We start from the raw sequence: 288,358 nt of genomic DNA, 5'->3' as shown, positions 1-288,358 counted from the left end.
ACACGCATCAGTATAATCGTCGGATCCGAAAGGCAGGCTTCTGATAAGAAAGCTGGTGGCTTAACCTGCAAGTGTAGATTGGTGGTTAAACGAAGCTTATTGTGGGGTTCTCCATCACTTTTTCCAAACGACTTGTGATTCCCAGCACATTTATGGTTGAGAACCACCGCGTTAGACAATGTTGACCTTGCCCCTATGGTCAGTAATTCCGGAAGGTCTTACTTTTTCATACTTTGTGTTCACATTGTTGTTTTGGTTTAGCAGGGAAGTTTTTTAAAAAAAAACGGGGGCTAAAAACGGCTATAAAGAGAAGACCAGACGCCAGAACATCCATACCGGATGTTTGACGAGAGAAAATTGACACAAAAAACATTTTAAGGTCTCCCAGCACGTGCATCGCGTATAAAACGTAACACCAATGTACCTTGAAATGAACGGACTTTTCCTTCCCAATGATCTAAATTGAGAGCAGGCAAAAAAAGACACCGTTCCCCCGTCCCCTCTTTTCTTTCATTTCTAGACCCGGAGAACCAAGACGCGGGGAGCTTTCCCTGAGAGCGGCAGTCCAAGGAGCCGTGTTATCGGAACAAGGGGAAGGAGATCGATACCAACATCGGTGCTCGTGCAAAACATCGGCCCATACCACGATAAAAGAAAAATACAGACACCACAAATAAGATAGAAAAGAAAGAGGATGGGTCAAAAAGGTAGTGACATCCTCCGAGATCATGTCGTCGACGGTGCGGCGTATGTCCCCGCCAGAGTCGGGACTCACGTACCAGCGTTCTCCCACAATGATGTGCCGACGATGTTTTGAGCGAGAAGTCCTCTCGGTGTTCCCCGAGGAAAGCGATGCCTCCCCTTCACGCACTGGAGTGGGCTTCGGCGTCTGCGTTTTCGCATCACGCCCCAAGAGCTCCGAGTACGAAAGCGATGCGAAGGAGCCGCTCTCCGGCGATCCCTCGTACGTGATGCATAAGTAAACTGCGCACGGATGGGAAGGAAGATGCTGCGTGCGTGTTGTTCCGGCGAAGAACAGAGAGACGCGATAGGAGGAGGAGAGCCGAAACTGGGTGGTAAAAAAATAAACAGGAAAGTTGCCTCGACTGAGGGGTCGTTCTCTTTTCACCCAGACGGCGTCTCATCCCCCTTGGCCCTTTTTGTTTTTCTAAGAAACTGGCTCTAGTATACGGGAGATAAGGGCAGGAAAGGTTCTGTGTTGGTCGCTCCGAAAGTGAACCTTAGAAGCAAAGTACCACTGGCACCGTTATGTTGAACTCTCAGACTCTGTGTGCAATAGATGGGTGCAAAGCGGTTTGTTTAAAGAGCTCGTCACATCTCAGCGCTTTAACCAACAGGCAATTTTGCGCGGTTGAGCTTTAGAAGTAATCCTTTTTCCCTTCGACGAGGGCTCTGGGTCTCTGCTCTGTGTTAGATACGCCGTAGGAGACGAGCACTCCCCAAAAAAGGACGGAGAGCAACAAAAAAGCAAAGACAAGGAAGGACAAATGGCCCCCTGCGTCGAACAGAGAAAATTTTCGGTGGACTCGTAGAACTTTCTGAGGTTGCGAAGGCGGGAGCCTTGTTGGACCTTCCGGTGATGCGCTTGTGCCTTTTCTGATGAAACCAAAGCGTTGGACTGCACGGGCTAGTTAGTACATGTTTGAATGGATGAAAAACCAGCGGTAAACACAACACACAGCTAGAAGAAAACTACGGGTCAATCTGGCACTAACAACTGAATGAAGAAGGCACTTGAACGCCTAAAAATACCTTCCGCCTACAGCAAATGCGCATGCGTAAATAGTCATGCATCGCATGAAGGATATCTTAACAAGCAACCACAGAGTTTAGAAAGCTAATCTCTTTGCCAGAAAGGAGAAATGACGTGTCACTGACGCAATTCTTTTCTTCTTTCATTATATAGAAAGCTTCCCTAAGTTTCCTTTGGGTTTTTGTACTTCTTCGGCCTAATATGCTAGTGTTGTCAAGATGCCAAAGGCAGGAGCGCAGTACCTGCTTCTGCCCTGCTTGACTTTTTTTGCTCTTTCAGCAACGTCTCGGCTACCCCTCCCGTCACGTGGTCTGGAAACACTGGCGATTTCAGTCTACTTGCTTTTTGCTGTACACTCGCCTGAATCATGTGAAAGTAACTCTTTTGCAACGCGAACTTTCTTGAAACAAATTAACCAGCACTACAAAATCATCCACATATCTAAATACCTTGAATACATGGTCATCGCCTGAACATGTGTAGATGTGTGGATGATTTCTTAGTTGTGAGTAATATGTCATCTCACACATGTCTAGAGTCTCTGTTCCAAGATATCCTTAAGTGTTTTAGTGCTTGCTCTGTGTCCATTAATTTCACCTATGAATTACCACAGACGGGCACAACTATGTTTTTAGATTTGGAATCGTCGTTCCGTGCCGGCATGAATGTGTACTGGACTTACGAACCGTTCTCTAAGAAGGAAGTCCTTCCGTGCAGCTCATTCCACTCGAAGTTAACAAAAAGGGGCATAGCAATGGTTTGTTTCAAGAACACTTTGCGAAAGAGCTGCTTTAGCCCGATTCAGGCGAGTGTAGAGCAACAAGAAAGTACACTGAAACCGCCAGGGTTTCCAACCACGTGACACGAGCGTAGTCGAGACGGTGCTCAAAGAGCAAGAAACGTTGCGCAGGGCAGAAGCAGCTACTGCTTTTCCCTCGTCGAACGACATGGCTAGCGTTGTTGTCACGTCTTATGTGCATAAACTTTCGCACAATGTCAAGGGGAAGGGGGGGGGGGGCAAATAAACACGGCATACGTGTGGTGTTCTCGGCGCCGCGACATTTGGGAGTTGTGTGCAGTCGCATCAGCCAGCATACGCGAAAAAGTGGTACGTGTGGTACTAATCATGTTTCGAAATTTGTGCCCTGCGCTACACGTCTCATTCATCACATTCCCTTATCCCCGTGTGGCAAAGCTTACATCGGTCAAACAGGCATTGATGATCGCCTCAGAAAGCACAAGGCTTACCTTTCCATGAGTGACGGTGCTCATCCGCCGCGGTGGTGTAATCAGTGCGGGTGAACACCTGCCTTTAGCAACGCTTGCATATTAGGCCGGGGAAGTACCAAAACCCAAAGGAAACTTTTGGAGGCTTTCTGTATTATAAAAGGGGGAAACGATTGCGTCAGTGAGGCGCCATTACTCCTGTCTGGCAAAGGTACGAGCTTTCTAAACACTGTGGTTGCTTGTTAAGATTTCGTTCGCAAGACGCATGATTATTCCGGCATGCGCAATGCTGTTGCCCCAAAGTATTTCAAGGCATTCAAGTGGCTTGTCCGTTCAGTTGTTAGTGCTAGCTTGTCCCGTCGTTTTTTTCTAACTGTGTCCTGTGTTTACCACTGGCTTTTTTATCCATTTTTTTTTGTTGAACATTGAGGCCTGGGCCGTCATCGCTTGACCAGCCCCCCTGGACAGCAACCTCCGAAGGTCGCGCCGCTTCCTGCCATCACCATTTCTCGAGACCTCCTACGGCTATCCTCCCGCACTGCTATTTCCCTTTACTGGTAGAAGATACCGGGCTCTTGCACCCTGGCTCACACCCTTGCCTGGCGCCCGGTTCCGGCCTCGTGCTTCCCGGCTCACGCAACTTCAACTTTTTTTGTATCAACTATTTGCTTAACCTCAAAACCCGTGTGTATTAAACAGTGATTTGAGGCTCTTTCCCTGATGTCAAGCAACACCAGCACCCATTCGTGTTCATTAACCATTTCCCTCTTCCCTATTGCAGGTACATGGTGCTATTTTTGTATGTCACATTTTCATACGGCTTACAGTGTGAAAATATTATTCACGCTACAGACACGGGCTCATTCCTGTTCCCCTTCTAGTAGTGCTTGCATTCTGAATCTATTGGTGGATTCTTTTATAGCTTCGCGCGTGCTCCATCCCTGTACCTATAACAATGCCTGCTGAAGCAGGTTATTAGAGTTACCGTAATTACCCGATTCTAACGCGCCCCCGATTCTAACGCGCACCCTATTTTCTTGGAAGAAAAACCGAAAACAAACTTGCACTTCCCATTGTAACGCGCACGGAACTTTGTGAGCAAGAAAAACGAATGCGAGATAAACGGGCGATTTATTTCTCGAAGTAATCTCACCCATCTCCCTCCTCGTCGCTCTCCGCTGACCACGACATCTCGTCCTTGGTGCCGTCAAGCGCGTTCGTGATGCCACACTTCATAACGAACGTTCAACCATGATCGATGGGATCGTGGCCCACGCCTCGCACGCCCATACTGCGAACTTGGCGCACGCTTCAGCCGACCACTCGTTTTGAACACGTGAGAGCCGCTGCTGCCATTGCTGTTATCAAGTGCGCAAGTGGAACGATTTGACGATTTGTGTGAACGCCGATAGAAAAGCCTGGGCGCTATGCTTCCTGCGTCCGAAAAAATGTTGCTAAAAGCTTTGGCGCCATCTTGAGATGGCGATGAACGAGACGAAATTTCCGTTGTTTCGGCAGTTTCGGTTTCGTATCCGATTCTAACGCGCATGCGATTTATCGACCTATTTTTCTGGAAAAAAGGTGCGCGTTAGAATCGGATAATTACGGTATTATTATTATCGTTATTATTATTAGCGTTATTATTATCGTTAGAGAAAGCCAACTTTCTCTAACGATGATGACACTACTGGATCAAGGGGAGAAAAAAAAACGCTTCTCGTGCTCGGTATAGAACCTGGGTCCGTCGCGTCATGAAGCCGACGTCTATGCGATTGCTCCAATTGACACGGTTGAAGTAGTTTAGATTTCGCGAGGGGTGTATGAGCGTGTGAAATTGGAAAGAAATCATGCACCCCTCCGTCTAACGGCGACGCTGGTTGACGCGAAGCTTTCTTCGTGCGAAATCAACAGCCAAGGGTAAAATTCAAAGTCACTGCAATCAAAAGTCCCGGCTGCGTGCGAGTCAAAGTCAAAGCTCAACTAGTCCAAGGAATCGCTCACGAGAAAACTTCGTGTTCAACCACGGTTACCGTTAGACGGAAGGGGGGTGCATAAATTTATTCCAAGTTATAGAGCACTTCGCACTGCACCACCGCTAGTATGTGCTAGTATGGGGGTATGCATCACATCGCAAGAAAATTCAGCGTCATTGCACTTTGAAAATTTTGGTGACCAGCGGAGGTGTGGTTGGCTCAGTTGACCGGGGTGTAGTATGAACGAAACAAAACACGTTTGTTTGTTATTTATGGAGATAAGGACAAAAACTTGAGCATAAGTGGTGCCAGTGTTTCGCGGAAAAAGAAAAGTATAGTGTGAGCCGTTTTTCTAGCCTCGAATTCAACATATTCTAAACTGTGTTGTTTAAAGCTACGGGAGCTAAAGCTACGGGAGCAACTCAAGAAGCCGGCTAGTACTAGTTTTGAGTTGGTTATCGTTATCAAGCAATGTTTACAGCATCAAAGTGGCGCTCTGGAAAGTATGTTTGCAGCCCTTTTAAATTCTTCAACGCTGGCCGAAGTTTTTGTGCATTTGACCTCTACGGTATAGTTTACACACAACTTTGTAATCTTGGTAATGCGCCATTTTCGTTTTGGAAGTTTAACGAGTTTGCCCATGTATGCAACTAAGGGCGATCATTTCTCTGGCTCATGAAATATATCACAGAGAAGATAATGAATACCTTTCCAAGCTTATTTAGTAAGAAAAGTCACTTTAATCGCAGTAATCGTTACATGATCAGATATGCAATGCTTGCATCTCGTTTATTCCTGGTCAACGGCTTCCTATAAAATTTTCTATTGCTCGACATAGGGCCAAGTCTATGAGGAGACAAATTATGGCAGTCATTTTCTGTTTTGTTTTGATTTGTAGTTATTCAAGTTGCATGTAGTCAGCATTGAGAAAACAGTTGTGTAACTCAATTGACCAAGGTTCTTGTGTTAAGAGTCTTGAACACCGATTTTGCGAACGGCTTACACTCTGCGAGAAAGAAACCATTTACATATATTGGAAACTTTTGAGGAAGGCAACCTGCTCCAAGATATTAGGTGGCGTTTGAAGAGCACGCATCCCACATAGAAAATGACAAGTTTCAGGAGCTTCAGAAGCTGCCAATTGTTGGTGATCAAACTATTTCATGAGCGTAGAGTGCCATCATTTCCGGAAGTTACGGCAAAATTTGTCATATGGCTAATTACTACTTCTTGTTACTGTGAAACTAAAGTGAACCGCCACACCCCTAGTTTTACAAGCCTCTCTTCAAAAGGGGTTTACAGAAAACTGAAGCCGTTCCGCTCAATGTGAAAGCGGTCGGAAGTGCAGCGCAGTAATTCGTCATAAGGGGCTGTAGCGCCGTTATCCTCTCACTGCTACCACCCAATGCAATTCAACTTTCTTGCCTTCGCAGTGCTCACGTGCCCCCCCGCCTAAAACTGCCACAGCGGGAGTTTTGTTCTCTTTGCGCTTGCTTTACCTGCCGCACGTCCCGGCGTTGCACTGGCACTTTTTTTCGCTTACTATCGTAAAAACCAACCGAACGAGCATTCCTACCTAAGTGAACGCGGGCGCTGCTGGTTAATTACGTATATTTTGTCTCAAATGTACCTACAGTTTTTGTTTTTTGCGCTAAATAACGGGGCGATGTAGGACAAGCGCCAGCGGTTCACGAGTTTCGAACGATTATGACCACATCAACCGACTGGCTTTCGAAGCCTCTGGGTATACGCCGCGACGACAGCCGCTACGACGGAACGCCGGGTGGCTCTACTTGGGTCCAGCGAGCGAACTACGACGACAAGGCGAGCCCCCCTAAAGTGCTCTGCACTTAAAAATTTCGCGGATGGCAAAACTGAGCAACAACTTACCTAAAATTTTGGACCATTCCACTCTAATGGTGAACAAACACCACAGCTTCCGCAGCTTTTAAGCACACGACGGAGAGGTGACACCAGATTTTGGGTGAATATGATATCAAAAAAATTTATTTCCCTGACCACGAAAGATGGATACGTACACGGGCACCTATTTTAACTTTACAATTCTTGAAAATGGTGCCTGATGATAACTGATGTACTCAAAACTTAAACCCAAGTGATGAGACGTGGAAGCTTGAGGTATAAGACACGGTTAGCCTTCCAAATTGTTCTGGTTATTAACTGATGAAAACGCATATCCAGGATCTGAGAGGTATAAGCTTGAGGTCGACAATAGGCTTTAAATGCGAGCGACTTTCGTGGTAACCGCGAGCGCATGCCACATACACCCAGACCATTCAACCTTCAACGCCTCGCGCTTCGAAGGCACGTAGAGCCTCGGTAGTTTTTGTTTGAAGATACAAAAAATACATAAATGCCTAGCCCCATTAGCTTCGTTTAATAACATTATTCCCAATGCTCACCCAACTAAAATTACCGGAAGTGCTTCTTGAAGCACTGGTAAATAATTAAGTTCCGCACAGCAGCGCCAGTAACGGCTCGGGGATTACCGAGACATTTCCACAAGCAGTAATTGGGGCAACGCAGAGCTAATAATAAACTAGGAGGGCACCTAGAACGAGCCAGTCTGGGTAATTAAAAGAAGATTGGATGGTATTTCCTGCCGTGTAACGACCGCCATCCAATTAACATGCCGTAGGAAAATCGTAATTACTTTCTTGCTTTCGAATCAAGGCTTGCATCTTCACAGATCATCCGAGCTTCCGGTTCTCCTCTCAAGTACTTCTCCTCTTTTCAGTAGTTACAAGAAGTAGTTCCGAGAGAATCCTCCACTACGTTTATTTCCTTGCGCAGATAGCGATGTCATTTGCTGACAGCAAATAAGTTTTTTCCGGAGGCATCTTGCGTTTCCCTATCCGCACGTAAATTATACTGAACAGGAACAAACACTCCAGTGTGCTTTCACAGGTAAACTGCTATCCAGCGAAGCATTAGCGAACCTTCGGTAAGATATTTTGTCTGCGAATGAGAAATGAAGCACTCATAGTAGGACTGCGCCAAGTTGCGCGGCATTTGTGTAACAAACTTTTGTGTCACTCTGTTCGTCCCACGAAGGCAACCTCTGTTTCTTCTATCAGCTACAGACCCAGCAGGCCCACAGACCCTGCAGATGTTCTTGTCCCAATCCTGATTATTTCCTTGTTCTTCTTTCAACATACTTGGTCGCCGTAAATGTTATTCGTCGCAAGAACACCTAACGTCTTGAGAAATTCTTGCATAGGTTTATAACTCAGTTCATGTAGCTATACGCCGGTGTACTTTGTTGTAGGTAGGTGTACCTTAAGTAGGAAATATTCTCGGCACTTGTCTCCATTACTGCCAAAAGCTAGTGCCGCGGTAGAGCCGGGAGAGGAGTTGTGGCAATTCAAACAGAAAGGAAGAAACGATGTGTTTGATATTATACTACAGAGCAAATGTGGGCCGTCAGGCATGTCCTAACCGTAATTCTATTATCTGTCCGAAATTCGAGCACCGAAACATGTTAACCACACACTTTTGGTGCTGCCACCGCCACAGCCTTATTTAAAGGTTCGGTAATCGGAAAAAAGTGGCGGTGGTCAATCCCAAGACGTGTACATGTGTCAGGTGAAAACGAAGATGTGGCGCGAGTCACGGGAAAGGTTAGAACATAGAAGACAGTGCGGGACTAGGTATGCGCCGAGAGAAAGACCTGTTGGAGATCGAACCTTGGGAAATGGCAATTCCAGTAAAAGTGTGGCTTTCCGGGGACTCATTGTCTTCCTTGGGAACTGCGGCTGGGTGCGAGGATTCTGTTATCACAAGTTACGGCAGCTCCTGGGATGATGTATACGACAGGACTTTCCAAGACCTGAATAACCGCGTGCACATGATACCTAAAGGTTAATTCTAGCGTTTTGGGCGATCTTTCGTTGAGCACAAAAGTGCTGATACTTCGTTTAATTCATCAATTGGCGTACAAAGGCATTTATGTGTTTTTCACGTAAGATAAGCGAAAGCATTCTTGTGAGTGCTTGTACAACAAATTAAGAAGTAGCAGCCTCATCCATACCACAAGTGCCTAATACACTCTTGCGATATTCGGCTTCTGTAACCCTTTAACTCCATGGCTTTCAGTCGAATCAACGAAAAATACATCTTAACCCGCCCATCGACAATGTATACTCTCTCCTCCTTGCGGAATTTCATCCTTCTCATGTCCTTTCGTGTGTTTCTTTTCTAGCGTCTCTAAAGGTACGAGTGTATCATATACAGATCAAAGAACACCATTTATGAGTCACCAGCATAGAATATGCATGTTTTTCCCGGTTACTACGAACGTACCTGGCATTCGATGTCACCGCAATCGATCTTTGTGTACGTGACTGTCGTTCCGGTCGTCCGTTTTGTCAAAGTGCCGTAAAAAGGAAATGCATGTTACTAGTTGGAAAGAGTGATTATTAAAAAAAAAATGTAAACAGAAGGAGGTAAGAGACGAAAAGAGGCAATAAATTAAAAAAAAGGCGTCGTGCCGAGCGGGGGTACGATGGTGGAGAGAGGGAATAAGACAGGAAATTTTACCGATAGAAGAGGGACAGAAAAACAGGGAAAAATGAAACAGGGCATATCGAGCGGGGAGGTGCCGCGAAGATCTCCGCGCCCATTGGGAAATCAACGGGAGTTACAGCAGGCGGCGCAAAGCGAGCAATCTCTGCCTCCCCGCCTGCTTTCCGATGCCGATGTCCCTTCGCTTCCGTTCCGCTTGTCTCGAGCCGATATCGTTCCCAGAAAACAAAGCTCAGGCAGCGTGCCTGGCGCCGGAGGCACAGCATACTATAACAAATGCGATGTTTGTTGCGCTGCGGAGAAGCGAATAACAACAAGAATGGACGTGCACAAGCCCGTTCTTGCGCTGAAAGCGGTTACATGCCGGAAGGGGGCCGCTTACGAACATAAAGGGGCCGCTTACAGCAGTAATATACGACGGGCTGGGTCGGCCGAGTCACAGTTATGAGGCTCTGGAGGTCACGTGATAGGACAGGGGGCCGGCTCGAACGAAGCGAAGGTACAGGGTGCAGAGGAAACGGCGACATCGCTCGCCGTTTTATCGCATCACCGGGTTTTTTCATCGTTGGTCGTTTCTCACAAGTTTTGGGGAGGACTCGGAGTCAAGAAATTTAAGAATAAACTGCACCTTATAAACATATAAACAGCACATAAAACATATAAACACATATAAACATTTATAAAAAGTATAAACAGCGCATTGCTGTATACAAGCAAACACCCAGGACGCCACTGCCAATTTAAGCAAGCGAAGAATCAACCCTCTGATGACATAAATGCACGCAAAGTACGAATAGCGCTTCAAAAACAACAACAATTTGGGATGTGGGGGGACGGGGCGGGGGGGGCGGAGAGACGCTGCGACGTTGGGCCCTCGCCACGAGCAACCTTTGGCTCCCTTCAACTTCCGGTGACATTTCTCTTCTGGCGAGATGCCCCAATACGACTATTGGCTTAACGGCTTGGAAACGGCCCGCTACAACACTGATTCTTATCGGCCGGGATCGAACCCCGCTCATGGCGCCGGCGACTGATTGGCGTGCTTGGGATTCTTACTCTTTCCCTGGAGACGGTAGCAGACATCGAGCGGCGCTGTTGGAGCGGGGTGTGAGAGCATGGGAGAAACGGGGGTGGTGTTTGGCGTCGATGTGTCAGCGGAAGCGAGGGCGACGATGGGCCCGCTAAGCGCCCGTTCCGCTCCGCTTCCCGTTCACTCCCGCACCCACCTCCCTTGAGTGGTGGGGCTGCGCGAGTAAGATGCCTGCAGGCTGCCGGGGAAAAAAGACGATAACGCGAAAGGAGCGCAGATCCGGTTGGCGTCACCTTTGTTTCCCGCGGGAAGTTCTACTGGCAAAAGCACGTGAGATGGTATGGTGCGAATGGCATGCGGCCGGCGTCGAATAATCTTGAGTTGTGTTCCTACATGCCAGCGGCAATTAGTTTGGGTGCTGGCGGACGGAAAGTGATGCCAGTTAAAAATTAGGGCGCTGCCTCAGTAATGTTTGATGTTCGACGGATTGAGAGAGGTTTTTCGTTGTAGGCGCTGTATCCTGAGAAATGGACGTGTAGCGCTGTTGATGGCTATTTCATTAGCAAGCCGCACACACGAAGTTGCACAACTCACTCACTCACTCACTCACTCACTCACTCACTCACTCACTCACTCACTCACTCACTCACTCACTCACTCACTCACTCACTCACTCACTCACTCACTCACTCACTCACTCACTCACTCAATCAATCAATCAATCAATCAATCAATCAATCAATCAATCAATCAATCAATCAACAAATCAATCAATCAATCTTTGCAGGGGGTATGCTGCGACAGCTGTCCGCGTTCATCTCCGCAAGCGGCGCGGTATTCACTGGTGAGCAAAGCCAAGTCTCACATGGTTAGCACTGCGCAGTTGGAGTACTTGGCACAATTACTCCTGTCTTCTAAACTCAAGAGCCGCATCATGCCCAACCGTATTCGCTTGTGGATGCTGGGTCTGCTCTGGTTCTTACTCAACGCCAGGGAATCTGCAAGCAGAGGTGGAACCCGTAGTCACATCCCGCTCACCATTGTAATCACTACGGTCAGTGCTGTTAACCTAATCAGCCTTATCATTCCGAGTACCACCACCACCATCATTAAGCCATCCTCACTCTCTTACTTACCTAAAAAAACTGCGCGCGAATTAACGGGGCCAAGAACACACGAAGAGAGCACAAGCGCCCAACTCGCCAACTTTCAACCCTTTTCCTCTTACTCACCACTGTGTTTCCCTCACTCACTTTGCTTGAAATAAACCCCCTTACTTTACGTTTAACCAATCAGCATCGTCATAATCAGCGCCATGTTCCTAATCACTTAATGGCCACCAGCGACAGGAGTGAGTAAGTGAAAGACGGTACTCTTTCTTGAGCTACTAAAAAGCGAGAACTTCAGTCGGTCTGTCTGTTTGTCTATCTTTTTAAAAGGTTTGTTTGGCAATGCACAAAAAAATTACACCACAAACACAGGACACACAACATTCAGGTAGATTGCCTATAGGTATATAAAGACACGGACAACGGTCCGCACAATCACGTTAACTTTGTGCGGTAGGGGGAACGCTATTGTATAATTCTACAACCACACTGGTAATTTTATAGCTATGTACGAAAAGAATTGGAAAATATCTTAGAACAGAAAATGAGCTGTGCAACATTATTTGAAAGCTCGGGCTATTCGCCCTTCCTGTACGTAAACAAAACCACATCACCACTGTCTGCAGAACTCCTCGCCAAAAAAAAAAATGCTCCAGCGCCAGGCAGGAGAGAACTTCAGTGCATGCACTTTAAAATAGGCCACACAGCCCTGCGACGGATGCCACTGACGAACGCTTCACAGCGTTTTCGCCAAAGCGCAGAAGCACCCGCCAATATGAACAGGCACGAAAAGCGGCCTCTAAGACAGTGCGTTCCGTTTATATATCGCCTGACTCTTAGACCTCGAAATCGGCCGTGCAAAACACACCAGAATATCCTTGCCACGTGGCATTACTGGACCACATGTTGGTTATTTTGTAGGAATGGCCAGTTGAGGCGCACTGAGTCGTTCGTACTCTTCTTGTTTTTGTTTGCTGACCATCACAAGCATTTAATAACTCGCACAATTTGCTAACTTATTACAACTTTGCTTTAGACCCCAGCTCTGGAGTCTGTCACGTGTTGGGTGAACACACCATCCCAGGCGCCGAGGGAAATCTAGCAACTGACCAGGTAAGAAGGAAGAGGTCATTATGCCCTAACTTGCCTCACTCATTCTGTTGTTACGGAAAGGGGGAATTAGTGGTAGTAAAAGAACGGCCATGATGTCAAGAACGTTTTCTTCCAGAATATTTGCTGTGGGCATACTGGTGACAAGTCCCTAAAAAAGGCAACAGATACCGCATAGAACGCCGGCAGCCATTCAGCCGGTGTCCTGCAGTTCAGAGCTACCCCAGGCATGAATGCAAGCAGCTTTGCCCAAACACGTGCGGGGCAAGCCTCTCCTTGAAGTGTGCTCACCATAAACCGTACCAAAAGCGCAGGGCAGAAGATAGATATTGAGGGAAGTGCGAACCCCCCGCAACTCCGCGCTAGCCCGGGGGCTGATCCACAGAGCAGCGCTGTGTAACCTACCACTAAAATAAAACACACGAAAGATTGAATGCTAACTGACACTTTAAATGGTGGTAGGGCGACCTGGAATGCACACTATAACTTCCCGGAAAATACCAACTGTACTAGATAACGTCTCTCCAATACTGGCAAATGAAAACCCTGCGCATACTGGACATTCCGACAAATACCTCGTAGAATTTCTGACCATATGTCATTTGTACCAAAGAGTTGTATTCTATTCAAAGACTAATTATTGTAGAGCGAAGCTATATGGTGAAAGAAGCAGCCATGTGATACGCTGCGGAGAGACACCGCAGGGAGCCCCGCCCCTGCGGTACCACGTGACTGGGCGAGGATTTAGCGGCTGCTTCGGCGGCGCTTCGTCGCTCAGTCTTCCCGTTATTGGAGGGTCGGCTGAGACATCTGCGCGTCCGATTCAGGTTTCGAGCGTGATAACTAACTTTAGAAGTGCTTTTATTGACCAACGTTTGTTCTGCTATGATATCGCCTAATTTCGGCGCACTAAATTCCAGGGTTTTCCTAGTTGTTTCGGTATAAACCAATTCAAGGAAAAAATTTAGTTCAAAGAACCCTCTGACGTGAGGTGATGTAGTTGTGCACTTCTCAGCTATGCAAAGATTTGACTTGCGTAAATGTTATTCACATGTTCAGGTCATGCCCCGAGTGCTATAGTTTGCGAAAGGCCTTCCAAACTGGATTTGTTTTCCAGCTTTTTGTTATTTCGTAACTGGTTTTGCAAGTACCCTTGAAAACAGCTTTAATGAAAACGGGCGCCGCCAGGAACTTGAACAAGAAAAGCTGCCCGATATTCGCCAATATATGCTTTTTAAACTATAGAGTGTGTTGCGTCAAGCTACATTAGATTGATGTTTCTGCCAGGAAACAAGTATGCACCACGCATGCGACAGCGTCAACGCACGCTCTTATTGATCTCGCTATGTATGAGTTGATATTCTTGGTCTGCGAACACCGTTAATATTCGGCCTGATGGCGAGTTTTTTTTTTGTCATCTTCTGGTTGTCGACCTATTTGTCAAGGCTGTAGGGCATTTTTTCTCGCCCCGACGGGCGACGTTGATGCCTCGCAACAAATACGACAGAGGCGGTGCGTAAAAAAATTCACGGGCAAATGTGGTGGAGAGAAATAAACCACAGCACAGTAAGCTGCGAGGGTTCGTAATGAGAAACAAGTCCAGTCCGGACACTGACGGTTTATCGGCGTGGACCACTCGTGAAATGTACCATGCTCGCGTTGCGAGTGTCCAAAGCAGCCTCTTCCAAGATATCTTGCCCCGGGTCGAGATTAATGAGCGAAGCTCCTCTTCCAGCTCATGGCGTTCATTAGGCAGCCGCTTTGACTGTTGTTCTTTTCTTTTGAGGAGGCGGAGCAACCAGAAGATCGCCCCCAGCTTGCGTGAGGGAAGATGTCTCCCTACAATGAAGGAGGATCGAAAGGCGGAGTTCCGTGCTCAATCTATAGGGTACGCTACGTTAGTCAATTTTCCTTCAGAATTTACATTAACGAGTAGCGGCAATTTCCAGCCTCTCCCGAAAAAGAAGTAGCTTTCAAGAAACAGGAAATGTTGTGGCTGTGTAAGGGAGGCCAGATGTCGCATCTGTCTTCGACGCTGTTGCTCTCGCAAGCGGAGAATTTTCAAACTGTAAAAAGTGAGTGGCACTTTGAAGGATCACGGCGGCTGCACCGAAAAACCTTCACCCTGTTTACTTTTCCTACAATCGGTGGAGCATGGGTAGGTTCCCACTCATTTCGTTTAGTGTGATATCGCCTACATTTCTAGTTCTATCTTAATTCAAAGGCTGCTGAATTGAGGAATTGTGATCAGAGAAAGGCCAGAAATTTCCTAATGGATACAAACTAATTTGCCTCCATAGAGATTATGGTTATAAATTGCCACTGCGCCCCTGACGCAAATAGTATACGCAGCTGAGACTAAAGCTTCACCGTGTACTCCCCAAATCGCTCATTGAGTGGAGCCGTTCGTTTGAATGAAAGTAGCTCGGACTTTCGCCAATACAGAAGGCAAATACTTTCGCCACTGATTAGCAAGTGAATGTTCACTCAGTATAACAAAGATATATATAAAAATTCGCGCACTTTCCGAGTGGTCATTGATATAGATTTGTAAAGACCACTGCGTAGAAAATTATTTTCATTGCTGGATACGGAGCCGCAGGATCGCCAAGCTTTGCCAGTGCCGGTGACTTGCACAATCTGTCATTCCAGTTTCTAAACACGGCACTGCTTCTATGGCTACTTAAACGAGAAAATTTTGGTCTGTCTGTATGTCTGTTTGTCTGCCTGACCCTACATACAGTCGCCCGACCAGAAGTTACAAGAACACTTGGAAAAAAGTATACAGGGTGATCAAAGTTAAGTCGACAGGTTTTTTTTTAAATTAGGCGCCTAATTGTACGGGAAGAGGACCTCTAAAGTGCGGTTATGCGCCCAGGGGGACACATAAATAGGAGGTAATTATTGATTCCGAAGGCTTAATTAACGAAAATTGATTAAATAACTTCTTAGTGGCTGCAGCAATCAGGCATGCTTGTATTGGAAAGTTAGACGCAATCCTGTTTCTACGCAATTTCAATTGGCAGAATTCTTCTAGCGCATCCGTACTCCGAGATATCAAACGGCGAAGTTTAACTGCCGTCCGCATGACTACGCGTGCAAGATAGTCTGCACCAACGCAAAGCTCCTCCGTTTTGTGACGTGCCTGCTGAGCATGGTGTTTAGTTCGACAAAGGGGTGGAGGCACAGAAAAAAGTGATAACTTGCACCCATTCATTCTTGGCTGACGTTATCGCAATCTGCAGTACTCGGAGCCGCTATCGAAACACCGAACAAAAGGGAGGAGTTATGCGCCGGTCTTGACTTCTAGCATGCGTAATCATGCGAACGGCCATTAAACTTCGCCGTTTGATATCTGACTACGGATGCGCTGGAAAAATTGTGCCAATTGAAACTGCGTAGAAGCACGATTGCGTCTAACTTTCCAATACAAACAAGCCTGGTTACTGCCGCCACTAAAAAGATAATTATTCAATTTTAATTAATTAGGCCACCTACATAAATATTTACCTGCTAACTATGTGTCCCCCTGGACGCGTAACCTCACTGTAGAGGTGGTGTTCGCGTAAATCTAACCGCCTATTTTTCAAAAGACCTGTCGACTTAACTTTGATCACCCTGTATATAGGCAGAACTTTCCCAAACTACTAAATTGGTGGCAATGCTCATACTTGAAAGCATTGTAGAGCAAAAAAAAGTAGTAGGCATAATTTAGGGAAGACACCAATACAAAGCGAAATTTGCGTTTTTATTTAATGAAAATACATGATTGCTTGATTTCTGCAGTAGCAAATAAAAATAAACTATGACAAAAAATGTTACACCTCGAAATACAAAAAGCGTTCGAGGCGCACCCTTGTGGCAGTGTTCCAAGTTCAGCAGTAACTAAATCTTCCAGTAAATGACTCCCGCAGTGGAACGCGGCAAATTGAATTGACTCGAGCAAGCATCCACTGTTTCTATCGCGGGAGGAGCGAAACGGGAGGGCAAGAGCGGGACAGGTGGACGGAAAAGAGAAGAGTGGCATTTGCGTGGCATTGGTGGCAGACGCCTATCATCTCTCCGCGATATTTGCAGCGAATTACGGAGATACGCGGCCAGTTTTTTTTATCACCCCAATGCAATTGATAACTCCTATAAAACTTTAGTAAGAGCCACGTCCACGATAATGGGGTTGCTTCACTGGTGCCGAGTAGTATCACTAGATAAGATATAGAGTACCGTCACTGAAGTATGCAAGTGAGCAACGGCGGCCATTTTGTAGTTTATCAGCGTTGCCAGATTGCTGCATCTGTGGCCTCACTGCCAAGTGGGTCGAGGTCATTTGTAAACAACACTGCCGAATACGCAGTAAGGCGGCATCTTCAGACACACTTGAGCATCGGAAATGCCGCGAAGCGCGTTATCCTTGATTCGCATTCGGAACGACGCCAGTCGCGCGCAGCCGCATAGCGGGGAGGAAAAGCTGACACTACCGCAGTTGACCGACAGGAAACGCATAAACCACAAAATGGAGGCGCTTATGAATCGTCGAAGTGTAAACAAATCTCACGTGATGCGAACTGACCAATGATCACTGCGGTAGCACGGAACAATAACAGAAAGACCAATTTTTAAGTTGTACTCACTCATCATGCATTGCGACATGACTAATGACCAACATGAGTAAGCAATTTATTTGTATTTGTTGATAAATATTCCACCGCAGCTTACGCTTGCCTCATATTTCCTACGACTAGGTGAGGGCGTCTTCCCTGCTATCATTAAGCGCCAGCCACATCTCCATGCATTGGAGGGACAGGAAACCGAATTTTTTTGGAGTACATTCTTTCTATCCCAAAGGAAAGGGTATCATTTAGAACATCTTGTACCAAAAAGGCTTCGCTGATAGAGCCCTTGAAAGTTTGAAAGGAAAATTGTTAGCTCTATTAGCGTTAAGAATATTGGCAGCCAGAACAGTCAGCAGCGCAACAACATGCTTTTCAGGCTGCTTCAAATGGAAAGAGGTGTTTAAAAACTTGTCCCCAGATACAAAATAATCAAACCTAATCTTTCCTACTTCATTATGCGGTTTTTGAATCACGCATTGAAACCGACGGAGCTCTTTGCGTGCGTACGGTAGTGTCAAGTTAAGACACTACATATGGCGCCCGCTTCCACACTTTAAAAGTGTATTGTCGATTTTTAATTATTTGCTGCAATTTCTTTGGAAATGTATCGTGGTTTACTCACTACTCCATATAAAACCCTGGCTTTCATATGAGCTAGAAGAGATGCAGTGAACAAAAATTGGCCGTCTATCCATTTAAGCATGCGGCGAGCAGCGCCTACTCTATTTCACTGGGGGTCGTCTTCATTTACCCTGCGTCGGCCTGGCGTCTTCTTTCTAAGCCTACACGTAGCCCTTTCTGGCGATGCCTAATGTGCAAAAAAGTCGAGTCGCCTTTGCCCGCGGTCACTGACCTCGCTTCACCACTGCGCTTGATTACACCGGAAGTTCCGGAGGAAGAGAGGGGATTTTTCGTAATGAAGAAGCGGGGCGTCTGGTAGACACTTCTTTGCCAACTAAGGGAGGACGGAGGCGGGATCTATTCACAACGCCGCTCGAAAATGTGTTCCTGTACCATGTCGCCAGCTTATAAAAATCCAAGCCCCTTTCTTAAGAGAATGATGGTTAAAACATGAAGCTTTCTCCCGCGCAACCTCAGTCAAGGTCAAAGTCCAAAACCTAAATGACTTCGAACGGGCCAGTTGACGGAATCGGATAGAGGTCGGCTGCTTAACGCGATGGACCCAGGTTCGATTACGACAACAGGAAGCGTGGCTTTCTTGAGATGCTTGATGTGCTTTTGTGCAAACCCGTTGTGCAAGTTGGCTTTACTGCCATGCGTTTTGGACGTAGCGATTTGAATTTTTGACTGTGACTTTGGAGTTTGAAGGCATTGGTTCCGACCAGGGAACGTTCGCGTTTCAACCACTTTTCACTTCACCAACAATCACCACCTTTGTCAGGCAATGTTGGATTTCCGGTTGCGCGTTTTCGGGCAACGTCGCCATAACAGAGGCGTAAAAAGATTCGCTTTAAAACTTATCCGTATGCGTTTTTGTTTTATTTTGCGTAGGGAGCATTTAGGTTGCTATATTTGAATTAAATACTCAAAAGAGGGTTAAATAGCAGCAGCGAAGTTTCATTGCACTAATGGATGCTTAGCTGGTGATCTCAAAAAAGGTTGCGCTTGCGTCACTTTTACCTCTTTCGGTATGTGCGACATCCTTCTCACAAACAACTTCGGAACTTTGGGTTCATTTTACTGCTTCCTTTTTTGGCGACAGGTTTCGCAATTGCCTTGATATGCTGTTTGAAGTATACGTCAGCATGTTGTATTCAGCAACGGCTATTTTACAGTGCACGCTATGTGGCAGTCGACGTTCTCATGCATAGAAGCAGCATGGCCGCATTAAGGACAATATCTTGGCAAAAATTTCCCAAAGCGGCAAGCGCGCATTGCGAAGTGGCAAGGTAAAGTTTTTTTTTTACCGTGGCTTGCGTAATGTTAATTATCTTTCTTCGTCTTCGTCCTCTAATTTTTCTCGTTCTTACTCTAGTTCCTCTTCACGTTCTCATCCTCCCTCGGGTAACTTCTACCAGACTTTGGACAGGCGTGATCATTTTTTTTTTTCAGTTTGTGCCTTCATTTTTTAACAGCAGAGCTATTCTGCTGTTGACCTTGACGACAGTATATGCTTATACTGTGTCAGACTATCTCTGAACTTGGTTTCTCCGCGCAGCAAAGCTCAATATCGACAAACAATTATATAAAAATTTAAAAAGTTCATAAGGCATTCATATTTTCGCATAGAATGTGTATATAGGCTCTCGGAAAATATCTCATCAGCAATTAGTTTGCGCTTAGAGGTGAAACCGACTTTAAGGAGTCCTGTGTAAGTTTGGTCTTTGTACTGGCTTTCTCGCAATGTGTGTTGTGCAGTGAAGCATGACCATCAGCGCAGGAAGTATAAAACAGTAAACACCTCTAACTCTTGTGTTATCAAAAGTATCCCACAACAAATTATACGGCAATTAGCCGGTAGGCCGACTCTACCTATATGACGAGGTTCATTTACTTGTTGTCCGTAGTGAAGTTGTAAACGTTACAGTATTACTGTTTGCTTCCCATATATGTCCGTTTGCGGAGCGAGTATGGTTACAGAAAACGGCTGCAAGTGTAGTTTTACCGGAACTATCCAAAAAAAATATGAACATTAGCCCCTAAGACGATTCAAACATTACGCACAACAAAGAAGTCATAGGTAAACAGAATCTTGTTAAAGACAACCCACCGATCTGCTGTTTCAGCAAATTTCGCACTCTGAATTCTACTTTCCAACTTTCGTGACGTAGAAGGAGCTACAGTCCAATTCCTCTTTCGGGGCACTGCAGAGGGAATGTGATGCAAGGGCGACTTCACTTTCAATGAGGGAGTTGGTATCGCTCTCTATGGGGCCATTGGTGTCGCGCGCGTTTTCATTGGTGAGTGTGGCTATCTGTTTATGTATTTCAGCTGCCTTGGCGCTAATCTTTTCGGTTTCTTCCGGGGTGTTCAATAGGAGTTGTTTGAGTACAGATACCTCGCTATGTGATGATAGTGGTGATGTTTAGGGAGCTACCATCTCATCTTTGTGGATGGTGGGTTGCTGCTCTTCTGGGTGAGATGCTTGAATCCGTACGCAGGGCCCTGTGCACAGGTAGCGCCAGGTTGCTCCCCATTGCTAGCAGGTCGATAAGCAGCGGCCCTCTGCTTGCGGAAGCCAGGCGGTGTTGTCTTCCCACAGGGCGCTGATGAATGCTGGGCACCGTCTTGCCTTGGTGTCTGGCTGTCGGATGGGTTGCTTGGAAAAGACGGTTGCTTGAAGTGTCACCTCCAGCTTTTGTCTCCAAAAAGGTGGTCTCCCTTCCAGAGCGGGCATTTAGGCGTGCATGGTTGTGGGCTGTCTTCCGAGGTGTGCTGCATACATCCCTGGCAGCGGCTGGGTGTCGGATTCCGACGAAATCAGCCCTATTCCCCACTACACCGCAGGCCAGGCATGCTTCCTATTTTTGCTTGTTTATGTATCAGCGAAATTTCGCGCTTCCGTTGTATATAAGGAGGGGGATTTTGGGCTCGTCAAATGCGATAAGAGCCCTGTTTGTTGTCCCCATAGGCCTGGCGTGTATTTCCACGGGGTTAGCTGAGTTCACGATGTTTTCAATTATGTCTTGCGCTGTACGCTCGGACGGAAACCCGTGCACCAGTCATTTGCAGGTGTTTTCAACACTGCACATCTCGTGCCCGTCATATATCCTGGCGAATATAATGCCGCTTCCCCTTCTGCTCTGTGGAACAATCATCACTTCGCCCCACCATTTGGTCATGTCCAGAAATACCCTCACCACGTAGAAGAAATCATCCCATCCTTTATAACATATAATTCTTACCAGAGTGAGAGGCTTTCATCTCTAGCCGAGCTCCCCTCGTGCAAGAAGCCCTCGTCCAGTTGACTGAAGACACCGAGCTCCCAAAATAACGGGAGCCCCGCTGCCTAGATGACTGACTGAACAACTCGTGGTGCAATCCCCACAACTTTTGGAATAAATAAAGTAACTACTACTGGTACTACTACTTCACGCTGTGTGAAACTGGGTGCAATCTTGTTATTTTTACAGTTTCCTCTGTGCCGTCACACTATCCTTCAATTCTTAACCGCCTGCCGTTTAACTACGCACGACATCCGCGACACGCCCGCAAAGATATTTGACACCTTCTCGAATACGAAATCGCCCGTGTTTCCCCACAACGCCAACAAGAGCAGAGTACCCGGTGAGAGCACGCAAAAATCGTTAGATTGTCACCGGTCGTAACAGGGCCGCACGCAACACTGAAGCCTGGGTAAGCATTGCTGCTTTCTACATGACGTCCCGGGGCCGTCCGGCGTTTGATTGATCGGCGCATGAGCTCTTTTCGGTTCTGTGACGTTCCTGTAGCTGTCGCGTTGCGAACCACTCTAAAAAGCCATGAACCGAGAGGCTCTTCCTGCTTTGACTGCCTCTCGAGAACGCCATTTAGGCTAGCCCCACGGGACACTTTTGTTCGCTGGGAAATAGCTACATCGCGACAGACTAGGTTTTATACGGCGCTGTAAATGTAGCGGACGGAGTAGCAGCCCTGAAAGGGTTTTTGTGAATCATCGGGTAGTTGTGTAATATACCTAAACTTCGTGCTATACCCTGAATGTATTCTTTCACTGCTTGCATCAAAAAGAAAATCCAATTTTTTTCATTAATAAAATTGAGTTTCAGTGACGTACGCAGAATTGAATTCCCTGTACGTCACTGAAGACAGCTAATTTCGAATTTGTCTACCTTAAGACTCAACCTCGCCTTCTGGCTCACTCGGTTGCTCTTGCCATAAATTTATACGTACTGTCTGGGACGAAACATTTCAAGAATCGATGGAGACTATTAAAGTGAACTTGTCAGCTCTTTGATGGCTCAGGACCTAATTGGTATTCGTAAGCCAAGCGTTCCGCTTTGGAAAGCCATCACCATAAGCTTAGCAGGAGCTTAGCCACCAGGCATATGGGAGGGATCTTTCATATTTAATGAAGCTTGTTTCCTTGAGCAGAAATCGGTCGTGTTCACGCTTTACCTCGCATCTGCAGCGTTGTCACCTTAATTATTATTCAATACCCTCAGCAACCGTTAAGTCCCACTAATAACTAAATATACCCTGACTCATTCACCATTAAGATAAACTCAAGTTTCAATTAAAAGCCATTGATTGCCTTTATTCAGGAAAAGCATGTCCGTCAGCCCTCCTTCATTTGTAGCTTGTGAAGGCTATCTTAAAAACACTCAACTTGGTTCGCCGAAATCATATTTGTGGCTGAAATATGCAGTTTAAGCCATCATCGTTATCAGGCTATTCATCTTCATTGAACGACAAGGGGCTCTGCCTAATTGGGAGAATTTTGCCGAACACTACATGAGAGCGGACAATTCTGTTCAAGTGAGGGAATGTTTTTTTGTCTGTGTTCAATAAAACGTTCTCAGTATAGCCTCACCTATGCTGTGATGTTATAAGTTACGGAAGTGCAGCTTTCTCTCATGTGACCTGAGTCAAAGTCTAAGTCCAAGTACAAACTGCTTCGACCTAGTCGGAATGGCACAATGATAGACATCGACTTCATAACGAAAGAGACCCAGGTTCGATTCCAACCACGGCAAGCGTTTTTTAAGCGCTTCGCGTTTCCTTATCATCTTGATCTTCTTCTTCACCATGTGCCCTGTCTTTGTGTAAAGATTGCTTTCCTGCAGTGCGTTTTGGTGTTACGATCAACGGTGAAAGTGGAGCATAGAAAGCTTCTCTTTAGAAATTTAGTAGAGAAGATGCTTAAGAGTGATTATGTGTAACTACGTGTATTAATGGGACGGCCGAGACGTGTATTTACGTGTATTAACGAGCCAGCAGGTCATTGGAAGCGGAGCACCAATGTGCTCCTCCAATTCGCAGTAAACACTACGGCGCCCGCGCTGTGCTATCACTGAAAAACACCCGAACGCCGAGCACCAATGAGCATATGTAATGGCTGAGCAACGGCGTCTATGCCCCTCTGCACACCTCCCGCTGAAAAGGGTGACGTAACTTTTTGTACCATTCATGTGGCCGCCCAAGATGATGATGGCCACTTTTCGTGTTTGATAAGACATATAGGGCTTACGCCTTAATAGAGGACACGTGTACTAGTTCTGCTGTTATTTAGGGACAGAATGAATGTTACCGTTCATCAATGCGTGAAGTATAACAACTGGGTAGCATGCAAGCGGAGGACTGACCTGCTGAACGGAGAACTTTCTCCAATGGTACCTGAGCGGAACTTCTCACGTTTGGGTGCGTAACACCGATGACCATTATGGGAGAACTTTGGTTTTAGAGCGAAATCATTACTACCCTACATCTTTTAAAGACATTCATTGCGTCGCAATGACCTTCAGCCGCCAGCGCACAAGCTGCGCGTGTTTAGGTCCTTCCCTTGAGCTACCCCTCTGCGGTACCTCGTGACTACGTGAGAGTGAAACGGCTGCTTTACCGCAGCCTTATCACCCGTCGGCTGCTGCGTTGTCTGTGCGGGTGGTTCAGTGGAAGGGAACTATGTTACTTGGCAAAGTACGACCGATATAAAAACACTGAGCTGACCATGTTACTGGGACTAAGACTACAGAAACTTGCGTTGCACGCACCCGAAATAGGCTGGGTTACCGGCTGCTTCCCGAGCGCTTGGCCCATCAGTCTCGCCATCGACTGCATGCTGGTTCGCTGCTTGTGTGTGCATCATTTAGTGCAACAGGAAGAATAAATCTGATTATCCGATATATATGGCTCGAGAAATAAGGGAAGCAAAATCAAACTTTGCGAAAACACTGGGGGCATAGTCGTTTTGCTGGTGGTAAATAGGTGTAGAAGTGTTAAACCTGAGCAATGTTTTTTAAAGGCTCGCACTACTCAATTTTGAGCCATCTAGTCTATACTATAACTGTTAAATATAAGTTACAGGATTAGTTTATTTGTTTTCGACGGCAGGTGGTGGCGGCGGTGGTGGTGGTTGTTGTGTGGGATCAGGCGGGGTTAGCCTGGCTGGATATGCCGTCAGTTCCTCCGCCGAATCTCCTCCTAATTAGCCAATGCTAGTGTCCTTTCACCACGAGTTTTCCAGTTCCGTCTCCTGAAGGAAGCTTAGGAAAAAGCGCGACACGTCTCTGCGCAGCATTCAATGTCCCCATGGAAAGACGATGTGGTCCAGAGTTCTGTGTGGAGCAGCCAGCTTTCGAATCGCGAGAGCATTGCAGTCCGGTCGGCATCATGCTCTGGGCAACACATTACGTAGTGCTGTACATCCCATATGACTGCACATGACGAACACAGAGGCCATAGCATGAGGCCCACCTTGAATAGCCATGCTGTGGTCTTCGCTGAGCCCGTTCGGATGCGGTAAAGCATTGTTGCCTCCAATCTTGTTAGTCCCTTTGTGACGCAAGGCTGGTGACAGGGATTTCCCAAGGACTTGAAATGTCCACCCACTGTTCGCCTGGAGTCGTTCCAGTGATTGGGGGAAACTTTAACCATCGGTGAAAATTGCAGCGCACTCCGTGCCATCTGATCAGCGGTCTAATTGTCCTTGAAGCCAACATGGGATGAAATCCATTCAAACCGCACAAGAAAACCCTTGCTGCTTAGTTCTTGCACAAGACGTAAAGAACGCTGACAGTCGAATAAACGCATGATCTGTGTCTTCACACTGGCTTGCACTGCACTTTTATTTATGCATAATTAAACATTAAAACTTTTTATTCTCAACAGTTTTGTTGTAATATGATGTTACTGTTGGTTCGCGCACAGGTTTTGTAGGTTGAGGATGGTAGCAAGCAGTGATATTCGGCTCTTTGTTCTGCTCAGTGCGTGCTCGTAATATACGCCTGCAAATAGAGGAGCAGGATACAGCGAGAGATTCGGCAATTTTTAACACATCATTTGTTTAACAATGCACGTAATGAGGTCGTAGAAGAAAACAGGGAGTTAAGCATTCGTCTAATGTTTGCTCAACACTTTACTTGTTTTAAGGACGGAAGTTGAGAAATTGACTGCACTATGCCCGTTGACTGCACTGTGCCCGTATTTTATCGAACTCGCAAAAGAGCGTACGATTTAACGATACTTTTTTCTAGCGGTGATACAGTAGTGACGAGCTTCGAAGCGGAGGCATGGCAGCCGCAGGCAAGCGGCGTTGAAGAACAATCGACGAGTGACCCCTCCTATTGATGCGACTGGACCAGCGATAACGGTTCGATGCCGGTAGAGCTATAAAATTTTATAGAGGAACTTATTTCTCTTCACTTATCCTTTTCTCGAACCAACCCTTCACTTCTTTCCCCTTCCCCGCTACTACGTTCTCAACGCTTCAAACCTCTTACAACAACATCGACGCCGGGTACATGCAAAATGACACAACCTGTGCTGACGCAGTAAAATGTGTAATGAAGCCATGCACCGACGCGTGTTCGCGGTGCCATGAAATCATTAAGCAAGTTTACCGCTGATTAAAACTTCCGGCGAATGACGGCCAATTAACCGGGACGCGCTCCATTCACAACTTCCAGGTTCCGCCAGCATGCTTGCACCACCATCAATTTTCGCGGTGTCGAAAAGAGGGACGAAGCTACCACGTGTTATGACACAATGATGACGTCAATGACGACGACGAAGAAGAAGTAAACGTGGCGCCTGCGCCGAAGTTTACGCTGAGTGATGACTTTATCGAAAGCCGGCCTAATGGGGCCAGGCGTTTCCTCGCGACGCGGCCGACAACGGCGTACCCCAGGGTTCTAACGCTGTCCCCGTTGTTTTTGGAAACGGGCCAAAAATCCAGAGGAAAAGTTTGCGCCTGGATACTGCCTATGTTAACCAGGGTGCCTGCTATTTAGTGTCATGCTCGGCATGTTCTACGATGCTAACACGCCTAGACATTTATTTTTACTTTATTTCGAGGTGCTTTTTCTCAACGTGATCGCGTCGGCTCGTGTCGGGCAGCCGGCTCAAAAACGCGGAACGCTGTCAAATCGAGCGTGAAGGGTACAACGACGGAAAATACGTCGCAGAGCGGCATCTCTTTGTTGTCGCGAAGTTCGTAGCGCTACATCGCCCGGATATGGTGCATCGCGAGGGTCAAACTTTGCCGGCAAACTTTCTCGTCTGATCTTTGATTCTTTTGTGTGTGAACCGTTGTCGTGCTTTCTTTGGTTGACTATTTTTTCGCGTTCTTAGTGGCGCGAGCTGTCAATGGAGAAAGCGTGAGTTGAAAAACTCTTTGATCTCCCCACTTGGCTGAGCGGAGTTAACCCCGTGGGGCTGTGAATATGCGGCTAGAGATTCGCAGAACGCTTGTTGCGTTCAACATAAACGCGATGTGCGGGTTTTCAGCTACATATCTGCAACAAAAAATGGGAAACGAAGAGCTTGCAAAATGGGCGACAGTAAGGGCGTTTTATTCTCTGTTATCATGTACAACACTTCTAATCACCAAATATAGAGCTAACCATGAATACGTACCGTAAGCAACACAAGCAACAGCGCATTTCGTTGTCCTGTTTACTGTGCGTGTTAAAGTATAGCGCTGTATTTTGTGAGCAACCGCGCACCAACTTGTTTGTACATTAACTGTGAAAAAACTGTGCACATGTTACTAAAAACGTTCCGAGAGAGAAACACAAAGGTCCAGATTTCCATTCCACATTAGGCACTGTTATTAAAACAAACGAATCGCTACAATAGACGGGACGTGACGAGTCTATAGCTAGTTGTATTAATATCACCATTGGTCGTTTTGTTCTACTCATATTCTGTAGGTTGGCACCGGTTAAAGTTTGAAGATTACTTCAGCATGCTTACTGAATCTCAGTAGCTCACACGCAATCTTTTTCTACCGTAGTACATGTAAAACCCAATACAAAAATAAAGGAAGCTCACACTAACCCGTAAACGTAAAAAGTAGTGAAGCTCTCCGCAACCTTCACGACCATCACGAAGGTTTAAGTGCACTATTGCAGCCGATTTGCATCTTCTTTGCTGCCGGAACAACCTTTCCTCCATCATTGTTGCTATAAGTGTGAGCTTCTTTCATTCTTTTGGAAGTGATAATACTTAGACAGCACCATAGAGGGACGTACGCTCTGAATGTCTTCCTCGTTCCGACCAAGTGTTGCCACAATTACGGCGAACGCTGGAGTATTTTTCTGGCAATAGTGGCCAATGTTCCTAAGGGGCTATGCTTGTCTTGACGAACGTGCGCAGGGGACGCTGGGGGGTCACCGCGAGGCACGCACACATGAGCGCTCGGCATTTTCTTGGTTTTGTAACTGCTGGACTGTCGCCGCAAGGCCCACGCTTACTTGCGTGCACTCGGCAATTTCTTTGTATTTTTTTATTTGCGGACATAAAAAATTACACTATGTATGCCTCGGTGACGGCGTCGATCGTCGTGCAAAACGCACTACATGAAAACCAACTTTACATTTCCCTTTAAAAGGCCCATCAAGCGACCCAAGAAAACAAAGTTTCGAGTGATCGGAATCAAGCTTGGGTCCCACGCGTTATGAAGCCGACGTCTGTCTGATTGCGGTATTATGATACAAGCGAAGCAGTTTGAATTTTGGACTTTTACCTGGGTTTAGGTTTCACTGGAGAAAGCTCACTGTATAACCTATTTTTCTCTTAAGAAAGGGGCTTTGGTAGTTTTATGCCAGAATGACGTAAATACTGGGAGGTGGATGTTCTACACTGATGATAGGTCAACATTTGCTTCACGGCACACATTCATGCAAAGCCGATGCTACAGTGACGTATCTGACGAAAATGTTCAAGGTCGAAACAACAAACGTAACCTTGTTTTTATTTACCTTGGGTGTTACACCATCAGGAATAACCTTCAGAGTATTACTGGTGCTAGTGTCACTGGACCGGTGGACAATGCACCATGGGGACATAGCCCACCATCGAAGACAACGAGAAAAAGGCGGGCGAGCAGACTGATAAAAGTCTGCCATGGCCGCTTGTAAATAATGTAAATATATCGCTTCTCCCCATCGCATCGTTTGCCTCACATCTGCCAAGCCACCCCGTAATATTTTGGTGGAGGGTGCGGGGTCAAGTCCCTACAGCACTAAATATATCCACTTCACCAACAAAAGCAGTAAAACGTAGCCATAGAACTTTCTTCTTTAGACGGTTTTTCTTAACTTCGCGGTACACAACTTTCCGGGGAAGAATATCAAGGAATGTTGCCCGACATCAACCGTGTGCTAGAATATACAATAGTTGAAATATAAACGTAGTTTTCAGTATTTCGAGACAGGCAGTAGTACAATGTGATACGTGAACAGGTATGAACCTACCCACCTCAAGCTGCGCGCGCAAGAGCACCCACAGTGCGGACACAACCTACCGTGTGTGAGTGATTTTGTTTCCGCTTGCCTTCAATCGACCTCTTGATAACTCCTCCACTTGCTATAGTACGTAAGACTTTGTCAGCAAATATCCACGCTCATGTGTGGTCACTTTAAAGAATACACCGGACTTTGTACATTCGCGCCTCCACAACTAGGACCTTCTATTCCGGTGCCATCTTCCGTTTGGGCTGTCTGTTTGGGTTGTATATTGGTGTCTTCATCTCCTCTCCCTCCTCTTCCCCATGCGGCCTTAAACCATCCCTTTCAATAAATGTTCGTTTGTTGTTGTCTCAAATTTAATCACAGTCTACCTTCCTTTGTAGACTATGGTCGGGAGCGGCTTTCTCGAAATCCTACGCCTTGCTCATCGCGATGGCTGCAGTAGCGCCCGCTGCGACGCCTGGGGCTTGAAGAGACAGTTGGGCATGTGCTTTGTTGTTGCCTCCCCTACTCATCGGTAAGACGCGTGTTGGCCGCCTTAATTATCCGATTGGACAATCAACCGTTCACAACTGAAACCATCTTAGGACATCGATTCCTACCATCGACTTCGCAGAGGTTGAAAAAGGCCTTCTACGTTTCCTGAAGGACACAAGCCTAGATGAAAGGCTGTAGTGCTCACAAAGAGCCTACAGTGTGTCCGACCGAGTCCCCGCTCCCCTCCCCTCCTTTTCGCCTGCCCTCTCTGTCTTCCCCTGGACCCCCCCTCCTCGCCACCCTGTGACTAGCAGCAAACCGGGTCCTACACCGGGATAACTAGTCGCCCTTTCAAGTAGTTTTTCTCCTCCGTCTCCTCCTCCTCTCTCCTTCAGCGAATTTTTAAGGGCAAGGATCAAGAAATTTCTGGCGCCCGCGAGCGCCAGAAACTGCAATGCTGAAACGCTAGCTTACAAATAAAACGCTTATCGTCGAAGCAAAGACATATTGCAGATCGCGTCAGAGTGGAAATTCTGTCTTAAAAGTGCGGATGAAAGAGCCAAGCGAGAGTGAAAGAGCCAAGAACGAAAGCTAACGAATACATACTAAGTAACACATAACGCCGCTCACGTCGCAGCTATGTATCTTTTTATACTATGATGTAGGGCGTAGCGCAGTGTGCGCCTGATAAGGTGTCCAAGTCTTAGGTGTTGGAAAACAAACATGCGGGTCCGTCTGCTGTTAGAACGGGGTCACCGCCAAATTCTCCGCTCCTCAGAACATGGTTTGGACCTCAACCTTAAACGTATCCTTACTTTGATAGGCATTTATACTGGATTAGTGACTATTAATGGGCGCGATGCTCAAGATAAGTGGATTCAAAATAAAAGCGTCTGCGCGTACAACCGCCCTTAACGCTCCCCAGGAACAAGAGTCGCCGCACCTCTCACGTGAATTCAACGTCACCTCTATGTCGTGTTGTAAAATGTTTCTCTGGTTATCCACATTCGCAAGGCCCAAATGGCGTGATAGTTTCTCGGTTTCTTCTTTCTGCTTTCCTCTGCGTCATGCGTTTCCGTCACTCCCCTCGCGTCCCGATACGCAAGAGGAACTTTCGCTTTAGTTCTACTCGACCTAATTGGCTTTCTTGTAGCATGTTTCCACTTATTTTACTCAGGCAACACGTTGTCATTTCTAAGCTCAAAGCTTCGAATAGAGTAGGAAAAGGCCGTTTTGAAGTCAAAGCATTGTCTTATCACTCTATTAGTATACAGGTTTCTGGCTAGCTTTCGCTTCCAGTTTGTGAAGCGCCCCTTCACGACAACAATACTGATGGTTACAAGTAGGGGGCCTGTATTAATGTCCTTGTTGCTCATTTTGCGCCATTGTTTCTGAGGACACGAGCGCAAATTTATGGTGTGGGGCATAACGCTTTGTAAGCACATTTCTTTTACATATGTTGTGTCAGAACTAACAAGCAGTTGATGTTGCTTTCCCATTGGTAACCAAACATTTTCCAGAATAATACTGCGCCAAATAAAAGAGTAACCGATAAGTGTAGTTTGTGCGATGGCCCCCAGGGGCGCCAAATGTCTTTGTTATCTTCGCAGCTTTGCAAATAATTAAGCGAACGTACATTTCAAAAAAGAAAATGAAAATATTTTTTTCGTTGAACGGCACAGAGAAAAGTAACGTAATATTTCGAGAGCTACAATGCGGTATATCGTTAAGGCCCTTTTTAAATGCGAATGCATTTATTAGCCGGGGGTTGTCTTGCTCCGTTGGCCGGCGTGCGCCTGCATTCCTCCAGCGCGAGCGCACGTGAGCGCGCGCCTCGTAGTTCTGCCTTCGTCGTCGTCGTCGTTGTAAATGCGAATGCATTTCTTAGTCGGGGGCTCGAGACGCCGTTGCCGCGCAGCTGGACGCGGCTATGGAAAGTGTGCGCGTGCGCTCCAAACCCTCTGACCCCATAGTCTTGGTTGGCGACTTCAACGTTGACGTGCGCAAGAAGAGTGGCGAGTGGCTGGTAGAGTACATGCAGACCAGGCACTTCGACACGTGCCCCACTACAATACACGGGAGTTGCATTGATCTGGTCTTTACGCGAAACTGTGACGCGCGTATGCTTCTCAAAGACCCTTTGACCGTGCACTTTAGCGATCACAAGGCAGTGATTGTGGCCGTCAGGTACAACGATAACAGAAACAGGTGCTGATGAATAAATGATTACGTTCACACTCTCGTCATTATTTACGCCATTACTCGCAACACACTCATCGGTGCACCCAATGCATTCGCATTTCTGCACGATTCCCTTCGGGGAGGTGCGGGGGAATTTTTTTTCTGCCATCAGGTCACGCAAGAATGCCGTAGCCTCAGTCAGACAAGATAACAGGACAGAAAACCGTGACAATGTACTTTAAAATTCATTTCATGTCCGTAAACAATGCATTTAAGAACGAATTTAAGCTCCCGCCAGCGTAAGAAAGATGAAAAATAAACACTATTTTTTTTTAATATACATCCTTGTTCTCATCAGCATTCGTAGCATGGTTTCGGGAAAGAAAACGGACAGGAGTCACATTACTGAGACCGTCCTTCGCTAACGTGATTATTTTCCACACTACTCCTCTTTCGTGGAGAAAAAAACAGAATGAAAACAGAAATGATGCTAAAATTTACTTCGGCCAACTTGAGATAGGCTGGAATCGATCCTGGAGTTGCATTATGCTCTCGACGACCATATTCACCCGCGTTATCCTTTATTTTACATCCGGGTCTCTACTTTTGCGCCGATGCACTTTCCGGTGTACATGTACTCTAAGATGCTTCCTCGCTTTCAAGCCGGGATTCTACCAAAACAGCGTTCTTGACTCCACCACGAGTATGAAAAAAGGCGCCGTGTCCGAGGAAAGCCGTCGCTTTAGGAGACGAAGGAAGCGAGCGGAGCCAACACGGCTCAGAGAAGTAAGGCGACAGACCCCTGGTGCCACCTTTTGGGACTTCTTTCGCTGACGTCATTGCTACCTCTACCTTCCACAAATACTTACTCCGGCTATTCTGATTCGGCACTTGACGAATCCACAAGGCCTTTCCTACATCCCAGTTGTTAAAGCGCGGGATCTGGGCTTTTAGCCAGAGGAGCGAAAAACCGAAAGAGGGGTGAGGGGGACCATTAGGCGTGAGAAGGCGTGGGCTTTCGAGAAGTCGCCGAAGCGTGTCAGGGGGAGATGTCGAGCCTTTCATACGCGCGCTAACGCTGGCCGAGATCTTTTTCCGCTGTATAGGATGAGTTTCGGGCCAACGCGGAAAGCGAGATGCAACGGCACGCTTTCTCCGTGGTTTCGTTTTCACGCTGCCTGATTTTTCTTTTTTCAGGTTTTCTCGTAATAATTTTTTTTTTGTCGAATTTGCGAAAGCTTGGTTCAAGGACTTTAAGTCTAGATGTTGCCTGCGCTCTTGCTATGAATGGAAGTGAACGGTGAAAACATGATGCTTTCGAAAAGCCTCCCGCGAAATCTGCTTTTCCGCGCGTTAAACACAGTTTTTCTGGCATGTGGCTGGTAATTGGATGAACGACCTTGAATCAAGCAAGGCGGAACACTTTTTTGTGCTGTCAAGCGGTTCAGCAGAGAAACCTACAAGTGTTTACTGCAGCAAGAGAAGGGAGAGAAAACTATACGAAATGTGAGTTTTAGCATGATTCCTCAACATTCATGAATGCTTTTCGATTGGCGCTGCTACATGGTGACGTAGGATGCAGCGAGCAGTATAAAATAACCCGGGAAAAATTACGAGATGCGTCTGGCTGAATAGGGACGTACGGAGCTACGAATGCAAAGTTTTTTTTATTTATTTGCTGCGGCGGCCAGTTTTAGGGGCGAAGTCTCTTAGGGGCTGGGAAGGTTGGCGTGTCTTGTCCTCGTCCTAAACGTCGTCTCATGTAGTCACGGCAGAAAAATAGAGGGAAAGTCCTTTACGCTTTGCACTGGAGCGCTTGGTAACACGTACTAAAAAAACACCGGGACACTCGTTTGCGCCCTGCGCTAGCGAGCTTCGCGCTTCAAAGACCAGAGACTTTTACAGCAACGTTGTATACCTCTACCACCCCACTGGTTTCATCTCCTTTGGCAAAAACGTCAAGGCGCCAAGAATAAACTTATACACTGCATGCTCCACCCTTGAAAGTTGGGCGAGTTTCTGATACGTTCTGGGAATAAGCGCGAAAAACGATTACGCGTAGAAAAAAACGCGGGACGGAGCACTACTAGCAAGTAGATTTGATTTGTAAAGAACACACATTTGTAGTGTGAAAAAACGCCTACGTGTCGTCATTGTTCCCGCTTGTTCCCAAAATGCTTCGCAACTCCGCAGGTTTCACGCTAGTAGAGATGGGCCGGATTTTTTTTCGTCCTGCCCAACAGCAACAACTACAGCTGCAGGTAAAGCGATGGTTTTCGCCCAATGGGGCACTTGATGTTTGCGCCTTAAAAATCTAGCGAGCGCTTTCTGTGGAGGGTGCCACACGTCAGAAAGACGAACCACCTGCAGTGAAGCAAGGTTTAGCGCGACAGTTCACCGTGGCGTAGCAGTCGGTTAAATACAGCGTCGTGTAAAATTAAAACCTCACGTGACATTTTGGCGTCCTCACAACTGCCCAGGCAACCTGCGCTGCAACGTAGGTGTTACGTCCTGATAACAACAGGTCCTTTACTAAATCTACTGTCTCCCGTCATCGTGGATTTCAGTTTCACAGTGTCTCGGAACATGTAAGAAGCTTCCTTTAAAACAAATGCTTTCATGTTTACAGCTCTAAGATTACTTAAACGGTATGAAGGCTAGACTTGGTTAATGAAGTCTAGCCTGGAAAGTGAATGAACGTATTGTCACGGGAAGAAAACGAGAGCTCGGTGTCCAACCGCCGTTGAAAAAGCAGCTCTGTGCGGCACTCGCAACTTGCGGGGTCTTTCGAGATTTAAATAATGTAAATACACCAATGAACGCCCTTACCTATGGTCGCGTTCCATCTTACTTGCCGCCACACAATATGGTTTTGTGGAGGTTGCGGCGTTCATCTCCATGCTGTCGCCGGCTTCGTCCCACACCTCCTGGCTCCTGTGCGTCGCTCCAAGGCTCCTGGATCGCGTCGGCCCTCCCCAGCCCTGGAGAGACATAAACGTAACAATAACACAGCCACGTATCCTATGCGCATGACCCACCGAAACCACACGACGTGACCAGCCGGGACCTGACCGAAAGCCGACGATGTTCCCTTGCTCCTATCTCCGACGCGTCTCCGAAGGCTTTGGACGTTGCTTCGTGGCGTCGGCGGGCATTGCTGTTTCGGGGCCGGCATCTTCCTCATCCGGGGCGGCAAGGGATTCTCCGCTTTTCCTCTCGTCTAGCATCTTCATCGTACGTGTGTATTTACGACGTCCTCGACCGGGACGGTCCCTTCCGACCACGAGGTTGTGTCACGGGAACTTGAAGGCAGGGTGTCGAACCGGAATTTTTTCGGGTTCGGTTCGGGTTCGGGTTCAAGCCTTTCGGGTTCGGTTCGGGTTCAGTTCCGGCGCACCATTCCGTTCCGGTTCGAACCGGTTCGAACCGGTTCAAACGGGTTCGAACGGGTTCGGAGAAAAAAAAAAGCAGGTGGGTTTTTTTCTGTAAATTTTTTTTTGTGTTCGGTTTTCGTTTCCTTGTCAGATTTTCAAAAACGAAGCCATAATGTAGGTTTTTTTGTGCAAATGTTTTGTTTTGGCCAAAAATAAGCAATCCTGCAACACTTTTTTCAACTTTGTTCGAAATCTTGAATGATGCAAAAAGTAGTCAACGAACACATCCAGTACTTAGATCAGGGAGTCGGAAAGTCCCTCAGACAAAAAGTACTGCTCGGTCCCCATCAGATAACTTACAAACTTGCTTGAAATATTTTTCTCTCTTCCCCAGTCTTGGCGTTCTTCTACCGCTGGAATGACGTCATTACAGCGATGTAGCGGCTATTTGCCGGCTTTCCTTAAGTTGCGACATTAAAATGAAACCACAAAACTGAAGCAGAAACGGAAGGCGTATCTGTTGGGACGAGCAAATCCCGCACTGCTCCTCTGTGCTGGCAATAGCTATAACTTTTGCAGTGCTTCCAGAAGCGAAGATAAGAGTGAGAGCGTTGATCTAAAGTGTTGGAGTTCCTTTAACTGTAAAATGTACTGCAAAGTGTTTTCTATAGTAGTTACACGATTACAACATTAACTGAAGCGAAATGAAAAATTCGCTCGGACACATAAGACTGCGTATTTGTATGAATTTGAAAGCCCTGCTTTTTATGGCCGCAAGTTTGTTTTTTATTGGTTTAGTTTCTTTCATTTTTATAATTTAAATTAATTTATTCTTGGATCATAACCCCGCAGTTGTTTTCTTGAGGAAGAAAATGACGTACGATTACGACACTCGCTAATGCGAAATTTGAGTGCAGCGCGAACTGTAGTCTTCTCGGCGACGGCACATAGATTATGTGCCTCAGGAAGTGATCGCGTAATCAGCTAATGCACGACGGCGCGCGGCATACTCTGTCGTTATCTCGTAAGGGGTCGCCACTGTGAAGCACGTCTCGCATGGTCACGGAATTACGCCCTCCCCCTTACACTTTCGTCATACTTGCAACCTCAGTTTTCCTGCTAGCTCTATCTTCGGTGGTGTCTTCGTTCTCTCGGTTACAACGAGTCCAACGCTGAGGGACTACGCGAAACCACAGGAGCGGGTGCTTAAGGGCTGCGTTCTAACGCATGGCTCTACGTAGCCGCTGTGCAGTCATGCGATCCACTCCCTTCGCCGACAAGTGACGGGCCGCACATCGTCTCCAAATAATGCATCCGCGCCACAGTCTTCTGGAAGGGAAACAGGTAGCATCCTGACCAGTGGGTAGCACACGGGTGCCTCCGACGCCTCCGCCTCGGTGCATCTTCACCAGAATCTTCTGGTAATGGGCAGCCTCCATGCAGACTGCCTATTGCCCCGTCCTACTAAGCAGACGACCCGTTCGTACACAATCGTTTTAATGCGTACCATTCTTTGCCCACAGCAAGGACCGTGTAACCCCCTTCATTTCCACAAAAATACCGATTTCGTGGGAGTTCCACCTGTAATCGCTATAATATAGCGTAAATGGAGATAACTGGTCGCACAAAATTTCTGAAAAACTAAAAAATAAAGAAAAGTAATCACCGAAACTGGCAAACCGCGTGACACCCTGCATTTCCACAATAATGAGGATTTCGGGAAATTTTTAACTGTAATCGTTATATAGGCTAAATGGAGATAATTATTCGAACAAAATTTATAGATGTAAAGAATAAAAAAATGTAAAATAATTGCGGAAACTGGCGAACCGTGTGCACCCTGCATTTCCACAATAAGGCAGATTTCGCGAGTTACAAATGTGATCGTTATAATAGCGCAAATGGAAATAATTGGTCGAACGAAATTTTGAAAAACCATAAAATAAGAAATATATTAAGCAATTAAGGAAAATGGGAAACCGTATAACTGCCTGCATTTCCACAATAATGGAGATTTCGCGAATATTCCATTTGTAATTATAGCAGCGTCAATTGAGATAATTGGTCGGACAGGTTTTATAAACCAAAAAATTGGCTGTAAAAACTCACACTGAGGACAAGCGGCATAGCACTGCTACGCATTAGTAGATAATTGTTTGAATTTCTGCAGAAATTTTTTAGTACCCTGGAGTGTCGCCATGGTACAGTATTTTGCGTCTCCACCGCCTCCCCCCTCCGCCCGGGCGTCTCGTGGCGGGCCGCCCCTCGTCCCGAAATCACGCATCCTCGCAGGAATCGCCTGCCAGGCAGGCAGGCAGGCAGGCAGGTAGTTTACTGGCGAGCGGGAAGTCTTTTGCGCGCAGGAGAGCCTGAGCGCCCAACATCTTTTTTGGTTCCACCAAATGTCTAGGCACGCGCGCGCGCATGCACCCATGTTTTCGCACAATGAGGCAAATAATTTTGCATTTAAATAAATTGATTGGTCTGCTACGCTTTTCATGTACCCTTTTTTCAACGGCGCTTTAGCTTTAACACAAAGCCATTAGCACTGCTAGAAGTCGAAAACAGTCCCGCGTCGGCGTCAACCTCCGACTGTCAAGCGTGGCTGGTGGCGTTTAAAGCGATTTCCTTCTCCTTATCTTTCATATGCTAACGTACCAGTTAGAAAGAAAGAACGGCTTTAATGACTCATTTGACGTCGTGTACAGGACGGCATTGGATAGGGAACCACCGGAGATAGGAACTTGCTAAATGGCACTTCAGCGACAGGTGAGAGCGGTTGGGCTCTACGAAAGATAATAGCTGAGTGAAGTCACAAGCGGCAGTAATTATCCCTCGTAGAGAGAGGGAAAATAAACTTTAAATAAATCGAGGAAAAGTTTCAGAGAGGCGTCCTCATTCAAGGGGTAGAGTCGACAGTCGTTTCCATCAAGAGAAACTGATCTTCCACGCCGGAGCTGGCCAAGGCTTTCTCCCAAATCTCTATGAAAACGTGCAGGTTGGGTGGATCAGCCGCCTACTGTGTGTATGAGGTTCCCAAGCTCCCCACAGAAGCGACGAAATGGAGATAATTGTGTCCCGTCAAAGAGGTGAAGACTGGTGATGTGTGGGAAGGTGTTAATCCGCAGTGCACGGAATAATCTTTCCTGGTTGTTCGCTAGCGATTTGTGCGGGAAGGAATACGTTCTACGGGAGAGCCTATAGGGCTAATTAATTTCCTGGTATGTATACAGGATGCATGCGCTCGGGCTCGGCTTCATCAGCGCTCGCTAAGCGGGTCAAATGTCCAACCACGAGGTTGGTGGTCTTGTCTGCCGGCGATGCCAGTATCAGCTGGTGCCCATACAACCCTGGCTGGTCTCGTTGGTGGTCTCTGCTTGTTCATTCGAAGTGTTGTAACATGCAATAGACTGTTGGCAAAGTTGCGCCACGCCTGATAAGAGTCTGTTATTAGACTTTTGGCGGCCCTTTGGCTAAGCGCACGTGCTATCGCCTTTTCCTCAGCTTGGAAGGGGCTGTGTTCGGGGGTTGAGATGCTACACCTGTGGAAGGCTGCAGAACGGTAGCACGAAGAAAGAGAAGGTATCGGAGAATGCTATCGGGTGTCTTTCACATCAAACCAGTTGATCGTTCCTTTTTTTTTCTTTCAGTTTAGTTGCTTCCTAGTCTTACCTCATATATAAACACATTTTGAGAACCTTTTGGTGAATATAAGACATGCATTAGGCAATTAGTTTTTAACTTAATTGCGAGATGTAAATCTTACGCGAGAAATAACGTAAGAGCGTAATACAAAAAAGGCCTTTTATAGCATTCAGGTGGTCGACGCATAACTTTCCGGCTATTTTGTGCGTAACTAAGTTTCCTGATTGGTCGAGAACGAGAACGCTGCAAAATTTACAAATGCCAAGGACCCCAAATCTATCATGTTTGGTCCAACCCTCTAATCCGCCTTAACTGACCCGCGAATTCCTCTAATCCATATTAATCAACACCGCAGTCCCACTAATTCACATTAGTTCATTCACTCATCTCACTAAACCACCCTAGTCTACCCGCTAATCCACGTTAATCGACTTAAATCCAGGCATCGAAATGCTATCGCATTTACTTTAAAAGTGAGAATGAGAAGACCCCAATTTTTTTTTCGATTCTCATGTTCTCCTATGGCAGTAACCAGAGGACACAATGGCACTGTACAAGAAAAAGTGATGGTGACGTAGAGAACTGTGAGTGTTTGTGTCTCAGTGCTGTTTTTATATAAGTGCCCACTCAAACTAAAATAAGTGGAAGATACGGATTTATTGTTGATGGTGTCCCTGAAGGCCTTCGCAAGCGGACACGGATGCATTCGAATTAACAACATGAAAACTTCACACGATTTTAAACACACTGCAGATAGAAACCATAAAGAATACCCCATGATATGTTGCCACGGTATATGCGTTCTAACTTAAGTTATTGTAAATGCAAAAAGATAATTTGGGGAGTAGGGCTATACCTAAAGCAAACTAATAGTGTATAAGGACTTTACATTAAATTTAGGGTAATAATAAGATGAGAACTTTTTGGGCCTTGGGAACTGCAGAATATGCAAAATATTGCGTGTGCCGTCTGGCGAATGGTAAAAATATTTTCGGATGCAAGGTAGGGTACCGGGATGGAAAACTAGAAATCACAGTTTTGAGGCCCCGGAACCGGTTCGGAACGGTTCCTTCAATTCGTTCCGGTTCGGGTTCAGTTCCAAAATGGCGGAAAAAATACGGTTCCGGTTCAGTTTCGGTTCCGGCCAAAAATTCGGGTTCGGTTCCGGTTTTCGGTTCGGTTCCGGCTCCGGTTCGACACCCTGCTTGAAGGGAGCTGAGGGTGCAACCGCCTTTGAAGAAGCAGCTCTGCGCGACGCGCGCAGCCTGCTCGGGCTCTCTGATGGCTGACATGTAAATGTGTAGGCACACTTCTCACCATCCTTAACCAAGGTCTGTCGCATCCGATCTGCCGCCATGTAACAATATGTACCGTCGACGAGATCCTGGTCTTGAAAACCGGGGGAAAGTAGCATATGTGCACAGGGGTTATTAGTAAAAGCGTCCGTGTCAAAATATAAACCGAGCCAAGGCGAGCCATTTTACCGACGTCTTTCGAGGTCGTACTTACCACCGGCTTTTGTTTCCTAAAGTGGAGGTTGACGGTGCATTCCACGGAATACCTTCAGCTGTTATTGCAACGTGTGTATCTGCAGGTACCCGCCGCGGTGGCTCAGTGGCTAAGGCGTTGCGCTGCTGAGCACGAGGTCGCGGGTTCGATTCCCGGCCGCGGCGGTCGCTTTTCTGATGGAGGCGAAAAGCAAAAACGCCCGTGTGTACGAGATTTCGGCGCACGATAAAGATCCCCAGGTGGTCAAAATTAATCCGGAGCCCTCCACTACGGCGCGCCTCATCGCCTGCGTTGCGTCGGCGCGTTAAACCCTACAATCAATCAATCAAATCAATGTATCTGCAGGTTCGGTTTTCCACAGGGTAGTCTTAGAATGGTCGCTTTTTTTCTACGAATATCGAAGAGGCAATACTTCAAAACTCTCAAATGTTCTTCGTCTTGTATTTTTCCGTATGCGTAGCACGGATCAGGCTTCTTTTTTTTGCTCACTCAGAGAAAAAAGGCTCCGCTGGGTGGAACCCAGCTGACGACGTGAGTGCAGCAGCTTATAAACCACGGGATAACTGTTTGTCATCTTTGATTATTGCATTACATGTGTGCAAGGTGTACCAATATAAGGCTTAAAGCGTTAAAACACTTATGATTTAGTACTGCGCTGTTTATTACCATATTCATATTTTTGTGTGCTTTGTTTTTCTTCACTTCTTATGTGCCGTAAGTACTTGCGCTCTCTGCACAAGTTTTAGAAACTTTTCTTTGTGAAATCTTTTCTTCAAGGTTCTCATCGTTAGCGGCACTACAAATCGCGTCATCGTTTTACCTGAAATTTTGCGATACTTCAATCTATGTCCTGTGTTCCCTTTGCTGTATACTGTACTTCGTAGTGTTGGATATTTTCTCACCGGTGGCTTTCGTTTACGCCAGCAATGACTCATCGAACGGACCTGCTGAACAGTGCACGCCATTCGGGTCTTAAACCGAGGTCTCAACGCAACGAGTCTGCGCATTCAGCACCCAATGTTTGCAGTAATAGCTTTCGCAACAACCGCCACCTAGAAGAGATAATTTCAATGATGTCGTAATATCGAGGGGATGGGCAAAGAACAAGCTGTCAAGAAAGTTTTCTTAGATATTTAGGTTGAGATAATAAATAAATGTACCACTTGTCGATACCAGCCGGCTACACTGCCTTCTTTGAAGCATGAGATACAAAAAATGGTACATAGTTTCTGTACGCAGGTACGCACAGTGAAATGACGGAGACACACACAAGGAAGAGGACGTCAGGTAAATTTGTAATGTCTTAATACGGCTACTTTTCTGCTAAAAATCATTACCACCAATTTTGCTCTGAGCTTCTCTGTGCAGCAACATGCCCATGGGCAATGAAGTTCCCAAACGTGAGTTGCAAAGTGCGAACGTACGCTGGCTGTTCCTGCTTTGTAACTTGCAGAGATGCCATTGGATTAAAATATACCAAGTGGTGCATTGAGAAATGCCGGGCGCTTAAAAAGTTCAATGCATTAAAAGCATATAAATGCTTTGCTGTGAAAAAATTAGTGGGATTTATTTTTGTGCGTGGGAATGATCACCGACAGTCTGACTATCTTTTCATCGTGAAACAGTAGGATGCTGCTGAGATAGTTTATTGTAGGGTTGGTTCTATCCTTTTGAAAATGCCTTCATGTACCACCAACCTCAAATCTTTTCTTTATAAAGCGGGATATAGAGTTCGTGCAGTATCAGGTAGAGTCGCAGATTGTTCGCGTAGATTCTTCTGGCCTTCAACTGACGCTGGTTTCGTCGGAAAGGCAGACCCTCAGTTAAGCCTGTTATATGTATGAATGGGTTTTCTCATTTTGTATGAAAGAAGATGGGTGTCATGATTGAAAAATATTTCCATCCTTTAGCTTCTTCTTTCACCTGTAAAGTTTCAATCTCTTGACAGTTTTGAACCATACCTTAAGCCTGCGGAAGCTGTTTCACAACGTTCACTACAGTCCTAGCCGGGCAATGCCATGTATTTCACAAAATACGACCGCGCTTCCAAAAAAGAGAAACAAGAAAACAGGACAACGGAAAAAGGGGAAACTCAGGTCAATGTAGAAAAAAGCAAATAAGGGGGAAAAACAAATTTTTGGGCCCTTCCACATGTGTGTTGTCGTTAGGCAGGCACGCGTTTTATTTCTGTGTGTGTCGTGCTGTCAGTTATTTCTTTCTTTGAAAATTTCGCCAATTTAAAAAAAAAAAGGGAAACGAACAAATGAATTATGCAGAAGCTTAAGTGAAAGCTGACAGAACTCCATGTAGCGGTCCTCAGCTGTTTCCTCATCTTTCAAAAGAATAATGAACTGGAAAGAAAGCATGCAGCAGGATGTTCAACAAAAATAGATGGGGAGGGGCTGAGTGCCTGGCAAAAAAGTGGGCGGACTAATGAAAAACCCACCGACCTGAAGTGCCATAACAACGCAGACAAAATGAATGATTTCAAAAAATGCAAATGTTCATGCGCAAAGTCGAAAACAGGCATCCTTGTCTTTCCTTTGCCGTCTCAAATTCCTTTCATTTTTTCCTGCCCGTTTCGTCTTCTCACAAAAAGCGACCTGCAACATCCCCACCGAGACGCAAGGCCGGGTGACACCACATCAATTTTTTTACCGTTCGTTTACTCCTCTGAGTAGCGTTATACATTTCTTACTGAGCTAAATAACCTGATTTTCAGAACTCATAATGCTTCAATGTTATGATTTGCGTTTTTTCGTTGATATGGCATTTGTGTATTCAGGGTGTTGTAATAAAAGGAGAGCATCCCCGTCGCCGAGTCGTGCTCACAACAAACTGCATGGCGTGCCTCTAAAAATCTTATGCAAGAAAAACGGAATAGTAGAGTTCCTCGCCTTCCCTTTTTATGAAACAAGTTCAAGAGATCGAGACAAAAACAGCGCAAAATAAATTAAAGAACGCTTTCTTTACATCTATATATGATGCTTTCTAGGTTTCTGAAGAATTTTTTTTCCTCGGAATCCTTGTTGCCCTGTCGTGTCAGGCGTTCCACGTGTCCTTTTAGTTTCGCAATCGTGCGGAGTAGGTGCAAATGTTATGTTCGCCTGCAGATTTTCTAGGGCAGAAAAAGGGGTCCAACGAAATGAGCGTGTGGATGCTGAGGTGCTAAAAAAGGGAGGCGTGGTGTACATTGCACGGGGCTTTGAATTTGACACCGTGGTCTTCGCTGAAAAAGAGGGATCTGATAACCGAAATCAAGCTGCTTGGGGCGCCACGAAAAAAAAAAAAACACACGCTCTATTTTGTAGTGCATACGGTCCGATCCGCTCTAAACACTAAAGATGACGACAGCGCGAAGTGGAAACACACGGGATGAGTACGTCTACGTCGGGTGTCCGGTCTACGCCCTATTCCGAAGCATTTGTTGCATAGCCGGGCGCGGGGTCGGTGTGGTCTGAATCTTTACATAGCAACGTTGAAGCCATCATTTATGAAAAACAGTTCTCGCAGAACTTGATGGTGGCAATATAGGTTGAATTCATCATTTTCGAGGCATTTTTGTGTGCCCAGGTGCTTCTTCAAAAATTAAAAAAATAGAAATCGGCATTGGGCTGCACGTACGAATAATTTCCAACGCCTGTCGTGGTCCGAGGCATTATGAAGACTTTTTTATATGGAATTCAAGAAAGTGTCATTGAGAAGCATGTTTGAGGTAGAGTATTGATGTCGGTTTGCGACTTTTATCAAGGCAGCACTCTTCGTAGGGTTGCGAAGAAACTTTTGACGTCCACCTTAGTGCAGCCAACCGCCACCTCAATACACCTGCTCTTCACTTCGAGTTGTCGATCAGTTCACTCTCCCGCTACAAACGACTAGCCTCCTGGTTTCTTCAGTTATGAGAGCGACTGCTCCGGTTAAGTGGTGGTCCGGGGCTTGAATCCTGGACCAGGACGAATTTTTCTTAGATGACTGTATAGCTTACCTTTGTAGCCATATGGCTGCACTGAGGTCGTTGTCAAATTTTCCTTCTTAGAAACTTACTCCGCCTTGGGAAGTTCCCCTAAATCTGGTCGATTAACTTTCGTAGGGTTTCCATAGGGTAGGGTAAATAGAACGTTAGCGACTTTTTTTTTTGGCGGAAGTTAAGCACAGATGTGTAGGTAGCTCTTTGTCAGGGCTCGTGGGGTAAATGTATGAACGTTTTGGTCCTACGTACGGAGCAGACTTTCGGACCATTACAGAATCAAGCCCCTTTTGTTATAGTCGAGTGCTTCCCACATTTCCTGCCGGTGGCATAACGAAGACACTTTTGATATGTGGGCAGCCAGTGCCTATGGTGTGGTGACCTTAGTTGCTGGATGCGTACTAGACCAAACAGGCGTGGCCGTGGTCTCACACGTGCAAGCTGCGAAAGCTGCGAATTGTGGTCGGAACTCCCTGTGCGGAGACCGCCGGGCCCCAGCTTTGCTGGGTAGGTTCAGATGATTTTCCGTCGCTGTAGGAAATCACTATTCTAAAATCCGCTAGTGCCTTTTCATAAAGTAAAGCCCCTATTCATATTTTCTTTATTCGAAAGTTCTAGGCCCAGAACAAACAAATGTAGGGGTGTTAGGGCAAAGATCAACAGCGAGATAGAAGGTTTACGGTAGGATCTCTCATTTTAGAGATCTTGAGTTTTTTATGCTCGAGTGGGAGGCGTATTGTACAGAAAAACTCAATTCCTGTTTAGACAAAATGGCTATTTAATCAAAAAAGCACTGTCAGACAACAAGGTACGACTCAAGAACCTTGTGAATTTATTATGGGATGCTTCCCGTAAGCTCTCCCAGCTGTGTACGTAGCGTCATGACTCCAGCCGCCTGTCTACGAGGTCCCGCTTTCTCCATTTTATCTGAATCGAAACAATGCCAAAGCGGCACATTTCGTCGACCCGAGCGGGTGTCTCTCTCCCCCTCACTATTTTCTCTGAACGACCAAGTTCAAAATTACTTCCGCTTCCTCAACCCCCCGATGGAAAGAGCATCGCGTCGTCTGCCATCCGATGGCTTCACACGCTATACTGCCGGTGCAAGTACTAAGCGCTTTACCTACGCCCGTTTCCGTTCATCTTCCTCTTGCTGTTCGTTTTTGTTAATCTTCCTCGAATCATCTCCGTCCAATGCGTTGCCAATTTCGTCCGTTTTTTTTTTTGTTTTGTTTTTTCTTGCCGCGCTTCTCTAAACCTGCTGAAGGGAAGAGGGATGCATGGGATGAAATATGACGAGGTCTTTAAGGGAGGAGCGGGCGCCGCACCAGGATTAGTTGCTGGACGAAAGCTAACACCCTTTCGAGATTGAAGACGACTAAAAGAGAGGATAAACGGAGCTGGGGGCAGCGGGTTCCTAATACGTCGAAACTGGTATTACTCCGCAGAGATCCCTTACGTGGTGGGGAGGAGATATCAGATATCTGCCATCATTACTTTCTCTCTTTTTCTCATGCCACACCCGCTTGATATGAGGACAGGATAAAAGCTTAGTTGCCTTTTTTTTCTTAACTCTCGCGTTTTTTTCTACATAAAAGGAAAATGAAAATCAGGGACTGCGCGGTACGAAGTTACGCAACGCGGAAATTGGTCCAGGGATTACACAAGCCTCTCCCTCCCCTTTTCTTCATCATCTCTTGTGCAGCGTTCTCTTATTTCCATGTTACTTTAGTAAGAAAATATCTAAAGCTATTTCCCTTCTTTCGTGGTTGCGTCACTGTGTGAAAAATAACGACACAAAATGTATTCTGAACATAAGGTGGGCCATTATTTCACGTCACTTGTGGTTTCTCTTGTAATTTTTTTTGTGGCGGAGAGATCGTGTTTCGTAGGGCATTACACCACAAAAATATATTTAGGAAAAATCTCTGGATATGTTGCTTTTTAAATAGAAGAAACCTCAGCGTTCCTAGGACGTTTAGCATAAGCACTTCTGGCGGCGACCTCTGCTCCCGTGTCTTGCACGTTTATGAGTGGACACAACGAAAGGTGGTAGCGTCTTGCGGTAGCAACATCGGGATGAAAAATGGTAAACTCCGATGCCACCCTACTCCTCGCATATAAACAATACCCTGTTATCAATTCAGCCCTACTTCCAACGCGAGACCGTTAAAAATCTTGTGTCGCAGAAAGCCGCTGTAGGTGGAGGGCCGGGAATATTCTGACTGGTCGGCCGGTGCAAGTTTCCGTTCATCGCGAAGTTCGCCTGCTGGTGCTTAGGTCCAATGTTATCGCCGACCTTCTAGGTCACTACGAAAGAAATCTAAACAAATCTAAACGTCTAGTGATGCTGCGAATGAAACAAGGAGTCGTCAACTGTGTTTTTCTGGGTTTTTGTTTATTTTTTTCACACCGCCCCCTCAGGTTAGAAAAACTGCCGAAACTTGTAAGATACGCCTTTGAGATACTTCATTTCTGAGTGGATAGAATCAAACTACACCAAACACAAGGCTAATTTTGACACATGATTGTTAATTATGAGTCCTAATCTTAGCAACTATTGCGACGTAACAACCTAAATTACTTTCTAGACGTCATATTTTGCACTCATTCACGGGTATGGGCACCCTTATCAACTCAATAGATGCGGACACTGCTGGATGTACATGAATAAGTAGACAAATAACTGAAAAAATAACCAAATACTTTTTGACCATCTAATCTCAGGAACCACTCGACAAATAACTGATTAAGTCAATTGAGCCTTACTGGGTGCATATTGCCATTGAGCAGAACTTGTTATGGTTAACACTGCTCTTTTCAATGTGATAAGCAGGTGCAGTGCTTGCGCATTTTCCTCTGTCCTGTTTTTATTTTGTGCACCTCGTGTTTATGAACACGAATACTTCTCTGAAACACGCCAACGGGGACAAAAAACACCTGTGCTCGTGGCAGCTTCGCGTTTCACTCTTTTCTAATTCTTGTCCAGGATAAGATCGGGAAGCAAAGGCACGTAAAAAATTCTCTCAAACTTTATTCGTTGAACATCCTTTCGTACACTTTTCTCTGCCTGTCAAAACAACGTTTTCTTCAAATTTTCTTTCTGTTAGACCGACTGTTTTCTGTTAGACCGACGTTGACTTCCCCTTCGGTATTTTGCTTACTGGTCTTGTCTCGTTATAGAAATCTGCGCGGTGGAGGATTTCAGGTTTTGCAAATTGCGACGCATAAATTAGAAGATATTGCGTAACATTTAGGGGTAAGAAATTACTGTGGCATTTGGTTTTCCTACTTTTTATTTCTTCTATCTTTTTTTATGCAAAAACCCGACAGCAGAAGTTTTACATTTAAATGTAAAAATAGGCCCTCAAAAAGGCCACCACTCTTTCGTTTTCCGTTTCATCTTTCGCTTGTTATATCGGAAGCATAGTTTCCTCAAGCGCAGAAGGAATTTTCAGTTGAATCACCACCTCTGATGATTAAAACACAGTTTACCTTATCTTCTGCATTTTGTTCATTCTGTTTTTGTTATTCGTCCCGCAATGTACACTCGAACGAAGGCGTGAGGAAGATTGGATTGGATTACGCCTCCGGATTCGTCGAATTGGGCGGTAGCTTGGGAGGGGCGAAGCATGAGGAGGTCGAAGCAATCATCTCTGGAGTTTAAACCTATTCATTCCCGTATTGCGCTCTTCTGGTTGGCTTTGTTGTATTCCTTTCTGTTTTACACTTTCCAACTCTTCTTCCGGTTGGCGCTTCACGAGTGGATTGGCACTGCCGCAGCTGCCTCGCCTATTGCAAGCCGCCAATTGCTTTGGTAACACGTCCTCGAGCGGTTCATTTTGTGGGAAACGTTTTTAACGGCCCAAAATTGGACTTTATCTTTTTGTAACGTCGGGTGTGATTATTGCGCCCTATTTCACCTTTGCGGGAAAGGCACATATACATAGCATTCTAGTGGTTGTACAATAAATAAATAAATAAATAAATAAATAAATAAATAAATAAATAAATAAATAAATAAATAAATAAATAAATAAATAAATAAGTAAATAAATTAATTAATTAATTAATTAATACTTTAAATAAATAATTATTTATTTAATAAAAATAAATAAATAAATAAATAAATAATTCGATCCATCAATCAATCAATAAATAAATAAATCGATTAGTCAATCAACCAATCGATCAATCAATCAGAAGTCCATGTTATTTCTGAAAAATTCTCAAATGAAACAATCAGATGGCAATTAGTATTGCTTAGTAAACACAGAATAATTATTGATTCATTTGTTTATTTGTTTATGTGCTTTTTTCAACGGCTGATCAATCTCAATAACTTTAACTGCAGCTCAGCTCCTAACACCGCGGTGTGGTCATCACTAAACTGATTGCTCCCATCAGTAATGGGTCTCCTTCGTCATACCATATAAACCTGGTGAGAACAGATTATTTAGCATTATGCCTGGCTTGAAGTAGGCGCTATTGCGTCCAGAGCGCCCTCACAGCTGCCACCACAAGAAGCCGGAAGAGTAGGAGAAAAATCGCTTTATTACTCATAGTCACCATTACATAGCTGGCTCGCGCAATTTTCTGGCTGGGCTTTGCTGCAACAGGTAAACGAGTTTTTTTGTTCAGCGTGTGGGTGATTCGCAGGTAGAGGAAGTTATTTTAGAGTGACCACCTGTTCACACTGATGCGTTTTACGATCTCACATTCTATAGACCTTTTAACGTAGCGGGGGGGTCGGCTGATCGAAACTTCGGCCGGGCAGCCATTACCATAATTTCTTACCATCTATAAAAACTGAAACCATATTTGTTGCCGTCGGGAGCTCCAAGAGAGCCCCAATTTAAAAGCAAAAGAATGCAGGAGAGCTAGGGAAGACCCGGAACCGGTTATAGAATAGGGTATTCTTGAATTTTTCGCTGGCATGCTGTGTACAGCAGCGCCTTTACGAAAAAGGGCAGCAACTCACCGTGCACGCTGCAACTTCCACTTCCACTGCCCTGAAGTATTCACAACCCTTGACCCTACAACCCACATTCCCCTCATCATTCTATCGCCGTATGCCATGGTTGTAACCTTTAGGTTAAAGAAAAAGGCGTTCGTGGGCATGCAGGTGGTGAAGCCAAGGAGTTCAAGTCGTAAAATAAAAATTACCGACAACATTGCGACAGCTACATAGTTGAAGAAACTGGTTATCGCGGACCAAAGGTGTAGTTAAAGAAAGCTAAAAATACGTTTCGGCTACCATACGGAATCCTTGTTCACTGCAGTGAACAAGGCTTCCGTATGGAAGCCGAAACGTATTTTTAGCCTTTGTTAACTACACCTTTGGTTGGCGATAACCAGTTTCTTCAACTATGAATCTTTCACCCGAAAAGGCGAAATTTCGTCAAACCTTATATTTCCTTGCGACAGCTAATATTTTTGTTGTTGCAGCCATATCCCCCGTTAAAATCCCCGCGTTCCAACCAAAAGCACACGAGAATCAGCGGAAAGAAAAAGAAAAGGACGGGTTTATATCACGTGCTCTGATACCATCTAGTAAAACCAGCCGATGTAGTAATGAAGCGAGATTTAGATAGGCGTCTCTTACGGGTGATGTTGCCGTTTATTGCTTTTGGACACAAAGTGAGTACGGCCAATTGCTAGGGTTCTGTACACTACAGTAGTTTTTACTCAAAACGGCTATTCCATAATTCCGCGGTAGTACAAAAAATTACCTTCAGTGTTAAGAAAAGTGCTCAAAACACATTATCCGCAAAGGTTTGTGGTGTTTGCTCGTAGTTCTTGGTTTTTGGGAGCGCTTTCTGTGTTTCACACCCTTCCGAAATAATGAAAAGAAAGCTACCTCTGTCACTCAAGAGAAAAAATGAAGCAAGCTCACACTAACGCGTAAGACTTGAAGGTAACAAAGGCGTGCGCAACTTTCACGGCGATCACGAAAGTTCAAGGAACCGATTTCAGCCTATTCGCGTCTACTTCACGGCCGCAACGACCTTTACTCCATCACTGTTGCCATAAGTGTGACTTTCTTTTATGTCTTGGAAGAGGTAATCAATGGACATCACATTGCAGGGGCGTACACTATGACGTGTTTTTATCTTTCTCAGCAACAAGTGTTGCCACGATTACGGCGAACACCGGAGTTTTTTTTTTTTTTTTCGCCAACTTGGCCAACCTCCCTAAGTAGGTATGCCTGGCTTGACAAAAGGGCAACGCGAACGCTGTGCGGTCCCCCCCGAGGCACGCATGCACGGGCGTTGGGCCTTTTCTTGTTTTTTTTTTTAACTGCCACCCGGTCTCCGCAACGTCTGCCAATCTCCCTAAGTAGGTATGCTTGGCTCTACAAACGTGCGCAGGGGACGCTAGGTGGTCGTCACGAGGCACGCACACACCAGCGCTAGACTCTTTCTTCATTTTGTTTACTTCAGGGTGGCGAGGCCAGGGCTCACGTTCACGCACTGGGCAATTTCTTGGTATTTTTAACTGCGAACATAAAAAAAAATTGGTATTTTCTAAACAGGTTCACTGTTAGAAATATACAGCCAGTTCATACTGTCAGTGATGACATAAGGAGCTGAAACTTGGCGCCTTACTAAACAACTGAAAAGCAAACTTGCATCGACATACCACCAGTTCATACGGCCAGTGATGACATATGGAGCTCAAACGTGGCGCCTTACTAAACAACTGAAAAGCAAACTTGCATCGACTCAACGGGTCATGGAACAAATAATAATTGGTGTAACACTTATGGACAGGAAACGACCTTCCTGGATCGGGGAACAAGCTCAACTAGATGATATATTCATTCGAATAAGCACAAAGAAGTCAGCATAGGCTGGGCATGTTGTGAGACGAAATGACAACCGATGGACAGTTTAGGGTAACAGAGTGGGTATGAAGAAATGGGTCTAGAAGAAGGGGAAGGCCGTTGCATCATGAAGGAATGAAATAGGAGAATTTGGTGGCGAACCGTGTACTCGAGCAGCGCAGAAAAGAAGCTATTGGAGGTCAATGAGAGAGGCCTAGCTTCGCCCTGTAGCGCGCCTGATTGGGCTGTTTATAATTATGATAATGATGATTTTGTGTTTGCCCATTTTCGGTTTTGGGCCGTGCCACTGATGGAAATTGTACTTGATAGCGGAATTGTCAAAGTTTCGTCCAGCAGGTCTATGGTGCTGTTGGATGTAGCCACACTGCGTGGCGGCGGGGAAAAAAAGTGACGTTAATTAGGCGAAAACCTGAAGTGCATCATTTTGGGGGAAACCGACGTTGTTCTTGTGGTTATATTTTTTGTTCGGTAGAGAATGTGGCTGCCGTTGTAAAGAGAAAATAAAAAAATGAAAGCCCCTTTCTTAAAATACAATGATTAAAACGCGAAAAAATATTCGTGCAAACTGAGTCAAAATGAAGCCCCCAATCTACGCTCCCAATGTCCCAAATCTAAATTGCCAAAGTTCAAAGCCGAAACCCACGTTAACTCAACGAAACCACACACGAAATGCCCGCGCAACGAACCCAAAGGAAATGCGTAACGATCCGAGCGCGCCGATGGCGTATGATCTCGTCATGTGGTTGGGCATGCGTAGTATTTGGCGGTCACGCATGGCCTGGCTTAATTGTGATGTAGACGCACGGCCGATGCGATGGTGTTTCCGCGAAAGTGTCTCCCAGTTTGTTGAAGCACAGATCGCAAAGTCTTCTGCGCTTGAGTTGCGGGCAAGCGCAGAACTCCTCGCCAAGATTAGGAAATTTTAAAGGACAACGACAGCCCACGATGGCGTGCCGGCCTTGTTGATTGTTTGTTTTGCTCGGTAAGTTTGGGTTGTGTCGTACTGTCGAAGTTCCGGAATAAAGAAAAAAAAGCGATGCTGGCGAAATCGGGCAGATGTCGGCTTCATAGCGCGAGGGATCCTGGCTTGATGCCGATCACTGGTAACGTTTTATTGTTTGTGGTTTCCTGGTGTGCCGTCTGTGTAAAGTTGGCTTTCCGGCAGCGCAAATGTATGGGAGAAAGCTTCACGTTTTATTCTCATGTGCCCTTTGGAGATACGCATTGGCTAGCGTGTAGTGCGTTTTGGCTTAACTACATCGCCAGCAGTGAAGCGTAAAAAAGCTTCGCTTTAAAAACTTCAATTCAGGTGGGATTTGGACCCGCGTTTGCAAGGTAGGAGCCGAGTGCGCTGCCGCTCCGCTACCGTCGCACGTTAGCAGCGGCGTAACGAAAGTTTACATAGTGCGTTTAATGTACCACCTGAAGGTGATCGCACGGGAGTAGACCATGGGCACCCAAGGCGTGAACGACTGTAAGCTGTGTGTGGAAGCTGTGGCCTGTGTTGTCAAACTGCTTGTGCAATTATTTCGCGCCAGATGACGAGGAATTGAAAGTGACAAAACGCAAATGCGATGTAGGGGTAAAGGAGCCTGCCGATGTGAGTCTCTCAAAAAAAATAAGAAACGAAAGCGAAGAAACAGACGCAAAAAGAGTGTAGCAACAAAATTTTCTTGAAAGTATTGTCGTGTTTTATTTAGCCTTGTAAGCCTGTAATACAATTAGGTACATGCGGCAATTTTTCTCTTGGTTCAGTTGCCAGCTGGCACTGTCAATTTTTCTACACCCCGAGAGGCTGGAACACTACGGGCGTGACGGCTCTCAGCAAAAAAAAAGAAGTCTTGTTTTCTAATGTAATTAGTCCCTATGTGCGACCAACGGTTCGTTGCCAAAGTTCAAATACCGGGAATATGATTTCAAGCTAGCTTTAGCATGTGTGCAATGATTGCCCACCCTCATTTTCCCGTTGAGCAAAGGGCACTTGGCAATAAAAATTGCCTCTCCTCAAACATCTAATTTTTCTGCTTTATTGAAAATAGGAGTATGTGTCATTTCCTAACCTTAAGCACTTTTTTTCGCAAAAAAATGTCGCATTCCTTCAGGGCACTGCGAGTAAGCAGGAAAAGAGACGCTGCCTTCTGCTGTTTGAACAAACCGGCGTTTACAGTAAGAAGACCGTCCTATCTGCACACGGGCAGCTGGCGTTGTGAACTCACGAGCACTTTATGTGAAAGTGCGATTATAAAAAAAAGAGGGAGGGGGCATGGTGTTGGGAAGGAGGGCTTATACCGTCAGTTTTTTAATCTCCTTTCGAGAAACACACTCAGGTCCATGACAAGGGTGCAAAAGACGAGCGGAAGTTGGTACGGTTGCCTGAGGCAACACTTCCTTCGAGAGGAAAAGCCGGAAGTAGAAAGGAAAGTGCGGAAGTAATAAAGCAAAGGAACCGGAAAAAAAAGAGAGAGAGATAGACAGAGACGTGCCATCAGAGTTCATGGAGCGGAAGTAAGAGGTTGACGTGTCAGAGTAGCATCAAAAGTGAGAATACCCAAGAGTATACGTAATAGAAACACACACAAACATTTCAACGCTGACGAACCAGCGTCAGGCCGAAATTGTTGGCCAGGTAATCCCGCCATGGCTTTCGCTAAATCGAGCCCGATGAACGAATACAATTTCAGGCTGAGCGAAGCCACAGACACACACACGAAACAAAACACCTAACGCTGGAAAAGCCAAAAAGAAGGTTCCGGATGAAGAAAGAACTACAAAGAAAAAATCACGCACCCAAAGAGACTGAAATGATGGTGCACGAAGCTGGAGAGCTATTGTATATTGTAGGACGTGCCGCTTTCAGCAAAAAGAAGCTGACCACCATCTGGGCTTGCTGTTAAATTGGGAAAGCAGCGAGAGCGGACCAAAGAATAATCTCGGGCGCTCGCCCGTCTGGTTCCATCTACACTTCGGACCCCTCTGTGCTCTCTTCGTGGGGCCGTTCAAAATTGCTGTTCCCAAAAGAGAGGAAAATGGTCCCGAAGCCTACTACACATTTTATTATTTTTTTCTTCCCAAGCTCAAGCACCCACACTGCTCTCACAAGGAAAGATGACCACTGTGCATTTTTTCGCCACATCCACAATCTGTTCTTACCTCCGAAGCCAGAAGTACACCCTTATGTAATAGATGTATTATGTGGTGATTTCTATACGAGTGAATTGAATTCATCACGAGGGTATTCTAGCTGCCTTATAATCTATGATATTTTGCGTTCTTTTGTGTTTTTAATGCTCTGCGTTGTGGCAGCACACCTCCCTAAGTTCTGTTGGCCTTATGATGAAAAATAAGTTATTGCTGATTGTCACTGGTTGCAAACGCCCTCAATGCGTTTGAATATCATGTCAACCTGAATTCAGATGGTGTTTTCCCCAAATCGCATTCATTGCTGGGAATTATATCTGCCAACCACGATACAACGGGAGACAGCACCTACCTCACCCGAACTGCTCGAAACGTATTTCGTTGGCTGCAATGAGTCAGTAATGACTGTCTTTAGGCCTAGGTATCGGGGATGAGTTTGTCGCCAAATAACGATGTTTAGGATCCTTCGCTGGTGTGGTTGAACCCCATAAAAAGGAAGGAATAAAAAAATTACTCGTGCCCACATTGGCGTAGTAAGCTTACGACAGGTGAGGTATCGCTGTTATCCTTCCACTTCGCTTTTATCCTTCGCTGTTATCCACTTGTCTCGCTGTTATCCGCATCATCGTTTGTGTGCAGGGCGAGGTGGCGCGTTTCATATTGATTATTTCTTTTCAGAGTTTCAAGGGTGAGATGTGACTAGGTCAACTGATGCTGGTATTGCGCTTTAATTCGTAGGATTGCCGTTGCCGCGTGGCTATCGGCCTAGCAAACAGATACTTGGAATTTATAACACAAAAGTCAATACCCAAGACGAAAATCATATATATGCAGGTACCATTCCTGGCAATCGTAAGTCGATTGTTGATTGCCAGATTAGGCTTAAGACTTGCAATTGCCAACTGGCCTGACTAAACGGCGCTTGCCTATTGAGAAAATTGTAAGTGTAGCGCGAGTGAACGCCCGACTTGCTTGCCCGACTTGCCCGATAGGCAAACATGCGGCCGTATTGTGGTACGTGTATACTGCGTAAAAGCCGACCAATTCATGAGTCACCCGCACTGCCGCACTTAACCTGGAATGGGCCGGTCACGGCCGAGCTTCATGTGGAAACGAACCGATCAATGTCTTCCCTTTAGTTTTTTAGTGTTTACTCGGTGATCCCCGAGGAGGAACTCGTGTTTTTACATGACGCAAACATAGGTAAAAAGAATATTTTCATTTCTTGTTCCCCTTCTTGTGGGAAACTTTGCGGATTTATTTCTGAATTATGGGGTAAAGCTGTTCTGCGTATAGGGGACCAAATGTAAAATTCTGCCCACGCAGAAACGTAGTTGTCCACAATAGCCGTTCTGCAAAAACCTACACGAGACGACAGCTTGCGAAACTTTCAGGCACACCTTTCTTTATGCGTGATTGCCAAAGACGGCTCACTACCACAGCTCTTGCACAGATTTTTGCATGCTTTAAGACTCCACATGTTGACACGTAGGCGTCATTTCCCATGGTAGCCCAATCTAATTTTCATGTGGATTAAAGGACGAATTCATGGCGATCAAACAACGCGCAAAATCGCATAGGCTTATCCGTTAACCGCACTCTGTGGGTACTCCCACGTCCCACCTAATAGAGGTATATGGGCTCTCAAGTGGTCTGATACAAGCTGTTTAAAGTAATGGGTCCGCCCTCCTCCCCCCCCCCCCCCCCCCGAACGCGACTGCCCCATAACTCTTCCTTCTCCCAAAAGACCAACAACAAGACCCTTTTAACCCTTACTTCACCTTAGTCTCCCCCATGAGACGTCCTTTAGCCCACTTCCCCCAGATATCCTAGATACCGCCGTTCCCCCAAAAAAGAGTTCTCTTTCAGTTCTCTCTCTCTCTCTCTCTCTCTGTTTTCCACTGAACTGATATAGATCAATCGCGTGTTGGGAATTTTATATACTAAAGCATCTCCGAGGGAGTGCTTTGAAAAACCCACATTTGGGACATGTGGTTGGTCAATAAATGTAGCTGGTATTCTGCATTTTGTCAATCTTTTACGTCCACTTCTGCCACTTTTTTACTACGTTAAAACATTAGCTTCAGCCACGGAGCTAGAATAAAATAGGAGGGGAGACTGAGCTTCCTGGGGCAGCCTGATAACGTCACAAGCACTTGGCGAACGTCAAGTTTCCGGCATCTGGCGGCAAGAGAAGTAAGTGCGCGGCCATCACCCCGGCCGGCGCGCGTTCTGTTCGCGCTCGCCCAGTCCAACCCGGCCGCGGCGGCACGTCGGTATTTCGCCGGGCCGCCGAAACACTCCGTGGCCAAAGCAAGAGTGTGTGCGCTCTTCTGTGCTTCCCTTGGCTGAAGAGCCCGCCTTCGCGATTAATTTTCTGTCACATTTAAACCGGCCGGTACGAGCGAATAAAAGGGGCATTTTCTTTTAATGCGGCAAGCCCAAAATACAAACCTGAAACGCAAAAAAAATGTAAAACCTGTAAACGCACGGCCTTATCTCGCATGCGATGCGCTCGAAGCGAGTTGAGTGCACCGGCCAATTTAATGGTTATGCGACAGTGCACTGAAAAGTGCTAGCGTCACCGACGTTGCGGGACGATGACGCGCGCACGCTACTTCCGAGATAAACGCACGTCCCGTGCCCGCGTCGCGCAGCAGCTCGAGCGCATAGTGATTCACGCCTTGTGGCGAATGCTGCAAACAACAGTATTGCTTTTAATAAATTCAACAAGGTGCCGCTCTCAAATTGTTCACCGCAGGAGCTGCGGAGCTCCGTAGGTCGCCGTAGTCATCATTGTGACATTATCTGGTCGCTCGATTACGCCGGTCGCAATGGGCGTTTCCTCTCCTATATATTCTTGCTCCGTGGCTTCAGCCCACAAGCCAAGCCTACTTTTTAGTTGCACCGCTGTTATCGACCTTGGCTTACTCTAAATGGCCTCCATACTTGCCTTTCTTTTTCATTTCTAGGTCGAAAGTGGTTTTGTAATCGCCGAGTACGTCTTAAATCCTCTTGGACACCAGAGTAACACGCGATTTCACCTAGAAGCTTTCAGCCGAAAATCCACTCCTAAGACACCTGTAGTGGTGAAGCGTCTCCGCAAACTGGGACGGAGTAGAATAGAATAGAATAGATTTTATTTCATGTTATTTCATGTTCATGTTCATAAAGGGCATGTCACCAGAATGCCGAGTTTCCCAACTCTTTAGCTTTCGACCTCGACGCTCAGGCTACTAAAAGGAATTGAAACTTTATTCAATACAGCAAGCGCATTGTTTGGGCACCCGCCCGCCCGGTCAGAGGCGTCCTCAGTCCCGGATGCCTTCTTCAAGATGACCCGCTGGCGCTGCCCTCTCTACTAACACGTGCTAGGTAGAGGGTTCGACGCTCTCCAGCAACGATCCAGGACGGCGCATCAGAACATCGCGGGCTTCTTAACGGTTAATTTATTCTGCGGTTTAACACGCCGACGCTACTCTAGTTATAACGCGCGCCGTATATCTTGGATGCTCCGGATTAATTTTGACCACCTGGGGATCTTAAACGTTGCTAAATCTCGAACACACGGTCGTTTTTGCGTTTCGCCTCCATCAGAAAAGCTGCCGCCGCCGGCGGGAATCGAACCCGATTTCTTGTGCTCAGCAGCACAACGCCACAGCCACTGATCCACCGCCGCGGGTAGGCTTCTTAACGGTATACCGTAAAGTTCCCAGATAACGCTTCCTGCCCCCTTTAGGAGGCAAATATTGAGTTTTCTTAAAGACCCAAAAGATCGGCCTCCCCCTAAAATCGGTGCCTTTAGCGCCGATAAGTGAAAAAAAAAAACAAATAAACGGGAATCATCTATTCATGTATCGATGTCGCCACTAATTCCTCCTTTCCGCACTTCAACCGAGAGTTCGCCCACCCCGCATTTTTTGCTTGATAACTCTGCAGTTTCTTGCTGGTGTCGCCACCTTTTAATTAGTTTTTCGCACCTTACCCAAAAGATCGCTTGCCCCGTACTTTTCGTTTGATATCTCTGAAATTTGGGTAGCCGTTCTTTCGGAACTTTACGGTAGTCATGTGAATACATTGAGCCCAGCCTACAAATATTCCCTGAATACAAGACCGAAGACAACACGCCGCTCGGAGTTGATGCACCGCACATCAGTCACGATTACAACCAGAAACTCATTTCGCTGCCAGTTGAATGACCAGCCAGCCAGCCAATAAGTCAAAGAATTCTTCAGGCATGTCCGATGAATGAACGTAATGCTACCCCGACCGGCGCCCACGTTCTTCCCCGTGGCTAGCCGGGAAAATGACCTGAAAGCCTTGGAGGGAACATCGAGGTGGAATGATGATTAATACGGCATCGCAGAGCCTGCGGTTCACTTCAGTGAAGCTTACACTGCCACACATAGCCGGAGTGGTGGGCCATTTGGCAAATTGCTCTCGCCGACCGGCCGAGAAACAAGAACCCGACGCATCAGCGGCGGGGGGAGTGCTATGGAGCGCAGTGAAGATCGGGGCCGCCAAATAAACGCGAAGGGCCGGCCGACCCTGCGAATGGAATGATTCGGCGCCGTCGAAGAAAGCGAGGAAGGAGCCGGCCACCGGAAAAGAACCCGCAGCGCACAAAAAATTTGCCCGAGTAGGCTGATGAGAGCGTCTCTCTCTCCCCAAGTATGGGGACCATTTGCGGTGGCTGCACTTCTGCCGGGTCATTGTACTTCGGAGCGCTGGGTTCCCTTTCGTCGTTGCACTGCGTGCTTGCACAGCGTTAGTACGGGAAAAAAGCCGAGACGTTTTGCAGTTGAAGCGGTTATCCTTCAGGAATGCTGTGGATTGCGTTGTTTTTGTATGTATGTATGTATGTATGTATGTATGTATGCATGTATATATGCATGCATGCATGCATGCATGTATGTATGTATGTATGCATGTATGCACGTATGTATGTATGTATGTATGTATGTATGTATGCATGTATGTATGTATGTATGTATGTATGTATGTATGTATGTATGTATGTATGTATGTATGTATGTATGTGTGTATGTATGTATGAATGTATGTATGTATGTATGTATGTATGTATGTGTGTATGTATGTATACAAACAGAAAAGGTTTGATGAGAGATTTGGACACACGGCGCGTGCGTAATACCGAGCTTCCAATTTGTCAAAACGGGTGCTTGAAAATCGCAAAAAAGGGCGGTTCTAGATACGACAAACACGCATTGATCATGAAAAAACAGTACAATAATACGTCTTAATTTTGTAAACAAGCTATCGGTATACATTTGGATCGTTCCTAGATGCGTTTACTTAGTGCGCAAAAAATCGTCGCATAAGTTCGTTCCTCGTTTGCGGTAGTGGTCTGTGAAGGCTTCACGACCGATTGGACGTACTACTTCCAGCGAGTGATTAACAAACTTTAACCTTTCGCGCTTCTTATAAATTCTTCAGGAAGAGATAGTACATTTTTCTTGTGTTCCCCACCATCTTCTAGTTTCATTGCTCTCAGTATTCTTGTATGTATGTATCCATGCATAGACACACAAGAACACACATTTTGTTTATTTTTATTTATTTATTTATTTATTTATTTATTTATTTATTTATTTATTTATTTATTTACTAAACACGGCCTCTCCTCGTGAAGGCCAAAGAGAGAAAGTGGGATTCATTCACCAGTTTTTTTTTTTTAAATAGCGTGTTTATTTATTGAAATGAATGAAGAAAATGGGGTAAAACATCCTTCCCGGTGTGGACCCATACCCACTACTTTCGGAATGTCGGTCCGATGCCATACCGACTAGGCTGCCAGAGTGGCTATGCTCGGGTACACTTTCTTGGGTATTTCTGTGAACGTGTTTTCTACGCCTGGGGGTGAAACCAGCGCCGCTCTGACAACTCGGGGGAAAGGGAACCTTTATTTAATATCTTGGCTGTAATTGAAGTGCCTTCGATGGGCCGCCAGCCGTTCAGCCTTACTTCAGGCTGCGCGTTTCACAGCAGCGCCACAGATAGGGCCAAAGCGCGGCACCTGTCTCACCTACCCTCAGTGAATGCTCCCCGTCTGCTCTCGCCTTCACCCTTTCACCATCACCTTCTCCGCCGCTTTCGTTTTTCACACTATTCCGTACTCTCACCTGCCTGTTTTCCCGTTGCTCTCCGTTCGATATCGCAATGCTCTCATGGGCCGCAGCGGTATTCGTTCCTTCCGGCCCGTGGGAAGTATTATAGATTGACACGACAAAATTACCCAGCCCCACATCCAAAACTTTCCAACGAAGACGAAACAATGCTCCGCCTGCTTCACAACAGTACTTTACCTCATCCAACCCGGCTTTATTCTATGTACCGTGACCGATACCCGGTAGTATAGCAATATACCAATCAACCAGGGACCCTTACTCGCAACGTCACAGCCTGTGCACACAACCCGTGTTTTTCTATTTCCTCTTTCTCCTCCCCCTCTCTGAGTGTGGGAGAACCTGATGCCCAGTGTTGAACTGGAGGTCCAGCTTCTTTTTGGCGTCCAGAGCGAAGACTGCCCAAACGGCCGATGGGTCCCTGTACTAAGCTACCACCCTCCCAAAACAGTTCGGCAAACGTTATTTCCCCACCACCTGTCCAATACATAGTGGAAGCCATAAAAACATCTGAGCGCCGATCTAATACTACATTATTTTATATATTAGCTTTGGTTTACGTGCTCAACAATAACATTTCTTAGAATGTTACTTATCAGAGTTTTTGTTTGTCTACCCTGTTTCTAAAAATCCCGAAACGACTATAATTAGGATGTCTAGACTTTTCAGGTATTAATTTTAGTGTTCCTACTCCTTGAGGACGAATCGAAAACTGAAGCACAACGTTCCCCATGGAACCTTAACCACCCTCGTTAAGAACCGACTCACAATCGTTAACCGCGCTTTTTTCTCTTCTGAGCAAATTTACCGCAATTCGCTATCGCAAACAGGCTGCAGTCACCGTCCTGATATACATACAGTAAAAAAAGACAGTGAAATTAAAAGTAAAAATGCAGTCACCTTACCCTTGTACGTGCTCGCCTACTTCCCAGGAGAGGGCTCAAGCTGGAGAGATGAGCGAAGAGCAGCAGACCAGCCAATCACTAAGTGCTCCCAACAGAAGCTCACATTTCTGCCTGGCCCGCTTCGGCTTTCTTGAATGGCCACCTTCTGCAGTAGTGCACAAACAAGAGCTCGAATACTCGCTTTTCCGAACTCTCCCTTTATTTTTCTTGCCCTACACGGCCACAGTCATTATTCCCGAGGCGCGGTTACGCCATGAGAAAAGTGTAGGAACCGCAACCGACTCAGAAAATGCTTTTACCCGGTCGGCCCTCTCAGCCGGCATCAATCTTTCACGGTTGTCTCGCATGCCATTGAAATACTCGGTTTGGCTAAGTTTGAAGGCACTAGATTCACAGCCACCATGGGGATTCATTACCTGCCGAAATGTTTGCGATAAAAACTAATCTTTCAGCCTTGCTCAAGTGACTGAGCCACGATGGGGATTCCTCGGCGCCCGTAACGTTTGCTGTTCAATCTAACGTACACATTTCAGCAAGCGACTTCGATAGGTTTCGGTGTGGTGCATTCTGTTTCGTTCCCTTTGTGTAAAGCAAGTAGAGGTTACCCATACGCAGGGGAAAAAAGTTCAGAACGTCTCATCGAGCAACACGTCCATGCCAGCTGAGCTTAAAAAAATCGAATTCGTCACTGTATTGAAGAAGAGAGATTTTATATGTGTTGCTTCTTGACATCGCACAAAACATTTCATTAACTCTAGCTAACTCAGCAATATATGGGAAGTATTCCCAACCCCCTTCCAATAAAAACAGCCGAGCGGAGACACGTACAGCCTTTGTTAAAATTTTGTAGGCCCCAGCAATCGTGGCCGGAGCGGGCGTGTGAAGCCCGTTCTACATGGTGCGACTTTCCCTGCGTATTCGCAGATGCGGCGCCGCTCGTGTGGCAAAACGACCATTTTTCTTTGCTGCGGCAAAGTGCCAAATTTCTGGAACGGTCGAGCGACCCCCGCGAACGCCGCTTCGTAGAGGGGCCGGACCTGCGCCAGTAGGAACACAGCTAGGTATACGTCACGGCATCACCATCCGCACGCTTAACAACCACATGACGCTGCTTGTATACGCGCAAAGTAGCGTAGGTGCATCGAAACAGACGCACGCGCGCTCACAACAAGATGTCGCGCGCAGTTTTCATCGAATACTTAATTGGTATTTGCGCAAGTTGCGGTCATCACAGCAGGGAATAAGTACAGGAAGAAGAACCCAAGAAGAACGGCCCGAGATAAACCGAGATGTGCTAGGCGCGCACAACCAGCGAACCCAGGGCTGCTTGCTGTGTTTGTCTTCTATGCTATGTGTGCGTATATTGATAAATAATTAGCAATTCTTGTATGAAACCACAGATAAACTCATATTTATTGGAAAACAGTCTGAAACAACTTGCCCAGAAAGTAAAATAAACCTATTTTTTTCAAAATCGCAACAAGCTTTGCTCGCGGCAGGCTTAGTTCGGTCTGCAATCAATATGCCTCTGAAATGCAAATATCGTGATGTTCGAAGGCCATGTAGACGACATTTCCACGCATTGCGACAATCGTACGTGTGAATGTCCGTTCCACCGAATTCGTAGACGACAAACGCCCCCATGTAGAACAAGCTTGAGCCAGGAGGGGCGCTGCGGTTGCCGCTGTCGGCTGGTTGCGCGGTGAAAGAGCGCGAGGGCAACGTTCGCTCTTTCTTTCGTTGTGTGGCTGGCGTCAAAAGGGTAGCGCATGGCCCAGTTCTCAGATGAGGCCTTTCGCTTAATGGCAGTCACATCGCGCCGCACCTTTCTCGCGAGCCACACTACGAAAGCAAGAGCGAACGGCCCTTGCTCTTTTTAGCCGCTGTTGCGTACGGGAAGGCGTACACGAGCCGAGCTCCGTCGCCTCCGACATGCGAGTGGTAGCGTGCTGAAGTGAGCGGCAAGGCAATGTTGCTACCTTGAAGACCAGAAGCAGAAGGAAAACTTAGTTATTCACTGCTCAAACAGGAACGAACTACAACTCTTGGGGATGGAGTTTTTTATTTATACACAAAGCACCAAAGGTCAAACAAGCGTTCCCTCTAGATTGTGCACACGACACGAACGGCACAGACACACACAACACCCTTTCCAGAGTTGGTGAGCGGCCGGTAGTAGCGGCGCACGCTGAGCTCGAGAGAAGAGAGAGAGGAGGTCTCCGCAACGGAAACGTCGAAGCATGCCTCGTCTGCCACCGCCGAAGTTTGAATCACGCAGAGAAAGGGGTCACTGCTATCCGGACGTTCCCAGACATATAGCGGCATGTTCGGATCTGTCGTCGGCTTTCTTACGAGACGTGTCTCGAGAGCGCGCAGAAAACTGCTATAATTTCCACCGCTCGAGCAAGGCGTGCGCTTTCGTTCTCGACCGCCCCGAGGTCCGCTGAGACCCGGCGCAAAGACAGCGTGCGGCGCTGCCACTCGGCAGGCGCGCATGGGAGCTCTTGCCACCCTTTTTTGCGACACTATCGGTAAGGGAACACCAAAGGGTGTTTTCTTTCTCGTTTCTGGCTGTCAAGGGTAATCTAGGTACGGGTGGCCCGGTCTCAGTAGACGGCTTACCCCAGGCGACACGGGAATCGCTACTAGCTCGGCTGGCCGTTGCTCGACATCGAGTATCTGAGTTGGACGTGGAACGCTCACGGTTCGCTCAGTTGTGGCGCCGTCGCTACGCTTAGCTGCACCGTGAAAACCGTTCAGTGTGTCGACTGCCGACTCTGCCACAGATTTCCTCGATTCTGAACTTGCATCCGGAGAAACACCATTCGTTTCAACGGACTCGTGTTGCCTCCTTTCGCTAACACCAGGGTTGAAGCTTTCCCGCGGAACGTCGTTAGCTTACGAACTACGCGCGTTCGTGTCGGCAGCCGTTTTCAAGTCCTCCCGTGAACCTGAGCACTCCGAACACGACGTTGACACATCTCCGCTCACAGTAGGGACCTTAGACACAGTGGACGTACGCTGCCATCTGTCGTGAGCCTCCGGAAATGCACTATCTTCCCTATCTTTCTGAGTCTCGACATTCCTCTAGGAGGTGGCGACACTATCCTTACTTGAGCCCTTCGCAACGAGCTCAGCTGATTCTTTCCTCGGGAGTTTCTCGAAATTATACCCCATGTCGCATAACAGCTGATCCGACCAGTTCGAGAATAGGTACTTGTATTCCGGAAGAACTTGTGGGGATACTGCCACCTGCGTGACAAGTTCAGCAAAGGGACCTTCGATGCTGACCTTAGCAATCGGCAGGCGGACGTGTCGTGCTGCTACGGCCTGCTTCACCCAAGCACTCTTTACCGTCAGCTGATCCGGTTCAACGTACGAAGGGTGGATCGTGTCCACGGTCACCGCGGAGTCGCGAAGAACTCGGCATGGTTTACCTTTTAGAACGAGTTCACGTATGTCCGGCTCCACAAACTGCCTGCTGTCCTCACTTCATCTATCACGTGAAAGACGAGTTTGCCCTTATTGCCACTAGCAGCGAAATGTGCCGTCTCGCCGCAGTGGTAACACGCAGCCTGTTTGCGCGATTCAAAAGCTTTTTTTTCGGCGCTGCTTTTCGGTGTATGCGCTCTTTTCGTTTTCCTGGTCGGTTTCACTACCCGAGAATACTACTTTGCTAGCTCCACCGTCTTCCTGGGGAGCTCTGCCTTTCGGCCCTGAATTATCAGGCCTTGGCCTGAAGGCTTTTTGGCCGTCTTTCGGCCCCTGCGCACCTCGACGTGCTACAAACTCGTCGGCTAGCTAAGCTCCATGATGAACAGTATTTACCCCTGGCCTGTCTTGCACCCAAAGTCTGAGGTTTTCTGGTAGATGGCGTTAAAATTGTTCGAGACCGAAGCACTCAAACTACCTTGTCGTTCTCTCCGAAAGCCTTTGCCTCTTTGAGCCACTCTTCCATGTTAGCCCTTTGCTTATAGGCGAACTCCGAGTACGACTCACCCTAAGCGTTCTCGGCTTCACGGAATTTCTGGCAAAATGCCTCCGCCGACAGCCTATACTTACACAGGAGGCTCGACTTGACTTTCTCGTAGTCCTCAGCCTCCTTCTTTGGCAAGCGAGCCATCCCATCGGATGCCTCACCTGGCAAAAGCGTCAGCAGCTTTTGCGGCCATGAGTCTCGGCTAAACTGTGTCCTGTCGCACGTACGCTCGAAATTGACCATAAAAAGACCAATGGTTTCTCCTACCTTGTAGGGTCGAATTCGGTCACTCAATCACAACGTAGGTCGCTAGTAGTCACCGAAGACTGCGCGCTGCTATCACTCTCACGCCTAGATCGAGATGCCTCGATCTCTAGACGCTTCATTCCCAGCTCATGCTGTCACTTGAGTTGACGTTCCTGTTTCTGCCTCTCGAGCTCCTGCTGTTCTCGCTTTGTTTTCTCGAGCTCACGTTCCCTCTCTTGCCTTTTCTTCTCGCGTTCCTAACACGGGCGCTCAGTCTCTGCCTCAGCAGCCTGACGTTTAGCGGTCTCCCTGCCATTGATCAGCTCAATGCATTCCGACAGCTCATCATCGTCAGCCCCAACAGTGAGTATAGCCGTTATGTTTTGTTTTAGGGTTGGTTTTATTCTCACGTCGCTGACACACCATCTTTAGCGCATTGGTTTTTTGTTTATGTGTGATCACAAAAGGCAATACGTCATGTATATTCTTAAAATAACGCTGTTACTCTAGGTTATGTACTTATATTAAGCTTCAAATTTGCCTCAGTTTTTCTTTTGCTGAATAAGGTGGACATGTATTTGCCATGTCTCGAGTTTTAGAATTTTATAACTGTCCTGCCTATGTGCGCTTCCAGATGAAGCATGTTTCACTTGGAACGAGCGGCTGAATCTACAGACAGACAGACAGACAGACAGACAGACAGACAGACAGACAGACAGACAGACAGACAGACAGACAGACAGACAGACAGACAGACAGACAGACAGACAGACAGACAGACTGACAGGCAGACAGACAGACAGACAGACTGACAGACAGACAGACAGAGGATCCTCGCGTTTAGATACCTCAGGAATTACTATCGTCTAAAAAATTGACACCTCAACGAGTATTTTTCTATTCTCGTACTACACCCGCAGTGCCGCAATTTCTTACCCAGGGAACCTCCCTAAATTGTGCCAAAAATCGTGCGCCTTCCCTCACAATAAAGCCCAGCCAGGCGTAAATCGGCACCAGGTCATGCTACAAGACGCTCATCAAATATACTATGGTCATACTCATTACCTAACTAATGTTCACGTCGTCAGACGTACACACTGTACTGCGTGTGGGCGATTCGATTTCAGAGCCTGTACGCGTCAGCTTATCATTGAAAGCATGTGCACGGGGGACTTGTAAGATGGCGCTCAACCCGTTACCAGTGGCACTTCATTAAGGAAAATATCTTACGAGGTAAACATCAATCATTCAATTGGCATGAAGCCAGTTTCACAATGATACTAAGCTATTAAAATAGGCGCCTTTTTCTTTTAGTTAAGCAACTTGTAAAACAGGCGGTCGAAATGTCACTAGCCAGTTGCTTTCATTCGTCGGAAAACTTCCGCTTTTTCCTCGCCTCGCGTCTGGGAGATGCAGCTGGCGCTCATTCGAGACACGCGTACGGCTTTTTTCTTTCCCTAAGTTCAAACTATCCGGGGCTTTAATTAAGCAAGCCGCCGCATCCGAACTTCCTTTCGCAATTCCATTCAATGCGGACGAAGATGCGGCAGATGCAGAGCACGGTCACTCACCCTTTAGAAATATTTCTTCCGGAGACTACTCCGGGCGCCTTCGGAACTAAATTTAATCTAAACATGGCTGCTTTACTTAAGTGTTAAAGTTGCCCTACTCTTTTATTTTGGTCCCCATGTAGTTTTGCTTTTAGTCGGTTTTGTTAGCGTAGATACATGCTTTTTAAGCATTAGCGTAATTATCAAAGTGCCTTTGTCCTGCCAAGCTGTTGACACGGTATCTCGTTTCTTTTTCTTTGTTTCTGGATTACCTTTTTACTTTTCATTTCGTGTTTTGTTATTTCTAAACTATTCCCCCGTGCTTTTAACTCACGGGAACGTGGTGGCACAGCCGTACGCTCCATACAAGGCGTACGTTTGTGAACTTTGAAGCTTACTCTGGGCCCGTTCGTCGTCATACGAGTGTCGACTGGTTGGCTGAGTTACGAGACCGACCAATGCCCATAAAGAATAAAGTTGCCCATAGGAATTTGCTTTGACCCACCACGGTGGCTCAGTGGGTGAGGCGTTGTGCTGCTGAGCACCAGGACGCGGGTTCGTTTGCCGGCAGTGAGGGCCGCTTTTCTGATGGAGGCGGATAGCGAAAACGCCCGTGCGTTCGAGATTTCGGCCCACGTCAAAGATCCCGAAGAGGTCAAAATTATTCCGGAGCCCTCTACTACGGCGCGCCTCATTGCCAGGGTAACGTCGGCACGTTAAACCCCGCAATCAATCAATCAATCAATCAATCAATCAATCAATCAATCAATCAATCAATCAATCAATCAATCAATCAATCAATCAATCAATCAATCAATCAATCAATAAAAATAAATAAATAAATAAATAAATAAATAAATAAATAAATAAATAAATAAATAAAATTTGCTTTGAAGGTCTTGTGGGTGGCATACTCGTGCAACTGCCATAAATACGTGCAGCGATTCCGCGCGTATTGACCATTACTAGAAGCGAAAGAGAACCTTAATTTTTTTATTACAACGTTGTTGATTGCTGACGCATTGCAGCACGCATGAAAGCCTATATTTCTAACTTAGTGGGTTTTACTTGTCAAAAACATAAAAATCATTTATCATTTATAAATACAAGGGTCCTAGGCAACATCATCATCTATCGGTGCGCTATTCGATCGGCGATTGAATGAATAAATAAGTAAATAACTGCACAAATAAATGACATCCAGCGGCCGAAAAGATTGACCCTTTGATTGTACACTATGCGATTTTATGATCTAAACTCTTGTATCGTTCATACAATTCTTTTTAAATCATCAGGGATCAGTTAACAAGAATGGCCTCTGTACTAGACGGTGGTGGTCTGGATTTATTGAGGTTGTAAACCTCAAATGTCTCATCAAACGTGAAAGCTTAGCATCGTCGTCGTCCGTCAGCAGGAATGGTAGCAAAAAGGCCGCCCATGCAACAAGCAATTAATTAACAAAGCCGGACCATGCCCTCTAACGTGGAGCCCAGGGAGGGGCGAAGCATGCAGTGTATAAGTGTATTCAAAGAATGTAAGCGTCTCTCTTGCCACATTGCGCGTGCTGATATACGCGACATGCCAATTACGAAGACGGAGGAGAAGTGAAATTCGAAACGGTCAACTCCAAATTTTAAAGTTAAAGTGTGTACGGACCGAAATAGAAGCAAGAAAGCCAGCGCAAATTGAAAACGAGTGTTCCGGTGTGTTTGTTTAGTACGCGTTACGTTCTAGAGCGAGGCGTTGGAAAACGAGTGTCCCGGTATTTCCAAGGTGTTTGTTTAGTACGCGTTACGTTCTAACGCGAGGCGTTGGAAAACGAGTGTCCCGGTATTTCCAAGGTGTTTGTTTAGTACGCGTTACGTTCTAACGCGAGGCGTTGGAAAACGAGTGTCCCGGTGTTTCCGCTGTGTTTGTTTAGTACGCGTTACGTTTTAACGCGAGGCGTTGGAAAACGAGTGTCCTTTGCTTCCGGTGTGTTTGTTTAGTACGCGTTACGTTCTAGCGCGAGGCGTTGGGAACCGAGTGTCCCGGTGTTTCAGTACTATGACCACATGAGAATACGACGACGAACGACGACGACGACATGATGCGCCGACAGCCCGATCCCCTGAGGCGCTTCGCCCCTACTTTTGCGTTCGTGTGGTGTTTGAACCAGGTTGGCAGCAGCTAGAACCGACAACCTTACCATTGCGCCAACTTTGCACACTTTGGGATGGGACGACAATTAGCCTAACCTGGGCCCCGTTACAAGTTAACGTGAGAACACGTGGATACAACGGGTGCGCTTGGAGGGCAGCTGTTTGCGCAGGAAAAGGGTGGCGTGAATGGCGGGAACTCTGCCTGACGGAGTAATTCGCGTGAAAAAACGGCAAAACTGGAGCGAAGAGAGAGACTAAAACACGGAGTGGCAGTATAGAAGTGTTTAATAATCGCTATGGTTCTTCCCTTCAAAACATGTAAGCAGACTTGAATTCCCGAGATTTTTTTTTTATGTGGAGGAAGCCCCTGAGTAATAGGCAGCGGCGGGAACAGCATGTGCCGGGTCTCGAGGTTATGTTCTGGTGCGCATCGGTAGGCTTGCTTATACCAGGCCTTTGTGCGGCGCACGAGGCTAAAGGCAGCGCACAGCTCATGATGATAGTGTGCACTGTTGCCGATGGCGAGAAATCAATCAATCAATCAATCAATCAATCAATCAATCAATCAATCAATCAATCAATCAATCAATCAATCAATCAATAAGTCGATAAATCAATCAGTGAGTCAATCAATCAATCAAAATAATGGATAATTAGTTGGTTGGGAAAGCCCCACACGACGCCAGACTGACATGTCATATCTAACTTTCAAATAGTACCTGGTAAACCTTTCCAAACCTTTAACCAGTAAAAGATTTTATGAATAAGAATTTGAGATTCACGGGTATAAAATACTCGAAAGCAGTGTTTCTAAATATAGTAAAATCAGCAAGCAAGAAACTGTACTAAGCCTTTCCGCCTAGGGAGATGGCAGCTTTGGTTCGGTCAGCCATACTGCACACAATTTGGAAGATCGCGAACGTGCCTTCAGAACATCATCGTCGAGCTCTCGCTGTTTGCGTTCGAAACCGCCTTCCCCGTTCCCCTCCGTCAGTTCCCTCTCCAACATTTCTTTATTGTGTCTTAAGGGCTTACTCGTTCGTCTCGGTTCAGCCTTGGGAAATCGAGGCCGCAGCTGCGCTGGCAGCAGGGTAATCGATAACCGCCTGTTCATAAATGGGGCACCCGACAGGACTTGCGTCGCTTTCAAAGCACGAAGAAATCTCCCCCAGCGAAAGGGAAGACGCCGCGCGTCCTTGAGACAATTAATTGTGCTGCAACTGAAGGACGATGCTTCAAGTGTTTCGGTCGCCACGAAGCTCTTCTGTTAACTTTGTTCCTTCCGGACCCCCAGAACCAGAAGATGATCAGTCTCCGGAAAAAGCTGAGCCCTGAGATGCGGAGAGGATTATTACTATCGACGCACATGGCCAAGGATTATTAATAACACAGCGTTGTACCACCCTAGAACACAAGATTAGGCATTATTGATAGCACAGATAAGTACCACTCCCGAAACACAAGTTGATTATTCTGTTTTAGTGGCACCAGCAAAATATACTGGCGCAGTTGTTCACTTCCCACCATGTCATCTGTGAAGCCTTGCCTATAACGGTGACTAGTGGCACCCATATTCAAAATACTAAGAAGCCTTGCCAAGACGAAATTGCTTTGTTCAAATTATTGCTTTGTTCGCAGTTCTTCTCAGAGCCATCTGCAGTGTAGTAGGACAAATCATCACCGCTATCAACAAAGCACCTCTTATGACTACGTTAGCCTCCCGTTCAGAGAGCTTTGTTATAATGAGGGCTTGTTTTGTGATAGGCTGTGGCTCTGAAACTCAGAGCAGATTTTTATGGGACAGGAAAATAAAAGATTCGCAAGACACCACGTTTTAACAAATGGGTTCTTCTCTTTTGATATTGCGTTATCTTGCTGCATACGGCTTTCTACTGCAAACCCAATACTCGTGACCATTTCCATCGCTCGGGCTTCGCCCAGTTCACTGAGCTTGCCTTCCTTTGCATTTGCGGCGGTTTCTCACCGACTGGGAAAGTATTTTCGGATAAAGCAGCTTCCCTGTCTCCGCTACTCGCAGGTGAGGAATTGTTTCTCGAGTTCATCTGGTCCGGAACAGCAAGGTTTAGGTATGCACACACGTTCTGGGATTGTTTCATCAAAACGGTTACAAAATTCGACAGGGGCAGGGTGGTAAAGGAAGGAACACCAAAAAAATTAGCAGTGGCGTAGCTTGCCTAAGCCAGGATATTCATAGCGTCAGCTGAGGTTCAGCTGGTTATTCTTAGGTTTCCTCGTTGTCTAGGATTAGCTGATTACCATGCTTACTGCTGCTAAAACGAGTTCCAATCCAGTCCAGTCCAATTCAATCCATTCAAATCCGATCCACTCACGGCGGCGGCGGCTCTGGCGCACCAGCTGGGCGCCATGCATAAAGTTTTATACTAATATATGAGACAAATCTGGTGACACTGTCTAGGGGAGCCGTGCTTCAACGAGCTTTCCGTCATGTACCGGGCAGGCTCGTTCTACTTATCCTTGGAATGGCTCACGAACAGGCTGAAAAATTGCCTCTGGCTGCGGAAAAGCAGAAATATTATTGCCGAAGATTAATCGAATTCGTTTTGCTAATATAAAATTAAAGATCCAGAAAGATTTATTTCTCAGGGACAATGTAGAAGCTTCATTCAAGATGAACAAGAAAACAATGTTACCCGTTTTTGCTGATTTTGGCTTCGAGAGAAAAAAGAAACCATGCAGCTAACCCAGCGAAGTAGGCGAGGAAAGTCGCTAGCTGCAATGGCGCCGCCCGCGGCAGCCCGCTATTGCAGCCCCAGATTTCCCTCTACTGTATATTAGTATGAAGCTCTATGGTGCGGTAAGACGGCACTGTTCCTCGCGCATGCGCAGCACGGCTATCCAGGAGCCACGCAAAGCTCCTCAACCTGTGCCAGTGTAGCTCACGCTACAAAAAGACAGAAGGCAAGACAAGGGCTCGTCTGGTGTTTCCTTTCCCACTACCTGCCTAATATAAAAAAAACGAAGACAAAACAAACGTTTGGTTTAATAACAAGACTGCGTTGTCCCAATTACAACGACATCAAATCGTCCTCAACAACCAAACTCACCGTCCACAACTTTATCTAACGTGCAATTGATTAAGGGGTCAAACTTTCACACCCCGAATCATCGACGGGTGCAGAGCGTTATGCTATAAAGGGTGATCAAAATTAACTCGACAGGTTTTTTGTTTTTTTTTTAATTAGGCGCTTAGCTTTACCTGAAGAACACCTCTGCAGTGATATTATGCGCCCAGAGGGACACATACGTATGTGGCAATTATTGATGTCGGCGGCTTAACTAACTAAAATTGAATAATTATCTTTTTAGTGGCTGCAGTAAGCAGGCACGTTTGTATAGAAAAGTTGAACGCAATCGGGCTTCCACGCAGTTTTATTTGTCAGAATTGTTCCGCTGCATTCGTACTCCGAGATGTCGAACTGCGCAGTTTATTTGCCGTTCGCTTGATTATGCATGCTAAAGCGTCAATATTGGCGCAAAGGTAATCCCTTTTGTTCGGTGTTTCTATAGCGGATTCGCCTATTAGAGATCGCGATAACGCCAGCCACGACTGAAGGGATGCGAGTTATCACTTTTGCCTATGCCTCCAGCCCGTTGTCAAACTTAACCGTGCGCAGCAGGCACGTCACAAAAGGGAGGAGCTTTGCGCCGGTCTGCGCTGTCTAGCATGCATAATAATTCCAACGGCAATTAAACTTTGCAGTTCGATATCTCGGACTAGGGATGCGCTAAAAAAATTCTGCCAAATGAAACTGTTTAGAAACAAGGTTATGTCTAACTCTTCAATACAAACATGCCTGCTCACTGCAGCTGCTAAAAAGTTAATTTTACAATTTTAGCTAATTAATCCAGCGACAGTAATAGTTACCACCTCATTGTGTGTCTCCCTCGGCCCACAACTTCACTGTAGCGGTAGTTTTCCCGTTCATCTAAGCGCTTAATTTGTAAAAAAAAAATTCAATTTCGGCATACGCTCATAACAATCTTTTAGTAAGGAGCACGTATGACGTGATGGTGACTGAAATAAGGGCAACTATGAGAATGAAATTTCAGTGGATCCCCGGGCACATTTTGATACGCGGCAAGTCCCTATCCCACCAACTTTCGGCAGCAGCTCCCTCACATTCCAGGTGTAGTATCGTTCTTTTTACTAAAGGGGATGCGAAGCATTATCTCAGGATACTGAGGACACAAATCACTGGTAAAACGCGGCTAACATAACGATACGGCCGATGTCTATTGTACCAAGTGCATCCGTTCCTTGCATATCGCTGTACGCCTAACCTTGGTCATTTCGTCGACACACCATTACATCGCTTCCTTCTTTACATCGCCTACACCGAGAAGTTGCTTTACCGTATTCATTTCGCTAAATACACCTGTTGCACTTGCGGACATCCGTCTGAAGAGGTGCGTCCTGTAATATTCGAATGTTCTATTTATGCCACAAAGCGAAAAAAAAGAGTGATAGGCTGACCCGTTTTGTGAGACACCCCGATATTTGCGGAGGCTATTTGGGCTGTGGGAGGATCCACGATGTCAGAATAAAGCATTCCCTTGCATAAGATGTTTCTTCAAGCAACGTGTACATGCAAAAATGACTAAATGCCCGTTGGTTCTCCAGGACTAGTGCAACAACAAACATGAGAGTTACGCGCTGTACTATGTATAGATGACTATTTGTGGATACATTTAATTGCGGTAATCTTGTGTGTTTTGTATATATTGATTGTAAGGTTTAACGCGCCGACGCAACGCAGGCGATGAGGCGCGCCGTAGTGGAGGGCTGCGGATTAATTTTGATCACCTGGGGATCTTTAACTTTACATGCGCCGAAATCTCGTACACACGGGCGTTTTTGCTTTTCGCTTCCATCAGAAAAGCGGCCGCCGCGGGTGTTTTGTATACAGATGTATATACGGTTACTGGATGTCGTTCCCGTGCTTATACGTGCATACATACTGTGGACCCATTCTTCTATGTGGGTGTATATGTATCGTACAAAGCATGGTTTTCACTCAGCGCACGTGACACCTTTCGATGGTTGCCAGTTATAATGTTGTTTGTGTTACCTTGCGGTGTATTAAGGCAGTCACTACGCCTTCTTATAACTCCAATGTTTGGAGTAGCCAGCTTTAGTTTTGGTTTGAGCTAACCTCTCCAATAAACCAATATTTTTCTCTCTCATTCTTTATTAAAAACTTAAAGCAATTTTTAGGGCATTAAGAAGAAACAGATGAAACAGTCGCTATTCTCGATCCACTTTCTGGCGAAGTCTCTATGACGTCGCAGAATCTTGTTTGTGTGATTGCTGGCCGCCGACCAAACCAACCGCAAATAAACAAGACTCTGACGTGTGTAGGGGGCGCTTTCATTCAGTTTAAGGTTTAAGACCTGAACGCCAGTGTGCACTTAACACACTCACAACTATGTCTTTAGGGCTGGTCCATATACGTCACTGCACACTGCAGCGCATAACTTGAGAAAGTTTTCACTGAAGCTGGGCGTTTTCCTGTGTTTCGAAAACGTCCTTCATGGCTGGAATGAAGCTGTGTGGGTTACAAAAGGATCATTTTTTTTTAATTACCAAAGTTCTATTTTTTCTTCGTGGCCCCTTTAACGCACTGCCTGTAGGTCTTGGAGAAGACAACAGCCAATTAGCCCTTCAAAGCGCCTAAGCATAAAAGCGTTGAATGCAAACTATACACGGTATCCTGCCGGTCAGTTTGTTCTTGTTCGATCATGAATCACTCATGGGCACCGACACGCAGCATCGTGCATACAAAAACAAATTCTGATAGTGATGAGGATTTGCGAACGCAAAGAGCGCCCAATCAGAGATCGCAACAAGCAAAATGACGTTTCGTAGATTCCAATACCGGTGCGTTCCCAGCAAGTTTTGGGGGTCTGGTCGCGCATTTGCTTTCTGGAAGTGAAGCATCTGACGAGTTGACTTCCGGGAAAACTTATTTTTCAATATGTGCGTGGCGGTTTATGTTTATGCTCTCCTAATACAGTCGCTCACTATTGAGCAGCCGTTACGGCACAGTGAATCCTTTAAGAACGCCATATAAGTTAGCGGTGGTTTCGGCTTTCCTGCTTGCGATGTCGCTGTGCAATACTCAGGACTGTTAATCGCGAAGGAAACGGTGGGTAAATATTGTCACCGATGCGACGATGATTCGTGTTGGTTGCGGGGTGATAGTATAGGCTTTATGACCATCAACAGGTGCCGTTAGAAGCTACATCCGGGCGCTTGCCGAGTCCGCACGATCTCGTCTTTATCCGGGCATCAGTCGATGATTATTTCCGATGGAGTACTGATGATGATGAAGAGAGCTGAGCTCAGTTGATAGCAGAGGTTGACCGTTCGCTGTGTCAATGAATTGTAGTATTGGCGGCACTATGTCTTCACTGTCGCTGAGTCTGAAAAAACGCATTATTGATGTAAGTTATTAGCGGATGCTGGTGCCTGCCTCATCCCTGTTAGCCCTTCTACGGTGATGAATTGCGTCGTAGTTGGCACCCATGGGATTTTACTCTAACCTGACTGTATGATTACAAAAATGATTCAGTATTGACTGCAGCTTCTCAAAACTAGCGTGCTTGAAAGAAACAACGTAGGCCTAAGGCCGTGACTTTGGTTTACGGTCACGCGGCTGCGCAAGCTGATTCGTTCGACTACTTTTACGACGTTGGTAATCTTCGTACTTAACAATGCGCCAAAGTTCTGACAGATAAACAGGATTCAGTGTATAGGCTTTCTCGTCTTTTTAGAGCAAAATTTCTGCTGCGCCATGTCTTGAAAGGTTATTCATCGCGTCGCAATGACCTTGAGCCGCCGGAAGGCAAGTGGGACGGGTGTGACGTCATGCCACAAGAGGCACTCAGGAGAGGCGTCGCGCCTGCGCTGTCTTGGAGGCTCGCTCAGGTGGGAGAGCGTGACTAGGCGAGGGTTGAATGGCCGCTTCGCCTGCGCTTCGTCGCTCATTCTTTCCCTGAACGTCGCTCCGCTAAAGTTTGTAAAACGCTGAGTCCATTGTACTTATAAACCAAGCAAAACCGTCTTTTACGTAGTAGTATCTGTGTTGACAAATATTACAGATACATAGGTTAGGATAGATACAAAAACAATAGCTGTATTTTTTGTTTGTATGTATTGTCATTGTTTTTTTTTCTCGTTTTTCAAATTTCAAACTATTGATTTGTGCACCCGGGGAATTTTGCGGGTCGAGTTACTTTCTGTTTCTCTTCTACATCTTGTTCCTTTTTATGTAATTGAAATGTGTTATATGTATTGCTATATGTACTGCTGTATTCGACCTGCGTGGTCCTTCGTCACAGCAGTATGCTGTAAGTATATCAATAAAATAAAATACCTGACCAGTATATCGTCTGGATAATTGTGCTTCATGACGAGTCTTACAGCTGCATGGGGTGGTGCTTTCTTGCGCGGAAATCTGAGCTAACATTGAAATTTCGGGAAGGGGTAAACGAGTTTATGGTTAACGCAGCCGAATATTTTCGGGTCAGAGAGCTGGGAAAAAGAAAACGGGTGTTGGAAATGAACATCAAGTTAGGGCAAACATTATATTCTCAATACATAACAACATTTATCTTATTAGAGAAGGAAAATATTATAGGTAGAAAGAGAAAAAGATGGTTGAACTGCGATGAAAAATACAGATGCTGACGCCATAAAGTTATTACTAGAAACTCGGGTAACGAAACTGCGAAAATCGCAAGACAAGTTGGAACAAGTAAAAAAAATTTGTAACCGCAGGGCACGTGAACGTAGGCGTACGGAAGATTCACTAATTTCCTGCCGTTTTCTCGTTCAATTCAAAGTTCAGCTTACAAGCAGTGTTTTCTCTTATTGTTCCTTGGATATTTTTCTACTTTCTCGTAATTCTTCTTTTTGACCGTGTGCACGATTATAAAACACACCTTCAGCCATGCCATCCACGTTTTATCCCCACCGAGATGTGCAGCCTCGTCTTGTCTCTTCGATTCAAACCGCATCACAATTTCGCTGAATTTTTGTTTCGCCCCGGGCTCAACCGCCGTTCGAAAGCGTAATTGCGACGTCTCCCTCGAAAGCAGTGACGACTTCCTTCTTCTCGTCTGGTTTTTTTTCTCCCGCCCCGTGTTTTGCGAGTAGACTAATTTTTGGCCGTGCGAATTCAAAAAAGAGAGCAGTCGGAGTTCGGTTTCTGTGAAGTTGTCCTTCAGTTTTGGGAATCTTGATTGCTGAGGTTCTCTGATTTTGCACGGCACAAAGATAGCTGTTCCTTTCAAAATATACAGTCACTAACGCTTACTTCGTCGTTATTTTTAGCCGCTATCCTTGAACCCTCGGCTCATAACTACGACTTTGATATTGACAGCTGAGTAAAGAACAATTGCCGGAACGCGCGTCTGTTCGTATCGCACCGCTTGTAACTGTCTCATGGGAGAATCTGAGATTCTCACCTACAAACTAACCCAAGTCCTTAATCAGACAATCGTTCCAAAATATTCCACATTCCATGATTTTCACCCGCCCAGAAGGCAGTGATGAAAACAATTTTTGCAGGGAGTGTTACACACTCAATGTACAAGACTCCAGTATTCCTGAAGGATGTACAGCGAATACACGGCGGTTGGCCTTTAGGTCGGTGGTGGCGAAAGAGCTGGCTGACTCGGTTGGGCGACCGCGAATCTCATTTGCGCTGGCGGTTTCTTCCTCCTTCTCGCTTTGTGTCACCCGTGCAAAGCAGAGTGGCCGTGTCGCATTGAGCTGCACGGCTATGCAGCAGCAGTCGCCGTATCGCGCATCGTCATATCGGAGCCCACGTGGTCACCGTCGATGCATTGGCATGCACGTTGTCGACGTTCGAAAGCTAATACGCGCCATCGCCGCCGGGTATATTTGTATGCTTGGTTTATATATATATATATATATATATATATATATATATATATATATATATATATATATATATATATATATATATATATATATATATATATATATATATATATATATATATATATATATAAGGTTAGTAGAGACAGAGACAAACGAGAAAGACGTAGAAAATAAAAATAAGTTTACTGACGTTTCAGGGAGAGGACTCCCTTTCTTCAGAGTTCCCTTTTGTCAGAGTACGTTTCAGGGAGTCCTCTCCCTGAAACGTCAGTAAACATTTTTTTCGCGCTCTGTGTGAGTTTTTATCTTTTCAGACTATATATATATATATATAAATATATATTATATCAAAGTTAGACTACAGGATATTTTCAGTGCGCGTGTCGACCTATACAGAGACAGCTCTCCCTACCGTCGGCAAAGATTTGCATAGACCGCGAACGCTTTCGTGTCTATGCGACGCGATGGACCTCGGGGCAATATGCGCATTTCGGCAGATTTGAATGTTACCCTATTACGTGGATTTTGCTGCCGATTACTTTTATTTGCCAGTGTCGGCGGAAGTGGTAACGCCGTTGGGCCTGAAGTTCGAGAAATTTGGATGACACGTGTATGGCACTCTTTCATCTCGCTTTGGGTAGAAAAGACTCCGAAGCAGCAGGTTTAGAACGAAGCGGGTTTCTCGTTCGAATTTGAATAATTGAGCGTTAATGTTCTAATCGGCTTCAGAACGAGCTGGTAAAACATCGCGATCAGACTTGAAGATTGGGCTTAGAGTCGCCTCTGGAGGGTATTTAAAATGTGAAAACTTCAAATCAGAGAAAATGTGCGAACTAAAGAAGTGGGGATGTTTCCAAATTACCTAGGCTGACTCCGAGAGAGTAAAAAAAACTGACGATGCAGAAAAGAAAAAAAGAGCGTTAGCCCACACAACCAAAAAGCGAATGAATAGCATTCAACCTGAACGTTTACACATTTAGTGCCTTTTGGTATTACTTTTGGCGTTTAAAATTGCAAATTTTTATTTCATAGTCTGGTATTCATAACCGTAGAACAGAGCTGTGGTAATATCGTACGCCTGTGACGGTATTTACCTCAGCAGCCCTACGGCCAATTGCATTCTTCTCTTCGTGTACAGAACTCTCGTACCTGTACTCGTGTACAGTGCTGTCGTCCTTGAAAATACGCTTCAGTACATACAGTGTTCAAGGAAATTTAACTGCGCGTTTAGAAAAAAAAATTGAAGTTGCCTAATTGTTGATTGTTCTAGTACGACAAGGACCCCTACATTTTTTGCTCCGCATATTTTTTTCGTATAAATGCATTTTGTAGCGTAAGCTACACTGGCTGAGGTTGAGCAGTTTCGGGTGGCTCCAGGAGAGCCGTGCTGCGCATGCGCGAGGAGCAGTGACGTCTCACGGCGCACAGCTGGTGCGCAGAAGTCGCCGCCGCCGCTGCGACTGGACTAAACTGGACTGCACTGGATTGGATTCGATTAAATTGGATTCGATTGCATTGGAAATCGTTTTAGCAGAAGTAGGCAGATAATCAGCTAATCGTAGAAACGAGGAAACCTAAGAATAACCGGCTGAACCTTAGTTCACAGTACGTATCCTGGCATAGCCGAGCTTAGCCAGTGCGAATTTTTTTTGAGAGTTGACACTGAAGTGAGAACAATTACTTCATTTTCTCTTCATGTATACCTTCTGTTAAGCATTCGTTTACCGTGGCGTGTTGACCGCCAATGGCGAACTTTGGGCTACCCTCCCGCGTTGTTTATTCGGGGCTGCAACTGTTGGAACTGATTTTTAAAGGACCGGTACTCCTGCCAAGCATGCAAAAGTTGCGGTATTCTGTCCATCCTGCCCTCAGATTTTTTTTTTGCTCCACGGAGAGAAAAAGTAGCTCCAATTTTAAATGGATTTGCGTTCAACGGAGCTGAGTTGCTTTATTGAGCTCAATCTCTTTTTGAACACTGTAAAAAACTGCTTCGGATTTGTTCCACGCCCCCTCTCTTCCTCCCTCTCTCTCTTTTTCGCTCTGTTTCTTTCTATCTCCTTCTCTCACCAATTTTACCTAACGGGTCAACGGGAAGGCCCACGCTAGCCCTACACTTCCTTTTGCACGACGTTCGCTGAAAACAGCCCACGTAGTGTAGTATTGGAGCCTTTAATTCCGCATTCACAATTTGCAAGTACAATGGCCGCGCTCTTTTCTTGTTGCTGTAGCTGCAACAAGAGAAGTGCTGCCGGGAGCAACACCATACCTGCCCTCAATGCTGTAACAACAGAAGCGAGGTGTTTTTCTATCCTTCGTTTATTTTTCTTTAAAAGCAGGGGAGCGCGTGCGTGTGCGGGTGGAGATCAAGTTATTCATAATAACCGTAGCACCCTTCGTGACTACGCCCGAAACGTCTCGTAGGTAGAAGGAAAGCCGTACATTTGAGTTCTTTCCCCGATGCCTACTTCGCAGATTCGGCTGGCTATGTATAAAAATGTTAGGAAATACAGCGCGTGGTGACACAAATGAAACGTGCCTAGACATTTTCTTGTATATGACAGAATTATTGCTGGGGATTCTCAGGCTTTTTTAGGATGCTGATGTGGCTGGCAATCTAAGTGCTCTCTTCCACTCAATCTTCCGGCTGCAACAACGACAAAAAAAGGACTGCTTGCTACCTTTCGAGTTAGGTGGAGAGAATGATAGAAAATATACTAAAGCCTGTATTATCGAACACACATTCTGCTTCCTTGCTTCTTTTCTTTCTGTTTAGTGGTTTATCGTCGTTGTGTCGTAGAGTTCTTGTTATTCACTGGACGCTCTAGTCCGGCCGAAAATGCGCCCCCCGTGTCTCGTGCTATGGAAATTAAAAATGCGGAAGGACATCCCGCTTTTGGCGCGTACGCTCTCAGTGAAGCTGTACGCTGTGTATTAAGGGAAAGACTAAAAAACACTTTTAATCATCGAGACTGAAGTAAGAATAATATTGACAGTTCCCTAATAATATTAGGGAGGAAAGCTCGCACGCACTAGGGTGAGAAAACACGCCGAAGTATTTATTTGTATTGCGAAGACATAGACGATATTTTCGCAGACTGGTCGGTGTTCACGTTACTGTTTAGTTTTGTAGCCGGATCTTGAACATTGAGTCAACGAGCGGTGAATCTAGTTTTTGGGAAACATTAGAAACAGCTACAAAGATCCCCTTACCGGAGTTAGGCCAGAATTTAAACAAAATTGAATGGCGTTCAGGAGAGCAGCAAGCACTACTTCGTTGCTTTACGCGTCAGGTGGAAGGGAAGCGAGGGGAATACGTGTTTCAGGCTGTCACGAGCAATTTGTACGAATTTTTCAGAGACCATAGTCCATCCTGGGCTACCTTTACCCGATACGTTTGGTCTGACTTACTGACTGACTGACTAACTGACTGACTCACTCACTCACTGACACACTGACTGACTCACTGACTGACAGACTGACTGACACACTGATTGACACTGTCGGTGTGCCTATGTCGTCTGTTTTTCTCTCATTTTTGGGGTCTGTCTTCTTGTTTGTTTCTTTCTTTCTTTCTTTCTTTCTTTTTTTCTTTCTTTCTTTCTTTCTTTCTTTCTTACTTTCTTTCTTTCTTTCTTTCTGTCACCCTATTGAGCTGTCAGGCCAAACAGAATGAATTATAGACCCTTTTACCCTAGAGTATACATAAGCAGGTCCGTTCGGATCGACTATAACTGCTGGTTTCATGTACTTCGCGTCATTAATTCCTGCAAGAAAAACCTTTGGCACATTTCAGGTGAAATTCGAGCACATACACTGCCGTTCCCGGGTTCCTTTCATGAGCAATACAAGATTGGTAGGTTTTTAAGGGAGCAAATCTGAAAATAACGGGCTTATCATGGGTCAGCGAAGCGAGATAAAAGCAAACACAAAAATTTCCCCGCACTTCCCCGAGGGGAAGAATGTGAAAGTGCGAATGCAGGAGTTGAATTTGCCCGGTTCGGTAATGTTCACGAAAGAGAGATCACACACACACACACACACACAACTACAAAGAAAGAAAGATGCATTTATTCACAGACACCTATTTGTGTTGTCGTTGTACGTGATTGCTAGAGCGGATCTCAGCTTTGAAATTTCGTGTCAGTACTCCTTTAGGCGGGTGCATTAGCCCTTCTCACGCCCGATTCTTGGCCAATCGCCCTAAGTGGGTATGTGCTAAAGAAATTCGGAACTCTTCTTGGCCAATCGCCCTAAGTGGGTATGTGGTGCGGACGGACGGACGGCTGTGGACGCGTGATTCAGATTACTTGGCCAATCGCCCTAAGTGGGTATGTGCTAAAGAAATTAGGAACTCTTCTTGGCCAATCGCCCTAAGGGGGTATGTGGTGCGGACGGACGGACGGCGGTGGACGCGTGATTCAGGGTCGCTTAAGAAGTGCATTCGCACTTAAAAAGAACAGAACTTGAGCTCGAGCTTCACCATGCAGAACAAGAGAAATATATAAAGAAAAAATGTCTGACGACTTCTATACTCTCAAATAGATTATTTGTGCGCAGCCCGAATTGCAGTGATCTCGCTGACGGCGCATATCTGCTGCGTCTCAGAAAGTGATCGCGTGATGAACGAACGCACGGCAGCCGGCGCTACTCTGCCATTATTTTGCGGCGCGTCGCACCCGCCCAGCATGCTGTTGGAAATCGTGTTTGAAGCTCCGCGCAGCGATGGTAAGCCTCTGCCACGGTGGCGGGAACTGCGTCTCAGCAAGCCAGTACAATTTGAATCTCGGGAAGGGACCGCGAACTGCGTCTCGCGAAGTGAACACGTCATCGTCGTAGGCACGGCGATGACGATGACGTAGCAGCACGCGCTGCTACGGCGTCAGCTCGCAGGGCATCGCTGCCGCCCAGCAAGTCTCACTGCCTTCCCCCCACATTTTAGATGTAGAGCATCTCATTCACTCGCCTTGTCCCTCCGGCGTCGTCGTCGGCGTTGTCCGCCCCTCCCCCATTCTCCTCTCCGCGCCAGCTGCGCTCTCCGCCGCTCACCCCCTCTTCTCTCCGATAGCGAACACTCTCTCGCGAGGGGCATTGGATTGGATTGGATTGGCTTGGCTTGGCTTGGCTTGGCTTGGCTTGGCTTGGCTTGGCGTGGCTTGGATTGGATTGGATTTGGATTGGATTGGATTAAAGTGGATTGTGTTGGATCGTGTTGCGTCATAGCCGCGGCACGTTGCGTCATAGCCGTTGCAGACGCGCTGGGGCCGGCGCATGTGCAGTACTCTCTCTTCCGCGGTTTCCTCTCCTTCAGGCGCGCTGCGCATATAACCGGTGTGCCGTTCTCCGGCGAAGCAACATCCACGCTTGGCTCAAACAGCCAGACTCCACGCCGCTTTACAAGTACGCCAACGTCGTCATCGACTGGGACCGGCTTACGCAGTCCCCTCAACGTTATGCGCGCTATAAAACGCGGTCCCTTCGCCGCTCCGCCTATGCGTCGCATCTACACAGGGGTTCCCGCGAGGGGAGGTGGGAGTTTTTTATTTTAATACTGCCTTTACCGCTTTTGAGAACTGAAAACTAATATTTCAGCACAGGAAACGCCACAGACTCACGAAGAATTGCCAAACGACGTACACCCCAAGTCGCTCCCAGTCGCGGTAGCATGCCCGGTAGTTACGGTCTGCTATAACTCTTAAAACGAGCCTTCCCGGTACGGTCCGGTAACGGGTATAGCGTACCGTACCGGAACCGTTTTTCCGATCAGCTATAACTCTCTACTGACACCATTATTAACGTAAACTTCACTCAAATAAGCTATATAATCAGGAAAAAACGGGAATACCCATGCGACCCACTAGGTCATTTCCCGCAACAGAACCTATGATGCCATACACACCAGCTCTGCGATTGGCAGAGGCCGGCAAAAGCAAACGCAAATTAGGCAGAACTTACAAGCTTGCCGAACGAGATATTCGTCATGTGCCGCCGCCGGGAAGTGTCTCGCTCCGCTTCGGCATACCGCCCTCCCCCTCACACTTTCAACGCACTCCTCCTCTGCTTTCTTTCACTCTTCAGTTCTCCCTCCATTCGCTCGGTAACGACAACAGCACTGTCGTCGTCAAACTACACTCACGGGCGCCCAAGTGCTGCTTACTAAAAAAATCCGCGCTGTAGCTACAGATGTCGTGCACGCAGTGCGAAGGCGCGAAAATGTAATTCCATTGAACCGCACTCTATTCCGTTGGCCATAAGAGGAGCAAAATTGGAAGAAAGAGCATAAATAGTGGAATTAAAGAGCTGAGATGGAGTTACATTACAGTGGCGGCAGAAGGCTATGGACTTTTGACGATATATACTGTGAAGCAAGGAGGTAAGTGGGAATTTTTTTTGTTGTCGAAAAGGGACTCCAAATTGCCATTTATGCGCTTTACTGCCTTTACAAGATTCGGTTTCCTCCGCTGTTATAAGACTCGGGCAAGTCATCTTGTATACGACGTCATAATTTACCTCTTCGGGTTTAGGAGACTCGGAGTAAGCCAGTTGAAGAGAAGTGCAGCATACGCCTCGTCCTGTTTTCTCCCTCTCTGTTTGCTAAAATAAGGTGAATTTATTCGGAGGTGCTAACAAACAGCTAACCCGTGTTGCTGCTGTCGTACTGAAGCCTGCGAACCCACATATTCATGTGAATTGGCTCTGAACAAGAAAAATAGAAAAAGAATTGCAAATTCACGGTGAGTGCATCACTTCAATCCGCAATTACACGTTAAAAATCCCCAGGTGGTCTAAATCAGGGGGCCTTCATTACGGCGCGGCTCTCCGCCTGTGCGGCGTCGGTGCTTTCAATTCACAGTTTCGTGAAATACTTGAAGCGGGCGCATTCCCCACTAGAAACTCCCGATTTTCTGCCAATACCCCAAGTTGGCATATACCGCCACATTTGTGCTACGCTGGCAAGGTGGGTAGGTGGCACAGTTTTTAGACAAATGAGCTGCTACCGTGCTCACGCTGGTCCAATTTATATCAGATAATGCACAAGTTTTTTTTATTTACTGCTTAATGCGGTGGTCATTTTCTTGGCCAGACAAGAACAAAAATGGCGCTTCTTCGCAGAAGAAGGCATTTGGGGGTTCCCCATAATATCTCACAATAGAATAGTTTTAACCCACCATGTTACCATCTCACCGTACTTTTCGTTGTGCTAGGACTCGACTGCGCGTGCACGCGCGGGCACAGCGAGGTGGGTTAACTGTCAGCAGAGCAGATGCGCGGGTACGGCAATGCGGGCTTCTCGTCACTGTAACAAAGCCACCCTGCCGGAACGAAAGCGCACATGCCTACTCAAGTCCCGCTTCCAAGGAAACGGTACGGTAAAATGCTAAGCATAAACTATTTTGTGGGTGCGCGGAAGCGGCCCTTTTTGGAGTCTTCTGGCAGTCAAACTGCTCCTTGTAATGGCAGACTGGGGTGCAGACGCGTCCTTTGTGGCTTGTGTGTTTCGCCCTTGAAGGCCCCAAGAACACAAACGAATACTCGATGTAGATATAACTTCTCAACATGTACATGGAAACCACTGATAAAAGGTAACACCTAATGGACGGTATAAAAGACAAAGCAGCGATAACACTAAGCAGCAATCTGCTATAAAAAAATAAAAATAAAAATTGTTTCAATTTTTAAACTCCGACCTCCAAGATAGCAGACTTGAGCAACAGACAGGAAGGATACATAAAAACCAAAACACCTTCATTGTTGGATGTATGAACATTGACTCCAGGTATAGAGAGGCAGTAAATTTTCAACAACAAAGACAGTCCACAAGCCACTGTCTTCGATAAAAGCAATATTTGCTAAAGTATATCCTCCACAGTGAGACCTTGGGCTAAGCTTTCTGTATGCAATGTTTATGCCACGAATAAAAGATCTTGAGGCGAGGACCGTTGTGATGCAACTGCTTGTAAAGGATGAAGATAATTGAAGTGCCCTGGCGAGTGGCCCAGTCTTAGCAGTCATTGCGCAAGCGTAATCTCAGGGATTTCAGGATCTCTAAAAAGCTGTGTCATGTTAAGGCAACGCAATCAAGCTAATGGAACGAAATGTTCCGTAGTGAAATGTAAACTATCTAGGCGTTTACTTAAAATACGTTTTTTTTTTTTTCGGATTCCCATATTATGTTTAGGGCTTAGATCTCGACTACTACACTGTGTTGGGAGCCGACGGTAGTTTTACCACCGCATCTGGCATTCGCCTGCATGGACGCTCTGTATGTCTTAAGCTTAGAGATACGCTGATTAGTCTGTGTAGTGTGCGACCAATGGGTATGCAGGGGCTTTCTTAGTAAAAGACGAAGCATTTTAGGAATTAGCACAACGTGCTGGTAAAAAAGAGTATAACTCTCTTTCCCTGTCTTCCCTCTTTTACCCCCTTCCTCCATCTGCCTCTCTCTCTCTCTCTCTCTCTCTCTCTCTCTCTCTCTCTCTCTCTCTCTCTCTCTCTCTCTCTCTCTCTCTCTCTCTCTCTCTCTCTCTGTGTGTGTGTGTGTGTGTGTGTCTGCTTTTCCGCTCAGAGCATCCCAACTCAATTTGTATTCCAGGGAGAAAAAGCGGGCGGAAACGAATCCCATCGGGAACCGCTATTCCTAAGCTCCATGCAAAACAGCTTATGAAAACAGGGCCGAATGCTTTCTCGGGGGTTCGGGTCGGGGTTATTTCTTGACCTTGGTGCCGCTCTCGCTTGCTTTGGCTTCGTTTTAACAGCGGGGTGGTAGTTATTGGCCGTGTGTTCGCCGTTGCAATAAAAATACCAAGAAAATGTCCTGTGCTCGTGAGCGCGTGCGTTGCGGCGACCGCCTGGTGTCCTCGGCACGCGCAGGGACATGATAAAAAAAACACGTGAAAACCCTGAGGAGTGAGGAAATGGTGTGCGCTAGTGAGCGCGTCCCTCGTGGCGACCGCCAACTGTCCCTTGCTCGCGCAGTGGCTTTATAAAAAAAAAAAGAATTCTCCAGCGCTATCGTCAAATTCTACCCCGCATTAAAAATATTTGTAGCGCTAATGCCAAAAATGAAACAACACTCTGCATGGGAGAGGTCACCGCGGCAGCCACAATCTCTAGCACTACCACTTGACCTCCAACCATCTTCTATTTCGTCTTTTATGAGTGACATTACCATCACACCGGAAGAAATTGAATGTGCCATTTATCGACTTTCGAATAACTCCGCCCCCTGTACCCGACGGCATTTGTCCAAAAGTGTTCAAAATGACTAAACCGATTATATCTTGTACTTTAGCCGCCATTTTTTAACAATCACTCGACACCGGTATCATACCAGATAACTGAAAAATAGTACGCGACATTCCCGTATTTAAATCCAGCAACCGATCAGAACTTTCTCATTATAGACCGATTTCCTTAACAAGCGTACAATGTAAATTGTAGAGCACATCGTTTTATCAGCCGTTATGACATTTCTTACAAAGCACATTTTTTTTCATATTAATCAGCATGGATTTCTTCAAGGGCGTTCATGTCAAACCAAATTATTTGTGGTTGTAACTTACCTACATCAGTCCATTCATGGCTCATCCAAAATTTATGCCATATTCATCGACTTTTACAAAAGCATTTGATAAGGTACCTCATAAACGCCTAATGATGAAACTTGCCCGGCCAAAAATAAACAGCAGCGTCATCAATTGGATTGCAACATTTTTAACCAAGCGCTATCAATAGGTTCCAGTAAATGCAACAATTCCCGCTTAACCGAAGTTAAATGAGGAGTGCCTCAGGGCTCTGTACTGAGACCAATTTTATTTCTGGTTTACATTAATGACGTATGCAATAACTCAATATCTAACGTTCGGTTAATCGCCGATGATCGCGTTATTTACAGAAACATTAACAGCTACGAAGACTCTAAGGCTTTACAGACAGGCATGGACAATATTTTTATTTGGTGTGAACACTGGAAAATGCAAATACATGCTTCCAAAACGAAAGCTATGATATTTACCAAGTCTACTAACATGCACCTTAATTCGTTGCGCTGCTGAGCACGAGGTCGCGGGTTCAATTCCCGGCCGCGGCGGCCGCTTTTTTGATGGAGGCGAAAAGCAAAAACGCCCGTGTGTACGAGATTTCGGCGCACGATAAAGATTCCCAGGTGGTCAAAATAAATCCGGAGCCCTCCACTACGGCGCGCCTCATCGCCTGCGTTGCGTCGGCGCGTTAAACCCCACAACCGACCAACCAAACCTTAATTCGTATTCTATTATTAACGCAGTGATCGAAAACGTTTCTACGCTGAAATATCTAGGTGTTTTTCGTCGTCCAACCCTAAGTAGAATGAACATATTGGTGGTGTAATTTTCAAGGGGAGAAAAACACTCGGTTTCATCAAACGAACATTGTATTTAGAAAGTCAGACAACAAAAATTTTAGCTTATACGACATTAGTTAGACACAACTTGAGTGCGTGTGGATTATTTGAAACCAAAACCAGACATACCTAAAAAACAAATTGGAGGCCTTCCAAAATGAAGCGGCACGTTTCATTACTAATAAGAAGTATTCCCACACATTTAGCATCACTGCCATTAAAGATTATCTACAGCTGCCTTCCCTTGAAAAATGAAGAATAATAGCATTACTATCCCAGTGCCACCGGCTCTATCATAGTCCGTCGTCATGTTCCTGCGCTGTTTGTAGCTCAGCCGTCATTTCCGGCGTCGCATATCAAACCTGCCCATCGTATTTTTCCACGTCTAGATAACAAGTCCTCCCCTTGTTTGCCCGTACTATCCTTCTTCGTCAATCTCCGCTGTTTTTGGCCATCTTTTATTGGAATCGATTACCCGAAGACACTGCCACGATTCATACTCACGATTTGTTCGTAAGCCATTTGAAGCACTTTTTTGTATAGATAGCTGAAACTATCAGAACCATGAACCACATACTGTCAAGCTTGATTTATATTTCTTTTTCCATTTACTTTTTTTCGTTCTTCTGCCTTTTCCTGTGACATGCCCGCTCTTGACTGTGTTTACTCTTTAATTGAAATGTATCCAACACTTTGTTACCCCCCTCCTCCTATGTAATGCCTTACGGGGCCTTTAAGGTATCTAAATAAAAAAAAACATTATTGATAATTGGTGACATGTCTTTAAGTGTGCCAATCCTTCCCCGAGACGACTTGCAGATTCCGCCACTGCTTCCTCGAGCCGATGATAAAAAGCTGGTGAAAGTCTACAATGCTGGGGAATATTTGGCATCCACCACTCACCGCGAAGACGACTACGTCCTCTTTAATGCATATCACGACGAGTCTTAGCATCACAACTATGGAAACAAACCATGATACTGGACTTTACTATGCATCCGGCAATTTTTACCGACAACAGCTTCGCCATTGAAGCCTTGCGCGTGAGGGCATGCTCCCTGAATTTTTTCAAAGCCCGTCTTTCTTGAAAAAAATCGAAGGTGGTGTTTCTTGAAAAACGTAAAAATCCAGGTCTGTCTGTCTGTCTGTCTGTCTGTCCGTCCGTCCGTCCGTCCGTCCGTCCGTTCATTTGTTCGTTCGTTCGTTCGTTCGTCTGTCTGTCTGTCTGTCTGTCTGTCTGTCTGTCTGTCTGTCTGTCTGTCTGTCTGTCTGTCAGTGTCTGTCTGTCTGTCAGTGTCTGTCTGTCTGTCTGTCGGTCGGCACAACCGCGCGGCCAATGTAAAATAACGCTTGAACACGACGGATGTTTATGCAGGACCGTTGGAAACCACCATAATTGCCGCCGCGGCTCGTACACATCCACATTATTCAGCGGAAATGAAACCTCCCGCATATTTAGTCCGAAGCAGACGTACATGAGAGTATTCACGTTCTTTAACTGAAGAATGCACGTTAGACTGATTCCGTAAATAGCGAAATAAAAAGGGAATGTAAAGAAACTCTGTGGTAGAGATCGTGCAAAACCAAACACACAAAAGAATTTTAGCCCGTGCTCTTTTAAGCAGAACAAAAATTAAAGCTAAAGAAATAAATGCGGAGTGTCCCAGGCGATGGCGCTCGAGCAGTGTGAACTCTGAAAAATTTGATTGAATTCGACAAACCTTCGCTGTATTCATCGGAGGAATTAGAGGGGCGGGGAAGAGCTGGCGGGGTTTGAAGCGGTGAAATAAAAAGCAGTTGGGTTCCAATGGTGGCAGTAATAACATAACTGGACGACATCTGCAGCAACGCCACCAGATAAGAAGCATTTTTTCCTTAGACACGTCGTATCTAAGACAGAATGTTCCCTTCTTGAGCTGGTTCGACCACACTGACGGAAGATAACACCACTACGGTTCAAATTTCCCCTGTAGGCCTTCCTCTGTATCGTACTGGTTGTTGATAATGCTCACAGTTCTAGTTGAGATTAGGCTCGAGTTTCTTTGCAAGTAATTTTAACGTTGATAGTCTGTCTTTTACTATAACTAGAGACGAACATTTTGTGTCTGTCCCTCGATTCCACTGCTCTGCGAAAGTTACAGAACTCCTTGAAAGATATGTTAATATAGGCAACGCCTTCCTAAACTACCAAATCTGGTGGCACTGTTCATGTTTATAAACATTGTTGAGCTATAAAAAAACCGTAAGTCATATTTCAGGCAAGACAGCAATGCAGAAGGAATATTTGTATTCGTCTTTTAATAAAAGATGCATGGCTACGTGTATTTTGCTACAGCAAATATAAAATAAGCCTTCAAGAAATGCTTTGACGTGAAATTCCAAAAAACGCTTGCGGCGCCTCCTTGTGTCAGAGTTCTAAGTTCAACAGTATAAAAGTTTTCAGTAGACGGCGGGAGCGGTGAAACGCGGCGAGACTGAGTTCACTTGAGCAAACCTCTGTTGTATATATCGTGAGAAGAGCAAAGCGGGAGAGGTAGAAAGTAAGATGTAGGCGTGAAAGAGAGGAGAGGATTTTAGGTCAGGTGCGTCAGAAGACTATCGCATTTTGATATTGGCAGCGCAGTGAGCAGATACAGCACCATTCTTTTTTTGCGCTGGCTTTCAACCAAGATAGCTAAAAACTCTAAAATAGCGTGCATTAGCAATTAAACACGATATCTAAGTCTGCATTTTCCTGGTCGTGCACAAATTTTGAGAATTTTCAGCTAATATGCAAGCATTTTTGGACCACTTGTCTTCCATTTATACAGTGCCAATGCACACTACTACTTTTTAGAGGTTTTCGTCAGTGTTTTCTTGGGTTTTTACTGCAAAATGAAACCCCTTGCCGGTAAAAAAAAATAACCCACATTTCTTCTTGGGATGTACGCCAGCTTTCTTTCGTGGTTTGTAGCGGTTTTTTAACTCTAAACTTCTACTCTCCTGTTACTTTAGATGTTGTTCTTTAATTTTTTGAAGGCGATAATAAATTAACTGCAAATTTTTTATTCAGTATTCTTTACTCTTAGACTGAACACTTGGGTCCTCTCACTCGAATATGAAGTTTTCACGCGCGAAAGCTCGCCTTTTATAAAGGCCTGTAATTATTTTACGCCTCGATAGGCCGCAGAAACCGTGCCTTGGGTAGTGCCTCAAGCATTTAGGGAAGTTTCCCTTGACACCAGCAAGTGCTGAGAGACAATGTGCGGGTAGCGGTAAAGCTGGGCTGAATGCCTGAGAAACCGGAAGAAGTGAAAGCACCTATTTAATTTCTTCTTTACTAGAATAAAATGTGTCTAAATATTGCTATACGAACACGCGCGCTCACTTCCTCAGCTTCATTCTTGTAACGGTCACTGCTGGGTAAGTGCTGCCAATGCTGTCTTCAATGTGTGCAATATTTTCAGACTCATATACTCTGGAAACACTGTCCTTACGCTGAGTAAACTTTGGCAGTACAGACTCCGGACACAAAAGCCACCCAACCGGAAAATACTACGCCGCACATAGCTACAACCTGGTGTCAGCCGCTTGTCAAGATACGGGCCCGCGAGCTCCAACGATCAAAGCAGCGCAGAGTGAAATCAGCCGTGATTGAACAAAAGAGACACTAGGCTTGTACGGGAAGAATCAAGGCGGGGAAGACGGTCGGGTTCTGCGGGTATCAGGGATGACAAGACAGTTATGATCGCTGCTCTCTCCCTTGATTTCCTCCCTGCGCTGTTCCAGAGACCCATCCCAAACGCTGGCACCGTCCTCGACGAAAACGGCGATCGACAGCAGTAGAGGGAAAGTAACAAAAGAGTCAATGGAAGCCGCTGAGTAAAGCAGTTGATCCGAGACACCCGCACAGTGCTGTGCTTTACCGGTCAGGGCGCTGTCTGGAGACAACGCAAGCCTATGATGAAACAGCTTGACCGTGAAATTGGCGGCTCGTCAAAAAGGATCTGTCCTACTAGGCGTCTGTCCGGCAGCCTAGATGCTCTCCACCTCCTCTATTGGGCCGAGTTGTCGCTTAGCCATTTTGCTGCGATTTTGGCTGGACTGTTTGCCTTCAGTGTATGTAGCCCTATAGGCGCTGGGATGTAATCCCTGATTCTGTCTTTATCCCTTGACAGTGCTTGCATCACCTCTCCCTCGCCCCCAAAGGATCCAACTTTTCGCCTTTGTTGTTCGTTATTGGACTGATGAGTTCTGTTGTCTTCTTCAGAGAAGAGTGGAATCGAGCGAATCTTGCTTTTTTGTTGCGGCCGTCTGCCCTGGTTCGACTGTGCGTTCGACTGTGACTAATTGGAGGATCGCAATTAAGCGTGCAGCTTTGTTCCCCTCGAGCACTTCCTATTATTGTTTTTTGGATTTCCCGTGTATGATAGCGTGGCTAGGGACTTAACGAGGAGAACGTCCTATCGCTAAGTGAAAGCTCGGGACGAATGTCCCGGGTTGGTGCTAATTTGTATTTGAATTCCAAGTAGCATGAAAAACGTATTACCATCAAAACAATTAGGTTTACGGTGGTTTCTGCTGTTAATGCTGAAGTCCCACGCAAACAAAACAGAAAGGACAGAAGCATTAGAAACATCGCAGCTAGAAACCAAGCTGCGCTAGATTTCTAGCTGCAGGGCATAAAAATGGGAACAATAAAAATGTTTAGTGAGTTCTCTTCAGCATTACGCTAGTAAGCATGCTAGAACAACTTGTTATATGCCTTACCCAACGTAGTAAACACATTCTATAAGGAAAAGGATTTGTTCGAAGTTTTTTATTGTCCCAGTCCCTAAAATAAATATACCTTCCGATTTTCTTAAGTTATCGCTTGTAATGAAGTCGGCTTTCTGTTTTGAGGAATGCGTTATAACAAGCGTTTACAGTTGGGTGGCAGTTGGGCGTAGAGGTTCACAGCTAAGGCTGGGAGGTGCGCAAACTCCTGCGGACGCGTCACTGAACAGAGATAAAGCGTAAGGGACGTCGAAGAGCGACAGACAAGATGGTCGCCGTCTTTAACGAAAAAATATTGCAAACACAACTCAGTAAATGAAAATTTGGGCGGTTAGAGGGGGGCGCGATTTTTGGGAAATGAAAAGGAATAAATCCCTTTCATAATCCCTCCTAATTTTTCCAGAACGCTCCGCAAGCATGTCGGAGAACGGGCCACAGCAGAACATCACATGGGAACCTGCGAATTTGCCCCTTTCCCTCTCATGACCACCCTCGACCAGTGGGAAGCGGCGTTGGGCTGCTCCTGGATCTCGAGAAGGAGCTCGCAAATCGGGCAGCCATAGCCGCCGAAACACTACGGTCTTCGTTCGACCACAAAGCTGCTCCAATCCTTTGTTATATAACGGTCTGTCTGTCTGTCTGTCTGTCTGTCTGTCTGTCTGTCTGTCTGTCTGTCTGTCTGTCTGTCTGTCTGTCTGTCTGTCTGTCTGTCTGTCTGTCCCTTAATTCAGCTTTGTGGCCAACAGGTAAACGAATACTTGAAGGAGAGGTTTATGCAAGCAGATCCGCACGAAATTTCTAAAACCACTCGCAATTGTCATACATGCGTCATTATTTAGCTCAAAAATATTCGAGGCACATTTGAGTCAAAACATATATACTGAACTGGCAGTTTCTGCGTTGTGTTAGCTAGGAATACAGTAGGAATACACGCTTGGTTGTTTTTATCATCGTAAGCGAAAAAACGTTCCCGCGGAACAAAAAAAAATGATGAGGCAACATTGGCCCAGAAAGGCTGCAGCACTTGGGAGAGGAGACGAAGCACAAAAAGAACAAAACTCCCTCTCTAGCTGTTCCTGGCGCAACAGGAAATAAAAGATAAAAAATAGGATTCACGCTGTCCCAGGAGGAGGCGCGCAGGTTGCGCAAAGGCGGGCAATTTGAATTGCATTGAAGAAATATCAGTTCAATTAGTCACGGGAGGAGAGAAACAGGAAGGGTAAGAGTGTTAAATGGGTAACCGAAAGCGAAGAACGGGTAAGGCGGAAGAGACGGGAGGCGACTATCGTCTTTCGGCGACATTTGCCATGAAGCGACCAAATACGCTGCCACATTTCTATTTCTGCTTGGCAGGGTTTCGGGGACATCTTTTGTCAACCGCTGTTGATGTCTGTAAGGCATTCCCGTTTTACGAAAGTAAGGCACACGCCCACTAGCATTGCGCTGCACTGCCACGAGCAAACTACAAGAGCCGTCGACCGAACGCAGGGGCTGTTTTAGTCGGAGGGTCAGGCGGCTGCTGGTGTTGCTAGCATAAAGGCTGTTCGAGAAGGCGGCTCTGAGTCAGTGGCACTCTCGCATACAGGGTGGTGATACGATAGCTGGAACACTTTAAAAATATTTTCCTGAGCGAACCACCGCTCTGTTCGCGCTCAAACTTCAAACGAAGGTCGCAGTTTGTGGTCTCTTTTGTTTCACAACGGGTACAACGACAGTACATACCTGTTTATTCCGAAAATAAATAAAAAACGATGGTCACCTATGAGAAAATGATGGCTGATTTGGACGTTCGAGCCAGCGCAAGTTGATCTTGAAACGAAGGCGCCACCTGGGGTATACAGAGTGAAACGCACGTTTGGGATTCATGGTAGGAAAGAGCCAAATGGTACAGCAGACGATCAGAAAATGCACCTAGGAAGGAGCCAAATCAGCTAGCAGACAATCACAAAACCCGCTTTCACATTTTCTGATCGTCTTATACACCATTTGGCGCCTTCCTACCATGAATTCCAAACGTGCGTTTCACTCTGCATACCCCATGTATCGCGGTCGTTCCAAGATCAACTTGAACTGGCTCTCATGTCCAAATCAGCCGCCATTTTCGCTTAGGCGAAAATCGTTTTTATTTATTTTCAGAATAACCAAGCAAGTACGGTCGTTGTTCCCAGGGTGAAACAAAATAGACCACAAAATGCGACCTTCGTGTGAAGTATGAGTGTGAGCAGAGCGGCGGGTTGTTCAGGAAAATGTTTTAAAGTGTTCCAATTATCGTCGCACCACCCTGCATGTCGATCGACCTTCCACGCTGCAACAACGCTGTCCGCAATACCAGCACCGTTCCTACAAGTCTCCAGCAGAAGGCCTTGCCGTATAACTAGGAAGAAGGAAGTTGAGAAGAAGCGTCGAAACAAGCGAAGAACTTCCTTGCCGGTTAGCTCATGTCACTGCCGGTCAACAGCACCAACTTCTTCCTCCTCCGACCTCACACTGTCAGGGAGCAATTAGCGCAAGGTAGGGCCCGCGAGCCCAGGGCAAGTATTGGGTACCCTTCTTGTTGCTGAGATAATTTTTTGTTGTTGCTATTTGTTCTTGTTCACTGCTGTTAGTTTGGCCCGGGAAAGAAGAGAGCGTAGGTAGAAACTAGATGGTTGCAGGCTTCAGCAGTTGCGGGTGCGGTCAACTAACTGCTCATAAACTAAGTTGAGCTTGCCTAAATGAGCTTCGGCCAAATATTTTTTGAAATATCTTGTAGATCTTATAGGGGTGGGATATGTGGGCCGGATCATTTTCCGCGTCCCTCGTAAACAAAAGCACGGTTTTCGACCAAGGTGATTGCTTCGATGCACTTTTATATAAGTCCACTTCCATCGCCAGCAACACTTTCAACTTGACATTTATTAATTCATCCGGTAGGCGCGATGCACGCCTTGCTAAGTCATGTGCGATAAACGCGGCTACAGTCGAACCTCGTTATAACGAAGTAGTATCAGGACAGAACATTAGTTCGTTATAAGCGATATCTCTTGTAACAGTACAGGTAAAAATCATGTATAACAAATCGACCATCTGGCTTGTGCAAAAATACTCAATACAAACGTGCATTTTTAAAGGCTTCGAAAGCTGTATAAATAAGGTAATCCTTACCTTTCCCGTTCTTGCATTATAAGTTCATTGAACCGGAACACGAGTACGTGAAATTGCAACAAAACAAAGATCATTTGACAAAACTGGCCTGCATCCTAATTTATTTGATGAAGTACGTGATCCTTGTTTGGTGGCTACTCACAGCACCGAGCAGAATGTAGTTTTACGAAGTGTAAACGAACAAAAGGGCTTTTATGCTTTTGCAGTTTCGGACGTCGAAGGGTTTTTCCACGTAACGTCTCAGCCTGCGGGTCAAATATTTCTTCGTTATTTCTGATATCGCGCGCTGTTCTCACGGTTCTATTTTCGTTGTAAAAAAATAAATTTCATTGAAATGAGTCATGATTAACCAAAGTTTGCATTTTGTTCGCTACGGGCGATAATTCGCTATATCAGTGTTCGTTATAACAAGGTTCAACTGTATGTTTTCTGCTCGAACAACGTGAGTCTTGGGAATTATCTGGGGTCGCCTTACAATAAAATTGGTTATTTTAAATATAGCATTATAACTGAAGCCCTCACTTTAGATTGAATTTACTAGGTATAAAAATGCAAATGTTTTGATTTCAGCTATCGTGTAGATAGTGCTGCGTAAATCTAGTGGCTGTGGCTAGTCGCCAACTTATTACATGTGGTATACTTTTGTATAACAACGACGAGCACGTTCAAGGGCGTAACAAAAAAAATTAAACCTGGTAATAGTTTATCACTGTTTCGAAAAAGATAGACAAAAAAAAAAAAAACAGCGCGAAAAAGTGGCTGCAACGCGTCTGCTTCAGGAACAGCGCCCGTGAGATGCCTGAAAACCTCATTAGACCGTTAACAAGTACGTTCGACAATTTAGCCCGCAAGATTCGTTGTAATCCGCCCGGTTGACCGCTAGAGGTGCGAAAAAAAATGGTTATCACGTGCCGCACGCTCAGTTGTGAAGTTGATGCCCCTGAAAAATGTGCCACGTACAGCTACTGCTAATTACGGGGCAGATCTCGGTGTTTTCAATCCCCTAGCTCCGTTGGAAGGATCCCCATTAGCCATTGGCTACTGGCCATCGCGTCCTAATTATCTTCGTTCAAAAATAGCTCGACACAACATGAGTATCATGGGCGTAAGCTGGTCTTAGCCTGCATTATACAGGCTTTTTGATCAAACGATTCAACCGATCACTTACCGCGTGGTGATTTTCGATACATCAGCGCATACTATCAGTAACTTAAGGAAAATGTTTCGTTCATCGTCCTTTTAACTTGTTGGTAAATTGCACTACCTTTCTTCAGAGATATTACAGTCCAAAAATGTATCCTACAGTTTTTTAAGTTGCTTGGTTGCTAGCCTTTGTTATTTCCTTTCATGACATGAGCCTCCCTTCACAGTGGCCACCAGCGAAAATTGCGTGCATTAGCCAAGCGCGTTTCTTAATTTCTGTTAGAAGGGAGGTGCGCTAACTTTATTACCAAAACTGATCAGTGATCAATCTTTCGCTGTCACCTGTTCACTGAATATGCATGTGAAAAACTGCTGGTACGGACGAGCGATGAGCGACTTCTAGGCGAACTGCGGTTTTGCATTACATTAGCTATTACTTTTCCTGCCAGGTTATTTTCCGGTGTATATCTCTAGAAACACTGCAGTTTGCTTGCCTTAAGCAGAAGGTATATTTTGTCTAATAATGAAACGCCGAAAAACTGTTCTCTTTTTTTTTTTGGCTGCCATTCCTGCTAAACTGTTTGGGACAGAGGTTGTTTTGCTTTTGTTAAGTGTAACGTAAAGACTCTGCTTTTAGAAAACAAACTAGTTGTTTAATTTATCCTAAAAAAAACAATAATTTGTCAAGTGAGTGTTCTGTTTGTCTTTTTGGCCAGCTGAGCGTTGTTTTTGGCAATCAGACATAGTAAAACCCCTTCAAAAAAATTTGCAGCAAATATAACAATCACATGCGAGCGGAAAAATTGCAATAAACAGAACAAGGGAGTAAATACGGCACCTCCAAAACAGATCCGTTCTAGCCGGTGCCCCTTGGCACTTGTGAGTTACAACCCCTGCCGCATAAAACAAAAGGCGGCCCATTCACTCCGTTCAGATGACTAACCATCGGTTCTATGACGTGTAGAAGTTATTTCCCCGTGCCTTATTCCTTGTGCTTCAATGAAGTCTTTGCGATTATACTTTGTGTGTTTGCGATACTTTTTTCCTTCCTGTTTCTGCCAGGAGGGTAGCTGATAGTACGCTGCCAGCTCATCTGAACTGCGTATGACACCTGGCTGACCCATTTCCGAGCAATATGCGATCATTGTTTGCAATGCTTGTCATTGGAAAGTTCAAGCATTCCGTCTGTTCCGAAGTACGTTTAAGATGTACCGTGAGTACCAGGAACCGAATGCGCTGAAACGCGCGGCCACCAAAAGGAGGGATGCACCTCACCGGAACAAATGTGTTCGCATGACGGGGGACGTTGAACAAACGGAACACAAGGTGCTAAAGCTCACTTTTGGTACTTTCACACTGTTCCGCCTGCACCGCCCACCACCCCTGCCCGCCGTCCTCGCTTGATGTGGGTTTCACGCAGTAGCTGTATGCACGCGCAGTATGCAGCAAAAGAGGTAAACCGCCGCTGGGTGACGTCCAGGTTTCGCAGCATTTGGTACGTCATCCCGTCGATGCCGGGGGCGCTCCGGGGATTGGGGCAACGGTGCAGGCCGGCCTGGAGTTCCTGTGCCGTGATGTCCGCTGTACAAACGGCCACGACCCGTTCGTCATGTGGGGGAGCCGGCATTCCGTCGGGGAGGGTTTTAGCGGCTACTGCAGGTGGGCCCCGGGCAAATTGATCGGCAAGCTGCTCCGCCAAGGCTGCCTCAGAGATGCCCATGGATACGGCGGCCGTTAGTAGTGGTCTTCCATTTCTGGTGGCAGGTAGAAGAAGGGCCCGGAAGGCTCGCCAGGCCCTGGCTGGGCCTCGGCTAGAGTCCAATGAGGCACAGAGGGACTCCCAGCTTTCCCTAAGACGGTGCCTGGCCCTCCTTCTGCACATTGCGTCCGCCCGCCGGTATGCCGTCCAGTCCTTCGGACGCCAGATTCTGATAGCTCGCCACGGTAGTTGGTTCCGCCTGGCCCGCAGTTGCACCAGCTCTAGGTGTCCAGGGAGGGCGTCCTTCCGACATCATGGCTGGTGGGGCTGGTATCATCCATTCTGAAGGTGGGCAAGCCACCCATGGAACCAGCATCCTACCGGCAAGTGTCTCTCACGTCGGCGGCCGGCAAGCTCATTAAAAGCACCGTCCTGGTCCGCCTGCAGTGGAAAGCTGACCAGCGTGGTGTCTTCCCCGAGCAACAGAGTGGCTTCAGGTGACACCGCTGCACTGCTGACGCGCTCTCCATGCTGGAGCAGGTGTGCCACGACAAGGAGGTGGCCGACCTCGTCTTCCTTGACATCAGCTCGGCGTTCGACCCTGTCCCCCAAACCACAATACTTGAATCTTAGTATAGTTGGGTGTCTTGGGGCACCTCAGAAGCTATGTACAGGCGTTTTTGGCCGGCCGGGCGACCAGTTGCCCACGAGATGTCCGCTCCGGGTTGCCCCAGGGGAGCGTGCTGAGCCCGTTCCTGTTCAACTTGGGGCTGGGTCCGCTGCCAGACTACTATCCCGCTTGGCTACGATATTCAGTGGGAGTTGCAGTTTACGTAGACGACGTCGCCATCTGGATGCATGAGCCAAGAAGACAGCCATCCAAAGTGAAGGCGTGCCTCCAGGAGGTCGCAGGCTTCCTGAGACTTCTCAGGAAGTCTTATTACGACTTATAAGGAAGTTACGACCGCAGACGTCTCAGGTGGTCACAGACTTACGGCGAAGCCGTGACCTGCAGCTGGCCGAGGCCAAGACAAAGGCCATGATGTACCAACCACGTGGCTACCAGGCACGCAGGAAAAACAGCCCCCTCACCCTGAACGGCCAGGAGCTCCCGTGGTGCCTCAGGGTCAAATGCCTGGGGCTCCTCATTGACTGTCGGCTGACGTTGATACCACCGGTGACGGCACTGTAGCAGCGCACGATGGGAGTCTAGGGGGGCGTGCGGAGACTGCTGGCACGAGGCCAGGGCTTCTCGCACTCCGTGGCCCTCCGATTATTTCGTGGTATGGCGTCCTCGGCCGTCCTGTATGCCCTGCCACTGGTACACCTGACGCCACCGCTGTGAAAGGAGCTGGAGCTGGACCAGCATCGGGCCATATGCCCCTGCCTAGGCTTTCCCAGCCCGTCCCCGATTGCGGCTACCTACACAGAGGTCGACACCTGGACCATCAAAATGTGGGCCCTGTAGACGGGACTGCGCCACATCCACCGGTTCCACAGCACACCAGACGGGGCAGCCATTATGCTGCGCTACCGCAGCCGCTCCTACTCGCAGATGAGCATGCTGGCGTCCATCCGCGAGGGTCATATTGAGATGCCACAGTGTCCCCCTCCCCTCGAGACACCACCACCTGGCACTGGGCGAGCTCTTCGCATAAGGACCAAGCTCTCGGGGAATCGCAGCAAGCGGTTAACACCAACCCAGGCTATCCATAGAGAAGGTGCTGCACTGCTGCACTGTTCCAACATCTCTACACATACGGCTAAGTTGAACCGCCCAAGGGCAGAGCTCGAGCCGCCTGCACGGCAATGGAGATTGGCACCAGTCGTGTGTGCTGCCCTTGCTTCCCCGCCTCCTAAACCCGTGCAGAGCTGGCTGGGATGCATCTTGCCGCAGACCTGCCCCTAGAGAAGGCTAACCCGATTCCGGGGGCCGTCACCTTCACCGACTTCCGGCCCACGCTCTTGTGACTGCGAGCGACAGACTAGCCATCCAGCTCCAGCGGCTACGTGGAGCGGTCGCTGGCGGCAAAACTTCACCTGGTAGAGTCCCGCGGTTGTGACCTGCGGCTGCAAAGGTTGCCATCTCATGTCGGAATTACCGGCAATACGTTGGCTGACGCCCTGGCCAGAGGTGCTTCTCGCCAGGATGGGGTCCCTGCCTCCAGCAACCTGAGGCCCTTCGACGCCGCACGACCCATCCTGGCGCGGGAGGTGGAGACGATGCACCCGGACCCCAGAGTCATCAGCGGCCAAGCTCCACGGGTCATGCCTGGCCGCATCAGCAGGGAAGCCCTCTCCATATTCCTCGGCATGCGGCTCGACTGCTGCAACGTGTCTGCCCGCGTGCACCGACAAGGCCGCCGGTCGTCGCCCACGTGGGCTGACTGCCCAGAACCCGAGACCCAGGAGCACCTGGCCTGCTCCTGCCAGGTGCAGAGCATCGGTCCGCACTCCACCGTCCCGTGCTGCCTAGCGACACCCTGATGGACTGAAATTTTCCGGCGGGCCCAAACACCCTCCGGCGGGAAGCATTCCGACTTCTCCTGGCCCTCCTCGATGAGACGAACCTCATACAACGGCTGTAGCCGAATGCGTGCCGGCCAGCCTTACGCACTTCTTGTCTCTTTCTTTCTCTCTCTCCCCTTCCTCTATCCCCATTTTGTGACCTATCCCTATTCATTATCCTTCTCCCCTTCCGCCGGACTGGGTTGTATGCTGGTGAACTCCAAATGAGTTCAAAATATCCCCCGTCCACTTCTTTTACACTTTCTGTATCAATAGATCCCTGACTCACTCATGAGGGCAACCCAGCCACAATCTCCCCTTCAAGCTTTTTCCAACGAGCTTTTTTTTTACACATCGCTATCGGGTTTGTCTGGAGGAGATTCTTTGGGTGCCCAGAACTCCGGACTTCCCATTCTTCCAGCGACATAACGGGTCGCTTTAAGCAAGATCTACGTTATGAAGAATATTTTCTAAAAGTACAACCTAGCAGTATTAACGCGATTACGGTGCTTTGAGTATTACGATAACGAACCTCAGGTCACGCTACCGGCAGTTTTGCCGGCGCCACGCCACAGCAATCTGTGTGGAGATATAAAGTCCACCTCAACGGGGCAGAACGCACACGCGACGAGTAGTTTAGCACGGAAGGCCAGTAAAAACGACGCCTTCTAGGTAAGATAGAAGCGTATCGCTGTCATCGCGCCTGCATCTAAATATAACTAGGAATTTATTCTTCATATGTTGAGATATAGAAATCCCATTGAAACCAACAAGGCCCCTATCGTGTCACCTCGCAAGTTATAACGACGCCGAACAGAAGCCTGTATTAATAGCTAGGAGGCGTTTCGGGCACTCTTCCTCGATTTTTTCTTTAGCGGGCGGTGGAAGTTTTCTTTCTTTTCGGTTACCTGGTGGGCGGAATGCCCTCAGGGCCCCCTCGCGAAATATAATTGATGCGACACGCTGCAACAAGTAGCGAGAATCAGGCACGTCTGTGTGAGTTTTCCAGCGCCCGTGATAGTGAGTACGCCATCCGGCCAAAATAAGCATAGGGGACCGAGCAACCCGTTGCGGTTGTGTTGTGTTACTGTTTGGTTTAGGTTTTCATCGCTGCTTGTTCATTTCTGACAGTATTTTTATTGTTGTTTCGGAAAGACCTCGGAATAATTAAGGAGGGGTAATATATCCTTCGAATGCCCCAAGAGAAACATAAAATCGCATCGAAAAGATGACTAAGATCTGGAATAGGTACCTTTGAACCGAAAAACACGCTGAATTGATAATACGAAGCAAGTCTTAGATAGCAGAGTAGGAAAGCAAAGCTTGGGGGACTAGGAAATCGGCACCTTCAGCAGTAAAAGTAAAAATATTTTACCCGGGGCCCTATTCGTAGTCTTGTATGCGCCTCAAATACCCGATGCGTTTGCTTTTTCGTTACTGTACTGTTTAGGATATTGATTGCGGTCAAATACGCTCTGTGATTATTTCCTTTTTCTTCGACAAAGAGATAAGGCTGCCCTTGGTGGTAACGAAGCGATGCTCTTATTATATTAACATAACCGGCCGCCTAAGGTTTTAGCGCTAATAAGGATGATGATGGCTGCAGAAAAAAATGTAGCCAATTATTAGGGAAATTGGTCGAAAACGTCACAAGTTAATTGTTTCATGTGCTTAGAACAGGTAAGACATCTGCCAACAAGGACACAGCTGCCTTTGTGATCCTCAGCGCCAATTTTTAACAGTAGTCTAACAAGGCATAGAATTATTCGCACAGAATATTATTTAGAATTTTATTTTCACGTAGACTGCAGCAGCCCGCTCAATCCATGTAAAAGCTATTATCAGAGCTACTCTTCCGCTCTTCTTTCATAGAGAGTGTATTTGGCGGCAGTACAGGCGAGAACTGTACTGCCGCCATCGCTTGGTGGCCCAGGAGTTGTTTTGCTGAGCCCAAGCAGGCTGCATCGATTCGAGGCCGCGGCGGCCGTTTTTGTCGTGGAAGCGAAAAGCGAAAACGCACGTGTGTTCGAGATTTCGGGACCCTTCAGAGATCCTCAGGAGGTCAAAATTATGCCGGAGCCCTCCACTACGGCGTGCCCCATCACCTGAGTAGCGTCGGCGCGTTAAACCTCACAGTCAATCAATCAATCAATCAATCAATCAATCAATCAGTCAATCAATCAATCAATCAATCAATCAATCAATCAATCAATCAATCAATCAATCAATCAATCAATCAATGAAGCGAACATTTAGGCTTTGCTTGTAGTGTACTCTCTATTTGTGCTGCTTGAACACTTACAAAGGGGTGGAGAAGGGCGAAATACAAACGTACGTGACAATCCTCGAATTATAGAAAAAAACTTCGGAGACGACCAAAATTTGGCGGCGATGTTTCAAGAATTCATATTTTCAAAAGGTTAGAAAAATGGTAACAGTTGCAACGTGTAATTGTGCAAGGCGCGCATCATTAGCGTACCAGAATTGGCAGCTTGAGACAAAGAGTTGCACGTCGCGTAGCATTTGGATTACAGGTTTTGAACGGTGAAAGGTCACGCTAGCCGAGTTAGGTTGCCGTCAACGCCAACGACAACACATGGCGATGCTTTTGTCAACGTCTGGAAGGTGAATCAATGGAGCTATTTATTGCAGCGCCACATAGTCGCTGTAGCGTGCCAAAATTCAGTTCACTTACTTAAGAAAGGAAAATTTCTACGATAACTCTCAGGGCAGTGATTTGGTTTTTGAGGCTAGAGCAGGTTGCTTGCGAACTAAGAGCTTTGTGGGGAAGTATCCACAAAATGATGAGGCATGCGTGGCCTGCGGCAAAGAAATAGAAACTATGCGACACATAGTGTTACAATGCGAGGGTATCCATCCAAATCTACAAAGGGAAATATTCGGCTTCCAGAAGCCCTAGGATTTAAGGGTAGCAAAGCGGAAGTTAACTTCAATGCGGTCGAGGTGACGAACAGAACATTAGATTGCTGTTGGACGAAACAAAAAGGGGAATATTGCCTAGGAGAGTTACCACCTGTAACAGGAAAAAAAAATTACACCATCTTCCCGAGGGGAACCATGGGGTGATGTGGAGCGAGTACTGCTGCTCGCTCAGGTACTGCTGCTCGACGTTGTCGCTTCGAAGCGCCTTCTCGTTGTCGTAATTCAGGTTCCGCTGCTCGACGTTCATGAACCGCCGCTGCTTCACGTTGTCGTTGTTCAGCATCCGGCGCTCGACATTCATGAACCAACGCTGCTTCACGTGCTCAAGTTCAGGTACTGCTGCTCGACGTTGTCGTTTCGAAGCGGCTTCTCGTTGACGTAGTTCATGGTCTGGCGCTCGCTTCAAACGTTTACGTTCAGCGTCGCGTGCCCATCGCTTCGCAGCTTTGTCTTGATTGGAAGTAACATTGCTGACACTGCATCTGAAGTCAACGGAGTCAAGCGGAGTCACTGACGTACACCGAAGCAAGCGCTGCACTGACGCGCGCAGCGCGCTACCGATGCTTATATTCACAATTGAAGGAGAGGAGACTAGACGAGAGATGCGCAAGCGCCGAGCATGCGCGGTGTGAGTAGAAGCGAACGCACGCGAAGCGCACTTAGCTGGTAGAGAGAGAGAGAGGGAGAGAGAGAGCGGAGAGAGTAACGCGCAGCTGTTGGAGAGAGGAAAGGAGGAGAGTTGCGTATGCTCAGTGTGAGTGCGGACACCGACGACGCCGACGCCGACGCGGGACAGGCCACCGCTATAAGATGCTCCGCTTCTAAAAAAGTATGTTGGGCCTAGTAAGTTTTTTGTGCCTGCCCTAAGCAGCGCTAGCATTAAACCAAGAGCTTAAACCATAGGTATATTAGTCTGTTTTGGCAAAATGACACGTCGTCACCCCACTACAAAGCGGAAACCAATAGCAATCATTATCGTTATCATCAACTACCGAAAATGGTCGAAGGCAATAACCACGATATTGGTTCAATAAAATACGAAGCGCGTTCCCAGTCACCTACAACATTCATTTCAAGTGCGTTCCTAGTCACCTCCAACAACAGCACTTTCAAGCTCTCAAAGCGGTTGCTTAACACAAAAGAGATGTAATAATAGCGATAAATTGTTAAATTTCCCTAGCTCAGTCGTACGCGATTGAGTGCAGGCGTTCAGCAAAGAATGTAGCGCTGGGGGACAGTTTGCACCAACAAAAGCATGGAAAGGTGACGTACAGCGCCAACAATGTATAGGCAAATAGTAAAGCGTAGGAGTAAACACACGGCGGAGTTAGTAAAAGGGAAGTGACGGGGGGACAAATGATGGTTAACAAACTGTCACGTATTACACTTCTGTTATTAGCATTTCAATCACGCAGAATTCCCGTCGTACGCAATTTTCTCGGCAACCTGTACACGCATGCGTTGCCATGTGAGACCATGCACATATTTACGTATTACTTTCTCGCCTTTTTTGCGTCTGAGCTCTAGTTGAAAGTGCGACACGGCGTCGAAAAACGTCACTGTCGTTCGGTCGACTGATCTCTTTCGGGAGAACTTTCGACAGGAGCGAGACTACGGCATATTAATTGCCTCATTAGCGAGGTTCGCTCATAGATGAAGTCCGCGTGCCCAATTTCAAGTTGCGCTCACACATCAAGACCCGTTCGCGAATGTTTTATCGAACTGTTAGCTTTGTTTCTACGCTTTTTTTTCTGTCTTCAGATTGTCCTAATTCCGCTTTCGAGCAGAACTGTCTGAACTGGTTAATGACGAACGCGCTCGCCGGCGACAAGTCAGAGGACAGCATGGTCATCTCTAAATTATTCCGACGTTCCGAGATTACGAACTCCGGGGCTAGCGGAGCGTTCACGCGGTTAGAGCTCCGGAGAGTTCGCGCCGTCGCTTTCGGCGACTGAAAGGACGCGTCGGCGACGAGTTCTTGGAATGTCCCATATTGACTTGATCATTACAAGAATGGCTGTGCGAGCCTGAGGTCCAAACGATGAGGTCTTCGAAGGAACCGAGGTCCTAAACACTAAAGTATTTAAATTTCGCTCCAGGAGTCTTGAACAAACATGGCTATTAGGTCGGCATACAATCGTGTTTGCGCCTCCTCTCCGGCTCCTGCAAGTAGCGCGCTGCGATGGTATCCCTGCATGCCTCATTCTTGTGGGTCTGTGTGCGTGTTGGGTGTGTAAATGGTCGTTTACTTGAGAAAGTTGGTACGTTATGAATTCAGTACAGTAATACAAAAAGTGGTATTCGGCTGCAAAATAAATCTTATACCAAGAATAATATACAGCTTGAGAGTAATTTAAGATATCAGCTGATGATATCAAGTATAAATGCTATAATTATATGAATGGTGCTTGCATGGTTACACAGAACCCGTACACATAGTGATAATCCGGCGAAAACCATCCTACATTCTGAGAATTGTAATGTAATGCGAAAGAGATCTTGAAGCTCTTCTTCGTTTACCAAAGCTTACACCTCCCTGGTTGCAATTAAGGAACATGTCATCCGCGCCGGAGTCCTGTCCTTTGTTTTTTGCTTGACTTGTTTGAGCACCAAAGATCACTCGATTCGATAGACCTTTGGGATTTTGTGAGGTAATCTCGTTTTTTTTTTTTTGTCACATTTTTATTTTGAATTGTCTGCGCGGGGAATCTCTTTGAGGTCCCCCTTTGTAAATTCGTGAGTTAATTTTGTACTCTCCTTTTTGTTAATTTTTTTTTCTCAGTTATTCTAGTGAGAGCGCTGGGTTGTTCGTTGCACTTCGGCAAGGATGACATGTGTCAACTTCGTCACTTGCGCAATTTTGCGAGTTCATACAAGACAGTATAATAAGGTACGTTGTTGGGCTAGTTGGTCGATCATACTTAAGTATACATCCCCTATATAAATCCCTTATATCCCTTCCTATACATCCCTTAAACAAGAGAGTACACCGTTCCGGTTCACTACTCAGGAAAAGAGGCTGACGAAGTAAACCTGGAACTCAGATTCGTTCCTAGTTACAACTGGAATGTCAGTCGTCCGGCCAAACCTACAGTCAAATGTGCACACCTGGCACGTTTCCAAGTTGTTGGTTTACTAGGAATGAATAAAACCAGTGTGCCCCGTATTATGAATACCGGAAGTGCTGCATAGTGGTTCCGGAGTTTCTAAGCTTCGGTTTTGCCTTTTGTACATAAATGAATATTGTCACCGATAAGACGATGGATATCGGTGGTTTAAGGTTGATGGAACTAATTTCATTGCGGCGAACTCGATGGGTCTTAAAAACAGTGTGCGCGCCCTTGCCGAGAGCGAACGACGTCATCTTCCTCTGGCCCTCGCTCGATGATGATTACGATGGTGGAATGATGATGATGACGAGGCTGAGCTCAAAAACAGATGACAGTGGGGGTTGACCGTTCACCGTGTCAATGAATACTAATGGCTACGGCACTATATAAACATTCGGCGTTCACTCTTATGGAATGTGGATAACAAAAAAATAAGAATATGCTCTTGATGTGGTGCTATATGCGAACAAAAAACATACGTCCCCCACAAAATTAACGCAATGTTCGGTAACAATGTCAAACTCCAACCGAGCGCATCCACAGGTTGTGGTTATCGTTCTCGAAATACCTTGTCGACAATAAATTGTTACGGTATGAAAATACGCTTCGATAAAAAAGAAACGGGTTTCGACATGACGGCAACGTCTTAATTTACATTAATACCATTTTTAAACATCAAATGATGCAACTCACCAGTCAACAGCTCCTTGTGTTGCAGCGATGCCAGAATTGCCAGAAGGCCAATCGTGGTGAAGGGAGCTGAAGAATCACACACATTAAAAACGAAGGCAATGGAATTGAAATTTCCCCATCCCGACAGTAAATTATACGCATGCTCATGCAGGAACCCGCCAGGGTTTTTCGGTCATCACCTTATTTCTCCTTTCATGCGCTGGCGAAGTGGGATTACCACTTCGCGTGAAAAATATGCCATATGCAAAGGAAATTATACAGAAACAAGGTATTTTATTTTCATTCAGGGTATCAATGTGCTTATTAAAGTGCCGAAACGTAGGCCGCGGGAGCACCACGTGCAAATCTATCCTTAAAAAAAAGAATTCAGAGCTATGTGCCGCTGATAAATGCGTTTGGGAAGACTAAATACGAGAAAAACAAGCCATTTTGTATTCGCGCCCTTGGCTAGTTCTGGCCCTTTCAAACTTCGAAGTATTCGCGCCATTAGACTAGTTTCTGCTCTTTTGAAACCTGGAAGTTCATCGAAATGACCGCCTATGAACAGATGGTACTTCCGCTTGTTCCATTCATTTTTATCGCATATTTACGAACTCAACATTTTGAAGCATTAGCGATGAAAAAAGAAGTCGAAGCAAATCTCTTTGGTAGGTGTTTTCGATTCTTGAAGGAGTTTTTGCTCACTAAAAAAGAAGACTCTGGGCATCTGTGCCGAAAGCGCTCAATCACTATAGCAGGCGGCCGACGTAGGCCATTAGTCTTAATTTCGCAAACGGTGCTCCTGACTGTTTTCTTTTCTCTGTCTAAGACATACTCTGTAGTTTTTTGGAAGTCCTCCGGTGATTCGTTAGGATCTGGCAAAACTGCGTTCTAGTTTTGTTGAACATTGCAACCAAATTAAGTTTAAGGGCTAGTAGCAGACGAGGTTTTTTTTTCTGTTTTCGTCTGCTGTGACTCGCGAATCGCGTCTCATTCTATTCTCTATCTGCTTTTTAGAGCAAACGCCGCAAGCGAACACAGACGACATTGGCAAAGCCTACCGGAAGAGGCGGAAAAAGGAGGACGATGAACCAATGGGCGTCGCTTTTTTAAACCGGAAGTAGTCGCTGCATGAAAAACACTGCAATGAATGCTGAAACACGCCGGGTATATTCCTACTCTGCTTTCTGGAGTCTGTTTTGTAATTGGGGGGAAGCATCAGGAAGGGTTGCTGGAAATGAGAGAAAAACTGTAAGCTTCATCTAGACGTCATACCGAAAACTTCGATTAAATACGAACCGTTTCGGTGTCTTCGCATTAGGGAGATGCACGCTGCAGACAGTAGGAGTGAGAGGTAGCAGGTTGAAAGAAAAATGTTGCCTGCGAAGTCCGAATGTTTAATATGTTTTTTTTAGTAGCGAGGCTGTTCAGCAAATCGTAGTTTTTCGTGTCCGCTGTTACCAATACCAAAAACGTTCCCAGCGCTCGCACGTGAGCGCGAGCCTATAGCGGTGCTCGCTCTTCAGTTAACAACAAAACCAAGGAAATGCCGAACGCTTTTGTTGTTGTTGTTGTTGTTGTTGTTCCTCTTCTAGTGGCACAATGTGTGCGTGCCTCGCGACGACCGACCAGCGTACCCAGCGCATGTTTGGCATGGCATACCCAGTTAGGGAGGTTGGCCAAGAATAACGTCACTAAATAACCTACGCTTAAGAGTACCGCCACTTCGTGCACCCGGAAGCGCCTGGCGGCCATTTTGTTTCTGGCTTGCAGTGTTGCCCTCTCGCTCAACGAAACCGCCGCCGGTTGTGACGGGCAGAGTGCGACCGGCCGCTCTAGCGTCCGCGCGGCAGAGAAAGAGAGAGACGCCAGAAACAAAATGGCTGCGCCCATATGTAAACAAATATTACGTGGTGCCGACCGACCAATGAAAATCCTGGCGGCACCTAACAATGAGAGAAAAGAGTGCCGATACTCTAAAAGCCTTTATTTAGTGACGCATGCCAAGATTAACCCCCCCCCCCCCCCCAAAAAAAAAAAAAAAAAAAAACTCGAGCGTTCTCAGTAATCGTGGCAACACTTGCTCGGAATGAGACCAAGGTAATATCCAGTTGTTATAACTTCCAAAAAATGAAGGAACCTCCCACTTATGGCAAGAATGATAGAATAAAGGTCGTTGCGGCAGCGAAGAAGAAGGAAATATGCTGCAATCGTGGAACTAAACCTTCGTGATAATCTTGAAGGCTGCGAACAGCTTCGCTACCTTGAAGTCTTACGCATTAGTGTGAGCTTTCTCCATTTTTTCTTCTACACAAATTGGCTCAATGATATATCTATACTCTCAATAATCCATGATTTTTCCGTTAGTTTCAATCATTCATAGCCTTTACTCGGATCTGCTCTTTTTGTCGCTTCTAGAAATATGAGTGTAACACTGTGTAAGATAGCGAGTAATTTAATGAGTGAGAAAAAACACAGACAGGTCGTCCTGATCGTAGAAAACCAGACATGTTACCCTGAAGGAAGGGCGGGGAAAAAGAGCGCAGATCGAGTGTGACAGGTATGATGAGTACGGGATAGAGGTGAGGACATAACTATATGCAAAAAAAGAATGCCTATACAGTGTGCAGTTCATGTTCAATAGTTCACCATGACGAGGCCTGAGCTCCAATCGAGCTGTTCAACTGCGGCTTTGCACAAATGCCAGCCCTGATTTGAACGCCCTTGAGCAGCTCAGAAGAAACATCTTGCCAGAATAGCTATCAAATTTGTATCGCCTTAATTAAAAGAAACAAACGCACTTAAAATCAACTATTTTTGTGTACTATTCTGATAGCCCATTATTAACCCAACTTCAACTTTCAGGACTACTTCAGTTAGCATATCCTCCTACAAACCAGCTTATTTAGTCTTAAACTGTTTTATTAACGTTAAACTCAATTTTCTTGAAGTAAGAATTCTGCGTTTTCCGTTGTTACGGCTCGTTCAGCAATCTGATGAAGTCCTAGAAAGGTAATTTTGGGAAACGTAGTCAAGAGTATCGAAGGGTAGAATTGAATATCGAACAATATAATCAAGATTAGGCTATATCGAAGAGTATTAAACAACTGAAGTATAAAATAATAAAAAAGGACCGATCGCTTACAATAGAACGTAGCCCCGTGGATCAGCTTCCCCTCAGTGCGCTCAACCTTCGTGCTTTTCGAGAACGTGAAAAAATTACGTCATTTTCGGCACCTTTATTGCACGTCAAAACTGATATATGCCAAGTCTAGGCCATTATAAACGCAATAATCCGAGTCCTAATTATTAGGGCTCTGTGTCTTCTCCATCTTTGTATCGCTATTTTTCTAAAATTCCTTTTCTCCGACCGCATCCTTTGTAATTGCGGATGATCGCCGTCGTGACTCCGCCTCAGTTTTCGAAGAACCTCTCCTGCAGTGCCTATGGTGCTGCTCATAAACACTGATCATCATCATGATAATCATCAGCATCATCATCATCGGCGGCGGCGGCGGCGGTGTCGTCATCATTATTCTATCCACTGCAACCCGACGGCCCCTCCCCCAAATATTACCAGGCAATTCTATCGTGCGTATTACGTGTCTATTCTCCGCACCCCCCCCCCCCCACAGAAAAAAAAAATTCGCATATAATTTCTCCATTGTCAGGTTCCGGGAAAAATAATAACTAGAAGAATAAATGAACGCATGAATGAATTTATTGTTAAAAAGGAAAGTAAGGCCACCAGCAGGCGTTGTTCGTCTCTCCTAAGGGTGGACACCGGAACGCTTGCTGGTGGGGGGAACGGGGAACACAGTTGTACAGGTAAGGGAGGATAGAGCTGAGAGGATACATATAAACATACATACAGGTCTAACAGGACATATATATGCAATATATACAAGCTAAAAGCTAAAACACGAAGGCAAAAAAAAAAACAAAGCACACACACACAAAAAAACGGCCACCGTTTAGTTTAGCTGGGGAGAAAGCGGAGAGCCGGGAGGAGTCCTGAAGCGTCCAGGTAGGACCCCAGGGCCTCATGGACCTCGTCCCGCTCTTAGCAACTGCCTGGCAGCCACAGAAATTCCTCCAGGGGCCGAGCCCCTCCCCCGAAGGCGGCCAACAATTCGGTCCTCCTTGCCACAAACTGGGTGCACTCGAGGACCAGATGCGGCAGGGTCTGGATAGTCGCCCGGCAGGACTTGCACGACGGGTCATCGACGAGCTCTAGGCGGCGTTTTCGCTCGGTAGTCCACGCCCACCCCACGCGGAGGAGCAGGACAGCCGAGCGTTGCTGCCTGGACATCCGTGTGGCCCGCACGGGTGGTGGGGCCTCTCCAGCGCCCAGCCACGGGTCAGGGTGCTGGGCCCGTACATGCCGCTGAATCAGCAGGCGGGCGTCATTCGCAGCTGCCTGGGCTGCCGTGGGCAAAGGGAGCAGCTCGTGGGCGTCCAGTGTGAGCCCCAGCTAGCGCACACTGGTCTTCCAGCTGGGCTCCTCGCCATCGATGTGCAGGCACCTGGCCCTGCGACGGGACTGGGCATTCGGGTGGACCAGCATCGCTTTTGTCTTGCTCGCTGACAGCTGTAGGCCAACATTGACCAGCTTGGCCCTCACCGCATCCAGAGCCACCTGCTGCTGCAGCAGGACGCTTCGGCAGGTCCCCTTGGGGCCCAGCGCCCACAGGGCCACGTCGTCGGCGTACACAGACATGTACACCCTGCGTGCCCCTCCTCTCGGCAGGCAGTCTGGTAGTGCCGCCATGACCAGGTTGAAGAGGAAGGGGCTGACGACTGAGCGCTGTGGGGTGCCCACGTCCGCTGGCCGGGGAGCCGACAGGGCGCTGCCCACCTGCACCTGCGCCGTGCGGCCCGTCAAGGACGCCTCGACGAAACCCCGACGCTTGCCCGCGATGCCTGCCTCCTCCATGACGAGGGAGATGGGAGGGCGCTGCAGGTTGTCGAAGGTGCCCTTGACAAAGTCTTTCTCTCTCTCTCTCTCTCTAGAGCTGCTACCGGCCTGGTGGCCCGGGCATGCTGCAGTGCTTCCACCACGTCGGCAATGAGTCCGTCGCAGCCCTACGCCTCCGGAAGGCTGTGAGCTGCTCCGGGATGAACTCCTCCTCCTACGTGATGGCCTCCATCCTGCGTAGGGCCACCCGCTCCAGCAGCTTGCAGCCACAGGAGGTGAGGGCAACAGGGTGGTATGCCGTAACTGCCCCAAAACCACGGCCTGGCTTGGGGAGGGGCCGCAGGATGGCCAGCAGCCAATCGGGAGGTAGCGCTTGTCGCCCATATGCGGTTGTAGGCTGCCAGAAGTATCGCGAACCCTACCTCGTCCAGGTTGCGCAGCATTTGGTAGGTGAGGCCGTCGGCCCCTGGTACTTACTTCCGCTTGCAGCAGCGCAGCGCCCCGCGGAGTTCGGCCTCTGTGATGGGGGCGTCATTGAGGGGATGTCGTCCCTATGACTCCTCCGGCGCTGCAACCACCTGCCCAGCCGCTGCCTGGTGTGGCGGCAGGAAGTGCTCCGGGAAGAGCTCGGCCAGCTCCTTGTAGCTGGCGTTCCTTCTGATGGTCAGGGCGGCCAGGGAGTTGCTGTTACCACGGGGCTTGAGGACCGACTGAAAAATACCCCAGGCACGGCGGCAGCGTGGGTCGGCCTCCGAGCTAACGCACAGCTTGGCCCAAGGCTGCGTGCTGAGGTGTTTGGCGTCCCGTCGACAGGCCGCGTCCACGCGGCGGTACGCCGTCCAGTCAGTCCTGGCTCCGGTGCGCTGCGCCTTCCTCTCAGCCCGGTTTCCCTCCGCTCGCAGCTGCAGCCGCTTTAGGTCCGGCGTGGTGGCGTCCTTGGCAATGGAGCAGCTCCGCGTGGCTCGCTTGGCACAGCGACCCAGGCCCGAGCACAGCTCTTCTCTCTCCCCTGGGTCCTCCTCAGCAAGGCAGTGCCGGACGGGGTCCCAGCGGGTGACGTGGTGCAGTGTGGGTCGCCTGTCCTGCTTGCCGGTTGGTGCGATATGCAGCGGCTAGTGGTCCGAGCCCCAGGTGCTCGGCTTCCACCTCCAGGAGGTCTCGACCGCGGCTGACACCAGGCTGAGGGCAATGACCGTGGCAGTGGTATTGTCTCGCCTAAATGTGCACTCACCGGTGTTCAGCTCAGTCAGGGTGAGGCGCAGCATGGTGTCCCACAGGTTTTCTCCGCGTGTGTCAGTACGGCCATCTTCCCACATAGTGTGATATGCGTTGAAGTCACCAAGAATACACTTTGGAAACGAGACTGTATAATACTCGAAACCACAACACAATACACACAAAGAACAGAGACAAACTAAAGAACAGTAGGGAACAATAGTCAGCTGGAGAACAATAAAAAACTATCGCAAGAGCGGTATAGGAAACCAGAACGGGTTCAAACAAACAAAAAGTCACAGTCTGGGAATTGAGGTAAGTGACGCAGTACGTAGTTATTGCCGGCACAGGCCCGTGGCAGCGTTGAAATGTGCACGTAGTGTGTCGATGCTGTGGCAGTGCAGCGCGCTCAGAGCTCCCGTCACCGTCGTGGCGAACGCAGTTCTCTGGAAGCGCCGCTGTCTTTCAACGATGCCCGCAGAGATGAATCGCTTGTGGAGAAGATGTCTTGGAGGTTCCAGTCGTGGAGGACCTCTTGGGGCACGGCACGGGTACGGTCGGCCGACCACCGCGCATCCAGGTCACGCTCCACAATTCTGACTCCGCTGTCTCGGTGTTCTCTTTCGAGCTCGCTTCTCTGCCGCCGGCCGCTGTCTCTGGAAGCTTCTCATTGGCCGGTGGCTGGCGCGAGCTCGTGCCGTGGTCGCGAGCACTCGGCGCCGTAGTAGGTATGAATGAACTTGGCGGAGCATCTCGTGCGGGTCGTCTCCTTCGCAGTTTATTTTCTTCGTTTTCTTTTAACTGCGCTTCGTTTATGTCATTGCGATTTCTTCGCCTGACACCATCACATCCCAGGTATTCCTCTGCTCCGTTTACCATTCTGCGGTAGGGATTCCGTTCAACAGATGGTCCGCCTGTTGTTCGATAGTTGTTGTAAACACTACTGTTCCGGCCTAGACGCGACAGGGCTACCAGCAACACCTGGATCTTTGTTGTGAAGCGGAAAAGATGGAGCAGGCTGGAGATGGGATAAGCTGCTTCCTCTACTCTCCTGATTTCACTATTACAGTCAGCTGACGAGGAATAGTGCTTTTCGAGCACCTTCAAGACATGGATGAACGCGAACGCTACCAGCAAGGAAAACTTAATGACGGCCTTTTTTTATCTGACCACCAAGGTAACGAAAACTTGTCTGCAGTACAGGAGAGCCAGCCAGATAGCCTGCTCCGGAAATAGATGAAAGCGAGTCACGATTAGGCCTTTTGTTATCTCAAAGGTGTCTCTCTTGGCGCGCCTGGAAACCATAATCTTCCCGAATCGCCCACACGGCTAAGGGGAAGCAGAAAGACGAAGCAAAACTGGGAACGAAGAGAAGCTGATTGGTATAGAAGGGCCATAAAATGTCGCCACTGAGCAAACATCCCGCCGGTTGGGCGACCACGTCGGGTCAATACGGCGGCGTTTGTGGTGTGCGAAAGAACGCCGGCGTCGGTCGTTAAACGCTTACCTTCTATGGCGGCCCAGCGAGAATTTCGGCTTTCGCGGTGCGTTCACTTTTACGTTGTGTAATGCCTGTAACTGGCAGTTATTTAGCACTGCTAACGCGCACGTCTTCGCTTTCATGGTAGCCTTGTCGACGCCTGCTATAAGGATCCGATCCTATCTTGGCCACTCAATTAATGTTTCATATCTCTCTTTCACCTCACGAAAGAAGACACGCACAAACTTTGTTGTTACATGGTTGCAAAAATGGCCATAAAGATGCATTACTGCCACGATCAACCTACAAGCTTCGTCGCATAGTGGTAGAGCCCGTCAAAATTTTCTGGGCCATGCGAAAGGTTTCAGGGCCAAAAAGAATTAAAAGAGAAAGCTTAGCGCTTAACTTTGACCACAATATTTGATGACAGTAACAAAGAGGGAGCTGTTTTTTCAAGCCTTTGGTCATAAAACGTCCAGCCTCTCTCCGGTCTCTCTTGCGTCGAGCCTCTCTCCAGTAGGGAGCGTGCACTTTGAGTGTTTTCTGGCCTACGCACTTGGCATGATCAAGAAAATTGTAATGAAGGCTGAACATGCCCAAGCTTACGGATAGTGTGTTTTAGTTGGCTTAAGTAGCATTAAGCATCTCGATGCCACAATGTTTACCCACAACGGATGGAATTCTACCCCTTGAAAGTGTCAAAGCTGGGGATCATTAAAGGTATTTTGACATATGTCCCGTATAAGTGCACCCCGAAAACATAGGTGCCGCTAATATACTAAACTCTACTCGTCTTGCAACTCGATCAGTGTTTGCCGAAGGGAAAGCGCTATAAAAAAAGCGAGAAAACTCTTACATTAGCTCCCTCTGCAGCTACAGTAACGCTTTTGCATCTTCAAGTAATTAATGTTGCAAACAAAGTAAACAGAACAAAATAGTGCGGTTCATTTATCACAAGAGCTGCGCTTGTTTGCCTAAGACTTTGAGTTCCGGCAGTCGCTCTTCCCGTTCACGTCGAAAGTTTCAGACGCGCCGCCCTCCACCAACGCGCTCGGAATGCCACCGTATGGAACTCGATGCATCTCCGTCTAGGACAGCTTCAGCATCCAATTTATCCCTGCCGATGGTGAGTGCTGTCTCGAGATTTCAGCGCTGTCTAATTTCGTCCGACCCGGCAGCTACTTTGCGCGCCTTGTCACTGCTTTATTTATTTTTTTTTGTTTTCACCTAAACTTGGAGTTTTGTTGGAAACAAGGCATGTGGTGGCGGGAGATCGGAAAGGGCGGCGACTTTAGTACGAGGCGTCAAGCTGTCTCGGTTGTTGGCGCTTGGTGTGTGTTTAGGAAGTACGCCGTGATTGATGCGCTTTAGAGTGCTGGCGACTGGTGGCCCGGATGCGCCCGTAATTTCTCCCCTCGCGATCGTCTTATTATGAGCTCTTGGACTTTTTTAGTACGCGTACAGTGAACTCCCTGTGTTGGGGAAACGATTTCAACACCATGAAAAGTAATGCGTATCTTATGTTAGACTGAATTCGAATGTAATGAAAGTGCACGGCGTTCATGATTCTCTTCCCCTTTCTTTTGCGCCTGTCGCCCCACGCCTGCCTCATGATACGTTGCCTTCATCGTCTCGGTTATTTTGCTATGTCCGACAGAATAAAATACAGCACCCGGTTTTAGAGACGATAATCTTTCTTGAAAACCCTGAACGCAAAATATTACGTGTCTGTCCATCTGTCTGTCTGTCTGTCTGTCTGTTTGTCTGTCTGTCTGTCTGTCTGTCTGTCTGTCTGTCTGTCTGTCTGTCTGTCTGTCAGGCTGCGCCAATTTTTTTTGTGTTTATGTAGCCCAAGAAAGACTTACATTTCAAATTGTATAGCAAGGAAGGAAGCGTAAGACAGTACATGAAAGGCAGAGAGGTTAACCCGGAAACGTTCCGGGTGGCTATTATACACTTGGGAAGTGGGAAAGGAGAGATTAAAGAGAAAGAAAATGGTATATAAAACAGGGGGAGTGGAGCTTGAGAAGTGTTACGAATCAGCGCACCGCTGTGCTTCAAGCTCCATGTAGCGCTCTGCTGCATCGTGGTGGAGCCTCCCCTACATGCGCCTTTCGAGTGGGCTCCTCTGTGTCGCGAACTCAGGCTTTCCGCGAGAGCCGACGGATCCCAACATGCCGCAGCGCGCCTGGGAAAAGCCTGATCGCTGGCGCCTCGCCGTCTGCGTGATTCAAACTTCAGCGGCGGCAACGCGGCGCTTACAAACACGACCGAAGATCGCAGACACCATTGCGGAGACCTCTTCTCTCCCCTCTCTCGTAGGCGGCGTGCACCACGACTACCCACCCCTGAAGAACTCTGGAAAGAGGGTTGTGTCTGTCTGTACCATGTCATGCCGTGTGCAAAAACAAGAGGGAAGGCTTGTTTCAGCGTTAGCGCTTTGGGTATAAATAAGAGTCCCCCAAAGCGCAGATGTTCATCTCGGTTGGAGCAGTGAATCAGTGCTGTCACTCTGCTCGAGTCGTGTAGTGTAACCTCGCCCGTCAGGGCATTGTTCTTGTCTTGCTTCGGCTCATCTCTCGTCATGCAGTAAACAAGTTAAGTTTGTCTCGGGCTTCTCGTCGTCATCTTCAAAGCAGCAACATTTGCTGGCCGCCCTATTCACCACGCTACCACACGCATGACGGTGACGACGGACCTCGGCTCGGGTACGCCTGCTCGAATGCAGAGGAGCAAGGAAAGAAAAATCGAAGGTAACTACAAAAATTACTCCCACCTCCCCTCGCGGGAACCCCTGTGTAGATGCGACGCATAGGGGGTTCCGTTGTTGTTTCCGTTAGGTTGGTTCTCCCACCGCGTGAAACGTGACGTGAACCCCCTGCCGCGGTTATGACACAACGTGGCGCGGCTATGACGCAACACAATCCAACACAATCCACTTTAATCCAATCCAATCCTAATCTAATCCAAGCCAAGCCAAGCCAAGCCAAGCCAATCCAATCGAATTCATTCCAATGCCCCTTGCGAGAGAGTGTTCGCTATCGGAGAAAAGAGGGGGTAAGCGGCGGAGAGCGCAGCTCGCGCGGCGAGGAGAATGGGGGAGGGGTGTGGACGGACAAGAATGCCGTATGGAGGGACAAGGCGAATGAATGAGATGCCGTCGCATCTAAAACAAGCCACAGGTGCTGACAAAGACCAAACCAGAAAAGGCAAACTAACCAAATGATTAATCAAGAAATGGTACCATGTTTCCCTACAATTGTTCAGACAAGCCTGTGGCCTTTAAAAACGAAGTAATGCCTTTGTGGCCCCTTGGGACTGTGATGGGCAATGGCTGCTACATAAAACGGCCTGCGTAATTATTGTATGCTTTTCCAGCTTCCGTAGTGCAGTTTACAGGTGCAGTCTCTGAGTTGTGAACCTGGTACAGTGATACAAGAGGTGTTCTATCATTTCGTCCGTGGCACAATCGTCACAAGCAGGACTGTCAGCCATGCCGTTAGTGTCTTGAGGGAAGGCTGTCGCAGTGAGCGGTGACCACTTTAGAAAAGAATGCCTGTGGTCGCGTTGACGATAGGGATGCAAGGCGGTGATGAGGCAGCCGAGTGAGAGGTCTAATTTGAGCCCGGAGTACATCCACTACCGCGTAGGGTTGTTATTGGATGATCTCTTGCGGTGCGTATGGTTGCCATTGTTGAGGCGAAACGCGGTAGACGAAGACACGTCCGGAGGGGTGCGCATAGGAATATGCTCCTTCTTCTCACACTCGAGCAGACGCGAAAGCCTTCTTCACTGTAATAATACACTATCTGCAACCTTTATCCATGGAGAACGGCAGGCTGTAAATGGTGGTGCACCCTTTACAGGCGGCGCAGTTTTTTTCTTGCTATATTTTTCTAATGCCACCGGACCAAGCTCAAGTTTTAACAGCTCCGTTGTTGAGATACAGAACCCTTCTCATGTCTTTTGAATGGAAGGGCTTTAACTGTCCAATCGAAAGCTGGTCAGTGCTTCTTCAGGATTGTGCGGCAGGTAGTTGTGGCTGCTGCGCCGTTGGGTGAGGTCAGCAAATTTTGGGCTCGGTCGCGGGCCGCCGAACATCACGCTCACAGTCACAGCTGCTGCTCTCTGCCTTTTACACAATTCTGTGCAGTCCGAGGCATGGCTTAGCAACGTTGTCCTGTACTTATGTTCGTATATTTGCAAAGCTCGGGTTATAAAACGCTTAAATGTCACGTGGGAGCCATTTTCTTTTGTAAGCGACGCCGATGCCAACGCCAACGACCGCCTTTAGATTTATTTGGCCATTTAATGCTTTCGCATTAAAATCGCGTTTGCAAGCCTGTTAAGGTAGAGTGGTTCACGCATTTGCTTATGGCGCTGCTGCAGAAGTATATAAAAAACGATATCGTTCTGAGAATGGTCGTGGGACGCAAGCATACGAGATGGCAATTTTCTTGCCGAAGAGTATCACGAGTACAACGAGTCGCAGAGAGAGAGATCGAAGACAAAAACCGCTCTAATTCTCCCTGGAGGCACCCGTCAAGGTAATTAGCCCGAAACAGTTTGCCCTTCTAAATACAACTTCATGATTCGGAGGAGCGAAGTGCGGGTAGCGATTGGAAAATTCGTTTTGCAGCGCGTTCCTGAGTGTTCGTGAACGGAGAGTGCCCCCTAATTTACTTGGGCAGCGCTAATGACGCGCCCCACTCTGCGTCGACCGAGATGAGATTCTCGCTCTTTGCAACGTCAGCTCCGTTATCAGCACATTCACTCGGAGGGGCTAACGACGGGTCGTCGAAATTATCACCCGTTGGCAACCCCGCAATAAAAAAGTAAACGCGCCGAGATGGAAAGATATAATCGCGTCGACATGTTCCCGCACTTGCAAAAGTGCTAGTGTCGTTTTCTAAATGTGGCGGACGTGCCTACGGTATACGCACAGGAAGCTATTCAGAAATACTGGGATGGTTTTATAACACGTCAACACCCACGAAAAGTTACGGGCGATGTTTAGAACTTTTTCATGGTGTGAGGGCGGAACACTAGTTGCACGTTCTGTTGATCTGCTTTTAAGCGTTGCCCACAACTTTGTAGATGAGCACGTCACCACTTCGCTAGCCTCATGTACAGCATTTTCCGAAGCTCGTACCGCTGCGACAAAGACAGCAGCTGGCTTGCGGGAATGCGCTGCAGCGTCAACGTTCTCGGTGAGAGCCTATGTGGTAGACGTTTTGTCGGAGGGCGCGGCCAGGCCAAGCCGTCTTTGTGGAAGACATGCTGCAAGCTTACTTTTATACACCAGGAGAGCAGAGCCGAAAATCTTGGGCTGTCTCTTCCCAAATCTTATAAGTAGGCGCATGACCCGGTTTCTACTTACTCAGAACAATTTATGCTCGTGTGAGTCCACAACCCTATTCTATAAGGCATAGAAGCTGAGCCGTATAGTTCAAACCTACCGTCTGTCCTGAACCAAGATAAATCGACGTATTCTAGTTGAGCTGCTCACCCATAACATCGTTACCACCGTTATCGGAGAAGGTTTTATATAGAAAGCCGAGCCTCTTTACCAAGACGGCAGCCGAATCCAAGCGGGTTTGGTCAAAAAGGCTAAAATACCTGATTAGAATCCCGGATTATAGCTTGATTAGAGGGTTGCACATTGTGGAGGGGCAAGTAACGATCATTACACAGAGATTTGAATATCTGTTTTCTTTTTGTTAGTTTCGAAAAAAATTAAAGAAATTACTGGCCGTTCTACTGCGACTGAAAAAACAGGCTGTCACTGGCAAAAGTGCTAGTTGCCTTTTGATTGTAGGGTTTAACACGCCGACGCAGCGCAGGTGATCAGGCACGCCGTAGTGGGGGGCTCCGGATTAATTTCGACCACCTGGGGATCTTTAACCTGCGCCGAAATCTCGTACACAGTGGCCGTTTTTGCTTTTCGCCTCCATTAGAAAGCGCTGCCGCGGCCGGGACTCGAACCCGCGACCTCGTGCTCAACAACGCCAATACGCTCTAGTTTCCCCTAGCTTAAGCTAGGGGAAACTAGAGCGTATTGGCGTAAAATTATAACAATTGTTATAATTTTCTGCGACAAATTCCTAGTGTTATCTCTTGTAATCTGTGCGGAACCGAGAAGCCAACGCATAAATCTGGTTTTTGTGGCGTTTAATACACGCATAATTTTGTGGTGCCGAAGCTTGCCTTCTTAGCGTCATAGAATGGCTGAGCGCTGATGTTTTCCGCTGATAGAATCTACGAAGGTGAACCGTCAGAGGCAAAAAAGTCGCGCGCAGTACTAAACCAAAAGAATCAAGAGCAAACCAAGAACAAAAAGAAAAGTTACAGTGAGAGTCCGAAGAGCGCACCCAAAAAAAAGAACAAGCACCATTCGAGGAAAGTGCGACACAAACGCGGGAGCGCAGGGACAAAGGAAGATGAATCGGCAGGCATCAAAAATGGCGGCCAACTCCCGGCTTCTCAGGCGACGTCTTCTCGCGTCCCAAGCACACAGCGACTGCGCTTTTCTTCTCTAGAACCCCCTGGAGGAATCGGGCATCCTTTCATTGATGCGAAGTCGTTTTCAGGGCATCTTCCCTGCTCGGATCGCTTTTGTGCCATAATGTTTGCAGCAGTGTCTTTCCAGCTTTCGCTTTCGCTTGTAGCCCTAAAGGTCTCGTACTTTCTCCTCCGCTTTTCATTTCTTGTTTCGACAGTGATAGTTCGGAGGCCGCGTCCGCCAACGCTGCGCTGTGGATTTCGGTGGCGCAAACTTTGTTTACGCCACCGCCCCCGCCGCTTCTCTCGCTGCGCTCTCCGGGCGTTGATGAAGCGTTTCAGTGGCAGCCCCGGCCTGGTTCTGCGCCCCGTCTGCTTGCTTTAACTCTCTTCACCCTCGTATCGCTCGCGTCGCACCCACTTCCGGTTCATGGCGGAAAAACAAGCGGATCTTACTTCCGAGCTCTCGGTCACAGAAAACGCCTGCGCTTGTGGTGGTGCTGCAAGTTTGCTCCGGCGTCCTTTCAAGGCCTCCCCATAGTGGCTGCAGAACCCTTTGAAGCTAGCGTGATCCGTTATCGGTAGAATTATCCTATTGTTTACCGTATCGCGTATCGTCTTTTGAAGATGCCTGGCAAACGATGGTGTGTACGGAATCTTCTGGCTCGTTTATGCTTCTGTGGCTTGTTTGCTCTTCTCTCTCGCTGACGAAGACTTTGGTCGGCTTTCGGCTTTAGTGGTTTCGGTTGACCTTAATGAGCCCCTGCATGAATATGCAAGGTACACTTTACTGAACGGTTTTATTTTGCCCATTAGTGTCGGGCCGATGGGAGGACATTATCCTTCTCATTTCGAGCTTCCCACGGCGCGTGTAAGCTTCTTTTGACTAAGGAATTCATCGTAGTAGCTACCATTAGGACAAGGACAAAGCTAAGGAGGATACTAAACACACGCTAGAACTTCGACTCAGTTTATGCCACACAAACAGGGGAAACACCAAGAAGTACATGATATTTGAAGGTTGTTGCCCATGGTCGATGGATGAAGGCTGTTCGCACGATTGGGTCTAATTTATGCCTTGTGATATCGGCGGTGCTCTAATGTGGCCTGTTATATGAGCGATAGTGTGTGTTTTTTGTTTGTTTTCGCTGCATTTTCATGATTGCAGAAGAACGTCAAGGGGGCAAGGGAGGAGTCCGTCGTCCAGGAAATGCAGATATATTCACAATACTGTACAGGGAAACATTCAATGCACAACTGTCTTGTCGCCTCGCATAGTCATCTTTGTTTTCTTCGTATGCGTCGGTTGAGCTAGGTGCCTGCATCATCTTCGTCGCCATCGAAAGTTCCAATATCCTCCCGCCCGACAACAGTTCGTGTGAGAGAGATAACGAAATCGGTGCAGGTACTATCAACAAACGCTAAAGATGCGTAGCCGAATCCTGGGCGAAGATATAGGTCAGTCTGTCATTCGTATCCAGCCGGTGTCTGCAATATTTTTTTTTCTGATCTTCGGCCTTCCTTTTCTTCCAGATTTTGCTTTTCTTCGGACTTTCCACCTGTTTTTCTGCACCACAACTATGTTAGGTAATAAGTCACAGGCATGTCTTCCCGCATAGCTTTGTGTGCAAACCGATTTCGGGGATAGTTGCTTCATCGAGGTTCTGTGTTTGCGCTTGACATCTCGGTTTGAATCTTGACGATTCACGTTCTGCGCTCGGTGACATTCGGTGGCTACACTTACTCCTCACACCTTGTTTAATTTCCGTACACCGTTGTAGTCTTGGTTGATGCTCGATGTTCTTATGGTGGCGCGGGTACCCCTGGTTACTCTCTTGCAGCTTTTGTCAGTTGTCACCAGCTTGACTTGACGCTGCCGTGTCGCGGTTTTATGGTCCGTTGTTTTCTTGGCAGTGAATTTAAGCACTCTGCTTCGTCTGGCCCTGTCCTCGTGGTGATGTAGCGGCTTTTCTTTCGTTGTCCCTCTCATAGCTGACAGCACATCTTGGGGCGTTAGAACAGCTTCCTTCAATCTCGGACGAGTTGTTGCTTGCGTCGGTGAGTATTTTTGGTTGACTTGACATGTCGTGCGCAGTCTCGTCACGGTCACACATGTAGGAAACACAGTCAGACTTGTCTTTTAGGTACGGATCTGTATTGCCTGGCTCAGTTGTTTTTACTTTGTGTTGTTTTCACCGTCGTCAAGACTTGTATTTCCGCTTTTTTATTAGTCGTTTGCATACCGTCATCTGTACATGTCACGACTGTATGAGCAGAGGAGGGTTCAAGCATGTCAATCGTATATACTTTGATGGTTTCATCTTCTGAAGCTATCCCCTCTTGCAGGGTGTGTTCTTCTGTTGCTGATGGAGCTGGCATATATTGCGGTGATTCTTGCTGGGTTACTTCTCGCTGCTGGTGTGGAGTTCCCAGTGTAACGGCGTCTTCAGGTCTGATCAAGGAATGCAAGGTTGTCTGTCGTATTTCGAACGCCGTTTCAGCCAACTGTTCATTCACAGAGGCGCATGTCGTCGTTGGTGCTGGGGATGTAGCCAAGCTTGACGATTCTTGGGTTCGATTACCTATTACTGGAATACCCATCGGTGTCGTTGAAGTCGTTGGCTTCATGTAAGCTCCGGTCACCTCTTCAGGTTCGTTACTCTCGATTGTAAGACTGAATTCATGTTTTGGTATTTGTTGCCTTCTGTCTTGTCTTGCGAGGGGTTTTTTTCGTCTTGCGAGTGCTTTTCGCCCGTCAAGTCTTCGTCGAAGTAAGCCAACAATTCGGTGGGCTTCTTTGACCGACTCTAGAGCATCGTCGAGTTGGCCGTCGAAACTGGTTCTGCATGCAAGGGCATCCAGTTTCTCGCTAATTGCAGCAAGTCAGTCGGCACTGTGCTGGATCCTCTACGCCTTTTGCTTCTTCAAGAGTGGGCGTCAATTCAGCAATAAGCTTGCGAATTAAATCAAGAAAGCTCCTCTGAGCAATCTGCAGCCTGTTCATCTGCCTCGACACCTCCTCCTCACTAGGGGGTGAGCAATGTGGTCGAAGAGTAGATTTCTGCTCCATGGCTGACCTCGTCGTGTCGCTTGACGTCCCGGGTTTCGGCACCATGTGGAAGAACGTCCAGGGAAGCAAGGCAGGAGGCCATCGTCTGGAAAATGCAGATATATTCATAATATTGGACAGGGAACCGTTCAATGCACAGTCATCTTGTCGCCTCACCTAGTCGTCTTCCTCTTCTTACTACGCGTCGGTTGAGCTAGGTTCCTGCATCGTCTCCGTCGCCATCGAAAGTTCAACAATGCTGAACCCTTCAAATATCATGTAATTCTTGGAATTCCGTTTTATATCAAAGCTTTTTACCTCTACCCCCCAAGGGTTCTTTTGCGACCGTTGGTGTCACCAGACAACTCCCGGAAAGAATAAAAGAATTTACTGCACCGCCAGGAATCGAACCCGGAACTGACAGAGTAACAAACCAAAGCCCAAGCGGAGACGGGGAAGACAAGTGGTGTACTGACCAAGCACATCTACGGCTTTAACCCCTGCATTCTTGCTAAATGCTACGTGATAGCGATTAAACGAAGTTCACACTAACCCATGGCATCTCACTTCCAGTACGCCAATGGGCCTGTGGCTTCAAGTGTTCGCGTAAAAAAATATCAGTTCCTTGTCGTGTGCCCTCACGCCAGCCGATACCTCAAGAAACACATTCAAATACTCCTTGATGGCCAGGCCATCACTCCAAGCCTCAGCATCAAAATCCTGGGCCTACATCTTACAGTACATAACAGTAACATAACCTTGCAGTGCCTCAAACACAACATCAATAAATCATCATGATCCGGCGAGTTGCCACCAAGAAGCGAGGCCTCAAGGAATCCGACAACTTTCGATTAGCTTTCGTCCTCTCCAGAATCACTTAGGTCAACCCCCTGTCTACTTCTCGGCAAGGAGGACATAGAGATGCTTTATATAATGATTAGAAAGGCGGTTGAGCAAGCCACTTGTCTTCCCATGAGTGCGCCCAGAGGCGCTGCTTAGCACGGGGCTCTAAAACGCTGAGAGAGGGCCATCTTTCTATCCAGAAGCTCCGAAAGAGCAGAACTGCGGCGGGTTGCCGAATCTTTCACCAGATTGGCTGGGCAGCACAGAATATCCCTCCGCTTGATGTACTCCAGAGCTTTTGGCGAAAAGAAATAAATACGCTCCCTTTGCTTAGAAATATGAGTCCCTCAGACGACGAGGGTCGCCGACAAGCACGGGCTCGAGCGCTCAACACCACCCTCGGTGGGGATCATGCAGTTATCTACACAGACGCCTCCAAACATAGAGTGCAGCAGTACGCCATCATCGTGGCTACCTCCAGAACCAACCTCCTTGCTGTGCCTCACTCAAGACCGAAGACATGATGGCAGCAGAAGAGGCAGCCATCGCCTTGGCTCTAAACCTGGGGTTTGTAAAGTAGTCACCAATTCCCAACAAGCCTACCGGAACTACCTGTCGGGTTTGGTGTCACGACCTTCACTGCGTGTGCTAAAAAACCACTCCCCAAATGGTTGCATTCAGCTCATCTGGACACCTGCTCACGCTTCCATGGAGGGCAACGAATACGCCCAGCAAGCCTGCACTTTCACCCCCGTTGCTATGGAGCTGCACGAGGACAGTCACACCCCAGGCGGCACAGAAAGTGTGCCCCAAGACCGGCCCGTCTATGGCCGCTTTCTGGCATGTCCGGCCAGCATCCAGGTTCTGGCAGCCACTGATCATGCATTGAACGGCCAACATTCGGGAACCAGCGCTTCGGCATTTTTCCGTCCGCCCGTGTCCGGACGCACAACGGCAGCTAACCGGCTGCCAGATATTCAGTTCTCTTACGGCTGCCGATGTTGAGAAAGAGAACGGCCGAAGTACGGCCTTAGGGCATCCGTTTTTTCTTCGGGAAGCGGTAATCGGCCGAAGCACGGCAGGCGACCGGCCACAGAATATGCGTATTCTTGCGGCCGTTGGTGTTCGAAAGGAGACCGGCCGGAGCGCGGCTGCCGTGCATTCGTTGTTTCAACGGTGAACCGCGCGTCCGGCGGACGTACGGCCCCAGAATATACGTTTTGCATTCGGTTAGCTGTCCTCGGCCGAATTACGGCAAGCGAATGGCAACAGAATATTTGGCAACAGGTGTTCAAGAGGAGACCGGCCTACGTAAGGTATCTGGTTATACGTCCTTTTTTCGGCAAACGGCATACAGCCGAACAACGGCTCGCGCCTGGGCGCCGAGAATTCATGCACAGACGTGTTTGGAAGGAGAACGACCGGTTTTTTCCTGGGGGGACAAAAAGCCGTTAGGGAGCCGAACGACGGGGACGCGTTTTTCATCCGCTCCGTGTTTCTACGTTTTAAATGAACGAACATCGTTTGTCAAACAGTAATGAGTGTTCTCGGTGAACGGGCAAGGTGCATGGACTCACTGGACATTAGCAGGGAACCTTTTAGGCCATCGAAACGTCATTTATTGCCACAAGAAGACTGTGCCACACCAACGGGTGAGCTAAGCCTCGCCAGTCATCGCCGCTACCACGCTTCTGCCGCCGGCTTCGTCGACGCATCATCTCGAGGCTATTCGCCCGCTCAAGAAATGGAGAGCATTGGAGACATCGATCCGCCAGAGATGTCCGATCCGAGATGGAGATGGTTCACCAAAATAACTGGCCTTCAAGGGCGTCGAGCAAGCGGCAACCACGCAGGAGCTAAACCGCCACCATGTCAAGGACTCCCCACCAAAGAAAGGCAAGTGGGAGCAAAAGCGCAAGTTATTCTGCTTACAATTAAACTGCGACAAGCAATGTTGCACTATGTTGTTGGTGATAAACGTAGAAGAGACTCGCTCGTGCATTGGTAGGATCAACTTCATGCCCTGCACTATGTTACTTCAGGGGATTTTATGACTGCCTATTTAGAAAAAAAATGATTTTAAATTTGCGATAACAACAGAGCGTTGTCACTGACGAAGCCTAGCTGTTAATTTAGTTCCGATGTTTGAAGGTGAGCTTAGCTACTCTTGGGATATGACTCATTTGGGTAAACATAATCGCCAGCATCCTAGCAAACACGGAATATTTCAGGATTTTCTTGCTCAACGCAGATTGTTGAGTTCACGCACGATTTGGCTCGTGAAATAGATGAGCTTAAAGTGGTTGACTGTATATTCTTGGACTGCAGAAAAGCAAATGATGGTGTTGCATATCACCCTCTGCGTAGTGCATTTCATCCTATGAACTGAATGAATCGATTTTTGCATTGTTATTACTATTGGTCCTATAGCTTTGTTCAAAAGTACTGTGTAGTTAACCGGGCTATAGCGAATGAACGTGATTCCGTATACCTGCAGCTTTATTCGCATTTAATAACATCCTGGTGTGCTGATTCAGAAAAGTTTTTGGATGTTAAACAGTCTGTTAACGGCAGCTTTACAAGAAAACCTTCATTCCAATTGGATACGTATATCGTAAATTATGCTGCTGTGACAACGGCCGAGGAATATAAATACCTAGGAGTTTATTTAGGGAGTGGTTAGAGGTTAAATAGGCAGGTGCACACCGTAAAAGGTACAGCTGCATATGTTTTCGGCTTTCTGAGACGAAATTTCAGTGAACCTCCATCTAACGGAAAAGAACAACCGTATTTAACTCATGTGCGCTCAATCTTGGAGTACGCATGTATTTTCGTGGATCCCTACACCAAAGAGCTGGTTGATACGCTCGAAAACATACAGAATATGTCAGTGCGATTCGTATTAGGTAATTGGAACGCTCAACTTAGCATGAGAGAAAGTAAAAATAAACTGAAATGGCAGGACGTGAAAGATCACAGACGAAACCACAGGTTTAACTTTTTTCGTAATATCTATCATTCGAAAACTGTAGTAGAAGGGGAGAAGTATGTCCAAGCGCCATTCTACATATCGCAAAGTGGGACCGCTAGCTTAAAGCAAATTATTAACTTTCCTTTAAAGGTGACGCCTTGCGCGATTCATTTTATTTTACATCAATACTGCAGTGTAATTATCTTCGACGTATGATTGTATTAACTGTTTATATTGACGATTTTCAGCGCGCTTTGTAGAATTATTTTGTTATTTTGTCTCATATTTAATGCTTAGTGTTATGTATCTCCCTTCTGTAATGCATGCAAAGGCAAGCAGGCATCAAATAAATAAATAAATAAATAAATAAAACAATGAATAAATAAATGAATAAAAATAAATAAATAAATAAATAAATAAATAAATAAAACAATCAATAAATAAATCAATAAAAATAAATAAATAAATAAATAAAAAATACATACATAAATAAATAAATAAATAAAATTCCAGAGGGGCAAGTTTGCCTCCGACGGGTTGAGAACCCTACGCATTCAACCTTGACCAATAAAATATTTATTGCCCTATTCGTTGCAGTATGCAAGGTTTCCTGTATACATGCTACCATTGCTATGTTATTGGTTTGAAACAAATTATGTAACTCTTAATTTTACGCCTTTCCTTGCGTGAACACAAAGGGATACAACTGCAGCCACCTGAAGCAGGGCGTCATTCGCGACGCGTCTAGAATTTTTTTAACGTAGTATGACATTAGAAGAAAATTAAGCTCTTTTGGACTATTAAGTGGTGTGGACGTATACTCATGAAAACAACATTAAAATAGATTGAAAATGAAAGTACCTGTTCGCTCCTTCTTAGGATCAGCCCTGCGCAAGATCATCAGAAAAGTTGATCGGGTAGAAAATGTCTTTGCAAGAAAAATGGGCAAAAACTGGACATACTTTTTGTGAAGGAGTTATATTAAATGCTCCTGAGTGTTTTGTTGAGAACCAAAACGCTTCGTAAAGGCATTCACGCCGGTTTTGTATACATCAAAATTGGTCAAGCAACTGTTATAAAAATAGTTTATGTAGTCATAGCATGAAAGTGTTCCGGAATATTGCTCTAAAAGAAATTGGCTAAAAGCGGCGCAATTTATCTCTATGAAATTCAACCCACTAAAGTATGCGCCTTCCGCCTCCCCCCCCTCCTCTTTCCCCGTTTATAACAGGTAAGCCGCCCCACAGAGGATATCAGGACCTGGACAATACATCTATTCAAGCTCTACAAAGAACTGAATATTTTCTGTGTTCGGCAGTAAATGAGGCACAGCAATTAAAGGAACGACAATTTGTGAGCACTGTTTAATAAACGAATTTTGCTGTCTACTGAGGCTGGTAATTAAGCAAGGCTGCGCTGAAAGCTTGACGGCTGGTGGTTGCGCGCGAGCTCACTTTGATGTGGCTGCATTGGACCCAAAATGCTGGGTTTGTGCTGCTTCTGCACTGCGCGAATAAGTCATCTGCTTGCGCGACATGCAGTGACCGGCCTCAGTACAGCTAACGTACTGTGGCTGAACTCCAATGCCCGTAGCACGGCCGTATTTCTGGTAGCTGTAGTCCGGCTGGAGTCCGACGACCGCATCTCGGCTGTCCTCCGGCGGACGTACTTCGGCCGTACACGGGTGGCTTTGGAATGGCCGGAGCCCTACGGCTGGAATCTGGCCGTATGACCGTAAGCCGGTCGACTGGCCGACGGACACTGGCCGTTGGACAGCCATGGGAGTACGGCCGTATACGGCCAAAAGGCCCACATTTGGACATGGGCCGAACATGGCTGCCGGAAAACGGCCGGACAGAAAATCACCGGCCAAAGTACACCGGCCTGTTTTAGGCCGAACAGTCCTGTGCTGCCCGGGACGCTTGTCTCCTTCAAGGAAATGACCCGGCATTTTCGCCTTCAGAGACAAACCTTACCTTCAGCTTACCCTGAACTTTACATAGAACAACAAACTACCCTACTGGTCATAAAATCCGGCTCCTTCCCACACCGGACGCGTGTTCACTTAATGCACCCGAATCGCTACGACGTTGCATGCAAATTTTGCTCATACGTAGGAACACTCTGCCACATAATCGGGGTATGCAACTTTAGCCCTGAGCACCCTCCTCTCCTTCTGCCAACTACCTAAGAAGAGCAATAGGAGCTGCTGCTATCCAGCTCCTCTATACCTACCCAGCTTCAGCTGGTGGACAGGGCACAGGTGGGGCGGACTGAATATGGGCTACAGTGAATAAGGAACCACTCCCCTGGGCCGCACTCTGGGCTGTTCAGAAATATTAATGCAAGTGTTTCCTCCTTCTGCTCCTCCTCCTCCACCTACTCTGCCACCGATCTCATCGCCTCCATCCGCGACGGCAGAGACGGAGAAGTGAGATCGTCTGACACCGGGTTTGAGTTTTTATTTTATAAGAAAAGTTTCCACTCATGGGCTACACCAATACAACTCAACCGACCACCGTTCATGCCTCATGGAATAATTTAACCTCAGGAAGAATATCTCTTTGAAGTAATACAGGGTGTGGTTAAGTTCATTTCACTTCTCTCTGGTTTCACAATTTGTAGAGCGACGTGAGTGAATTTATGTGATGTCGGACGGGTATTCATTGAGGGTGCCGTTTACAGCTTTGCTTTCCAACCACATTCACCTAGTAGATTGGCGCCATTTTTTTCTTTAGCATAAACCCAGTTGAAGTTCTAGCGTGTGTTTCGTCTCCTCTTTAGCGTTGTCTCTGTCTTAATGTTCGCTAGAGCGATGAATTCCCTAGTCAGTAACCAACTTATTCGTCTTAGCGCTTTAGCTTCTTTGGCTTTGATGGATGTGCCAATGCCGGGCTTCTTCTAACAGGGAAAACACCCGGTGTACTACGTACTACAAAGCTCTGACCCACCGACTTGATGCAGGTATATCGTTCGCTAAATAAAATTTCCATGTGTGTTCGACAGTCTCTTGTACGAATTGTTAAAGATATGTATTCTTTTGTTTGTTTTTTCTGATTTTCCTTTCACGTACGATTCTGGCTTAGATGTTGTAAAGCCATTTGCTCCATGGCTGATGAAACATTGCGTTAAGGTAAGTGATGAGCTTGGACACATACACCCAAGACTACGTGAGCGAACAGAACGTACCATCATCTACGAACTCTGGCTCATCAATACTCTTACTCATTTACGCCGTGCTGTGAGCCCTGGCACCTTTCACGTCTCATGTGACCCGTGCTATTCTTGCTTAACTTGACGCCATAACGCCCCTCCTTCGAAAATGGCTGTAACTTCTACTGGGAGTGCTCTGACGGCGCCGATCCAAGCTCCTCGGAATCAGGCAACAGTGTTCCAGTGAAATGCCTGCTTACTATAATTCCGGTTGTCTAACTTTGAGCAACTCATCTGTAAGCACAGGTTCCCAGCCATCGCCATTTCATAATCCAGACTGCGTCGGGATGTCCCTCCTTCGGGATATTTTCTGCATAGGTCTTCACCGAACTAAGAAAACAGCGGAGTGGTCCTTGCAATTCGTTTTTACTTAACTTTTTTAGTGCACCATGTGGTTCCAGATGGCTCTAATGAGTATGCCGCTGTAACAGTGAAGCACAATCAGGTGACTTTCACTATAATCACCAGATACGTTGCACCTAAGGCGATGTTCAAAGTTAAGAGCCTGAAAGCCTTCTTGGACGTTACACCACCGCCGCACTTGCTTGCAGGGAACTTCAACGCACACCATCCCAATTGGTGCAGTGCGAAGACGGCACCAAGAGGAAGCCGTCTGCTCAATGTGGCCAGTCAAGCAGGACATTGTTGAACAGTGAGTGATTGCCCGTGGTCGTTTGGGCAGGGCTTCTAGCCTATTGGATGTCGCTATGCTGTCCACTTCTCTGCTACCGGTCACATCGTGACATCCAGACATTGAAAGCTTCGGCAGCGACCACATCCCGACCCACACCATGATTGATGGAGTCTGCGGCAGTACCACCACGCGGCCACTTCGACTATAAACGGGACGAGGTTCGGAGACAAGCTGTAGAATAATGCCGATGCATTGTCTACGAAGGAAGAGCTGGCGGAAGCTATTGCCAGGGCCTAGTCACAGGCAACACGCCGGAGCTTGGTGCCAGACCAGTGGCCATCAGTGGACGGAGACTATGCACGCCTTCGCGCGATATGAACGCCTTTGCACAGAAGAGCAGAGCACCTTGCGAGAAAACCGCTATCAACAAATTATATTCGAGTTTCAAGGCATGTCCGGAAGAGAATTCAGAAGTACATGAATAAGCACGCATTACAGCGTTGGAGAGAATTATGTTCTAAGCTCGACTGCCGCAAACCGCTGACTCGCATTGGCAAGTTTTCCGAAGTGTGAGAGCAACACCGAGTCAACCTTATTCTTTTTTATAAATACCTCTCCAGCGTGGCGTCAGTGAATTGGACAGAGCTGTCGAATTTCGCGCCAAGATTACAGCCTCCCTGAGCTCAGCAGTGATTTCAGAAGTCCTGACTGATTGGCTCTCCAATGCGAATGCTATACTCATGGATGAAGTATTCACTGTGCACGAGCTAATCACAGCGTTAGCGTCCGTTAACCTGCCTTCTTCGCCAGGCGCCGATGGAGTTAGATACTCAGTTTTGCGGCAGTTCGGCAGTAACGCCCTCCGGCAACTGCTTACCTTCTTCAACAAGTCGTGGCACACAGGCCGCGTGGAAGCAGGCAGGAAAGCTGCTCGCATAGTAGCGGTCCTCAAGTCTGGATAACCAGCGACTGATATCAATTCTCGCCGCCCTATTGCTCTACTAAGTTGCATAGAGAAGGTAATAGAGAAAATGGTGCTGCAGCGACTCGACTGGGACCTTGAGGACCGAGAAGTGTATATACCCCAGAGATGTAAGGGTTCAGAGATGACACAAGTAGCATAAACAACGTCACTGCTTTGGTGAGGGACATTCATCGGCAAAAGGCTGCAAAAAGTATCACAATAGCTGTCTTCCGTGACATCAAGGCGCCTTTTGACAGCGTCGCTTATGAAGCTATTCTCAAGACAATGACGTTTGTAAGAGAGCGTGGATTTGCATTTGCAGTAGCGGAGGGAGGATGACAATTTGCAGAATCGGCAGGTCTATATGACCATAAATGAAGGTGACACAAAGGGGCATGAGATCACATAGGCCATCCCTCAAGGCGACGTTTTAAGTCTGGTCCTTTTTAGCATTGGCCTTATCCTCATCACAAAAGTCCTACCACGGGGTGTCAATATATCTCTCTATGATACATTTGGTCTGGGCTTCTGGCAAAAACTGATCAAGTATACGATACAAACTACAGAAAGCTCTTCCTGCAATTCCAAAGTTCCCCATTACCTGCCGGCTGTTAATTTTACCCGAAAAGAGTGCCGCAGTTGCTTTTGCGCAGAGTGATGTATCCCGCTATCTCTGCTCATAAATGACGCAGTATTACTGTACGGTCGCACTTATAAATTTTTGAAAAAATATTAACATCGATCACTATCTTGGGACCCCCGTATCCATAACCCCCGAGAACGACTTACGCCGATTTTCCAGATGTTGACCCGAAAAACATGGAGCTGCTCAGTGCTTTCGATATTGCAACTTTATCTGGCATTTTCTCTTTGCCTTCTGCGGCAAAGCCTACCAGTGTTGATTAGTTTGTCTAAGACGAAGTTCAGAGTGCTAGAGAGTGCATAGGCCCAAGTTCTACGCATCTGCTGGGCCTTCAAAGGTGCCCATCTACGAATGGAACTGTCTGCGAAGCAAGATGCATGTCAGCCCGGACACTCCAAGCTCAAGAGTTTCTTCGCAACAGCCTCCGCCACGTACTCCGTGTGCTGACGATCCTCTGGCACAGGTGTCTTCCTCTCATGTGCGGAGACTCCTAACGGCAAACTATTAATGCCTAAGCAATCCTGAATATCCGCCGTGGAAGTTTCACGGTGGGATATATGCGTCACCGTACAAGGATCAGGCACAAAAATTCTCTCTGCCTGAGCTAGCCTTGCGGTACTTCACGCTGGAGCACATCGGCTCACGTTTTATGGACCACATTCAGGTATATACACACGGGTCCGCGACGTCTGACTCGGCAGCTATTAGAATGTGGATTCCTTCGGTGGGACTAAGTGTAAACGACAAAGTCAGCCGCAAGACGACATTCACCTTCACTGACTCAACTCCTATAAGTGCGGCCCTCCTTTACATCACCAATATTCCCGCTCGGCAATGAAGGATTTTCGTCGACTAAGGGCCTGCCTTAAAAGCACTGATCAAGTCATTCCACCACCGCAGCCAACTGGTGCGCGAGTTAAACTTATTCTACACAGTTGAACTGCGAGGCGGCAGCCGAATCTCGCCTCAGTAGCTCCCACGTCATTCCGGCATCCAGGGAAACGGCGTCTCTCACGCAGCAGCGAAAAGGCGCAAAATGAGCTTGTGTCTGTTCTAATCCCGTATACCAGACAAGACGGAAGTACGGCCGTCTGTGCACTGGGAGGAAAACTGCCGCTGCCAGCTTGGCAGGACCCTCTTAGGATACCCTTGCCTCTGAATGCGATTGGCCTTCAGTGCAACTTCCGTTTGCCGCGAGGCCTACCAAAACAAACGGCGGGTGTCCTTCACCGACTACGCTTGCACGTTGACTTCACTGGTAGTTTTTTTGTTTAAAATAGGCTGGGTAGACTCGCCATAGTGCTCTCTGTGCTCTGTGAAAGAAGGCTTACCACTTATCTTGTGCTCCCAAAGCGAAACATCGAAAAGAACCCTAGCGCGACGGCTACGCGGCAACTTTTCCGCACTGCACCACTTTCTTAGTCTGTGGCAAAATCACGACGACGCGGAGCAAGGGACATAGGATGTTTCAACTTTGTTGTCTGGCTCGGGATTACCCGAAGTTCTTTAACTTTGAGATCCTCAGGTTTTCTTTCTCCTCATGCTGTGAACTTTTTTGACATTCCGAACTAACTTCCATCTCCCTCTTATACGTTGTTACTACGTGCTTCTTCCCCCTTTCTTTTCTTTTTTCGCCTCCCCATGTTCATTGCATCTGAAGTAGCAAGCACTGCAGTTTGCGGGGCGAAACTTTTCAGTGTTCCTTGAAGCTCTCTCTTTCTCTTTCTCTCTCTCTTTCTCTCTCTCTTTCTCTTTCTTTCTCTCTCTCTCTTTCCCTCTCTCGCTCTGTTAGTCTGCAACAGATTATGGTCTCCTTTCTCCCTCTCCTACGCCTCAGGCTTTCCTCGTTCACTCTCGCTGCTGCTATAATTAAGGCATTGCCGATTTTATCAACTCCATTTTCTGCGCTCACGCTCGTGCGCCAGCTGGTGGAACAGCGCGCAACTTGCCTTTTCTAAAAAGGCATTGCACAAAATGCTGTCCTACGGTGCTATCAGCACTCCACTAAACAGACGTCCATCGGAGTTTCGCAAAAAATATGCCGCAACTGGCACTGTTCTGCTTTCCATGACGTAACGTACCTTAAGGTAACATTACAAAACGAACAGACACTGCGTTAATTTGGGGAGCGCGTTTGTTTTTTTTAACTTTCGTTAGAACCTATGGGTTACGTTTTTCTTGTTCAAATACATTTGCTTCCGTCGGTTAACTACGGTCATCTTGCCGCAAACTCGTCTGATACGTTTTTTTTTTCATTTTGCGTTTCATAAAGTGTATATTCAATGATCTATGACAGTAGGTATGGTAGTTTCAAACGATCTTGCCAAAATATAGTTTTTGAAGAATTGGCTCAAATTTTTGTCGGGTTGTTGAATCGAGTAACAAAGAAACAGGGCAATGACTACTCGGTCAAAAATTAGCCTTGAGAATGTGTATGGTAGTGCTCGAGCGGAAGGAACACCACTTGGTTATCCGTCTTCGAGCGTATAATTAACTGCAATGTCGCGGTTACTAGCTGTGTTTCAGCCTCAGCGGCTCGCGATAGGGACAGATGCTGCTAAAACTCACCTGCTTTCCTCGAAGGACAACCCGAGCTGATGAAGCGGTTTGCAACTCGTCATGAATACCTTATACAAGTTTTCTTCAATGAAAAGACTGTTTTGTCGAAATAACGATAGTACCGACTTCAAACAAAATTTAATGTGTCTTTCTAAAGAAATTGGAGAAAACTGCGAAAGCTTTGTAACATCGGAACTGCGTGAGAAGTGCTTAAAAGAAACATCGTTATAAAGGCTCTCTGTATTCGCCGAAGGGGCATCCAATCGATTACCAAACTTTCAAAGATCTGAATCGCAAAAGGAGAACGCAAAAGGAGAACGCCAGGAAAATGAATCGCAAAAGGAGAAGGAGGAGAATTTTTCGCGCACGAAATAAACTCCTCAACTAGCGTTCTAAATGCATACCGTTACGTGGTTTATGAGGTAAAGAGATACTTCTGTTCTGCTTTTTCATGATGGATGCGCGTACTGTCTTATCTGGAACCGCTACTTTATCGCGATTTTCAAGTAACCGTCTCGACACAATACAGTCAAACCCGTTTATAGCGAACTGCAATATGCACCGCGATTAGTTCGATATATCCAATAGTTCGATATAGCCGAACCCGCTTATAACGAGCTTATTGTTACGAGTTCGCAATCCGCGAGAGCCCCCCGCCCCCTCCCCAACTCTGCCATCCGCGTATGCAGAAACGAACACACTACAGTAACCATTTCCAGACCAAAATAATCAATTTATTGCAAGTATCAAAGCTACTTTCCGCCTTAACTGCCCTCGTTGCAAAAAAAAAAAAAAGGGGGGGGGGTATTTTTGTTTCCACTTTCGTTTTGGCGGCTTCAACTAGCATAGCATTCTTTACACGAAACATTGTTTGCACCAGTTCCGAGTCCGTGTCCTGAAAAATCTAAGAAGCATTGGCGGAGCACATCGACGGCCGAAAGCGCTTCATTATAAGCGTCGGACGGATTTCACTGGCGACATCATCTCGAACGTTGGCGAGCTCTTCCCACAGTTCACCGATGCTGCATGCTGTCTTGGTCCGCACTCACTGACTGGGCGGATTCCGTCGCGAGTCCCGCGCATCGGAAACAGTTCCGGAAAGTATTGGGCGTCACGTCGCTCCGTGCGAGGCGCAATGCCTCAGTCGCGGCTCTTGCTCCGTGGTCGCGGCCAATCCACATCTCAATCGCCGCTCCGAGATCATGCATTTCGGCGGCCATTCTAGGCGCCCAGAGTTCGATATATCGGATGTGAACTTCGTTATAAGGAATATGTTTCCCATGTATTTCCGTAACTGAAATATTTTTGTTCGATATATAGCATAATTCGCTCTATCCGGGTTCGTTATAGCCGGGTTTGACTGTAGAAGCCTGTTTTCACGCCCCTGCCGTCTGTCCTGAGCTCTTATCAGAGCTTTTCAATCGACCAACCTGTCTATGGGGAAATGCATAGGTTTTTTGACTGGACGCTCATCGATCCGACTAAGAACGCAGTCGCTTAATAAAGTAGACATTGCAGAAAACACATCAGGCATTGGTCACTCACCTCTACTGTCTGGCGACGTCTCTATGACGTCACAGGAACTAGTTTGTGCGATGGGCGGCCTGCCGAAGCCACGGTCAAGAAACACGAATGAGCGATTTCAGTAGTTCCTCTAGCTTGGTTTCATCGTATCCCTTGCATGCTAACATGCAATTAAAACACTGATAAAGAATGTTTTAGTGCTTGCTTTTGTTGCGTCACTCCTGACAATATTACGTCACTCTAGTGGGAAATTTGAAATATTTTCAATATTTTTTTCCCTTTTTTTCACAAAAACAGCGATTGTGTCTCTAATGGAGCTGACTGAGTTACCGAAGGCTGGTTCTTTCAACATGAACAAAGTTGTATTTAGTCGTCATGGCAAGAAAAATATCAGCTTTGAACCTGTCTGTGCAGGTCTGCAACTCGTGAATCAACTTGAAAGCTCATTATTATGGAACCAATAAATGGCTCATCGAGCTAGGAAGCCAGTTAAAACGCGAAGAGTCCTCCAATAAAACCTGAATCAAAGTCAAAGTCCAAAATCCAAAGTGCTGCGACCCTGTCAGAATGACGCAATTAGATAGACGTCAAGTTCAAAACGCGACAAACACTGGTTCGATTCCGACCTTAGGAAGCGTTGTTTTTCTTGAGGAGATGGATTCGCCTTTCAATACCAATATTTTTACCTCTACCAGCCAACGATTCTTTCGCGGCGTGCGGCGTGCGGCGTGCGGTGCGAATGCGGCGGATGCGGCGGCGGGAGCGGAGGGGGGGCGAGGGGGGGTTCACTCACGGAGCACACTGTAGATGATGCCGCGAATTTACCAGCGTTCCCCGCGCAGAGGTGCCGGTGGGAGCGTCGGCGGAATGGCCTTGTCATCTGCTTTAGCGACCGTTGTTTTGGGCCGGTTTTGGCACATCTTCGCGTCCATAGCGTGCTTCTTTCGCACGGCTTGATTAACTTGTTCGACAGCACCTTCTGGGAAACCCGGACCCGACGACGGAATGAAATGGTCACACGGCAAAGATACGTTAAGGATTGGTTTGCAGGGCGGGAAAACAAAATGTAGAGACCGCATACAGTCATTAGAAACGCTACCTTTGGCGCATTGCTCGACACGCATGGGACTCCGTTTTCTAAATTGGTGAATGCCAATTAGGTTGTGTTTTGGATTTACCGGCTGGAGAGAGGCAGGGCACTTTTTGGCGCAAATTCCATGCAACGGCTGGCAGAATCTCTGGCTTCAATCTTTGCACAGCCACGTGTGTGAATTCAAGTGACGTCGCATTGCCAATTGGTTGTAGTGTCGTTTACACCTCTGCTTTCCAACCACCTTCACAGCGTGGATTGGAGCAAATTTTTTTCGGAACCCAAGCTACGAAGTTGGCTTTCTTGCAGTGCCTCTTGCGCGACGAACAGTGAGGCATGGAAAGCCTTGCCTTAAAAGGTGTCGTCGGTATTGGAAGCCGCGAAGCCGCACACACTCGGCGGCGAAGCGTTCCCTCGCTTGGCCTCGAGCGCTATAACGAAATCACAAATATAAGACAGTGCTGCCAGACGACGCCGGCGCATGCGCAGAGCCGCATGTTAAGAGGAGAGTAGCAGCTGGGAATGTGGTGGCGTTGTTCCGTGGTGTTTCTCAGCGGCTCGCCATTTCAAGCACGCGTCCGCTGACATCGCAGAAAGGCGCCATAACCACCATTACTAGCTCGCGCACAACTCCAATGGGAATTCAGCGACGTTCAATTGGACAGCGGCGCTTTCGCATTCACAAGCACAGTAAAACCCCTTTAATTCGGAATTTCGGTCAATTCGTACACGGCGTCTAGTTCATTCAAATTCTGCACATTAGTATGGCTACCGACTCTAATTAATTTGTACAGATTCGGCCGCATTTCGGTTAATTTGGACTCACCACCGAGTTCGGGGCCACCGCCACCTGGCTTCAGCTAATTCGGATTCGCAGCTGAAATCAAAGACTCTCCTGGAACACTTCGAGACAGAAAGAGAATTAGAACGAGCTTGTGCACACCTTGGAGGCGCGAAAGAAAAAAAAGACGCATGGCACTGGTTAACAATGAACTGAAAGATCGGATGCTGAACGCTGTGGACATCTGTTTAGCCGACTACCACGACGATCACGGGTTTGTCTTTTCTTCTCGTTCTTTTGTGTCGAACACTCTTGTGTAATTGTGTCAGCAAACGCCAATCACTGACTTTTAAAAAAACGAAAGTCTGGTGGTATTGAAAGCATTTTTCGTTTGTTATCACCGTAGTCCCGATAATTGAGACACTGGGTTGATTGGGACATTCTCTCCGGTCCCTTTAAATCCAAAGGAGGTTCTACGGAGTTCACCAATTTACGAATTAACGAGGTTTTAGGGTAATAACAATGTCTTAGGTAATCTTGTAATTTCTAACAGCACAGCTGTACTTGAACTTGCCTTGAAAACAGCATTTGCTGGTATCGTGTGACGCTCTCCCTGGAGAACGTTCCTCGCCTCGCAAAAACCGGTTCCCAGTAGAAAAAAAATCTTTAAAAATGCAAAATTTTCCACGAACTTCGTGTTTTGAGTTAAGACGGCTATATGGCCACTGAAAAAAACGTATTGCCCGTAATGCGTTGACGTTTAGAGCTGAAGCCGTCTTTAGAAGACTGCGTGTAAGCTTGGGCCTCTTTAGCTAGCTTTTCCACATTGTGTGTTGCAAAGTGAAACAAGGCCACCTACTGAGGGAGTATGATTAGAGAAAAAAGTGCTATTCCCTTGCGTTATCGGAAGAATCTCAAAACAAGTTAAATGAAAATTAGTTGCTCAGACGACTGTGCCAATACGCGGAGTTCAACTTACTTGTCCTGATTGCTTAGCTCCCAGAGTTGGAGTAAACCAAAGAAAATTACTGTCAGCTGTCACTTTGTTTGGGCATACGTATATACGGAAAAAGTATGGTGGTAGAAAACGGCTGTAACTGCTGCTTTACCGAAACTCTCCGAAACGAATTGTACGACAGGTGGGCCGTTACGAGGACCCTAACTTTACGCAACGCAGCTTCGGCGGTCATCCTCCTTCACAGAGTGAAAGGGAGCTGAATGTTTTAGGGGCGAAGCTCCTAAAGCCATGGGTCTGTCCATCCCTTGTGTCTCGTGGTACGTGACCGCCGCATGCTTTCGGAGATGTCGCAAAGTGGGCCGCGTTGCACGCGCAAGAACCGGCTGCAACCGGCAGCGCAAACTCGGCACCGGGAGCGCGAGCTTGTCTGTGTTCGCCAACGGAGGCGCGAGCGCACGTGCACTGCGAGGGGGAGATTACGCAAGAGATCACGCCACGAACGCAGGCAGTCGTTCTCGGAGATCGAACGATACGCAAGGACCTTTGCTCGTTTCCTCTCGTCTTGTTCGGGCACAAGTTCGCCCTAAATAAAAGTTCTTTCTTTACCATTGTGTCCCACCCTACGTGAAAAATTGTGGTAGAGGTGCGGGGTAGTCCTCGATGGCGCGGGGCCTTTCACCAGGTCTGGGCCTGGGAGCATTGACTCCGAAAATAAAAGTTGATTTGTACAATGTACGCACACAGTCTTACGTCTTTCTTAATGATGTAATGGGCGAACTTTCACGGGAGAGTTACGGTTACCGATGATCTCCCCCTCTCGAGCTTCGCCCCACTTATCATCATTCATTCCGTGGATATGGCGTGATTTTTTTTTGACGTTTTGAAGTTGAGTTTGCGTCACCAGCTCTGCCAGAATTAGGTGTGTGATGCATTTTTGAGTGCGATCCCACTGTTGTTGCGTAAAGGTTTCTTTTCCTGGCCCGACTTCGATGCGCTCGCGGTAGACCTGAGCAGCAGGGATAATGTCCCTACTATTGTTTTTTGTTTTCGAACCGTATTAAGTTCCCAGCGGAGTGGTTGTGTCTGAGGTCTGAGAATTTAAATTTCGCGAGTAAGGCTATTGCGCTATGACAGTGCATTATTGATGAGCATTATTGCGAGGTGAGAAGGGGCGCCCCTTCGGTGGGTCGTCAACGTGTATGTCAAGAGAGTAAAGTTTAAAGTCTTGATATGTTAGCGTTATTATGGTGTTTTCCTTTTCGAACACTTTTAGGTTTAGTTGGTCAATTTTAAGAGAAGCCTAACTCACAATCGTAACGTTTATCTTTGATGTCAGCTAATAAGAAAACACATGTTTATTTGCGTGAGGCGTTCTATCGCACAAGACGTTGTAAAAGGAACGCCCGGTGTGTGCTATGTGCTAATCGTAAGCCGAGACCGTCGAAGTCGCAGGCTGTTCATCACTTCATTATGGACCCCAAGCCTACTGTGCGTAATATTACTTGCCTGGGCAGTTAGAGCAGATTAGTAAAAATACGCGCAATTTTAACGACAAAAAAATCTCGCCATCTCCACGAAGTGAATGATAATGAGAGGGGCGAAGATAAAATGCTTATCCGTAAAACCGTGAAACATTCTCCCGCACATCACATAAAGACTCGACACGTCAAGCTTATCACCGCTTCGTTGACAAGCCCATCGACAACGCCCATGTTTGTGGTGATTATGTAGAGCTTGTTTGGGACGATGAGAATCTCCATGGGTAAGTTGGCGAATTCGGCGTGTGACATTTTAGCCACCTTGGCCGTCGCTTTCTGCAGACCGTCTTGTGTCACGTACCCCCGGTACGTGTCTTGAGCTTGCAGGCGACGAACGACAATCTCTTCTTCTTCCTCTCCTCCTTGTTGGGTAGCAACGAACGCGTTGAACGTTTTGACCTCTTCGGCCAATCTTTGGTTGGCTAATCGCAAGGGGGATCCTGCCACGATCATCATTAGTGTGCCGGATACAGCAGCAACGAGGGTTGGGACGGGGCCCGAGCAAGACGAGCTTCGCCCCTAAAAATTATTTGGAACTCAGGTGCGCATGTCTTCTCACTGGGATATGCATTTTTAGTTGATTCGTTATTAATGCACAACATTTTAAAAATAAGAACACTCACAAGTAGAAAATGAAGGTTTCCGAAAGCTTGGCCGGTTTGCGACTACGTTCACACCGCCCTCGTTTTGTTCGACTCCACACGTACTTGCGTGTTTGGTTTTCTCCGATTCCTTGGCGCAACGGTCTTGTCCTCAAGATAACTTACCGTTCCCCACTTGATAGTTCCCTTCTCTTCTGCTCTCATTGATTTATTATAGGGTTTAACTCGCCGACGCAACGCAGATGATGAGGCGGGCCGTAGTGGTGGGCTCCGGATTAATTTGGACCACCTGGGGATCATTAACATGCACCGAAATCTCGTGCACACGGGCGTTTTTTTTTCGCCGCCATCATAAAAGCGGTCGGCGCGACCGGGAGTCGAACCCGCGACCTCATGCTCCGCAGCGCGACGCCTTATCAACTGAGCCACCGCGGCAGGTTTGTCGTCATAATAGCGGCACCGCGTATACTCCAGGGCTGAAACTTCCCTGGTCATTCATTTCTACTTAGGGAATTGCTGATAATTTTTCCCTTTGATATTATAACTGCAAAATACTCGTATAGTTTGCGTTACACGCTCATAGTGCCACAAGAAAAAAAATCAGACATTCCTAAATAACATTGTTGGCGCCACAAATGTTCTTAATGGGGTTTTTTTGTATGTCCCTGTGCAGTTGATACTTTACTTGTATATTTCGGCGACGTCTTCTTTGCATATCTATGAATGTCAAATTGGAACTTCACTATTGAAAGTTCTGCAAGGCGTTTGCGGTTCACCAGCAGCCATCGTAAGAGTACGCTACCCTGCCTGCCGGTGAAATAAGGACGCGGAAAGCAAGGTTTTCAAAATTTCGCATTTAAATTTATTCTGATTGAAAAGAAAAAAAAAACACATTAAAAAAACATCGCTCACACTCTTTCATTAAAAGCGCACTGTCGAGTAACCTGCTCAGAAATCGCGATTTCTCTTTCATTGTACCGGCACATTCATACACATTGTTACAGCACCCAAAGTCGTAACACAGAGCGTGACAGAGAGTAGTTGTGTTGGAAGAAAAAGAATCATAATTTGAGGGACATTTGTAGTTAAAAATTAGGCATCAGATACTTTTTAGCATAGAGTTTCCTAAAGAGAACACAACTTGAGCCCGTAGTTGCACCAATTCAAAACTTCTTAAACACATAACTGAACCCTTGAAAGTAATTGTTAGGTTCCACTTTCACCAACCTTTATGTGGAAATGGCATTGTAGCAGGCAGGAAAATATTGTATGGCTTGCAGATACATACTTAAACTTCATACCACTTAAACATATCATAACGTGCAGGAAGCGATGTGAAGAGGCTCTCTTTCTTTGTGTTAATATAGTGGGTTGCCAAACAAAGCAGCATTTTTCCTCACGAAACGCCGCTATTACGGGAAACACGCTACTTCAACTTTTCGATGACGTTCTTCGTTCCTTTCGATGCATCGCATTAGGCTGCAGTCGCAGTTTACTAGCGCAGGCATTTTTGTTCTACACAGTACCAAACATGTGATATAACGGTAGTTTTAGAATGTAATATCTTCCCCCCTAAAATAAAACAAACCCCTATCACAAAAAAAGATATCCTTCAATTTTTCCAAACAAATTACGCATAGTGTGCCCAGAAAAGCATTGATCATGTGTTCATCAACCATTCAAAGGGGGATACATTAATGCAATTACGTGAATCTCACCCAGTAGTACTTGTGATTGGCGTTTCTATAAGGCATTCGAGCTTTGTATGGATCCTGTCTTGAAATATTTTACTGTTTTCATGGCCTTTTATATGGCGATTGTATGAACCATTAGTCTCGTGATTGAAGTAGATAAGCTATAACCTGAAGGTTATGTATACCATATTCAAGCATGGTGTCCGGCGTGGTATCCGTCCTGTGCAACGTCAGTCATTCCAAGTTAGCAATATACGCCCCAGTTTTCACGGTGGGCTAAGGCTTAACGCCCAGTAAATGGTTACCACAATGACGGCGGAAAAAAAATTGCAGAACTGACTGAAATTAAATTAAGCTAATGTGTTTTTATTTGAAGTCTGTTTTGTCCTTGAATTAGTGATGATAAATAAACACTTTCCAGGAGAACATAAAATGTAAGACGGCGCCGCGATTTTACTCATTTAAAAGTTGTATCTGTGCTGAAAACTATAGTTTTTCTTGCAAATATTTGAAGGGACAATTGCCGTCGAAGCCATCACAATTCTACATATTCACTAATCAAAGCCCAGTCATTGACACCAATCTCACTCTTACAAATATACGAGAATAGTCTAAGCCAAATTCAATACAAGCATTCAACACATTCCGGCCACATACGACCTGCAGTGACATTTCATTTAAAAAAACAATTACATGACATGGTTAGCATATAAGCTTGCCCGTATTAAGTGCTAGGGCAAACACAAATAGAGAAAAATACAACGACCTTAAAGTGGTCACGTACACACACCTACGGAGTCTAAACCCTTATTTACTGCACTGCGACACAAAAAACACACAACCCCAGTCATACACTTACGTAAAATGGGGCCTTTCACTCCGAGCCGATTACAATGCAGCGACTACGGAGTACACTTCCTTTCGTATCCCAAGGGAAATAGAAACTCTTTCACTCGGAACACTCTTGTAAGACACTACATCACAAATATGAGCATTTTGTTTGTCTTTCGCAAGACACACCATCGCTGTTTGATAACATTAAATAACTCATCTCCCCATTGCCCTTGCCTTTTATATCTTTTACGACGCCATAGTTTCACAATATTGAACCCTACCGGGCAAAGAGTCCGAACTCTTGGACGACATCAAAGATCACAAAGATGATGATCGCGTTCATCGCTGACGCACCTAGTTCTGGTGGCTCAGAAAGCCGTGACGACAGTGTTTACGCGCGCGCCATCGCTTCGAAGATTAAAACTTCTAGGCAATCTTCTCACTCACGGTGACAGCACTCCGTGCCGAAACACTGACGCTTGTAGACTGTCTTGTCAGTTTTCAAGGCATTTTAAGTTCACGCGCACAGCGCGTAAGGAGTTGGCGCGAGGGAGATAGGGGGGAGCGGGGAATCACGCGGTGTTCGTGCTAAAGGCAGGGCGACCTCATAGACTTGATGACGTAGATGTCCGCCACCCCGTCATCAGTGTAGGCTGGAGGCGGCGACACGTCATTACGTCTAGTTCTTGAGGACAGCGTGCTCGTTAGCGTCCCTGGCGTTATGCCCGTGGCGGGCATCATGGACATGACGACGTCGATCGGAACGCCGGTCGTCGTCGTGGTCGCCACCGCTGTCTCCTGTGATTCTGGACCGTCGATGGCGGGGTCCAGAATCGAATGCCAGGGTCAGCTGTCCGGACTTTCCAGCTGCATGTCGTCAGCAGGAACGCGCATGCGCGGTTCTTCCTTGCTCTTTTCCTTCTTCCGGCACCAGAGCAGAACCGCCGCTAGCGTCGCGCAAACCACGACGAAGCCAGCGCCGGCTCCGAGCGCGACGTAGAATGTTGGGAACCGCCTACAGTGCTCAGGTTTCTCGTCGTGTCCGGAAGGACAGTGTACGGTACCATCACACCAGAGCTCCGGAGATATGCAGGCGCTCAGTTCTGGGCACTCGTAGAGGCAGTTGACGTTGCGCAGTGTGAGCCCCGACGAGGTCTTGAGGAAGGGTCGCGTCACCTCGAGCCATCGCAGCCGGAACTGCGCGGCTTGGAAAGCGACCACCTCGATGACGACGCGGTCGGCGAGGGCATGGTGTTGTCGCTCGGACGTCTCGTTGTACCACGAGGCCGAGAAGATGTCGAAGTCCGTTGACGAGGACAGCGACGTCTCCTCGTGAATGCCGCCGGAGCAGACAACGGCCACAGGCTGCATGATGCCGTCGGCGTACACCACAAACCTGCGAGGGTGAACAGAAAAAGACAAAGTTTACTCTTTTTTGTTCGCCACTCCGCGGATCTCGGACCGTTATGCGTCCAACTCTAATACAAAATTGGGTTGATAACAGCCAGTAGATACAACTGGATGGCAAATTAGCTGAACTTCAAAAGAGGACATGTGAGATAAAGAGTATATAAGAGGCAGTTCGTAGAAATTATTTGAAAATTACCTCGACACTAAAAGAGGACCAATGAGAGAAAAAACACACAGGGCCGGCTGGTACTTCACTCTAGACAGGAAATCACACCCTTTAGCGCCTTGATGTATACTTCCAAATTTTCAAGGATAAATATTAAATCCAATGCTGCGTAGATTTGGTTGAAAATAAATGGGTGCTGTGTTTGTTGGCTCCCTCCTGTGCATTAATTTTTTAAAGCGAAACTTTCTTACCGGGATCGGTGGCGTTCCGTTTAAAAAAACAATGTCTTGCCTCATAGACCAGTTCGTCAAACGAAAGGCTCTGATAAAATTTCTGGACACACGGCATGTTCGTGAAACTGGGCTTCCACTGTGGTACTGAAAAATTGCGATAGAGAAACGGTTCTAGAACAGACATGAAGATGGTGTACAGCAGAATACCGTTATCCCATAAACCACGTATAGATCGTTTTCGATCGTTCCTAGATGCGATTACTTAGTGTGCGGAAAATCGTTGCATGGGCTCGTTCTTAGTTTTGCAATTTGAGTTTCTGAAGGTTTGACGATCTATTGGAAGCACTTTCAGGGAAGGTTGGATGCTCTTGTAGCTTCCGCGCTTCTCTCAAAGTCTTTCAGAATGGTGGTGATAAATTTTTACTGTCCATAACCTGCATCACGCGAACATTTTTCTTCTAGGTGTGCTAGCACATATTGTTAATTTTTACTGAAACTAAACCAGGCAAGCCAGTGTTTTACTGAAAAAAGCTGCTAAATATTAATGCTTGCAGGAATGAGTAACAAGCTGCGTACAAACCTGTTTCCTGATTCAGGGCACCCGCGGGAGCCATCACGACCCTGGAACTTGAGGTACAGGTACTTCCGCGGTGCTGCCTCGATGAACCATCGGCATCGCAGTGGCAATTCTTGCTCAGCCACGCTTTGAGGGGCCATGAAAGTCAGCTCCCCTTGAGACCCATTTCGTAGTTCCGTGCTCGTGTCGCAGGATGTCGCTGGCCGAAACTCGTACGTGGCTTCGAAGCCGTAGTTATTGAAGTCCTCCAGAGACGACATTCCACTAATCGTGAACGTAAGCGTCACGTTGTTGCCCACTGACTCAATGAGGATGGGCTTGCGAGGCTGAGAGGTGACGTTGCAGAAGCATCCGATTGGTGTGTACGTGTCGCCCCAGTGATCCATGACGTGCAAGAGTGACAGGCGGCTAGACGGCCGACCGGTGACTCGGCAGTTGTACCGCTGGGTGACCTGGTCGTAGTAGTGTTCGCACCCCGACGTGGGTAGGTTTAGAGTGACTAGATAAAGTCGCAACTTCTCCGAGGACATGCCGGAGTAGTAGTACGAACAGGTAACATTCTCGCGACCTCCGCGGCCATAAAGAAACACGTTCTTGGGAGACGACACCACGCCGAACTTGGAGCTACTGCTCTGGAAGTGTCTGTGACACGGTCCGTGCCGCGGTCCCATGTCAGCACCCTGTTGTTCGGTGTCTACGAACTCGTAACGGGCAGAAAATGAGCTTCTGCGAACGGGCAGCTCTACGGTCTTGTAGAAGTGCTGTTGGAGCAAAAGCTCGGGTCCACTGGACAAGTACGACTCGTCCGGGTGTCGGCATGGCCGCAGTGGTATGTACTGGGGGTACTCCGCGGCCCTGGCGCAGATTCGGGGTGAGTTCTTCTCGCAGAAGCGGTACGCCATTCCCCCGGAATCCGGGGCAGGGCTGGAGCTGATGACGTCACTCGAAGTGTTTCCAGCTGGCCGGGAAGAGGGAGACGGAACGTCCAAGACTTCGACGCTGGATACGTCGCACTTCTCCTCACTGGCCCAACGGTGTTTGTCCTCAACGAAGTACGACAAGAAGTAAATCCAAACGCGGTCGGTCGGAGATCTGCCGTAGAAGCGGAATCGACAACTCGTGTTGGGCGGCAGCGTGTGGGCTGGCGTGTGAATCAACCCCCTGCGCTCCGCCTTGCCATCGATGTGGAACTCGCATCGGCCTTGGCCCAGCTTGAATTCGTCAACGTCCACGAAACGGACCTTAACGTTGAGCTCTAGTCGCGAACTGTGCATCTGCTGAGCCGCCACACTTCGGAGCACGACAGTAACTTCTGGTCCACTGGAGACCACTTCCGGCAGCACTCCGGTACCGCAGAACTCACTCAGAAGCGGCGAGTTATCCGCGCTGGGCCCGTCATAAATTCGAACCATGTCACCCAAGCAATCGACGGTGAGCGCCCTCTGGGAGAAGGTCGTGGCAGTGCTCCTGCCCGTGTAAATAGCGATCTTGTACTCATTGTCCTGGTACAAAACAATTTGCGCCTGCTTGCCAGGCGGAGCCACCATCTGGCGCACTGTGAATGTGCAGGTGAAGTTGCGCAGGTAAAAGCCAGGGAAGTTCGGAGAGCGTATCTTGCATTGCTTCCGGTCGCAGTGCTCGAACACCCTGTCACAGTACGTTCCTGCGGTGGCAATACCGACGTCGTGAGGGCTTTCGGCTGTGCCATAGCGCGTGCGTGCAGGCCGCTTGGGGTGGAAGCGGAAGGTTAAATACAGGTTGAAGCTGTACGCGTGTAGAGAAGCACGGCTAGGTACGGCAACGACCAGTGTGACGTTGTTCCGGTCTGAGAAGAAAGTGGCACCGCCTCCCCCACTTCCACCTCCGCCACCACTACTTCCGCTTCCGGCACCAGTGGACGCCATGTCGCCGCAGAAGTGACCGAACTCCGGCTCTCCGCCATTGCCGTCGTACAGGGAGGTTAGGTGGGGAGTGGCCGGTTCCCCGCGCACTGCTGACAAGATCTGGCTGAAACCTCGAGTCTGCGGGGTCCTTGTGATTGGTGCCGACGCTGCGGGCTCGATGACCTGAAGGTGGCCGTTAAAGCATGTCGCCGACTGGTTCCTGCACGTACACAGAAGGCGACGGGAACAAGCACCCATTAAAAAAATTGAACATAAAACGGCACGGTGTGTAGTTATTTAGTCTCTTTCAATGTCTAGCCCACCGAGCTGTAGCTAACGACAGCCTGGATTAATTCGCCGCTAAGTTCGTGTAGAACCTAGCCTGACAACATAGCCAGCTGAACATTCGTTCTTGTAATTCTTTATTGAGTTTAGTGTAGTTGAGAGGAACACACTGCACTTGGTCCATAAGCTCCACAAAGCTGGTACTTGGCCGTAGTGCTGTGGCTGTGTTCGGATGAGGGCAAAAATAAGCTCTTGTGCGCGTGGCCGCACTGCCACAAAGATTTTGCACTTTGTTATGAGTTTAACGTCGGCGATGAAGTGCCTACTGCCACTTTCGAGGGAAAGAAAGATGCTTGAAGTTCTGTAATTTCACGCCGTAATTTCCTCCTCTGCATTAAAACACCGGCTACACTCCCAGGTTCACACCGGAGCGTACGCTTTGGCAACACAGCACACGATCGCCAGATTTCGCGGAGATTGTGTAGATTGCACAGCAAGCGACAAGGGCAAGTTACGTTGCTTTATGTTCTGGGTTTCGATATTTGCGTGACATAAAATGTGCACCTAAAATTTTTCGAAATTTTTTTATTGTTCATTGTTGCTTGAATCCCTAATATCGACTTTGCAAAACATTTTTGTACCTGACCTTGCCCTCCCTCCCAGCCATATGATAAGGTAACTGCGATTGCACATACTGCGCAAAAAGCAGCGACAAGCCAACAATTTTTTACGAGAATAAATTTCCTAGCCCAAGCCCTAGGCGGACAAGAGGAGCCGGCCTACGTGTACACAAAAGAGCTTTTCGAACTTAACTATATACATCATAAGCTAAATTGTACAATGTCTGGCGTTATTATCCGGCAAGTTATTTTTAGTACGTGATGAACCAACGAGCCAGCAATCAAGTCCTATTAATTTTAGTTTCCCTTTGGAACAGTGTTTTAGGTAGAGCTGCTTTTTTTGCAGGATTCCACTTTGCTTATTTGGTGACTTCGTTCTTGACTACACACTCACACGTTACCTGGGCCTAATTTCACTGGTTGATAGCACGCTTAACTAGTGTGAACCATGCGACAGCAAAGAATAAATCGGGATAAACCGTTCAAGAGGCGTACACATAAATGAGGAAAGCCTATTAGTGCCAAATCATTGGGGCGTTTTTGCCATAGTTTGTTAAATGATAGAGGTTTGTCAATAAATTAATTAAATTGCCAGGCGAAAGATTATTTGAGTAGCACTATACAATGGAGCAACATATATGTGGTCAAGGAATGAACTTCCACGGCGGTGGCACATCTGCTGAGTATTTTTCTTTTGAAAGCAGCTGAAGCGGTTCTCGGTAAGCTCACCTGTCCATCTCGAGCGAGCCGACTTGAAAGTTGAGGAATGTGAGCTCCACAATGTCTCCGAATTCTCCGCCGGCGGCGATGAAGTACAGCGTGCAGATGAAAGGCAGGTTCCTCTGGAACGGCTCGGCAATACGGAGAGGGTTCTTGGTACCCACGTCGCCGAACAAGGTTCGGTTGCAGTCTGCGCGGGAAATTTGAAACGTTTGTAGCTGCACAAAAATACCTCCCGCCCGCACCCTGTCCTCCACCCTATTCCTCCTCGGCCTTCTGTAAGTCATCCAGAATTCTCACAACACCTTAATTTCAACGTCAAATGGAAGACATTTGTTACCAAGCCCCTGTCAAGGTAATATTTCCAGCAGGGAGGGACGATTTGTAGCACGTTAGGTGCTCTGTCGAGAAGGGACAAATAACTGATCGCAAAACTAATAACTTGGGTTTAACTAATTATGTCATTTATTGATACATAAAGTATCTCAAGAACCTGGAATGTAAAGCTTTTTGATACTGCCAACATGTATGTGGTTGCTTATTTGACTTCTAGGGTTGTGTATCAAAATGCGTGTGAACTCTCTCTGGGTACCATTATAGGTAGCACTAAGCTCTGAGAAACGATATCATTCCCTCAAAAAAGCGGGGAATAGTTGTGGAAAGGTTAAATAATTCCGCGCCGTCAGCCTATCTCTATTAAGTGCGCAAACAAGTCTCCTATAAAGACTAACCATGGTGCTTTCTTCCGTGTTAAAAAATGTTGGAAATTTAGAGAATGGAAGAATGGATGAATATTGTCAGCGCCACGGCAGCCTTCCCTGAACAAAAAGGACTTAAGACAATCAAGACAGATAATTGTAGACAGAGCATAGGAAGGCAATCTCAGAACAAAGAATCCCGCACATGCACAATTCCTGCAGCTTTCGATTTCAGGGTACAAATGTTACTTTTTCAAGTTTTACATAAAACATGTTTTAGAAAGCATCTTTCTAGTACCCACCCAAGTCTAGCCTCCGAGTTGGTGTCTTACTTTATATCGCTCCCTCGGCAGCAGCTGTATTAAATTAGGCTTTGTTTTTACGCAAGTGCTTTAAAATGTCTGGCACAGATATTAGGAGTGCACTAATCAATTCTGCATCGCTTAAAATATCTAGATAGTACCTTCTTGTTAATACTTCTTTTGCTTTTTTACACTTGTGAGAAGAGCGTATTACAATCCAAACCCAAACATTGCAAGCCTTTTTACAACATAAAATTAAATCGGAAGTGAAATATTTTGGGCTTGACGTTTTTAAGACAAAAACGCCTAGTTGTGGCGGATGCCTAGACATCGCAGGAGCACACCCCATTTCGGCGTGAGCGGAGGTTAAAACGGATTGACTCAATGACTGACAGAACTGGGCAGCCTATTGTACTTAAAAAAATCATTATTTAATGTAGAAAATGACTTTTGATCAGCAGCTTTATCCCGTTTTTGATGATCCCGTTCGACCACTATGCGCGATTCAATGGGTACGTTGCGCTGTGCTGAGATGTTTGGCAAGGTACATCCAGTATTCCACTCACTGATATAGCAAGACATCCGAGGCGCCAGTCATCCCAAACACAGCAAAGTGGGCACAGATGATTGACACTGAAAAATAAATAAAGATATCCATAGCAATGAGCGGTGCCTTACTCGAACACCCCAGTGGCTCGTCCGAGCCGTCGCCGCAGTCATCGGAGCCGTCGCAGTACTTCGACAGCCCCACACAGCGTCCGTTGTCGCAGGTCAGCTCGGAGAGACGACAGGGAACCGTTGTTGTCGGAACCCGCGTTGTGGTTGTGGTCGTCGCCACAGCTTCTTTCGTGGCCCATGTCGTTGTCGTCCCCGAGGCCTCGCGTATTCCCGTCAAAATAGCCACCAGCACCCAGGAGACCATGACGGGAGGCCGCCAGTCGACGGAGGCAAGCCATCCCATTCCTCCGGCTACGGCTGCGGCTAGGCTTCAGACTCGTCGTCGGTATCGTCCCCCTTTCTCCCGATAGTCGCGTTCTTTTGGAGTGTAGCCACCCTTTATGGTTCGGGAACAGGCATTTTAGGTCGTTCCTGCGTCAGCAAAAAACAGTAACATGGTTGGTTGTAAAGGATTCCTTGAGATAGTTTTTTTTTCAAAGACTTTAAGAGTTACACAGTAAGTAGGAGCAATAAAAAAATAACCCGTACTTCATACGATATCGTAATCACACTAATTGAGAAAAGTGCGGTGATGAGTAAGGACGAGCAAAATGTAGTGTGCCACCTGCACGGGTGAAAATGCGTAAAAATGCGGATCAGTGTCCGCCAAAATACGCGACAAATCACGCGTGCTGGTGACTTTTCCTTGTTCACATTTTGATCATTAAAGGAATACATGCACACACAGAGACTTAAAGCTTTTGGTGTAGTAGAGGGTCAACGAGTGGTTGGAGAAAATAGAGGGCGAAGAGGGCGTGAGATAGGGTCTAAGAATGAGGGTGGGCAAATGAGGTGAGACAAGGGAGGGTTTTAGCGAGGAGGCGGTAGAGTGACTTGCTTTCGCAAACGTAGATAGCTCCCACAACGCGAAAAGCTGACGTAATCAAATCTACAGTAACCGGGGCTGACGTCAGGCAGAATATTTCTTTATACCCCAGGCAGTAATTTATTGTATTTTCGCTGTTCAACTTATTCCTTACCTCGCTTGTCTTTCATCGCTCGTGAATGGATTCTCACATTACTCATACGTCAGCAATCTCGACACCTTCATTTCGTGTACAAACTTTGTAGCAGCGTATACGTACCCTTCTTGTTGGTATATGTGCGCGCTTTAGTAGTAGGATAAAGATTTAAAAAAAATGGGGAAGGAAGACGGTGCACACAGAAAGAGACCACACGGAGAGCCACTGTGCCGGGCAGTCTTTGTGGTCTCGTTTTGTGTTCAGCGTCTTTTTTCACACTGCTTTTGTAGTTTTAGCCTTTTTGTACAAATAAGACCACCTCCCTACATTAGTAGTATTAGCGAAACAGTCACTCGCTCTAAATCACGGGTATTCATAGTGGAGAAAGGGACGAGCCGCGGAGACCCCTCCCAATGATGTCTTTAATGGAACACATTTATGATGATGATAATCGGGCACGAGAGTAGGATATCTACTTATTTCACAACATCCTCCCCCGCGCAACAATGAATGAGTATGGTTCATGGCCAGGAAATTGTTCAATTCATGGAGAGCTAATTTCAGGTCCAAAGGAGCCAAAAGAGTTCGGCTTCCACCTCCATCAATGGTAACAATGCCTTGTCTTTCGTGGAATTGTGAACCAACCTACTGCAGCCCCTAGATGCAGTCTTTTGAGAAAACTAGTTGAACTCCTTTTGGTTGTCCGAGTTTCAGGTGTTTTTTTCTGTTCCCACAAGTCGTCATTTTTTGTTGCAGCTGCCAGATACACGTGGGCCGTATTTTAGTTGCGGTTCTTTCCAAAGCGCACGGTTCGGTCTTTCGTACTCGGTGCTGTTCCCCAGATAGGATTTGATGTTAAAGTTACACGGCAATAAAATCACACACAAGGACAAGTAAGGAACATACGCAGCGCTTGTCATTACTTACTTGTCCTTGTGTGTGTTTTTATTGCGCCGTAACTTTAACATCTGGAAGCATCCAGCACAGACGTCAACCATACTAAGTTATGAACTCTGAGTTTCGGTTTACTGTGCGTGTAACGGTTCCTGGTTCGTTCCGGGGTTTCGCACCAAAATATGTGGAGAATGGCACGTGCGATAGGTGGAGAAGAACACCTACTTATTTCACAACACACCGCATAACCCTATTGTTTCTCAGTGTGTACGGTTTCGGCCCTGTGCACCGAATATTAGTTTATTTTTTCCATCTGACACGTCTAAATGGTTTTGAATCAAGTCTTGCTCGTTTATTTTAATTTTTGCTCTGTGCGCCTCCACAACGGCGTCGGCCTGCTTCCGGGCGTGTTGATTAGCGATTGATTGATTGATAATCACTTTTTAGTGTAATTGTTCCCTATTCAGGATCGACATCAAATTTTGTGTCGCACTATGTCCCTTGCGCGACTTGTGGGACACGCGGTAATAGCATCGGCAGTGGGTGAATGCGTCCGCTTGCCGTCCTTGGCGTAATCGCAGTGATAGCAAGATTTCTTGGTGCAGTCGCTGTTTGGCAGGTTTTGTTTAACCTTATTTTTGTTTTCGAGTTGTTTCTTTCAGTTTCCTCCTTTCTTTTTAGGAGCCATGGGGTATATATATGCGCCGCAAATCCGCAATAAAATAATTTGCTGAAGGTTGTGCTTGTCGTGTCTTTGCCTCGACCTTTGTCGTTTTTGCGCTTTGTATACCTCGTGAAAACTATTAACCAACACGTTCGAACCTCTGGCGCTCGAAACACTTCGACATGCTACTTCAAATACCAATCTATACAGTGCCTATATGTATCTAGTGCAAACCACAACGACCGTACAACATTTATTTACTTTCTCATGATATTTTTCCCTGCTATGCACCGCTCGGTAAAACCCAATTCAAATTATTATCGTTGCAGAATGCGATGCAGTGCCTTCTATGCAGCTTACATAAAACATGCGCTTCTGTAAGTTCGAACATGTATACATGTCAGGTTACATTCGTTACAGCCGTAAGCGGAGTATATTGCGGCGTTCGGCATATCCTGCGTGCTGTGTTCTCTCTTAATAAGATCTGCACGCCTGTATGCGCGCTGGTGACACGTACTTGTGCGCTGGCTTTATCAGCAGGCTACAATATCTTTTCGTTCTTCTTGTTTACTTATTCGTTGTTTGGCCCCAGTCCCTGCAGCGAATGAAGCATTAAGCCACTGCTGCGGAGTCGTCCTGCTTCCGTCACTTCCAATTCCAACAACCTTCTTTATAAAGCGATACCGGTGACATTTATGATCAGCAGAAACCCAATCATGTTTAGCGGCTTCTAATTTCTGTGTCCGAAAAAAAAAGACGAATGGGGTCATTGCTGTTGCTGTGTTTTCTCATATGTTCGCGAATGAATGATTTAGCTAATTGACACTGAGTGCTGTATAATCCTGTATGACAGCCTCCCAGTCCCGGAACTTTTTCTACATCTATTACTTATATATTTTCTCGCAAAGACGGAAACTTTTCTGTGGCTTATTGAACTTGGCACATAAGAATTTGTTAGTTTTTTTTTTAGTTGGGCATTGCTGCAGTAATACCGATTTTAGAGGGGTTCGCCCCTTCAAGGGGACATATTTTCGAGATAAGAATGTAGTGGTTACTCTATATCAATGTGTACTGACCTTTTCACCACAAAACATTCCGGAGCTCTATGAGTACTGCATTTTCTGCACACGCAAGGTTATTTTGACTTTTAGCAGACATGACGCTCGTTCCGAACTTTGTATGGCGGGAACGTTCCAGATAAACTGTTTAAAGCAACCTCCAATAGAAAAATGGCGTACAAATGCCGTAGAAACACCGGGGGTGTTTCTATGGTCGAAAAACAGCCGGCGCTTCTACGGCAATGTTCCCAAAATACGGTTCAAAGCTATATTAAAAAAATGTGCGATGCAAATGCACGTGAAAACATTCTTGTGTCTTCTTGGAAAAATATACTGCAGGTTTTCCCGTATAATTTACTTTGCAGTAATATCTAGGGATCTTTCAACAGTAGTTGAAACTAGTTATAGGGCCACTTCCATTTCAGACGTAATTATGTTTGAATATTTTGTGCTCACAAGTCATTTCGCTGAATCCTGGAACCAGCTTCTGCAATACTACACTTGGAGGGCACCAACCACACCTTAAACTTGGGCGCCTAATAAAGGGTTTTAGCGAATTTCGTCACAAATGATACCGACATATTATGTTCACAAAATATTTCTCTCCGTTTTTCATTGCCTGTTACAACAAAACTGCCTACACCAATTCTGATGCTACTTAAGCGGTACTAAAAACTTTGCTCCTCGCAACCCTTACATCCAACGAAGCCGAAACCCATCTGCCTTGATGTAGATGCGGAAGTTTTTGTCCGCCCGATAAATGAGTACCACACATCCCCTCTACGACATTGTTAAGTGAAAGAGTGACACGGCAAGAAACACAAAGTACCAACAAAACAGGAACTAGATTGACCGTTTTGGGCCAGGCAGGCGCCACGCGAAGCCACCGTACGCACACTCCCTCTCTCAATCTCCAGCGGCAGTGCCATCGCGGCGAGTACTTTTTAGTCGTTCTGCTAGCGTCGCTAATGGCGGCGGCCATTCCGGCGAGAGATCGCAAATGGCCGTCATTAGGGCTGGGTTATTCCGGTCTCCTCCTCGTTCTCACTCGTGGCCTTAACTAGCTCCGGTCCTTGTTCACAGATGCACTTTAGCAGAGACAGCGGGGCATGCTTCGGGGTGCCCGTTACATCGCCAGCCAGAAGGGAAGAGAAGGGAAGGGAGGAAGGAGGACTAGGCTCATACTTCAGCGTCTTCCATCGCAAAAGACGACATGGCCGCCGCTTCTCAGCCATATCCACCCTGAAATTTAGGATGTCCTAATTTTACAAGCCTGCTAGAAAAATGCCATCGTGTTTCTTTACACGGCCACAACGGGTGACATGACCCTCAAGTATTGTATGAATGCGTTTGAACTGACAAAAGCTTCAAGATCCAGTCTCCTACTTCCAGGACAAATGATGCTTTGGTGCGAGTGTCTTAGAGCACTAGTAATATAATACTGTAAAAAGAGTTTGTACGCAACGGAGAGTTACTTTAACTGAGTGAATATAGTTACAGAACTGCTCTTTTTTAAGGTTCGATATAGGTTTAAATTCTCTTCGCGAGAGACAAAACATTAACGATTATATACAGATTGCATCAAAAAACTAGGTAAACAAAAACATCGATCCTATTAAAATGAAAGCTACCTTTGTAAACCGATATTGCGGTAATACGCATTGACAATTTTTTTGTAGACGAAGACGTCAAGTGCGAAGCGTAATTTACAGGTCACTCAAGTATTTTAACTGAAAGTCAGAGAAAGTATCGATGCCTAAATACGTATAGGTTAACTAATGTACACTGAATATATAACATTCGTTCTTAGGCTGCGGGGGAAAATGTCCTCCGACCTTTTTTTTTTGGCAGAACAATCAGTTTTGCTACCGTAGGCGTTATGCTTCCTCTTATTTACGGAATGCAGTCTCGCTAACTGGAGACCAGCCTTACACGAAGAAACGCACGACACGCGCTCACATACAAGCCCAAAATCACAGGCTCGCTCACTCACTCACTCACTCACCGTCCCATTCAATAACAGCCACCCCCACCCACTCACTCCGACCTGCTCATTCGCTACCTTCATCCCTCACTCGCACATTCACTCACTAACTCACTCACTTACCTACTCGCTCAATCACACATTCGCTCCCACTCAACCACTCACTCTGACTTACTAAATCGCTCCCTCTTTCCCTCCCTGCCTCCCTCCCTCAATCACTCACTCACTCACTTCTCACATACTCACTCACTCAATCTCACTTTGCCTATCATTCACTCTCTCCCTCCTCACTCGCTCACTCACTCACCCACTCACTCACTCACTTCACTCACTCACCCACTCACTCTGAGTTACAAAGCAACTCCCTCACTCCCTCCCTCACTCACTCACCCCATCACTCGATCAGTCACTCACTCGCTGTCTCATTCATTCACAGCCACACTCAATCACCCACACATTACCACCTACTCACTCCCTCTCTTCGTCACTCACTCACTCACTCACTCACTCACTCTCTCACTCACTCACTCACTCACTCACTCACTCACTCACTCACTCACTCACTCACTCACTCACTCACTCACTCACTCACTCACTCACTCACTCACTCAATTAATCAGTCAGGGCTTCAGCAACAAGGGCGTTTAAGACAGAAACATTCTCTGTGTACACCTACTTAAAAGACGGAGGTACATTGGCTGAAAAATAGCGCCAGACTTCCTGCTCGCTATTTTAAGTGTTTTTCGCAGGGATCCTGAATTTTCGAATATAAGCAGTTGAAGAAGAAAAGCGTTAGCGTAAGACGACTCAGAAAAATGTTCCGCCCTACTTCAACCCGTTGAGCTAAGAGCGCTCTGGGCTGTTGGTAAGCAAGATTGAAGACATACAATACATCACCGGAAAGTGCGTTTCTTGCTGTTTATAAGTGAAAAGTGTTCTTGCTCGATTCACGTTTTTTATTCCTCCGCGTGAATTAGCCTACACCGTAAAACACTTCACTTCAAGGTTCTAGAAGAACCAATGTTTTTGTTTCTCAATTTTTCTTTTTCATCCTACTTGCAGCGTTCGTACGCTGGAATTCCGTAATCGCGCTGGGGAAGCAGTAGCTTTTTTTTTTTTTGCCCGAAATAAGCTTACATTGATTGAAATTTCTCCTTGATGTATTTGTGTACAAATTTCGTCCGCTCGGTTGTGGATTAGGAGATTTCTAGCAACTTTTAGATAAAGAGTAAACCTGCTTACTACATTCGAACTTGACCATTTCGAAGATGTGAAATGCAAGTTTTGAGAAACACCCCAGAAATGTACCACTGTGAGGCCAAAGAAATGCTTGAGTAGCCCAATGCATGCCCGGGATACGATGGTTCGCATAAGTCAGGCCTTATCCAGAGCTAGGTAATATTGAAAGTACCGCTGCGCAAATCACTCACTTTTTTAGCGTCCTGTACGTTGTTTTCGTGTGGGTGTGCGCGCGCTTTTGTGTGCCTGTGCGTGTTAGAGTATGCATGCGTGATGTATTTATTTTATAATATCCTTGGTTGCATCTCTGTAATGGTTGCCTGGCGCACTGTTGGCTTTTTTTAGCAGTGAAATTCCCCCGAACGAGTATCTGCACTGAATTAAACCAAGTTAAAACGAGGTCTACTAATACAAAATAAATCTGTCTATTGGAACTAATACTGGTCTTAGCATTTTTTAAGCACAGTACCTTACCTTGAAATGTTGGAGGCTGTAAGCTAAACAGCCATGATATTTTTGCAGCATAGAATTGGCAAAAAACTTTGCCAATTACCCCGATAGCTAGCTTGTACGAAACATAAAGCTAGAAATAATAATTATTTTGAAACCAGAAAAGGACGTACTAATTTTTTCATAAGAAGATGCAAACAATGCCATCTTTTTCTGGGGATAAGTTTTAAAGATATTATACACGCGAAAGTACATTGGAAGAAAATATTGCCTGGAAGAACTTTCGAAGTAATGCACCGGTGAATGTATTTTAAAGGCATTTATGCCGAACAAGTAAAAAATTACATTAATTTGTAATCACTATAACACTCTAAAATTTGAGTCTGTTACACTTCTATTTAAAGTAGCCTATATCATAGCATTCGTCTGTGTACATTTCTTTGCATCATAGTGTTTCTCATGAGTCTATACAGTCAAATAAGTTTTGACGGGTATGGTTGTATACGCAAACGGGATATTCTAGGTTGTTGTTTTGAGAAATGGCTTAACGCACATAAAGAGCATACATTTATATCTTCATACAACCTTCAGTCATTTAAACCAAGCTGAAAAATATTAGCAGAGGCTTAGGTCGGCTATTCAAGGATATAAGTAGCGTGAGCAAAGTTTCAGCTGGTTATTCACAGCTTTCCTGGTTGTCTAAGCTTAGCTTGATTATCATGCTTACTGCTGCTTCAATGACACACACACACGGTATACGCAAGCGGCTCCAGCGCAGCGTCACCAATCGCACCAGAGCTAAGCTGGTTCCACAGGCGCACGCCGTTGTTGCTACGACGCACGAGCAATCGGTACCACACCCGGCCACCCCTCGAATGATCATCGAGTGGACCGGGCCGCCATGTGCGGTACGGAGGTCGGCGAAGACGCTTGGCGCGTGGCGTGTGTGGGAGACGCCGGACAACGAGCAACGTTGTGTGTGCCGTGTGTCGTCACTGTTCCTCGCGCATGTGCTGCACGGCTCTCCGAGAGCCACGCGGAACTGATCAACCTCGGCCAGTGTAGCTTACACTACAAAACTAAAATACCCTTCCTGCTGAGTCTTTTACGCCGAATAAAACATAGCCAATAGGTAAGGCGACTTAAGATTTCTTTTTTGCTTAGTTTGTGCTTTTCCTCTTTGTTACGAATTTCCAGCACAGCTTTCCCGAACATGCTTCCTCCATTCTGACGTTTTGAGTTTCTGGAACGGCGTAGTTGGCCACATCGCCATCTCTGTCGAGGAAAACATCCATTTGTCTTCGGTTCGCGCGGAGAATTCGATAACCGAGACTTCAAAAGCGCGGAAGGGGCGCAGCGAGAACGGAGGAAAAGTTTCGGACGTAATTTTGCTTTTATCATTTATTCAACGCCTTCAACCACTTACTCTGCCCCGTCTTCGTCTACAAGCTTGGCGTTCTTTCTTGGCTTCAGGCGTCTTAATGAAGGCTATCGCTTTCGCCATCGGAGACACCGCTTCGTGATTTTGCCCTAACTTTTGAAACCTCCTTCGCGTTTTCACTCAAGCTCGAGTGGCTCCACAGTCGCTTACGTTGCGAAATTCTGAAATGAGAGCCGCGTTGCGGGGGAAAAAACGAAAAAAGAACCAAGAGAGAAAGCTCTATCGGAAGCGCCATGGTTAGGCGGCAAACACGGTTGTAGAACAGCACTTCGCAGGAAAGTACCTTTTTGGTACGTTTACCTAACTTTTCCTCCGACACCGTATGTTACAGCGCGTTTTATATTACTTTCGCTGTTTAGCAACATGTCGGCAAGTTTTGAAATAAAAAGCCAGTGGTTAGTTTTGAGAATAGAGCCTGTAAAACTGTCTGGCTGTGTTTTTTTAAGGAGCGCCACATTCGGATGGCGCCTCACTAACCGCGGTGACGAGTATCAGTTTAACCGCGCAAATCTCTTGCTAACAAACAAGCCAATCGAATTAAAAGCGGTTCCTGAAGAAGACGCTTTTTCGCAAGTAATTAAACTTTATCTACGGAAGTGTGGCAGTCGCACGTGGACGAAATTGTTCTAACGAAACAAGACAGCGTTTAAACAACTTTGTAGAGGTAGAGTCACTGCATGCAATTCCTTCATAATCTAGAAATGCTTACTGTTCTAAGAACTGCTTACTCTCCTAAGTACGAAACCAAAGTATATAATCAGGAACTTCAGCGAGAAGAACCTGGTCAACGCAATTTTAAGGTAGTATGATCGTAACTGGCTATGGTGCTAGTTTGAATCAAAGTTTTACCGTGCCTTTCAGCCCCGTAGACAGCACCAACTAACGAATGCTACTCAATCAGTGGTATACCTCAGGGGCAACGCCTGTCGACTTCCTTTTTAGAAACACCGTGACGTCTTGATCATCTGAAGCAGCGCAGACACCCCTTTGTCGCTCACTCCATTCGACGTCTTTTTTTAAGTCACCCCTACCACTGTAATGGCTATCTTTGCATACTCTCTGTGGACCTTTTGTTCATGCAGCGGTCATGTTCCGTTAACACTACAAATTCTAAGACTCTGCGTTTAACTTTCCTCTTATCGAAAATTCGGTCCGAAAAGCCCAAAGCGTGCCGCTACTATAACTTTTGTTAAACTTCGGGCCGATTCCTGATGGACGTCAGTGCATAAAGTTTCTTGAAAGCACTTGTTCTGGGTGTTTACACAGCTTACCAACTCCTCAGTGAGCTGAATTTTCAGCTTGCTATCTAAGAAGCTCTTTTGGCCATTTTTTTCCTGCACTTCCCGAAGGTATAGCCCACTTCTTCTCTTTTTTTGCTTGGAACGCTACCCTTACCAACCTTGAATTCACGGATTCGAAGAAAATATTGCTTAATTTTGGCTTAAGTGCTCACGCAGCATACTTCTACATTTTCCGGTGACTCTTGAAATTCGCAAGAAGTGCCTCGATTTTCTCAAATTGTCTTTTCAGTTTGCGAGCTTTCTTTCGTTGTTTCTTATTCGACGGCTCTCTCAACTATGACGACGCGTTAGGTTACAATGCATCGCATCATTTTATGCCGCCATCTCTACTTGTGCCCTTCCGGCATCACTTAAAAGCCTCGGAGAGGATTAGCATCATAAAAAGAACAAAGTACCCAAACCACCGCTATTTCAATTCAGCATCAACCTCCTTGCAGCCGCCGGAAGGAAAACACAGCGCAGCATCTTCCACTTCCCCAGTTTAAACTTGTAAACACAGCATCCTTAAACTTGTGCTGCATCCCTTAACGATCTCGTTAACACCATCGCTTCGAGGGACGCAGCGTATCCGATTCAACGCTCACTGGCTCTCTTAGACAGCGTCGTCTCGGGTTGCCTGATTAATTTCGCAGTCGTCATCCCCAGGCGGGCACAGAGGAGCTCGTTAGGAAGGCGGGAATCTTCCAGGCAAGACCCTCCGGCGAGCTCTTCGCCGACATCCATGCTGATGGCGGAACCGCTTGACCTTTCACACCCAACATCGTTTCTTTCAGCGGGAAGTTTTCTCCAAGGTGCTTCAAAGAAGCTCGCACTTGGGTTCCGGCAGTGAAAGCAATCTCCCACGCGCACACGGCCGGCGGAACCCAGGAGCTGAGCGGTTGAGGATTTCAGAGCTGCGGGTGTCGTTTTTAAAAGATGTACGGATTTTTTTCCTCGTGTTTGTTTTTTCTTTTTGAAAGCGTTTTCGCTGCACACGCTGTGAAGGCGCTAATGAGGCGCCTAAAGCTAATGGGTGTGCTTTTACGAAGCTTGACTCATGTCTGCTCCCTTCTTATCATGTTGGCGTTGTACAAGAGAAGCTTAAACTGTTAAGTATGCCGAAGGTGACACCTTAGCCGTTTTAAAAATTATTCTGAATGGTTTTCAACGGTTGACCTTAGAGCTGATATTGTACGATTTGATAAACTATATAAACGACATAAATATTGGGCTTCTAAACTTTTTGGACCTCATTCGTAAAAAAACTTTCACTGGTAATATTGGCCAACGAATCGTTGAAAGTTATCACGTTCTATTTATTCTTCCACACTTGGTAGCGCTTCGCACACCACGCTCAAGACAGAAATATAGTGGACTCCTGTTATTACGAAGTCCACGGAAACTGCAAAGCACTTTAACATAAGAACTTTCAAAGAAACAAAGACACAATAACAGCCTGGTTATTAGTCCATAACACGCCCCCCTTCGCGATTTCATTCAGAATGTCGCCTTTCCTCGCCAAATAGGGCGTACGACATGGGTTGCCACGATAGCTGAGAGTTCTCTTTAATATCCAAGCCTGAAGCGTCCACCACAAAAACTGCCCCCACAGCGCTGTGCGCAACAAAGGAAACCAGGGACCTCAAAACAGAGAAAGATGCGTACGATAGCGTGAGTCTTAACTTAACTTGAGGATCGCACAGTAAGCAACTTTGCGATCCCCAATTGCGATGGCGCCGGCATCACAGAATACGGCGGCGTTTTCGCGCTAGAAAGTTTTGGATTTTGTATCGAAGCGACGGTTATCCCTGTATTCTTTAGTTCAAATAACTTCCAATAACCGACATAATGGCCTTTAACTTCATATTATCGGGGAATTTCTGCTATTGGATTGCAATTAAACTTGCCGGGACCATCGCATACCTTCTAATTAACTGAAAATTCGACTTAGGCGACTTCTTATTATCCATGGGTAATGGTTTATTAGAACCGAAAAAAGTGACACGTAAGTTAATTCTTTTGCCCACTTCTGGCTTTGTATGTCGAAAATTGTATTGATTTGGCTTAAAGAGATTCTTTTTGGTGGCGTCTGAGAATGTGTTAAGATGTTTTATTTTATTTCAGTGGAATTCTTTTATTCCGAAAAGGGAGGGGATCTTACCTCCCGTTATACTGTCAGGCAAAACCCCAATTGTCCGACCTGGATCTACAAAGGCTGTCATTTTCTGCCAATCAACCTAGGTTTTTTTATCTCGATTATACGATCAATGTTTTCAATATGGAATGTCATCACACTTGTTTCCGTAATAAAAATACCGCGAAACGTTGTTTTAAAGGAGCACCATTGCACTCACAGTAGTGGTTCGCTTCATCCTCAAAATCTTGTGGCCTTACCACCAGTCTATCTAACGAAAGGTGAAAGATGTCGGGATGTTGATACAAGGTCGTAAAAATAGATGCTGAGCCAATGCTTGCTTCCGTGAGAACAAAACACCACGATGACATCAGGGCAGGAATGTGTGATTCTCGATCGTCTTGCTTTTGGCTGGTAATCAGATTGCCACGACGCCTTAAAACCACACATTGTTCAGTTATCAATGCACACTGGAACTAACTGTCGACACTCAATCCTTCGTTACAACGAATCATGTTGTCAGAACATTCCCTCACTTCATGTCCGGCGACAAGGCCTCGCTATAACCAGGAAACACACACACAAAAGGTAAGTAAGAAAAAAATGTAGATAGGTTGCAGAATGGTCCTGTCCCTCACAATAACACTGATACCATGTCAGTTTCCTCAGTTCCCAGTGGGCCCTTTTATAGTGGGATCGACAACGGGGCCTGCTCTGGCAACTCGGAATCTACAAAACGTTGGGCGAATACATTTGCCAAGCCCTAAATTTTCCAAAAGTCATTAGGTTTCTTCGAGCGTATCCTTTGCATCACGCAGCGCCCATGATGAAGCAGGATTAGCATCAACGCCTAAATGGTAGAAAGCCTCGCCATTGTTTCAACGCCGATAGAAATCTCCCTTTGACAGGGCCATTTTCACTCCCCCCACTGAAAAACGGCTCGGCCTCGCGTCAGCAGCGGCTTCGACTTCAACGGCGTTTAACGCTCCGATTGGCTGCTTCCGAAGGCGCGCCGACGCGTTCGGAAACGCTTCGCCTCACAGCTCGGCCCGGCCCGCTACAGGCGTTTCCACCACGCCACACACGCGTCCTACGGCGAAGCCTTTGTTCTGACAGACACCCGGGCAGGCATTATCGACGTCAAAGCCGGAGCTCGCGCTCTCCTACATCCCCGGCAAAGCTTTAATCTGGGTTATCGGCGCCCCGCGCCGTCCTCGGAACCCGCCCTCTGGCTTCCGTATCGTTTGCCTCGGGGTTCCATGGCGGGGTGAGGAAATGCGGCTCGATAAGCGCGTCGTCTACTACATGCGCTATCCTACACGCCCGAGCCTCTTACCACTAACACAACACCTACCCAATAAGAAGGCCTCATTTTTTGACTGTCCAAAAGCTTATCTTACCAGCCACATGGGTTTTGGGATTTCCGTCCGATTTCTTTCTCAGTGAGCTTATCTTTTCTGAAATGTTCTTCTCCATCTTGGACGCTAAGCCGTCCTTCAGTGGTCAATCAATAAGAAAGCTTCCTTTTCATCTAGTCAGCTGGCGTGAACGTCGAACTAATCCCCGATGCTACAACGCTACTGACGCCCATACCGCCAACGGTGCCGTCATCGTGGTTCTATCCCGCCCCCTTTCGTGACGCTCAAAAGAATGAATAAAAAGAGAAGAGACTCGTTTCGTCGTTCCAACAGCCCTGCATCGACGATGGTGGCGTGAGGGTATCTGCTTCACGGGTTTCTGATCCAGCACTACGGCCTCTAATGTGTGCGGCTGCTTATAGTGCCAGTTTCTTCCTCGCCGCCCGCGCGAGCGTCTCGTTCCCGTCTCCGCGCTCCCTTCCTCTCTACAGCCCTTCTGCAATCCGGGCCCTGGCATCATCCTCGGTGCTGTCGGCGCCTGCACCGTTTTTGCAAATTGATTTAGGCCTCGGCGATACGGAAGCTGGGTCGACCCTGGGAGAAGGGACGTTGGGATGCGGAGGAGAGCACTGAGAGAGCGAAGGAAGATGAAGAGCCTGGAAAGGGATGCGGGAAGCGGAGGAGGAAATAATTCTAATGCGAGTCGCTCCTTCCAAGTCTAATTAAATGCGGCAACGATGGAAGCTGCATCGTGAACCGGGGTGGAACGAGCGATGCCAGAAGAGAAAGCTGGTGGGGGAGGGATGGAGAGCGATGTAGGGGAGGGAGGTGCAAACCCACGTGACTCTGAGCTCTCCTTCTCCCCTCTCCATACCCACTTGTCCTTCGACCTTCTCTCGTATGGTGTTGTATTTCTTCTTTAAAGATTAAAGCGGCTGTGTCCGCTTGACCTGTTTTCCTACGCCTTCGGTTCTTTGTGATGCTGTCAAAACGTGGAAGGCTCCCCCCTACTTCCCGTCCGGGAGTTATGGCCTTCGCTTTGATCGGCGTGTTTGATCACCGTGCCTCTGCAGCCCTCGTTCGGCCCGCTCCTCGAAAAAAGATTAGTGCGCACTTCGTCATGATTTTTTTGGTTGAGAAGTTTTATTGCCCCTTAAATCGACCGTGGGCTGACCGTGTTTGCGCTTTTTAAACAAACGACGGTGAGAGTGTTTTATCCCGTGCCGGACCTCCATTAACTCAAGTCGCGAAGAGGTAGGTAATAACCTGGGGAAGGTTGGATGAAACCATTACGAGCGTAGTCTGTGGTGAATATGAATGCAGGGAGCAAAATGTTCTGGGCTCTGTTCAGCATCCTTCGAATTCCCAGTAGCCATGTTTTGACGATGTAGTTTATTCAACTTTATTAACTGCAAAAGTGGCATGCAAGGTTTGCCAGCAGAGCTTTGGATATAATTGGTTTTACTTTCCCCGATTGCCATTAGTATAGGCCAGGAGACGCCTTACCAGCGGCTGTGTTTATTTTGCATGTAGGGATTGAGGGAGCGCGTGTACCGACTGTTCGATGAAGGCCGCGAATAGCCATTTTCTTGATGCCCTTTTCGGGCACACATTTACTAGTTTCGTTTAATATTTCGGCGTATTTTCACTAATTTTTTAGCGTAAAACGACAAAAACAGCACGTCGGAGAATATCGAGAGAGAAGGTTCTTTAATGTGAACTGGTGAGGTCAGCCCTGCTAGAGACAAGGCTTGCTACACCAGATGGTGGGTGACTACGTTGATGAGTGGTGAATATTAGACATTAGGGTTACAGCAGGAAGAAGACAAACAAGAAACGTCGAAAAAAAAAAGTAAAAACAAGAGAATGCTGCCAGCAGAGTCCGGACATACAAATACAATTGAAAAGAGAATCGTTAATGTAAACACTGAAACTAATCGAAAAGTAAACGACGCGAAAAAAAAGAGTAGCAACACCAATCCAAGAAAAATAAATTGATGAACGCCACTGACACCAACACAAGCAAAGTAAATATATGATTTCCACAGTGCGAATTAGTAGATATCGCGACACACTTGCTCTTTATGTGATCTGGAGAAATTTGTCTAGTTCAGTGTCTCGTAGGAACTGGAGTAGAACTTTTGTACCTAAGGTACTGTCAGCAGTATTGGCCCAGGGCCCAAGAAAATGACGAAGTTCCAGACTGCCTCCATGGCGTAAACGAGAGAGGGAGTTCGCAGCAGTTTTCTGCGCAGCAGCGAGTCGAGGGCAGACGCACAGCAAGTGAAAATATCGAAAAACTACTTTCGACCTATGAAGGCTACGCATTTAAGTGGACCCGTAAACAAACACAGAGAGCCTGGACCAATACAGGTAAATAAATACACCTGTCTTCGGTTTAACAGTTTGTAATCTAAAGGTTTCGTTTAGTTAAAAACGCCGGTTAAATAAAACCATTGAAAAATAGGGACTAGAAGAGACAGACGTAAAACTTTAGAGGACATATGCAAGGGACGTACGGGCATGGTGACCCTTGTTTATAGGAGCTGGACGCTCGCCGTAAGTAGATGAGGTTACTTCTTATATATCTCATTTAATTTGAGTCTTTCCAAAATAACATTTATATACAAAATTTGCCTATCAAGGCACTTTGTAAAGCTAACTGGGCTAGGAGTAGCAAGACTTTCGCAAGCTCGACGCATAGCCGTGGACGCTCTGCGGCAACCACCTGTTCCAGGAAGGCCTATCAAAATAATTGACTGGCGCCGGCAACACGGAGGCTACCACTGCCCGATTCACCCATCTTTATATTTTAGATCAGCTGGTCTAAACACGTTGCCTATCTCCGTGTGATGGCTGTATTCGGATTGGCTTCCTGTCTGTAGCCCCGTGTCCTCCGGTACTAGCTTGATAGACTTTCCTGTGAAGCCCTGCTACCTTCATGCGTGCGTGCCGAGGCGACGAAATCATCCTTGTTTTACCTAGTTTGCGTCGGCGTGGTCGTAGTGACTTTTCATGCATCCGTATGATGGCTGCTGTTGTTGGGTGCAGGACGCCTTCATGAAGGATGCTGCGCTTACCTACGAGGATATGCGCCACCAATGACAGGCGACGCCACCTAGATAAGGTCACAAACCCCTGATTTGGGCTTGGCGTTGATCTTCTCGTTTAAATATTGGGAAGTTTGACCATACAGCGTATATGTTTTTTGTTCTTTTTTTACTTGGAAATAGAGGAAAGCCGTAGGGTTCAAGCCAACAAAGTAGAGCGGAATCTTCTTTTTATAGCAAAGGTGTTTCGAAGAGGCAAGCGTAATTATCACGCTTATATCGTTCAAACAACGCACCCGGTATTATTACAGTCATGGACAAACGAAACTCGAACACGAAAATACGAACCAGAAAACACCAATAGGACGATTTCTTTTCCTGGAAGAGAAATTGCCCTGTGGCTTTATTACAGGAACAAAGATTGAAAATGTGTCTTTCCATTCTTTTATCTCCACCACACATATTCTTAAAGGGACATTGAAGTGATATGTAAACATTGCGGGATTACTAGCGCAAATTGTAGTCCGGAGTCCGCAGGCCATGTTTCGACCACTCTGGGCGCATTTACGCGATTTTATTTAGTAGAAAAATTATTTCGAAAATGCTGTACTCCTCTCTTTACGCTCGCCCATTTTCTGTGGCGTTTTCGTGTGACGTCGGGAGGAGCCGAGCTCGCAATTGGCTGCGCTACTGCATGGCTCCCCGGCCTTCAGGCAGAGTCAGTCGGCCCAGCGTTTCGTCCGCCGGCCGCCGACGGGTCGTCGCAATTCGTTCGCTCAGTTGAAACGAAACCAGGACACGTTTGTGAACGGAAGAATGTGCCTTTCTTTACTTGGTTAGTTTGTACACTGTATCTAGCTCCAATTCAAGGTCGCTTCACACAAGCGCTGCACAAGCGCACATGCGACGCTTCGCTGACTGGTACGCCAGTAGGAAAATATAAGTTCTCTTGAAGGCGGGAGAAGAGTCAGCGAAGTCAATATAGGTACTAAGGGAATAAAATCAGCTGATATTTTTACCGTACAGCGCAAAACTAGGGTGCGGGAAGCAATTTTGCGCTGGGCGAACAAGCACAGCGGTCAGCAGCACGACTACGCATCTGCGAACGCTTTTCCGTCTAAGAAATGCAATTGCGAGACGTGATATATTGTGGAAACTTGGGGGATGCTTACTGCACGAGCGCAAAACAACAAATAGTCACCTAAACTACTTGAAATGCCAAAATTAAATAAAAGTGTAAACTGGTTATACAATATATACCTTATATTACCGAAGTCAGCAGAGCCCGCTCCATGGCCTAGTGGTCTAGAGCGCTGGGTATTAGGTCATTGCAAGTGCTTTGCAAGTCGCGACTTCAAATTCTCGCGGGTAAGTGCTTTTTTTTATAAGTTAACTTTTTCGTTTTCCGCCGATGTTTTCTATACTGAGTTCACCTTTTTTTGGGCCGCAACGTTCATTGCTCCACAAACTAGTTCACAGAACGCGCGCAGGCTGGCACTGGCGCGCTAGCGAGTTCTCGTTGGCGTGCTGTTGCCATAAGCACCGACTGCTTGCGGGCAGTGGGCACAGGCCAGAATCAACAGACCCTTGGCCTGGTGCGAACACGCTTTTTACGATACAGGCATGAGTGAGGCAAGCTCCAAATATGGGGGAAAAGCGCATGGCATTTGAGCGTCTGCGGAGACGCGGAGGGCGTTCATGCACTGGGTAGGCCTCGGCTAGTGAATGCTACGATTCCAAGCCGTCCTGGGAGGCTTATCTTACGCATTTCACAGCCGACAACATGGCAGAAGCACGGTACGATGATTAGTGAGATATTGAGAATGCTCATCCAACAACGCCATCGGTTGTGTTTTACAGAACCGAAACCGAAACCGAAACTTGTTTGATTGCTAACCTTGGGCATCGTTCAATCACGGCGCTCCCTCCTCCCAACGTCACAGCTTTAGTTGGTGCGGCTGCCGCAAACCGCGCATAGTAGTTTTTCTTCTTTCGCGCTGTGTAAAATTTTACCTATTTGTCAACCGGATAATCGATGAAAAGTTGGCTAATTTCAGCCAGTCTACGCAGTGCAAGCAAAAACGGGAGCTTGACAAATTCACTTCAGTGTCCCTTTAAATTTTGTGTGTTTTGGTTCACATTTTTGTGTTCCCATGGCATTTTTCTATGACTTTACGTGGTGAAGACCTGAAGCCACGGAGTTGGGAAAATAGACGAGTGTCATTGTAGTTGTTTTCGGTTTCCCATGGACAAAAAACAAATTGTCTACTACTTTTATTAACACCTATAGCTCACTTTGTTGCCATTGTTTCTACTGGCTTTAAATACACGAGTCGGGAGAATAAAAATTGCCGTAGGTATACCGAAAAAACATACGTAAGCAACAGCAGTCTTTTCTTTTATATACATAATCAAGGCGGACGTCGGGATTTACGCTTGTTGAGACTAATATTTACGGTGATTTAGCTTGGATCATTGAACGTTGTGCACTTATGATGAACAGTAACAATAACAAGCTAAAATCATATTAGAAACACCTCATTTGATTTCTGATAACATTTAGGTCGTTTCAGCTCCGAATTGTGGTATGTACTTTCCACGCCCACATTGCTTCCGCGCAAGCACCTTCCAATACTGACAATATGTTCCACGTACCTCCCAAATGGAGTCGTCAGAATCGAACCCGAGTTAACACTCATCGCGTTGCCAAACAAGTAACTCTCGAAAGCGAAGTTCCCGCGCGACGTTGGCGCAGAGATCAGTCGTTCCGACCATCATACTTTCCGCGCCATTCCTTTCCAACCGAGAACATACAACGAACGTCACAGCATGCGGTCATCAGCGCGCACCCATTTCACTTTTACTCTGTACGTTCCCTTGGGTCGTCGCCAAAGCAGAAAAGACAATGTCTCGCTCTCTGTGTCCCTCTCCTCCTAAAAAGCAGACGAGAAATAAGGCAGAATTTTTTACCCTCTCTTTTCATGCTTGTGTAGTGGAGAGCATCAATGTACGTCGTTAGCGTGGAAGTTGGAGAGGTCTAGGGCGAGGACGCATTAACCAAACGACGACCAAAGCAGACAAGTGTGGATGGGTCCTTGAAAGTACGACCCTTATCAAGCACATTTCCCCCCTTTTCCTCCGTGTTTCTCCTGTTTTGACCGAATGCCTTCTTCCTAGTGCACTAATGGTAATTAAAGAGTTCACAATAAAATCGGCCGGAAGTTGACACGGCTGCTCTGATGTGCAGCAGGACATTCGACCCCCTCCCCCCTCTCTCTTAACTGGGTTTAGTTTCTGGGTGAGCGTAATTAAATACAGTCGCTTACTGCGGCGGCGCTTTTTTTATCCTTTCCGATTCTTCTTTTTTCACTGTTATTTTATGCCGACAAACCACCGGCCATCATTCTTACTCCGGGATGCATTGCTGACGTTGCTTTTGTAGCTTTCTGTAGACAATGACAAACTGTTAACATTAAAGAAAAACAGAAAAACAAGATTCCAGAACGACAGGGACCCTGGTTAGAATTCCCGGGATGGAGTGCTTTTGCGGATTGTGTTTCTTCTTGTTCGTTTTGGTAGTTTCCCAAGTAACCTAGTTTGAGGGGAGTAGCAGACACGACTTTGGCAGATTGTCGCTTGTACAGCGCGTTTCATGCGCTGCTAGAATTGCACTGGCCGTTTCAATAACGCTGAGGCAGACATTCACCGGGGAAAGTGATAAACGGATAAAGGCGTACTTAGAGTTGAGTTTCCCTTTCGAACGTCCCCCTTCTTTCATTCGTCCTTTCTGTCTCCGATCCTTGTCTCGCATTTCATTGCGCCAGGCTATGTGTTGGCAAGTGTTTTACGTGCTTAGCATAAAATCCGGCGATGACATTTTTTTATGTTTTTACAAAATTAGTTTTACAAACTGAAATAATCATTCCAGTGCAGTTTTCACCGTTGAACTAAAACTCCTCTAAGTTTTAATTAGGCGAGACCCGACATTCCGCCGTGCATATTGAATAATACCTAACCACCACTTCGAAATAAAATGTCTTTCAAATGTTCCGGACAATTCCACCTTAAAGGGGCTCTGAAGCCGCAAAACAACTTAGTTCAATTTCAAATACTAGCCTTATGTTTAGCAAAAACATCTGTAACAACATTATGGGAAAAACCGCTGTGATATCACGAATGCTTAGTAACAGGGAAGATCAAAGACTGAAACAGCCTTCGCGTTGAGTAGCATTTAGTTCCGGTATGCTAAAAAAAGCTGCTCAGTGTAAGTTAAGTACGTTTTTGTATACGTATACGTGTTTCCACTCATCTGGTACGTGATTACCACACATCGTGGTTGGGTAACACTTTCCACGTTCTGCCTAACACCACACTCCCCCACAATTACGTCAACGGCCCAGAATCGACTAACATTTCAGATCGATTAGCGGCCGTCCTCTAAGCACTCAGCATTCTACTCGTGCCGATATCTTCATTCAAGAACTGCAGCCATTCACCGGGCGGATATTTCGGTGGCACCTCTGGATCAACGAATACTTCAGTATTGCTTTGCTGTTTTTTTTTTCTTCGTGAACGCAGGCATATACACTTATTCTCTGCGCAAGGTATCGATCTAATGGCGAAGGGTAAGTGGCATGCAATGCAATGACTACGCATTCCTGACCGTTGCGACGCGTCCTCATACCCGTAATACGGACAGCGCGAATACCAGACGCACATACCCGACCTGCTCCGGCTACAGCGGGAGGTATGGTGGGCAGACGACGCGAAATAGCAGGAGAAAAACAAAATGGTCAAGAATGGCGGACAGAATCCATTCCGACGGGAGTCCTGTTCTATACGACACGACCACACGACAGCGCCGAGCGGAACGGACAGGAGACGAAGACGGGTTATCAGTCGATACTACCATGCCGAACCCTCAGGCACGTAAATGGTGAAATGTAGAAAAGAGAATGAGTGAGATTAAGAAAGAAAGTTGAAAAAAAATTTCTGAGTTTTCGGGGGTGGTACTAAGTAAAGAAGAAACGAGCTGTGGTAGAAGATGAAGGTGAAAGCAGCGCTGCAGGAAGAAGATAAATGGCTGTTGCTCTAGTTCGTGTCCCGTATTTGCGACGAACGAAGGACCCGTCTTTTACGTTCCGTTGTTTTTTTCTCGGTCGCTGATGTCCTGACTTGAGAGTTGTCTCCCTCGCGCACTCTCTCTATGTCCATTCAAGTTCCTTGTTTGCGTCGCTCGAGCGAGTGCCTCAAGCTGCTTTTGTTTCTCTCTCGTTTTTTTATTCGTTGCTTTTTATCTGTCTCGCAATGTTCCCGTACTTGCGCTTGTTGCTACCTTGACTTCAAAGTTTTTTTATACTGATGCTGGTTCGGTCTGCTTCATTTTGCTTCCTTCTTTTTCACCTGCTTCCATTTTTTTTTTGTCTGCAAGAACTTTCACTGCCTTTTCGTTCGCTCTTCCCTTTGCGTCCCGTTTTAATTTGCTCGCTTCGCCCTGCACGCTATTCCTCGCGCGTCTTGGAATTTGGGGGCTTTCATTTGTTTTTTGGCTTTTCTTGTTGCTCTCATTCTCTCTCTCTCTCTCTCTCTCTCTCTCTCTCTCTCTCTCTATTTGGGGGCACTGAAGCGTGCGCGGGTCCATGCGGGCAAATCGATACCCTGCGAGCGATAACGCGAATTTGAAGACAGCGTATAATGATGTTTTTCCCTTCCTAGGAGACGGGATCTGTGCTTGCCCGTTGCAGATTGGGGCCATGTGAGCGCCGCAATACCGCGATAACGCCTGTGCGGAAGTTTTTTTCCGCGCTCGATAAGTGGAGTTTAATTACCAGCTCCTGAGAATGTTTATCCTGCTGAGTTAGGCACGGCTAACCATGCAGCTTAGAGGGAATATTGGAAAGAGGAATATTTGCTGCCGCTATGTTTGGTTTAGGAGAACAAATAAATAAACGCAGCGCTGAAAATAAACACGGTAAACAACGCACGCAGAAAAGGAATCTTGCAGAAAAGCAGTTTAGCGTTGCGTTTAATGTACTCAGATGGATGTTTGACGTTGTCGGCAAATGTTTGGCAGTGACTACCAACTGACAAAATTGACTGCTCCTTCATAAGAGAACAAGTGATTTCTGGTTATGCGTACGTGAGAAATACTGTTGCAGAAAAACCAATTGCAAGGCACTGCTACAAGCTATGAAAGGTCGGAGGTGACAGATTACTAATGTGTTTAAAACTTTGTGCTATCCATCCTGTAGCAGGATGACGAAGACGGTGTTTTAAATTGAATTTGGCGCCGCGTTCCGTGTTAATTGCCGCGCATGATTTGGAGCCGGCTTTTTCTAAGGTTCATTGAAAACAACAAATCTAATTCTTGAATGTGCGCACTAGATAGCTTGCGTGGTTTGTACAATAAAGAAGAGAGTAAGAAATGCAAAAAAAAAAAAGAATTATCACAAGCGCAGTTGTTTCTATGAGATGCGTGTAACACGCCACGCCAGTGACACGTTGCACATGAACTTTCCGTTCATCTCCGCGTGTGCAAATTTATAAACTAACTGTAGATAATTACCGTCGAATCCACCTACACTCTGAAATATGCACTGAAATTTCTGATTTCGCGCATTCTTCACAGAAGGGAATTTCCGTTTTATAATGCTCAGTCAGTGTTTGTTATTCAGAAATTTTTTTTCTCGCCTTAGCCCAACTAATGTCATTAATAATAATAATAATAGTGTTTATTGCTTCCAAAAAACAGAATAAAAATGCGGGTCTGCCAAAGCCACAAGGGCTTGAAGGGCAGTTCCCGGCAGCGCAACACGTCGCAAACCAACAAACAGGCAAAAGTTTAAAAAAATACCATGATTATTTAGACAAAAAAAAGAATAAGAAAAAATAAAGGGGAAAAAAAGAAAAGAAAGAAAAGCAGCACTGCTAAAGGCGATAGTGAAGGTCTATGAGACTGTTTTTAATTTTACTTCGACTATTCATCGAAAAGAAGTCGTCTGGCAAAGAATTCAGCACCATCCGGACATAGTATTCGCGAAGCGAGCCATCGCCCGAAAACGGTGTAGTACTGTTGTTCTCACGAAAGCTTCTTTTCCTTGACGGCCGCGATAAAATACCTTCGAATGCCCCCATTTGCTCCTACGCCGCCTACTTCTCTCATCCTCATCTTTTATAATCTCATTACTCCAGTTAGCTATTCCGCTTTTCTACCCCTATCTTTTTTTTTTCATGCTTCCAATTAATAGTTCGGCTCATGTAGGGCCCGTATTTAGGGCCCGTAAAGTGCCTACTCCGTGAGGTTGTTCTGGTTTTTGCTACGATTCTTTCGCACCAACAAACGAGGCAATACCTACTACCCCACCAGCTGGAAACATTATTTCATAGACTGCGATTCAATGCGGCATTCACTAATGCCTACCTACATCGCACAAGTCAGAGTCACACAACTGAGACAGAGTCAGACATAAGTTAGACAACTGTGGCGCCCTCGAAATCATCTAGCTCGTCCTCTTGGAGTGCTCCGTCCACACCGACGCAAGACGCCGGCTACAGCAGAAGGTAAAATGTCTTCAACCTGGAGCAGTTATGCTGAGCGTGATACTTGGACCATAGCATTCACCCTCCTCTCAGCGGAAGGTTTTGGCTGCGTTATTTGGCTACTGTACGCCCCTCCAAGGTGATGTCCAATGATTATCACTTGCAAACAACTGAAGGAAGCTCACACTTATACTAACACTGATGAAGTAAAAGCCGTTGCGGCAGCGAAGAAGACGCAAATCAGTTGCAATTGTGGGCTTAAACCTTCGTGATGGTCGTGAAGGTTGCGTACAGCTCTTCTACCTTCAAATCTCCCGGATTAGCGTGAGCTTTATTTTTTTCTATTTGCTGTAAAATAAAAATTCATAGGTGCTTCCCTCGTTTCATCCGTACGAGCCGACGGAGGGAGTTAGCACACCGACAGGCGTAACCTGAGCGTACGTGCATCGAAGGCCGCGTGCGCCAGACACTTTCGTTGGGGCCTGGCAGTTCGGTTTGACGTCTCCCGCTTATTAAATGTCCAACGGCGGTCGCTGCTCTCAAAGTTTCCATCGAGAAACGCCTACCCTCGCGGAGCTCGAAACTGTTTATCCAAGCGTCGTAATCTTCCACCTCCCGAACTTTGTGCGTGCATGCGCCGCTCGAAAAATGAGCGTGTCGAGTAACAGGTTGGCGAAGGAGCGCACGTGGCAGTTCCCGGGAACTCTGTCACTTCAAACGTCGCGGCACGCTTCCCCAACTCTCCCGTTCGCGGTGCATCGTTATTGTAAACTAATTGCGGAAACTTGATAACCTCGCAGGGGAGCGTCAGAATGTGAGGGGTCGAGCCGAACTTTTACGGCTTTTAGAATGCGGAATTCTGTTACACTAGTTGCTCGGGTATTAGTTTTCCCTACTAGAACATTGCGATTCAGCTTTGCCTTCAGTTATTTGTACAACGCCAGGATAATGAAGTTTTGAGGGAGTTGGGTTGCGGAAAAAATAACAGGTTGTTTTCGTATTGTTTGGAGAGAAAATTACGAAGAGGACACCTTCGTAGAGGACAAAATTATTGAGAGGACACCTTCGACAATGCTAATTCTTTAGCATTCCTTGCGTCGCGAAATATGTTTTGTAAAGGAAAGTTTGACATCCACCTAGATGCAGCCATACGGCTGCAAAGGAAAGCTTTTTTTTTTCTTCAACTGTGAAGTTTCCGAGAAAGCTGTATGGCTTTCCTTTGTATTCGTATGGCTGCATTTAGGTGGATGTCAACTATCCTTTACAGAAACTTACTCCACCTTGGGGATTTTCCCTAAAATCTCGTCAAAATATGTTTTGTCATAATATTTACAAGTTTTCACTTTTTAGCACTAAAATTTATTGCATTCTCGGATCCAGTACAATGACTGTTTCAACTTGAAATTGGATGACTGACTGTTTTAACTTGAAATTGGCTAAGTCCTTTCGATGAAATAAAAGGTAAAATCAGGATATTGCAAAGTGCAGCTCCCAAACCTTGACTATCAAGGTAATATTTTCTACCACGTAGTCCCAATTTGCGTTTCCTTTGTAGCTTACATATTTTTCTTCTACAGAAACTGAACAGGTCACTGACCAAGACAATAAACAAACGCATTCGGGATCACTATGGCTTTTTTGGCTAGGGATCGCTACGGCCGCTACGCTGGGGAGAAGTAGAACTCCTTAACGCCATTTGTTTATTGACTTTGTCGGCGACCGGTTTTTAAGTTTTAAGGGTCGAAGCCCCTTTGGACCTCGCTTTGTCCGGGGCTTGGCGCCCGTGTACGCCGTGTTGGGCATGTTCGAGGAGTATTGGATTGGATTGGATTGCAATGGATTTGATTTGATTGGATTGGATTCGATTAAATGGAACTGTATCGGATTGGTTTGGATTGGAATTGTATATACTGTACACACGCGTTGTCGCTTATTTACATGCGCGAAAGGGCAATGCCACAGGTGACTTACGGTAAGAAAAACCCCCAGTGCTTCGCCCACTCGTCAAGATTCACTTCGTGGAGATGCATGAATTTTTTGTATTAGTGTGCTACCTGACCAGACGGTGTGCCACCCAACCATCGGCTTCATCTTTCTTCTTTCTTAAAATAGGATATATTTTCTTTGGTAGCATCTTCCCTTATACGGCGGATGACTTGCGTAAAAATCAGCAATATATGTAAATCAATAAAATAAACCCCGCCATCGAAGCATCCGCCGTCAAAAAATAGGAAACGGCAACGTAGAGTCCTGGCCCAGCCGCTATCAGTGCCTCAAATAAAGTGCTGTCTTACTCCTCCCACGAGTACACCTCTTTTCCACAAACGTGCGCACTCTCGCACTAACGTCGTACGTGCGAACGGTGCAAACGCGCCGTTACGACGCTCGCCCCGCACACGCCACCGTATTGGCCGGCTTTGCCGCGGCACTCGCGTGCTTTGCGGCGATGATGACCCCAAAAAGTGGGCGCCTGGGAGCCCCGTGACCTCCCGGAAAGGAGAGGAATATCGATCCCCGAAGCGAGGCATCTCAAAATCTTCTTCGTCCGTGCCTCCCGCGAATTCCCTATTCTCGTGTTGCCCGCGCTCCCGCCGCCAGTGGGAAGAAAAGACGGTCGGGCAACTATCTTCAAAGGCTCTCGAGGTCATTGACTTGAAGGGGCTAGCATCTATAAAGCCCGCGATTCCTTTTCCCTACAGCGATTTTCTTCCTCGCGCTTTTTGATCAGCTTATGCCTACTTTGTGATGATGCTTTGGTCTCTGTTTACCTCTGCTGATACATTTGATGGCGCGGACCTTTTAGCACCCAAGTTCCTCCATCGCCCCGCGTGTTTAACTGGGAATCTTGAACTTTTCTCCCGAGGTCGTTGCGGCCTTTTTTCACTATCTTTCAGCTGCAGCTCTTCAGCCCATATTCCGTTCACGGTTTGAAGATTTCCTTTGCCTAAGCGACGCGAGGTGCAAGAGGGTTGCCAGGATTCGGAAAATCTATGGAAAGCCGTTCGCTCCAAATCGACCTCTCGAGAAGCCTTCCACGTTGCAACGTCTTAGAGTGGAAAGAAGTGATAGCGAGAAAAAAAAGGGGGGAAGCGAGAAAGCTTTTCCTCCCGGGTTCATCAATCAAGTTTATCTTTTCTCAGTCAATGGCCGATGCTATTGAAGCGGAAGAATCCGGAAGCGACGGGCGAAGCCGTAGCTGACGGCGGACTATAGTCGGGAGTCGATGTACTTGATTCGCTTCCATATGACGACGATCGTCAGCATCTATTGCGTACTTAAATGGTCTGTAGGGAATTTGCGGATGCACCTCTACGTATGTTTGCCTTGGAACCCCAGGACCAGGTCATTTCATTTAAGGAAGATAAACAGAACTACGGGAATGTTATTGACAACTCGTGTAACGCCCTTAACCGGGGCCTTTAGGGTATAACGTCGAACTTCCGTTATAACGAAGTAGCATAGGGGTAGTAACCTAGTTTGTTATATCCAATGTTCATTGTAATAATAGAGCTAAAAATCGGTTATAACCAATCGGTAATCTAGCTCAAACAAAAAATCCTTGATGCAAATGGCCTTCTTGATGCAAATGACCCTACCGTAAACAAGGTAACCCTTATCTTTTTCCTTGCGGCATTTCAAGCTCAATGAACCAGAACACAAAACGGGAAACTACAACAGAACAAAGTTAGTTTGACAAAACAGGACTGCGTTCCTATTTTTTCGAGGAAGGATGTGACCTTTGTCTTGTCTGGTGCCTCTTCACAGCACTGAGCAGGACGAAGTTTTCCACAGCGTCAACGAACAAAGGGGCCTTTCCTATGTGTGTAATTTCGGACGCCGGGAGTTCTTCCAAGTACCTTCTCAGCTTACTGGTCCAATATTTCTTCGTTATATCTGATAGTGCAAGCGGCTCTCACAGTGTCACTTTCTTTTTAAAAGAATACGTGTCATTAAAATGATGCGTGACCGACCAAAGTTCGTATATAGTTCGCTATATCCTGGAGTTCCCTAGATCAGTGTTCGTTATAACGAGGTTCAAGTGTAATAAATATAAACATCAGTACATTTTAACTGTACCCAGACATATAATCCCCTTATTTGCTATAATCATCATCATCATTCACAGTAATAAAAAATTTTGTGGCAGTAAAGTTTGCTCCTTTTTTTAAAGGAGAAAAAGCCTGTCAAATGTTATCCACGGCTTGTTTACTGCTACATCCCTTTTGCGTCAATTTCTTTGCTTTCGTTTCTTCGTCTTTTTTTGTGCGAATTACTTCCACAGACTTTGTTAGTACTGCGACGTGTTTGCATGTCTTCGATCTCATTCGTTTGTGCTTTAACGAAAAATACTTCATCTGGCAGACTTGTCCCATCCGCCGCTGATTCCCCAGAAAGAGGGTTTTGCGTGACCGTGGCACGCCTATTCTACTCATGGACCATCGCGTTGCGGGCCACGGGGCACGCACTAGCGCAAATTTTGTTCTACCGCGAGCACTGTTCTGAGATATCTTAGTCGTAGCGCACTCGGCCGCTGCACTGGAAACCCGGGTTGAAATCATATAGGTATTCAGATGCGTTTTCTATTTACTCTGTCGTGAGGCGGCCATTTTGTGTTCAGGACGACAGCTGCAAAAACAAGAAAAAGAACAGTGACGTTTCGCACAATGGGGCACCCAAAGGTTAAGCATTACCATGTAATTATTGTAGTAAACATTATGAGGAATCATTTATAATTGCCACCGCCCCCCCGCCCCCCCCCCCCTTATTTGAACTCTGGGGCCACTACTGCTTCCGCAGTAGTAGCAGGGGTGTTCAAATAATGGAAGATCTGTCGCACGTAGAAATGACTGTACCTTCACATTAGCGTGGACTGTCATTTTGATGCGTCTTGGTGTACGATCATGCCTCGTGACCACACTAGCTTGACGTAGATGGCGTCATTCGCAGCTGTGAATCCCGTGCATGTAATTTACGATGATTCCCATTTGTTGCGTGCGTTCAGATGCACCAGTGCTGTAATTTGGACGTGCAGGAAGTTCAACCAATAAAAAGCCGAATAAAAAAAATCACGGGCCGCCCCCACCAACGTGAAACCTGGGAAGGAGCGAAGCATGCAGTATGTAACTGTATTCTTGGCGCCTTGGTGTTTTTTCCGATGGAGATGAAAACGATGGGGGTAGACGTGCACAGCTTTGCTGTAGAAGGCTCGTGTCTTTGAAGCACGAAGCGTTCTAGTGCAAGGCGTAAACGAGTTCCCGGTGTTTTTTTTTTACTACGCGTTACGAAGCGTTCCAGCTCGAGGCGTAAACGAGTGCCCCGGTGTTTTTTTAGTACGCGTTACGAAGCGGGAAAGCGCGAGCCGTAAACGAGTGCACCGGTGTTTTTAGTACGCGTGACGTTCTAGCGTGAGGCGTAAACGAGCGTCCCGATATTTTATTACCGTGAACACATGAGAGAACGGCTGCGACGACGACGTGAGACTCCAAAAGCCCGAGCCCATAAGGGCCTTCGCCCCTAAAACCTGATGTTCCCCTCGGCAACAGTAGCTATAGCGACCACTCCATTTTTATATCGGCAGTCACACAAAAACTCCTTGATTTTGTTATCTGTCAAGACTGGCTTAGGGAATCCATTCATAACTTGCTCCGTCCAACACATCTACAAGTTAATCTGTGCAACCGTGCGCTTTAGGAGCGAAGCACCTTCAGGCCGAGGCTTGTCCGGCGTCCGTGCTCATGGCACAGCAACGTGTAAATCGAAACATCTGTAAGCAAAAGGTTCACATAGGTTAACAAGAAAACAAAAGGTTCTCAAAAGGTTAGAGAGAGAGAGAGCTCCTGGAGAGCCGTGCTGCGCATGCGCGAGGATCATTAGATTGGATTCGATTGGATTGAATTAGGTTGAATTAGAATTGGATTTGGATTTTGATTGGATTGGATTGGATTGGATTGAATTGGATTGAAATGGATTTAATTGGATTGGATTGGAAATCGTTTTAGCAGCAGTAAGCACTCTCACGGGTGATTTACGGTAAAAACGATCTCCAGTGATTCGCCCTCTGAACGTGATTCCCTTCGTGGAGATGCTGGAATTTTTTTTCCCCTTTGCTGTATTTTTTTTACATCCCCTTTGTCTTGCGCGCCATTATGCATCTACGGTTGAAAGGCGCATTCCGCTCGAAATCAATACAGCCTTTCCCCGTTCGCATGGGAAAAAAATCACCCGCGCATCTTTCGCATCAGCGAAAGCACATCCACCGATGCGAGTTATTCTCAACTGTTTCAGTGTATTCATGAGCCAGAACGCACAGATGGGATTGTACCTTTTTTCTGTCTGCCCGTTTCCCGTCGCGATTCGCATACGTCCCAGCCACCAGCATTCGCGCTAGCACGACGCTTCAGTGGACTAATGTTGGTTGCGACGCATGCTTATTCCATGACGGAGACACGCGCGGCGCGTTTTCCACTGATTGCGCGGGGCGCGCTGTCATTGACGACGGTGGGTGCGCCGAGCGACGCCAACCCTTCTTCTCCCGGATGAGGCTGGAGCAGCCGGTCGTGGAATGGTGATGGAAAATTTGCGACGGGTGAAATAGAAAGACAAAAAACGTCGTTTCCTGTTGTCGTTTTTCTTCCTGGAGGCATTCGCGGCGCTGCTGGCTTGGTTGATTTTTCCCGGCGAAAATGTAGGAGCGCGTGTGACGCCGAAAGGTAGGGACAAAAATTGGACGTGGTTCCTACCATGAAAACAGCCTCATGTTTTCAATTCTTTGCTAGATGCTGCAATGCTTGTTCTGCTGTCGTTTAAGGTGGCGTTTTTTAGTTAACGGTAAATACGCAATTACCGCGTAGTTTGTTGCATAAGCTGATGCACGTTTATATTTTTTGTCTACATCATCCACAAAAAAAACATACTACAATAGATCCCGGTTATTCCGAATTCCAAGGGGATCGCGAGATATTTCGATATATAAATAATTCCACATATGAGATATTTTCTTTTTGATAAGATTTCCAAGGAGATGTTGGGACTGTTCGATATAGGCAATTACTGGATATATCTGGGTTTTGATATATACGGAATCGACTGTAGTACTGTGGTACATAATAAATAAAAGATTACGAGTTGAAATAGGCATTGATTATAATGAAAAACAAACATAGAAAATGATCAGTGTACAAAAAATCAGGGTATTGACTCATTATCATCATCATTAGCTCCCCTTTGCGTCTTTTAATTCTTCTCTTTGTTTATATGAGTAAGGGGCTCGGCCAATGGCAACTGCCAGGCCTATATCAAGGTTTGACGATATGTATTAGTAAGGATGATCCTTCGCACATGTCAAGCACGTCCAAATCGTTTTTACGTCAACTGCCAGAACCGGTTGAAAAGGGTGGTTATAGAAACTTAACGTTAGGTTTAACGTATACGGCTGGCACGTACGCGAGTTGCCACTTTTGGTGCACCATCTGTTACACAGCGCCGTAAGGGCACATATTTCAGTCGACGCAGCTCGTTGGCGTTCCTGTTGCACTCGAAGCCAGCCAGACATTTTCCGCAAACGCACTTTGCTACTCCCCTAATAATCATCACTTCTAAATACAGGACAGCAATAATTGGAATGCCTGCGTTTCCACTGCGGCAAGACCTTTTCATTGAGGTGCTTTATGATACATAAGACCAAATGCCTATTAAAGAAATGTCGAGGAGGTTAAAGTATCTTAGCGCCCTCACTTACTGACGTCTTCGTCGATGCGTCTATAACAAGCGTAGATATGCCACCAATTCATACCAGACATCGGTTTCGGAAAAAGTACCCCGTTAAGCCATGTTCCTTGCGTGAAGCAAGGGCCATCAAAATTTGGAGGGGACACTAAAAGGCTACCATTTTATATGAATGACATAACAGACAAATAACTTATATAATAAGCTTTTATAACTTCTTCATGCATGGGTGTCACGCACCAAAGTTTTGTCTCACATTTTTCCCATTACGCCAACTCGTTTTTACACATCAGTGTGCGTTTAAGATGTGAGCGTTAATCAGTGTGCGTTTTAGCAAAGAGTAACGCAACTCCCCTTTACAACTGCGTGTTTGGCATCCATGAAAAAAATTTAAACTGATTTACACGAGACAGTCCGTGCGGAAGGACAGATGAAGTGCACCACGGGTGGCGAAGAGTTGCGAAGCCTGTGAAAAAAAAAACGCAGATCGGGGCTCGGTAATATCGCCATCGCCCTGGAACAGTAATCATCATTGCGCTTCGATGCTCTTTCGGCGCGCCCTTTCATACCGTCATGCTTGGCTGTTTTCTTCAAAGCGATTCGTTGTAGCTGCGACGGAGCCCCTCGAGGCTGTTTGCTCGAGCCCGCATAGCTGGCTCTATTCTTCCGCGACTTCTCTCACCCTGTTTGTCTTTGTAGAACCACTTTTTTGTCAATGATGTTTCTTATTCCCTCGCGGTCACTAACGCCAGACCCGACAGACCTTTTACTAAGCACGTTGAGAGAGTAGACAGGGTTAAACTGATAATGAAAGTAAGAGGGATGATAAAGGGGAAAGACATCCGCGAATAAACACCGAGCAAATTTCCCCTTATTCTGAATAGCAAACTTCCGCAACAAACAACAAAAAAAAAACCATCCGCCATGACTGGTTTATCGGCAACTTGTTTAGTCAAAAGAAGTTCTTAATTGCCGCCTGAAGTAGTGTTTATTTTTTACTTGGATGTTAATAAGCCAGATGGTAGCAATATTTGGCGGTTTAATGAATCCCGTGTGTTGGACAGCACACTGGTATGAGATCCACCTCCGAAAAAAAAACATTTCGGGACATACAAACCACAACTTATAAAGACTTATGAAGATACCACGACAAGGACATGATTCAAATACTTCACATGGCTTGACCATCGTTTGGTTGTACGCAACCACAGCCAGCAACCGATCTCTGCACTTTTCGGAAATGAACAGCATGCGCTTGCTCGGCACAAAAATCCGAGAACCTTAGTTCGCTGTTCCACAGCCTAAATTCTTCACACTCCCAAAAAAAAGCGATTGCTTTCGTAGTCTCAAAGCTGTTAATCATTGCCGCCCTTTCCTCGCGCTCATCTCAGCCGCCTCAAACACTATTTCTAGGAGGCCGGCCCACCCGCATCGTAAAACCCATTCGTCCGCGTTAATAAATTTTGTTTTTCCGCCATCTGCTGTTCCGTTTCTCTCTTGCGCAGCATTTTTCTCAGCTACGCATGTACGCGTGGCCGGCTGGGAAGACAGAAAGGATTGAAGGAAGTAAAAAAAAAGGCGGGAAACGATTTTAAACTTGGGGAGGCGCAGCAGCCGGGGAACGCTGTCTCCCTGATTGATGGTTGCGTCGGGATACTGGCATCGTTTGCCCGCTTCCCCCACCAGCCGGCGCTATGCAAAGAACCCGATGGTGGAACGCAATCTGCACCCGTACATGGAGAACGGGAAAAGGGATGGCCGGCTTGTAGGCATTACCGGGAGCATGCGCAGTTTCGGAGATAATCAAGGAGACAGGTGCGGGTCCTCGCATGGTGGATTGCCGGTTTCCGATGAGTCAGAGCTGCCTGCCCGATGTCTCCACTCCCAAGGAAGGGGGAATTGCGGTTGGGAGAGCTGTTGGGTGTCAGGATGGTTCGTTGGTCAATCGGTCTGCGGGCAACATGCCTCCCTGTTTGAATGACCTTAGCCGGTTTTTCCGTGCAGTCTTGGCGTAACGGCGCCAGCGGGCGGATATAAGGTGAGATTAAAAGAACAGGAGATCTGTGAGTGATGGAGACCTTACGAAACAGAAAGACAGGTGAGATTATTGTGCAGTAATTCCGCTAAGTAATGAAACCGGAAGTCTTTGCGGGAGAATGGGGCAGAGAATCGGAAGTCCCGGAGACGTCGGCGTGAAACGAGGGTGCAGGAGTTTTGTGTTCTCGACTGTACAAAAACGTACGTGCATCCCAATGCCGAAGGGGGTTATTGCAATGAAAATTGGAAGTCTCTCATGTTGGAAACGTCGCATAGTTGCGTAAACCGCTCTGCAATACTCCGAGCGTCTTTAACACGGTTTCAACACTTCACAAAAAGTAGCTTATTGATCATTTTTGTGTATATTTCGTGTAATCCTTTTGCGTATTTCAGATATTGCCCACAAAAAGAAATTCTTCGGTCAGTATAAGAAGCTTTATACGATATTTTGAAGGCCCTCACACGTTTGATTAAATACTTTCTTCTAACGTTATGTGGTCCCATACAACTATGATACGAGGCTTTCTGAAGGCGGTTCCTCAACGTTACATTGCTACGTTGCTGAAAAGACGCCTTTAGAGGCAATATAAACGGTCCTGCACGAAAATATTCAGGCCTTTGGCTGTTCTAAGAACATAATTTCATGTAATGAAAATATAACGCTTCAAAATTTACCGATGCACAGAGCGGTTTTCTTGTCGGGTAGACATAAAACGCTTACCAACCTAAAAATAACTGGGTGTTATTTTTTTACGTCATCATTGCAGTTCATCAGCATTATGTCATTCAACCATCCCCAAGCGTTGCTTTCACTCGCGATGTCCCGTGTCGATGGCCGAAGTGCACCGTATTTTCGCAACATGGGATTAAAAATATCTGTCATCACATTTATTGTGTTTGTATGTACCGCCATGAACTAACTATCTGCTTGTGGCACCGGGAATTCGCAACCCGAAACGTTGTTGAGGCGCCAGTTGCAGTCTGCGCTGTTTTGAAGTTGCCTCGCCAAAACACCCGAGGCCGTTTTAAATTAAGCGTCGTCTGCGCTAGACAAAAACCACCGTCTTCTGGCGCCAACCATCGTCTCCGTGACGACGCCGTCTGGGAGTCGCATACGCCCGCAAATCTGGAGTTCCGGGAACAATAGTCGCCGGGATGCAGTTTGAACAATGGGCACCGCTCTCGTGCACAATTTTATCAGGAAGCGGGTGGTTTTTTTTTTCTTTCAATCATCTTGCACCGGTCTGAACAACCGAAGAGCGTCTGTCGCGCACCGGGAACGAGGTTATGCTTGGTACAAGACGGAGACGAGCAGGTTCAGCATAATCGACGCTGGCCCTTCCCTGCTGGCAGCTTTCTGCCAAGCACCGGTGTTAGCGCAGGAAGTTAATCAATAGGTTCACCAAAGAAGGCCGGTTGAAATATACGTTGCGCTACAGTGGGTTGATGTCTAGTCTGGGTGGGTTGTAAGCACTTTAAAAAGACATGTTAGCGCACAGCGGTCGGTGGCTACGGGCGAGCAAATTGTTTCCGGTGGCTTACCCAGCGTAGACCAGCTATTTTTACCATAAGGAAAAAAAAACTGTGGTTGATTTCTCTATTATGGGAATCGGTAAAACATGAAAGTGATTTGATGCAGAGTAATCTGTGATGCAGGGAAAGTAATGCAGCGAAATCTGCAGCTGAGCATAATTTGTGGGCTGGCGGCTGTCTTGTAGGTGTGCTTGGCCAGCGACGTCTTTCTGGTGAATAGCTTCGGCGAAGGTGCACTGGCGTCATATCCGTGAGGGCTATGACGTCAGTGAAATGTTGGGGTATCGTGCCATAAAACACTTTATCTTGAAATATAAAACCCGAAAACCAAAAACCTTAAGTATAGCGTACTCTTGAGTAGTAAAGGTTGTTTCGTCACAATAAGAAGCTGTGTGCAGGAGTGAACCTTTTACAGGGTACTTGCTTCGTGATACTGGCGTCATTTCCGTGACGGATAGGACGTCAGTCAGATATTGGTGTATCCAGGGGTAAAATACTTTCATGTTAAAAAAGAAATAAAAAAGGTCCTCAGGCTGCCACATTTTCATTTTACACGGCTCATTTTGCCTCTGAAAAACCGTCTTCCCAGCAATATGTGTCTAAAGGTGAACCCGACTTTAAAGGAATTATTGTAAGCTTGGTCGTTGTAAGCTGGCTTTCCGTAGAGTTACAGCGACACTTTGCATTCTCCTTTCCACTGCCGCCGCAACTTCCCGGGTCGTCCAAACCCCTCGCCACGTGCGGCGTCTCTCTCCCCTCTGTCATTGCACAATGCTGCGTGCTGTTCAACATCCACGTGTGTGGGGCACTAGAGACGTCATTGTCTCTACCCACCAATCGTGTGTGCCCTTAGTCTGTGACGTAGTGATTGCACCATGGTCTTTAGAATTCAACACAGCAAATTGCCAATATAACAAAGCCACAACGTAGCAAATCTCATAAGAGCGCTAGTTTCCTCTCTAAATTTCCCTCCTCGCCGGGTTGATGGGGTCTGATATTTGTACGAAATGTGCTGTTTAATTGTAGCGGAAGTGCATTAAACTTGGCATCCGCTTGTCGAGCGAATTAGTGTGGTTTCCATTAAACAATAGGGCTGCTCCTGGTGTCTTCCCTACCCCGTTGTTTAAAAAAATATTCACGCTCCACTAACCTTTGTTTTCGCAAATTCAATCCTTCCGCACCATCTACGCCTGCCCGGTGCAGGGTCCATTTGTTCGTCTTCCGGCACAAAAGGGAAGGGACTGACTCACGCAACTAATTGTTTCCCCTGCGCCCCACTACACAAAAGGAATTCCACTCCCGCCAGGTCTTGCAACTTTGCAGCTGACGAGACAAAGTTGCGAGACGAATTGAGCATGCCGCAGCTCTTAGAGGGACGCAAACATTACCCTTGGGTACACGTTCGTAGTTTGTTAGAGTTCGTCTGCAGAATTTGTTTAAATCAGACTCGGAATGCAGGGAGAGTTTTACTTGGCTGTGGGCACCGGTGGACGTCGCTACGCGTTAGTGATTTGGTGATTTGAAGGTGGTACGCCGAGTAAGCGAAATGTGTCGCACCGACGATAGCTGCCTCACCAGAAGTCAAGTGCATATGTTCGATGGTAGGAGCAGGAGCAGAAAAGCGAATGGAAATGCCGAGAGGTTATCCAGGTGTAGAGCCCGGGGTGCTACTCGTCACTGGGGAAGGGGTGTTAAGGGATGAAAGAGAAGGCAGGCGAAAATGAGGGGGTAGGAGAGGGGTCACGCACACACTTTAGTCCCTTTGCGGGCACTATAGTATTTCAGTTCAAGCTTGTGTCTTTTATTAAACGCAGAAGGGATTTTATTGCCTTTTGCGAAGTCGATTGTAGGCGTCGATATTCTAGAATAGTATCTACTTTGAACGGTTGATTGTCCAATCAACTGAGCTGGGCGGCCAAAACGCGTCTTTCCGATCAAATCTGGGGGCAATGACAAAGCACGTGTTCTATTGTCTCTTCGACCTCACAGGCGTCGCAGTGGGCAGTACTGCCCATTCCGACGAAGAAGGAGTAGGCTTTCGTGAAGGTCTTGGGGCCGAAATAGAGGAGACGCGACACATACCAGCAAAGGCAACAACCACAGATTGGTTTTCGGGATGAAATATTTTCGTGATGAAGTCATCGAATTCAAGCCTCGAAAAGTGGTTGGACTGGTATTGCTCCTGGGGCGCTAAAAACAGCTTTCCGGGTTATAAGAAGCTGATATCTCGATCTGTGCTTACAAAGGTATGTTGGTATAGCTGTACAGAAAATGTTTTCTTGGGGGAGGAGGAGGAAGGCTTCATTGTATGAAATTGTGTTCGGTTTAGATGATGTAGCAGGCACGATTTGGTGTCAAACATAATTTATTTCCAATATAACCGAAAAATGTAGCGAGTCCTTTCGCAAACCCTAAAATGAAATGTATTTTTGAACCATATGAGGTATGCAGCAGCTTGCCAGAAATTTTCGGCACTGCCATACCTTTAATTATTCGAGTAAAGTGTTTATACGCAGCAGAAAGAATAATATAAAATTTCATTTGTGATTGTGTAGTTTTTGCTTACATTGTTTTCATTCTGTTTAATAAACGACCCGAGCTAACAATCTAACCTTGAGTTTTAATGCAATCACCTCAAAGAAAGCACAAAAAGAAACAAAACGACGCTCTTTGGGTTGACGTTTTCCTTCAACCCACCGCAGTGGTTCAGTGGCTAATGCGCTGTGGTGCTGGTCCCAAGGACGGGGGTCCGCGCCCGGCCGTAGTGGCTGCTTTTCAGATAAGCGAGTAACGCGAACACGCGCGTGTGTTGAGGTGTCGGGTCACGTTGAAAATCTCCCAGAGGGCCAAATTAATCCGGAGCCCTCCACTGCGGGGCGCCTCATAACCGAGGTGTACCTTTGGCGCGTTAAACTCCACAACCAATCACGCGTTCCTTCAATGCCATCAAAGCAGCGTATGAACGGTTAGTGAAGCCGATTGATTGATTGATTGATTGATTGATTGATTGATTGATTGATTGATTGATTGATTGATTGATTGATTGATTGATTGATTGATTGATTGATTGATTGATTGATTGATTGATTGATTGTGAGGTTTAACATTCCGGCGCTCCAGAGGTGCTGAGGGGTGCCGGGGTGGCGGGCTCCGGAAAAATTCTGACCACCTGGGGATCTTTAACGTGCGGCGAAATCTAAAACACACGGCCATTTTCAATCGTCGTCTGAATCAGAAAAGCGCCCCGCGGATGCGAACCCCCGACCTCGGGCTTAGGAGCACAAAGCCTTAACTACTGAGCTACAGCGCCGGGTGATAGTGAAATCGACACGCAGCGTAAGAATGCTGGCCCATTCGTAGACAATCATCAAAAATTTCTGTTTCTATTTCTCCGTGCTATTCTAGTTTCTGACCATCAAATTCCTATCCCCGCATAGAAGCTATCACCTGTCTCTTGATTCTAGTAAACACGCGCTCAGCGCTAGAACACACAAACCATTAGTTATCGATTCCTCGTGTGGAATATTTTCTTCTTCTTCTTAAATGATCCAACCATAACTTCCTTGTTTATATGTTGTCTTGGGTTGCTCAAACTTCGTCAGCCAGAACGCAATCTCCATACAGGACTCGCTTGCCTGCGGTGATTGAGTTCTTCCGCCCATAATCCGTCCCTTCGTTCGTCGTGTTAGCGGGCGAGCTCATTTTCTTCGGGTAGGGATGATGTGATTTTTCCGTTAGTCGCCCTGGACCTCACGAATAATTACCACTTTCTCCCGCTCCTCTACACCTAATAATAAGCCCCACCCTTCTCGCCTTTCTCTCTGTGATCAATTACTCTACGACACCATAATTAGCTCGCAAATGAGATTATCGACCACGGCGCGAGCTGTGCCAACCTTCCCCTCTCATGGAACACTCATCGACAGCGCTTCCCTTTTTTTTTTGCACAGTACGCGCTGGTTTCACACACTGAAGCGGGCTAATACTCACTAATGACATTTTTTTCCCAATTGTGTTGAATCACACCAGCGAACGTTAAGACGACAGCAGAAAAAAAAAGAATAAAATACATGTGTCACGCTGAGGGGAGCGCGCCTGAAACATGAGACTCGCCTGGACTAACGGTTTTTTGTACGCGCGCTCTTTTTCGGTGCTTATCGTCGCTTCTTGTCAGTAGAAAACGACATCTCACTCATATGTTGCAGCTGACATCATAACTGTAAGTACCACTTGCAAAAAATGGACGAGATCTTTCCGACAGTTTCTCAGGGGATGTCAGGCATTTTTCGTGTAGCTTGGCCGTAGCAATTATGAGCAGATCCTAGATAGCTCAAAACTGTTCTCATCATATAAATCTAATGCGAAAATAGATCAGACATGCTTTGGAGCAAGTTTGACTTGACCAAAACGGAAAAATGAAGAAGTATTCAATTGCATAAAATTTGGCTTCAACAAACCTGCCGCAGCACATTGAAATGGAGTGGTTGGCGTGATGAGCTCCGCGTCAAACCTCGCTGCATGGTGGTTGGCCTTTAAATCTACGACAAAAACTGTCGGAATGAACATCCACCAAAAGACTAACCAAACGGACAGCGAGGATAAAACGGACCGAAAGGCTGGGAGGTCAACCAGGTGTAAACTAAAGTTTGCTGCTCTGCACTGCATAGCGGCATTGGTTTCAGCGGACAAAAGACAGCGCACAAGACAAGGAAACAATAGAAGCGGGAAGGCCCACGCTCTAGTACAGTTTTGGGCACTACAGTAAGCTCGTATCGTTCAGGAAACGTAGACGGCTGTAGTCGACTTCTGCGAAGCGGATGGTAAGGATCGATTACCAAAGATAGCCTCTACCGTGTATCGTCGATTGTCCAATCGGCTGAGCTCGGCGGCAATCGCGCTCCTCTCGGATGAATAGTTGGGGCAGCAACACATATAAAAAAACAACAGCTAACAATAGCCTCCGAGGCCTGCCACGACTTCGGATAGAATAAGCTCCTTCTGGCTAATAGTGTCATGTCCGATCTACGCTTCCTGCGCCAACAAGGGAGCTCACTATAAATCTTTCTGGTGGGACGAATCAACGTCGAGTAACACAATGCTTCTGCGACTGTATCTTGGCTGGAACGTAATATTATATTGTAAGTTTAACAAAAAAAAAACAAAAAAAACAGGTGTTTACTTTGAATGACAAAGGTTCACGTTGAAGGCGTGAATAGTAAAAACCACTAGGCGCCACCTATTGTTTTCTGACGCGAGGCCCGGGGATTTTTCAGTGAATGCGGCGTTTAGAACACATCGTTACGAATACGATGCCAGCCGGTCATATTCTTCGCTTAACCGCATACGACGCAAAATTTCATCGCGAGAACTTTCGAGAAGAAGGCTATTTCAAAATGACTTCCCGCGCTACCTCGAGGCATTGTTAAAACTGGACGCCCTGTGTCTCGAATGATTACAGTGCTAGGTTTTGTAGACACTAACGGTTATGAAGGGTGGCATACGGCCAGAAAAATTTCACAATGATATACTAGACGTCAATTGGCCCTTAACAAGTGAAGCCGCGCGGCTGTGAGCCATACTTCTCTACGGTGGCCTACAGGTTCTTGTATCAATCGTGTGCTTGTCCCCGCAGAGGCACGAGTCATTGCGTCAAAAGATCCTCTACAATCCGAAGTCTTACTTTTGATGTCAAATGTGAGTACCCCGGGCTCACTGCATCGGATAATCAATCTGCCTTGCAACACCTACGTGCTCTTTACGATCTCATATCTTTATCAGAACGCACAACGCCGCGTGCTGGGATGCTCGCTGAAGACGGCTCCTGCGTTCACCAATGGTTTGTACTGGGAAAAAAACATTTTTACTGCCATCATGACACATCATCATAGCCATCATTTCGAGTTCCTCATCAATCCCCGGGGTACGACCCTAAACTCCTTTACCGGATGATGCGGAATCACTAGTCAGCAAGCCCAACCCAACCCGCATAAGAGTCGCTATCAGTCATACCGCCTCTCATAGCTTGTCCGCTCCTAAACACCGATAACTGCTGCGTCAAGCGCTATCTTAGCGTGCAAACCAAAACATTGCGGTTGTCTTCAGAACATACAATTAAAATCTGGGGCGTTTAACGCGCCTAAAAAACACATGGACTATTAAGTGCGCCGTAGTGGACGGATTTAGATTAATTTAGACCACCTGGGGAATGTTATTGTGCGCCAAAATCTTCACACGCGGCGTTTTCGCTTTTCAGCTCCGCCTGAAAGAGGCCGCTACGGCCTGGTATCGAACGACGCTCCATGCACCTAGACCGACACCTACTATATTTTTTTCACAAATACCATGACGCTTTGGTTTATTGCGCTCTATCGGCTCCAAGAAAAAAAAATTCCCGCGCCTTCCCGCGAGGGGAACACGAGTAAATGCAGAGCATTGGGACTCAGTACTGGTTGAAGGCAGTGTTGCTTCCATCGCTTCTTCCGTGATTCAGGAGTAGCAGACACGAGTAAACGTGGGAGCGAGCGTCAACCAAGGAAGGAAGGAGCAACGCAGTGACTGAAGCACGAGCGTCCGCTAGCCGCTTTGTATTTGCAGCGCGCGCAGTAGAGGGAGAGCTGTACGGGGGGAGAGCGCGCATGCGCAAGCAGCGCGCGTCCTTCCACGCGCCACCGCGCTGCTATCACGCACCTGTTACGCAGAGACCGCGACGGAGCGAACGGGCTGACTACGACGCATGCGCGCACCTGCTGCGGACGCGGAGCTGTGGACGCCGTCCGACGCAGGAACAGGCGAGGCTAAGAAATGCTCTGCATTTAAAAAAACTTCAAACCTTCGTCTTCCTGCGTAACGTCGTCAGAGTTAAAACATTACCATCCATGATTCACGGCATTTCACACGTAGAAAAGACCTACAGTACATATAATAATTATTTACTCTAAAGTATAGCATTCTTGTGAAATGTGACCGCCTATTGCAATGCCACGTATTGTTTTGGATAGGCATTTTGTTTGTTAAGAGTTCGCCATTGTCGCTATATGGTGACTACAACCTAAGAGAACACTCCGAAATAGTATTGGAATGCCTTCATTGACCTTGTCTTGTTTATTTTGTTTCATTGCTCTGTACGTTTCATAAAAACACAAACGCCTGCCAAATAGCTGTGCTCGGTAAAAAATAATGTAATAATGCGGAAAAGCAACTACAAAACGAATGTAAATTAACATTCTAGAAGCACATGAAGAAAGCACGTATACTACATGAAACGCCCTTTGAGAGCTTAAAACCACATTCCAACGCCGTTATCTCAGTAAAAAACGCACCGCTTGTGAAAAGAAAGCAGGCTCGAATTGATCGGCGCCAGCTCCAAGCCCATCTGCGGATTCCCCTTCACAAAGACTGACGTAGGACGCGAGCCGCTTGGGGAGGAAGGACTAACTCTCGCGAATAACAAAGGCTCGGCCCCAGTGACAGGTCTTTTGATGGCCGACTTCCGGTCTTTGCAGAGGGAGTTCCGCTTTCCCTGCGTAATCCCAAACCTCTTTCATCAACACCCACCCCCACCTAACTCGTGGGACATTTTTTTCGCTCCATTAAGTATAAACAGCGGCTGCTCCACTATAAAATAACAAAGCTTCGCAAAACATACCGAAAAAAACAAAACAAAATTGCAGCTGCCAGTGAACGAAGGAGAAAAAAACTGCACTCGCACGACAAACACTTCTCGCACTGTCCTACGCCTTTGTTCCTTTGGAGGCGGGAATTTCAAAAAAAAATTATTAAAGGAAAAAAGGCAAGGGGGCAAGGGTAACACCGGTGGTGGGCGGAGCCCTACAACGCTATCTCCTTCGCAATAAATTTCGACCCGGTCATTCATAACTCGTCGAGCTGTGCACCCAACAGCGCGCAACAGCAGGGATAAGAAAAAGGGAACAATGAAATGACGCAGTGAAAGTTTCAAAAATCAAAGTGAAAAGAAAAAAAAGATGGTGCACGCGACGAGGCGTCGGCAGGAACTGGGTCGACAGGGAGTTTGTCTTTCCCGCGTTGGTGAAAACGACGGGAAGCCACGTCCCCCTTTGAACCTTGCACTCTGTCGCGTGCCGGGAAGAGTCGCTCGCGGGGAGGAAATAAGCCCTCCTGATTGGCCTATTGAAAAAGCATTTAAGCTTCCTTTGTGATCGCGACGCCTGCTTCCGGTTCCGACGTTCTAAGCCTATTACGGGGGGTAAATTGCGGTCATTGTTCGAACTGGCGAAAATACACCAATAGAGAATGGCGTTAGGGGGGACTGTAAAAGACGGTGCAGAGCGGACGCGTCTGTTAGCAGTTCTGGAAGGGACGTCATGTGATGCGCGGTCTTTTCTCTTGAGTATGCGGGCAGTGAGCCCAAAAACAGTTCGCGTACAAAGCAAGTCAACGAGATATCGTTATTGATGCCGGACGGCTGTCATCACGGCTGGGTGTTTTTATTAGGTGCTTCCAAATAGATAGTGGATGCACACTAATACGCTGTATACATATAATATCCAGCTTTCATAGACTCCGTTATTATTTAAACATCATCATCGTCGTCGTCGTCATCCTTGTCGTCGTCGTCGGCATCATCATGAACAACAACAACAACAACAACATCATCATCAGGCTGTCTACGCCCAGTGCTGGGCAAAGACCTCTCCCATCGGTCTCCAATTATACCGGTCCTGTGCTACCTGCGACAATTTCCCCCCCTAGACTTCTTGATTTCATGTGCCCGAAGCAATAATCTCATCCTTATCTTATCTGCCGCAATTATTTGATGATGAATAACTTGGATGTGCAGGTGTTGTGAAGACGTTGTCTCGCGCACGAAGCAATGAAGGTGAAACCTTGCTTTGGGTTGAATATGGCATTCAGAGGCGGGTCGCTCAAGGTCCAGAGATGTTGAAGCCATCAGAAGAAACGATACACGCAAAACCTTTTGATGCCTGATTGCACGAAAATAATTGGTATTATTAGAAAACCTATTTTGCCTAAATTTGAACCAAGTATTAGAACGCTCTACAGGGCAGCGACGATGCTTCAAGAACGGTATCTCTTGGTAAATGTTTATGGAAGAACGTTACAGGAAATATGTAAGGAAGTAGTCAAGGGCTCCCGATTTGAGGAAGAGAAACCAGGCAAGGCGAGGCGCGCTTTAATATTTGGCCCTAAAAACCTAGTTCAGGAAGCGCGCCAGCTCTTCAGGAATTCTGAAGGAGGTTAAGAGCTCACTAAATTTCACACTTTGTGTTTAAAAATAAAGGTTTTTATTGCACAATTGTTTCGCAGGATGCACGCTGAAGCTACGGATGACCTTGTGTTGTCTTGTGCGCTTTTTAAAACGATGGCGCGTTGCTTTGCGAACACTTTTCAAGCCCATGGGGAGTTGAGCCGGCGTTTTAACATCATGTTGCTCTTAGCTGCTTCCGCTCCCTTATGAGTAGCCCATTGCGAGGAGCGTTGGGCTGTCTTGTAGCATTGGTGAGTTACTATCATGTTCTGTTTATCGTGAAGAATTTTTTAAAGGAGCATCCAGACAAAATAAGTTTGTTTTATGTGTTGTTTTATAGTGCGCCCAGCGCTTGTCCGGCAGCAGGGGACGCATTATTCCGAGATAAATAAATTCATTTATGCTAAAGTTTTGTTCCCCCCGCCAAATTGTGTGTTTCTTGACGTCTGCCATGATTTCACAAACACGGGTCTTCAAACGAACTTCAACTGCGCTGTTCAGTCTGCAGCGGGCTGCGGAGCCTTGTTTACCGTTAGTCTTCCTAGATGGCGCCGCCATACTGCTTCGTACTGCTGTCAGCCCTTGCTTTTTTTTACCGTAATTGCACCTGGCTTGTTTTTGTTACGGTAGGTAGTAACCATTTGGTAAAACATTGGGTATGCTCGACAAAGAGGGTCAAGTAAGACAATGTCGCTTACGCCGATCGGCCAGTGTGGTGTGAGAAAACGCCGAAGAATCGGGCGTGTGTGCAGCTAAAGAAGCGTAGTGCGCGCAGTACAAACAGCCATTGAGTTCCATACTAATGTACTAGAGAGAAATCTGGCATTGCATTCACAGGCCGCCATGGGCGCTATCATTGCACTTAGCGACGCTCCTCACTTACTTAACTTGGCTAGCCCCAAGGCTTCTGTTTTGTCTCGAAGGAAAAAACAACAAAAATTGTAAAGCTTTCCGCTTGTTCATCTTGCACGAAGCTTTAAATAATTTACGACAAATAAATCTTATTGCAGCTTCAATAATATAGTTAAAAACCAATTTGATTATTCAACTACACTGCTATGTTAGCGTTTTTGCAGCCAAAGGCAACTTTTCAACCAGTTCTTGAGTCATGCCAAAGACAAGTGGAATATGCCTGCCCAGTACATGACGGAACGCTCCCTGAAGCGCGGCTCGCCAAGACTGTGGCGCCAGATTTCCCTTTAGTATGAATTTGTGTGAAACTCTATTTCAACAGCCATACGCACTGGTACTTCCGTGTTTATGTGCAGTATAGTAACTTTGCTTACCCCGCCATCCCTTTTGCTATAAAATGAACACCCATTACACCTAAGCGAAAAAAGCTTGTTCTGCAAGCTTATCAGCCCCTCCCTACTGCGTTTACTTTTACGGCCTCAGCCAGTCACATGGCTGTGCATATGGCCTCATATGTTCTAGTGCGGAACACGAGCTAATGAGTCGTATGGCTATTCCTTTTTTCCTACTTATATTGCTTATATGAGCGGAGGTTACTTTAAAAGTTCTGTTAGTATGATTGTAACGCGCCAGTGTTTCGAATAAGCCAAACTTGCGTTTTTTTTTCTGCATAGCACCTTCAAAGTCTTTGGAGGCCGTTGGATTTCTCTGAAGAGTTCCGTTGCGAACATTTTGAAACAATGTGACTTCTCTTTATCCTAGAAAACAGTCGGCATGACAGAACACTTGGCATGGCATCAGGCATGCTCGTCAAGCAAAAACGCCCATGTGTACGAGATTTCGGCGCGCGTTAAATATCCCCAGGTTGTCAAAGTTAAACCGGAGCCTTGAAATACGCGGCGCGCCTCATCGCCTGCGTTGCGTGCGCGCATTTAATCAATCAATCAATCAATGAATCAATCAATCAATCAATCAATCAATCAATCAATCAATCAATCAATCAATCAATCAATCAATCAATCAATCAAACACGCTCGTGTAATAATATCGGTGCTCGAAAATTGTGCAAGGAAGGTATAGGAAAGAAAATGTGTTAACAAACACTGCTGTCGCCATCCACTCCCCCCTTTCTTCCCCCCGTTCCGCCCCCCAAAAGAAAGAGCTGTAATCAACAGTCATTATAAACGTATCTGTGCGTCGGGCCGGTTAGACTGAGAGCGCTGTTTCGATTCTGAATCTCATTTGGATACGTCAAGATATGAAACGCCACCTAATAGAACCGTTAAAAAAATCGGTTTTGTGTCACTACCAACTATTTATATCACGTCGAGCCACTGATGCTTTTCAAGTGGCAGTTAAAATCACTTCTCTACGGAGCCCAGATTCTGAAACCGGAGCTTGAAAACTGTAAAATTCTGCCGCACCTTCCACATAAACGTTTTCAGCTTGTTCAAGCGCCAAATCAGTCGCACTAATAAGGCCAAGCAAGAGAATTTGAAAAAAAAAAAACAGTTCGATAACCCAAGGAGCAACATCTTTAATAATGAATTGCTTAACATTTAAACCTGAGAAGAACGGGAAGACATCAAATTAACCTTTCCAGTTGCATATCACACGCGTGTCGTCACTCTTCCCATGAACCCCCCCTCCCCCTCCCCCCCCTCCCCCCCTCCCCCCCCCCCCCCCCACCACCACTGCCCTAACAGTCCCCAGTCTATATGACACACACAACACAGTGGAATGTGTTTTTTTTTTTTTTTTTTGCCACGCCCATGTACTACCAGCACTAGTGACAACTACGGCATGCCAACTGTGAGAATACACAGCCGTCCTCAGACACTCCCGCCCACCGTTCTCGGCGCATTCGAGCCAGTTTAGATGAGACAAAGGCCAGACTGTTGGAACCAACGTCGACGTCGGAGCTTGCTCGCCACTCTCTTGATAGATAACATGCTGACTCGTTTCTTCCTCGCTCTTTATCTCGCCGCAGTCCCGAGCTTGCGAGAACTACGGGACGCCCTCCCGAACAGCGTCCCTTCCGCACTGAACGTAGGCAGGCATCTACGTTCGCGGAGGGGGCTGATAAGCCTAATCTCATTTGCGCTCCCTCGCGCTGCCTGTCCAAAGCATTGCCGCGTCAATGGGACTAACAACTGTCGACATGCGGGTAGAGACCAGGTATGGCATGCGGCCGCCCTTGTCGCTTTCGTACGTTCTTTGTTGCCTGCTGCAGTGACGCTTCGGTCTCTTACGACCGCTATATCTGGCGCGGAAACAAATTGGTTCCTGTTGCTGCTTCAGCCCTTCCGCAATAGCGATCACCTCTAAGGTAGCAGGAGGCCTTCGCTTCTCTGTGTTTGCATTTTTTTTAATTCAGCAAATTGGTTGCAGCGAATGACAATTTCTGGTACTCGCTTGCGGCAGTTCGAAGATCAATTAAGAGACGAGGCTGTTTATTTTTGGTAAATGTTTTATGGTACGTGCTAGACTAGGAGGCGGCGGCCTGTGCCGTCTGATTCGGGTATCCCGCCGACAAAATGCGATTCTGGAGGGAATTCACTAAAGGGAGGAAGGTAAACAATGTTGACTTGTGCGACACAGTTATCACTTCATCGGGGACACTTATTAAATCTTCATGTTGGGGGTCAAAATAGAAAGTGCGTGTCTGAGCTCTGTGATGACCGTGTATTAAAATGATCGGCGCATCCGTGAATCATCTTAGTGTCGCCCATCTTTTGAGTAAAACCGAAGATATTGAAACCAGGCTGGAAAGTTGAGACCATGGCAAATGCGCCAGCGTCTTTCGCGCCATCTCAATGCAGGAAGAGTCTCGTTCTGTTTGCAGATCTTATTCCTATTTCTTCTGCGCAAGGTAGTTCCAACATAATAGGACTAGGGTAATAGAATAGTTTGGCTCTTAGTGAGTGAGTGAGTGAGTGAGTGAGTGAGTGAGTGAGTGAGTGAGTGAGTGAGTGAGTGAGTGAGTGAGTGAGTGAGTGAGTGAGTGAGTGAGTGAGTGAGTGAGTGAGTGAGTGAGTGAGTGAGTGAGTGAGTGAGTGAGTGAGTGAGTGAGTGAGTGAGTGAGTGTGTGAGCGAGCGAGTGAGTGAGTGAGTGAGCGAGCGATTTAAGGGTTAGTATGCCATCGTATCAATATCAAGTTTACGCGGCAGCACGCCGATTCCCCCTGCAACAGAAACTGAGGCACGGCCCAGAATATTTATGCTTGATAACTCTTGTTTACCTTGCCACCTCGAGTGAATATCATACCTCCAAGGAAGTATTACAGATATCCCTTACGTTGCTCATTGCAATTCCCACTTGGCTAAAAAAAATCGTGAGTAAGCAATACTCACATATGTGGCATATTAATCAACATTCTGTCTGCAAGATTGCCGCTCTGAAGGCACTCAGAGGACTGTCCGTATTTGCCAATGCAGGAAAAATATTAGCAATAAAGCTTCGGCTTTCCCGTGAAAATCAAATACGTAATTATTCGAATATAAGGCGAGCTTTTTTTTTCCGACATCCGTAGTCCCAAATTCATGCCCCTTCTTACCTACGAAGCTCATATAGCGATGTTTTTGACACTCTAAAATGCATCCTAGCTTTATAAGTGTGACCGCCTTATAATCGAATAAATACGGTACACAGGCCTTGTAGCCATGCCCCAGGAGGACACAAAAGTGGGATCCCAACAATGCAATGGTATATCTCATACCCGTAAATAAAATGTGCGCCGACCCCTTTAAGACGACGATGCTAATAATCCCAATCAGTCCCATGAATAAAAAACAACCGCCATTTCAGGGTGCACTTGAACACATGTACGTAAATTTTTCTGTCTACTTTGCTTCTCCAGTGCTCTTAACATGTTGTAACCTAATCCTATTCAGAAGGCGCAAATTCGAGGCAAATGGAAATTCCACGCTGCTTTTGTGCCATGCATTTCAACGGGCGTATCTAACTAGTTTCGCCGATCTTGCTTCTCCAACGCTACTTCACCTGTTCCAACCTAACCCTAACCAGTAAAGGCTTAACCAAAACAAATACATGTTCGCCGTAAACGTCCCACTTTGACACTTTTGTGCCGTGTACTTCAGCGGATCCACTTAACTTCTTCTGCCTGTTTTGCGGCTCAAACTCCACTGTATCTGTTGCGACCTAATCCTATCCAGCATGACAAATCCCGGGACAAAAGCTTATTTGCCGTAAAGGTTCCAATGTGTTGCTTTTGTGTCACGCACTTAAGCGGAAGTAGTTAACGTATTCCGCCATCTGGCTGCTCTAACGGCAGTCCTTCCCTGACGTAACCGTAACCAGGGTGGGCGGATCCACTCCTAACAGATATATTCCCCATAAATATCCCCATTTATTGCTTTTGTAGCATTCACTTCAGCGGAACTACCGAACTCGATCGGCCGATTTTGCTACTCTAACGCCAGTTCATCAGCTGTTTTCTTTTTCATTATACGCTAACACGAACGAACTACTTTTTGCCAGCAAATATCCCCGATTTTTTGTATTTCCAGCTTGCACTTCAGCGAACGTACTCGGTCTATTCCTCCAATCGTGCTTCCCTAACGCTAGTTCATCCAAAACCTAACCCTAACCAGCATTAGCTAGCCAGAACCAAATTCCCCGTTAATGTCTACATTTTTCACTTTTGCACCGCGCCCTCCAGCGTGTGTACTCAACCCACTCCGCCGATTTTGCTGCTGTAACGCCACTTCATTTCTTGTAACCTTACGCCACCCAGCAGGCGCTAATCCTAAACAAATGCGCACTGCCTTCAAAATATCCCAATTTATCGCTTCCGCGCCGTTCCTTTGTCCCGGGTTAGTAAAGTATTCACGCGTGACCAGCAATAACAATAGGCCCATTGTGGCGTCCGATTTAATCCTCCGCCCTCTCTTTCACTTCGCGACGTCGCCTCCGGCCGCGCACAATCGAAAGGCCAGGCAGCACCGAGCAAGTTTTCCCCTCTGGACGCGGCAATCCTCGCATGCCGCGTTGCTCCCTCTTTGCTGCCGCTTCCGTTTTCCTCGCGCCGACCGACCGAGCGAGCGACCAATGAGGGCACGGCGCGTTCCGCGCTAAGGGGATTATGGGATTAGCGTCGCGACGACGAACCTAATGTTTTTCCTTCGAACCACCGACGCCGCTGCGCCGCCTCTGGCGGCCAGCTCGGCGTCCCGTGCATTTCTCATGGCGCGAATGCGGCGGCTGCGTGCAGCCAGAAATAGCCGGCGCGATTTTTTCCCGGGTCTTCGAAACCGTCTGGATCTGTCCTACGTGCTTGCATTACGACTGATATCAAGTTTGTGTGATGTGAAAATTGCTTACATTCGACGAACGCAACTTTCACGAACATCACGATTGCAGCCGATGTGCTTCTTCACTTCCGCAACGACTTTTTCTGAATCATTGCTGCTATAAGTGTGAGGTTCTTTTATTTTTTTGGAAGTGATCACCATTGGGCATCACCCTAGAGGGGTGTTCGCTATGACGTGCCTGTCGCATTCCGCGCATGTGTTGCCACGATGACGGCGAACGCTGAAGTCTCTCTTGATTTAATTGATTGCAGAGTTTTTCGCGCCGACGTAACGCAGGCGATGAGGCGCGGCGTAGTGGAGGGCTCCTAATTACTTCGACCACCTCGGGATCTTTAACGCGCGCCAAAATAGCGTACACACGGGCGTTTTTGTTTGTTGCCTCCATCAGAAAAGTGGCCGCCGCGGCGGGGAATCGAACCCGCGGCCTCGGGCTCAGCAGCGCAACGCCTAGCCACTGGGTTAGAAGTCTTTCTTGTCCCTGTTCCGAGGAATGGTTGCCCCGATCACGGCGAACGTTTTAGGTTTTTTTTTGTGCACGGTCAATCCCGGCGGCCAACCTCCTTAAGTGGGTATGCTTGGCTTGACAAACGTGCGAAGAGTACGGTGGGCGGTCATTACGAGGCAGGCACACACAAGCGCTCGCCATTTTTTGTTTATTTTATGGCCGGGCGGTCGCCGCAATCTTGGCCAATCTCCATAATTGGATATGCTTGGCTTGGCAAGCGTGCGCAGGGGACGCTGAGCGGAAGTCGCAAGGCACGTGCACACGATCGGTCCGCATTTTCGTGGTCTTTTTGTTAACTGCCATGCGGTTGCCGCAGTCTTGGCCGTTCTCGCTAAGTGGGTATACTTGGCTGGACAAACGTGTTCAGGGGACGCTGGGCGGTTGTCCCGAGGCCCGCGTGGACGAGTAATAGGCATTCTCTTGGTTTTGCTAACTGCCGGGTGGTCGCCGCAATGGCCCCGCTCACGTGCGCACGTTCGGTATTTTCTTGTCATTTCTAACTGCGGGCACAAAAAATTACGATTTGCCAAAAACAGCTTCGCTGCTAAAAATACTGTATGGTTATATACATACGTTCTCTGCTCACGAACTGGGTCTGTTTATGTTTCAGTATTACGAATGTCGCGTTTATCCGTTTCGCACCGCTAATGCGATGTTAAGCAAAGGCTATAGTTTCATTTTCGCCGCCACGTCACTGGGGTACTCGTAATTTGGTTTGCAGTTCTATTGGTTTATGTATAAAGCAAACATACTAGCTAATTTTTTCGACCTCGTTTTATATGCAAAATATATACCCAATTGAACAAATCGAGAAAGAATATTATATTGAAATATTTAAACAGTTCGCAGTAAGTACACAAATAAAGAATCGAAGTATTTGGCATGATCACCACAACCTCACCGGTGAGAACTGATGGATCGACGTGTCTACATATTTAGTTTTTAGGGCCGCAGCTCATGAGCCTTTGTTACATCAGCAATTTATCTCTTCTCGTCCTTTTCTCCTTTCTGGGCTGATCGCGTCGTGAACAGATTATTTTTGCACCAGGCAACAATCTGACAAAATGACCTGAACACCTACTACTGGCCTACACGCACAATTCTCACTTCGAAATTCGATGCACTTATTGACATGCCATCCCTGGCTATATAAATAAAGAGTTACGTGTATTGTTATTGGAGCCGGACTATATTCTTTGTCGTCATCCTCCCTCCCGAAAAAAAAAGAAGATTTGGCCCTTGTAAACACTTCCAGCTTTTCTTGGGTGTTTCCCTGTCAGGAAAACGCTCACTCCGAGAGAAAGCGGCCTTTCCCGCACTGCACCCATGCCTCGTCCGAACCGACGTTCCCCCCGTGGGGATTAGCTATGCCGGATCTCCGGAATGCCGCCTAATCGGCTTCGTTAATACCTACGGGGTCAGCTTTCCTATCCTGTTGTACCCCCGGTTTTCTTTTTTTTTTCCGGCTATTTACCCTTGGGAAATTCTTTATTGCCAGGCTCCTAGCTTGTCGTCTGCCTGAATTGACTGCAGAGAATCCGGGATTTGGGGCAGCTGCCAGCAGCTCTGTCTTCTCTTTTATCGTAAAGTGACGGGGGAAAGCTGCTTCCGGGAATATAGACCAAGATGTGAGTGCAGACCCGGTAAAGCTCTTTTCCCGATTCTTTAAAAGTTTACCTTTTACCCAGACTGGCAATCTTGAATTCCTAAGTCGCTCGTCTCGTAAACCTCTTCCTTTTGTCCTGTATACATTTCTTTTTTTAACATGACACCATACAAACTTGCTATCTGTCGTTGCTTTTGGGATTTAATTCCTAGCCCCTTATTAAATGGAGATTACTTTCTACTCGTTTAGTAGGTATCGGCATCTTATGTGTCATTGAAATCCTGACCGTCATATTATGTCATATTCAATTCTGTTAAGATAAAATTATTATTGTAATATTGTTTAAAAGGTAGAGTCATCGTTAGGAGATTGTAAGAATACGCCTTTATGAGTGCATGTGAACCATTGTGACCTCTTTATAAAATAAGGAGGTCGTGTATATTTTATTGCATACACTCTTATCCTAAAACACTTTTAGGGATTGACTAGGGTATCTACGTTTGCATTTTTTCGTAGGAACATTCTTTTTTAAAACATCCCTATCGCGGTTTAGCACTTACACGGGCAGTTTAGAGTTCATTGTCTGAAGAGTACATGTACGCTGTTTTAATTAGCTTTTGCTTGGTGCTGGTATGGCTTCTCAAATTTGGTTTGGCCACAATTTTCTAGTTTATTGTTGGGTTTCTTGCGAATTATAGCACAATTTTTCCACGACATACAAGTTGCAGAAGTGTAGCCGGGAGCAATAAAGCTCCTACCTCACTCCCAATTTCTTCCCAGTGTGACATCGCTTCAACGCAACTGAGTACTTCAATTTACTTTGATGTGTTTATAAACGCCTTACTCCGGGGTGCGCGTTATTTGCCCATATTTATTACAAAATAAATGCGGAGCTTTTCGCAAACGTTATAACGGTGACGTTGAAGGGAGTACAGTCGTATTCAAACCAAATTTGACATCTTAACGCTTCCCAGTAATGTTTCTGGAGGCACAGCAGAAATTGGAAAAAAAAACGCGTCCTTTATGGAAGAAAAGCGGTTCAAATAAGAAGCTTTCAGAGATGCAAATGCAAAGCCCACAATCCAATTAACAAAACTCCAAATCCAGAACAGCGCTAAGCTAACCGAATGTGGTGATAAGATTTTTTATTCATTATTTCATGATTGGGTCATGTGAAGGCGCTTATAGGGTTAGCGCAGCGTTGTCGTTGATTTGGGGTTTCTCTGATTGAATTGTGCACTTTGCATTTGTATTGGAAAAAAATTTTTTTACATCAACATCAACATCATCATCATCATCATTGGTGGAAACTTGTGTAAATTTGCCTTCCGTGCAGTGAGTTTTTCCTGACACAGCATAAAGCTTCTCGTTTCATCATACTCATTGTGATCATTGTTATCATCATCATCATGTTCCGTTTGTGGACACCCATTCCGTAAAGTTTGCTTTCGTGTAGGACAAGTTTTCTGTCAACCCCACTACTGATACAGAAAGCTTCGCTGTAAAAAGTACGGCTCGATTGTAACCTATACGCCAGCATGTTAAAGGCGTTTCTTCTTTTAGGAACACAGGCATCCGTTGACTTTTCTTAGTTGAAAATACAGCATTTGTCAGTTGTTACTCGCATGTGCAACCTTCATACTTCGCCGCAGCAACGCACTGCGTACCATGGAGCACGCTTTAAAGGCCAACCTTGTCTGTCTCAAGCTAGGAGAATCATTTCGCTGGCGACCGGATACAATGAACTGATTGCAATGGTTAGTTTGATATTACAATTAATGATGAGATTTATTTTTCCTATTAATTTGCGTCGTTAATTTGCAAGAGAGCAGTGCGGGATCATTTTTCTGTGAGAAAGGAGAAGGAAAAAAGCAAAATTAGGGCAGGGATGTTCGCTAGGCGTAGAATCTGGTTTGCTACACTTCAAGGGTACTAGGATTCCCTGGAAAAAATAGAGGAACAGAGGGTGGCTACATTAATACCTTGTGGCACTTTAAGCAGGGAATCAAATTCCAAAATTCTGGGAGTGATTGAAGGGTCCATCAGTCAATATGATCAGTTACGGTCGGAAAAAGAGTGATAAAGTACTTTTATTTTATGCCTCTAGGAATATGGTCTTCCCCATGAGCTTCAATAAAATTGAAGCATTTTATAATCACTGCGAAACACTTTTAAACCAAGCTCGGTCCATGGAAGCTTATTTAGAGCCCAGTAATAATGAATGTACGACTGTCATCATTAATTAGGGAAAGACTAAAACTCGCAATGACCATCAGAAGTACTTTTTAAAGTTTACACCGTATCAAGGCACATGAAACGAATTGTGGCACTCTAAACCTAATCCATGGACAACTTGTGGGTGCCAAGACCATTGAACTTTACCCTGTGATGCCAAACGTATCATATAAGATACGCCATCTTTCGAATTTGTTTGCTCCCACCTGGGCTCTTCGACCGCGAAGAAATGCCCACTGTATCATTTCTGATACCTCCTAAGCCTCTTTCGAAAAACTATAGCTCGATAACTGGCCGCATGGAGTCCCAGATACAGTTTGGAAGATGTATTCCTCCATCGTAAGCGCCCCAGGTGGGTGTACACCTACTTTCAATGTGTGCATGACACACTTTTTACGAGGTATAGGATACATTAAATACCTACTTTATATGAAGGTACACACGTACCTGCATGGAAATTGGTATATGCTAAATTATATACGCACATTATATATGTAGGTATATATATATGCTCACTTGTAATGCGTTTATAATACATTATGTAATTTTATAACTCTGGGAAACAAAATTTTTTTCTGCACGTTTTTTTATTGTTTGAGTAACAAACATTAATGTAATAAAGCCTTAGAATTTTTATCTATTGTTTTTATCGTTTTGGCATTAGAAGGTTAACCGAGCCCTTGCTATTCTTTCGTTTCACGAAGCTATGTCGCACACATTTCTTCAAGGCTGGCGATGTTTCTGGCTGCCGCCACCCTAAACATTCGGCCTTAAATAGTAGTGTGATGTTTTCCGTATTCCCCCTTTCACGGTTACTCTTGCTCAATTCGAAATGAACTTCACTATTCAAAGCGCAAAAAGACGAAACTCAACACGAGCGCTTGTGTTGTATGCTTCTTTGTGTTTCATCGTTTTGTGCTTTAAATAATAAATGCAATCCAACTTGCACAGCTGTTCGTACTACTGTAGAAAAGAGCTGCTATTGCAGTAGTCCCATTTGTTGTCGACTGTCGATGCAATAATCGCTACTGTAGATGTGCACCGACGGATAATGGCGTCCAACAGGAGGTTTCCTTCCCCAGAACGGCTCCGGCCATTAAAACCCTCCACTAGCCAACTGCGAGCCGATTCGATGGCTACCGTTTGGCTGGCGAATTAGACAATGCCGCGTAGGCGGAGATAGCAGGAGGGCAAGAGGGAGCAAGATTTTCCAAGAGGGGGACCATGGTTCGTTGCTTCGCCGCCGCCCAGACGAACTCTGACAGGGTTGGCCCGCTCAGCGGGGACTGCGCAGAGCAATTGCACGTGAAAGAATCCAGCAACGTCAGCGTGGGGAAGGCGAGAGGGAAACAAAAGGAACCAGGGAGGGTGCCATTAATGCGTTCCAAGTCGTCCATGGTCCGGTGCTTCCATCCGACCGAGCCCGGGCTCTCTCTGTTGTTTTTTCGGGCCGATGCGGTGGAGCGGACGCGCAGTCCTATTGCGATGCCATTGAATTCGCGATGCCGTTTGTAGCCTCCCAGCGTTATGCTTGGGGGACTGCGTCGACTGCATTGTTTTCGGTAGTGAGCTAATTGCTTGCGGGGCTTCCGCCTCAACTCTGGTGGATAAGCGGGGAAATAAAATAGTCAGAAGAATGGCACAAAAACGCTATTGTCTCTTTGCTTCCTCGGCTGCTCATTATTTTATTTCTTTTCTTAAAACACGTTTGTTGTTAAAAGTAATTTCGGGAGGGTTTACGCTGAGGCAATCGCAAGGGGTATTTAAAGTAAGCCGTACGTAAACTGGAAAGTTTATCCTGAATCTTCTTACTCACCGTTTAAGTATCACGTACTATTTCGAAATAAAGCTACTCTGATTTGATTATCTACTGGGCTTATGCAGCCAACAGCTGGTGTTGTTCTCCTATCTGAAAAATGCAAGTAAATCTATCTAACCGCATGAAATAGGCCCTGTATAATACAATACAAAACAATGGCACAAAAACAATCGTCCCCCGCTTCTCAGCCAACGTTTACCGATTTTTTTTAACCATTTAACTTTGGGTTGTTTGTTGTTTGCATAATTGTGGAATTATACGTTGAATGATCCGGTGCAAATGGTGCAAGTATGTGGAATGATACGGTGCAAACACGGAGGAACAGAACACCGAAAGAACTATCAAAACAGTTTTCTCGAAAAGTGTAATTTAGCGTCCATTTTAATGATGAAATTATTCACTGAGTAATCGCTTAATTCACTTATTGACGACTTGAATTACCGTTTATTTAATGGCTGCGTAGTGAGCCGCCTTTTTCCTTAGGTTTATATTCTACAAACAATGTCTCCGCGCACCATTTAGCCTTCCGCATGCCAACTGACAATGAACGCAAAATCTCCGAAAATGTGAAAGTGTGATTACACAAAAAATCATACATTTATTTGGTACTGACTTATAATGATTAGTAGTGCGTTCTTGAAAACGCGTACTTTAAAATGGGTTGAAAAAAAAATCAAGGATATAAACCTCATTCCAACCCTAAACGTCGCTGCTTTTCTCAAAATAACAAAAGAGAGAGAGAGAGAGGAGAATTTTATTTAAATGAAAAAACACGGAAAGGTCGGCCTGATGGTAGTATATCTGGCTAGCTATTCTGTGTGTGGGAAGGGAAAGGGGAGGAAAGAGCGTGGATAGAGGACGAGAGGGATGAAGATGGCGGAGAAATAAATAAAGGGCTATGTATAGAAGATGCCTATACCGATACGGTGAATGTGTTAAAGTTAAGCCGGACTGGCCTCAACTACAATATCTCTGAGAGGCCGCTGCTGCGCAGAAATGTCAGCACAGATTTAAATGCCTTGTGGAAACGCTTCGCGTCTGGCCAAGGTCCAAGCAGAACTTCCTCGGACACCACACGACAGTCCAAACGGGCCAATGTTCTCGCTAATTGTTCTCGAGGATGCGCATAGCGTGGACAGTGGCAGAGAACATGCAAAATAGTCTCTGGTACATGGCATGTCTCACAGTCGGGGTCACTCGTAAAGCCAATGAGGTGCTTGTAGCGACGGGTAAAGGCTACGCCAAGCCGTAGTCGGTGAAACAGCGTGGCATAGTTTCGCTGAATACCAGGAGGTAACCGAAACTTGCAGTCGGGGTCCAGGCGGTGTAGTCTTCTATGACGATTGTCAGGGTGGGACCAGTGACTCGCCGAGGCGTGGCGGAGAATGGTAAACAGAAGGGCGGTCATGTCCGTCCTTGCGAAGGGCAGACGTACAACATCTGCATTTGCAGAAACCTTTTTTGCCTCCTGGTCAGCCCAGTCGTTACCAGCTAGCCCGCAACGGCCTGGTACCCACTGAATGGTGAGGACATGTCCTTGTTGCAGTGCCAATGAGCATAATTCGAGTACTTCCGCAGCAAGGGCATAATAAGGTCCTTGCCTCATAACTCCGTTGAGGACCTGGAGTGCTGGCTTGGAATCACAAAACAAGGTCCCAGCTTGAGGTGATTCACGGGAGAGTACTTCCGCAGCAAGGGCATAATAAGGTCCTTGCCTCATAACTCCGTTGAGGACCTGGAGTGCTGGCTTGGAATCACAAAACAAGGTCCAAGCTTGAGGTGATTCACGGGAGACTAAACGAATCGCCTCCCGTATGGCAACCAACTCAGTGGCAGTAGAAGTTGTCTTGTGGTCTAGTGTGAATCCTCGGGTAACGCATAAGCTTGGAATTACCACAGCCGCGGTGGACCGGGATGCAGTCACAGAGCCATCAGTATATACATGTACAGTTCCGGCGTACTTGTGTGTCAAGAATGCTAGAGTCAACTGTTTGAGGGCTATTGATGGCAAAGAGGACTTCTTCCCAATTCACGGGATGGAAAGGTGGATTGATGGTTTTGATAGTACCTACAGAGGATTCTGGGGAACCATCATTGGGGCGAAACCTGATGGGATCTTATGTTGGTGTTGCAAAATGGCGGCCGCTAAACTACTTCTCGAACACGTAGTAGGAAGAGCCGATAATGGATGGTGTTCGTGCCTTGTGAAACATCTAAGGTAGACTCGAAGGGGTTCGCCCAAAAGAAGTGCATTCTTTGGAAAAACACGTGCCTCGGCAATTGTGCCCACAGTAGAGGTACATCGTGGTAGCCCCAAGCATATTCTGAGGGCTTGTGCTTGCAAACCCTCCAATGTGCGCCGGGAAGAAGTTCGCAGGTTTGAAATGGCTGGCAGGCTGTAACGAAGATGCCCCAAAAACAGGCTCCGGTACAACTGGAGAAGAGCGCTCTCAGATGGACCCCATCTCATCCCCGCCACGAAGCGAAGAACATGTACAAGGCTTGCAAGTTTAGTCTTCAACGAGGCGATGTGTTTCGTCCACGACAGACCGCGGCCTACAGTCACTCCCAAAAATCTGTGGTGCTTGACGTAAGGTATCAGTGTCCCCTCAATAATGATAGGATACCGGAGCATCGACTTTCTGGTGTATGCAAGAACGGCCCATTTTTCTGGCGCTAAACTAAGGACTTGACGGCACAAGTACCGAGACGTCGTTGTTGCGGCTCGCTGTAAACGGGCTCGCAGCTGCGGTCGAGTTACACCAGAAGTCTAGATGCAGATATCGTCAGCGTACATAGTGACTCTGACGACTTCAGGCATTTCCCTATCAGGCCTTCTATGTCGAATATATATCACTTGTAATCTTTATTATGTTTAGCAAAAGATCCTATCAGGACGAAACGGGGCAGAGAGTATTTCTAATTTTATGTACGCAAAAAGAATAGAATTGTTGATTAAGGCCCCCTTACGGCTCTCATAAGTTATTTTGCTATTCTACTTTGTCACAATTCATTGAATCGGTCCAGCAGCGTTCGTCATTCCAGGTTGTACTTAAGTTGCCGGTTGAAACCGTCAACCAACAATCAAAACAAAACGCAGTGGAGAAAGAGTTTTTCCTAGTCTTTATGAACACCAAATTACATGGAGTACACAAGGCTGTGGCTTGCGAAACGTTTTGTGGGTGAAGGTAGGGAAGAAGAAGACACCGGGGATCCAGTGAAAGGCATGACCTCCATCTTAGCCTTCCACGTGATATTTGGTAGTTTCTGTCGTAACTATACCAAGGTGATCTTAATGCTTGGCATAACTCACGTTCATTAATGCTGGAGTTGAGGAGCGTGCTAGAAGAGGAAAATAATTCACGTGGTATGTGTCAATCTCGACAAAGCAGAAGCTTTGAGAAGTTTTTAGCAAACAAGGGACACCATCGGTTATAAATATAAGTTGGGGTTTTTGTTTATCGATCAATTTTTCTGTGCGACTAGAAAGTAGTCTTCCGTACCATCATACATGTTGCATGTCGACAGCTGATGACATGAAAGTAGACATATTTATAAGAAAATAGAAAGGCAAAGCGGTATTTAGTGTGACTGTATATATTTAAGGGGAGAGCAATAGTTAAATAACAAAGTGTCGATTGTTCACTTCTTTTGTGAAAAGATGTTGGTATAACCCCCTTCTCACGCAAACACACAGAACAGGAAAACCCCGCCCTTACATGTTATTTTGGTGGTTTCGTCACTTTAATAAAAGAGGGTATGGTCACGTTAATAAAGCTGTTTCTAAATGCAGGGGTAGTCCTGTCTTACGTTAGTGGAATCAGGCTTAGAAATCCGTATGGTTGAGCTTCTGCGAACGAGGTCGCGGGTTCGATTCCCGGCAGCGGAAGCTGCTTTTCTAATGGAGGCGAAAGCAAAAAACACCGTGTGTACGAGATTTCGGCGCACGTTAAAGATCCCCAGGTGGGCAAAATTATTCTGGAGCCCTCCACTACAGCGCGCCTCTAGCCTGCCCGTTGCGTCGACGCGTTGAACCCTACAATCAATCAAATCCGTGTTCAAATACGCCAAGTCCACGAGGGCCGACTGTGTTGCAGCGTTCTCTGTACAACGGATGGTGAGCTCTGGAAACACTTGAAGAAGATCGTATATATTGTTTATCAGCATTATTCCTTATTTCCTTAATCGTTTCCTTATGACCACCTCATTTATAGTCGCAATGGGTATTTTTAGAGCGCACTTCTTAGGCGCCGCTTTCTGTGATTTCGCGTTGTCTGTCACCGTTTGCCTCGGTGTAAAAGAGAACGAAGAGAACACCTTGTATAGAACGAGCAGAAAAGCGGAGGAGAAAAGTACGGAGAAAGCGTGAGGTGGAGGGCGCTATGCCAAGGCCGCGAGAGGCGCGCTCGCGGCGGCGCGTGAGGGGCGAAATTACGTAAGGGCAGCCCGCGCCGTCGTGCGTTCGCTGATGCGATCACTTCCTCAGACAAAGGAAGTGCTGCTCTAGCATAGGCTCTGGGCCGCTGGCGCCACAATCCAGAAGTGTGCTCCGCCGAAGCAGCAGCTACGCACCGTCACCGAGAAGATTCTGAAGTTTGAGCTCCGCTCAAATCTCGCATTCGAGATTATTGAAATCATGATCGAAATGTTTTCCAATTTACGTAGCCGAAATCCTCTGAATAATTAGTGCCTGCTGCCTCGTCTGTCACTCTGTTGGTTGTCCTAATTGATACCGTTTTTTATTGTAAAACATTCCCTCACGCTAATGTTTGTAACGCACAAGAAATGTTTAAAATGGTATCGTAGAAAATGATCAAAACTTGCGAATTCACAAGCTTCAACATTCAGCCAAAGGAAGGTGCAATTCTATTCATGTTTTCAGTCATGCGAATGGGAAGTGAGGCAAACTTTTGTGACTGAATACAGGTTAATAGAGGGCCGGAAGCCTGTGTAAACCACAATGGTGACTATTGAAGATCTCGCATGCAAAATACGCCCCACTAAGCTGCATTCCAACAAAACGTAACCTGGCTAGCTTTGTCTTGAAACAAAACATCCATAAGGGGTTAAAAATAAAGCAGCTGTAGATCTAACAAAAATATGATCGTTGGAAATAAAACAAGTCGAAAAGAACAATCGCGCGAAATTAAGTTAGAGAGTACAAGGCAATTTCCGGTAAAAGCGCCGTAAAAAACAACCAGACACTAACATGAAGGAAAAGCACAAAGTTACCAACAAAGTCGACAGCCGAGGTCGAAATTCGAAGCTGAAATTTTTTGAAGTTGAAAGAAACGATAGCGCACGTGGAAGAGCCTAAAGATTGAGACTGGTAACAGAAAATAAACTGTAAGATTCGGAGCAAAGCCAAAGCTTCACCAAAGCGACCATAGGGGAACTAGAAGCAGAGAGTAATGTCCGCTCGGATCTTCTTTCTTTGTTCCCCCTCCGTTCGAGTCCGCAAGGCGGACGCAAAAGGAAGGATACAGAGGTCGCCCGGACTGGAGTACTTCCTCGGCGTCCCAGCGGAGACAAGGAGCCCGGCAGAAGCGATGCCTTGTCTGCTTCCATTAGAGGATCCCAGTGGTCGAGTTGGAAACATCCCCCCTTCTTCCTCGCAAGAGGTCCATCTTCGGCGCAGCCACTACGCACACACTCGTACACCCACACATACGCACACACGCACACATACACACATTGCCTCTCGCGCAGCCTTGTTCCCTTACACTCGTTTGCTCCAACTGTTGGGCCCGTTTTCTGACGATTATCCTTCTTCGGCTGCCTCATTTGCTACTTTTTCGTTTCGTTTTCTGCTCCTGTCTCTCTTCTTTCAGCGTCAATACCGTCTTCTCTCAATCATCCCTGGAGTCGTTTTTCTCGTCCGTACTGCCGGACTCTTTGCCAGCGCTGTCCGCTTCTTTCTAACTCCGGGCTACATTCAGTTCAGGCGTTTGTCGCGAGTTTTGGTCTTGTTTCCGAGTGCCAGGGATACTTGGAGGCTCTGGTGGCCTCGGCCGTTTTATTTACAGTGCACCCAGAAAAGAGGAACTCGTCGCCCGTCGGAAGAGCGGGTGCTCGCCCTTCTTGCGATGACTTGTCATTCTCCGGGCCGCATCTGTTCTCATTACGGTGTGCTTCGAGACGGGTCGTCTGTTCACAGAAGAGACCTCTCCGAGGCTCGTGTCGCTCCGTTCGCAAAGTTCTGCCGCGTAGCTACTCCACAAGCAGGTTCTCGATTTGCTCACGTTTTATTCGACACAGTCAACAAACATTCAAAAGTGGGCTGAGCACACTATAAAAAAAAAAGCAAGCAAGATGAATGCTTTGGCAACAGTTAGTAGTGCTCCCTGCGTAAGCGTTGAAAAGGTCCGTTGGTCCGTGTGGCGCCTTAGCCGAGGACTGTTTGTCCATCCTCTTGGCACATACCACACGGCGGCAGTATGTGCCATTCGCGGAACTATTTCCTGTCATTCTTACTCCACTCGCTAAAACTATTAGCGAATGGAATACGTTACCCACTATTGTTGGGTCAGTTATGTCTAATGATGTATTTTCGTGTTTTTTGTAGTGCATTTTCGTTGAACCTTCCAGGCTTTGGCTTGTGATTGCGCTTTAAATGATATTTCTCTTTGCCGGTATTTTGTAGAAATTTCTAGTTCCCTCCCCGCACTGTACTGCCTTGAAAAAGCGCTGTCGGTACTATGATAAATAAATAAATAAATAAATAAATAAATAAATAAATAAATAAATAAATAAATAAATAAATAAATAACTGTATACTAAAAAAATTCCCAAGCAACACCTGAATGAATACGTGTAAATATCATGTTCAAACTCTAAATTTGTCAGTGCAGTACATTCATAGCAGAGTAATACGAAGGACTTTGCCGACTTCTGAAAGCTCGTGCTTCAATCCTGCGTGAAAAGAACGTGTGGCGTGCTAAGAATTTGTTAACATAACCATCCATCACATTGTCTGCCTCTACTCCTGATTCCAGCTTTACATAGCCGTTCTGCTATCCTGGTGGTTGATATGTTGTCTTCGCATCGCAATCTTTGGCGCACTCAACTTTCCTAGTCTTAATTAAACCTAGAAACTGTCCAATCGCAAACACCATTTCTTGGTGATAATGCATTTTTCCTGCCTCTAAGTCTTACTTTCCCCATTCTCTCTTGCAGGACTATTGTCGGCGTCAGTTTTATTGTTACGTTTCCACCGAGACACGAAGTTTCCGCATCATACCATAGCACTGAAAGTATGCATTAAATTGTTTTAACAGCATAGCTGAGTAAGCTTTTAGTTCCGCCGTCCAGCTTTACCAGAAAAAAAAAACAAAAAAAAATACAGAGTGAACGGGAGCTTGCGGCACGGGAGGAGCGCCCGGCATCACCTAGCTCAACCTTCTAAATTCTCTGCCCAGCGTTCGTGGCGTGATCTCGCGCGTGCTGTTCTCCTCGCCAGTTCACGCGCGTTCGCGCCTGAAGTGGCTAGCGTAGACGCCCAGTCTGAGCTACAGGCGCCGAGTTCGCGAAGCCGGTTTCCACGGGTTCTAGCGCGTGCTAAAGCGGTGCACTTCGGGACAGATGTGAAAGCCTGCGGACGAAACGATGCGGGCCTGCCAGTCATGGACAACTTTCAGCGGCAAGCTCGGAGATGCATGCGAGGTGCAACAGCTGTGCCTCCGACAAGGGGCCACCAGCTCTGCTGTTTCTGCCGCCTTGCACAACAAGTGCAAACTGCGCCAACTTTTTACTACACAGGTAAAGCCAACTGTGAAGTATGGAGCAGTTCTTTTCTAAATACTGTTCCCTTACAACAGTTCACGCTACCTATAGTCCTCCTGGCTGGGTTCAACAACGTTACCTTCCGCCAGAAATGCCCTTGTAGAAACTTTGAAAATTGGAAGAGAAGTTCGCTTACCACTTCTTACTCAATTCAACCTCGGTCCCCTTCATCTAAAATAGGTATGCTTTGTTTTAAGCAATACCGCTAATGGCAGGTTTTAGCCCTTCCCAGTAAGTACTGGTTCAAAGGAAACATTTGAAAACTGCCTTCTTTTGCAGGTGTGCCGACATTTTCGAAAGAAAAACTAAGCGGATCAAGCCTGGGCCATGCTGCTGGCCGCGGACGCTGCTAGAGCCCAAGGGATGTTGGTCGCCGCCTAGGATCGCCAGCTTCTCCCAATAATGTTATTTCTCTCTCTCTCTCTTTCTCGCTCTTCCGGGGCGTTGCAATAGCAGCGAATGCTTAAGAACTTCTACTTGAAACCTAAACAAATTAATGTAGTGACATCAACCTTTATACCTTAGAGCCGTGACTCAACAGATGGAAGACGACATGTGAGTGTTTGCTTCGCTGGTTTGTTTTCAAAGAGTAGGTTATTTGCTCCTTTACAGCTCTCCAACAGTACAACGTTGCCTTGCTTTACTTCAACGTACTTAGTAAGGCACGAAATGTCTGTTTCTTAACGTAGCCCATTACTTTCCTGCCTTATTTACGGGTTTATGGTAAAGAGAGGCAGGCGTTCATTCTTTTCTCCCCAAGTAATTATGGCCGAAAAAAAGTTCCTTTTGGGAGGGCCGCGGATTACGCTAATTACACATTTAGAATATACTCAAAACAAAAGAAAGTTTGCGACGAAAAGGGTACCTAATTTGTGAAAATAACAGCAATGTTCTACGCTAATAGTTTTGGGAGTAAGGCATGCGCGAACGTTATCGCTACTGAAAGGTTCGCGTGGTGCATGGCTCTTTCTAGGCTTCTGTTGTTGTTTTTCTATTCCTTTGCTATTCTTTGCTATTCTAACTAGTAGTGTAATTGGTGGACGTGCGCAGTTTCCCGCATGAACCTGCAAGCAGCTTGCTTGTAAGCACTTCTTTCTCGTTTCTCGGTTCCTTGCTCTTTCTAGGGTGTGCTATTTTAGTGATTTTTAATTGCCGTTTTGTAGATATTTTTTAAGCTCCATTCTTTATAGTGGAAGATGGCTCATTATCGGTATGATTTAAGCTCTGCTTTTTTCCGGTGTTGCGCTTTTGACGCAAGCTCGTATCGCGTACTCGCAAACAGGTGGACGCAATGGCCCGAGATAAAGCTTTTGTGTCTTGAGCGGTGAAGTAGCGCCAATTTTGAAAAGAAATGAGGTTCTTAGAAGGACATTTGAAGGTGGAGGAAATGAGTTAATATCGTAAAATTAGTTAACCGGTAAAAATTCGTTTAGGTGCGCTGCATCTCTTCATGGCTCTGTTCACTGGCACACGTGAGACAAGACATAAACAACACAGTGAAAAACGCCGCAAGTTACAAATATAGGAGCTTTCTCACCTATGCGATAACGACTGAAATAGACACTTAAGTGTGAACACATGTCTAACACTGCGATAAACGTCCGGTGGGCACGAAGCCAAAGAAAATTTAAAATACTGTTAACAGAAGTTCAGCTACTACGTGAAGATTTGCAAAGGCAGACGCAGTAAAAATAAGAAAGAAGGCACGCGCGAGGAGTGTAAATCAATACACGGCACTTATAGCGGACGTCCAACAGAAATGGCGTCACACCTCATACCTACACAAAGGCGCAGAAGCTGATAACACTGCATATGTATACAGACAGTAAACGTAAACGTAGAATAACCGGACAGACAGTAATTCACAGTAAACGAAAACATCCGGGGAAGGGGGAGGCAAAAAGAAGGCACGCCGTCATGTGTCGAAGGTTCGAAAAGCAATAAAATTATGCACTCCTCCCTCTAACGACGACGTTGGTCGAACGTGAAGCTTCCTCACCAAAATTGCCTGGTTTTCGGCTCAGTTTAGACTTTGATTTACACGTGGTTGGGCTTTGACTTGCTAAGATTTGACTTTGGAGCGCACGCAGTTCGGAATTTTGATCGGAGCGGCTTTGACTTTGACTTTCCACCATTTTATTTCACATTCCCGATTAACCATCGTTGTCGCTAGACGGACGATGCATGATTTTTCTGTTTATTTTGAACGCTCTTGAACGCGCTCTTACATTCCGGGCGTTTTCGTCGACGGAAGAGGACTATTCCGAACGATCCATCTATCCCCTGGCCCCTCCCCGATACACTGAAATCCTGTATCATTATCGCCAACTGCGGTTTCAATACCCTCCTCCTCACCCATCCCTCAAAACACAGGCGGCTTGCATTTGGCGTCGACTGCAGACCAACACATTCTACAACACCTCGATACTCCACTACATCGCTTCCTCCACTTACCCCTGCAACTGCCCTTCTTGCTCCCTCCCAAACACTACCTACCACCTAGTCTGGGAATGCCGCTACGCGCCAAACCCCCTCCCCTCCCCATTCCCTGAGCAGTGGGAGCGGGAGCTGGCCAACTCACGGTGCTGGACCAAGAACGCCTCATCACTCGCGCCCAACCAGCTGCGCTAGCTCGCGGCTATCTGGACTGAGAAAGCCACCCACTTTTATGCTCATTAAATGTTTTCCAATCCAATCCAATCCAATTCCATTTTCAACGTCCATGCACCCCCATGCAAATCCAAACTACTACAACCGTGTCGAAATGGCGCAATCGTATAAACCTCTGCTTCACAACGCGAAGGACCCAGATTCGATTCCGACCGCGGTAAGCGTTTTTTCTTCGCTTCATCGACGATTATCATCATCGTCACAGACAGTTCACTTTGCTGCAGTGCGTTTTATGGTGCGTATGGACGCCATCACTGAGACATAGAAAGCTTCGCTTTAAACACGCTAGTAGGCTTTTAACGAAAGGTCTTTTTTATACGCCATTCGTATCAATGTTTCCGGAATGGAGATTATACAAACCCTAGACACTATTGAAAGAATATTAAATGCTAGTGGGCTACTTACCTTTTTAGTGGTTTTAATGGGATCCGGGGTGGGCGAGGCGACGAAATTTTTAGAAATAATCACGGTAAACAAACCGTGGTCTCGTCACCCGGCATTACCGGCCATTTGTCGCCATTTCAAAGCACAGATTGATTGATTGATTGATTGATTGATTGATTGATTGTGGGGTTTAACGCGCCGACGAAACGAAGGCGATGAGGCGCGCTGTAGTGGAGGGGTCCGGATTAATTTTGAACACCTGGGGATCTTTACGTGCGCCGAAATCTCGAACACGTGGACGTTTTTGCCTCCATCAGAAAAGCGCCCGCCGTGGCCCGGAATCGAACCCGGGACCTCGTGCTCAGCAGCATAACGCCTTAGCCACTGAGCCACCGCGGCGGGTAAGCAGATGTACAGCCAATATCTGCTTCAGTTGTTAAGAGTTTTATAACAGACCTCTTGCGAAAAATTGGAAGATAGTGTGCCTGACAATTGGTTAGGAAGTTAGTATGCCTGGAATTGTATTGACTACAAGTTGCACTTCCACGCCCACAATTGTGGTAGTATTTCTTGTAGCATTCACTGCTGGAGGCACGTCAGTATTGAGGAAGTAAGGCTTCGGACTATGGTGTCGATGTTTACATTCCCTAAGCAGGTTACTTGGTGGGGCGGGACTCTTCGAATCCTCTTAGAACACGTGGCTCCGCATTGTGGACAGCCTTCATTTCACATAGCATCCACGTAACGTGGAAATGTGTTATATGTAGGCGTGAATGGGTCTTGTCGGTCAGATGGGGCATTTTTTGTGTTAATGCTCGGCTGAACAGTTGATCTAACTGTTAGTATTTGTATTCTTTGAGCTAAGGTTCGGGGACATTGGAGTTGGTTTGCTATGTAAACGGTTATTAGCTCGTCCAGTGTGCAGAGTGATCCAGTTCTGGGAAAGCACATACGATGTTATGATGGAATGTTTTTGCAGCCCTAAATTTACCGGAACTTAGCAATGCTGATACGGAATAAATCACCCATTGATCTAAAATAGTTGTCATAGAATTTATCTGCGTTACTCCACTGCTTTTGCTCGAATTACTGGCTGAAATGAAGTTCACTTTATTTAATTTAAGTTTCGTTTCACTGCCATTCTTCACCAGCACTCTTTTTTATTCCATAATACCCGCTTGGGGCGATAAACAATAAACTTTTAAAACGTAAACCTTCGGCCTTTCATTTGTGTATCAGCCGATATAATAGCATATATGAAAAGTGTGTAAAGTACTGCGCAGACTCAGTGCGCTTGACGCGACGCTAAAGTAAGCACGAACTGTGGTGCGGATTTTATCTTGGGTCGTAAGTCAATGGGTAAAGATAAAGGCGATAAAAAGATGTAAACCTCTTTGTCTCATCTGTTACTATGCTGATGGATCACTTACTTTACCCTATTTCAAAATATATCCTTTTTTTCTGCTGTCATTGCGAAACGGCGTAACATCGTAAATCAATACCAGTGACTGTTTCGCAATAAACGGTGGGCAACCATCTAGAAAAGGGAAAGTACTCGCAAAGAAAAAAAAACATCTCTACTGTATACTTAGAACTCGATGTCAAAGAATGACTGATAGCTCGAGTAAACGGGCGCGTCTCAGAGTAATCGAGTTGAAGCATTGGAAAGATAAAGCAATCAGACTTTGGAGGACCCAGAAGCCTTTAAATAGCGCCAATGGAAGATTCGACTAAACGAGTCGGAAGGAGAAGGAAGGCGGGCCGATCTATTATTCCTCTTGAAAATCGCGAAGCTCGACGCTGAGCACAGCTCCCGTTTTCGAACCGTTAATTCAATCAGCTGGAGAGTTGTCTTTAATGAAGTGTGCTTGCTCGCAGAGCAGATTTCTTTTAGAAATGGCCGCCCAACGAAGCGTGCCGCTCAAAACAAGAAAAATGCAAACAGAAGTCTTAGGCGGGTCTCGGCAGATTGAAATGCTTTAGCCGACAGCCCTTGATATGTTTTTAAACTTTGCGTAGGCTATTTTCGCCAGCGAGGGAATTCAGTTGGGAGTGGGCACTTCACTCTTTTACCGTTGACTCGGCACTCGAGCATTTCAACGAATGGTTATCAGATCGGCAAACGTTTGAGAGCAAACGCTTTGAATTCCACGACGAAATCATAATATCGGAGATTTATCAGTTGTTCTTAAACACTTCATTCCGGCATACCAGCATATTCTCTCGCAGAAAAATTGAGTGAGCCTGCAAAATGTAGAGTTAAGTTTAAATTGAATTCGGGAGTGCGCTGTTTTGCTTTTGAAGAAAGATAAACTAACTTACACATCACGTTGATTACAATGAACTTAGCCGAATTTTTTTTACGCTTTCTTCAGGTTTTAATCATTGTGCAGTGCTAGCTCTGCCTGGTTTATAAAGATGGAGGCACCCTAACTGGTTATTTAGCGAACCATAGTATCTAGAGTTGCAAAATCAGCACGTGATTAAGTCCAGCTGTCAATCGTGACTACGAACTGTAATTTTTTTTTTACGTTTTGAAAACAACGACACCAACGAAATAGTGTGGAAAACTGGGACGAAATAAGGCAAGAGAGCCGAAGTGGATTTTGAAGGTTTATTTTTAAATGACGGTTTAGTGTCCCTACTGATGTTTTTTACGCTAATAGGCCCTGCAGAAAAGCCAACTCTGTCTGACGATGATGATGAATGATACAGGGTGAAGAGAAACAGAAAAACGCTTCGCGTGGCTGGAATCGAACCTCGGTCTTTCACGTTATGAAGCCGGCGTCTATCTGTGCGCTCCATTTCGACATGGTCGAAGTGGTTTTTAAAACTCAGACGGCAAATAAAGAATACGTCACGAGAAAAATGGCGCTGCTTGGCGCGGCGTAAGGCTGTTAAATACAAGACGTTAGGCCTAACTTACCTTTTTGAGGTTTAGGACGTTAGGCCTAATGTCACATCTTGGGGTTTAACACCTCAAACAGGCACCCACTCAAAAAAAGTGCTCACTGAACACCAAGTAGCAGGCAAAGATCCGCGCCGTAGACCTTAAACCCGAACGTTAGGCCTACGGAGTGTGCACCCGAGAGTTGCAGTCGGTATTACACAAAAGTGGTACGTACCACCACAGAAGCACACAATCGCCGTGCGTGATTGGTCAGCCAATAAATCCATCACGAGAAAGCTTCGCGTTCAATCACCGGCGTCTTTGAACGGAGGGGTCCATGTTTTTTTGTCATCGTCTGGTTGTTGCGCGGGACACAGAGCAATGATAATGGAAGGGCCCAACGTACCTTCTCTAGCTGTATTATTTTAAAACAATGCTTTTTAACAAACTTAGGCTTTAATAAAAGGAAACGGATAGCGGCGAAATAATTTTTGGCCAGAGGGGAAATTTTTCCAGCGTTTTCCTTTTGTGCGTACCGCATGCGGCGCACATTCTCGCAATCGCATCACCTGCAGGAATAGCAGCGACAACTTTTCGATCGGCTGTATACATTTCCACAAAGAAATCGCCAAAATTTGTAATTGACTTCACAACAAAAAATACTACATAAACTACGACCTTTCTGCAAGCAGGTCTTCTTACGGCAATCCTTTCTTGGTTTCATTTACTGGAAAAATCCTCCCAATACGAAAAGAAAGATTTGGGGTGGCACTAATTCGGAAATTGTGAGGTAGTGACGCAATGCCATTGCACCTATGGTCGTTGAGCAATTTTAAGGCACTCTGATGGTCACGCGCGCATAAGTGGAACAAGGGTGTATTCTCCAAAGCGCGCTAACAGCAATCCGCAGTCGCAACAGTCTGGAGAGCAGAACGGCGAAGTTCTCGAACAGGGGCAGCTTAATGAGCCCGCACCACCAAGAAAATAAAGATCTTTCTTCATAGCACACACACAAACATTATATTTTCAGGGATTGTCTCTCTTGCCTTCTATGAGGAGCACGTATGGAGTTTTTAATATACTTGATGTTAGATGCCGTATTGTACAAGAAACGGGCACCTCCTACCGGAAAGCAAACATGACGTGTAGAGATAGCGCAAAAATTATGAAGTGAATTTCATGTGGGCATGGAATGCGGAGAATTCCGCCGGTTGGACTCCATCAGCGTAACACAGTGGCTAGTGACAGAGGGAGCAGAAGTCTGAGGATTACCATAACTGCATGGAGCATTAAAATCTAAAAAATCGAATTACAAAATGAACTAGAAAAATTCAAGTCATAAATAGTTGGAGGAACACGGAAGAGGCCTCTTCGTAGTGTAGCAGATACAAAAAGTGGAAGAAGAAGATGATAATGATGGTGGAGGTGGTGGTGATGGAGGGCTCGATATGATGATGTTGGTGGAGTTTTTGTTGTAGTGTTCACTTTCTGTTGTTTCCCTCCTTGCTCAACGCCTCTTAACTACATCGCATGTATTTTTCAAATTCCTTGCTCTCTCAAAGTAGTTGACCGTGTTCTTGTATAACATTGGTCACATACGACAACACGTAACCATCGATTGTGATGTGATAACATGCAGATTTGCCAACACCTATCGCCACTTATCTTTGTCTAGGCTGTCTTTCCAAGGTTTTCATTTATTGAAAGCGAACTTTACACTGAACTCGGAGCGCTAAGCCTAGGTAAAGTCCTTGATGCCGAAACTTCTGACGTTTCACCATGTTGATTGCCGTTCGAAAGTTTGACAATCTAGGGTTGAAAGGCATTCTTCACCATTTTCATTTACTCATCTCAGCTTAGTTTTTTTAAAGCTTACTTTATGATGATAACACGATGTGCTGAAAAGATGATGCACATCAAAATTCTCAGAAAAAGTAGTTCTCGAAAACACCAGACATGCAAATTACGTCAAATGTAACGAGTTCTGTCTAGACACGTGCGACAAGAACATCTGACGGCTGGAGACAATACGCTGAACGGAACAGCACGCAGACTTTTGACGTTTCACCTGCCCGAATGAGTTACGAAGAGAACGAGGAATCGCAAGAAAAGAATGAACTGAAGCAGCGAAAGCCACACGCGTAGGTGGCATTAAACCTTGTTTAAAACCCCCCGCCATTCCCGCTCACCAGAAACTTTCCCTTCTTATTCTTTCATCTCGCTCACAGTTTTCGCTACTTAGCATTTCTGACATCGCCAGACGACGGCCGTCACACTCGTTAGCTACGAGAGACGTCTGCAACAAAAAGCTAGTGTGAGGACACGACGGTAACTGCAGGGTAAAGTAAAAAAGGAATGTACGCAATCTGTGCCCAGTCGTCGCTTTTTTTTTGCGACGACTGAAGCACCGGGGTGGTGCATCCTCTGTTTTACTGTCTAACGTCTTTATTTTATCTTTTTCTCCGTTTCCACAAATACGTCGCGGTATGTCCGCGACAGGCGTTCCCTTTTTTGACATACGCAACCGATTTTTTTTTTGTTTCGCGGTCAGGAACAGCGCGACGATCTTCAGCGCCTTAATGAAGAGATTTCTTTTCAGACCGGCGACGCGCGACCAGCGTAGAACCACACGAGACACTCCGCCGAAACAGCAAAAAAGAGGAAAGGACAAACGAAGAGAAAATTGGAAAAGGAACAACGTATGTGGTTCAGTCCCACGCCGCGTTATGAATTGGAACGACGAGGAGACGGCGCGCGTTCACTTCGTCGCTCGAGCGCTTTTCATTCCACGTGGCGTGGAATTCAAAGTGGCACTTTCGGGTGCCAGCTGCGCCGCATACAAAATAAGCGAACAGTCGAGAAGCGCGCAGCGTCTTATCTTAGCAAATCACAACACAATAGCAAGAAAGACCACATCAAGGCACGCACACACACTAAATAAACAACAAAGCAAAACAGCAACCAGCTGGACTATGGCCAGTGTGCGTGATATAAGAAACCCGTCGTCGCCTCTTGCAGCAGTGGCTCTCTTTTTGAAGTCCGAGGTGCATCTTAATCGCACAGCGTGTTTTTCGTTAATGGACTGCTGATTTTGGCGCGGGACCCGGGATTCATTTCTCTATTTTCTTTTCTTTGTTTGTTGTTTGATTTATTTGTTTTACTTAAAGCGACAAGTATTGACTGTACTGGAAGAAATGGCCACAAGTCCGCTTGTTGAAGAGGTTGCCCTCCGCAGTGACTCAGTGCCTAAGTTCTTGTTCTGATGAGCCCGAGGTCGTCGGTTCGACTGTGGCAATGGAGGCCGCTTTTCAGATGTAGGCGAAAAGCTAAAACGTCCTGTATTGAGAGTACGACGCACGTTAACGACCCCGGAGTCATCAAAATTAATCTGAAACACTCAATTACAGCTCATCTCGTAATTCAGGCGCAGTTTCGGTTCGTTACTGCGACCGAAAATTCCAGGAAAATTTTCTGAATAGGGTAAAACGTTTTCAACCTTCGCAGCAAAGTTAATTTTCACGAAAGCAGCAAACCGAACTCGCCTTTAAAAAGCAACAATTGGATTGAACTAAATGCGTTTGGTTGAAATGTCAAAAATAAAGGAATGGGTATTGTAGACAAAGGGGCTGAGTGTTTTTCAGAGGGCGAACGCTGTTGTGGAAGGCCACCTAGTGAGAGGTGGCATAAGGTTAGTTCGGCCGCCTTCAGCCAAGATGGCCGCTGCCTATAGTAATCTGGCTGGAAAGCAGGCGTACAAAATGGGAAACCACAATCGTTTATAATTGAGGTTTATCCAACTCCCAATGTTTAACACAAATAACAACTGAAGGGATACTAGCTCTGCCCCAACAGACGCACAATTGACAGTTTGCTATTGCCAATAACCACTACAGCTCGTATCACTGCAGTACTTCCAATCTTCGCGCAGCAGACTAATGTGCAGCTTGTTCAGCGCCGTCATGCCCTTGGTTTTAAAACTCTGGTTGTCTCTTTTTGCTTCCTATAAACGGGAAAAAGATTTTATTTTTGGGATAATTAAAATACACCCACAGAACCCAACCTTTAGCCGGGAATACAGCCTCTGAACAGAAGAAAGAAGAAGGCCAAATTGTCTAACTTTTTCGAAAGTAAAATCTTTGTAGGTATTAAAAACGGTAAGAAAAGTTGGTACAAGCATGATGTCGCGTGTGTGAAAAAAAAGAAAAACGTCCAGCTAATTATTCTTCGAACTTGCTACTGAACTTGCATTAGCATTCTATTAGGTAACGAGTGGCATATGTCCATGCACAGCCATGCGGGGTCACGCCTGCTCTCACAGAATTTGTAGATTTCCATACTTCAGAAAAAATGTAATCAATTTTTAGTAACGACTTCCTAAAGCCTAAAACGCGACTAATTGCTGTGGCGTTATACCTATTGCTGCGCTAACCGTTACAAAAGGCCGAATAAGCCACATTGTGTTGTAACCTTAAAATAGTTCATTCGAAGTGTAGTCGCGGTATATACGTTGTGCTTGATAAAGAGGAGACAAGAAACAAATGTCCCTTTCATAAACGAAAACGTAAAACACGTAATGCTTGATAGTAAACACGCAATGCACAAGCAGCCTATAGGCTGCGCTTCGTCCAATGTACCGTATAAGTATAGTCCTGGACAAATAAATTAAAAACACGAAGATATGGACCATAACACGCTAAAGCAAATAATATTGACAGTGGACATTAAATATTGGCTCTCAAGTGGTATATATCAATAGACGAATTTTCCCTCTTTGTTACTGTTGTAAAGCCACGCGACAGTTTTACTTGCACGGAAGGAAATCGCGCTATTTGTGTGTTCTTGTTCATACTTTTGTGTTTGATTTGGCCATGACTGTACAACTATGTTCCACGTTGCTTCCAACCGAAGCCTTTAACTTGTGAAATTTAACTATAAAATATTATTATTTTTGTAATTTTAATTTTATTTTAATTTTGCTTCTATTTATATAACCTCTCTCCTACTGCATTTTTATTTCAGTTTCTTTTAAGATTAATTTTGTCTTTTTTTTGTTTTTCTCACATCTTTTTTGCTCGCGAGCGCATGTCCGTGAAACCGCCTGCTCGTCGGTCGATCAAACCCGGCGTGGCCTACCAAAACACCTGCGAACATTAAGTCAGGTTATCATCATCATCATCAGAGCTCCTTGAGGTAGGCGTTGTTTTCAAGCGAAGCTTGAAGCGAATATTATGTGAAGTTACATGAAACAAATAATGAGTCACCGATTTCCTCTCGCCTTACACAAAGATTTAGAAAACTGCATGCTTTACGAAGTTGTTTTACATAGTAAAGAATTTTATTTGTTTGAAAACCAAACTGAAGTTTGGTTCACGTAATATTTCGAACCCATTTTAGCTCTGTCACAAATGTCAACACCTCTTTCCTAGCTAGGTATAATCGCAAGTGTTAAGATGTAACAAGGACCGAAAAATTACTAGGAATTGGGAGCATACAGTCTCATTGAACGCCGCAAATTGCATTCCGGAGCCTTATGCCGCGTATAATGTCATCTTCGTTTGCCTGTGTTTTTAAATGCAGAGTATTTCTTTAACTCACATGTAGCGTCCGCCGTCCGTCCGCAACAGCTCAGCGCGCAGGTGCGCCCTCTCCCCCACTCCTCCTCTCCCGCATCACGCTACCCTCCTTGCTCTCAACAACAGGTCCGCACCCCTCCCCCTACGCTATATAAAAAAAAATAATAGTTATCGGTGCCCGGTTTCGATCCCACGACCCTGTGGGCGGAACGCGAGGTACATGGTGGTCTTCCCACTGCGCCACAAAAGCGACACAGAATCAAAGGGTACGAACGCTCCTTATATCCTTAACTCATTCAAACTACGTCAAAAAGCTGCTGATACACGGCAGCAGTTGCATCGATCTCGTCTTCACCAGTTGCTGCAACGCATGACCACTGCTTAAAGACCCCTTAACAGTACACTTTAGCGACCACGAAGCCGTCGTTCTTAGCGTCCAATACAACGACAACAGCAACAAATAAATAAATAACGAATTACAACAACCTACTCCTTGCCTTCACTTCTTGCATCACACAAAAAAAAAGAAAAATGGGCCCATCTCTCCACGAGGGGGGACTCGAGTCATTAATTAATATATGAAAGAAATAATAATAATTAATAGTAATAAGCAATAATAGTTAACACATTCACTACCACCCCACCACCACCCCCCAAAAACTAACGTTAACGCAATATACCCACCCCCTATGCGACGCATTTACTCGAGTCCCCCCTCATGGGGAGATGGGCCCAATTTTTAAACTCCATAACTTCTTCTGCGAGGTACTTCAGAGGATAGCAGCAGACCCGTGTCACTGCCGCGGTAGAGTGGTGATTGCACTTTTTTTTCTGCGCATGCAAAATCGTTGGCCCGCGATGGGTATTACTTTAGGAGCCTTTTCGCTATTATAGAACAGCACCTCCGCAGAGGACGGCGCCAGCTTCTTCCCTCAATAAGCCATTTCAACCTTTTTCTTGAAAGGACAACTTAAATACAAAAGAAATAATAAATTAAACCGAATTGGACCTACGGCTCCTTGCGTGTATTTTTCTTGATTATTTTGTTAACGTAGGTAGAAGATCTAGATTAACGACTTCGGCGAAGGGAGTACCGATGATCCAGGCTGTATTCCCGCGTCCTCTGTTCGAGACATTTTTAGACTACTTTCTTAACGCCACTCTATATATAGATTCTTCCAGGCGCCGTCAAATGTCCGCCTTCATCTGAGCACAATGGAGACAATGAAGCCATCAGTCCTCCTCAGCGAACAATCATGGAACGTTTCTATTGTAGCGTCGACGCGTCGAGCTTTGAATAAGCTTCGCCATTCTCCTCAGCCAGCGAGCTTAAGGGAAGCGAGCTTCCGCGCCCCTGCGAGCTGACACCTCCGGGAATGTAAAAAGAGTACGACTGTCCATTAAGACGCGGAAGCGGAAACGCCTGGCATTAAAGGAGAAACACAAACTGGAGCGCAAAAAAAAAAAAAAAACCAAGCGAGGAGGTACTCTAGAAGAAAAAAAACAGAGCGAAAAAAACCTTTCCAAGAAGCTGCTTGCATCGTCGGCTCGCGTGTGCGCATGTCGTCTGCTCAAAACGGAACCGGAAGGCTGCAGAAAACAAGCGGAAACAAAAGGGACCCTGCCGGCGCCGCCAAAACGGAAACGAAGGCCGGCAAATGAAGACCGAACGCCGATCTCAATGCACCATGATACGAAGGGGCTTACCGTACGGGATCTTTTCCCCCAGAAAAGGGGGATACGAAAGAGGTAGAATCAGGCAACTTGTACAAGATTGTACAAAATACGCCGGGCGACTGTATCAAAGAGCTAAAGAAGGAGAGTCGTAACTAAAACCGATGCCGTGCGCCTCCGGGTACGCCAAATAAGGCCGGCCGGGGCGGCGCCGCCGTCGTCGCTGCCGTTTCTTGCTCTCAGAAGCTCTATGCGACCCAGATGAAAATATATCTTCTCCCTGGTGTCCCCCTCGGGATGTTCTTGCGCTTTCTCGCGTTCTCCCGTTCCCCGCGTGTTCTTTTACCTTCGTTTATCCGATTTGAGCTCTGCTCTCGTTCCGCTCATGCGTGTTCGCTATATTTTGCCTGTGTGCAACGTTTCATTGCGTGCTAGCGACGCACTGCGAGCAGCGAACGTACGTGTCCTTATACATACCACTCACGTCTGTTCTTATCTCGAGGCAGGAGCTGGGCGATCGGCGAAGACATTCATCTTTGTTATGTATCTTCATACCCCGGATTTTCGAGTTGGCTGTTGCTTTTCAGGGTGCATTTGAGAGTTGTGCGAGTGAGTCCTATTTTGCGTGGATTGCGAGAGTTTTTATATTATCTGTAGAATCCTCCCACGGCATGCTCCTTCCAAGGGAAGGCGGGCGGTGGGAAAAGACAACAAAACAAGCTACTCCTTTCAAGGGTAACGTGATTTCGAGCCTGAATATTTGAGCAGCGTAATACGCCAGTCGTAAAAAGCAGAGTAGGACGACACCATTTGAATCATGTTTGTTTCCAAACGTCATAGAAGGCGATGAAAGGAGTGCTTCCGCTTGCTGTTTTCTTATCAGTTTTTCTACTATCTTAATGTCACAAAACCTTATTTGTGATCAATGCAAACAAAGGATGGGAGCAAAAATGTATTATTGGCGCAGTCCAAACTTTTTCTTCCAGGGTACATCCCATGACTACATTTGTACAAAAACTGAACACACAGCTATGGCTGGCTCAGGCACTTACACAATAGGAGATGACTGATCCACAGGTGAACTACATTTTGTTATTTTTTGTATGGTTGCAATTACGAGGTTGTGTAACAGGCTGACAGTTTTCTGAGGAGACATGTGAGAAGTTGTTTGTGCACTGCAGTAGTGTAGCTTACGGGTCCAGTTGGTGCCCCTGACGTTTTGGAAAACCAGCGGAAGAAAACCCGAACACACAAGTCAAAGACAGGATAATGCACTCGCTGGCACACTTACAAAACTTGACATCACATTAAACTTTGTCCTTTATTAGCAAGAGCAATGAGCCCTAATGTGCTTACTGATATTATACGGTGAGAACAACCTATAATTAGTACACTACAGGATCCCTATTCCCTTGTGGTGATGGTTGTACCAGTTCTTTTATGAAAGAAACAGAAATAAATTGCGGCACTTTTAATAGCGTGGAAATTTTTGCAGCCAAAGTGTGATCCATACATCTTTTGTTTGCTATTAGCGGCAGGCGCTAATTGTTTGCCAGTAGACCATCGTTGGTTTAAATCGCAGTCACGGAAACTAGCAGTGAATATCCCGAAACGAAAGAGGAATTGAATTACATGTTCTTCTTCTGTTTATCAGCTCCCTGGTGTGTTTTAACGCGTCAGCATTTTTTTGCCGAGCAGCCAGCCGCGAAAATGCAATGCCTGCGTGTGAACAAGAATGCGGAATGGGCGAATCTAAGACATCTTATCGATGTATTAACAGCGTAGCTAGCTGTTGTAGGTCACGCCGTTTTGTCCGTCTGCTGAAGGTCAAGCGTCACGCCGTGGTTGAAGCAGGCTCCCAGACCCGCAGGCGTCCTCGACAAAACTGGATTCCAGACCCACCGATAGAGGGCACAGTGGTCTCGCAGAGGCCGGTTCCCATCCTCCTGCAAGCCTCCCTCCGCAGGTGTTAGGCTGCCGATTATTTTGCGTGGACCGTAGAACTTGCGAGGCGAAGGTTCTGCCGCTCTCAAGAGAGCGCCAATTGACGATTGAGCCTACCCAAGCAACACAACGCACCCCTGTTTCAGCTGATTTCACACTCGGTAAAATGGGATTGATATTCTTAAATGTACTTACTCCGAAGAATTATCGAAGGTAAAAAGAGAAAAAATAGCAACAGTGTGACCACTGAAAATATTATCAATTAAAAAACAAACTTACAAAGAGTTCTGATCACCACAAGCCGGCGACTGACTAAAAGAGCAAAAGTGGGGAAAAGATATATAAAAAAATTAACGAAGTACCGCGAAATGTGTTTGTGTGCACAAAAATTAAATAATGGCGGAGTTAAAATTCTTGTTTGTTTTAATAGTGGAGCTGTAGATCAATAGAAGAAATACCAAAGAAAGATACAATAACCAAAATAAAGAAGAAATAAGAAAATTTGCGATCCATAGCACAACTTAAAATAAAAAGAATAACAAGCCTCCCAGTGTGGTGGTTCGTAGACGAATATGGCCGTAAAACTGAAAATGTCGTGGTTACATCGCAAATGTCTATCTGACCCAATACCCCCGTGACATGAACTTAATAAATAATGCAAGAAATGCCAGAAAAAAAAACGTGAGGTTACAGAAACAGAGACGTTCTGTAAGAATACTTACGAGTGAAAATTTATTTCTACTTCTCTCAAGGCATCCTGACCATGAGTGCCTCTTCCAGCATATGCTTTTTTAACCGCGCAGTTGTTCATCTTTGACTTCAGTCCCTGCGTGGCGTCGCACAAAGTCGGCGCAGCAAACTAGGAAGGAGGAAAACTCTATACCAAGAAGCGCTGAGATGCGAGGAAATCAACGACGAATTTTCATGCCAATAAAAAGAAGACGGTGACGATAACCGAGACACGCGTGGTGGGCTAAGCTCTAAACACGCCTAGAGCACCATCATCATCAGGCTGTTGCGGGGTCCTTCACCCCACACTCACAAGCCGGCCATAGAAAGCTGCAGCCACAGCGGCGGGCGGCAGAAGCGATCCCGAGAAGAGCAACCGGCTGGAGGGTAGAGCGTGACCGGGATGCACGGCTGTCGGGTGACCGGACCTGTGCCGTGCCCCAAGAGATCCTCCACAGCTGCAACCTCCATGATGTCTCTTCTGCAAGTGAGTCGGGTTGGCGGTCGTCGGTAGGAGGCAGCGACGCCCCGAAGAGATGATTGATTGATTGTATGGTTTAACGCGCAGACGCAACGCAGGCGATGAGGCGCGCCGTAGTGGAGGGCTCCGGATTAATTTTGACCACCTGGGGATCTTTAACGTGCGCCGAAATCTCGAACACACGGGCGTTTTTGCTTTTCGCCTCCATCAGAAAAGCGGCTGCCGCAGCCGGGAATCGAACCCGCGACCTCGTGCTCAGCAGCGCAACGCCTTAGCCACTGAGCCACCGCGGCGGGTGCCCCGAAGAGCGCTGCGTTCGCTATGCTGCAACAGGACATCTGTGTGTGCTCTACCACTGCAGCCCCGAAAAAGTCACATGGAACTTGCAACATCGCAACACCATGACTACACCTCTAGGACGTGAGGTAGGACAACCGCGTTCCCCTACCGAACCCTTATTGCGACCTCGCTCTAAATTCCCGGACTTTGACTGTTTCCCGTCTGCCTGTACGCTTTAGCGTTTCTATATCGCGTTATCGCAGCCCACTATTGTACATTAGTTTTCCTCTATTCATTGTGTGTATTTTGTCGGGATTTCGGGTTATGTAAACAGTCTCATTTCCAAAGTTTCTTCCTCTATTCATTATTGTCCCGTAACTTGACAGCGTGAGGAAAAGTGGGGAAGAGGCGAGGAGCTGACGAGCAGGTTTAGGGAGTGCCCGCCTCAAGAAAAAAAAAAACGCTTCCCGTAATCCGAATCCAACCTGAGTCCCTCGAGTTCTGAACCCGGCGTATATCTGATTGCGCAGCATCGCAGTCGGGACGCTGAGCATTTTGGGGTGTTTCGTAGCGATGCCGTTGCCTTTGGACTTTGGCTTAGTGAAAGCCGACTTTGGGGTCACAATTTGGAAGTTGAATTTTTGACACAGAGAGGGTTGATTCTGGGATTTGATTTGACTGAGTTTGCAAGTAGAAAGCCTTGCTTTTTATTCACCTTTCTCCTAAGAAAGTGGCAGACATTATAAACGCCAATTTAACGCTGGTGAAGAGCACCAGCTCCACTGTTTTCTCAGTCTTCGTTTTTCAATTGCGAATATAGCTCATTTTTTTTCTGTTTCGAATTTAAGACAATGGTCTACTGATGGCACTTCGAAATTTCTGTTCCAAGGCTGTTATTTTTAATGTTGTTTTTGTTTTGTGACGGCCAATCCTCCAGCCAGCCCGAAATACGCTTTAAAGGCAAGGATTGCTTATACTCGGTGAAAACTTAAGAACGGCACCGGAAGTTGCCCCTGTGCCTTATCACCGTAGCCGGATGTTTCTCCGCGCGGCGCAAGTAGGGCGTTACTGGGAATATTCTAAACATGGAGTGAGCCGTTCCCGTGATTTTTTGGACTTAATATGCTTATAAACGACACCAGTGACGACAAACAAACTGCGTGAGACAAGGCAGACGATATCACGCATTCATAGCAAACCCCTTTCAAAACGCGCGCGCACTGTCGTCACGGGTCCAGCACTTTCGCGGGATGATACACTACATGAAGTGGTGCCGTTCTTGATATGTAACCCAGTATAGTTGTCTTATTCCTGTAAAGGGTGCATTGCCTCAATGTGCCCTCTTTGAGGAGAAGCAAAACTGTTTTAGAGCGAAGCTTGTTTTAGAATTTTTTTCGGTATTCGGCATTGGTGATCCTTTATTCACCTTGTAGTTGACGTGATACTCACAGCAAATGTGCGTGGACGTATATAAAAGCAAAGTACAAAAAGCTAAACTGCCGTACCTTGAACCAAAAATACCTGAACCTACGCGTATAAAGCTTCCTTCGGAAAGCTGCGTCCATACTCTTGCTTATTGCGGGTAGCTGTACCTAAATAATAAAATTCTGCATAGTGAGCCGCTTTTCAATAATGCATGCGTGGGCGATAACATGAGAAAAATTTATGCATTAACACTCTACTTAGAGAATTGGAAAATTTAATTTGTAGGCATGTACGTTCAGCACAAGCGACGCAAAGCCTCTCTTACATTTATTAGTACGGTCGCAATAGATGAGCAAGTTTTGGTTTTGGGTGTTGTTCGCGGTATAATGAAAAATCATCTTTGTGACTGCTTTTAGATATCTTCAATTACAGCAAGAGCAAGAATGGTAGCTTGTGCGAAATGGTTGTTTTTCCCATTCTGTTGTCCCCATAGTCCTTTTGCAGTTCGGGTAGATGTACACCACCAGCGGTCATTTATTACCCATTCTGTGTAAAACAAAGGCCTTAGTAAAATTTTTCTATGGTGTTTTTCCGCGGGCGAAAATAATTTTGTGCTGCTCGCAATAATGGCATTTTGTATGCGTTTAAATTTTACCTTCAAAACCATGCGAGCAGACCAATTCTTTCGCAAGGTTTTGACTTGTCGCACTTTGTTTGTTGCAATTTTTCTATGCTAAGAATATTCACATTATGTAGAACAACACCAGCTGCGTTTTGAAACCGCAGATGTCTTGTTGCGTCATTCGAACCTACTTTTTTTATTTTCTTCTTGGTGCAAATAAAACTCTCCGGACTTCAGCACCCCACGAAGGTTGCTCTTTCATTCAGCTAGCAGGTCTGCTGAAGACGTTAGCATGTAATACTTGATGCGTGTGTTCCGGCATCCCAGAGCTTTTCAACAAAACAAATTTTGCTCCACTTCGATCCAGCGAACAACGCCTCGAGAAATTGATAGTGTTGGAAGGGGAGCAATGCAAAGGAGAGATTTGAATTGCGCGTAGCACGAGGAAAGGGTAGAAGGGTGTCGTGTTCGTGATTTGTTCGGGGACGTGTTCTGCGGCCGGCCATAAGATGGTGGTTCGGTTTAAATTAACCGGCTTGGGCAATGTGCCCAAGCGAGCTGGTTTCTAAAGCTTTACACCGCAAGCCTACCACCACGTCGACTAAGGGAGAGAAGGATAGAGAGAGAGGGACACAGAAAGAGGTGGAGCGTATAAATGGGAGTCCAGGCTCGCAGCGTGTGTGTACAACCGCCGGCGTTGTTTACGCCAGAGAGGACCACCCGCCGCGCTTATGAAAGCAACGCCGGCGGCCCCGGAGGTTGTGTTGGCAGGCCAAATTAAGCGGCCAACCGTGAGGCCGGGGCGAAGATTAGGTTCCCTTGTGCGGTGTCATCATGGCTGCCGCTGCGTGGTTTCCTCAGAGTCTTATCAAAGTCCGCGCGACGGTCGGTTGAGGATGCTGTGGTCTGTTGACTTTGGCGCATATTGTAGTGGGGAAATTGGTGCTTGGGGGAGGGTTGCGCTGCCAGCGCATCTAAAAAGTGCGTGCACGTGCCATTTCGGGAACACTTTGCTGTGAATTTATAGCTCTTTTCTGTACTGTAAGCAATGGAATGCGTTGAAGCAGCGCTGCGACGGGGAGAGTGCTGCAGGGGAAAGTTCTTCGCCACACGCTGTTCTTTTTTAATTACCCCATTCTCGACGCGCTTGGGCTGCCGTTCGCATACATGTGTTCCTTAGAGATAAGCGAGAAGCGTAAAACAGCCCTCCGGGAAGAATACCTCTGAATGTTCGCACGTTTTTTTCTGTGCTTTGCTTAAGAGGTACAGTCATGCAAAAAGGAAACTCGAACACAAAAATATGAACCAAAACACTCAAAAACAAAAAAACTGTTGGTGGAGGTCAAATAATGGCACGCTACTATAATATAAGCGAAGGCACATTTCCAACCTTTGTTAGAGTATTTCAACCAGGTGCCTGTTTAACTATCACGGAAGAAATCGCGCGATTTCTGCGTTGCAGTGGATATTTTTATGATTGCGTTTAATCTGTCCACGACTGTACCACGACTGTTGAAATTCCCACCAAAACTGCCATTCGGAGTCATGAGGATAGTTAATTACACCAGGAAATATTTTTATACGAGGATGGTGACATACGTTTTGTACGAATTTTTTTTCTCTGATTCGTCTTAGTAAACTCAAAACTCAAAGCTAAGCTGCATCTCACATTATGTTTTGGTTACATGTTAATTCAATTATTGATTGTAAACAGTGCCCGACGAATATCTCGATACGGGGAGGCTTTTCGGGGAGAATATTGGGATCTACCTTGGGTATAGCCTATCACATATAGAAAACGTTTTTTTCGAGGTGCTGCTCCGTTTGAGAACACGTTTGTTTTTCATGCAAATGATCCTGTTTGATGTTACGTACCATTCAGTAGCCACATTGCATCGCGAATCCAGGGCAGGTGGATTGCGCCTTGAGTGGGCTTATTGCATGGCCATTTAGCTCCTACTGAAACCTATGTAGCTTAGTACCGTAAAATAGTTATGCTTAGCTTAACACATAGATATTTACATGAGAGCATTGATAATTAGGCTGTGTTCTTTGTAGCTTGAAAATTTAGCAAGAATCTACCGCACCTTGATGAGTCTAGGGAGTTATAACCACGATTTTGCTGTAGTCTATAAAGCAACCCGATTTTGTTGCATCTAAGAGCATGAAAGGTACCCTCTTATACCCCTGCTCATTACTTGGTTAGGCGTAAATTATTAAACATTCCATGGTGAACTTTATCATTATCTGCTTTGAAGGTGAAAGCCCGACTGCTTCCCCTGTCGATATTTATCAAATGTTCCTTTGTTGCTATTCCTTGTACGCTTCTCTTTCCTTTTTTTCCTTTTTTCTTCTTTCCGTGCGAAGTACTTAGACAGGCACAGCGGCGGCATTTCACGCCACGCCTGTTCGAGAATTAGTGGTATCCGTATATGGCGTGCAGCTGTTCTACTCACGCTCCATGAAGTTCATGATTCCCTACGACTGAACTCGCGTAACAGCCTCCAATAATACTAGCGGAGGTGAGGTATGGAGGGATGATATTTGCTTTTTAGCGTTGACTTCATTCTGTAAACACCGTCAAGTTTCCGTGTTCATTGCGCTAGACAATTCTTCCGACTAAAAAAAAACATACTCAAGTTTACAGGAGTCTAGAAGATTGACGAAGGCCTGGTTTAAATAAACAAATCGTGTGTAACATGGCAAAAACAGAAAAAGCAAGCATCTTTGAAGCACAGCTCTCGCAAGGTAAAAAGAATGGCGTTGAAGCAAAAAGTCGGCATTCAAATAAACTGTGCGCCTGTTTGTTTACACTTCGTAACAACGTTTCGCAATTTATGCGCACTGCCTTTTGTTTGCTGAGACGTCCTAACTTTGTTAGCCGTTTAAGCAAACTACTACGGTCTTTATTAAGAAAAAGAGCTAAAATGAAGCACTACGTTTCAAGCACGTTGTTCGGAGTTTTTATAAATATACACATTACGTTGCTTACCCAGGCTGCGCTAACAATTCTAAGCATATCGCAAAGAAAATAGCTCTCAAGCTGAGCTGTTTCACAAAATAGGCATCTTCATACAAAAATAAGCTCATATATTGTTACGCACAAAAAAAAATTGTGCCCATTTACGTTGCGCTCTTGTTTCGTCTTCATTTGTTAGAGGGAAAAGTTCCAATTATGCATACCGTGATACGAATGTGGAAAAGACAAAGAAATTAACCTTAGCAGTGCCTACTGTTAACTGACAATTTGTATACATACGTGGCCACTCGAATCACTTAAATGCGTATTGGCACCGTTTGAGTTGTGGCATGCTTGTTTTGCACGTGTTTCTTTTCACGCGTACACTTGGCATCTAATCAAAAAAACAAAAACAGGTGACTTCACCCACGCGCACGATTGAATTTTGCAATTCGACACTCCACTGTAGGTTCCCCGATCTCCGTGTTCTGTTTATACAACAATGCCTAGTATCACTACCATAAATCAGGCAGAACTGTGTTATCACGCGGAGTCGGCTTCAATGCTGAGATGAAGTGAATGCTCATGTCCCATGCCACCGGTATCTCAACGGGTGAGTAAACGTGCCCACAGCACAATATTTCATTTTGAAACACATCCGTTTTTAAAGCGGAGTTGTTTAACGCTAGTTTGCAGATATATGCGAGCGTGGACCAACCGTGTAGACCAGAAAACCTTGTAGCATCTACACAGCTAAAGAGAGCTACGGGATACCTTCTTCACTCCCCACTTGAGCATCGTCGGGACGCGCTTCAAAGCTTCGGCGCACTTCCTTCTCTTTCTACCGGTGTGTCCTTAGTTGGTGGCGCCATAGCCAAGTCTACGTACGAACTAAATATTAATCTAGATGTACAACTGAAAATACTCAATTTCTGCCTGTTTCGCTGGTGACGTCATGTGCAATCCATCATCACAGAGTACAACGGCAGTCATTTTTTTAGTTTATAAGAGTTCTTACTGCATACCGTCTACTTTTAAACGACTACTTGGAGTCTCACCTTTCTGCGATGTGTTTTCTATTTACTGAACGACGATCATTTACTAAAAAAGCCACAAAGTTTGTAGCAGGAATTTGTGGCTGTCATTAGAATACGTTTTGTCAAAACGCAGGCAATCTACCATCACAGAGTACAGTGGTAGTGTTTTTTTAGCTTATAAGGGTTCTTAGTGCATCACGTCTACTTTTAGACTACTACTTACAGCCTCACAATTTTGCGATGCGTTTTCTATTTACCAAACAATCATTTACTAACACTGGTTGATTTCAAGGTTTTAACGCGCCGACGCAACCCAGGTGATGAGGCGCACCGTATTGGAGGGCTCCGGATAAATTTTGACCACCTGGGGATCTTCAACGTCCGCCGAAATCTCGTACACATGGGCGTTTTTGCTTTCGCCTCTATCACAAAAACGGCCGCCGTGGCCGGGAATCGAACACGTGACCTCGTGCTCAGCAGCGCAACGCCTTAGCCACTGAGCCACCACGGCGGTTAATCGTTTAATAAAAAAAGCACGAAGTCTGTTCGTTTAATAAAAAAGCACAAAGTCTGTTGCAGAAATTTGTGACTGTTATTAGAATACGTTTTGTCAAAATGTTTGCTAGAAATAACACAATGTTTGTTACAGAAATTTGTGACTGTTATTTGAATACGTTTTGTCCAAAGTCAGTCACATTACGGTGACGACAAGGCCCACACCCCAGAAAGGTAAACAATAACTAAACTTATCTGTAAGCTGGTTTAGCCGAAACGGGGGCCATGGAACTCCCGAAAAATCTTGCATTTTTGGGACATTTGCAAATATCACGCTCCAAGAGGACCCCTTTTCCTTGTACTTTATCTAACTGTTCACCTTTTTATGCAGACGTTGGCCACTTTTTTCTGTTTGAACGACACCCCCTTACCTTTCCTTCGCCTCAAGCTGACTGGAATTTACGCCAATACAGCTAGAATGGCGCAATGGCGCTCTTGGTTCGTTCCAGTGAGCAGAAACGCAACTCTATTCTTTTTCTTTCTCTAAGCTTCGTTTCGTTTCACCCAATGAGGGATTGTCGTAAGCTATGCGTCCATGGTTTCGTAACAACCTCTCTAAAGGCCAGAAATTGAGATTGCCTAAAAAAGTGACCTCGGCTGCAAACCATATTGAGCCTTTCGAAAGAGGCGTTCCGGGTAATGTATTCTGCAAAATATAAGACAAGGCTCTGCACTATGGCGCAAGACTTGAGAACCAAGCGGAAAGGAGGGAGAAAAAAAATAATCCTGGATTTCAAGAATAAAATCTTACGCTGTACAGACAGGATGAAGCTACGGTGGGATAAATGTATCGGTATCCTTCGTGACGCTTTAAGACAAAAAGGTCGTCCGAGTGGGACAGTAAAGACGTTCAATACATTTCCCTTTAGAACGCTTTTCTGCCAGAAGGAACATTGTTTCGTGAAAAGGTTTACCTGTTGGGTAGGATATTGCAAAACCCTTTTCGGCCGTTTCGAACGTTCACCGAAGTCTTAGACGTTTGGCAAGAGCGTTTTACATTTCCAGCCCGTGAATAAGCCTACTGACGCAACACACATTCAGGGAGAGGAATGTTAATTTTATTTTGTTTGAAATCTTTTCAGGGTAATAATCGAGGGAAATGGACCCGTTTTTATGGTTCTGACTCTCCTAGTTTGCAGGTAGTTTTGCGGTGGCGGGCTATGCTCTCATGGCTACCGCGCACAGCTGAGCAACGTTTTGCGCTCAAAAAGAAGCCTGTGAATCTGCTTTCCTAAAATGCACCTGAACTGTCAGTCGTGGCGTCCTCGGGAACAAATTTTTCAGAGAAAGAGACCCTACAATAAAAATTTACTTGAAACGTGAGACCTGCGGGTGACATCGCATAGTGCAAATCGTCCCCGCGCAGATAACATTTTTCGAATCAGGGGCGGTATTCTCGTGTTTTGTTCGTTTGGTGTCCATTTCAAAAGTGTCCGTTTTGAGCAAGCCCCCCCACTGGCTAAAAGCGAACACCCGGATGTGACGCCATGCATGCACAGTGGAGCTATGAGCCGCGGCTTCACGGAGCAGACGATTTTTCGGTGGCTTGTTGTTGGTTCGCTGGTGGAACGATAAACATATAAAAGACAGTTTAAAATAGGCTTAGCCGTTTAAAATGTGTTTACCATAACAGAAGCGCTAAAGTGAATCCAAAGCGAACTGGAAGTGCGTCACAATAAAACGTACGCGAAACAGACGTTTTAAAAACGGACGAACACGAGAATGCCGCCCCTGATCTGGTTCTGGCTGTCATCATTGGACTATTTTCCACCTTTATCGCAGTGATTGACCTTGTTTGCTAATTAAGGAGGGGGGGGGGGTGACCATAGGAGCTGAATAATGTTTAAGGGTGGTACAGGCGGTGCGGGAGGTGCGGCTACTACCGCATGAAAGTAAGGTGACGTTCTCAGTTGAAGGTAGGTATTCAAACGTTTTCGAGCCATTAAAGCGGTAATCTTCGATTACTAAAGCCTTGCACTACCGTTCAAGCTTCAACGAGACTTAAAGGCGTATTCATAATCTGTGACTACTTTTGAAGGAAAACCATGAAACCAGTCAGCCTGAGAGCAAAATTTTGTCAAAAAGAGAGCACGCTGGGGAATTCGAAATATGGGGATTTCGCACAATGGACACATACCCGGAGTATGCGACGCATCGTAGTTAATCCGAATCAATTTCTAGAACCTGGGAATCTTTTAAGTGAGGGGGTGATTTAAGTGAGAGTGATTTTTTAGACATGGGAGTTGCAGTTTTTCTCCTCCATCATAAAAAAACGCTCACCACGGTCGCTTTTTTACCCGAGTCCTCGGTCTCAGCAGCAGAACCCTTTGGTCACTGAGCAACTATGGCGGGTATGTTGAGTAATCGCGCCTTCAGTCCAAATTTTACACTGTTGTGTAGCTACCTACGGCCTAACCATATTGTCACACAATGGCACTACGCTCTCGCTCCTTCCTACGACGATCATCATGTTTTACACCGAACTTGCAACATAGTCTAACGCCGTTCTTCGTGCAAATCTTGGATGTTTCAGAGGAACCCCCTTATGTACTGCACTCCTCGCTGGCACAAAAGAAAATTGTGGCGCACGCTTGACGCGCTTTCATCATGTCTCTCCAGTAGTGCCATACATCAAGCCAGACCGGCTGAGACTTGGTAAAAAGGGAACGTCAAAAACATTCTGACGACACTGAGTGCTGCGTCGCAAAGAACAGGCGAGCTGAAGAGGCGTCGCTTGCGAGTTTGTGTGCTCCAGACTAACAGATGTGGTTGCACGAGAGAGGTTGCGAGTGCAGTTTCCTTGAATTGGGTTCGTTGACAGGGAGTGTTTCTTAGCTGCAGTACCACCGAGTCTTCTACAAGCTTGCCTAAAAGAGCTGAGCTTCTGATAACATCAAAAGGCTGCTTCTTAGTAGAGGTTTTCGCAAGGCAGAGCGAGAACGAATAACAGGAGAGGCGGGTTGCATACCCGTAAATTCGATTCAAGCGAATAAAATATGTTAAATTCGTTTCAAAAATCGTTTGCCTAAAAGTAACTCTTCAAGTTTTGTGTGGACACCTATATATTAAGCTTTTTTTTTTCGAAATGAGACAGGTTCAGAAACCGAAACTCAGTCTGATAAAGCTGCAGTGACAAGAAAGACTCGGCAATTATCCCTTAAAAAAGGGGTGGAAACAAAATAGGTGAAATAACGCCCTGCAAACGTTTTCTCACATCGTAGTTCGTATCGAAGGTAAGCCAGACCCTCCTGTTTCATGGATCAAAATGAGCGAAATCCATTTTCCAAATGGGAGTTTGCTTTCGGCATGGCTGTTCCAGGTTTTTTCGGGGGTGTTTTCAGAAGTTTCTTTTCTTGTTTGCTTTTCGGAGCTGGCTTATCATGAATTCAGACAGCAATGAAAAGATCGGCGAGATATGTGTCCCTAGACGTCAACTACGAAGTGAGCGGAAGAAGTGAATGAAATGAAACCGAGAGAGGTGAAACAATGATTTGATCTATTTTCTCTCCTCCCAATGGAGTAACTCTGGTTACATATATTTTTTTTACTCCCTTGTTTAACCATTTTTGTACTCAACTAAATAGCCGCTGCTTACAAGCCCCGGAAAATCTCCTTCCCCCTCTGAGAGTACGAATAACTTCACTAAGGTGAAGAAGAAGATATGAACACAATTTCTGTGAAGCCATTTAGAAATGCATGGCCAGGCAATGACGAACCCGCTTACTTCGTGCGTGCCTTCAGGCGTGCCCAAGATAATTACCCCACGGACAAATTCGAAAAAAGCTGCTAATGGTGTCATGAGGACTCACCTGCACTCCATGTATAATTCTACTGTTCTTAAAGCTCTCTTGCATATGTTTAATACCTTTCCCTTCAAAACACAATCGCACGAATTTTGAAACTCAATTTAAATAAAGTTTTCGTAACACTACCACATAAACATTTGCTTTTCAATTCAACATGAACGAAATACAAACTTCGCACACTAATATTGCTCCAATTATCCACAAAATAGTTATTTACTTGTGGCTATAGACTACCTCCAGATAACAGGTAAAATATATCATATAGTAGCTTTGACAGTGTTGCATTTAGGTGCGTTAACAAACTTGCGCTTGCTTCTCAAATTGGCGTTAGGTCGATCTGGCTCATTCCGAAAACAAAGAACTCCTCTTATGTACTCTTATTCGCAATTACATTTGAAGCCTGCCGCGTCCCGGGGAGTTGGAACGTACGAGAAGACGCATTGGCAGAGCCAATTAGCTGGGAATTTTCATTCTCAGCAACCTATATAACCTAGACAACAATCACAGCAAAGTGAAATTTTGCATGCACTAATCGGTCGGCTTAAGCATGAACACTGTAAAAACAGCTTCCAGAACACTGAATAGTGTTCGTGCAATTTGCTGCCAAATGTTCGAGCCCCTTCACTTCAAGGGGCTGCTTGTCATAGCTCTGCAACCTGTCAATCCAACGTGGTAAAGTGGAAAGTGCGCGCACAAGAAGCTTTCGCCACCCTAATTGGCTGCACGACAACACACTGCGTAACCCTGAGTAAACCTCAGTTCTTCTTTTTGGAACGACTGCGATGAGTCAAAAAGCTGCACCTGTGTTTTTCTCTCATGTGTTGGTGCCTTTATAGATCAATTATAGGCGAGCACTCGTAATTTGCGGCTGCATTTTTATGTACCTCTTTATTGGCACCTACCAAAGATTACGCCTCCCTCATTTTTATTCTGATACATATTCTTGAGTTCAGTGGGGGCTGTTCAGCAACAGCAATTTGCACATGAAAAGCCAGTTCTACGGAGACAGCATCAACGGCTTAGCTATAGTGACACATAGCTTTATTTATTTCTGCACTGATTATTCAGCGCAATTAGCACGCATTCTACTCAATCATTTGAAGATAACCAAAACGGATCTTTCCAACCGTTATCATTTATTAGGTTCGTCGTACCTTAGGACCGCACAATGTCCGTCCTTGTCCGTGAGCATTGCATTTACAATAGCAAAAAATCACAGGCACCGGCAGGATTCGAGCCTGTGTCTGGCAGACCAGACGGAGTTTGTGTCAGTCGTCTTATTCTTTGGGCTACGACCGTGAGCTAGTACCCGAGAGTCGAATGGCTTACTCCCTCGCCTGTAACGGTGCGGAGTACCTAAGGACCTCTCAATGTCCGTCCGCGTCCATCCGTGTGCACACCACCATCAAGCGGAAATCAAACGAAATTCGATTTGAGCCGTGAGTTGCAGTTTCATTTAGGGAATAATCAAGGTTCAACGCACGGCTCAAATCGAATGATGGTCGGGGCACAAATCGGATGTCACTCGTGGGCAACTTGGATGTCATTTCGAGTCCACGTACTACACACCCTCGCTATCATCCTCGGAGTGGAGATGCTGCCATTTTGTAAGCTTTAAATTAAACATTAAATGATGCGGCCAATTTTTAATTTCCATAACTATTACAACGAGTACAGCAGTGGGAGCTAGCCTACCGAGCAGGCAAAGGGGCACGGAATAGGGACAATCAATCTCAGAAAGCGCGTGTGGCATGGTCCTCTAGAAAACGGCATTCCTATGAAGAAATAAGTGTGGGGTAGGAGTAAACTGTATTTAGGCGAGCCTGAGGCGCACATGTCCGGGCGCCCGCCTGGTGGGGGGTTTCCTTTGTGCTGTATACTGTGGCCTGGGCTAGCCACCCGTACCCTCACCACCAATCTCCGCTGGGAGGAGAGGTCCGAGCTGGTCAGCCGGGCCACCCACTGCTCGTATTTAGGTTCGGGGTGAGGAATAAGGAACGGAAATTGGGGACACCCCCATACCAGATGGTATAGGCTGCCACGGTGGGGGCAGTATTTGCAAGGGGCGGGGAGGATGGGAAGATACATTGCATGTAGTACGGTATTGGGGGGGGGGTGTCGAGAGTTTGCCCGTATTCGTCTGAACGTTGTAGCTCCAGTTGTGGATAGGTGTGGGTGGAGTGCTGGGTACTGTTGGCACCCGTGCCGGTAGTGGGCGATTATATCGGCTTACTTTCGCAGGGGTGTGGGCTTGAGGATAACTTCAGCTTGTAAATTATTTCCCTCTTCGGAAATGGACCGGTGTGTATAGTCGCGGGCAGCGGTGTGTGCCGATCCATTTCCTTTGAGTGGCCAGACGACTGGGCAGTCTGTAGGTCTGGAAGTTGCTTAATTATTTTTAGAATTCAATGCTCGCAAGGGGTATTGGTCCGGCAAGGAAATTTCGGCATGCAGCTTGGGAGTCGGTCAGTATCACTGTATATTCTTCAGAAGTGGTAGCGGATTGGGTGGAGATAGCAACTTCTTCAAGTGTTTCTATAAATTTTGTAACGGCCGTGACTGAGGTTAAATTATTTTTGCTGACGTCGGTCACACTGGAAGCGTGGGCAGATTCGGGGCTGTGTAGAAATGCGTACGCATAGCGAGTGAACGGGAAGCGATCATACTCTGCGTGTATTGCCCGTACCCTTTGGACTTGTCCCTTTTTGTAGGTAGGATGCATGTTACGTGGGCTTGGGGGTCACTTTAATGTATTGTCGAGTGGACATGGCAGTGCGTGTCTTCTCGTCTTGCTCTTTTGTAGTCGAACACCCTTGCCGGCGGATAAATGAGTGAACAAAGTGAAACGCATTTTTCCCCTGCAAGCGAGCTCGGAGGTTGGAGGGGTAAGTTCTTCTCAGAGAGAACTACGCTTCTGACTAAACCGGCAATTATGCATATTGCATCGTGAAAAGAAAAACGCCCAAGTTTGCAAGAACGTACGGCCTTGAATTTTCTACACGTTGTTGGGGAAGCAGCCCGAGAGCCACTTACGACGTCCGCAACCATAATTCTTCGCAATGTTTCTGTACTCTTGCGTCACCGCAGGCAAACCCCGTGTGTTTGACGAGAGACTGGCAGCCTGCAGCCGGTCTCTAGAATGTCCTCAGCTTTGTTGACATAGCTCGTTAGCATTTTTCCAATCAATTGCCTTGCTTCGTTACGACTCGCCTTGCGGCACCTCTATATAAGCACCGAAGTGTGGCTCTAACAGGTAATTAGCGGTAACTTAGCATGTGGATTTTTTTACCATGCTTGTTCCTAAAGAATCGTTTACTGATACTATGTGCGTGCCCGTTGTTAGCAGGTTTGTTTGTTGGGTTCTACAGAGTACTACAAGATCCCACGGGAAATTCAATAGGTTTTTTTAGTTTAAGTGTAGTTGATTGATTTATGCTAGGGTTTAACGCACCGACGCAACGCAGGCGATGAGGTGCGCCGTAGTGGAGGGCCCCGGATTAATTTTGACCACCTGGGGATCTTTACGTAAGCCGAAATCTTGTACACACGGCATTTTTGCTTTTCGCCTCCATCAGAAAAGCGACCGCCACGGCCGGGAATCGATCCCGCGACCTCGTGCGTGCTTAGTATAGTACTAAAGTTTCTTGTTAACGTCAAGCCCCATTCTGCATACACTTCGCTGCTATGTTGTTTTTCTGAAATTCGCGTAGCAGTACTTCTTGGGGTTGTCTCATCGTTCATACGCCAGTTTATGTATGCGATGAATCGCAAAAGTGACCTTGTATTACTGAAACGACAGTCCAGCCATTTCATAATGATAATAACCATATTTCAGAAAAACACCAGCCACAGATAAAATTTGTACGAAAAGAGAATAGCTCCCAAGTGTACTGCACGTTTCACAATATACACTGCACTTACCACAGGCGACATAAGATAAATGCACGGGTGAAGTATCCAGTTACAACTGTTTTGTTCTAAGATTGATGCCACTCTGTGGGCGTGGACAGAAGCAACAGTAGGATGTGCGTTATGACGCGAAAGAACTTTACGCGCAGTTGAAATTTGATTCTGATTTTGTTACCTCATCGATGTGTGGGACTTACGCGCACAAACCTTCAATAAAACCTTCTCTCTCCGGCTTCTCCTTCTACACAACGCTTTTCATCGTAATAATAAAGTTCACCCCAAGTCATAATTGAATGCAGAAAAAAAACAAGAAAAACAGCGTAGATCTTTGGTTTATTTACTAGTTTTCAATGAATTTTGGCAACATTTTCTTCCAAGGGTACCATCGCTTAGATTACAAATATATAAAAAACTTGGATTTGGAAGATTGACCGTTTTGTAATACAGTATTTGCCCAATTGTAACGTGCCCCCAATTGCAAGGCACCAGATTTCATCATCCTTAAACAATGAAAATAACATGGTGTTGCTTCTACCGCGCTCACGAAGTAATGCCAGGAACGAACGCCTCGAAAATGCCCACATTTAATGGAACATAAACTGGCACACACTGTTAGCGACAAAATCCCTTCTGTGAATCGGTGTGCTTAAAACTGCGCTCCCTTTGTTTTACCGGATCCTGAACCCACGGTTCCCGGACGCCATACGCACGGGACGCTGCCTGGTTAACTTCTATTTCCGACAAGATGATCAGCTTGCCTTTAAAGGAAGCCTGGTAATGATACCATCGCTTCTTTTGAATCTTCACAGTGGCCGAATTCCCGCAACTTTCTTATGGGGACAATACCGGAGCGATTCTGAAAAGAAAATGCCAAAAAAACAAACGAACGATGGGTGCTAAAGGGTAGGAAACGAGTTGCTCATATTAATGGCTATGTGGCTAGCCGTCGTCCATTGAGCTGCTTGAGTTAGGTTTCTAGTTTACGGTTTTGATTGTGACGTTTTTGAGTTTGTAGTTAGATTGTAACGCGTAGTGTTTTTGAACTCCTGTTTTTATGAAAAAAGGTGCGCGTTAGAATCGCTCTAAAACGATATTGGCTGCACAACAACAACAAAAAAAAAACACTTAGACGCACAAAATCAGCAGCAAAGACCGCGAGAACGAAGATTTTGTGTAAATATTCAGTTTGTTTATATCGAGGTATTTACTGGCCTAATTATCTGGTGTAATTACCATTTTTACGTTGCTCTTTGATTTGAAATTGAAGCATACGATTTGAGCAGTATGCCTAAAAATATTTTTTTTCGATTTTACCCATTAATTTTGGTGGTACGGGAAGGATCTCATAGTATGAGCCGTTGGCTAAAGTCAATTCTGGGCGTCTTACGAACTTTATATTATACGTGCAAATGATATGAGAACACCGCTGCTTTCACAACATCGCAATCCCGTCGGGAACATGAAAATCGGCAAGTTCTTTTCTCTACTATTATGGCTCTCTCTAGGAACTCACCAAAAGAAAACAACGTCGAAAAAAAAAACAAAATTCTTATCTTAGCATGTGCGCTATTTATGTTCAGCAGTGTACTACTTTCAAAGTTTCACCTTATTCTTCTTCACCTCCCTTTGGAGCGCATTCGTAGTTTCCTCGTGATACTATTACGGCCCGTGACACCCCTCGATGGAGTGTGCAATTCGGCGCTCGTTAGCTGCACCTAGTCCGAGATATATGGACAAGGTCAGCGTACTCGAAGATGTTCTTGCGCCATGCCATTTCTTAGTTTCCGGCATGCCGGCAACGCCGAAGTATTGCATCAGAACCCCCGTACTCTGGCCGCCACCGGAGCCTTTGATAGCGGTGTTCATACGCCGTATCCCTTTTCATTGTAGTCCAGATAGCCCCTTTTTCTGTTACGCTGTCTTTGTTACTTTGTATTGGGCTTGTTGTATGGTCTTACTCAGTATTTCGCAACGATGTACTGCCCTGCCGCCAAGCATTCTTTCCACGATGCTCTGAACACTACGATAGCAAAATGAACCCTCCAGGAGATCTTCACGCCCCGCCATAAAATCAGCGTAGTTTCGTCACGTCTCCGCAACCGCGCACTCCATCGAACCAAAAGTCGTTCTTTGTTGGAAGAATAGATATGGGGAGCAGGTTCCTCACTCCGGAGCGGCGTGTCGTAAGGCGTACATGCGGCGAAACGATGCTTTTCTCGTGTGCTTGGCCTCTTGACACCCAATATACTATAGGCCGAAGCTGTTCCATGGTAGTGTTCACTTGAAGTTGCCGCGGAAAAATCCAGGTGCCGGTACTATTCGGAAAAGTGTGTCATATTGGTGGAAGGTGCAGTACAGTTCTTTTGCTACATGTGAAAGTTACTGAAATCGATTCGCTAGCAATTCTGACCCAGAAACCAAACGGCAGAATGTACAGTCAAATAAAGCAATCGGTCTAAGCTCATTTGAACAATTCTGTGGGAAATTTCTTAGAAAGCGACTACCGTAATTTTGTACATCGAGCTACCACTGCTTCTGTTCTAGCTTCTTCTTGGATTGCTCTTTTTTTGTTCGTGACAGCAATAATGCCGGCGATAGTCACAACGCTATTTAGAACTAAATTCAAAAACAAAAATCGAGAAAGCAACTGCATGGCCGTGTTTTTTTTTGTACACTCATAAAACCCTAGTAAACTTAAAGTTTTGAGAAGCATTCAGAAATGAATGAGCTACAATGATTCATATTAGTACACTCTAAATTTTGATGGCAGTTTGAGAACAAATGATGGTTCCAACTAGTACGCCTTACTTTGCTAGAAGGATGGTACTTTACGCTTGTGAACGGTGAGTCATTTAGATTGCTAGAGGAAGAATGTGCCTTTTTAATGTCTGATTCAGCCCGCTAGCACAGTATGCGATCTGCTGAGATTACTTCTTAGTAGTCTAACACATGCTGCCTGCGAATGCCGGGCTCCCAGCAGAATAGAGATAAATTGCTTTTGTGAAATTTGAAAATATGCTAGAGTTTTTTAGCCCAGACTTCCCTTTTATCGTAGGCCGTTTGCTCTAGCTAAGTGACATTCTTTTAAAATTTCTTTAAACTAAATTTTGAATTGATGACAAATTGCTGCATAAGCTGATATCTGCAGTAACGGCCGAACGTTCGGTCTGGCGTTAGACAAACGCGAATGCTCTTGTTTGCGTGTTTTTTAAAGATGTTTGTAGAAATAGAGACAAATAAACAATAAACAACGCTAAAGACAAAGCCTTGGCCCTACAGTCAGCGACCACGTTTAATTTACAGATTAAAGCACAGGTGTAAGTGAAAGCAGAATTGCGTATCGGTGGTTGTTTTACAAGTTGTTCATTATCTAACTTTTAATAACGAAGGCTATACTTGGAGTTTTCGTTCTGCGTACTAGCAAACTGAGTTCAATTATCTACGTGATTACAAAGCCTACAGAAAGAAAAGCTTCCAACACCAATCTTAAAACCTCTTATTTATTCAGTTATATAAGAGCCCTCAATGGTTTTTCTGGCAAAGTCTGCATTGAGTCACCTCAATTTACCGGATGGCCTTCGTAGGTTAATAAGACATTTCGTAGAAGAGTGAGCGTGTTTCGACATTACAGAGTATTTGCCAATGCACGAATTTGCATTAAAGCGGATGGTCAGTCTCACTCTGGCTTAATGATAAGGTGTTTCACAAGAAGGTCGGAGCAAGTTCTCGAACCCGGTAATGAAGCGAAACTTTTACTTTGATGAAGCAATATCCGCTGCTAGAGATTCCAGTTACTCAGTGAATGTTGACATACTACACCTTAAACGAGAGCCGAATGCTATGTATGGAAGCATAAAGAAGACAAAATAAGGAACGGGTACTTAGTAACTGAAGTAAAAAAAGCTTTATAGTTCTCTGAAGCAGAGCAACGATCAGAAACATCGTTAAAAGAAAAGCCTTCATGAAATTACTTTTGCTGAAATGTCTGTCGAATGAAATGAAAGCTGTGCCGTTAAATGGGCCAAACCTGAAATGTTCAAAGGTGGGTTGTAGCGCATTTAGAATGTCGAAAACAGAGCAGCCGAAATTGTCTTAGTGGAAACCTAACTCGAGAGCGAAGTATAGCTACCTCAACACATATCGCCGCGCATTTGCGCATGTCTACGGTTTCGTCATCGACGAGTAAAGGTTTATTGCCTCAGAGAGGCTCATTCATACAGTATACCATTGGGCCTGGAAGATTAACAAAGCTATCCCACATCCTTTCAATGAACTAAATATAGAGCGTGCGAAAATTTATGGAACCTTTCTCCGATGCTGGCCCCACAGGTCTATAGAAGGCGCACCCTGGGGTTTCAACTCTACACGGCATTACCGGGGGTCGCAATCGACTTACGTCCAGTGCTCCAAGTAGTGTGGCAGAAAAACAAAAGAAATTCGGCTGCCGAGAACCCTCAGCAATGCAGATACGAAAATGTTTGAAAGCAATGCCCCTTCGTTTAATGATAACGATGGTTGGAACACTCAGCTTTAACGTCAAATATTCGTTCGCTGCAAAAAGGCTTGCAGGGGTACACAGAGCTTCGGTAACGGGGTGGTGGCCCTCAGATTAACAAAGCTTCGCTTTAAATCCAAACTGCTTCGACCATGTCGGAATGGCGAAATCGGGTAGACGTCGCCTTCGTAACGTGATGAATCCCGGTTCGATGCCGAGCACGGGGAGCGCTTTTTGTTGATCCACTTGATGGGCCTTCTCTTAGCATCATCATGATTTGTGAAACCCATTTAGTAAATGTTGGCTTTCCAGCAGTGTGACATTGTGGTGGCATGGTCGTCATCAGTGAGCCATAGAGAGCTTCACTTTAATAGCCGTTTCATTACCGCAATCGCAATTAATAAAAGTTGGCCTAAATACGGCGAGCTAAGATCCCTATATCTCTTTCACCACTACGCCTGGACGCCCGCACCGCCGCTGTATACTATGGTGCTAACTAGCGCCATCTAGGTGGTGCAAGAAGAAGTAATCATGCACTTGTGTGGATAACCTGGAGTACCGGACTGAAAAACTCGTGAAGTGGAAGAAAAGAAAAAAAAGTCTCCAACAATGGACAAGCACCACCTTCACTTCCGACGATTGTTACTCTTAACGTCTTGATGTACAATGTTGCCGTTGTGTTTATACACAAACTTAATAATTATAGCTACGATACCATCAGTCTTTTCTCGGATAGCATGAAATTTATTAATTTTTTAGTTACCTTGCCTTCGTCCGAACCCCATGGCAATTTTTGTTTACCTAACCCGCTAACATCAAAGTGTGATTTTTAATACAAGCACTTTTCAATAAACGACGCTGTTCAGTTAAATAAAAAATATATTCCCATTTTTAAGTACAATAATTTTAATTAATACATTATTAAGAGTGAACAGAACGCCGGCAGCCTGATTATGATACCAGACATACTTTGTTGTAATTGACCGCGTGAAAAACCACTGTAATTTCACGTCGGCCCAAATAACACTGGCAAGCTAAGTAACTTTTTAGCTTGAAAAAATCTCCTAGCTATCCTGAAAAACAATTCGAATTTAAATTTTTGCATGGAGATTTCAGCAATATAGTACTTTTTGCTTTCGCGGAGCACTTATTAGAAACTCTCGTTTGCACAGTTCTTTATTACCTTGTAAATGTGAAAAACGACGGCGGTTCAAACACAAATGTAAGTGAAGCCAAACTTTTTGGTTCCAGAACTATTCTTTTGATGTGTTTTTTGGTCTTACATAAAAAAGGGAAATGTTTTTGTGAGCTCAGTATTATCTTTCAAGTAGAGAAGGACATTCGATTGCGCCCATATTGCGTTTCACTCATCTCGACGTATGTGCAAACCACCGACAATACGTTCGTGTTTGTTTTTGTGATTTGACGGCACTCATGTTAGCTAGCATGATTGCCTGAGATTGCCTCACGATCCTCTCCCACATACTGTCGATTCTGGTATTTTCTTTCTCTTTTTGTCAAGAACCGTTTCTTTCAACATAATCCAGTGTACGTTCCCTTTATTCGGGTAAAGCAATTTACTGAAAAGGTTAGTCGTTTTCCGAGAACGAGGTTTGTCGAGGGTCTTCGATTCCGTCAGAATTTCTCTGTCCACCAACATTGAACGACATTAACGTCACATTGTAAGAGTGTAGTTTTATACTTGTTAAGTTGACGCAGTGAAAGCGCCTAACAAACAACGGAAAAATGTGGTTAACTTTTTTTGAAGATTTTTTGAAACAAGCTGGTTGTCCTCTATTTGGATCCAATAGTTGATTTTTTTAGGTGGCGGCACACAGATGAGAAGAACCATTGTTGACATTGACGCGATCTGTTTACAAGAACAGTTGATCTATGCACAGTCATAGACAAATGAAACTCAAACTCAAAAATATGGACCAAAAAACACAAATAGCGGGAATTCTTTCCATGCAAATCAAAACCGCTCGTGACTGAGGTACAAAAACCGTGTTGGGAAATGAGGCTTTCCAAATATATCCAAAGCGCCGTTATTGAACCTCGACGAACAGTATTTTTCAATTTTGCGTGTTCTGATTCATATTTTAGTGTTTGCATTTCATTTTGCATGACTGTGCTACCGGCAATAGCATGAGGCAGGCTGCGTTCTGCCCACTCCTTTGTCGTCATCGGTGGTGGGTGAACATGGTGCTATGCGACACCGTGTAATTCGTTTGCTTCTGGTAAACATATAAACAAATAAGGATGAAACAAAGAACTCTTGTTCTAGAAAAAGGGCCTGCTTTTTTAAACTACACAATACGTGTAGTGTCACAGCCAGACCGAGTGGCCGGACTGGGCATTTGGTTCGTTCTTTGGGGCAGAAAACTTTCGGTCGCATTGTTTGCGTGATATTGCCCTGGCGTACAACGGCATCTTGATATAATTTTTAATTTTTACGCGAGTGAATGATGATGCCCGCTGATTGTCCTATAGAAATTGGAGGTGCATCCGTAATAAGGATTATTATTACGTTAATTTTACTCGGTAACACACGTGGCCCCACAAAGCTGAATGAGGATTTAAGGTTCTGAAATTTCGGCAAGAAACAAATACATTGATATTACCAGTGCTGGACCCAATGAAGCAAGCAACCCATTTTTTACGGCTGTTCTAATCTAGCCGTGGTAAGAGTAACAATAAGCCATTTCGTGCAAGTAGATACAAATGTTTTAATTCCTGGAAAAATAACAGTAATTTGGCATTTTTTATCTATACAATTTTGCTTAAAGTTCCGTTTAAACGACAGTGACTAGCGTCTTGTTTTTATTTACCTGTACCTATAACATGCATAATCAAATATGTTAATGTGCTCGTTATTTAAACAGAAAATGCCGAGTTTACACTGCATACATCCTTCTCCATTTGGAGAGTTTACACTGCACACTGCAGTATACACTGCACTTTGGAGTTAACACTGTTGCTCTTACACTGTCGAGTGCAACTTGCACTGCACTTTTGAGTTTACACTGTCGCGTTTACACTGCACACATCATTCTCCCCTTGGAGTACCGTAAGATCCCATGGATAAATCATTTTGGAAAGTAAAGGCTTAAACATCATGAGTTCCGCCACACTGAACATGTTAATTTGTTGTTTTTATTTAGGACAACCCAGTAATATAACAAGAAGGCAGGTGAAGAGACTTCGAACATGTACTCAACCGACTAAATTGCAAAAGTGAACAAAAATGCTCCCCGAACAGAAAGCAGAACTGCTTACCTTGAGTAATGAGGAAGTGTTCGCCCTTAATCCACCGGATGTATTGGCCGCCCAGCAGACAACGAGGCTATCTTCACATAAGTGGAACACAGCCTTGAGTGTGGTGGTTGTTTAAAAATATTGAGCAAGGCCGGAGGAAAAGTGCAGACGTTCGCCGGAAACGCTATGCGGAACACGCATTGTTCCCATCACCCGGCTTCCTCGTCAAACCTGTTGGTAGGAATGGCACTGCTCTAACTGTTGCTTTCCAAGCACACTCAGGGCCACGGAACACTCACTCACGAAAAGTCTGGGAGACGAACGCTATGACTGAAATGCGGAACAGCAGCGGAAGTAACTTCCGGACAGTGGCGAGGAAGTGTACGTCCACAAAAATATTCCTTACGTGCTCGTCAACAGTGTCAGGTGCTGTGGCTTATGCGTTCTTCACCGAGGGTAAAAATCTCGCAGGTTACCAACGAAGTTACGGTAAGACACCTTCGTCAAGCAGTTTCCTTCACACCATACGGGAAGTACATTTCCGGGAAAACAAATCCGCACTCGTGATACGTGTATCCTCTTCCTCTAAATCACAACCATTCCGCAGAGCGAAAAAAGAACAGGAACGTGCCTTGCACATCGCATTTAACAAGACCACTTGCAGAGTTCGCGTAGAAGTAATCGAACCCAGCCGTGTCCGTTTCGTGTCGTTCTCCGGCCTCGTTCAAGAGCTCCACCGGTCATATTCCACTTTTTCGCCGATGCACTCGAAGGTCAGAAAGATGCTGCGCCGGATGTGCCCAGACTCGCCTCTGTGATTCTGCCGGCGATTCTGCCTTAACAACGCGAACTTTCCCGCCGAAGCGCCACCGACGCGCCCGAGTCGTCCGCACTGTTGTTTCCGACCCGAGCGGAAGTTGATTCCTGTTGCGGCCCCACGCGCTGCTGGTGCAGCAACAATCCAACAGGGAAGGACGCAGCCATGGGCGCGCGTTCGTCCGCTGCGAGAGCCCGGGAGCACATTGATTGCGAGAGGCTGGCGCCGGATGAAGAGGGTCTGCTTCAGGCGCCGAGTAGGGCGCTGACGGTTTCCCGCCCCGGCGAGAGAGGGCGCTGTGCTCCCCTCCCTCCTCCGGCGCGCATCTTCGCCGATCCCCATCGCCCTCTCCCGTATATGCATCTCCCGGAAAGGGAACGATGTGCGTTATGCGGGCGGGACTGGTGCAACACTTTTTTGGCGAGGATCGGCGTACTTTTGCAACGGCAATAGCGACCACTGATCAGGCGTACGGTGTTGATTGATTGATTGATTGATTGATTGATTGATTGATTGATTGATTGATTGATTGATTGATTGATTGATTGATTGATTGATTGATTGATTGTAGGGTTTAACGCGCCGACGCAACGCAGGTGATGAGGCACGCTCTTGTGGAGGGCTCCGGATTAATTTTGACCACCTGGGGATCTTTAACGTGAGCCGAAATGTCGTACACACGGGCGTTTTTGCTTCTCGCCTCCATCAGAAAAGCGGCCGCTGCGGCCGGGAATTGAACCCGCGATGTCGTGCTCAGCAGCGCGATGCCTTAGCCACTGAGCCACCACGGCGGGTAGGCGTACGGTTTTGACGTAAAATAAAAGGAGGTACTAAACTGATTAGTCGACAAATGTTAGTCTATTTTCCCTTGAGAAAGTGTTTGAGTGCCGGTCAATGTGAGAACGAACCTTTGACAGAAAAAGCCAGAGCGAATGTCGACGAGCAACTCGGTATCGTGAACATGTGGGAGCAAAATCCGAAAGACTACGCCAAGGACATGGGGTCAGCCAGGCGTAGAACAGCAGAAAGTTCCGTAAATAAAATCAAAACCCCATTTTTATGGGAAGGATGGTTGAAACCCGAAGCTTCCTCCCACGCAACCTAGATCAAAGTAAAAGCCCAAAATCCAAACTGCATCTACCGTGTTGGAAAGGGTGTTTTTCTGGGATGTGTTGCAACGAACTCTTAAAAAGGACACGGACATTACCCCTTATACAATTCGGGTCTTGCCTTTTAGAGATGTTACTGGTGTGCCCTATGATATATTTGTTGTGATCGGATTGTATAGCTTGTGGAAGTGTCGCATGACGGACAGGCACGCGGAGCCCCCTCGCCCAACGAAGTCCATTTTTCGGGAACAAACTGCGTTGGTGCGGAGCATTTATGCAGCGCAAAGTGACCCACCAGAATGGCTGCATCTGTTGGACGCGTGCGTCTGCTTGCCAGAGTTTTAACGGACGGCTTATATTAGCTGCAGTGATGTGCATCTTCTTGGATGACTCCTAACTTTTGTAGGCTGTATTAAGGGCAGTTTTCCAAGCAGTAAAGAAAAAAAAAAGTGTCGGAAGGGCGTAATTGGATAGACGTCGTCTTTATAACGCGAGCGACCGAGGTTCGATTCCAACCACGGAAGGCGTTTTTTTTTATTGCAGCGTATGATGTGCCAGCCCTTATTATTATCATCATTTTGTGAGAGCCATAGTGTAAAGTTGGCTTTCCTGCTGTGCGTTTTGTCGACGGGTTGGTCACCATCAGTGAGGAATAGAAATATTTTCTTGATTAACACTTTAAGACAATGTAACTGTCTCTTCTCTCAAAATCAGCAACACCCATGGAACTATTTTGCGCTCACATTCTAAACCGCTCAAGCGTAGGTGTCCTCTGAAATTTTTTCACGTAATATTTGTTGAAGTTGTACAGTTGACCCTAGATATTCTAAATATGTATTGTGATTCATTCATTCATTCAGCTTTATTCGCACGGTGCCACCAACAGCAGTTCGCGTTAATCAATCTACTCAAACAACACTTTACCCTTGCTTCACGCTGTGAATTTTACCTTAGCGCGACAGCGCGCTACTCGCCTTTGGTGATTCTCGATTATTCTTATTTTAAATTCATCATCATCACCAGCCTATCTGCCCCCACTGCAGGACAAAAGCCTCTTCCATTAATCTCCAATTATCTCAGTCCTGTGCTAGCAGCGACTAATTTATCCCCGCAAACTTCCTGATCTCACCTGCCCATCTAACTTTCTGCCGCCCTCTTCAACGCATGCCTTCTATAGGGATCAACTCTGTTACTCTTAATGACCAACGGTTATCTTGCCTTCGCATTAGATGCCCGGCCCACGTCCATTTCCTCTTTTTAATTTCTAATAATATGTCCTTAACACGCGTTTGTTCCCTGATCCACTCCACTCTCTTCTTTCCCCTAATGTTACACCTATCATCTTCCGTTCCATTGCTCGCTCAGTCGTCCTCAATTTACGCTGAACCCTCTTAGTGAGCCTCCAAGTTTCTGCCCGTAAGTGAGTACCGGTCAGATGCAGCTGCCATACACTTTGTTCTTCAGGAACAACTGTAGGCTTCCATTCATTATCTGAGAATGCCTGCCGAATGCACTCCAGCCCATTCTTATCGTCCTAATTATCACTGCTTCATGGTTGGGATCCGGGGTCACAACTTGGCCTGAGTAGATATATTCGCTTACTAGTTCCACGGCCTGCCCACCTATCTCAAACCGCTGTGCTGTCCCGAGATTATTGATCAATACTTTAGTTTTCTGCATAATATTTTTCATGCCCAAGGTTCTGCTCTGTAGTTTACATTGTGGCTGTGTTAAACATGGATATGCATAAACACGTCGGCTAATCTTGCGGTTAAATAGGTCATGGCTACGTGTTTTTGACGTACTTGGCGAGCCCCAGAGAGAGAGAGAGAACAATCCCGCAACGGATTGCGTGTTGGTGCGTGAAATGGCGCCGCGAGCATCGTTGGTAAAAGAACCAGAGTGCGCCCGTACCTACCTGGCCGCCTTGGAAGCACAACGGGCTCACGACGCCGAGCGCAAAAAACGGCGTCGATAACTCATGACGCTGCGGCGAGAAAAAAAAAATTCACAGCATATCCACGGGGTGAATGATGATGAGTGGGCGAAGCTCCTGAGGGGAAATCATCGGTAAAACCGTGACTCTTCAGTGAAAGTTCGCCCACTACATCTGTGTCCGAACGTAACGTCTAGAAAGTCTCGCTTAAACCGCGCGTCGGCACCTTGGGGTGAGCTCGCCTGATGCGTTTTGCAGACGCCTCACGAGCTCTCACTGCATCGGGGTCTGCCTGCCGATACGCGCGCTTTCTCGCCGCTTCCCGTTCTCTGACGTTTTGGAGATCCTCTTCGCGCCGCAGCCATGCCGCTTCGCGTACGGCAGGGTCCTCGCGCCGTTGCCGTGACGCTTGGGCCTCTCGTTCTCGAACGCTGGGATCTTGGCGGCGTCGTCGCGCAGCCAGACGACACGCTTCGGCCTCCCGCTCTCGTACGGCAGGATCTTGGCGGCGGCGTCGCGCAGCTTCACGGAGCGCCTCTGCCTCGCGGGCTCGCACATCTGCAGCCTTATCCATCGGGCGACTCCGAGCGCGCGCCAACAGCGAACGGATTTTATTACAACGCTCCCCGCCATCTAGTAAACAATCCAAGAACTAAACTACAGGTAGCCACGCCATCTAGTAAACAATCCAAGCGCATCTTTTCATCATATACAAGTACCGCCATCTAGTAAACAATCCAAGAACTAAACTAGAGGTAGCCACGCCATCTAGTAAACAATCCAAGAACTAAACTAGAGGTGGCTACATACATACGTCGAGGATGGACAGACCCACGCCCTAAGGAGCTTCGCCCCTAAAAACTAATTCTTATGTAAATGTAGTGCTCTCCTGGCGTCATGTCGTCAATACAACTTCGCTGGGCAGCCATCTTCATACGGTGGAATGGCCTGTAATTCTTATTCAGCAGATTACCTACCTGATTCATCGTAAAATTCTTCGTCCGCGCAGAGCTGTTAACTCTGCCATTTGCTTTGCCCCGGGCTTTCTATTGCCGTAAAATTGGCGTAAAGCCCAATGACCTAATCATGTTACTTCGTTATGAGTAAGGAGGTAATGTGTGAGTGCTTATGACCCCCCCCCCCCTCGGAACCCGTGTACCATGGGCTGTACTCCATGTAGTGAACAGTGTTTGTTCTTTAATATGGGCCAAAACTCCCAAAAGTATCCAGCACACGCACAGCCACGCACGATGGCAGAAAACCTTGAGGGTGCGATGGGTACTGCTTAGGTTTGCAAGCGGAGCACGAACTGATTTGAACGTTTGAAGTTTGATGTAAACTTCATACAGTAAAGGCCACCTTAAGAAGCTCTGAGGATGATGACGACGACGACCTCATTTCTAGTTCTCAGGCCTATCGGTAGGCAACGGCAATCGTTCGGCGGAAGAGCTGTATGCAAAACGCCACCTTAAGTAAAGCCCACCTTAAGGAACCTGATTTCGCGTGCGCAGGCCTATTGGTAGGCCACGGTTGATTAGTTGGGTCGAAGGGGTGTATGATAAGCGCCATATATTAAAGCCTAACTTAAGGAGATTTGATGGTGATGCTGAGTTATATCAATTGGCGTAAAACTATATTAATTATAATTATTGGTGTCGATATTAACATTAATTGGCGTTTATATTTACTGGCTCGGTGGTGTATGGGTATGCCACGGGTCGTAGGGCAGGCGGTTCGGCCGAAGGGAGCGTAATCGGAAGCGTACTCGTGAACGATCGTACGAACCCCGAAGTTAGTCAGGCGGAAGGGGGGGTTACAGAGCAACGAAGCCTAAGATGTGGATTGTGAATTGCATATGTACCATCGAACTTCGGGTGTTGTACGCTTTCCTTTAGGAAAGGCACCGAAGGTTTATATATGTAATCAATGGTAGTACCCTGAAATGCCCGGGTAGACCCCTATGGCAATGACACTAATAGGTATAACAAGTGTTGAGTTATTCCTTACTTGTCATAACTAGTACACAGTGGAGTTGTAGATGATTCGCACTATCGATTCCTGTGGATACTTGGGCTCCTTCCGGAGGTGTATGGTTCCCCGGAAACGACTAGAACTTGTTTTAATCAGGACTATCCTGATACCAATTGTTCCAAGGTACTGCGCTGAAATGACTGCGTACCCTTGCCACTGCGGTGAAAGACCACGCGCCAACACTAAGTCTTGGGTTGGGCAGTAGACTCATTCCCTCCTATCAGCTGTTCTGACCAGTGGATAGACGTATCGCGCCACTGAGGGCGCAGCTCCAGAGAGAGCTCGTTACACGAACAGATGAAGTCGTCGCGACACTGTAGATAGCGTTCTACGCGGCCTAGTCCTTCAGGTGAGTAAATTTTATTCCCCGCTGTCTCTACAATTGGGATCGTTCTCTTAGAAGGTGTGATGGGTAAACAATATTTGCAGGTTTATTATAAATAACTTGGGCTATTACGGGAGGCGTGTATACGGAAAGCCCATACATGAGGACCGACTTCAACGCGCCAAACTTCAATCCCTTCCGGAAAGGTGTAGTTTTAAAAATACTACTCATCTTTGTATGGGGTCCTAAGAATACGCGTGAAATTGGTTTTTGGAGAATTGTACGCGCGGAATGTGTTAGCAAAACCAACCTAAATCTATCCAGGGGCTAAATATTTGGTGAGAAATTTGCGAAAACGCGTTATATTCACAAAATCCTGGTTCTCCATATCAGCTGGCCGTTAGGAAAAATCTTGCAAAACAGTTTTTTACACATTTGTATGAATTAGCTATATAAAACTGTTTGATATCTCAAATAGCCTGCGTTAAAAAAATGTGTGGAAAAACTTGTTAGCGCTTTTCACGCTATCATGGGTGTATTTGTTTTGAACTTCAGCCTTATTAAGCTATTGCACCATAATAGGAATGTACTCCTGAAATTTAAATTCTCTAGGACCAGCCGTATGGCTGGACGTTGACATTACCTGTTAGGCCTTTTCGGCCCTTCAGGAGTGTAATTTGAAAAACAAAACAAAAATATGCATCTCGCCCGTTTAGCCGGCTCGCACCGCAAAATTCTTAAAATTCGTTCCGTGCATTTGTATGGGTAACATTTATCAGGGAAAAAAAACAACTTGATGTACCCAGTAGTGAGGCATATACTGAGGGATTTTTTAAAAAAAACACTCCATTTGTTTCGATATACAGTTGGGCGCAATTAGTGTTGGTAAGGAAAAAACCGTAAAACTCTTTTTTAGGGATTATTGCAGGCTACATATATCAGCAAAAAGCATTTCGATATCTGAACGGGTGAGCGAGATAATCACGAATTTGGGAAACACAATATCGCGATTGCCCTCCGTTAGAGGCATAATTTCCGGAAACCCTGCCTTAGCGAGCCCCCTACGTCATGAGAAAAATATACTCCGGAAGATTCAGGCCTCTGAGTCCAGCAGTTTCGACTGGGTGTTTAGGACACATGGTCAGCCTGTCAGTGGCGAACTTCATTTTATAGGTTTAGATGACCAATATCTGCATAAAAATGATGGGGTCTGTTGCTTCCGGTTGCATTGATTTGGTGTAAAACCGTCTTACTACCATTTGATTCGTAGCTCGGTTGTTAAAAGAAATTGCAGCACCCCAACAAACGTCACATCCGTAGACCGCTTTAGGAAGTTCTGGAGCATGGGCTGCTTCATTCCCCAGCAGGCCTATGTGAGCCATGGTGTATAATATATCAGTGTATACTTGAAGATAATTTTTTTGCGAAGGTGAATTGCTGGAGGGGGAGCTTGTCCACAACGGTAGTTTACCAGGGGCAGGACAAAGTGGGTATCAATCGTAAGTGGGTGTTAACGGCGGTGCCGTGGTATCGGCCTGAGCTATGTCGATGTATTGAACGGCGTGTTCTTCTTTCTTTCTTTCTCACGTAAAAAAAATAAAAAAATAATGTAACGTCACTAACGGTACAAACGTAGTCTAACCATTCCCCTATGCCTTCTTCGGCGTTGTAGACTGCCGGCATTTCTTTATATATATATATATATATATATATATATATATATATATATATACAAGAGAAGAAAAACTTCGAGCAAGGTAAAATCACGATTGTGGCCTACGTTTCAGCAAAGAGAACTTGCTTTCCCTGAGGAAAGCAAGTTCTCTTTGCTGAAACGTAGGCCACAATCGTGCTTTTACCTTGTTCGAAGTTTTTCTTCTCTTGTGTTCTCTACCATCTTCAAAAGTTCTACTACTCCCTGGATTTTATATATATATATATATATATATGTATATATATTAGGAGGCAGTTAACGAAACGTGGCAGCTGTCTTCGTGAAGTCAACAGCCACAATTGTAGTGCGACGGTTATGAAGAGCATAGAACAAATATCAGATTCGGAACGCCTTCCAAGAGCTGTGCAGACCAAACTTCAGAAGAAGACTACAAGGAGAAAGATTGAGATGGTTTGATCACGTAAGCAGTATCCATATTAACAATATTTCGATTTTGAAAGTGTAGTTGCAATCCGCCTAGAAGAAATACTACAGTGATAGAAGAGTCTTGATTGTCATTGCTTTGGTTATTTTGGAGTCCAGTAATGATTATTACCTTAGTGAGCTGTGTATTTGTACTTCTCTGAAATGTTGCCGTCAATTTTTTGAGTACTTAGTATATACTACAACTACCCATCGTTCGTTCAGTTCACTGCCTGAAACGTAAGCACATTAGTCAGGGACGTTGAAGTGTTGCACAGCGGTTGTCTCTCAGCTTTTTTAGCCACTGTACGGTTGGATGATTACACTGAATAAATGAATGTATACTGATCGAGAAACACGCCTACCCTGGAAGAGGAGGCCACCTACAGGAAGGATCGGCAGCTAAAAATCTCAAAACTTCGCGTGGATCGCTGATATTGCGAAGTGACCGAACGAACCAATGATAAACCGCGGTTTGTATAAATAAAGGCTTGAGTTTGCGTGCTACTGAACCATGTGCCACCATTGACGCCAAATATTATGTGGGTGAGTTCCTAGTCTTCGTCACCTTTGTGGAAAATTCCGGCCTAACAGTGATGCTGCGGAGAGCAAGAGAGAGAGAAAAACAGAAAAATGGAGAGCGAGAATAATGTTTATTTGATCAAAAGGAGAGAGAGAGAGAGAGAGAGAGAGAGAGAGAGAGAGAGAGAGAGAGAGAGAGAGAGAGAGAGAGAGAGAGAGAAGTGATTCGTTAGAACAGAGAACAGGAAAGTGCACTGGGGATATTAGTGAGCTCAGGCGGGAGCTCACCTGCATCCAACTTAGGGCGGGGGAGGGGGAAGTGGGGTTAAAAGACTGTGGAGGAGGAGAGGGGTGGGATAGAAGAGATGTTAGAGAGAGAGAGAAAGGAAAAGAAAGACAAAAAGAAGTGAGATAGATCAAACGGATTTACTTGAGCCGTCACTCGCGAGGTGGGTTGCCCGCAGCCCACGTACATCTTGGCTTTGGCTGCAATGTTGCTAAAACAGAGCGGGATTAAAAAGAGGGGAGCAGCCCGTTTCTGTGCGGAATGCGGCTCTCTAGCGAACGGGTGTCACGTATCGGACTTTATGGGCGTGAGTTTGGGAGCGTTGGCAATTCATACGCTCTAGCCTTGCGCCTAAAGACAGCCTGCAACGATAATGGCCGTAGTTGACTTACTTTAAAAGTACTGGATGTGAGAAAAGGACAAGTTAACAATATTCCAATATTATCCCCAGCTTTAACAAGACTAAAATATACTTCATTCAATATAAGCCCATGCAAAGTGCTCCGTACGACAGCTTTCACACGCAGTACTACAGCTTAATGCGTCTACTATTTAATCAATCCGGCCCACAGGTGCACTACTCGCGAGACTATACAACCATGCTCATAAACAGAGCGGAACTAACACGCCCAGCCGGGTTCTGTCGTGCTAGCCGCGAGTAATCCGACGCGGCCATCATTTACGCTTGGCAACCCTTTTTAACGCCTCTTGGTGTCGCTCGTGGCCGGGAAACTGCGCTGGCTTCCCAACACTCGTCGGGGGCATTTTCCAGGGTTTTTCACTGGGTGGATGGAGTAAGCGCGAATGCGGCACTTCGCGACAGGACGCACTGGAGAGCGGAAAACGAGGAGAGGGGTGAAGACCGGTCTACTAAATCTGCGAGGCTGCTACGGTTGCGCTTCCCTCTTCTTGTTCTCTCTCTTTCTCTCGCTCTCTCTGAATCGTTATCCCTACTCCCTCAAAGACTTTTGGTGTGTATCTTTTCTTTTTTCCTGACCCGCCGCGCTCAATGGGATGCGCCAGTGCACTGGCGCATCGCGCCATCTTTTGGGGAGCGTGCGAGTTACAACCCGCATTTAGGTCGCCGGCTTGGTGCATGTATCAGCGCATCTGCTCTGCCACGCTGGAGGCTTATTATTTCTTTCAGAACAGATTTTTTAAAGAAGAACTCAACCGATCTTGAAGTTTGTCTCTGCTCGGATATTTAGAGGATAATTAGAGTGCACGTGAATATCTGAAAGCGGCAGCAATTGCTGGCATTTAAACCCACGTGCAGGGTTTTTCATAGGCGCAATTGTAGTCACACGCCAAGATCCCACGGCTACTCTCGTGGTGCCCCTGCGCCATTTTGTAAAGACGTTTCGCGGGTTGACAAACAGTCCTACCGGGGTCATCAAAACTGTCCCGCTTTTGCAAGCTTTAGCTTGCCTGGAAATACTATTGTCTCAATTTATCGGCACAAAGTTCGGTCTCTTCTCTCCTGCGCTCCAATCGACAGGCTTCGCTGGCGCCGGAAGATCGGTCTTCACGACCGCAAGTTAAAAGAATAATGTTTTTCCGTTACAGTGTAGTTCATTAAACGCATGTTTTGGAACGCCTCTAAATCGACAAGTCCTCTATATTGTAACATGACACATATAAGGATATTGCACAAATCGGTGGCGGCAGGGCGCGGCATGTCGGGCATGGCGGGCCACCGCCATGACAAATTGACTGTCGCCTCAGTTACGCTTGTGGGACCAAAATAACCCGAGGTAGGCATTGGTGACTATTTCTAAACTTGTGATGTAGAGTATATTTGAAATCGGTTGGTTGTAGAAATTCTGTGGGGCTCCCAGTTTTTGCTTTGAATTACAGAGATACCGTGATTAGGTTTAAATAGTCGACAGAAATGCTCTGTGTAACTGCAGAAGACGTGTACCGCAGAATTTGATACCATTTCAATATTTTTGGTATTTTTGTTGTAACCAATCTCTTTCGCTGCTGGAAATTAGATGAGTGATTTATAAGATGCTAGCTCTTTCGAATGACGCAAAGTTGCATGTCTTTAGAGGTTCATGCCTCTTGAAAGGTTCTTTAGAGGTTCACTTCGGATGATACTGCATTTTTTCTTTCAAGCGAAAATCAAATTGCGTGCTAGTCTCCTCACGGCTTCTGGTTCTGCAAGTAATAGCTGCAATGGAACTTTCTTGCCCTAATTTCTCTCCAGCCTCGCTAGACAGTTTCTCCCGTGGGCCCCATAATGCATTAGCTCTAGGTGTGCTCGGTAATTTTTTGTTGTAAACGCCTGCCTTGGAAGAAAAAGCGTCCCTTCAGAAAAGATGATATAAAGCGTCAGTGCCGATGTAATTAAATGGGCCGACGCAATAGAAGCGCGGTTAATAAAGGGAATGCTTTCCTCTCGAGGCTCACTTGTGGTTTTATATCGCTCAGTTGGCAGACTGCTGACAACTCTCCGATTTCCGCTCGCGATGACAAATCTAATAATATTCTGCATGAACGCGATGTGAACGTGTCTTACTCTAGCAGCAACGGAAGAACACGTTGATAAGAAAGAGAGATAAAACGTTGGAGCGACCCGTGGTTGGTAAATTGGCATCGGTTGTATGAATAAAATACCGCAGCAGTGACAGCGCGTCACTGAATGCGGGCCTAATTGCCGGTATTTCCCAACAACTTGTCCGAGCATGTTTAGTAAAACTCAGCCGGTGAGTTGAAACAGGCATTCTGAAAATAGGCTCTTGTTAAACCTCGGGTGAGATTCCAGGAAACCCCCAAAAGTACGGTTTCTAGTTCGATCTAAAATGACGCAAAGCATTCACAGAAACTGGTGAAAATACCTACTAAAATCCTACTTTGGGATAATGGGAGAATCAGTCATAACATAAGCAAAAATTTCAGTGGAAGGCTTTACTCGCATCACATACAAGCGCACATAGCTTCCTTGACGAAGTAGCAGATATCAGATACATTCTGTTCGTCGATGACGCAGCTCTTTCGACAATGAGAAGTTGCCTACGTCTTATGAAACATTCATTTCACGGCACACTCTACGTGGTGAAAGCACCGTCTAAAAATGGACTTCTGCTGCTCCCGTATAGAATCTAACCTTGTTCTTTCACAAAGCACAAATGTATACAAGTTAAAGAAGTCCAATGACCATATCCATAAAACACCAAAATTAACCACGAACGGCTGAAATTCGGGTACTTTGGCTGGGTGTACCGAGTGACAGTACGTTAGGCTCAGCGAAAACCCTCGCACTATAGCAGGGAGAAAGTAGTGCACATTCCTGGGCTGATAACGAGTCATCTCATAGGTAGAAAAGTAGCAGATTGTCCGAGGACCAATGCACTACTCAAGTGGGAATTACCACATCAGCTTCCCTACATTGTCCTCACAAAAGGGGAAAAATTGCTTTTGGAGCCATTCATTTTGAAAATCTCAAAGATTCTTCTACGTTTTTGTCTCAGCTAGGCAGCGATGCACTTCCCAGAACTGGAACACTGAGGACACTGGACGAGCTGATAGCAGCTTACGCAACAAACAATTCCAAGATATCCGAAACGTAGCTCAAAGCAATACAAATACTAACAGTTATACTAACTACCACACACCCGTTGGTCTCAGCCTTAACAGGAAAAGACCCCATCTGACCGACAAGCCCGGTGCAAGACTAAAAATTACACATTTGCCACATTACATGGATGCTACGTAAAATAAAGGCTGTCCACAATGCAGAGCCTCGTCGCCCAAGACACTTGGTCGAAGAGTCCCTCCCCATCAAGTCTCACCGCGGTGGCTCAGTAGCTAAGGCGTTGTGCTGCTGAGCACGAGGATGCGGGTTCGATTTCCTGGCCGCGGCGACCGCTCTTCTGATGGAGGCGAAAAGCAAAATCGCCTGTGTGTATGAGATTTCGGCGGACGTTAAAGATCCCCAGGACGTCAAAATTAATCCGGAGCCGGAAAATTAATCCCTCCACTACGGAGCACCTCCTCGCCTGCGTTGCGTCAGCGCATTGAGCCCTACAATCAATCACCCTCCCCATCAAGCAATCAGCTTAGGGAATGTAAACAACAACACAATCTCCGGAAGCGTTACTGTTCTCAACACTGGCCTGCCTACAGAAGAGAAGGCTACAAGAAAGATTACTACAATTCTGGGTGTGGGAGTACAACTTCTAGTCGATACAATTTCGTATCACATGTAACCACACGTCGCCCCGCTGGACTACTACGTTCAAATACCGCGCATATTAACTCCCACAATTTCGAAAGAGGGCTGCTATAAAACACTTCTTAAAAACTGAATCGAACATTGGCCGTATATCTGCTCAATTCGCTGCAAATGTCGTCGAACATAGACGATAGTCCTCTGCCGCCTCTGCACTTTAAATGTCTCTCCTTTCTTCCCCGCCACTTCTCACGCTCTTTCCTTTCCGTCTCGCTCTTCCCTAAATATACGCAGAGTGGGTTTGCTAAATTCAATTTTACCGCGTTCTACTGTTCACGCCGTCTACCGGAACTTTCTCTTACTGTTGAGCATGCAACACTTGGAACACCCTCACGAGGTCCCGGCTCGCGCAAACTCTTTCTGTATTTTAGGGACAAAATATAGTTTTCAAGGCGTTATCTTTATTTTTGTACCATATATAAGGCAGATATTTATTTTAAATTGAAAGAACACGGCGAAATCAGTCGCACATAGATACTTTGCATCAAATATGTCTATTATTTTCGTTTCGACCAACAATGTGGTCGAAACGAAATGTGGTCGAAACAATGTGGTCGAAACTTCTCAGTGGGCACGGCGGCAGCGTCAGAATGCCACCTAACAATCTGCTTCAATTCGTGATCCAGACGCTCCTGATTCTGCTGCTTCGAAGAACAGAACTGACGGAACTACTACCGACCACAGATGCGCAGCAGATATGGCTTCCGGACATCGACGGCGCAGCTTGTGAAGTTGCAACCAACTTCTCGGCCTTTGAAATCGTCGTTGGCAGCGCCCGGTCCACCTCAGCCTTTCCCCTGGAAGATACGACCACGCCACCAGCGTCAGCACGTCTGCTCGGTATAAAGTTGGCGCACCACGGATCGCTCGGCAGTGGGCACGGCGGCAGCGTCAGAATGCCACCTAACAATCCGCTTCAATTCTTTATCCAGGTGAGGAAACGTTTCGGAAAATGCTTCCGCAGTAATAATGTACTTCTTATCCTGCTGCCGTGCCCGCGGCCATTGTGCGACCTGGTTTACAATGTCTGTGCATCTTTGCGGTTTTTGCTGCTTATGGCTGGAGATGTAGAGTCCAATCCTGGACCCGAATTCGACGAGTTGGTAGAGCAGCTGAAACGAATCGCGGGTGCTATTAAAGAAATCAAGGCAGGCAAAGCAGAGACTAACGAAAAGCTAAGTGCAATTGATAAAAAGCTTGAGAAAATTGCTAGCCTTGAGATCAAAGTAACTGACTGCGTTAACAGGATATCTGAACTTGAATGCAGTATGGCAGTTATGGCTAAGAAACTCGATGACTTGGAAAATAGAAGTCGACGTTCTAACTTAATTGTGTACGGTGTCAGCGAACAAGAGCACGAGTCGCCTGAAAAACTTGAAACGGCTGTAGTCAAGGAAGTTTTCAATGATGTGCTCGATGTCAGGATATCAGGCGTAGAACGTATTCATCGTCTTGGTAAGGCAAAACAGGGCGAAGAGCCAAAACCTAGGCCTGTCATACTGAGTCTTGTTGACTACCGAGACAAAGCCAACATCTTGAAAAACTGCTCCAAATTGAAAGGCTCCTCAATATCAGTCAGTGAAGACTTCTCCCAGCCTGTCCGTGAAATTCGAAGGAAGCTATGGGCACACACGAAGGAGAATCGAGACCGGAAAGAGAAGGTTTACCTCGTATATGATAAGGTTAAAGTAGAGGGCCGACTATTTTCATGGGACGAAAGTTGCAATAAAATGGTAGCTATCCCAAAAAACGACCAGGAAACGGCAACGTAAAAAAAGCACCAAGCGAAGCGCGCGTAGCTATCCCAAAAAACAAGGAGACGGAAACGCAAAAAAAAGCACCAAGCGAAGCGCGCGTAACGCGATGCCGCAGACAGCAACTCTTATCAACTTGAATGCTCGCAGTATCGTTAATAAAGTTGATCAGCTTGAAGCAATACTCCTCGCACATTCTCCTGATATTGTCGCTATCACGGAAACGTGGCTACATTCTGGCATTTCCGATAAGGAAATTGTGCCTCCCGGATATGAGATAGTGCGCAAAGACAGGGAATCACGTGGTGGGGGTGTTGCGCTTCTTTTCAAGGAAGGTATCCCCTTTTCAACTATGCCAGACGTTAAAAATTCTGAAGCTTTGTGGTGCAATGTGCACCTTGAACACAAGTGGGCGTGTTCTACCAGCCCCCCAATGCCGATTGTATATATCTTGAGTCTCTTTTTGATTACATGCATTCTCATGTGCACGGGGGCTTGATTGTACTAGCCGGTGATTTTAATCTTCCTGACATTGACTGGTGTTCTTTTGTAGCTGAAACTAAACCTCAAAACATCCTATTGGATCTCATGTTTAGCTTCAATCTCGAGCAGACTGTTTCAGTCCCAACTCGGGTACAGGGAGCGTCATCCTCAATCTTGGACCTTGTTTTTGTAAGTAACAGCCTTCCTACAAATGAATCTCGAGTAGACGTACTTGATGGGTTATCCGATCACAAAATGGTATTATGCACATTGCCTTTCATCAGCCCACCGAAATTACGTAGCCAACTAAGAGAAATACCCGCATTTAACAAGGCCAATGATGCGGCTATAAGGACGTACCTTGTACACGAGTACACTGAATTTTATGACCTCTGTACTGATGCTTGCTCTGGTATTGATGCGGTCTGGCTGAAATTCAAATTCCATGTCATGCATTGTATGCGGAACTTTGTTCCAATGGTATTCAAATCAACTCAAAAACACAATCCGTGGATCACACGTGAAATAATTCATACTAAACGCAAAACAAGAGGTTGCGAAAAACTAACAAAAACCGGAATGTTCCAGGCTACCGTTCTATACTAAACTCGCTTACTAGATCACTTAAGGACCAGGTGCGAAACGCGAAACAGAAGTTCTGCGGGTCTACATTGAATGAGTTTATTAAAAACTCCCCTCACAAATTCTGGCAGCACATGAACACAAAAATGCCTAATCGACCTTCATCAGACGGTCAAGACCAAGCAAGAGCAGACGATTTCAACTGTTACTTTCGTTCGGTTTTTACAGTCGATAACGGCACTGCGAACATCAATGCTTCTTTATATAATCAGGATATCCAATTGTTAGGCACACCTTCTTTATCAGAGGCTGGCATTCTGTCGCTGCTTCTAGGCATCAATGAAAAGAAAAGTAGTGGTCCAGACGGAATTCCAAATGGCTTCCTTAAACGATATGCAGAAGCAGTCAGTAAATATCTTTATTTGATATACTCCAAATCATTGGCAGACGGCTGCATTCCAGCTGAATGGAAAATTGCCAAAATTACTCCAATATTTAAATCAGGTAATGCAGCTAGTCCTTCTAATTATAGACCTATTTCAATCACCTGCACTAGTAGCAAAATTCTTGAACATATAGTGTTAAATTTCCTAATTAGTTTTATTGAATCAAACAACATTCTGCATCCCAACCAGCATGGCTTTAGATCAGGACTATCAACAGTTACACAGCTCGTCGAAACGCTTCACGACCTCTCTCTCGGCATAAATGAACGCATTCAAACTGATGTAATTTTTCTTGATTTCTCGAAGGCATTCGACCGCGTCTCGCACACTAAACTACTACTTAAACTTAATCACTTGTTAGGCGATGGCCCCATTTTCCAGTGAATAACTAATTACTTAACTGACCGTCACCAATACGTACAGTATGGCAATCACACTTAAGACCTAGCTCCGGTGTTATCAGGCGTCCCGCAGGGGTCCGTACTAGCTCCAGTTTTGTTCCTATTATATATAAATGACATAACTATCTACGCAGACGTTAAACTCAGACTCTTTGCAGACGACTGCATGCTCTACAATGAAATACGCCATCACGATGATCAGAAGAAGTTAAATAATTCATTAAACAAAATAGCTCAGTGGTGCGCTGATTGGCAAATGACTATAAACATTGACAAAACCGTATTTCTGTCCATTACAAACAAGGCGTCTAAATTTGACTTTCAATACCATTTTAATAATGTGCCGCTTCGAAGAGTTAATCAATACAAATACCTTGGTATCACAATTGCGTCTGATCTCAGTTGGACAGAGCACGTGCGTCAAGTGTCCAAAAAAGCGATGAGCAAATTATTTTTTTATTAAACGGGCCCTGTCATTCGCCACATATGAAACGAAGCTTCTTGCATACGTCACATTTGTCCGCCCGGTCTTAGAATATGCCAGTATTGCGTGGTTTCCTCACACTGCGAATAATATCGCTATACTGGAAATGGTTCAGCGGAAAGCAGTGCGCTTTATCTTCAACAGATACGGGCGGTATGACTCACCTACCGCTCTATTACACCGTGCTGGTCTAGCCACCCTTGATAGTCGTGCAAAGGTTTTCCGGCTTAAATTTCTTTATCTACTTTTACACAGATCATTCAGCATAAACCCAGATCTTTACTTGAACTTTCGAGACACCAGACCGACGAGGCGAAGGCATGCATGGGAACTCGAGAATACTCATTTACTAACAACACATTTTCTTATTCGTTCTTTCCACGCGCAATTCGTGAATGGAACACACTGGATGCAGTCATTACACAGCAGCCAACATTAGAGAAATTTATGAAACTAATTGAAGGTACTGACCTATTTTAACCTAGTTAACAAGTACAATGATTACCCGTTTTTTTTCACGCAGCCCTTCCTGCTTCCAATTGTCATACCAAAGCACTTGTCTGCATATATTTATTGTTTATACGGTTCCTTGATAATAATACCCGCTCTGTGTTTTCTTCTTTTCTATGCCTCTGTTCTTCTCGACCTCTGTTTCTTTGTTGGTTAATTGGTTATTGTACAAAAAACTATGTATGATTGTACTATGCCGTACTGCTGTGTTCAGTGATTGTGTGTTCTTTATTATTCTGATAATTTTTGTTTCAAACGTCAAAAGTTGTGACAGTGATGCTCACCCCTGTAATAATCCCCATGGGGGATTGACAGTATTCTGTAAATAAATAAAAATAAAAAATGTTTGCAGATATGAAGTATGTTTTAAGTGGCAGCACCAGTCTGCGCATTATTGTAACGCCTAGTCCAAGGACGCTTGACAGTTCCATGGTGCGATTGGAACGCAATGATGTTCCACTTCATCTGCTTCGCATAGGCACAATCATCATCTTGTCATACCTCAGCCGCTTCCCTGCACCACCCACGTTATCATTCCTGGTCGTGGATTTCGGGGCTGCCGCATGGCATAAACGTTTTGTGCCAACTGTCTCTAAGGCGTTCTTTTGTGTGACGGCTATCTTTTATGCGTCCCTTGTCAGATTTATTTTGAGAAAAGTTTTGCCTATATTAATTTATCGTTCAGGAGATTGTTTAACGTTTGGTCCGATGGCTGAAACGAGCGACAGGCAGACAGGCAGGCAGGACAAGTTTTTTTAGGCTAAGGTAGCCTAAGAAAGACTCGTCGATATACACATGGCTGACAAGCTAATAAGCCCTCCGACCTCATCATTGGCATTGCTTGCCCTTCTGTGGACGTTTACAGCGCAGCCAAACCGCGAATAGAGCTTATATATTTTGCTAGAAGTGTTGCTGTCACTGCTGATCATGTTTTGGCGCTAACGCCATTCCCCGATTCTGCGGAACCAATTTTCAACTTTGCAATAAGCCGTAAACACAAAAAGCGTCGAACCTTGTTAGCTAGGAAATTCGCGGTCGCGGTTAGCTCCTCCACGCCCATCAAGCCAATTTTCCAGCACAACGCGCTGTCAGGTAACCTGAAGCCTAGTTCGGTAGTAACATCGCCCTAATGGCTTTCCGTCGAGGAAAGTCAGAACAAACCTTCATATGTATTTTATTTTATAGCGAAGTTGTTTGCCTCTGATTTATCTATTCAAGCAGCCCACGCATTACCAGGACGGGAGTTGGGGTGTTCCCGGTGTTGGTAAACATATTTGTACAGAAATCATTTTATGCAGAGAGCGGATAGTCCGCGGCGAGAAAGGTTCGCAGCAATGAGGCATTAAAAAAGTATGCGGCTTATCGTGACGTAGCATCATCTGGGCCCTGGAAAATGAGACGAGGCGTATATTGGAGGCGTACGGATTATATTTGACTAACTGAGGATTTTTAGACCCAGTCCAAATCTCTACGCATGAGTGTGTTCGCTTTTCGCCTCCATCTGAAGAGCGGCTACCGCGGCCGAGATTGGACCGCGTATTTAGGCTCACTAGAAAAACTCATCAGCCACTAGGCTACCGCGGCGGATAGAAATACATTTCGGTTTTTGTGGTACATATTTATTTGAAATACTTCCTATCTCTATTTGAGACCTAAGTAGGTTGGCATGCATGAATAGAGAGGTAGTATAATAGTAAGAATAATTCGATTGATAAAATAACAGTGGTGAATAAACATCATGTAGCTGATAAAAGAGAACATGCAGCTTTTGTTTACACAGATTGGCGTTCAATACGAAAATGAAAAATACAGCGCGATATTATTTTCTACAAAACTATGAGGGAACAGAAATAGGATTTTAGCACATGTGTGAATGTAGTGTTTCGAATAAATCCAAGTAACAAAGGTCGATCGTGTGGGCAGAGCAAGTTCATAAAATTGAATGACAGCAGAAAAATATCTTCTTAGAGGAAGCAGAAATAAGTTGCCAGATTCGTTGCAACAGCACATAATACAACACGCAACACACAACGGGGTCTGCTAACTGAAGTCGGCTTAGTTTCTATGAAGGGGAAACCCTAGGGATTATCGAACACTCCTTTACTGCTACATCATGTTCGCATCTCTTTCTTCGTTTTCGTTTTTGTTCCTTTAACGCCTATTATTCCAATGGTCAGAACGGCGACCACTCACGGGGCAGCGTTCTTTAGGTTAGAGCTCTTCTCAGGGTGCGGTAATTACACACATGCGGTAATATTCTTGTGTTTAACCGCAACCACCAGGGTAGTTCTTATCTTCTTGCGTCACAAGCAAGTTGCGGACGTAGCGCATAGGTATTACACTTGACTTCTGCTGTAAAGACCTTGGTGCTAACCCCGCAGGAACCGAAATATGTTTTTGTTTATTTTTTTCCTCTTTACCCCGGCAACCATTTTGCTATCATTCCTGATGACGCCGACTACAATGACGACAACGGTCGCTGTTCGCATTTCATTAGGCATCTAAGGCTCTAGCCTACCGTTATAAACAGCTCCAGTATATGAAAAATCTTTACTGTAACCTGTGCTCCTCTACTAATACTACCCAGCGCTTGATGTAGGCTTGCAATACAGCCCATGTTTCACTCCAAATCTCAACCCTGCCGAGCAGCACTCACCACGCTGACAAGATCAGGGTGGTCACCCGTGCCAGGGCTGCAGCCAAAGCCCAAAGGTGCCTGAACTGAGCCTCAACTGAGCCCAGCACACGCTACGGAGGGATGGCTCAACTATCACCGTTTGCTCGAATAAACGTTTATTCTCTCTCTCTCTCTCTCTCTCTCTCTCTCTCTCTCTCTCTCTCTCTCTCTCTCTGTCTCTCTTTCTTGACGCTCCTGCAATGACCCATGCCCACTTACATCCACATGACGCTTATTATCATCAGGTTATCGTGAAGGATGATTAGCAATCAGCACGTCCCAGGCTAGACATGAAGACTTGTTGTCTGCATCCCTGCGCCTTTTCGGATTTGCTGGCTTGCTCGGTCGACGACCTTTGCACGACAAATGTAAAATGCCATCTTAACCTAGAATTATTTTGTATAAGTTAGAACCTGCATGGTGGCCCACGTTTCCACTTGACGCCTCCTAAGCGCTGTCATAGTATTTAGGCTTTGACCATAATGGGTCTTGCTGCAAAATGGTCGGCAAGCCAGGAGTACCAATAAAAACGTCAGAAATGGCCTGAGACAAAATATATAATACATAAAGTTTCTCATTTGCCACAATCTCTAATGCTTCAAGGCTTCCTTTTTTCTCCTCTATTTATTTGGAACGAGTTAATTTTTTCCCACCAAATAAAACACAAAATTTATTAATTCTCCAAAGCATCGGACTGAGCTGGTTCGCTGTAGAATTGCAAGATACTTATGGCCCGTGTGACGTAAACCCGCCGAAAATAGGCGCCTCAAAAGTTTTCGCTGCCCTTCCGGAAATGCGATCCTCCCTTTAAAACTCTTCACAAAAGTCTGAGTTGATTTCGTAGAACAAGCTTCTTTTCGCAATCCTGGAAGCAACTGGAACCTGACAGCCATCAAGCCCTCGTTAGTGATGGCGTCGACCACTACCGTCTCTTGTCCCGTACTCTCACTTGATGAATATTCTATGCTGTACGTCGGTTCTTGCCCCACACAGCTCGTATCCCAGACTGCGCTTGTGTTTTCTTCGGCTAACTCAGCGTGCACGACCTTTCTTGAGTCTTCTGGTTGCTCGGCCAAGCGTAGAGAGGAACAGCGGGTACTTCCCTTGTCTGCGCTGGGCCAGACATTAGCAATGCAGATGTACCCGCCGACATGGCCTTATCCTGCCATCGATTATATTATCTCTATCAACAGTTTTTGTTCGCTTTGCAGCTTACCTCGTTGAGCAGTCACGTTTTCTTCTGTTCGTTCATGGCTATCAATGCCGCGAGTTGATTGAAATGGATCGGTCCTTCTGTTTTTGCAGACGTCGTTATGGCGGTTTGTTTCCCTTCGCTTTCGTTCCAAGTTCCAAGTATGAACGGCGCTGAGGACAGCGCTGCAAGTGCGTTAGTATTGGGAATGCAGATATAAGCCACCTGGCTTCCACGAATGCAATTCGAACAGGATTGGGTATCTAACTGGAAACACGATTGGCGGTTACAAGAAGCAGTTCGGTATTTCGTGTTCCACTTTAGAAAAGAGCGATGATGTTTCGTTGATATAATCTGATTTGTTATGCGGGGATGAAGTGGGCGTTTTATGCAGCTAATTACTCACTTGATAATTACAGCTAAGCTTCCTATGTGTCGCTGAAGGCATCCATGCACGCTAAAAAACGCAATGCAGACAAGCCAACTGCTTCTGACGGTGATGATGATCGTGGCTGAAGGGAAAGAAAAAAATTCGTCCAAAAGTGGGAATCGAATCACAGTACCTGGAGGTATGAATCCGACGTATATCAGATTCCGTGATGCCGACACTATCGAAGGAGTTTGGATTTGAATTGGGTTGCATGGACGCGCGATATTAGGATAGAAAATGCATGCGCCCCTGCGTCTAACGACGATAGTTGAACGCAAACCTCTCTTCGTGTGCGAGTCAAAGCTCCACGCGCCAAAGCTGAACGCGTCAAAGCTCAACGCATGAACGTTGGAACTCAGACGAAGATCAATCAATCTCCCACGCGGAAGCTTCGCGCTCAACCATCGCCGTGGTTAGCCGGGGGGGGGTGGGGGGGGGGGGGCGGTGCATGGTTATAACATCAGTCACTACCTTGCTGTAGTGCTTTTAAAAAAGCGGCGGCTCCTCCCACCGACCCTTTATAGCATGGTGAAAGTCAGCGCTCGTGTTTTATTGTCCTTGCTTTTGTCCTTGTTGTTCTGTGCTGTAGTGGTTTGTCAATGTTCCCTCATACAGCTGTCTAGCTTGAAATAGAGATATCTCATCTTCCTGAGAATTCAGTGCTATTCCGCTCTGTGAGGAAAGACGAACAGCGGAGCTGTTTTCGAGTTGACTTGTTAATGAGATTTAGCTCCGCTGGAAAGCGGAAATGATCACACACCGCCCAAGTGACTCCCAATTGGAAGGCCACGAACTCCCGCTGAAACCGCGCCATCACTCGGGTGCAGGGTTCAAGGGGATTGTAGCCACGCCCACGTCTTGCTGTTATGCGGCCTGATCGTTGTCGGTGACCTCCTTCGGCCGAGTTCCCTAAGTTTTTTTAGTAGGCCTCACTTGGCAAAACACAACGTGGGAAAGTCACCTTATACGAATCTCTTTTAAGCCGGCTTTACTTTTAAAAATATTGTATGCTTAGCACACATTTCTTGCAGCAGTATGCGCTTATCTCTAAATATTAAGGGAGATGATGAGAAAAAGGAATGATAGGAGAACATGTGCCGTCAGTCATCGCACGTGTGGAGAACACCTGCCAGGGACGAGAAGGAATAAACGTTTCTACGCGGCAGGTAGCCTTGGGGAAAATTTCCTATTCTAGGACCACTTGCGCCATCCGTCTTGGGCTCTTTTCACTAGCCAAGACCGGCCCGTGAGTTGAGAGAACGAGCTGCATTTCTCGTTCCACGGAAGCGAAAAACGGGAGTAATGGCGTATGACAGGTCCACTGAAAAAAAATTCCCCCGCACCTCCCCGAAGGGAATCGTGCAGAAATGCGAATGCATTGGGTGCACCGATGAGTGTGTTGCGAGTAATGGCGTAATTAATGACGAGAGTGTGAACGTAATCATTTATTCATCAGCACCTGTTTGTGTTATCGTTGTACCTGACGGCCACAATCACTGCCTTGTGATCGCTAAAGTGCACGGTCAAAGGGTCTTTGAGAAGCATACGCGCGTCACAGTTTCGCGTAAAGACCAGATCAATGCAACTCCCGTGAATGGTAGTGGGGCACGTGTCGAAGCCGGCAGAGAGACAATGCATAGAGTGCCTGGTCAACGTTGAAGTCGCCAACCAATACTATGGGGTCAGAGGGTTTGGAGCGCACGCGCACACTTTCGATAGCCGGGTCCAGAAATACATTCGCATTTAGGACGACGACGACGATGTAGGCAGAACTACGAGGCGCGAGCGCACGTGCGACGACGACGACGACGGCGAAAGAACTGCATTCGCATTTACGACGACGGCGACGACGAAGGCAGAACTACGAGGCGCGAGCACACGTGCGCTCGCGCTGGAGGAATGGAGGCGCACGCCGGCCAACGGAGCAAGACAACCCCCGGCTAATAAATGCATTCGCATTTATAAAACATTCGGGTGATAATTCTTAGTTGGTCCATGGGAGTTTGCGCAGCCTAGCATGGTTTGATTGCTACCATGCAACTTCTGGAAGTTTCATTATTATAAGATGCCAAAAATAAGAAATCTAATCAAAGAATGATTCACATTGTGATTAGGCATGGCCCCACAACATTTCAAAAGGAATACATACCACCTGGCCTGGATTGGTGTTTTCTGACTCATGCGATTTCCAGCAGCAAAACGATGCGTTCCCGCATAGCTCGTCTGTAAAACGACTTTTCCATATCGTGAATGAATGATTAATTTCTGGTAGTCACAAATTTAGTATAAATATTTTGTTTTAGTTTTTAAACGATTGACTGTAACAAAAGTTTCCTGACTCATGCTTTCAAAATGGGAGCATAAAAAGGACTGGTTTATATTCCCATTTCAGCCAAGACGTTCATTCGACCCCTTCCCGGCAGATGATGTGAGCGTCTTTGATTCCGACGGGCGCCAAACCATTTAAAGAAATAGGGCAGCTGTCAGTACTCGTCTTCTACTTCGCGCCGAGGTGTTCGATTTCCGATAGACTCACTTCGCCACCCGTCCATTTCAAACACCGGTATCCCAATCTCGAATTCTCCTCCCTTTCCCGGGATCTCCGACCTACCCTGTTATGAGGCTTCTCTCTCTCTCTCTCTCTCTCTCTCTCTCTCTCTCTCTCTCTCTCTCTCTCTCTCTCTCTCTCTCTCTCTCTCTCTCTCTCTCTCTCTCTCTCTCTTTGTATATATTTTTTTCACAACCCTTCTTTGTGCTGTCTCGTCTAGAGGCCACACTCCACTCTTTCACTAAACCTTCGGTTCCTCAATGCAGACGAGAAAACAAAACAAGAAAAGTTTCCCAATTCCACTTTGCATTCTGCAGTCGTCTGCTGGGAACTTGCTGTCATTATTGTCCCCCACAACGGAACGGCTACATATAATAAAAGAGAGAGAAAGAAAGACAGACAGGAAGAGGAAATCAATTGAAAGCCCTTGGTTATCCGCGCAGAGGCGTAGTGAATGATTGCTTTTCCTGCTTTTACAAACTTAATAACAGCGCTCAAGATTGAACCAGCACTGCGGAATAGCGACCCATTTTTATCGTAACGAAGATAAGCTCATAATCTTTCTCGTGGCGAAGCACAAAATCCCACCTGTCGTGGTAATCCTGCATTATTGTATTACCAGCCCACATTGATTGGTTGCCGAAAGAAAGCCCCGGCTCAGTGTGTTCACCTGCCTATCTTGGAAACCCTTTCAGGGAGTTCTTTTCTGCGTTCGATTTTGAACGTGCCGGAAGCTCTGGGAAGGGTCTGTCCTTCTATACAGCATATATTGAACCGTTACAAAGGTGAAAGCTTTAGAAGCGTCACCAGACGCTAAAAGGGGCAGTGGTCGTCATCCGTGAACAGAAGTAGCGAAATGGCTGCCATAGTAACAAGAAAATAAGTAAATAAAATTCCTGGCCACCTCCACTAACGTGAAACCTGGTGAGGGGCGAAGCATGCGGTGTATGATTGTATTCTTGGCACCTTGGTGTTTTTGCCAACGTAGATGAAACCGTTGGGTGGTTCAGGTACACAGCTTTGCTGTAAAAGTCTGTTGCCTTTCAAAAGCACGAAGCTCCCTAGCGCGAGGTGTAGACGAATGACCCAATGTTTTTCTTAGTACGCGTTACGATGCGCTCCAGCGCGAGGCGTGAAGGAGTGCCCCGGTATTTTTTAGTACGCGCTTCGTTCTAGCGTGAGGGGTAAACGAGTTTCCCAGTGTTTTAGTGCCGTGACTACATGATACGACGATTACGACAATTACGACAGGATACGCCAGCAGCCCCAGCCGCAAAGGGGCTTCCCCCCTAAAAGATGCGTCTCTGTGCGATTTTAACCCGTATCGACAAAGCAAGTGTCAAGTGCGCTATCCACTACATTAACCCGGTAACCCGCAGAATAGAACACGCATTAGCCAGATCTGGGCCCGGTGACTGGTCAACGTGACGGAACGTGAGTAGAGAAGCTGCGCGCACTTGGAGAGCTCCCCTGACTGTGGGGAAGGTGCCACGTGGCTTGCGGGCGCTCTGCATATCGGAGTAATTAGCGTCGTAAGACGAAGAAACGAAAGCAAGGAAGATCGGAAAACACGATGTACCAGTAAATAAATCTTATAGCCGTTGGCTTTCGTTCACGTAAGCAGACCTAAGTGCCTGGGAAAGTTTTCTGTCTAAGGAGTTGAAGGCGCTTGATGTGCCTTCGCATAGTACCATCATCGTTTTGTGAAACGCATTGTGTAACGTTTGCATTACTGCAGTGCGTTTTGCGCGACGAACAACGCCGTAAGTGATGCGTAGAATGCTTCCCATTAAAAGACAATTTCTTACCCCGTTGAACTGCAGAGGTTAATAAAGGTTGTCGAAGCTATGCACAAATATGCCGCATTAGTTCGCCATACCAAAAATTTACTTTTCCTTACGTCATTCAAACCACTTGTGGGAGGAGAAAATGAACGCGTCGGCATAGATGGCGAAACAAGCGACAGAGAGAAAAAAACGATGAGTTGGGGAATGACGGTAGGTCCATCTGCGGCTTTTTAAAATAGCTTGTGTTATTTCTGAACTGACGATTGGGAACGCCCATTGGTCGGGTGAGGATTAACAAAGGATACTCGAAGCTTCAGAAAAAGTTATATGGAGTCCTTGATAAAGACCACTAAAGACGAGTAAAAAGCTACCAAGGCTGCTTCTAAATTATTTTACTCACTGTCGCGCTCGCCAGCCCGTCGACGGAGATAAAGTCTTCGTAAATGGTATTCTTAGGTCGGACCTTATTTTAAATGAAAGCTTAATCGCTTAGAAAAACAATTACCTTAGTGCGCATAACAGTTGTGGGCTGTGAAATGACGAGCGCTGTGCAGATATGGCGCACCTGGATAACGCTTGTGCTAATGTTTTTTTTTAGTCTCTTTAATTGAGGTAGAGTTTCATCCCCAGAACTACAGTTATATAGAACGCTTTCAAGACATCGGCTACTGCTCTTATCGCTCAGTCGATAAGAACCGTTGAAGTTGAGCAAATGTGTTTCTGTTCCAATCGGCACCTCCATTTTTATTTCTAGTTTTGGGTTCCACATAAAGACAGGTTGGGAAAAAAGTGGTCGCTCACCCCCCTCTCCTCACATGAAATGGGGTCAAAAAACGATAGCCTTCGGCTGCCCCAGCTAACTTCAAATTCTTTTTAAATGGGGGCATAACATTGCTGGACAAACATCCTTAGTAGCCTGGATCTTAAATTAAGCACAGTATCTCGAAGGTACCAATGAAGGTTCGGATAACATATGCTGTGATGAAGGACACGCTGACACAGATTTTAAAAAAAACGCGGTTAGAAGATTGAAGTTATAATACGCTGCTACTCCCCTTTTTAAAGCGAAGCTTCTAATGCTTCCCTTGTGCCTTCGCTACACGAAAAATACGCTGCAGTAAAGCCAACCTAAGCAATGGGTGTCCATGAATGTACACCAAGAGCCGCGAAAGAAAACTAAAACGCTTCGAGGGGTCGGAATCGAAACTGGGTCCTTCGCGTTATGAAGTCGACGTCTATCCGATTTCGCTATGCCGACGCAATCGAAACAGTTTGGATTTTGTATTTTGACTTTGACTCTGGATGCCGGGGAGACAGCTTCGCGTTTTCACCAGCTTTCTCCGAAGTACGGGTGTGATGTTTTCGTGCTACTACATGTCTTGGGCAGAATCACCGAAACAATTTTATTAGAGCCGATTGAAATTACATTTTATGCTAAGCATCAGATAAATTTCAGGTACTGCACCTTGTTCTGAAAGCTTTGTGCACGAATGTGTGCGCGTCCTTCACAAGTACTTTGGTTAGAACCCGTTACTTGTCACCACTGCCCGTCTGCCCCTGGCCGCACTGCTTTCGAAGCAGAAACCATACTCACTAGGAAAGAATTTAACTGGTACTTTGATAGATACCTGTAAGTCTTGCATAAAGATTATTTTGTGCTAGTCCAGTTCAACGGCTGCTTCCAGTCAAAGTAGGTGAAAAGGCCTTAGGTAACAAAATGTTGACGTTGACAACAGGGCTGTAGACTGGCTGCTAGTACGGGTACTCCAGAGTACTTCCACAGAGCTTTGATGCCATACGCCAATTGCAACTCCAACACGCAATACCGCCAGCATTTTAATCGCTGTATGGAGGCGACAAGCAAAAACGCCCGTGTGTACGAGATTTCGGCGCACGTTGAAGATCCCCAGCGGGTCAAAATTAGAAATGCTTGCATACTGCTTAGCACTGTGAAAGCATGCTATGGAACGTTCTGCGCAAATGCGTCGGCCAAATAAGTATGATATGATACCAAAAATCGGTGTTAAGAAGCGTCCGCCGGCGACGAAGGTGGTTATGCAGCGGCTTAACCGGACCGCTTGATTCCAGGCGTCATGTAGCCATGAGCACAGGGATGTTTTGGATGTATGTACCATTTTTTACCATTAAAATGGTAAATATTACGAGAAATAAAAAGATGGTTGCAAACATATTGGGACAGTTTTGTTTTGTTCGTTGGGTTTTGCTACTTCTTTACAATTGTTTTGGACGCATTTTAAGGGGACAGATAACCAAATTTTGTCGAGTATCTTTTCTTTATTCCACAATGAAGCACATCACTTAAAACACTTTAACCCGAAACGAATTTGTTGACAGTGCCGTATAGTTCTTGAAATCGCAATTTTAAAATATACCAGCCATACGTGTCTCGCAATTATGACAGAGAGCCGTGAGGCAACTTACTCTTAACTCTACATGAGGTTACAAAGGGTATTTAAAAATATGTCCCGGCTAAAACAACAATAATGTGCAGCATTTCCGGTTCCTCTATGCTGTTTTTGGATTACGCGTTGAAATCGACGGAATCATTTGGGCACGTAAGGCAGTGTCACGTTTAAACACACGTGTCGCCACCTCTAAGACCAGAAATTTTACTGCAAAATTGAGATTATTTACTCCCGTTTATTTAAAAATACTCTGAAGTTACCCTGGCAAAAAAGAAACTGTGGTTGATTTCCCTGTCATAGGAATCACTAAAACACGAAAATAAAATTCGCAGCGAAATCTGCAGCTGAACATGACTCGCGGGTCAACGGCTGTCTTGCGGGTGTGCTTGGCGAGTGACATCCTACTGGAGGTCATTTCGGCAAAGGTGTACTGGCGTCATTTCCATGACGGATATGACGTCCGTGAAATCTTGGCGTATCGCGACATAAAATACTTTCGCGTTAAAATATAAAACCTGAAAACGAACAACCGTAAGTATAACGAACTCTGTAGTAGTAAAGGTTGCTTCTTCGCAAGAGGACTCTGTGTGCCGGGATCCACCCTTTACAGGCCACTTGCTTTGTTGTACTGGCGTTACTTCCGTGACAGATATGACGTCAGCGAAGTTTTCGTGTGTCCGGAAATAAAACACATTCGTGTTAAAAAACGCTGGCTTTCGTATAAGCTGAAGGACGTGCCCTTTTCAAAAATCGGTCGTCTGTCCTTTAAGGCGCATGTATTTTTTCCACACAAATCTTCTCAAGGTTCAAAACGCAAAACATTCACCGGTATCCACGTCTTGAAAAACATGTTTACACTGCCGTGCTGCCTCAGGTCATACGGGGCAAACAAATTTGCAAAGGCGCACGTGTTTTAAAAGCATGAATATTGCACGAATCTGCGCCCCTTGCGAAACTAATCTCAAAAACGAGGGGCAAAAACATGGCGGGTCGAGTCCCACGAGAGATGCTGGATAGACCAGTCTCCTCTGTAATTATTTACGACCTGTGCATGGGCGAGAGTTTTTCAGCGGAGTTTCGCTGCGTCTGCTCGCACCGGATGATACTAAAAAAATAAAACGAACCCTGTGCTCGCAGGAGCGAATGAAAGCTCGTAAAATAAGCGGCTTCCGAAGCATTTATTTCAAGCTTTAAAGGATAATTGCAGCTGACTACGAGCTGCCCAACTTTTAGTTTATGCTTTATGGTGCCACGATGGATCGTGCCGCAAAAGCAGGTCCCTAGACGGGTAGTTTGTTAAGTGCACAAAGCGTGCTTTTAGAGTTCCGTGCACGAATAATAAATGTTCTCCTTTCGGTGATTTCTAATTATTTTAGTTCTGTCTGTTACTGTAACTAGGTTTCTGTAAATAAAGGCGAATACGAAAGCGTGAAATTAAATTTAGTTAAAAATTACAATATAAAGCAGCAGCCAAGAAGTAGCAGCGTAAAGATTACTGAGTTACTTGCAGCGTGAGTTACTTGCATAAAGCACCAAAAATGTAAAGAAGGCAGTAAAAAAAGCAGATTTCGAAAACGTCCCTTCAACTAGTTTAACATGAAAGTTTTTCGGCAAGAACCCACCAAGGCACTTAAGGCCCTGATCGAGTACGTCATTCTATCGACTTTTTTAAATCTATAAAATGAATAGTTATTGCGCTGTCAACGTTCAGTTTTTATGAATGCTTGGATATACGCACGGTATGAGACGAAAACAAGAGCTTTTTAAGTCTGGTTTTGGTGAAAAACAACGAATATGCGTTTTAGGCCGGCGTTTTGAAGTGAACATAGAAATAAGAACACTTTTTTTTCTTCTCCAGGCACGGCTGAGGCAAGAGGCTCGCAGTAATTTAAGGCAGGCTGCTTGAAGACGAGTTCTTGTACAAAGAAATACAGTCTTTCACACTTTCTATGAAACGTATCGCGTCCAGTTTTTTTTTCGGATACGATGA

The 288,358-nt window shown here is 46.2% G+C and overlaps 2 protein-coding genes across 2 annotated transcripts; one reads left to right on the top strand and one right to left on the bottom strand.

Moving 5' to 3' along the window:
• Nucleotides 1-144,488: 144,488 nt before the first annotated feature.
• LOC144138576 (uncharacterized) lies at nt 144,489-258,281 on the bottom strand. Its single transcript, XM_077670927.1, has 5 exons — nt 257,273-258,281; nt 153,735-154,145; nt 152,066-152,246; nt 148,552-150,651; nt 144,489-147,558 (listed from the first exon to the last, which is right to left on the bottom strand). Exons 2-5 carry the CDS (start codon nt 154,015-154,017, stop codon nt 147,009-147,011), a joined length of 3,114 nt encoding a protein of 1,037 aa, XP_077527053.1. The 5' UTR covers nt 154,018-154,145; nt 257,273-258,281; the 3' UTR covers nt 144,489-147,008.
• A 12,957-nt stretch (nt 258,282-271,238) lies between these two features.
• Nucleotides 271,239-272,420, top strand: LOC144139821 (uncharacterized). The gene has a single exon (XM_077672074.1). The coding sequence runs from the start codon at nt 271,239-271,241 to the stop codon at nt 272,418-272,420; it is 1,182 nt and encodes a 393-aa protein (XP_077528200.1).
• The last annotated feature ends 15,938 nt before the right edge of the window (nt 272,421-288,358 follow it).

Source organism: Haemaphysalis longicornis, unplaced genomic scaffold (genome assembly GCF_048455015.1).
Source record: "Haemaphysalis longicornis isolate Haplotype H1 unplaced genomic scaffold, Haemaphysalis longicornis Haplotype H1 scaffold_5, whole genome shotgun sequence".
In the NCBI taxonomy this organism is placed as follows: Eukaryota; Metazoa; Arthropoda; class Arachnida; order Ixodida; family Ixodidae; genus Haemaphysalis; species Haemaphysalis longicornis.
The sequence above is the reverse complement of the archived record's forward strand: the minus strand, read 5'-3'. Positions and strand labels throughout refer to the sequence as shown.

Bases quoted from the DNA above. Each gene is read 5' to 3' on its own strand.
- LOC144138576 (XM_077670927.1), bottom strand. From the start codon at position 154,017: ATGGGATGGCTTGCCTCCGTCGACTGGCGGCCTCCCGTCATGGTCTCC. The intron at 152,247-153,734 runs GTAAGGCACCGC...TTTCCCGCGCAG, and splicing joins CGAGCCACTGGGGTGTTCGA to ACTGCAACCGAACCTTGTTC. The intron at 147,559-148,551 runs GTTTGTACGCAG...TCACCCTCGCAG, and splicing joins TGCCCTGAATCAGGAAACAG to GTTTGTGGTGTACGCCGACG.
- LOC144139821 (XM_077672074.1), top strand. From the start codon at position 271,239: ATGCCACCTAACAATCTGCTTCAATTCGTGATCCAGACGCTCCTGATT.